At 41.3% G+C, this 288,358-nt stretch overlaps 5 protein-coding genes across 19 annotated transcripts in view; 4 read left to right on the top strand and 1 right to left on the bottom strand.

The window, feature by feature from the left end:
- Positions 1-34,688, top strand: part of rad54l (RAD54 like) — a 40,822-nt gene extending 6,134 nt beyond the window's left edge. Inside the window, exons 4-18 of one of the 3 annotated variants that reach the window (XM_072574498.1) lie at positions 567-627; positions 5,705-5,840; positions 7,717-7,786; positions 9,520-9,808; positions 10,466-10,590; positions 14,860-15,010; positions 15,265-15,391; positions 15,936-16,010; positions 16,893-17,032; positions 17,765-17,875; positions 19,654-19,777; positions 23,437-23,515; positions 26,702-26,881; positions 27,042-27,205; positions 33,888-34,688. In XM_072574498.1, coding sequence (XP_072430599.1) covers positions 567-627; positions 5,705-5,840; positions 7,717-7,786; positions 9,520-9,808; positions 10,466-10,590; positions 14,860-15,010; positions 15,265-15,391; positions 15,936-16,010; positions 16,893-17,032; positions 17,765-17,875; positions 19,654-19,777; positions 23,437-23,515; positions 26,702-26,881; positions 27,042-27,205; positions 33,888-34,089 — 2,034 coding nt within the window. In that variant the 3' untranslated portion in view covers positions 34,090-34,688. Of the gene's footprint in view, positions 1-566; positions 628-5,704; positions 5,841-7,716; positions 7,787-9,519; positions 9,809-10,465; positions 10,591-14,859; positions 15,011-15,264; positions 15,392-15,935; positions 16,011-16,892; positions 17,033-17,764; positions 17,876-19,653; positions 19,778-23,436; positions 23,516-26,701; positions 26,882-27,041; positions 27,206-33,887 lie in introns of those variants that run through there. The other 2 variants (XM_072574499.1, XM_072574500.1) reach the window with 2 other exon arrangements.
- A 7,520-nt stretch (positions 34,689-42,208) lies between these two features.
- On the bottom strand, positions 42,209-62,302 carry lrrc41 (leucine rich repeat containing 41). The gene is made up of 10 exons (XM_072574494.1): positions 61,946-62,302; positions 58,921-59,007; positions 57,383-57,453; positions 54,594-56,262; positions 51,414-51,653; positions 50,888-51,052; positions 50,356-50,454; positions 49,128-49,250; positions 45,253-45,328; positions 42,209-43,003 (listed from the first exon to the last, which is right to left on the bottom strand). The coding sequence occupies exons 1-10, from the start codon at positions 62,061-62,063 to the stop codon at positions 42,763-42,765; spliced, it is 2,889 nt and encodes a 962-aa protein (XP_072430595.1). The 5' UTR covers positions 62,064-62,302; the 3' UTR covers positions 42,209-42,762.
- A 37-nt stretch (positions 62,303-62,339) lies between these two features.
- On the top strand, positions 62,340-88,087 carry atpaf1 (ATP synthase mitochondrial F1 complex assembly factor 1). 3 transcript variants are annotated; one of them, XM_072574496.1, is made up of 10 exons: positions 62,340-62,614; positions 66,165-66,273; positions 72,995-73,036; positions 74,644-74,700; positions 75,395-75,457; positions 82,650-82,700; positions 82,792-82,839; positions 84,242-84,337; positions 86,436-86,543; positions 87,639-88,087. In XM_072574496.1, the coding sequence occupies exons 1-10, from the start codon at positions 62,382-62,384 to the stop codon at positions 87,825-87,827; spliced, it is 996 nt and encodes a 331-aa protein (XP_072430597.1). In that variant the 5' UTR covers positions 62,340-62,381; the 3' UTR covers positions 87,828-88,087. The 3 variants fall into 3 exon arrangements, with proteins under 3 accessions (XP_072430597.1, XP_072430596.1, XP_072430598.1); XM_072574495.1 differs by having other exon boundaries at positions 72,992-73,036; XM_072574497.1 differs by lacking the exon at positions 72,995-73,036 and having other exon boundaries at positions 62,347-62,614.
- Positions 88,088-132,730: 44,643 nt separating this feature from the next.
- LOC140480006 (MOB kinase activator 3B-like) lies at positions 132,731-192,556 on the top strand. Of its 4 annotated transcripts, XM_072574492.1 has the most exons (6): positions 132,731-132,947; positions 133,823-134,019; positions 134,632-134,710; positions 143,840-144,426; positions 177,169-177,371; positions 187,293-192,556. In XM_072574492.1, exons 4-6 carry the CDS (start codon positions 144,009-144,011, stop codon positions 187,320-187,322), a joined length of 651 nt encoding a protein of 216 aa, XP_072430593.1. In that variant the 5' UTR covers positions 132,731-132,947; positions 133,823-134,019; positions 134,632-134,710; positions 143,840-144,008; the 3' UTR covers positions 187,323-192,556. The 4 variants fall into 4 exon arrangements, 3 of the variants coding, with proteins under 3 accessions (XP_072430593.1, XP_072430592.1, XP_072430591.1); XR_011961170.1 differs by lacking the exons at positions 133,823-134,019; positions 134,632-134,710 and having other exon boundaries at positions 187,293-188,155; positions 188,248-192,556; XM_072574491.1 differs by lacking the exon at positions 133,823-134,019.
- Positions 192,557-198,097: 5,541 nt separating this feature from the next.
- Positions 198,098-267,847, top strand: LOC140480004 (MAP kinase-interacting serine/threonine-protein kinase 1-like). Of its 8 annotated transcripts, none has more exons than XM_072574483.1 (15): positions 198,120-198,255; positions 209,355-209,410; positions 210,926-211,040; positions 221,884-221,985; positions 223,554-223,651; positions 223,831-223,910; positions 227,759-227,832; positions 249,706-249,810; positions 252,960-253,130; positions 254,612-254,667; positions 259,014-259,109; positions 260,732-260,926; positions 264,354-264,518; positions 265,417-265,460; positions 266,597-267,847. In XM_072574483.1, exons 4-15 carry the CDS (start codon positions 221,889-221,891, stop codon positions 266,841-266,843), a joined length of 1,428 nt encoding a protein of 475 aa, XP_072430584.1. In that variant the 5' UTR covers positions 198,120-198,255; positions 209,355-209,410; positions 210,926-211,040; positions 221,884-221,888; the 3' UTR covers positions 266,844-267,847. The 8 variants fall into 8 exon arrangements, with proteins under 8 accessions (XP_072430586.1, XP_072430587.1, XP_072430584.1 ...); XM_072574484.1 differs by lacking the exon at positions 198,120-198,255 and adding an exon at positions 198,369-199,162; XM_072574485.1 differs by lacking the exon at positions 210,926-211,040 and having other exon boundaries at positions 198,098-198,255.
- Positions 267,848-288,358: the final 20,511 nt, after the last annotated feature.

The raw sequence follows: 288,358 nt of genomic DNA, 5'->3' as shown, positions 1-288,358 counted from the left end.
ATCCAATGTGAGCATAACTGCCATCATCATTGTTTACAGGATCTTGCACCTTCTTCTCACTATGAGATAACGTGGGCTTCCTTTTAACAGCCAAACCATCCAAACGTCTTATCAGGTAGAATTCACAATAGGTGAAATGATCCCTTTCATTCTTCCATTTCACCTGAAATTAGAGAGTCCCAAAATATACCGGTCTCGCCAATTCATATTTGGGACACAAGAGAAGTCAATTAAGTAAAAATGAAAGTGCAAGTCAGACTGATTGCCTGGCTTTAATGCTCGAATTGTCAAAGGTGGGGAAGAGGGTATATTTTGGGCAATATTGTTCTAGTATTTGTTGTGTCAACTGATCGTGGAGTGAGGATTCTAATTGTTCGTACTGTTCTGAACTAAGTGGCAAAAAGATGGGTTGCCTAGAAAAATGTGCGAGTAGCAGAAAATAAGGACAGGATTGAGTCTGGTTACAATGCATTTCAATTTCATTCTGTTTTGAATTTATTTATCATAAAAGTATTGGTAAGATTGATACAACATTGACATTTCCTTTTTTTTTTATGTTCCTACAGGAGGCTTTCATCCGTAGTATCCTGGCCAAACCTTTCAGAGTGCCTATTCCAAACTACACAGGTATAAGCTGTTGCTTGTATAGAAAGTGTCCTTTGTGTCTATGAATAACTATTGATAGTTTCAGCTAAGTGTTAGTGTGACTAGATATGATAACTAGACTATGTATTCAAGAGCTGATGTGCATAACTGCTTCAAAAGTAGGATCTCTTAGTTGATCTGTTAACTTAATAAATTGTAACTGAATCACTTATGAACATAAGAAGTAGGAGCAGAAAGGCCTCAACCATTCAATAAGATCTTGGCTGATCTGAGATATCTTTCCACATATGCTCCTCAATCTTGTGCTGTCTGTTGAGAGGCCTATAGTAAATACCATCAAGGTGATCATCCTCTTCTTATTTCTGAGTTCGACCCATATAGCTTCACTCGACAATCCACCTTTAGCCGTTTCTAGATATCCAGCACTTCCTCCTCTGTAATCTGGACATTTTGTAATGTGTCACCATCTATTTCCCTACAGTGTATATCTTCCATATCTTTTTCCACAGTAGATACAGATGCAAAATACTCATTTAGTATCTCTCCTATTTTATGCTGCTCCACACAAAGGTCGCCTTGCTGATCTTTAAGGGGCTGGAAAAGCGCAGCAGGTCAGGCAGCATCCAAGGAGCAGGAGAATCGACGTTTCTTCCTGAAGAAGGGCTTATGCCCAAAACGTCGATTCTCCTGTTCCTTGGATGCTGCCTGACCTGCTGCGCTTTTCCAGCAACACATTTTCAGCAGGGCCCTATTCTCTCCCTAGTTACCCTTTTGTCCTTAATGTATTTGTAAAAACTCTTTGGATTCTCTTTAATTCTGTTTGCCAAAGCTATCTCATGCCCCTTTTTGCCCTCCTGTTTTCCATCTTAAGTATACTCCTACTTTCTTTATACTCTTCTAAGGATTCACATGATCCATCCTGTCTATACCTTATATATGCTTGCTTTTTCTTAACCCTCACTTTCATTAGTCATCCAGCATTCCCTATACCTACCAGCCTTTCCTTTCACCCTAACAGGAATATACTTTCTCTGGATTCTTGTTATCTAATTTCTGAAGGCTTCCCATTTTCCAGCCGTTCCTTTACCTGCGAACATCTGCCCCCAATCAGCTTTCGAAAGTTCTTGCTTAATACTGTCAAAATTGGCCTTTCACCAATTTAGAACTTATAGATCTGGTCTATCCTTTTCCATCATTACTTTAAGTTTTTCACCTTCTCTAGTAGGTACATCCATACTGAATCAGAAAATTGTCTTGTACACACTTAACAAATTCCTCTCTATCTAAACCCTTAATACTATGGCAGTCCCAGTCTATGTTTGGAAATTTAAAATCCCCTACCATAATCACCCTATTATTCATACAGATAGCTGAGATCTCTTACAAGTTTGTTTCTCAAATTCCCTCCAGTTTTTAGGGTATCTATAATACAATCCCACTAAAGTTATCATCCCTTTCTTATTTCTCTGTTCCACCCAAATAATTTCCCTGGATGTATTTCTGGGAATATCCTCCCTCAGCACAGCTGTAATGCTATCCCTTATCAAAAATGCCACTCCCCCTCCTATCTTGCCTCCCTTTCAGCTGTTCCCTTATCTCCCACATCCGACAGGAGGAGCAAACCAGACCAGGGGCTACCATCACTACCCACTAAATACTTGCTCACAAAGACCCACACTTTTCTCAAATCCAGTGTTTGGTAATGAAAAAATAGGTTTGTGACGTTTGAAGGAAAAATATTTGCCTTCCTGTAGCATTTGTACCTTGGAACAAATTTATGATTTAGTATGTGGATATACCTACTAGAGAAGGTGCAAACCTCGACCTACTCTATGGAAATATCTGGTCGGCATGGACGGGTTGGACCGAAGGGTCTGTTTCCATGCTGTACATTTCTATGACTCTATGACAATCCCTCAGACATATTCTCTCTAAATTCAGCAGTTATATTTTCGTTAATCAAAAACGACACTCCGCTCCTCACTTGCCTCCTTTTCTATTCTTTCTACAGCATTTTAAACCCTTTTTAAGACATTGTACTGTCCCTCCTTCAGCCATGTTTCTGGAGTAGCTCTGATATTCCAGTCCCATGTTCCAATACATGCCCTGAATTCATCTGCCTTACCTTTAAGATTCCTTGCATTAAAATAAATACTGTTTAATTCTTCAGAGTTCTCTGATTTGCCGATGCCTGCCTTTTCTAATTCACTTGCTCTTCTTTAATTAAGAATCATCCTCATCTGTCTTCTGTTCTCACCACTCCTTAAGATCCCCTCACCCCCTACTCTCTACTAATTTAAAGGCTCCCAAATAGAACTAGCAAATCTCCCCACCAGGATATTGGTTTCCATCCAGTTCAGGTGAAACCAGTGATTTTTGAACAAGTCTTTTCAGCCCCAGAAGAGATCCCAATGATTCAAAAATCTACCTACTGCACCAGATCCTCAGTTTTTGATTTTTAACTGGCCTATCTTCTTATTTCTACTCTCATTAGCACGTGGCACCAGGAGTAAGCCAGGGGTTACTACCATTGAGATTCCACTTTTTAGTCTCATACTTAATTTCCGAAATTCACTCTGCAAAGCCTCAACCCTTTCCCTACATATGTCATTCTTGCCAAAATGTGCTATAATTTCCAGCTTATCACACTCCCCTTTGACAACATGTTGCAACTTCTTTGAGACATCCTTTACCCTGGCACCAGGGAGGCAACATACCGCCTGAATTCTCACTCACGTCCACAGAATCTCCTGTCTGTGCCCTAACAAGAGAGTCCCTGAAAGTAATTACTCTTTTGAACCTTGAAGAACCCTGCTTAACCTCAGATTCATTCTTGGTGCCCAAGGTCTGGCTGCAAATTCTATTTTCTTCTGAGAGATTATCCTCTCAAACAGTATCCAAAGTGTTGTATCTTTTTGAGAGAGGAATAGCCACAGGAGACTCCTGAACTATTTTCCTGCCTCTACTGATAGACACCTAAATATCTGACTGACCATGCAATGTAACCACCTCTCTATATCTACTAACCATCACAGTCTGCCTCCTGTATGCTCCTCAGTGACCCTAACTGCCTCTTCAGCCAATTCAAATGGTCTGATATGAGACACCGATCCTGCAGACATCGTCTCCTGGGACAGTCAGCTGTTCCCTAATCTCCCACATCCGACAGGAGGAGCAAACCAGACCAGGGGCTACCATCACTGCCCACTAAATACTTGCTCACAAAGACCCACACTTTTCTCAAATCGACAAATTCTCAAATTTGGTAATGAGAAAATAGATTTGTGACGTTTGAAGGAAAAATATTTGCCAGGACACTGCTATTAACCTTCCTGCTCTTGTTTGATATAATGTCAAAGGATGTTTTATGTCCATCTGAGAAAGCTGATAGATTCTCAGTTGAAACTTTCATCTGAAAGATAGCATTTCCATCGGTTGCAGCATTATCGCAGTATGGCCATGTAATGTCAGGTTAGATTTATGTGCTCAAGTCTCTGAACCCTCGACCTTCTCATTCAGAGGCAAGAATTGAGCCACAGCAGCTCTTAAGATCAATTTCTGAGTGTGAAATTTAGGAATGACTATAAATATGGGATGCAGCTTTGGATGTATAAAATGACAAAATTGAGGTCAGGGAAGGGATGCAGAAACAAAGTGAGTGTTTTTGTTTAACTTTTTTTTAATTGAGGGTTCGTTAAATAGTTGTTTAATGGGTAGGAGTTGTTAAAATGGGTGGAGAAAAAAACAATAATGGAATTGTACTAGTTGGTCCATGATGCAACAGTTTATGTTCAATATGTTTGCTTACTAAAATGGCAATAAACAAGTTTATGGAGGTAAAGCAGTGGTCACTTAATTTGGGGCCTGTTTGGAAACCATGTATACAATGTCCGTCATTACACACGAGTAGTTTTAATTCAGGTTTTACCTGGGAATGTCGGTTGGAGATGTCTTATCAAGGGTAAAAACACAAGCGTATCATAACTTCTCCAAAACATGAATACATCTGTAATGTTTGAGCATTCAGTGCTATATACACATGTACAGCTGAACAAATATATCAGTTTGCCTAATATTTTCATCTCTAAGTTAGAAGATGGTAAGGTTTAAGATTGTTATTTAGTCAACTAATTCAAAACAATAGTAAGGAATTACAGATTGTCAGAGGAGCTATCTTCTCATCAGATATTAAACTGTGGTTCCATCTTTTGATGTTAAAGATCCCATGGCTGAATACAGAGAGGAACAAGTTACTCATCTGGTGTCCTGGCCAACATTTAAGTCTCAACAAACAACTGAATATCCATTTTATTCCTAGTCATGGAATGTTGTCAGCACAAAAAGGCTTGTGTTTATATATGTAATGGTCACTGCATTCATCTTAAAGTACTGAACCCAGTACTGGATGCTGGAAATTTGAAATAATATCTGATAATGCTGGAAATACTCAGACGTTCAGAGAGCATCTATGGAGAGAAAAACAGTAATAAAGGCCAATCAACATTATAGTGTGGAAACGGGCCATTAGGCCCAGCAAGTCCATACTGACCCTCCAAAGATTATCCCATTCTGACCCATTCCCCTACCCTATTACTCTACATTTCCCCTGACTACCTAACCAACACATCCCTGAACACAATGGGCAATTTAGCATGGCCAATTTGCCTAACCTGCACATCTTTGGACCGTTGGAGGAAACCCGTGCAGACACTGGGAGAATGTGCAAACTCCACGCAGGCAGTTGCCCAAGGCTGGAATCAAATCGGAGTCCCTAGTGCTCTGAGGTAGCAGTGCTAATCACTGAGTCGCCGTGCCATCCCCAAACATGATGTCACTTGACATGATGTCACTAAAACATGTTATTTTTCTAAAATTTAATTATTAAGGAGTTGTTTGGTATTTTTCTGACAATCATCCACATTTCAACACTTTCAGGATTGTTTTGTTATTAACCATAATTTCGAGGTACGTGAAGGTTGAATTTGCTCAAGGTACTGGTTGTCATTGTTCAAAGATGTTAAAGTGTATGAAAGCTTTACTTTTTCTGTGTTAAATTTGTATATTTAACTAATTTTTGCAATATTAACTAATATTTAAGGTTCCCTTGGGCTGAAGGCATTGGGAATTAAGCGTGCAGGAGCCAGGCGATCTCTTCATGATCCATATGAAGAAGATGCTTTGGTACTTTATGAACCTCCGCCTCTGAGTGCACATGACCAACTAAAAGCTGACAAGTGAGTAACTTCATTCTTCTTTTGACAGAGAATTTAGGAGTGTGGCCATATCCTGGTAATATCATCATCAACCTGATTGAGAATGCTTTGTGCAAGCAATCGACAATAGTGAGTAAAATTCGTGACAATTGATCCCTTTTCCTCATTTTGGCACATGGAACCTGTTAAATAGCTTATCTTCAAAATGTCTGATCTGTAGATCCATTCTCCAACTTGACATAAAAGCAAGGAGGGTGCAACATCTGTACACGTAACAGACTCCAAGAAGCAGCTGGTCACCAAAATTTTAGATGTCAGGGTTATAATTGTGCCTTAAACTGTACAATTTAGTTTGGGAAGACTGTTTCACCTCTTTCCAAAGAAGCATATTGTATTCTCCATTTTGCTAATAACATTTTGGAATGTGTGACAGAAACATTTTTTTAAAATCTGGTTTTGTCTAAGGAACATTTTAAAAATTCTGTCACGAGTCAAGAGTTTTTTTTTTAACCGCTACAATTAGTTTCTTATCCTAATTTTTCTCAACACTATTCAGTACAAATATTACAAATTTCACTGCTTGTTTCCTTGAGAGAGGAGCCACTCTAATTCCAACTCTGCCTGTATGATTGTTTAAGTCTGTCTAAGCCATGGGGTAAATAGCTATTTTCAAATATGGCAGACTATTCCAATCTGGAAATCCTGACAAAGTTCTTTAAATAACCCTGAAGACCAATGTTCAAACCTAATATTAAATTTTACAATTCTATAAAAAGTACCACAGCTTCCACAGTGTTAAGAAAGTCACAGAAGCAGTCCTTAAAAAGCAATTAAGTAGCTTAACATTTGCATTTTAATCTTTTGTTGCTTTGGTCTCAAAGAGAAAAATAGAAGAATTACTCCTGTAAATATGTGTTGTCATTATTATAGTCTTATTCATCTTTTGTTAAATAAATTTGCTTAATATCTTGAAATAAAGCCGGATGTTATGATGTTTTACAGTTTCTGGAAAGTGAAAGTTTGATTCTGTGGAAGTGCGTTTTAGTGGCTAAAATAACTTAATGCAGACTTTCAGATATATTAAGACCAATGTTTTTAATTTTGAAGAAACTGTTTTCAAAAGGGAGTCCTAATGTAAAATATGAAGTCTGAAACTGTTGAAGTCGTAATATAAAAAAACCTAAAAATGTGTTGGAATTCACTACTGTTCATGGATTTAAAATTGTCACCATGTCAGCTGTATAAATGATGGTCTTTCTTCATAAAGGACTTTAACAGTAAGAATGAAAGTAGAGAAATCTCAGATAAGGACATTGGCCTTGTACCCAAAATCTGACTTAACATAATTGTACTGATTTTTAAAAATTAAATAAGAATGGAAAGAAAGGATTCTAAACATATTAAATGAAACCTGATCATACAGATCTGGAGATATAGTTTTGAAAATCTTTAATACAACAAATATATTTGAAGTATTGAGACAGTAAAAGAATTAAAATTGCCTTGCAGAGCTCTTCTTACTGCTAATTTTAAACATGTAAATATCATTAAGAAAAATATATAAATAGTTACAAGAAATACAATAATGACGAGTATATGATAAGTAAGGAAGGTTGCCATAGTCCCAGAGTGCAGCTGTCATTAGACAGAGGCAAATGGTGGTGGTTTTACCTGAGGTTCTCCACATCTCAGGCAAAGGGAGGTGTTGAAAAGGTGAGACCTTCACGGTAACCTCAGTTGGTGCGGGAATTGAATTTGTGCTGTTGGCATCACTCTGCAACTTAAACCAGCTGTCCAGCCAGCTGAGCTTTTCTTCCAATATATTGAGTAACAATATCAAAATTGTGCAACATAATTACTGAAATACTGTTATTATGTTTTCTCCTGCTTTTGTCAGAGAGAAGCTACCAGTACATGTGGTGGTCGATCCTATCTTATCCTCTGTTTTAAGACCACATCAGAGAGAGGTGAGACATATTTTGATGTTAATGGCATTTGTGGATGACAAAATGTATTCTTTGAACTACCGTGCACATTAACATTAAATATTGCACTGCATAAATAAATGGACAAAACCTTAACTCATGGGATACTGGCATCAATTAAGTCCATCTTTATATGGGAACATAAAGACTATGATTAGAATAGGCCACATGACTGTAAGATCCTGGAATCAAATATCAGGAATGGTCCTGGAATAAAACAGTGAGAATGGGGGCTTCGCTTAAGCAGCAAGAGCAGGAAATTGTACTAGAGTGATGAGAGTGGAAGCTGAGATGCTCGACAGTGGCCATTTAATTTCCTGGAGGACACTTCAGGCTGGCCTGGCCAGTCTTTATTGCCATCCCTAACTATCCAGTGTAATGATAGATGTTCCCTGTTGGTTCTTTGACTAGTGGGTGAGATCTCCATCAGCCACACAAAATCAGGTCATTAATGTTACTTTGTGTTGAGAATCCAAGTTAAATGTTATGGTGTCTCAGATCTTTTGAAATGTCCTCCACTGCCATGAATCTGGCCATGTGCTTGTAGCTTCACTGTACTGTCCGTTGTTGATATTCACTCTGTCAACAGGAAGTGGTCCCCTGCAAAGTGAAAATAACTTGACTGGTCCAAACAGATTAGATTAGCTACAGTGTGGAAACAGGCCCTTCGGCCCAACAAGTCCACACCGACCCATCGAAGCACAACCCACTCACCTACATTAATCCCTTCACTTAACATTACGGGCAATTTAGCTTGGCCAATTCACCTAACCTGCACATTTTTGGACTGTGGGAGGAAACCGAAGCACCCGGAAGAAACCCATGCAGACATGGGGAGAATGTGCAAACTCCACACAGTCAGTCAGTCGTTTGAGGCGGGAACTGAACCTGGGTCTCTGGCGCTGTGAGACAGCAGCGCTAACCACTGTGCTGCCCACGGTATTTTTATTTTCACTTGTTCATGGGATGTTGGTGTTGCTGAACAGGCCACCATTTATTGCCATCCCTAGCTAGCTGGAGTCAAACACTGTGCTGAGGGTGTAGAGCCATTTGTAGACCAGACCAGATACGAATAGCAGATTTCCTTCCCTAAAGATCATTAGTGAATGAGATGGGTATTTACAACAATGCTGAGTGGTTACAAGTTGTTGTTAGGCTAGCTTTTTGTTCCAGAATTTGTAATAAATTCAGATTTCACCATCTGCTGTGCTAGGATTTGAACCCATGCCTCCAGAACATTTGTCTGAAATTCTGGATAGTTAGTCGCATGACAACTACACCACATCCCTTAACCTGATAGTAATCCATCCTGTCAGCTACAGAGATTTGTTGGCATAGAGAGATGAAATGGGAAGGGGTTTGCGGGGGAGAGTCAATGAAAAGCAAAAACAAATTCTAAAAACAGCTGAATAAATCTGAATATTCTACTCCCCTCAGGCTCTGTAACAAAAATGATCGGGGTGACCCGCTCCTGAATCTCTGGTGATGCAATTAACGACCTGACTATAAGTGGGTCTATGGGCATAGAATGAAGTTGGCACTTTACAACGTTACAAAGACCAGGCCTTAACTCCATCCTCCATCAGTCAGCAGATTAAGATTTGGATTTGATTAAAACCATGAATGTAGACGTGTATCTTTTCACTTAGGATCCCAAAAATAATTTCCTGCTTGTGGCTAGTGTAAAGTATTGTTAAATGATGTCTATCTTTTAGGGTGTGAAGTTCATGTGGGATTGTGTGACAGGTCGTCGTATTTCAAATGGCTTTGGCTGCATTATGGCAGATGAGATGGGACTGGGGAAGACATTACAGTGCATTTCCTTGATGTGGACGCTCTTGCGACAAAGCCCAGATGCCAAGCCGGAAATTGAGAAAGTCATTGTTGTGACTCCATCCAGTTTGGTGAAAAACTGGTATAATGAGGTTGAGAAATGGCTGGGAGGAAGGTTACACGCATTGCCTATTGACGGAGGAACTAAGACAGAGATTGACCAGAAACTAGGTGGGTAAATTTATATTTTTTTCTTTGTCAGTCAGTTGTTTGTCAAACTAGCTCAGCTTTATTTCTGGGTCAGGTTGTAATTTTGGACGGCGTATTGAATTAACTGGGGTTGGAGAACAGTCCTGAGGGTGTACTGTCTTTTAGGTGAAATGTTGGATCAAGATCCCCTCTATCCGTCAAGGTGGATTTGTTTTGAAAGCTTCAGTGAGATGATGGTATTCCAGAAAGCAGCAAATATTTCCGGTGGCTGGCCGGCATTTATTGGTTAATGAACAACTTTATTCACAGTAGGGATTTCCAGGCAAAAGAAGATTGCAAAGGCAATGAGGAATGAGGCCATGTTTACACACCAGAGTGAGGATTTTAAATTTGAGATGCTGGCAAACTGGAGGCTGATGTAGGTGAGCAAGGTCGATGAGTGAGTGGAACTTGGTGTAAGATAGGATACAAACAGCAGGGCTTTAGATTAAGTATACAGTTTTCCTCAACTATGAGAAGTTTTAAGGATGTAGCATCATACTGCAGGGAATTACTGATAAACCTCAAAGCTTCTGAATACTCAAAGTTGACAGATCTCCATTGTCATTTCCTGCTCTAGATAGCAATTTATATCCTGACTGACTTAACTTCATTGCCATCTTTTCTTTCTTTGCACAGCCACATTCATGAACCAGCATGGGTTACGAATTCCAACTCCAATCCTCATAATTTCTTATGAGACATTCCGGCTACATGCTGATGTGCTCTGCAAGGGTTCTGTCGGCTTGGTCATTTGTGATGAGGTAGAATACCATGTAACATAATTTTAACTTTCCAGTTATTCTACTAACTAAGTGCTGTTGTTTTTTGTGGAATCTGTCCAATTTGGGTCTGTTTGATGCTTGATCAGCAACATTAGCTTCTTAAATTCCTTGTAGTAACTGTGTCTCAATGTATGTATGTGATGGAATATACATAATTCACAGACTTACAAAACAAAAGGCAAGGTTGTTTGACACACTTGAATATGTCCCAGAGAGATGGATGATGACTAATGAAGGATTTCGATGAAGGGGGCAAAGGTGAGGTTGGTAAATTTGGTGATGGCATCAAGATTGGGAGGAAAGTAAGTTGTGAAGAGGACCTAAGGAGTCCACTAAAGGATGTAGATGGATTAAGTGAGTTCGTAAAGATCAGGCAAATGGAATATTTTATGGGAAAATGTGAAACTGTCCATTAAGCAGGAAGATTTTTCTTTTAAAAAACATTATTATCTAAATAAGAGATTGCAGGGAAAATTGTATGCGCAATTGTGGAAATTATGCTTCAGTAATGCAGGCCAGGGAGATCACATTTGGTCTACTGTATATGGTATTGATCTGTTTAGTTAAGGAAGGTTATAGATTCATTGGAAGCAGTTCAGGAAAGACAGACTTTACTCATACCGGGAATGGGTGATTTGTCTTCTGAAGACAGGTTGGATAGGCCAGTCTTGCATCTGCTAAGTTTAGAGTTGTAAGAGGCAGTGCTAATATTTAGGGTGGCTCAGTGGTTAGCACTGCTGCCTCACAGCGCCAGGGACCCGGGTTCGATTCCACCCTGGGATGATTGTCTGTGTGGAGTTTGCACATTCTTCTCATGTCTGTGTGGGTTTCCTCCCACAGTCCAAAGATGTGCAAGTGAAATGGATTGGCCATGTTATATTGCCCATACTCTCCAGGGAGGGGTGGGTTGGTTGGTTGGGTTAGCCATGGGAAATGCAGGGTTACAGCAATATGATAGGGGGTTGGGTCCGTGTGGGCTGCTCTTCAGGGGGTTGCATGGCCTGCTTCCATACTGTTGGGATTCTATGATTAATAATTGTAAAAGGCAAGTCCAAGATGGCGGTGGGGGCAGGGCACGAAGTGGTCAGGCTCCAGGGCCAGTCTACTCCAGCTTGCCTGGCCAGCAACATCCTCTTTTTAAAAAGAATTTCACTTACGTTTTGTATCAAATTCAGTTATATTCCTTTGCTGTGGTGAAGGAGAGGTGTTGTGAGGAGCTGCTGTGGCAGTGGTTCGGGCCCCATTTCCTTGTGGGCCTGGCAGCCACAGTTTGAACAATGACTTCAGCCTCCCCTGTGAAGGCAGCGTGGTGATTGCATTTCATCAGGTATTCGGACAGTCGCTTGGACAGCCCAGTCCTTCCTCCTTGTGACTCCATCCCATAACCACTTCAGAAACTCAGGAGCCAGGAAAGGAACAAAAAAAAAAGAACTTTGTCTTGACTTTTTCCCAGTTACTTATTTTTATAATTTCTGTAATTGGCACCAGACTTTGGTAACTTATACACTTTTCACTGTATTTTCATAAATACAAGTGACAGTAAATAACTATATACACTAATAATACATGTGGTCTGTAGACAAAACTGGGAGAAATGAACCACAGGGCCAATCAAAAAAGAACAAATATTCCTCCCCCACCAAGAACGTGGGACAGATATTTTGAAAGATGCGGTTCCTGTAATCACAGGCTGCTACTGGTGGTGAACTGTCTGGTGAAGTGGGAAGTTAGTCTGTCAGACGAGCTGAGGGCAGGGAAGAGTGAGCCTGCTAGTGATGGCGTAGTAAGCCTAGTGGGTGAGGCCATGTGGAGTGTAGACAATTTGCTGGGTGGGGCCAGTACAAACAAGAGTCTGCTGGGTGAGGGAAAAGGGATGGGGTAGAAGTGAATGGTTGTAAAGGGAAGGGAGGAGAACTGAGCGGTTCCAAAGAAAGAGGGAAGGGCGATGCCAAGGGGAGCCTGACTACCAGGGAGCTAGGAAAACTTGATATACTTTATTGTGCTTTTTATAAAGTCATTAAAAATAACTGTCACTAACTTATGACTGTTGTCTTGTGCCACTTTAAATACCATGTCCAGGAAATTTTTAGCTTTCCTTGTCTTTTGTGTCTTTAAGTTTAATGGAAGCTTGAAGATATTGATGAATTTGGCTTCTGTGAATCCAAATAGGCCATTTGTCAACATAAATTCAGAAGATAGTCAAGGGACGTAGGTAGGGGGGAAATACTTTGATTCCTGTTAAGAGGTGACTAAGGTTGAAATGAAAGGATATTTCCTCCTCTGGAAGAATCTAAAAGTAAGGGTCAGTGTTTGTGTGCTCTACAAAATAAGAATTGGAACATTTCCTCAAACTCATGAAGGCTAGCACTGCTGCCTCACAGTGCCAGGGACCCAGGTTCGATTCCAGCCTCAAACAACTGTGTGTGTGTGTGTGTGTGTGTGTGTGTGTGTGTGTGTGTGTGTGTGTGTGTGTGTGTGTGTGTTTTTCTTCCAGGTGCTCCAGTTTCCTGGCCATGCTAAATTGCCCATAGTGTTCAGGACTGCGTAGATTAGGTGCATTAGTCAGGTGTAAATGTAGACTTATAGAGTAGGGGAATGGGTCTGGGTGGGATAATCTTCTGAGGGTGAACTGGTTGGGCCTAATGACCGGTTTCCATACTGTAGGGATTCTATGAGAAGGTAGTGGAAGCAGAGGTAGATAGATATTTAATCTTATTGAATGGTGGAGTGGGCTCCAAACACCAAGTGGTCTTCACCTGCTTCTAATTCCTATGTTTGTAATTTATCACAAATTAACAATCCTGACATGTTGTTGCATCAGGGTTTAAATGATCAAGCTATGACAAGGTTTTGGTTCCCATTACTGTGTGTACTTTCCCATACTGATGAATTTTTCAATGCATAACATTTCCTGGTCTTCAGCCTAATATTATTAGCTTGTTCCCATATCGTCTACTCCAACTTGGGTAAATTTCAAGGTAAATTTGGGTAAATTTTAACGGTTCTATATGCCTCTAGAACTTCACTTTGAGGTATATTTTCTATATTGTTTGAAAAGAAACAGATTTTCTATATTGATTGCAAATAAATGTAGATTTTCTGTGTTGCAGAAGGTGGCCAGTTGATCTATTGAGTCTCTAACAACTGAAAATTGCTTACTTAGCCTAATCCCAATTTATAGCTCTTAGCACGTAGCCCAGATACACTGTGTTTTAATTCAATTTTTTTTAAAACGTATGAAAGATTTATGCCTCTATCATTCTTTCTGACAGTTGGTTTCAGACTCCCACTGCTCAGCTGAAAACATTCTTCTTAACTTCTTTCTATCAATTACTTTAAATCTCTATCATTTCCTCAGTGGGCTCTGTGTTAATAGCTGGCTCTTCCTTTCAACTATTCCTGGGCCCCTTAACATTCTCTAACTTTAATTAAATCTTCTTGTTCAAGGGATATTGTTTAAACAGCACTTATTCACAACTTATTTAAGTTCTACATCCAGCTGAGAAATTCAGAAACATCACATACAACTGATTATTCAGTCATAATATGTGCCTCAGTATTGGTTTCTATTTAGATTAGATTACTTACAGTGTGGAAACAGGCCCTTCGGGCCAACAAATCCACACCAACCCGCAACCCACCCAGACCCATTCCCTACATTTACCCCTGCCCCTAACACTATGGCCAATTCACCTAACCTGCACATTTTTGGACTGTGGGAGGAAACCAGATCACCCGGAGGAAACCCACGCAGACACTGGGAGAATGCACAAACTCCACACAGTCAGTAGCCTGAGGCGGGAATTGAACTTGGGTCTCTGGCCCTGTGAGGCAGCAGTGCTAACCACTGTGCCACCGTGCTGCCCACATTTAGTGTGCAGCAAAGCTAATGTTTCATTAAGGTTTGGTATGCTGTGGGTTGTGTGCATGTGGTTTGATAGATTTTCTAAGCTGTGTGCTCATAGCAGAAGTGCAGATATTTGAGAATAGATTGCAAGATGGTAAGGATATCCAAGAAGTATATTGTTATATTTTGCTATACGTATGTTTCATTGACCTGTGAGAAATAAGTTTGGCAACTGTTTGGGTGCACTGTAAGCTCTGTGCCTTTCTAAAATTAAACATTTCATTTGATAAGTATTAAATTATTCTATATTTTTGCAAATTCTAAAAAGTAAAAACATGTTAAAGCCTAATAGAAATGTATAAGTGAAAACTTAGCCCAGGTTTCTTTTATTCACATCACAGGGCCACAGGTTGAAGAATTCAGACAACCTGACCTACCAGGCTCTGAACGATCTAAAAGCTAAACGACGTATATTGATCTCAGGAACTCCAATTCAGAATGACCTCCTGGAGTACTTCAGTCTTGTACATTTTATTAATGCAGGAATACTTGGTATGTATTTGTTTCCATTGTATGATTTGCACAGACCTGATTCAATTGAAATTAGACCTTTCGACTTCTGTTGGTATTTTGCATAGCTGCAAAGTTCGGTCTGTGATTGGTTTGCTGGCTCACTGTGTAACTGAATGGTAGATTTCTGTATGACTCCACATGAGAGACGTTAAAAATTAATCTAGTACCTGCAAATTCACCACATTGCAAGTTAATTCCAAAGCTAGTTAATAATTGTCTGAACCTTTCTTAAGGAACTGCACAGGAATTTAAAAAGCGATTTGAATTGCCTATCTTGAAAGGCCGAGATGCAGATGCAAGTGACAGTGAAAGACAGCATGGAGAGGAGAAACTAAAGGAGCTGATCAGCATTGTAAATAGGTAAAGGAACAGATATGTAAGCAAATAATGATTTGGGAAGTGAATTATGATGTTATGTCAGGGTAACTTCTAAATCTTTGTTTGTATTTGTTCTTGTGATGTGAGTGATACTGGCAAAGTCATATTTATATCTTATCCTGTGTAGTTTGAGAAGAAGATAGTGGGTAAGTTGCAGTTCATCCATTGTTCATTCCACAATGGCATTAAAGACTTCCTTCATTTTATTTCTGACAATGAAGTGATGACATCAAATATCTTGCAAAGGAATTTGGAAGTGATCGTGTTCTCACGATTTGTTTTTGTTTTTGTTTTTGTTCGTGATAGCGATAGATATTACAGAGGAAATAGGTTCTGAAATCTATGGATATGAAATATGTTCAAATGTGTCTTTTTCATGTTTTTAAAAATTCCTTCCTCATTTTCTTGCTATTACATATGTGTGGTCTCAGTTAATGGGTTAAATCTGGGTTAACAAACTGTGTCTTAATTTAGATATGCACTGTTTGATTGTTTGTCTGACTTATTGCACAAATACACATTTTAGGTGTTTAATTCGAAGAACATCGGATATTCTTTCCAAATACCTGCCAGTGAAGATTGAGCAGATTGTCTGTTGCAGGTGATTTCTCAAATTTAATTTTTCATATATTTAGTTATAATATGCTTAATCAAAATCCCTTTGTGCAAAAACAGTTGACCTACTTGTGTCAGTTTAAGTTCTTCACATTGACTCAGCATGTCTGAACTAGGTCAAAGAATATTCCTTAGCTTTGACAAACAAGTAAACAGCAAAGTGAGAAAAGGGTGTTTTGCAGTGACACACAGTAGTATTAGACTCCTTCTGCATGCAGTTTAAGTCAGTGAATCCAAGGAAGATGGACTGGTTTCGGAGATGCACAACAAAGATTCACAAGGACAATTCTGCAGCTGAAAGAGTAAATTGTGAAGCTAGTTTGCGTAAGCATGATTTGTAATCCTTTGTGTTTAGGAGGTGAAAATGGTGCAATCAAGATTTCTAAAATAATTCGGAGATTTAATAGAGTAGGCACAGAGAACTTTATTTCCCTAATTTTTGGGATGGGTGTTCAAAAGTAAACAGGAATAATCTTATGGTGAGCATCGTCATAGGAATTAGTGCACTATAACAGGTACAGCTGTTCCAATCAGTTTTTTTTTTAACCTGCTGAATAACCTCTCTTTTGTGAATATCAAGGGAATGCTTCTATGAAAGAGAGGTTAAAGTTAATTTGAGGAAGCTCAACTCTGCATGTATAACTCAATGTGCTCATTAAGAAGCCTTTTGCTATAAGAACTGTAATTTGACAATTAAAATATATTTATTTCCCCCTTAAGAAGATAGCTGCTTTAGTCATTGGAGTCTGTTTTCTTCAAGACATCTTTGCCTCCAAGGGGAAAGTGTAAAAATAATTGAGTGAATCTGCATGTCTCCTGCCACATGTCCTTCAATAACTTTAATTAAACATTTTCCTGTATTCTTCAGACTCACGCCTCTGCAGTCAGAGTTGTACAAGCTGTTCCTAAAACAAGCCAAGCCAGCAATAGAAATGGAACAAGCTCACAGTGGGAAGATGAGCGTCTCCTCTCTATCTTCAATTACTTCACTAAAGAAGCTTTGTAACCGTGAGCAGAAAAATTATTGGATTTTGACTTATTGTATTTCTGTTTGAATGTCTGAAAATGTTAGATTTCTGCAGTATAATTATTATGTTTCAGTTAATTGACACTCTACTAATGTATGTCTTTAGATCAATTTGCTTTTAAGTGAAAAGCAAAGCTTAAAAAAGATGGTTCAAACCAACCAGGTTAGCAAGGCAGTCAGTGAAAAAGACACAATTTTGGTTTTGAGTTCCTTCACGAGAATGAAATACATGAAGTAATTATACAAAGATTTTGGTTTCAACATGAGGTGCAGGCAAAGACGGTAGGAAAAGGTAACAGCTTAGCATGAATGAGGATTCAAGAGAGCATTGAACATTGTAGTAGAACACAGTCATTGTAGCATCAGAAAAATAAAGAACATCCATCACTGAATTTGCTACTTTTGTGTGCACCAAGATCCCGCTTGACTGTTTGCAGATGCAACTCTCCTAAAGTTGCTGGGTTGGACTGGTGACAATAAGCTTGCTGGACATTTCAATAATTGCTTATGCTACAATGTCCTGGAAGTAGTTTACCTCTGATAGTGAATGTCAAAAAGTAGAAATGAAAATTTGAAAAGTAAAATTGTACAGAAATAAGGATGCGATGTGGTCACACCTTAAAGGATGAAGATAACTAATGAGTAATTATTTTTGAGTGAAGAAGACTGCCATTTCTGTTTTTTGCTAATACTCTATTTTCATTTTGGCCTAGACCCAACATTGATCTATGAAAAATGTGTGGAAGGTGAGGAAGGATTTCAGGGAGCACTCAATCTCTTTCCATCAGGATATAGCACAAAATCTGTGGAACCTCAGTTGTCTGGTAAATCTTTAAGTCTAAATCTGACTAAGTATTTTTTTCACCCTATGATCTGTATGTCCTTGTTTAATATGATGTGTTTGAGCTGCTCATAAACTAAGCTTTTCACTGTATTTAAGTGCACTTGACAATAAATAAATCAAATCCGATTTTTAGCTTGGAGAAAATCCTTTCTTAACTCAGAAACTGAAAGAGAGGTCAGATTTCTTTAGTAGCATCTAACTTAAATATGTTTCAAGAATTTGCTTTGTGTAAAGATTGCCATTCCTAATAATTGTCCAGTTATTATGCTGTAAAGCTTGCATGTTGAGGATCAAATAAGGATATGAATTGGCTTGATAGTTGGGCCCCAATGATTGAATGGATTGATAACAATTTTGTCTAGAAGAAAGGTGACTTGGGCAAGATGCTTTCAGCTGTTCTGAGTGCATGGAGTTCTCTCTGAATATTCTGCATATTTCTTCCATTGTCTTCCTTGGAATGTCCTGAATTCACCAGTTTTGTAAAGGAACATGTTTGGAAGCAAACTAATAGGAACTTGGCCAAGAACTTACGAGTGACTCTCTAGATACAAGCCTGGCATTAAGTATTGTTTCTTCATTTGACAAAAATGTTTGATGATGAATGTTTGTTGTGGATTCTTCAGTGCAATTGTGTATCCCAAAGTACTGCAGATTGATGATGTAATCACCCATTTGAAAATAAACTACTTAAAAATACTTTATTTCCTGGTGAGAACAGGTCAGTGCAGAATAATTAGAATATTTTTCCCTCTGATTAGTTTTCTAGGATTAGTGTTATTGGGATGATCATCATCATCATCTGTCTTAATAAAGGCTCAAGAATTAATGTCTCTAATCTTCTCCTATTTTCATGCTCATAACCTGTGTTCTTTTTATTTAAATCAAATATTTAGCGAACTCCCTTTTTCAGTGCTTGACTACTTCAGTGGCCAGAAAGGCCATGGGACTTGAAACATTAACTCCTATTTGCACTTGACAGATGCTACCTGACCTGCTGAATTTCTCTCACAATGTCTGTTTTTGTTTCAGTAACCATACAGGGAATTCATACTGTAATGACCCCTTTGACAAAAGCCCTCTTAATTCTGATTTTCAAACTTTTAATAGTGATCCTGAATATGTCTTCCTTCTGTTACTGATTCAGTACTTAGTAGAAGTGATCTATGTTTATTCTCCTAAACTTTTCACATACTGTGAGCATTAGCAACTTTTCCACCCCAACTGATATTGGGGTTAGGTCCAGCTGTAGCAAGAATCCCCAATAAATATTCACTTGCAAACATTTTTGTCCAAAGTAAAAATGGTGCCCCTTTAGAAAGGCTGTCTTTGCTATGGTAAAACTTTATTTTTTGCACCATTTCAGCCATTGAATGCTGTTGTTTACCCACTTGCACTGCTGCACTGTACTGAATGCTGTACCAGCCTGCATTACACTCAGGAAAAGTGATGCACAAGTAGTGGATTCCGGGTGGAATTTTTAACGATATTCTATTTCTGAATAAACAAAACATGACCTGTACCTTTCCCATGGGAATTTCCTATAACTATTTTCAGAAAAAAAACCATGAATTAACTAGATTTCACCTGTTTTTCTCTCCCTGGGTTACTCCCCTATGTGTAAATCTGACCTTGAGGAAAATCTGGGGCCAGATAAGCATGTATAGTATATGGATTACTTTATTTTAGTAATTAATCCATAGAATGGAAAGTATGCTTCTAATAAAATAATGTAAATTTTTCTGTGTTTTCTCGTTTCAGGCAAGATGCTCACCCTTGATTATATTTTGGCCATGACTCGAAGTACTAGCTCTGATAAGGTGGTGCTAGTATCAAACTACACCCAGACTCTTGATTTGTTTGAGAAGCTCTGCAGAGACAGGAGGTAGGTTGTGTAGGTTGTACAACATTGCAAATATCCTACGTAGCTGATGTATTGAAGCACTTTCCATCTCTTGTGTATTGTGGATAAGAGAGGAACTTTCAAGTTTTAACCATAGAAACCAAATCCTAGAACATTAGTCCGAGTATTCTGAGAAAAAAAGCTCCTGGAATTTAGTCAGTTGACTTAGCTGAAAATGATGATTTCTGTGATTGCAAATGGTTCTTGAAACCACAGATTTCGGATTCAGAGGTGAGTTTGTTCAATTCTGCTTCCTCTCTCATACTACAAGATCATATCAAAAAATCACTTTGGTGTTTGTGATGTCAATCTTTGGCCTTTTGAGTGCTGATCCCAAATTTGGCTGCCTGAATTTTAATCCTATTCACTTTACAAACTCCCTAACCTACGTTGCTGAGCCAGTTCAGAAATGCAGATTAATTTAAAGATTTTCACCCTTGTTTTCCAATCCATTCACAGCCCCTCTGCTGTCTCATTCTGTAACCTTCACAAGCCCTATAATTTTGGCAGCTGTGCATCTTATTGTCTAGACCTTAACATCTGGAGTTTGTTCTCTCGCTCTCTTGCTATCACAGAACATTACAGCGCAGTACAGGCCCTTCGACGCCCGATGGTTTCACAGTTCAGTGTAACAATCTAAAGCCCATCTAACCTACACTATTCCGTTATCATCCATATGTTTATCCAATTACCATTTAAATGCCCTTAATGTTGGTGAGTCCACTACTATTGCAGGTAGGGCATTCCATTCCCTTACTACTCTGAGTAAAGATCCTACCTCTGACATCTGTCCTATATGTATCACCCCTCAATTTAAAGCTATGTGCCCTTGTGCTAGCCATCTCTGTCCATCCTATCTAATCCTCTGATCGTCTGTATGCCTCTAATAAGTCACTTCTTAACCTTCTCCTCTCTAAAGCAAACAGCCTCAAGTCCTCAGCCTTTCTTCATAAGACCTTTCCTCCATACCAAGCAACATTCTGGTAAATCTCCTCTGCACCATTTCCAATGCTTCCACATCCTTCCTATAATGCGGCGACCAGAGCTGTATGCAATACTCCAAGTGCAGCCGCACCGGAGTTTTATACAGCTGCAACATGACCTCATGACTCAGAAACTCAATCCCTCTACCAATAAAAGTTAACACGCTGTATGCCTTCTTAACAACCCAATCAACACTGGGTGGTGACTGTCAGGGATCTATGCACGTGGACACTGAGATCCCTCTGCTCATCCACACTACCAAGAATCTTACCATTAGCCTAGTACTCTGTATTCCTTTTACTCCTTTTCCATATTAAACTCCATTTGCCACCTCTCGATCCTGCTCTGCAGCTTATCTATATCCCTTTGTAATCTGTGACATTCTTCTGTACTGTCCACAACTCCACTGACTTTTGTGTTATCCGCAAATTTACTAACCCATCCTTCTACGCTCTCATCCAGGTCACTTATAAAAATGACAAACAGCATTGGCCTCAAAACAGATCCTTGCGATACACCATTAGTAACTGAACTCCAGGATGAACTTTTCCCATCAGCCACCACCCTCTGTCATCTTATAGCTAGCCAACTTCTGATCCAAACTGCTAAATAACCCTCAATCCCATGCCTCTGTATTTTCTGCAATAGCCTACTGTGAAGGACCTTATAAAATGCTTTACTGTCGCTCTCCCTCTCTTGCTGTTTCTGTATCCAAAGGCACAATTATGTTGCCAAATATGACATGCAACTATTTACATTCTAATACAAGCTACAAGGGATTCAATAAGTTTAAATACCACGGCAGGGGGTTTGGTCTGAGAACTGAACGGACCCCCTATTACTTTGGCAGGAAGACCTTAGATGGTAATTTTCCATTGCACCAAGGCAACAGTTGGCCCTAGCTTTAGTGCAGCCCTCAACATGTAGTCCTAGACCTTATAATGTGCCAGTCTGCAACACTTGGTCAAGGTCAACTCTTCATATTGGAAAACCGAGAGGTTCGGGCAGACCAAAGAATGTCTTCTGCCTGGCACAGTTAATGTCTGTCTCGGTGTGCATCATGGAGCTTCTTGGGGCAAACCACAACAAAAATCACTGCATCCCTGTCCGGACCTTGCTTGCAAAGGCACGTTCTCGAAGGAGATGCATGACAGTCTGTTCCCCGCTGCCGTTTTGAGGGTAGTGTGCGGTGGTGGAGAGAGTCTGGGCATACATGAAGGATTGGAGGGGTAGTGCACTTCTCACCATCTGCCAAGCTACATCTTGGTGCTTGTTGGAAAGTTCCGATGATGAGGTGTTCTGCCAAATGACTTTGACCGTCTGCTTTTCCCACAGGGTCTCAAGGACGTTAGTGTTACTGCTGCCTGATAGATTGGAGTCAAAGACGTTTCCTTTGCTAATTTTCCCACAAGGGACAGTTGATATAGAATGATTCAATTTCTTGGAGTGTTCCATGGCAACAAGACCAGGCCCACCCTATCCCTAATCCCAACCCTATCACATCAGGTCAGGTAGAACTTCATTACGTAGTGACAGTTAGTGTTTGTGTATTGAAGGTTTATGCACAGCTTGATGCAGCTGCTCACAAAGGCAGCCATCAGGATGAAACTGCAAAGGACTACAAAGTGCAAATTATTTCCTCATTTATGGAAATGATAGGATTTGGATTTATAATTTTAAAATAAAATTCTGACAAAAATGGGAAAGTGAGAAGAAAAGGGGACAAGTAGGAGTTTTTAAATAAAACTGGAGAAAATACTGTTTCTTGTGGTAATTTAAAGATAATATTACTATGATGAAGATTCTGAGGGATTTTGACAGGGTGGATTCAACTATTTCTCTAATCAACCTGTTCAGAGATGTTATTGCACCCTTCTAGAGCAGGTATGATTTGAGCCCAGGCCTCCTGGTTCAGAAGTAGAGACCCTACCACTGCACCACAAGAGGGCCAAAGGAGAATCGTTTTTCTTAGTGTTTGAGTATTTGGAATTTCCTTCCTCAAAGGGCAGTGGAAGAAGAGTCCTTGAGTATTTTTAAGGCAGAGATAGACTCCTGATTGCCAAGACAGTGAAGCGTTATCATAGGTACCAGAAACGTGAAGTAACCTGATCGGCCGTAACCTTACTGAATGGTTGAGCAGGCTCTGTGGCACCCAGAAGCCTACTCCTGCTCCTACGTTGTGTGTTTGTACATATTGCTTTGTTACGTTAATAAGAGGATTTGATTCAGCATGGAGTATTTGAGCTGAAACCTTCATGGGAGATTGAGGGATATTAAAGTTGCCAACAGTCTGAGGATTACAGTGAAACAATCTATTTTGAGTGGCAAGGCAATAAAAGCAAACAAGTAATTGTGATGCAGAATCTAAAGTTGTGTGGGTAACATGATATATTGTTACTAGATTACAGCTTTAGTGACAGTGACATTATATATTATACAATGTGTGTTATAAAAAGAAAAATGAGACTGACAGTATCCCTTTGGTTTATGTCTGTTTTAGGAAAGCTGTTTTTATTTGCTATTGTTTTACAGATCACATTACAGATGTGTGTTAATACTGTAACTGAATGAGCGGTTGAATATTTGTTTGTTCTTTAGTTTTTTTTTGTTTCTTTCTGAGCCAAGTATAACTTTTCAATGTGTTTTCCTTCTGTCAGATACCTGTATGTTCGATTGGACGGTACCATGACAGTGAAAAAGAGGGCTAAAATTGTGGAACGCTTTAATAATCCCACAGTAAGTAACAGCACCGTCTTTTTGCAACATTTTATTGACCCTAGGTAATTGCAGATTCCTTTGCGTGGAGCTAATGTACCATACAACTTTAAATTGAAAGCAATGTGGTAGTAACAAATTATGGAGTTGCTTTATCTAGATACAGATGTTTTGTGAGAAGATTGTGAAGTATCTATTCATTGACACTTAGTAAGCCTCTGAAAACAATACTTGATGCAAAGTAAATATTAAGCTAACCTACATCTTGTTTCAGGCTGGTGTGGTATTAGAGATTCCGTATTTTCAAGAGATCAAGTTCCTTTATAAGGAAATGTTCACATTAGTAAAATGGAGCTGTGGTTAAAAGTATTCATATCATTAACATTAGTTCAAGGTCAGCCAATTCTTGTGACATCCTTACCACACTGCCTCAATGAGATGTTGGGTGCTAGCTAGTTTTCTCTGCAATGAAATTGGTGATTTTCCTTTATTACAAAAATTAAGTCGTGATATTTTGAATACGTTTTAGCAAGGATAAGCTTTTTTTTAAAGTGAGGCAACTATTGCAGACATGTGATAGATTATCTAGTTAAATTTCCTAAATAATTTATCATAGGATTCTTAAACACTATTGTGCTAAAAAGTTTGGAGAGTCTGAATCAGTGCTCTTATTTGAAATGTTGCTATTAATGTTATGGTATTCAATCTTCTTCATTATCTAAACTGACTCTTTTATATCTAATCCAACTGCTCGCAATTCTGTTCCCACACATCATTCCAAACTGCAGGAAAAGAAGTGAGGGCAACAAATGTTACAGTAATAAGTTAGAAATATTTATAGCTTTTTGTTTATATTTTCATGGGATCTGAACATCAGTTGGCAAAGCCAGCATTTATTTCCCATCTCTAATTGCCCTTGAGAATTTGCTGGTGAAGGCTTTCCTTGCACTGTTGCAGTTCGTGTGATGTATACCATCGGTGTGGTATGATGCGACTGAGAAGTGTGCCAAGCTATTTCAGAGGACAGTTAAAAGCCACCCACACTTTAGTGGGTCTGGAGTCACATGCAGGCCAGACTGGGCAAGGATGAGAGTGTTCCTGCCCTGCCAGTCATTCATGAATGAGATGAACTAATATGACAATCCAGTGCTTTTATGATAATTATTAATGAGACTCTTATTTTATTTCAGGCTGATTTAGATAATCAAATTTAAGTTCCCCCAGCTGCCTTTGCGGAATTTGATTTCTTGTCTCCAAACAATTACTGCTGTAACTATGCTACCATTCCACTCATTGTAGAAATGGGAGGAGAAATAAGACATGAAAATAAATACTAATAAAGGAAAAAAAAGTTGGACAGCTAGAATCTCAGTGAAGGAAAAATTTAAATATCTTGCATTTATATAGCACTTTTTCATATCCTCATGACGTCTTAATGTACTCCACAGCCATGAATTGTTTTTGAAGTTCATTTTTTAAAATATAGTCAAATATGGCACTCAATTTGTTCACTGTTAAGTTCCTCAAGCCACAAATGAGATGAATAAAAAATTAATTTTCCTTGGTTAAGGTCTAACAGTTGGACAGAAAACATGAAAACTCCCCAGTTGTTTGAATCTTTCTAGTGGATTGTTTATATCCATCACATCTCGTCTAATAGAAGACTTTTAGATTTAGATTCCCTACAGTGTGGAAACAGGCCCTTCGGCCCAACAAGTCCACACTGACCCTCCGAAGAGCAACCCACCCAGACCCATTTCCCTCTGTCTAATGCACCTAAAACTCTGAGCAATTTAGCATGGCCAATTCACCTGACCTGCACATCTTTGAACTGTGGGAGGAAACCGGAGCACCTAGAGGAAACCCACACAGACACGGAGAGAATGTGCAAACTACACACAGACAGTTGCCCGAGGCTGGAATTGAACCTGGGACCCTGGTGCTGTGAGGCAGCAGTGCTAATCACTGAGCCACCGTGCCACCCCTCGGCATTTCTGACAATGTAGTTAAGTACGTGGAATACACAACACAGAAAGGGAGCATTAGCTCCAACCATTCCATGCCATAGTTCATATTCCAATTATTCTTCCTTCCATTGTTCACCATCTAACTTTAACAATATAATCCTCTCTCTGTTTCTCTCTCATATGCTTAGCTGGTTTCCCCTTAAATTCAGCATCTGTGTTGTGAAGTTCCATATTTTCACCACCTTTGAGTAAAAATATTTCTTCTGAATTTCCTCTTGAATTTCTTGATGATTGTCTTATGTTGAAGGCAATGGAAGTCCTGTCTGTATGTCCTCTACCACAACCTTTCATAATTGTAAACCTCTATATTCGGTAACTCCTCAGCTTTTTATCACCTTTTCCTACAGGTATAATTTTGGATTTTTAGTGGTGTTCCTGTGATTGGTTTTTGCACCCTCTCTGCCCCCACATCCACTTCATAGTTTAATGTAACTGAAACATTATCCAGGTTATATGCTCAGATTGTGGGTTTGAAACCCCAAAGTTCTGAATCAGGCAGGCAAGAATGCTAACACTGCCAGAAAAGTGAAGCAGGGAGGAAGACTAAAATGGAGAAGGAGTAACTACACTAAGAAATGGAGCAGAGAAACTTTTTTCCTAACTCTCTACCAATACATGAGGGGATACAAGATACTGTCAATATTTTTGTACACCCTTTCGACAAAACGTTAGACCTACTTTACTATTGCTTTTTTGAATTAAATTTCCTGTAACTGGAGGGGAAGGAAATTGTCAAGTAGCTAGCTGTTGGAAATCTTGATTTCCAGTAGTCATTTCTTTTTTTTCTTTTGGTTAGCAGTATGTGTGAAGATTAGAAAGCTCAGTGAAACCATCGTGACAAATTAAGCTTAGTATTAAAATTAGTGATATCTGCTCCCATTATTTGCACATGGTGTTGTCGTCATTACCTTCTTTCAACTGGGTTTCTCCCTGTTGGGAGAGATCACTTGTGCTTTTTTGTGACTTGTGATCATTAGAACCTAATAACGTAAAAATTACAGTCAAACCTTTTGACTGTTAACAATGATTGCACAGAAGATTTTCTCATCTTCTTTTCAAAATAACTCCAAGTAAAATGTGCACATATTCCAGCTGATAATACTTATATTATAAAATTGAATCATAAATTTTCATTTTTGGTATTAGCTCTACAGAGGTTTTGTTTAAAATTTTCTTATAGAATCCTGAGTTTATCTTCATGCTGAGTAGCAAAGCTGGTGGCTGTGGCTTGAATCTGATTGGTGCAAATCGGTTAGTCATGTTTGATCCAGACTGGAATCCAGCTAATGACGAACAAGCGATGGCTCGTATATGGCGAGATGGACAGAAGAAAATTTGCTACATCTACAGGCTTTTGTCGGTAAGATTCTGCACTTTAGGTATTGTTCACAAAATGATACATGATCCTAAAATTTTGCATTAGAGGTTGTGATATGTTGAAGAATTATGTAAGTAGACTTGATCTATCAAACTGGATGAAACGTGATAACTTATCACAATCATGTCTTGTGATATTTCAGACCGGGACAATTGAGGAGAAGATCTTCCAGCGGCAGACTCATAAAAAAGCTCTGAGTAGCTGTGTAGTGGATGAGGAGCAAGATGTGGAACGACACTTCTCCCTTGGAGAACTTAAGGAGCTCTTTACTCTAAATGAGACCACAGCCAGTGACACGCATGATAGGTAACTATTAAACATGACATTGGCAGCAGCTATTTTCAAATCTAATTTAAAATGTAATGACTATAGGATTTGAAATGTGGTAGTGTATTGATTTGATATTGAATCTGCTGTTCTAATGTTTGAGGCCTATGAGGAGTAAGTATAGGTGACACAGATCTTCCAATAGAAAAGGTATGACCTATCCAAAAAGGTACTTAGCTAAATTAATTGCACCGAGATAACAGGAAAGATGAGCATTGAGGGGAAAATGTAAAGCACCTCAATGGAAATTTCACTATACTTATATTTCTGGATGTAAGTTTGCTTGCTGAACTGGAAGGTTCATTTTCAGACATTTCGTCACCATACTAGTAAAATCATTAGTGAGTCTCCAGTGAAGCATTGGTGGTTTGGCCTGCTTTCTATTTGTGTTTAGGGTTCCTTGGGTTGGTGATGCCATTTCCTGTTCCTTTTCTCAGAGGTTGGTAAATGGGGTTCAAGTCGATGTGTTTGTTGAGAGTTCCAGTTGGAATACCATGCTTCTAAGAATTCTCGTGTGTGTCTCTTTTTGGCTTGTCCTAGGATGGATGTGTTGTCCCAGTCAAAGTGGTGTTCTTCCTCACCTGTATATAAAAATACTAGTGATATCTTGTTGTTCCTCGATGTTCATGTATCCTAGTGGCTAGTTTTCTGCCTGTTTGTCCAATGTCGTGTTTGTTACAGTTCTTGCATGGTATTTTGTAAATGACATTCATTTTGCTTGTTGGCTGTATATGGTCGTTTAAGTTCTTTAGCTGCTGCTTTAGTGTGTTGGTGGGTTTATGGACTACCATGATGCCAAGAGGTCTGAGTAGTCCCGCAGTCATTTCTGAGATGTCTTTGTTGTAGGGGAGAGTGGCTAGGATTTCTGGGCATATTTTGCCTGCTTGTTTAGGTTTGTTGCTGAGAAATCGACAGACTGTGTTCGTTGGGTCCCTGTTCTTTTTGAATACACTGGATAGGTGGTTTTCTGTTCTTCGTAGTTCCTCTGTGCTGCTATGTGTGGTTGCTCATTGAAATAATGTTCTAATGCAGCTTCGTTTGTGGGTGTGGGGATGATCACCTCTGTAGTTCAGTATTTGGTCTGTATGTGTTGTTTTCCTGTCAATGCTGGTTTGAAGTTCCATTGGCTGTTCGCTCTCCTGTGACATCTAGGAATGGCAGTTTGTTGTTGTTTTCCTCTTCCTTTGTGAATTTTATGTGAGGAAGGGTATTATTGATTGTCTTGAAGATTTCCTCTAATTTGTTTTGTTTAGTGATGACAAAGGTGTCATCCATGTAGCTGGGGGAGCTACAAACTAGTGTCTACAGGAAAACAACACGTACAGTCCAAATACTGAACTACAGAAGCAATCATCCGAATACCCACAAAGGAAGCTGCATTAGAACAGTATTTCTACGAGTTACCGTACATTGCAGCACAGAGGAACTACGAAGAGCAGAAGAAAACCACCTATCCAGTGTATTCAAAAAGAACAGGGACCCAATGAACACAGTCCTTTGATTTCTCAGCAACAAACTCAAACAAGCAGACAAAACACGTCCAGAAACCCTAGCTACTCTCCCCTACATCAGCAACATCTCGGAAATGACTGCCAGACTACTCGGACCTCTTGGCATTATGGTAGTCTACAAACCCACCAACACACTAAAACAGCAGCTAATGAACTGGAAAGACCCTATACAGACAACTAGCAAAACTAATGTCATTTATAAAATACCTTGCAAGAACTGTGACAAACAGACAGAAAATTAGCCACCAGGATACATGAACATCAACTAGCCACAAAAAGACATGACTCACTATCACTAGTATCCTTACATACAGATGAGGAAGGACACCTCTTTGACTGGGACAAAGCATCCATCCTAGGACAAGCCAAACGGACACGCACAAGAATTCCTAGAAGCACAGTGTTCCAACCGGAACTCTGTCAACAAATATGTCAATTTGGATCCCATTTACCACTCGCTGAGAAAAAGAACAGGAAATGACATCACCAATCCAAGGAACCCCAGAACATGTAAATAGAAAGTGGGCCATAACATCAGTGCTTCAATGGAGGTTCATTGGTGATGTTATCTAGAATGGTGACAACGTCTGAAAATGAACCTTGCAGCACAGCGAGCAAACTTACATCCAGAGCCACGACCTGAGCTACAAATCTTCGCCAAACTCACTAACTTGTATTTCTTTCCTTAGCACGTCTCTACCACTCCTTTTTTTTATAACTCAAAGACAATTGTCAAGCATCCTAGTTCCTAGAGAGTTGTATTCGCATCCCAAAATGAACGTACTGTTTTCCCTTCCTTGACTATGAGAAATGACATATCATCAATCTTGAGATCCTCTGAGGTGTTCATTTGAGATCCGCAATCATAATCTGAATTTGCAGCAGTGAGGTCATAGCATTTGGTGGAGTGATATTCGCTCCTTGTCAGATGTGGGAGTTTTAAGAGAGTTTGAGGGTTGTTGTGGATTATATCTGCAATAAATGCTGTTGGTTGCGAATCTTATCAGATCAAATGAATCAGTTGGAGAGACAGTTAGAAGCAATGAGGAATTTGCAACAGCAACACTATGTGATGGATGACAGTTATAGGAAGGGGGGAAAGTCTCAGATACAGTCACATAGATGGGTTAACCCCAGGAAAGGTAAAAGAGATAGGCAGCTAGTGCAGTAGCCTCCTGTGGCTATACCCATTTCAAATAAGTATGCTGTTTTGGAAAATGTAGGGGGTGATGGATTCTCAGGGGAATGTAGCATGAACAGCCAAGACTGGCTCAAATACAATGAGGGGTACGTTGCGTTCCAAGAGATGAATTGTGTTAGGGGATTCTGTAGTCCGAGGTACAGACACATTTCTATTGCCAGCAGCGAAAAATCAGAATGGTGTGCTGATTCCCTGGTGCCAGGATCAAGGATGTCTCAGAGAGGTTGCAGAATGTTCTCAAGGGGGAGAGGGGCCAGCAAGAGGTCATTGTCCACATTGGAATCAATGACATAGGAAGGGAAAATGTTGAGATTCTGAAGGAAGATTACAGAGAGTTAGGCAGGAATTTAAAAAGGAAATCCTCGAGAGTAGTAATGTCTAGATTACTCCCGGTGCTATGAGCTAGTGAGGGCAGGAATAGGAGGATAGAGCAGATGAATGCATGGCTGAGGAGCTGGTGTATGGGAGAAGGATTCACATTTTTGGATCATTGGAATCTCTTTTGGGGTAGAAGTGACCTGTAAAGAAGGATGGATTGCACCTTAATTGGAAGGGGAAATTTGCTAGAGCTGTTTGGGAAGATTTAAACTAGTAAGGTGGGGGGTGGGACCTAGGGAGATAGTGAGGAAAGAGATCAATCTGAAACTGATACAGTTGAGAACAAAAGTGAGTCAAACAGTCAGGGCAGGCAGGGACAAGGTAGGACTAATAAATTAAACTGCATTTATTTCAATGCAAGGAGCCTACCAGGGAAGGCAGATGAACTCAGGACATGGTTAAGAACATCGGACTGGGATATCATAGCAATTACAGAAACATGGCTCAGGGATGGGTAGGACTGGCAGCTTAATGTTCCAGGACAACAAATGCTACAGAAAGGGAGGCAAGAGAGGAAGGGGAGCAGCGTTTTTGTTAAGGGATAGCATAACAGCCGTGCTGAGGGAGGATATTCCTGGAAATACATCCAGGGAAAGTATTTGGGTGGAACTGAGAAATAAGAAAGGCATGATCACCTTATTAGGATTGTATTATAGACCCCCTAATAGTCAGAGGGAAATTGAGAAACAAACTTGTAAGGAGATCTCAGTTATCGTAACGATAATAGGGTGGTTATGGTAGGGGATTTTAACTTTCCAAACACCGACTGGGACTGCTATAGTGTTAAAGGTTTAGATGGAGAGGAATTTATTAAGCGCGTACAAGACAATTTACTGTTTTAGTATGTGGATGTACCTACTAGAGAAGATGCAAAACTTGACCTACACTTGGGAAATAAGGCAGGGCAGGTGACTGAGGTGTCAGTGGGGGAGCACTTTGGGGCCAGCGACCATAATTCTATTAGATTTAAAATAGTGATGGAAAAGGATAGACCAGATCAAAAGTTGAAGTTCTAAATTGGAGAAAGGCCAATTTTGACGATATTAGGTAAGAACTTTCGAAAGCTGATTGGAGGCAGATGTTCGCAGGTAAAGGGACGGCTGGAAAATGGGAAGCCTTCAGAAATGAGATAACAAGAATCCAGAGAAAGTATATTCCTGTCAGGGTGAAAGGGAAGGCTGGTAGGTATAGGGAATGCTGGATGACTAAAGAAATTGAGGGTTTGGTTAAGAAAAAGAAGGAAGCATATGTCAGGTATAGACAGGAGAGATTGAGTGAATCCTTAGAAGAAAGTAGGAGTATACTTAAGAGGGAAATCAGGAGGGCAAAACAGGGACAGGAGATAGCTTTGGCAAATAGAATTAAGGAGAATCCAAAGGATTTTTAGAAATATTTTAAGGACAAAAGGGTAACTAAGTAGAGAATAGGACCCGTCAAAGATCAGCAAGGCGGCCTGTGTGTGGAGACGCTGGAGATGGGGCAGATACTAAATGAGCATTTTTCATCAGTATTTACTGTGGAAAAGGATATGGGAGATAAAGAAAATAGCGACATAGATGTGACACCTTGCAAAATGCCCATATTAAGAGGAGTAAGTGCTGGATGTCTTGAAACACATAAAGGTGTATAAATCCCCAGGATCTGATCAGATGTACTCTAGAACTCTGTGGGAAGCTAGAGAAGTGATTGCTAGGTCTCTTGCTGAGATATTTGTATCATTGATAGTCACAGGTGAGGTGCTGGAAGACTGGAGGTTGGCAAACGTGGTGTCCCTGTTTAAGAAGGGTAGTAAGGAGAAGTCAGGGAACTATAGACCAGTGAGCCTGATGTCGGTGATGGGCATGTTGTTGGAGGGAATCCTGAGGGACAGGATATACATGTATTTGGAAAGGCAAGGACTGATTAGGGGTAGTTACCATGGCTTTGTGAGTGGGAAATCATGCCTCACAAACTTGACTGAGTTTTTTTGAAGAAGTAACAGAGGATTGATGAGGGCAGAACAGTAGATGTGATTTATATGGACTTCAGTAAGGTGTTCGACAAGGTTCCCCATGGGAGACTGGTTAGAAAGGTTAGATCTCACGGAATAAAGGGAGAACTAGCAATTTGGATACAGAACTGGCTCAAAGGTAGAAGACAGAGGGTGATGGTGGAGGATTGTTTTTCAGACTGGAAGCCTGTGACCAGTGGAGTGCCACAGGGATCAGTGCTGGGTCCACTACCTTTTGTCACTTACATAAATGATTTGGATGCGAGCATAAGGGGTACAGTTAGTAAGTTTGCCGATAACCCCAAAATTGGCGATGTAGTGGACAGCAAAGAAAGTCACCTCAGATTACAACGGGATCTTGACCAGATGGGCCAATGGGCTGAGAAGTGGCAGATGGAGTTTAATTCATATAAATGCTTCTGAGAGAGAACTATCAAATATGCAAGCATTTACAAAGCTATTGCAGTTTATAAATTAAGATAATAATAGAACATTACCCTGAATTGGAGAATGACTGACAAGGCACAGTTCATCCTTTGTCAGCTATCCTTAATTCTCCATTTAATTTTAATGTCTTAGGTTAATGTCATTTTGGGAAAGCAAATCTTAGCAGGACTTATACACTTAATGGTTCGGTCCTAGGGAGTGTTGCTGAACAAAAGAGACCTTGGAGTGCAGGTTCACAGGTCCTTCAAAGTGGAGTCACAGGTAGATAGGATAGTGAAGTAGGTATTTGGTATGCTTTCTTTTATTAGTCCGAGTATTGAGTACAGGAGTTGGGAGGTTATGTTGTGGCTGTACAGGACATTGGTTAGGCCAGTGTTGGAATATTGCGAGCAATTCTGGTCTCCTTCCTATCGGAAAGATGTTGTGAAACTTGAAAGGGTTTATAAAAGATTTACAAGGATGTTGCCAGGGTTGGAGGATTTGAGCTATAGGGAGAGGCTGAACAGGCTGGCGCTGTTTTCCCTGGAGCGTCGCAGGCTGAGGGGTGACCTTATAGAGGTTTATAAAGTTATGAGGGGCATGGATAGGATAAATAGACAAAGTCTTTTTCATGGGGTGGGGTGTCCGGAACGAGAGGGCATAGATTTAGGGTGAGAGGGCAAAGATATAAAAGAGACCTAAGAGGCAACTTTTTCACGCAGAGGATGGTATGCGTATGGAACGAGCTGCCAGAGGAAGTGGTGGAGGCTGGTACAATTGCAACATTGAAAAGGCATTTGGATGGGTATATGAATACGAAGGGTTTGGAGGGATATGAGCTGGATCCTGGCAGGTGGGACTAGATTGAGTTGGGATATCTGGTTGGCATGGACAGGTTGGACCAAAGGGTCTGTTTCCATGCTGTACATCTCTATGACTCTATGACATTAACCTAAGACATTAAAATTAAATGGAGAATTAAGGATAGCTGACAAAGGATGAACTGTGCCTTGTCAGTCATTCTCCAATTCAGGGTAATGTTCTATTATTATCTTAATTTATAAACTGCAATAGCTTTGTAAATGCTTGCATATTTGATAGTTCTCTCTCAGAAGCTCACCATAATGTGACTAACAGCCTGTATCTGTTCTAAAGGTTAAAATGTCGCCGTTGTGTAAATGGACACCAGGTGCGTCGTCCTCCTGAGGGCTCAGACTGTACATCCGATCTTTCTCAGTGGAATCACTGTGCAGATAAACGTGGACTACGAGACATGGTCCTTCAGTCTGCTTGGGATGCTGCCATTTCCTTTGTGTTTCATCATCACTCGCATGAGCAACAGCATGGAGTTATATAAGATGGACAATTTCAGGTACAAATTGTAGTGAAAAATGACTTCTTGTTAACCAATGGCATGTGAAATGAATTTCATGTCAGCCCAGTCTGCTTGAATACAGATTTGACTGTGCTGTGCTTTCAGTGGAGCCCATGGAATTTGAACGAGCATCAGCAGGTTCCTTGGTCTACCTTCACTTCAACCTATAATTGTAAATTGAAGCGCCACTGCCTTGTGTATGTGGTTAAAATATTCACTCTTGGAAATGCTCTTGGACATTGTTAATTTTCATTTGAAATACTACTGAGACTTCTCCCCCCTAATAGAACATGAAGGACTGGACATCATATTACACAGAGGAGATATACAATCTATTGTGAATAGAGAAGTGTTTTCCTGAACTGTTTTTGTAAATATTGTTTAAGGCATTGTTACGTTTGATCTACAGAGGAAATCAATGGCACTAAAGTGTGGATATAGTATTTTCAGTTTCCTTTTGAGAAAATTGATTTGACAATTAAGTCAGTTTGAGTATCTAATACAATCTTTCTTGACTGTCACCTTTGCCCTTACAAAGCCAGTTTATATTATTTCCAGTGTGTTACTGAGAAACATTGGTCTCTGGAAAATGTACATTATCATTGTATTAAATATTTTCTTCATTTTGTTTTAATGAAATTGTAGTTTTTCATTATTTTTGTTTGACTTAAAGCACTATGGAGTGAACCTTCCCATTCTTTGGAGACAGGCAGAGAGACAGGAGTAGTGGTAATGTCTGGCTAAGTCTTCAGGTGATCAGTTTTCTGTCTTTCTGCACCTCATATGCTTCCTTAACCACCTACTTTATCTACCTGTCCTAGTCCTTCCAAGGATCTATGGACATGCACACCAAGGTCCCTTTGACACACTGGAAAAACAATGTGAACTCTGTTGCCTTGTTAGTCCTCCTAAAATACATCACCTCACACATTGTTAAATTCTTTATGCCACTGCTCAGAACAATATACACAGGCTGTAGTGTAAGGATCTCCTTGCTATTTACACCAGAAATGTCTCATCTGTGAACATACCGATCATATCCTCTACATTCATGTCTTCTCTTGTCATAATAAGCATCCTCCCTGGTTAACTGTAGAACAGAGCACTGCAAATTCTCCTTCACCCTATTTTAATTGCTGAGACTGCAAGATATGTATTATTACCAATGAAATCAGAGACGTCCAAAGCACAAGGCAGAAAGTTTCCTTAATTCAAAAGAAAGGTAGATTTGTGTAAAGGTTTAAATTCTTGAGCATCTGAAAAACTGATTGTCAAAAGAGTATTAAAGTCCATACACTAAGGCCCCACTCATCTCTCCTATGAGAATTATTACAGGGTAAATGATATTAAGGTGATCAGTACAAACAACATAAAGAACAGCTAAAAAATGCCCTACAACTTCTACATTGCAGATCACCTCTCTTGGGGAAATATTGCAAATGGCCAATACATGGAGGCCAGTTGTAAAATTTAGCTCAGAAAGTTAAGGACCATTTGTGCCAAACACACACGTTCAAAATATCCAAAGTTGATGCAGCTGCAGAAACTCCCTCAAGCACAAAAGAATTAGTGTGAACTGCCAGTTCCATGGACATCCTTGCAGTCTCCTCAGTCATGAGGACCCACAAAAGATGATCAAAGATTTTTCTCTCATTATTAATGACCCAGCCTTTTGTATAGAGGGCACAACTTTGAAATTTGAAGATGATATAAAACTTGGTATTATGAACTATGAGGAGAATGGTGATAAACTTCAGAAAGACTCGGACAGGATGTTTGAACAGGTAGACATAGTGTAAATGTATGTTGGTGACGAGTTGTGTGAAGTAAGAGAGTTTGGTAGGAAGAATGAAGAAAAGCAATGTAATATAAAGGATACAATTCCAAAGTGGGCATTGGAACAGCGATCTATGAATATATTCTTTAGAACAAAGTGGAAAACCCCTAAGTAAAGAATGAACTGCCCTTAATGGGACACTGTAGCAAAAAAAACACTACAAAGAAAATATACCAAACTGAAATAATTTTGCTGGGGCTAGATCTGTGAGTGTATGTACACAAGTTATTGATGGTGCCAGGGCAGTTTGAGAATTTGGTTAAACAGACGTAAATGATCCTGAGCTTAATAAATAAAGGTACAGAGGATAAAAGTGAATTATGAACCACTTTATAAAACATATGTTGCTTAAATCTAAGCAACATATTTAAGAAAGGACATAAGGACTTTAGGAAGGATACAAAAAAGATTTACAAGAATGGCTCCAGGGCTAAGAAAGTTCAGTTACAATGATAGGCTGGAGAAGCTGAAGTTGTTTTCCCGAGGGAACAGAAAACAGATTTGATAGAGGTATTCTTGAGGGTCTGGATAGAGAGAAACTAATCCCATTAGTACAAGAGCCAAAAGCCTGAGAGGACAAATTTGAAGTGATTGGGGGAATAAAGGCACAAAGGAAAATCTTCATTGCATTGTGAATGGTTTGGAATCTGGAACAAGGGTCAAGGAGGCAGACTTAATCATGACTTTCAAAGGGAGTTGGATAAACACCTGAGAGAGAAAAAAATAAATTGCAGTGTTACTTCAAAAGATTTGAGCAAGTGGGACTAAATTGCTCTTTCAGAGAGCTAACATGGACTCAATTAGCTGAATTGTCTTGTCTTGGGCTATGACCATTCTATGGTTCTTTATTTGCAAGTGAAAGAACAAAACAAATAATTCCTGTGTCTCCAAGTTACATTTGAACTAGTTACTGCTGCTGTGAGGAACGTAGAAACAGGAGGAGGCCACTTGGAATCACAGAAGACAAGGGTGTGATTTGGCCAATCATGTCTGTATTAATCAAAAAACAACCATCCAATAGAATCAGATTTAAAATAATTTCAAAATACTTCTTAAAATTGAGGGATTCTGTCTCTGCTACTTTTCAGGCAATGATCTCCAATCCCCATCACCCTCTGAGTTTAAATATTTCCCCAAGTAATGCCTCTAAACCTTTGACTGCTTACCTTGAATCTATGCCTCCTGGTCATGTGCCCCTTAGCCAAGTGAAACAAAGCCTTCCTCCACACTCTAGATAGACTCTTTTTAAAAATTAATTGGGTCTTGATTCAGCTTCTGTTGAAACAAAAGAAATTAACCTTTCCATAATGTCCTCAAAGCAAGATTTTGGTGTCCAAGTAGCAACCTCCTGGATGTCCCCCACATCCCTTCTAGTATAATTGCATCTCTTCATCCTTCAAACCTGTTCCACCATTCAATGAGATAACTGATTTGAAACCAACTCCATATATCTGCCTTGTCATAAAGGTGTAGAAGTGTACTGTACCTTTAAGAGAGTGAAGGACTTGGCAAGTATACGGAGTGCGCGAGAATTTACAAATGTAACATTTGGTTCAGAACAGATAGCACTGGCTGAGTTGCCATGAGACAAAAATAAATTTGAATTCAGCCAATCAGTTTGAATTGTACCCTGAAAATATGAAATTCCAATCAAGTTTGAATTCAGTATATTGACAATCTTAAAAACCAATGACACAATCCAATGCTTTGGGGATATGAGATTGAACATTTGGGAGGAGAACTGCCAAGTCAATGATATCTACAAACTGACCAGAGAATATCTCGCTTAAAGTTATTTTTATCAATCAGTAACCTGTGTAGCAGAATCCCCGAGAAGAAAAGAGAGCAATACAGAGAAGAGCCGAAAGCTGCCTGGTTTTGAGATGTTTCGTTTTGTAAATCTTAATCGGGGGTTTTATTGGACTAGTATTGTAGGCGGGGTGGGGGGGGGAGGGGGGTGGAGATGTAAATAGTTGTTAGTTAATTATTCCCTGTTACACTTTAAGAAATAAAGTTTTTTTTTACTTTTAGTTCTTGGCCACTCAAATTTTCACAGATTATTGCATGGGATAAATCTTTTCTGTGTTGCTGGGTTAAATTAAGCAGGAGGATTTACCTTGTGTCATAACTGTTAACTGTTAAATATGTTAAACAGGTATATCGTCCTGCATAATTTAACCCAGCAACACAGAAAAGATTTATCTCGTGCAATAATCTGTGAAAATTCGAGTGGCCAAGAACTATTTTAAGAAATAAATCTTTTTTTTTACGTTAAGTGTAATAGAGAATAATTAACTAACAACTATTTACAACTCCTTCTTCTAACCTATCTTTTACCTTCCCCCTCTACAATACTAGTCCAATAAAATTCCTGATTAAGATTTACAAAACAAAACTTCTTATCTCAAAACCAGGCAGCTTTCAGTTCTTCTCTGTATTGCTGTAAGCATTGATTAGAATTTAGTATTTTTGGGGTATAGTTTAAACTGATTGACCAAATTCAAATTTGTTTTTGTCTCAAAGCATCTCAGCCAGTGCTATCTGTTCTGAACCAAATGTTAATTGTAAGTTCTCCAGCATTTGGTGTGCTTGCCAAGTCCTTCACTCTCAAAAGTGTACACTTTTACACTTTCATAACAACCTTTACCCTCAAACTCTGAAACTTAGGTGAACAAAAGTATACTTACGGGCGGCACGGTGGCACAGTGGTTAGCACTGCTGCCTCACAGCGCCAGAGACCCGGGTTCATTTCCCGCCTCAGGTGACTCTCTGTGTGGAGTTTGCACATTCTCCCCGTGTCTGCGTGGGTTTCCTCCGGGTGCTCCGGTTTCCTCCCACACTCCAAAGATGTGCAGGTCAGATGAATTGGCCATGCTAAATTGCCCATAATGTTAGGTAAGGGGTAGATGTAGGGGTATGGGTGGGTTGCGCTTCGGCGGGGCGGTGTGGACTTGTTGGGTTGAAGGGCCTGTTTCCACACTGTAAGTAATCTAATCTAATCTAACCAACTAATCACTGATAAATTAATAATTGGTCTAAAATCAACAGCTGTTCACTGAAGATTTCCTAATTCCCACTACCCTTTGTGTGGAGGAGTTTCATAATTTCATTGCTGGAAGGTATGGCTCTAATTATTGCACTATGCCATCTAGTCCTACACTCCTCAAAACAGTAGAGATTTCTCACATACCTGCTCCTTTACTATATTGCAACCTTTTGTCTGATAATCACTTTCTAAATTCCAGGGATTATAACTATATGCAATCTCTCCATCTGAAATTTTGGAGTTTATGCTTCAGTCTGGTAAATATTGTGCTCTCAAGGCCAACATATTCTAAAATGCCAGAATTGCTGACAGTACTCCAAACCTATGGTGTACTCGGCTTTGCAGAGAGTTGCATAGCTACTGACTCTTATATTCTTACAAACAAAGCATAATGCAAGAAGGTATCTTTATAAAGTATTTTGCCAGTTTTCCTATCCCTGAAAGTGAATTACCAGAGTTTTACCAATATACATAATATTTACACTTCTTACCATGTGTCACTGAGAAATATGATGAGACCTATCACATACTCTTAAGTGTTCATAAATACAGTGAACAGTGTGGCCCCAAGACAAATCCTTGTGAGATACCAATTAATATATCCTGAAAATTAGCACCACTGTATCCTGCCAATTTCTCAACTTACCTTCAATTCCATGAACTTCAACTTTAGCCAAGTCTTTCATAAGGGACTTTATCAAATACCTTCTGGACATCCATTAACTAAAGTTGATTGCCTGCCCCTTCCAATTCAGTTACTTTCCAAACACTGCAGGCATGATATATTCTCTCCAAATCCATACTATCATCAACCTGAAATGTTTACTGTTCCTCTCACTAAAACTTTGGCTGACCTACTCAGTATTTCCAACAATTTTCAGTTAGCAAGATTATCATTTTTTTAAAAATTAATTTTGTAAGTTCCCTGCTTAAATTCAAGATTCTAAAAGATGAGAGACTTAATAAACAATCCAGGTCTTTTTCAATATATAATTTCAGTTACATCACATTAAACTTTATCTACAAATTCTGTGTCTTACGATCTTACACTCCACGACCACCTGATAAAGCAGCAACACTCCAAAATCTAGTGCTTCCAAATAAATCTGTTGGACTATAACCTGGTGTTGTGCAATTTTTAACTTCCAAAATTGAATGCTTTCTTGGAATGTCTAGCATATTATCTTCTGTAAATACAGATATTATTCACCATTTCTTGATTTTCACTGATATCAGTTTTCAGGGGCTTATGTTGTTCATGACCATACTAGTTTTCCCCAATATTAAAAGATTTTGTTCAACTTTGATATCAATTGCAACTTACTGTTTTCGCAATTTTTAACTAACTTTTTGTCACTCTCTGGTATCCTTTATGTCTCTCCCATTCAAAAAGCATGTGAGCTTTTATTTTGAATTTGTGCTTTTCTTAGTTTTACATTGCCTACTTCCCTTTTATTTGTTTATGGCATTTAAGCTTCTTCGGAAAATAATCTGATTCTGTATCAATAATTTATTTTTGAATTCCTCAGATGTTTCCAGTTCACTGGAAACTGTCTTCCTTTTATCATATTGATATGAGATTATCCAAAACCAGAATCTTTGTAACTGTTTCCCAAAGTCAAAATATTAACATTACAGTTGCAAAAAATGAGTTATATTGGACTTAAAATGTTGACTCTGCCTCCCTCTCTCCAATGATACTGCCAGACCTGCTGCGTTTCTCCAGCATTTTCTGTTGAATTTTGCTTTTAATTAATGATACAGGGTGGATTATATTTTTTTTTAATTGAACCAGCTCCCTCAGAGCCAGCTCTGAGTGAACAGAACCTCTGACACTCCTGTTTTGTTTTCTTTTTTTTACACTACCGCCTATCTGTAGTAGTGCTTATTTTACAGGGTGCATTATATTTTTTTCTCTATGGTAATCCCATTTATTTTTTTTGTGTGTGTGCAGGTGTGAGACACAGTGAGAGACACAAAGTGCATGAATCTTTATTCAATTTCCACCACCAGGAAGACAGGAAAAACACCCGAGTGGCCAGTGACAAGCACTGCCCTTCACATCAAAGGGCAATGCTGTGTGATCAAAACAATGAAGGGGAGGGGAGGGTAGGGACTAAATCAAAATAGAGTTGGAGGGGGAAATAATGCACTCCACTCCCTGCGGCGCCCACCTCTCCCTGAACGACTCCAGGGTTCAAAGTTTGGGAGAAGATTTGTAGCTCGGGTGCTCGGCAGAACCACAACAACTCCAGGCTCTAACATAACCGCGGAAGAGGGGCAGGCAGTTGGCCCTAACGACTCCCTCCACGGCCCGCTGCCAGGGTGCATTATTTTTTTTTTCCCTGTTAATCTCCTGTTTGTTTATTTATTTATTTATTTAATTAATTAATTTAACCCCCACACTACTACCTAACTGCGGTAGTGCTTATTTTTTTCCCCAGCACCCATGGTGTGTGTGTGCAAGTGTGAGACACAGTGAAAGACACAAAGTGCACAAATCTTTATTCAATTTCCACCACCAGGAAGATATGAAAAACACCCGCGTGGCCAGTGACAAGCACTGCCCTTCACTTCAAGGGGCAATGCTGTGTGAGCAAACAGTGAAGGGGAGGGTAGGGACTAAATCAAAATAGAGTTGGAGGGAGAAATGATGCACTCCACTCCCTGCGGCGCCCACCTCTCCCTGAACGACTCCAGGGTGTCGGTGGACACCGCGTGCTCCTTCTCCAAGGACACCCGGGCTCTAACGTAACCCCGGAAGAGGGGCAGGCAGTCGGCCCTAACGACCCCCTCCACGGCCCGCTGCCAGGGTGCATTATACTTTGTGATTGTCTTCCATCTCATTGGAGGAGGGTGGTCAACACTCATATTGCCTGATGTAGTTCAGGAACCCCACTCTGGCATGGCAATCTCTACCCATTTGCTGCAGAGTAAGACAGTGGGCAGAGAAGATGCAGTGGCCTGTTTTCTCTGGGCCTGGTTTTCATTTAATTTCTGCTCCCTTTTCCACTGCCCTACTGAACAGTTAGCCTCCAGAGGGCACAGCTGTCAGTGTCAAGATCCACCATCTTTGATTGCAGGGGTCTCTGTAAGGTAATGGATGCTAGGAAGCTATGATCCAGTGATCGATTCACTATACAGGTTATACAGCCATCATAATGGCTATGTAAACCTAAGCTTAAATCACATTCGTGTATGCAAACAAAATAAGCTACTTTTCAGAGCAAAGAACTTTATGAACATAACAAAGTTCACAATAATTAGAATATTAAAACATTATCTAGAAAACATTGTTAGAGGATCAGTAGAAGTTGTTTACTAACATTGTAGCTCAACATGTTGTGAAGTGGTTGTCAAACCATCCTCGACAGAGGATAGCGCACCAGCTTCTTTCAAAAACAGAAAAACTAAAATACTTTAGTACAAATTGCTACACTAAATAGATTCTAAAACAAAATCTAATTGCGTTACTCATTTTCCCTCCCAAAATCATACAAAGTTATGAAGTAGCTCATTATTTATACTGCTAGTGGTGCTCTGGACCAGGTTGGATTCTAAGCCAGCCAAGCAAGAAAGAATGATGATTTCTAAGTACATGATTGGCACATTTGTTTTTCTTGGGGCTGCATTCAGTCCTGTATAAATGCATGGAGACACGCCAATTGCAATAATCAGAATGGCTCAGGATGTACGTGAAGTAAAATAATCAAACTATCTGAAGCTAGTAATTTGTAATAGTCCAGAACAAGGGCACTGGATGTTGGAATGTCTACATTACACTGATGTGGTCAGCAAATGCTTGCGATGGCTCAGTAAGAGACTGTATTGTGATGACATGACATTTGTTTTTGAAGAGTTCAAGTGCTTCCTGAGTAAGTGCTGGCTCTCTGAAGAACAAGTTCTCACTGATGTTTAATTCCTTCAGTTTCAGCCCACCAAATTGTTCCGATTCAGAGGTCAGAAGTAGCTTTGCAAACTTGAGTAATCCATCTCCTCGAATACAATTTGCACTTTTAAAACACAATCATAAAAGAGATTTCATTCATTTGAGTCATTAACCAATAATTCATTTTGTTGGGCCTATTATGTAATAAAGATCTTTACTAGTAGGGTTAAACATAATTAATTCAAATATCCAGTCAGCTTTGCTTCAAAAGTAACCTCAACAATGACTCAATCTCAAAATGTGGATTTGCCAATCAGACTGTCACTCTGTTCTGTTTACGACAGCATTATGGAACTGGATAGAGATCCATCGCCTTTGAAATTAGCACAAAATTAAAATACTCCACTCATTTGTTATATCCTTCAAATATTTCAGAAGACATAATAACCCACTGTTTTTCTCAGTGTACTACTGAATCATGTTAAAGTCTGAATAAATGCATATACTGTCAATGGTCTCTGCAGCTTGAAAACAGAATGTAAATCTCTGCTGGGCTAGGAAACAACAGCCATCAATGGAAGTTTACGTATAAACATAATATGCTACTCTGAAAAGTGAGTTACACCTAGGTAGAATGAAGCACCATCAATTTGGTGTTGAATGAAATTACAATCAAAACTGAGATCATCCACAATCTGGGTTACTGATCTCAGCTGTAGCAAACGTTGGGAGCCTAGTCCCACTTCTACTAGAACACAAATCCTGGGCTGCCTTCCTTCATTTCAAAGTGACTAATTCCAAAACAATAAAAACAGAGGCCTGAAATTAGATGACCTAGCACATAAGCTGAGAACAACATTCGAAAGTACAGCAAAGCAGAAATTTTGGAAAAGGGGATATAGGAAACTTATTTGAGGTGGAGTGAAGAGAAATTATCTCCTCGAATTTTTATCATACTGAATGGTTAGCTACCACAAAAGGAGGGGTTTTGTTTCTGGTCCTGGAATGTGAGCACAAGTAATTTCATGCCATTTTTAAAAACCTAAGAACAACCTTGGACCAAGTGATTACATCTTCTCAGCCAACTGGATTGATGAGAACAGAGCAATGGACGTGATCTATATGGACTTCAGTAAGGCGTTCGACAAGGTTCCCCATGGGAAACTGGTTAGCAAGGTAAGATCTCACAGAGTACAGGGAGAACTAGCCATTTGAATACAGAACTGGCTCAAAGGTAGAAAACAGAAGATGGTGGCAGAGGGTTGTTTTTCAGACTGGAGCCTGTGACCAGTGGAGTGCCACAAGGATCGGTGCTGGGTCCATTACTTTTCATCATTTATATAAATGATTTGGATATGAACATAGGAGGTATAGTTAGTATGTTTGCAGATAACACCAAAATTGGAGGTGTAGAGGACAGCAAAGGAGGTTACCTCAGATTACTACAGGATCTTGATCAGGTGGGCCAATGGGCTGAGGAGTGGCAGATGAAGTTTAATTTAGGTAATGTGAAGTGCTGCATTTTGGGAAAGCAAATCACAGCAGGATTTATTCGTTCAATGGTAAGGTCCTAGGGAGTGTTGCTGAACAAAGAGACCTTGGAGTGCAGGTTCATAGCTCCTTGAAATAGAGTCGCACGGAGAGGGATAGGATAGTGAAGATGATGTTTGGTATGTTTTCCTTTATTGGTCAGAGTATTGAGTACAGGAGTTGGGAGGTCATGTTGCGGCTGTACAGGACATTGGTTCGGCCACTTTTGGAATATTACGTGCAATTCTCGTCTCCTTCCTATTGGAAGGATGTTGTGAAACTTGAAAGGGTTCAGAAAACATTTACTCGGACGTTGCCAGAGTTGGAGGATTTGAGCTATAGGGAGAGGCTGAATAAGCTGCGGCTGTTTTCCCTGGAGCAATGGAGGCTGGAGGCTGGAGGCTGGGGGGGGGGGGGGGGGGGGGGTGATCTTATAGAGGTTTACAAAATGATGAGGGGCATGCACAGGATAAATAGACAAAGTCTTTTCCCTGGTGTGGGGGGACTCCAGAACTAGAGGGCATAGGTTTAGGGTAAGGGGGGAAAAATATAAAAGGGACCTAAGGGGCAATGTTTTCACACAGAGTGGTGTGTATATGAAATGAACTGCCAGAGGCTGGTACAATTCCAACATTTAAAAGGCATCTGGATGGGTATATGAATAGGAAGAGTTTAGAGAGATATGGGCCAAGTGCTGGCAAATAGGACTAGATTAGGTTGGGATATCTGGTCAGCATAGGCAAATTGGACTGAAGGGTCCATTTCCGTGGTGTACATCTCTATGACTCTATAACTACAGAATGGTGCACATGGAATGAAGAAAGATATTGTAAAAACGATTACCTGACGTTCAGGCTGGAGATGCATGACAATGAATCCTGAGTAAAGAGTTTTGCCAACGAGAGCAAACCGTTATTCCCTGGTAATCACAAGAACAGCAAAGTGACATACAAACTAATAATTAAGAACAGCCACAACTCCAGAATTTTTGACTTTTATTTTACAAAAGAAATTTGAAATAAACTTATCCGTTGACTTTCTGAAGAACAGTATATGCATGATTTGGGGGAAGAGGAGGAGGAGGAGGGCGAGTTTTGGAAAGCAGTTAGTTGAAAGGAGTTCAAAATTGTTCCACCTCTAAAGATTAAGCAAACGTATTGTTAGCTTCTCTTCAAAATCAATAAGCATCGCACACCCACTGGGTTAAAAGGAACTGTATTTCAGAAACATGCCTTCAATTGTGGTTATGAACAAATAGATACTTCCTAAAATACTATCAAAAATAGAATGCGTCAAATCTATTCATATCTAGCCAAAGCTGTGAAGTCAGTTACTGAATGTAACTGATGGTCCCAAAGCCCTTCTATTTCCGCTCATCATCCACCAACAAAACATGGGCATTACATGTCATAAGATCAGAAGAAATAGGAGCATTTAGCCAGCTGCCCCATTCAATAAGATCAGAGCTGATCTGGTTATGGCTGTTATTCCACTCTCCCACCTACCCACCATAAACCCTAGCTCATTTGTTAATTGAAAAGGCAGTCTGACTCAGCCTTCAATATAATCAAGTGACCCAGCCTCTTCTACTCACTGCAAAAGGGAATTGCAGAGACTAACAATCCTCTAGAAGAGAAAAGAAAATCCTCCTTTGTCTTAAAAAAAGACTTTTTTACTTTTAAAGTGTTCCAGCTCTGGATTTCACCATGAGGGGAAATACTATTCAGCATCTACCCAGCCAAGCCCCTTCAGAATGTTATGTTGCAATCAGATCACTTCTCATTCTTCTGAACTCCAACAAGCACGAATCCAACCTGTTCAATCTTTCCTTGTAAGGCAACCATTTCACAGGATTGTTTAAACTAGTGTATGTGCTATGGCTGCAGGAAGGGAAAGCTGGAGGCATGTCTGGCACTTACTTGTATGTTTTAAGCCTTATATGGTTGTAATGTTTTATATATAAAAAGTGTTCCTTGTTACTATAACTGCTGATTCCTTTACATCTTCAGAGCTAAAAACAGGACCTGTTGAAGTTCCACTTGATTTCCTGTCCTTCCAACACAAACATGTATAGTGCTGGCAGTTCACCAATTCAATGGTAATGAAGCCATAAAAATACAGTCGGCACACAGAACAGGAACAAATACAAAAACTAAAAACACGTTCTATTCATAATCAGAAGAAAATTATCAAATCAAACTGATAGCTACAAAGTATCAAAGAACATTTAAGACTTTTTGGTACTGAGAATCAAGATATTTAATCTGACTGCTAGAATTGACCAGAGGGCCGAGGGGAGTGACTAAATAACAAAACAAAAAGAGATTAGAAAAGGTTGGAACTATGCAAATAGTGATGAATGAAGGCATACTTGTTAAGTAATTTCTTTACACCAGTTTTCACAAGGGAAGACTTTTGGGCAGATTCCAAAAATGGGTTGGGCCTTCATGTCATGAAGAAACATGACATGAAGATTTTAATGATTACAGGCACTTCGAAAACACTGCAATTGTATTGTGAAAAACAGTGGGTCAGAAAATTTTTATTAGCTATTAACCAAGTAAACATTTCCATAAATGAAATGGTAACACAAGATGTGTCAGTGTATTTGAATGTATGCTATAGGACATTGTGCCCAGCCAAAGCATTATGCATTACAGTGAAAAAAATCATTATTCCCTCACATATCTCAAAAATGTACGAGCATAAAACAAGATTAATCAATAATCTCACTGTAAAGGTGAGATCTTACTGGGCAACAATGATCACAGTTAAAACAGAATTTCACACTTGTTTTGAAGGGGAGAAATTTGGATCCAAGTGTTTTAAATCTGATCTTAAACAACGATTAATAAGTCCATGAAGGCAGATTTTAGTAAACTGCATTGGTTTCTGTTTTCCAGGGTTGGTTAGATCAGTTGACTGGATATTTGGTTTGTGAAGCAGAGTAATGTCAACAGAATGGCCACAATTACTGCAGCAGCTGAGGTTACCATGAAGGACCTCCCTTCTCAACCTCTTAGAATCCCCAGTGTGGAAATTGTTGACCCTCCAGAGAGGATCCCCAGACCCATTCCCCTCCCTTATTACACTTACACCTGCCTAATGCACCTAACCGACACATCCGTGAACACAATGGGCAATTAAGCATGGCCAATTCATCTAACCTGCACATTTTTGGTCTATGGGAGGAAACCAGAGCACCCGGAGGAAATCCACGCAGGCACAGGGAGAATGTGCAAACTCCACACAGACAGTCGCCCGAATCAAACCCGGGTCCTTGGCACTGTGAGGCAGCAGTGCTAACCACTGAGTCACCATGTCGCCCACAGAAGTCACCATGCCTCTTGGAACCCCACAACCACAATAGTGTGGGTGACTCTTAACTATCCTCTGGGCAACTGGCCCATGAATGAATAAAAAAATGAAAAACTTAATGATGAAACTAAAACATGTAGGAAAGTAAGCTAAGGTAAAATGTCCACTAAAGTTGGCTGTAAGAATGACAAAAAAATGCAGAGTTTGCAGAAATAGGAGGTATAAAGGGATCTGGGTTAGTAAAATCAGTATGTAAGTATAACACCCATTTAGGAAGGCAATTAGAAAGCTCATGCCTATTGCAAAAAGGAACAAAATATAAAAATAGGTTTTACAGGAGCTGCACAGAGACTCAGTGACCCCCATCAGGAGTATTGTACATCATTCTGGCCTCATTATTTGATTAACATATCCAGGTAATTGGATTAGTTGTTCAGAGAAGTCTCACTCAATTTACACTCAGAGGAATTGGTATATCTTATTAAGAAAGATTGGATGTTTAGAATTTAGAAGAAGGAGTAGTAATCTTCATGAAATATGCAAAATCCTGAGAAGACTTTGCATAGTGGATACGAAAAGAATCTTTTCTCTCCGGGGGGAGATGAGAATTAAGGTTCATAGATTAAGAATAAGAGGTCTTGCTTTTATGATTGAAAGGATGTTTTCTCCTCCCTCTGTGGCTTATTAGTATGTGGAATTCTCTTCTGCAGAAAGCAGTGGAGACAAGGAAATTCATTGAATTTATTCAAGGTTGAGTAAAATAGACAAGTGAGTCAAGGCAGCTGTTGATGGAAGGGGAGGGAAGAATGAGAGTGAGAGTGTGAGTGAAAAGTGGTGAACACGAAGATGGAATTGCACTAATAACCAAATTAGCCGTAAATTTTTTTTAAGTTTTCCTACAGTGTGGAAACGGGCCCTTTGGCCCAACTGGTCCACACCGACCCTCCGAGAGTAACCCATCCAGACCCATTTTCCCTCTGACTAATGTACCTAACACTATGGGCAATTTATCATGGCCAATTCACCTGACCTGCACATCTTTGGACTGTGGGAGGAAACCGGAGCACCCGGAGGAAGCCCATGCAGACACAGGGAGAACATGCAAACTCCACACAGACAGTTGCCGAGGCCGGAATCGATCCTGGGACCCTGATGCTGTGAGGCAGCAGTACTAACCACTGAGCCACCGTGCCGTCTCAATGGCCTATTCCTGCTCCCAAGTCCTATAATTTCTGGACGGTTTAGATTTCCTATTTTAACTGACACAACTGGATCCCAGCTGAGGAATAAACGGTAGCATGATTAAAAATACCATTAATTTCTCTCAATATTGTTTCAAGTTATAACACGAGACCTAAACCTCAAGTCGAGTGGGTGAGAATAAACCAAGACATACCAACCTAATCGGTTCGCAGGTAAAGACAGGAATTTGAGAGATTGATTTTGTTTCAGAGCAGTGATGATTTCTGACACAGTTTCTGCTGTTTGTCTCTCAAACAAACGACAGTTATCCAATGTTAAACCTGTGAATGTAAAGTTGAAAAAGACTTTCTTATTCATTACACCAAAGGCCTTTGCTGTGATATCATACATGTCATGTTTGCAATTCCTCAAAAAGTCAAGATATAAATGAGAGGTCTTGCGTCAATATTACGCCTTTCACAACTTGAAGACATCCCAAATATTTTATGGTCAATTAAGTAGTTCTAAAACAATCCCTGTTGTAGAGAAACAAAAAAGCCAATTTGTACATTGTCACAGGAATGTGATAAAGATGTAACAACCTATAAATATGGGTCACAACACTGGAAAAACACCTTTGCTTTTCTTCAAATAGTACCATGGGATCTTTATGAATGCCTATGGAGGTCAAACAGGGTTTTGGTTTAAAGTTTCAACTAAAAGTAGAGAAAAATTTTGCAGTGACCTAATGTGGGCCAGTAATTGTGCACTGGTATTGTTCCTAAACTAGCAATCAAAGACATAGCAATGTTCTGGGGACATAGGTTCAAATCCCAGAGAAGCAGATAGTGGAATTTGAATTAAATTTCTTTTAAAAAATCTTGAATTAAAGGTCTAATGATTGCCATGAAACCATTGTCCATTGTTGAAAAAAAACACATCTGGTTCACTAACATCCTTTAGGGAAGGAAATTGCCATCCTTACCTGGTTTGATCTACATGTGACTCCAGATCCACAGCAATGTGGTTCAAATGGCCTAATTCTCCTCCGGTATCTTATGATCCATGGTCACTCCCCCACCACCAAATAAATAAGATGGACAATAAAAGCTAGCCCAGCCAGCGATACCCACACCCCATGAATAAATGTAAAAGAAACAGAACCGAGAACCTTTATTGACCGATAGTCGCAGTGTTATGTGAACTGATCACCTTCGCGCCAGGAGCACAGTGAACCCAATTCCTGCATTCCATTTCTATATTCCAGGAAAAAGCTCGAGGGAGAAGATTACTAAATTGTGATGCGTATCTTGAAGCAGTACTTACAATTTCAAATTGTATGAGAATTTAGTGCATTACGTTGTGTTACAGTTAATAAAAGATAAGCACAGTTCAGACAGTAATTACAACTCGGTTTTATCCACTACAGGATTTGCTTGTTCTTACCTTTAAGAGGAGCACTGCGTAAAAGATCTAGAACTTCCTTAAAGCAAACAGCAAGGTTAACGTCTTGTATGGTAACCCAATCCAACGCAGAGAGAAAGTCTAGGAGACAAATTGACCGTTACAATCATTTAAGATGCTGCTTTTCGAAGAGAAATAACAGTTCAATATTTTGTCTTGCCGGTTCAATAAAAACTTATCTTCTTAGACTCTTGCCTCATAAAATATGAGGCATCAACACCAGAAAATCACTGCAATCTCCAAGCAATGGGTGACCCAAGGGGGAATAAAGATTAATGAGCTATGCATTAGGAGTATCACAGTCAAAACAGAATAGTTGGAAATCATGCAGATACAGGGCTCCTCCAGAGTCAATAAGCATTTGCTTGCTATAGGGAAAATTCCAGATGCTTTATGATTAAAGCAAAGGAATCACTGGTTCACAGAATGACATAGCATTACACAAAATTGGTTAAAATTAAAACAAAACGCCTTTGGCAAACTTATCCCTTTATTAGTGTACATTACCACGCACATGTAGTTGCATGCAACAGCTTGCCAAGGTCTTCTGGAGTTCTGAATGATGCCCTGTGCAGACACAGACGTCTGAGGAATTTCAATTCTCTTAAAACAGGCAAGAGCAAGTCAACCTGGAGAGGTTTATTAGTCCAACTCAGACTCAAATCCTCCAAATAGCTCTCTGAGAAAACACAACAGCAAACAATTTAACAAAATCCAAAACTGAACATCCACATCATAACAGAAGTCATCATTCTTGTTTAAAATACGTTAAAACATAGTTGTGCAATTGACGATTAACTACCATCAACAAGTTGACTAAGTTATGAAAATATACATTTCAACCTATCAGCTATTCCTATTCCACCAATTCTCCTGTCGACTGTCTGTAGCCGGATCACGATTACACAGAGAGCATGATAGGCATGTTTTTAAAATCCCCAACCAATCGGATGTCAAGTAAATCAAGACTTTTCAACCACATTTCTTTTGGAAAGTGGTGCATTTATTTCATGTTTATTTTTTAAAAATGTATTTCTCACCTGTTCCCTCTTCAACAGCCATCGACATCTCTTTCTCCAGAGCTTCGTTTTGTATTTCTAGCAGGAAGCCCAGGTTGAACGTGTGCAGGCGGGGGAAGATGCTGAGCGGGATTTTAACTAGCTTTATCATGGGAAGATGAAGGATATCATCTTTTAATACAAGAGTGGAAAGACTGTTGTCATTGCATCGAGAGAGGACATAGAGTTCCTTGAGAATCAGAAAGATGGCAGGACCTAGACCTTAAAGTGGAAGCAACAACAGAGTATAACTAATGACATCTGTGTAAAGCACACAACATGTAAGAACAAATTACTACAGATGCTGGAATCTGTAATGAAAACAACAAATGCTAAAGATCACAGCACATCAGGCAGCATCCATGGAGAGAGAGCAAACTAGCATTTCGAATCTAGATGACTCATCATCAGAGCTGAAGTGAAGTTGAATGTTGAGCATTTATGCTATAGTTTGGGGGCAGGTGGGGTAGTGGGTGCAGGGTACTGATCGAAAAAAGATGTTGATAGTTCAGATGAAGTGATAACAACTAAAAGGGAAGAAATGGGAGCTGGTTCACAATTTAAAGGTGTTGAACTCAATATGAAGTCCAGAAGGCAATAAAGTATCTCGTCTGAAGATGAGATGTTCCTCCAGTTTGCGCTGTGATTGATTACAAATTTGCAGCATGTCGAGGATAGACAAGTGGGTGTGCGAGCAAGATGCTATGTTATAATGACTGGCTATGGGAAGGTTAGGGTCCTGCTTGTGCGCAGACCGGAGGTGTTCCGCAAAGCGATCACCCAGTCTGCGTTTGGTTTCTCCAATGTGGAGTTGCCACATTGGGTGCAGCAAATACAATACACGAGATTGGAGGAGGTTCAGGTGAAATGCTGCTTCATCTGGAAAGACAGTTTAGGCCCTTGGATGGTAAGCAAGGAGGAGGTGAAAGGGCAGGTGTTTCATGGGAAGGTGCCGTGCACAGAGGGGGTTGTGTTGGGGGCTGTGAAATGGAATAGGATGACCAGGAGGGAACGATCCCTACAAAATGCTGACAGGGGTAGTAAGGGGAAGATGTGTTTGGTGGTGGCATTCTGCAGTTGTCTGAAATGGAGGAGAATGATCCTTTGAATGCGGAGGCTGGTGGGATGAAAAGTGAGGACAAGGTGAACCCAATCACACTGTTGTGAGTGATGGAAAGGGGCAAGCTCAGAATCAAGGGCGATAGGTTGGATGTAAAACAGAGAGGTCAAAGAAAGGAAGGAAAGTGTTGGAAATGGACCATGTGAAAGTTATAGAGGGATAGGAATTGGAACCAAGACGAATGAAGGTTTCAAAGTCAATGGCAGGAGCATGGAGTGGCACCGAAGCAGTTGTCACATAACAAAAAAAAGTTATGGAAGGGGACCATTATAAGACTGGAACGAGGATGGTTCCACATAACCATAGAGAGGCAGGCATAACTGAGACCCATGTGGTTGCCCATAACAACTTCTTTCCCTTGGCAGAAGTGAGATGAATTAAAAGAGAAATTGTTCAGTGAGTGAACAAGTTCAGCCATGCAGCAGAGAGTGGTGGTGATGGGGATTATTCAGGTCGTGCTTCCACCCTTACACCACCACTCACTCACAACAACGTGACCGTGTTCTTACTTTTCATCTCACCAGCGTCCACATTCCAAAGATCATTCAGTACGCCACCACCAAACACATTTTCCCCCTCACTCCCACTGTCTGCATTTCACAGGGATCATTCTTGCTGGGACACCCCAATACATTCCACAGCCTCCAACACCCTCCCCCCCATTCCCCCTCCACCAACCTTCCCATGTAACTGCAGAAGGTACAATACTTGCCCCTTCACCTCCTCCCTGCTCACCATCCAAGATCCTAAACAGTCTTTCCAGGTGAAGTAGCATTTCACGTGAACCTCCCTCAATCTTGTGTATTGTATTCGCTGCACCCAATGTGGCCTACTCTGCATTGTAGAAACCAAATGCAGACTGGGTGACTGCTTTGTAGAACATCTCCCGCCCGTATGCAAGCATGACTTTCCTGTAGCCGGTCAGTTTAACACAGCATCCTGCTCTCAAGCCCACTTGTCTGTCCTCGGCATGCTGCAATGTTCCAGTGAAACAGCACAAACTGGAGGAACATCTCATCTTCAGACGAGGCACTTTATAGCCTTATGGACTTAATATTGAGCTCAACACCTTTCAATTGTAAACCAGCTCCCATTTCTTTGCTTTCTTTTAGCGTGTTATCATGTCCTCTCTCCCCTCACCCCCTTCATTGTAGGGACGGCCTGTCCTCTCAAGTCTGATAGGAGAGGCAAAATTGTTCTGCCATTCTCACATTCCAATCGTTTAATCTGAACAATCAACACCTTTTCTCCATCAGCACTCTACACCCAATATCCCTCACCACCTGCCGCCAAATTACTGGATAGCATTTCATTTTAGTTTTGAAGAAGTCATCTAGACTCGAAACATTAGCTTCCTGTCTCTCCATGGATGCTTTCTGACCTGCTGTGATCTCCAGCATTTGTTGTTTTCAAAGCAGACACCATTTACGTTACCATTACTTCATATGTCATAAATTTTTGTTGATATTTCCAACTGAGCAAACCCCAATCTATATGCTAGTTAGGAGGCCACTGACCATTACTAACAAGTGATTTGCTGATCCTATCTAGGCTGAGGAATGGGGTGGTTACTGAAACTAGTTTAAAGAAAAGCCTTCACTAGGATATTAAAATACCAACATAACAACTTGTCAATACAAACTGGATCAGAATAATGGCAACTCCACAATTTTTATCCCAGTGATGAACTGAAGTAATAATTAAGAAAATTCAAACATTAAATTTGATAACATTTCTGACAAGTAGGCATTATACTTGCAAGAAATGTTTTAAAAGAAAAATCCTAGGCAAAACCTGCAATCAGGTGCTCAGAACCTAGTGTTCAATTCCATATTTTATTTTGAGAGGGAAATAGAAGAGAAATCCCTTATCTGGATATTAAACAAAGGCTTATCTTTTGCTGTTACACAAACTAGCAATAGATGAAACATTAATTCAATATAATTGTGCTTAAGGTTGGTGTAGCTCCATGCTTTGGATTTGCGATAGAACCAAAACTGCGTGATGCTTTTATTTCAGCTCTACAAACCTCACAAACTAACCATTATATTCCAAGACGAGTTTCTGGAGGGTCACCCATGAACTGAGCAACTTGGACAGCATTATGGAAGACTTGTACGTCAGTGAGACTGATGTTATTTCCAGCACTGATACACTCCTCAGGGAAAGCTCAGGAGGGTGGGAAAGAGGTGTGCTGTACACTTGCTCTTGGTCAAAACAATCAAAGTTATTCAAACTATTCAACAGATTGTCATTGTTTTCAGCAGTGCCTGAGGTATTCTGCTCAGCGTCTGTTTTATTTCCACCTATCATGAAAATATAATCATAGATGTCCTCTGAGTTCTCAATTACTTCAGATAAATCAGTACTCTTTGATTGTGCAGCTGACTGGATATTCAATATATCGGTCAGTCTGGGCTTCTTACACGTTTTTTGGTTTATAAAACATGACAGTCGAGCTTCTGAGGTCCATGGGCTTGAATTGAGAACAGAAGACTCATTTGTTGATTCAAATCCCTCAGAACACATACCAGGAGATCCTGAACACTTTGAAAAACTTTCATTTAACTTAGCATAAGTTTGCAGCTTTGTGATTGCAGCACTTTGTTTATCAGCGCTATGAGAACACTCACAAACGGACACAAGTTGTTCTGAAGTCTTAGTGATCCCATTGGATGATGTTGGATCAACAAATGTTCCTCTATTAGTTCCATGGGAGTAATTTGGGTTTCCTTCAGAACCATCGTGATACTGTTCAGGAGATATAGGCTCTCTCACAACTCCACTGCATGCACAAGAATATAATGAGCCATTTAAATCTTTCTGCCCTTTGCAACAATTGTTTTCATCACAAATCTTGTCAAACGAAATTGGCTGCTGGTCTAATTGACTGCTGTGCGCAGAAGAATTTGGTTCCATTAAAACCATACCATGATTTCCAGAAGAGGATAGCATTTTACACATTGTGCCACAGGACTTGCGCTTTTTCGGATAGGTCCTATGTGTTTCACAACAACTTGACCTATTTGCCAGACAAAGTTCCTCACACGATGTTCCTTTAGAAGTTACATAATGAGCACTTGTGGACAAAACATTAACAGGAGGCATGTTACCACTTCGAGGCATGATCTTCTCACCATCATCTTTCTGAGTAGTAGTAAACGACCAGTCAGATAAAGCACAGTACGCAGTATTTTCATGGTAGCAATCCAATATATTATTTTGAGTTGTTGGCTCTACTGTTTGAACACCCATCTTTAATTTGACCTCATCACAACAATAAGCATACTGATCTTCCTTCTTCCCTTTATGCCAAAATCCTGCACTTGTCCGCAATATGAGAGATAATAATTCAGGGTGGGGCTCATTCCAATGTGACAATATCACTTCCTTCACACTGCCATGGTGAACAAGACTATGAAGCAACTTTAACAGTGAATGCTCTAGCAACATATCCACAGAACGCAGATGTTGAAACACGAGTTTATGTACTGTGGACGTCAAACGGGCACAAATGCTTGGATTATCAACTAGTTCTTTCACACCTTGAAGCTTGTTGCGTATGACTAGCTTGCTTACATATCGGGATCCAAGTACCAAGGCAGAAGAGCGAGAATTAATTAAACGCCTGTCATTCAAGATATCCAACGTTCCCCACAAGACTCCATGAAAGAATGTTTGTAAAAATTTTGTTCTCCAGTTAAAAGGTTCCTACAGTATTGAAAAGACTGATCAGTACACAAAATTGACAACATCCCATGATGGCAATTTTAAAGTCAACTTAAATTCTTAAGAAGAATCTTTAATTCTAGAATAGTTTTTCTCAAGCAGTTTGTGTCAATTGTTATGCTAACACAACTAGAAAGTTCACAAGAGAATGTTCTCTGTCTCTATTGGAAGGGGACAAGAGGTGAAATTGGATCATCCAGTCATTGGATCTGGTAGGCCTACTTTTTACATTGAAATAAAGCTGATTGTGTCAAGTAATTTTGAAGCACCGATACTATGGAAAATTAACACAGAAGCAGCACAATATTGAGTTACAAGTAATCCAGATGGATATTGATCTATTGATCTATGCTACACAATATTAACATTTGGTTTTGGGGGGGGGGGGGGGGGGGGAGCGGGGGAAGCATGTTCACTGATGTCAAATAAATTGCAAATCCTCCAGAATATTCTCAACTTGATTTCACACCTTGTGAAAATATTCACTTTTCAACTCAACCACTTCAAATTGAACTCACCATAAGTTACCCTAACAAGGGCGACCTAGAAGAAAAAATATTTTTTCTTTACTTGTTATAAGCTTCTTCAGAATCTGGACGATTAATTGCAGAGGAAAACCAAAAGCAAATAAATAGTCCGATAACACTTTCCATCAAAAGAATAACACTTTTTGTGAGTTTATGTTTTTACAAAATATGGAAAGACAGCAAATTTTTTTAAAAATTAGATTACCAAGTGCGGAAACAGGCCCTTCGGCCCAACAAGTCCACACTGACCCTCCGAAGAGTAACCCACCCAGACCCACTTCCCTCTGTCTAATGCACCTAGCACTATGGACAATTTAGCATAGCCAATTCACCTAACCTGCACGTCTTTGAACTGTGGGAGGAGCACCCGGAGGAAGCCCACGCAGACACAGGGAGAACGTGCAAAACTCCATACAGACAGTTGCCCGAGGCTGGAATTGAACCTGGGACCTAGTGCTGTGAGGCAGCAGTGCTAACCACTGAGCCACCGTGCTGCATTGAACTCCCGGTTTTTAATTCATAAAAACTAACAGCATAAACTATATGAAAAAACAGATAGATGAGGACAAACATACCGTTATTACTTTAGGGTTTGTCCCAATCACATCCTTCCATAGCTGTAGCCAAAGAAATTGAGTCGAAATGCCTAGAAGGTATATTGAGGCACAAAATACAAGTATACCATTGAGATTGGAAAACCACTGCCATTGATATCACAAGCTATTGTTAACAACAGGCTACAAAGGAGAGCTGGTCAGTATCAACAAATCAAGCAGGTTGACGGAGGAAAAAGAGATACACTGTATAAAAAAATGGAACTACATCAGGTTCCAGAGTTAATACTGCATAGGTCTCATTATCTGACCTAACGACTTATGCCTGCAGCCACTGTGGCATTGTCGCTTAAGAATTTTTATCAGTGACGATACTGTAATTGAACTATTTTGGCTCTTGCAGGGTTACCTTTTGAGATGAATGACTGCAGTTATAATGCTGTAACGTGGATGGGGAGGAATACACATGATCCAAACCCATTAACCTCTACAGCAAAGAATAGATGCAGGTTTTTTTTTAAGCAAATATGCTTCCACCAACATAGTTGCTACTCTTATTTAAACATCCCACGATTTCTTAAAGAACAAAGACTTGATTAGAATATTAAACTGCAACTGTTATGCCGTGTCAGCAATATCCCTTGAGGACATAATAAAAGGTTAATTGTTTATTCCATAATACTGACTAATTGAAAAGGTATAGGCCAGAAAGCTGGATAATTTTCCAGTCTTTCTTTAAATGAGCTACAGGTTCTTCAATATCATCTGAACCAGCAATACAAGCAGATAGGACTTCAACTTAACAAAACATCTACATGAAAAGCAATTAATTTTTTTTCCAAATGAATATATAGGTAAAGCAATACCAATTACCACATAAACATGAACATTATACATTAGAATTTCAGTACATCCCTTGTTCTTACTTCTGATGCAAAGGTGTAATAGATACTGAGCCGAGCAATTAATTTTTGAAACCACTTTGCTAATTGTGCATTATACAACACAACCAGGAGTTTACAAAAGAATTCAAATGTTCAAAAACCTGATTAGATACACATATCTAAATTATCCTTCCATTTTCTAAAATATTAAGGAAAAGCCACAACATCAGCTGTTGTGTTTGGACTACTTGTTCTGATTACAACCAGTCAACCAATTTGGTATATGCATCTTCAGGAGAAATCCCTCCAGATATTTTTCTTTGATGGAGTTATGAGCATTAACAGTTAAATACATCATCATAAAGGAAAACAAAAGGTTAATGTTCATAGATTCATACAGTACAGAAACAGACTCTTCAGTCCAACTTGGAATGACATCCCAACTCCTGTACTCAATGTTCTGACCAAAGAAGGCAAACATGCTAATGCCTTCTTCACCATCCGGTGTACCTGTGATACTACTTTCAAGTTAAATTTAATAATAAATTGTAAATTTTAATTTTTTAAAAATCCCAATCCACTAAACATTGCAATTTCCCAAATTCTGAGAATTTCCCAAAGAGTTGTTTAATGGAAGTTCAAAAATTGAGGATGAAATTCCTGCAGTAATTTTACCTTTCTTTACTGCAACCTCTTCAATCCTTTCCAGGTCATATATGTTAAGGTAATTCAACAACTCTCGAAGAATTGCAGTTGGCAAACCTACGTATGGAACAAAACACAGCTTGGAGATTTAAAAAGTGGCAGTTAAAAAGCAAGTGCAAACTTTCAGATGAAATTAAATAGCTCTTAAGTTTCACTGAAGATAGACTTTTGTGATCAGTGCAGTCACCAGTAAAAGCAAATCAGATTTATACAACTCCACTTGATTTTATTTACAGTAGCTTCTTTGCTTATCACCTTTTTAAAGAAAAGGTAATATGAGCAAATTTGTTTTGATCTTTCTCTCTCAGTTTGACAAAGATCATTTGTAACTTTGCTCTGACTGGCCTTGTGTTAAACTGTTGACATTTTGAGTAAATGAGACAAAGATATATGGAGGGGCAGATACTGTTGAAGAAATGGGGAGGCTGCAGATGGACTTGGATGGACTAGGAGACTGCGCAAAGAAATGGCAGATGGAATACAATGTAGGAAAACGTGAGGTCATGAAGTTTGGTAGGAAAAATACAAAGAACAAAGAAGATTTACAGCCCAAGAACCGGCCCTTCGGCCCTTCAAGCTTGAGCCGATCCAAATGTACTGTCTAAACCTGTTGGTCAATTCCTAAGCATTTGCATCCCTCTGCTCCCCACCTGTCCTGACACATCTTAAATGAATCTACCATGCCTGCCTCGATAACCTCTGCTGGCAACGTGTTCCAAACGCCCACCACCCTCTGTGTGAAGTACTTGCTGCGTGTATCCCCATTAAACTTTCCACCTCTCACCTTGAAAGCATGACCTCTCATTATTGAATCCTTCACCCTAGGAAAAAGCTTGTTTCTATCCACCCTGTCTATATCCTTCATGATTTTGTAAACTTCAATCAGATCCCCCCCATCTCCTTTTTTCGAGTGAAAATAAACCTAACCTACTCAACCTCTCTTCATAGCTAGCACCTTCCATACCAGACAACATCCTTGTAAACCTTCTCTGCACCCTCTCCAAAACGTCCACATTCTTTTGGTAATGTGGCGACCAGAACTGTACACAGTATTGTAAATGCAGCCAAACCAGCGTACTGTACAATTTCAACATGACTTGCCAGCTCTTATACTCAATACCCCATCCAATGAAGGCAAATATACTATATGGCTTCTTGACCACTCTATCCACCTGTGCAGCAACCCTCAGGGTACAATGGACCTGCAATCCCAGATTTCAGATTTCTCTGCCCATCAACTTTTCCCAAGGCTCTTCCATTCATTGTGTAATTCGCTCTAGAATTAGATTTGCCTAAATGTATCACCTCACATTTGTCTGGATTGAAAGCCATCTGCCACTTTTCCACACAACTCTTTAGTCTATCCATATCCTCCTGTATTCTCTGACAGTCCCTTATGCTTTCTGCTACTCCACCAATCTTTGTGTCATCTGCAAACTTGCTGATCATACCAACAGTGCCCTCTTCTGGATCATTCATGTATATTACAAACAACAGTGGCCCCAATACTGACCCCTGAGGAACACCACTGGTCACCTTTGTCCATTTCTAGAAACTCCCTTCAACTACTACTCTCTGTCTCCTGTTGCTCAACCAGTTTTTTATCCATCTAGCTAGAATACCCTACACACAAAATGACTTCACTTTCTCCATTAGTCTACAATGGGGAACCTTATCAAACACCTTACTAAAGTCCATGTGTATGACATCAACAGCCCTTCCTTCATCTAACAACTTAGTCACTTGCTCAAAGAATTCTATCAAGTTGGTAAGACACGATCTCCCCCACACAAAACCATGTTGCCTATCACTGATAAGCTCATTCTTTTCTAAATATAAATAGATCCTATCTCTTAGTACCCTCTCCAGCAACTTCCCCACCAGTGACGTCAGGCTCACTGGTCTGTAGTTACCCGGAATATCCTTACTACTCTTCTTGTACAGAGGGACAACATAAGCTACCCTCCAGTCCTCTGGCACCTCACCTGTATTTAAGGATGCCACAAATATCTGTCAGGGCCCCAGCTATTTCCTATCTCACCTCCCTCAGCAACCTGGGATAGATCCCATCCGGTCCTGGAGATTTGTCCACCTTAATAACCTCTAGCATACCCAACACATCTTCCCTACTTATGCCAATATGATTCAGACTAACCAAACTTCTATCTCTAATCTCAAGATTCATCATGCTTCTCTCCTCAGTGAACACTGATGCAAAGTAATCATTCAGAATCTCACCCATTCTCTCAGGTTTGACACACAGCCTTCCTTCATTATCTTTTAGTGGACCAATCCTTTCTCTAGTTACCCGCTTGCTCCTTATATGAGAATAAAATGCTTTGGGATTTTCCTTAATTCTGCTTGCTAAAGCTGTTTCATGACCCCTTTTAGCCCGCTTGATTCCTTGTTTGAAACTTGTCCTACTCTTCCGATATTCCTCCAGGGCCCGTTCTGTTCTTAGCTGCCTAGACCTTATGTACGCTTCCCTTTTCCTCTTGGCTAGTCGTACAATTTCTCCTGTCATCCACGGTTCACGAATCTTGCCCTTCCTATCCTTTCCCTTCAATGAGACATGCCTATCCTGCACTACCGTTAACCTATCTTTGAAAGCCTCCCACATCTCAAATGTGGACTTCCCTTCAAATCCACATTTCCCAGCTCCTGCCTAATTTTGAAATAATTGGCTTTGGCCCAGTTTAGTACACTTCCCTGAGGACCACTCTCTTCTTTATCTACGAATATTCTAAAACTTACAGAAGGCTGTGGAGACCAAATAATTAAGTGTCTTTAAGACAGAGATAGGTTTTTCATTAGCAAGTGGATCAAGTGTTATAGGGAGAAGGCAAGGCAATGGGATTGAGAAATACATAATCCATGGTCGAATGATGGAGCAGACTCGATGGGCCGAATTCTGCTCCTGTATTTTATAGTCTTACAAAATCTAAACCTCAGAGATTCAACAAAGTGGTGCTTTAATTACAGCTCCAAGTCTTACCGCAGACCCCCTGCTCCAGCCTGACCATGTTCTTGCTGATACTCTTTGCACAGATGTTATATAAAGTGGACACATGGCGGCTGAGGGTCTCTTCCTCCTCCTGTTTGCCCGGCTCCATCCCCCTGGACCACAACCTCACACTGTCTCTACGTCGCCATTTTGAGAAGGTCACTGTCGAGCTGAGCGGCTCTAGGTTCCGTCAACTGAATGAAGTCCGTCACCTCGATGTGTTTGAGATATAGGATTATTTTTAATAGCGTAGTACACACTCGCAATGTCATTCAATAGCGGTGATAATTCACGATTACGTTCCAGTGCTGTGTTTAGTAATAACTGATAAATGGTAACCACAGAAGCATTTATTTGTCCTCCATTTTCGACGTTTGGAAGGTGGAACGTTTCAGCTGGTTTTCAGTTTCCCCCTCGGGCCCATGAGATGAGCGCGGGGGAGGCGGGTAAGATGGCGGCGGTGAGAGAGCTCTGGTCTTTCACTAACCGGAGTCTGGCTGTCAGGAGCCGCTGTCATCTCCCCCTCGGGCTTGGTGTGGTGTCTGATCATCTCCGCACTTTCTCCATCTCCAGCGTTTTAAACCAGGCCGAAAAGGAGCAGGAACTGCAGAAAAATCCTTTCTATTGCAAGTATAAGACCAAGATCCAGGAGCTGCGGAGGTGAGGGAGACGCTGTTTTCACCTGCTCTGGTTTAGCATGTGATATACATCTGCATTTACAAACTAATCCCAGATTGTGCCGGTCTGGATTAACACTAATTACCCAGTGTCAATCTCCTGCCTTTTCCCCGAAACCCTGTAAACCATTTCTATCCAAATAGTCATCCAGTACCCTCTTAAATCCCCCAATTGAACCTGCCCCCACCACATTTAGAGGTTATGCATTCCACATCCTAACTACTCACTGTGTGAAAAAGTTCTTTTTTCCTCACATCACTTTGTTTACAAATTTACACTGAAACTACAGCATACCAAGTAATTTAACCAAACGGATCTTTGCTAGTTGTTCATATTCCACACCTCATTGAGTCATAGAGATGTACAGCATGGAAACAGACCCTTTGATCCAACCCGTCCATGCCGACCAGATATCCCAACCCAATCTAGTCCCATCTGCCAGCACCTGGCCCATATCCCTCCAAACCTTTCCTATTCATATACCCATCCAAATGCCTATTAAATGTTGCAATTGTACCAGCCTCCACCACATCGTCTGGCAGCTCATTCCATACATGTACCACTCTCTGCATGAAAAGGTTGCCCCTTAGGTCTCTTTTATATCTTGTAGATGTTTTAGTGGCAAGTTGTCATTGGCTGCCTGATCCATTGTAGCACCTTCTTATAAAATTTAGACGTTTGACAAGGTTCCCCATGGGAGACTGATTAGCAAAGTTAGATCTCAAGGAATATAGGGAAAACTAGCCATTTGGATACAGAACTGGCTCAAAGATAGAAGACAGAGGGTGGTGGTTTAGGGTTGTTTTTCAGACTGGAGGCTGTGACCAGTGGAGTGCCACAAGCATCGGTGCTGGGCCCTCTACTTTTTGTCATTTACATAAATTATTTGGATGCGAGCATAAGAGGTACAGTTAGTAAGTTTGCAGATGACACCAAAATTGGAGGTGTAGTGGACAGCGAAGAGGGTTACCTCAGATTACAACACGATCTGGACCAGATGGGTCAATGGACTGAGAAGTAGCAGATGGAGTTTAATTCAGATAAATGCGAGGTGCTGCATTTTGGGAAAGCAAATCTTAGCAGGACTTATACACTTAATGAGGTAAAAACAATGACTGCAGATGCTGGAAACCAAATTCTGGATTAGTGGTGCTGGAAGAGCACAGCAGTTCAGGCAGCATCCAAGTAGCTTCGAAATCGACGTTTCAGGCAAAAGCCCTTCATCAGGAATAAAGGCAGTGAGCCTGAAGCGTGGAGAAATAAGCTATTCCCTTTCCACATGGTTAAAAATGCCCTCCAACGCATCTCGTCCACATCCCGCACCTCCGCCCTCAGACCCCACCCCTCCAACCGTAACAAGGACAGAATGCCCCTGGTGCTCACCTTCCACCCTACCAACCTTCGCATAAACCAAATCATCCGCCCACATTTCCGCCACCTCCAAACAGACCCCACTACCAGGGATATATTTCCCTCCCCACCCCTTTCCGCCTTCCGCAAAGACCATTCCCTCTGCGACTACCTGGTCAGGTCCACGCCCCCAAACAACCCACCCTCCAATCCTGGCACTTTCCCCTGCCACCGCAGGAACTGTAAAACCTGCGCCCACACCTCCTCCCTCACCTCTATCCAAGGCCCTAAAGGGGCCTTCCACATCCATCAAAGTTTTACTTGCACATCCACTAATATCATTTATTGTAGTTGTTCCCGATGCGGTCTCCTCTACCTTGGGGAGCCTGGGCGCCTCCTAGCAGAGCGCTTTAGGGAACATCTCCGGGACACCCGCACCAATCAACCACACCGCCCCATAGCCCAACATTTCAACTCCCCGTCCCACTCTGCTGAGGACATGGAGGTCGTGGGCCTCCTTCACCGCCGCTCCTTCACCACCAGACGCCTGGAGGAAGAACGCCTCATCTTCCGCCTCGGAACACTTCAACCCCAGGGCATCAATGTGGACTTCAACAGTTTCCTCATTTCCCCTTCCCCCACCTCACCCTAGTTCTAAACTTCCAGCTCATCACTGTCCCCATGACTTGTCCGGACTTGTCCAACCTGCCTATCTTCTTTTCCACCTATCCACTCCACCCTCTCCTCCTTGACCTATCACCTTCATCCCCTCCCCCACTCACCCATTGTACTCTATGCTACTTTCTCCCCACCCCCACCCTCCTCTAGCTTATCTCTCCATGCTTCAGGCTCACTGCCTTTATTCCTGATGAAGGGCTTTTGCCCAAAACATCGATTTCGAAGCTACTTGGATGCTGCCTGAACTGCTGTGCTCTTCCAGCACCACTAATCCAGAATTATACACTTAATGGTAAGGTCCTAGGGAGTGTTGCTGAACAAAGAGACCTTGGAGTGCAGGTTCAAAGCTCCTTGAAAGTGGAGTCGCAGTTGGATAGGATAGTGAAGAAGGCATTTGGAATACTTTCCTTTATTGGTCAGAGTATTGAGTACAGGAGTTGGAAGGTCATGTACAGGACATTGGTTAGGCCATTGTTGGAATACTGCATGTAATTCCGATCCCCTTCCTATCGGAAAGATGTTGTAAAACTTGAAAGGATTCAGAAAAGATTTACAAGGATGTTGCCAGGGTTGGAGGATCTGAGCTATAGGGAGAGGCTGAACAGGCTGGCGCTGTTTTCCCTGGAGCGTTGGAGGCTGAGGGGTGACCTTGTAGAGGTTTACAAACTTGAGGGGCATGGAGAGGATAAATAGACAAAGTCTTTTCCCTGGGATCGGGGAGTCCAGAACTAGAGGGCATAGATTTAGGGTGAGAGGGGAAAGATATAAAAGAGATCTAACGGGCAACTTTTTCACGCAGATGTTGGTACGTGTATGGAATGAGCTGCCAGAGGAAGTGGTGGAGGCTGGTACAATTGCAACATTTATTAGGCATTTGGATGGGTATATGAATAGGAAGGGTTTGGAGTGGTATGGGCTGGGTGCTGGCAGGTGGGACTAGATTGGGTTGGGATATCTGGTCGGCATGAACGGGTTGGACCAAAGGGTCTGTTTCCATGCTGTACATCTCTATGACTATGACTCTTAAGAGGTGGAAAAGTCAACGTTTCGGGTGTAGCCCTTCTTCAGGATTGGGGGTGGGTGTAAGGGGAACTTCAGATATCGGGGGTGGGGGAGGGTTGGCTGAGTGGTGAAGTAGGGATAGGTGAACACTGTTGGACTTCTCCATTTCCTGATGCTGCCTGGCCTGCCGTTTTCTTCCAGCCTTCTGCTGTGGATTCTGGCATATGCAGTTTTTTTTTGTCTCTAATCTAGTAACTCACCCAAAATCTTTCAACGTTCCTTCCAAATCCATGGCTAGAAGGACAAGGACGCAGATACATGGGAACACCACAACTTACAAGTTCTACTCCAAGCTGCACCCTGACCCCATTCCATCAGTGTTACTGGGTCAGATTCCTGGAAGTCACTTTCTCTCGGCCAGTTAGGAATCTGTGTTGGCTCCTATTTTTTTTAAATTATGCAATAAGGCACCTCTTTACATGTGAATATTTTTGGATCTTAGGATGAAACCAGATGAATATGAGGCTTGTTTGGCAAAGAAAGAAGAGGTGAAGAAACAGCCATTGGGACATTCAAAGCAGGGCGAATTTATCAGACTCATGGAAGAAAAGGCAAGCTTCTATAAGATTTTCTTTATTAAAATATGTTTAACTGAATTGTGTTAAAAGGTAAGTTGGTTATGAATCTAATCAATTAGGTCATTAATTATAAATTTCCTGAAATTTTTTTTCACAAGTTCAGTGTGTTTCTATTTCCCTTGAACATTTGTAGTAGTACAGTTGCTTTTTGGCGATGTGTTTGGATGGGAATATGCAAGGGAAATCCATTGCTGTACATCACTTGAATGGTAAAGAAAAAAAGTGTTAGACATCAAACTATGCAAGAGAAAAAGTGAGGACTGCAGATGCTGGAGAAATCAGAGTCAAAAGGTGTGGCGCTGGAAAATCATAGCAAGTCAGGCAGTAGCTGAGGAGCAGGAGAGTCGACATTTCAGGAATAAGCCCTCCATCAGGAATGTGAGGTTGAGGGAAAGGAGGCTGAGAGATAAATAGGAGGGTGGGGCTGGGGGGGAAGGTAACTGGGAATGTGATAGGTAGGTGCAGATGGGGCATGAGACTGATAGGTCAGAGGGGAGGGTGGAGCAGAACGGTAGGAAGAAAGATGGACAGATAGGATAGTGCCAAGTTGGAGGGTTGGATCTGGGAGAAGGTGGGGGAGGGGAATTGAGGAAACTGGTGAAGTTGACGTTGATGTCATGTGGTTGGAGGGTCCCAAGCGGATCATGAGGAGTTCTTCCTTCAGTCGGGTAGCTTGGATTTGGCAGTGGAGACAGCCCAGGACTTGCATGTCCTCAGTGGAGTGGGAGGGGGAGTCGAAGTGGTCGGCCACAGAGCAGTGATGTTGGTTGGTGCATGTGTTCCCTGAAACATTCTGCGATTTGACATTTTGTCTCCCCAATGTAGAGGAGACCCCATTGAGAGCAATGGACACAGTAGATGAGGTGTTTCAATGTGCAGGAAAATCTTTGCTGATGTGAAAGGATCCTTTGGGGCCTTGGATGGAGGTGAGGGGGAAGGTGTGGGCACAGATTTTGCACTCCTTGCAGTGGCAAGGGAAAGTGCCGGGAGCGAAGGGTGGTTTGGTGGGGGCCGTGGACGTAATGAGGCAGTCACAGAGAGAATGGTCTCTGTGGAACGTAGATATGGGTGGGGAGGAAAATATATCTCTGGTGTGGAGTAAGCGAGTTTTGACTGTAGGTCTGACTGTAGGTGGCAGAAATGGTGGAGGATAATGTGTCGTATCCAGAGATTAGTGGGGTGGAAGCTAAGGATTAGTGGGGGGATCCATCCTTTGTTGTGGTTGAAGGGGTGGGATTCAAAGACGGAGGTGCGGGAAGTGGAGGAGATGTGTTGGAAGCGTCGTTGACCACGTGGGAGGGGAAATTGCGGTCCTTGAGGGAGGAGGCCATCTGTGATCTTCTGGAGTGGAATTAGTCCTCCTGAGAGCAGATGCGGCAGAAGTGGAGGAATTGGGAGTAAGGGATAGCATTCTTACAGGAGTGGGGGTGGAAGGAGATTTGGTTAAGGTAGCTGTGGGAATCAGTGGGTTTGAAGTAGATGTTCATGTGAGTCGGTCACTGGAGACTGAGAGGTCCACCCCACTAATCACCAGATACAGTGCATTATCCTCCACCATTTCCACCACCTACAATCAGACCCCAATACTAGAGATATAGTTCCCTCTCCACCCCTTTCAACATTCCAAGAGAGACCATTCCCTCTGCAACTCCCTCATTAGATCCATGACTCGACCAACCCACCCTCCACTCCTGGCACCTTCCCTTGACGCTGCATGAGGTGTGAAACCTGTGCCCACAGCAACCCCTCACCTCTGTCCAAGGCCCGAAAGGATCCTTTAACATCTGACAGAGATTTTCCTGCATATCGAAACATCTGATCTACTCTGTCCATTGCTCTCAATGTGGTCTCCTCTATGTTGGGGAGACGGTGCCAACTCGCGGAACATTTCAGGGAACATATCTGGGATACACACACCAAACCACACCACCAGCCTGTGGCCAACAACTTGAACTTCCCCGTCCCACTCCATCAAGGACATGCAAATCCTGGGCCCTCCACTGCCAAATCCAAGCTACCTGACGGCTGGAGGCAAAATGCTTCATCTTCCATCTTGGGACTTTCCAACCACGTGGCATCACTGTCAACTTCACCAGTTTCCTTATCCCCCCTCCCTCTACCTCATCCCAGATCCAACCTTCCAACTTGGCACCGCCCTCTTGAACTGTCCTACCTGTCCATCTTCCTTCCCATTTATCTGCTCCACCTCCCCTCCGACCTATCACTATCACCATTTGCATCTACCTATCGCTTTCCCAGCTACCTTACCCCAGCAGCACCCTCCTATTTCTCTCTGTCCCCTTTTCCAAAGCCTCCCTCCACATTCCTGACGAAGGGCTTTTGCCCGAAACATCGACTCTCCTGCTCCTAGGATGCTGCCTAACCTGCTGTGCTTTTCCAGTGCCACGCTTTTTGAATCAAAGTGTTCAAGCTCTTGTTTTAAGGCCCGTATGAAACTGGGAGTTGTGGTGCTGGTGCTGACACGTGATTGAAATTTTCTTAAGATTTTATTTAATTTCAGTGCCACAGCTTCAATGCTATTTGTACCTGTGAATACAGTGGTAGAGGTGAAAATGCCTCTTATGTTCTGAAATGTAGAACAACTAACATTTTAGAACATAAAGTTATTAAATTAGTAAGTACCACTTATTTTTCTATACTTTGTTTTCTGTTTAAAATTTGATAAATATTTCAAATATTGTAACTTCTGTAACTTCAGTTAAGTCTGTGACATTTTTAATAGCAGTTTTCACCATATTGCTAAGATACTATTGTGCTTTATTGAAATTTAACTTGTAATTCCTGTTGTAGACTTTGAACATCTCTTTGCATATTACAGATATCACTTAACAAAAGAATGAAAATTGCTCCTGTGCAGTGCCTGAAAACTGCTAGTGATGTGTCAAGAGTACTTGAGATAAATTGCAGATAAATAATTGGAAATATGGGCTCTGCTCCATTTTTATAAAATCCAGAGCTTGTTGACATCAATAAAAGAACAGCACTTGTTGAAGGCAGTCCAGAGTTTGTAGATGTTTGAGTGGCAAGTTGTCATTGGCTGCCTGATCCATTGTAACACCTTCTTATATATTTTAGGTCAAGCTACTTTATGATTTTTCAATAGATTGAAGAATTGAGTTGCAGAATTTAAAGCAGAAATTAAATTCAATTTTATACAGAAAATTAAGACAGGAAGGATGGATTAGTGAAAGAGCTTGTTTTAGAGTCATAGAGATGTACAGTATGGAATCAGACCTTTCGGTTCAACCTGTCCATGCCGACCAGACATCCCAATCCAGTCCCACCTGCCAGCACCTGGCCCATATCCCTCCAAACCCTTCCTATTCATATACCCATCCAAATGCCTTTTAAATGTTGCAATTGTACCAGCCTCCACCACTTCCTCTGGTAGCTCATTCCATACACGTACTACCCTCTGCATGAAAAAGTTGCCCCTTAGGTCCCTTTTATATCTTTCCCCTCTCACCCTAAACCTATGCCTTCTAGTTCTGGACTCCCTGACCCCAGGGAAAAGACTTTGCCTATTTCTCCTATCCATGCCCCTCATAATTTTGTAAACCTCTATAAGGTCACCCCGCAGCCTCCGACGCTCCAGGGAAAACAGCCCCTGCCTGTTCAGCCTCTCCCTGTAGCTCAAATCCTCCAACCCTGGCAACATCCTTGTAAATCTTTTCTGAACTCTTTCCAGTTTCACAACATCTTTCCGATAGGAAGGAGACCAGAATTGCACGCAATATTCCAACAGTGGCCTAACCAATGTCCTATACAGCCGCAACATGACCTCCCAACTCCTGTACTCAATACTCTGACCAATAAAGGAAAGCATACCAAATGCCGCCTTCACTATCCTATCTACCTGCGACTCCACTTTCAAGGACCTATGAACCTGCACTCCAAATTCTCTCTGTTCAGCAACACTCCCTAGGACCTTACCATTAAGTGTATAAGTCCTGCTAAGATTTGCTTTCCCAAAAATGCAGCACCTCGCATTTATCTGAATTAAACTCCATCTGCCACTTCTCAGCCCATTGGCCCATCTGGTCAAGATCCTGTTGTAATCTGAGTTAACCCTCTTCGCTGTCTGCTACACCTCCAATTTTGGTGTCATCTGCAAACTTACTAACTGTACCTCTTATGCTTGCATCCATAAGACATAGGAGTGGAAGTAAGGCCATTTGGCCCATCAAGTCCACTCCACGATTCAATCATGGCTGATGGGCATTTCAACTCCACTTACCCGCATTCTCCCCGTAGCCTTTAATTCCTCGAGACAACAAGAATCTATCAATCTCTGCCTTGAAAACATTTAGCGTCCCGGCCTCCACTGCACTCTGCGGCAATGAATTCCACAGGCCCACCACTCTCTGGCTGAAGAAATGTCTCCGCATTTCTGTTCTGAATTGACCCCCTCTAATTTTAAGGCTGTGTCCATGGGTCCTAGTCTCCTCACCTAACGGAAACAATTTCCTAGCGTCCACCCTTTCCAAGCCATGTATTATCTTGTACGTCTCTATTAAGTCTCCCCTTAATCTTCTAAACTCCATTGAATACAATCCCAGGATCCTCAGCCGTTCCTCATATGTTAGACCAAATCATCCAAATCATTTATGTAAATGACAAAAGGTAGAGGACCCAGCACCAGTCCTTGTGGCATTCCATTGGCCTTCAGTCTGAAAAACAACCCTCCACCACCACCCTCTGTCTTCTACCTTTGAGCCAGTTCTGTATCCAAATGGCTAGTTTTCCCTGTATTCCTTGAGATCTAACCTTGCTAATCAGTCTCCCATGGGGAACCTTGTTGAGTGCCTTACTGAAGTCCATATAGCTCACATCTACTGCTCTGCCCTCATCAATCATCTTTGTTACTTCTTCAAAAAACTCAATCTTTGTGAGACATGATTTCTCGCGCACAAAGCCCTGTTGACTATCCCTAATCAGTCCTTGCCTTTCCAAATACATGTACATCCTGTCCCCCAGGATTCCCTCCAACAACTTGCCCACCACCGAAGTCAAGCTCACCGGTCTATAGTTCCCTGGCTTGTCTTTACCGCCCTTCTTAAACAGTGGCACCACGTTTGCCAACCTCCAGTCTTCCAGCACCTCACCTGTGACTATCGATGATACAAATATCTCAGCAAGAGGCCCAGCAATCACTTCTCTAGCTTCCCACAGAGTTCTCGGGTACACCTGATCAGGTCCTGGGGATTTATCTACCTTTAACCGTTTCAAGACATCCAGCACTTCCTCCTCTGTAATCTGGACATTTTGCAAGATGTCACCATCTATTTCCCTACAGTCTGTATCTTCCATATCCTTTTCCACGGTAAATACTGATGCAAAATATTCATTTAGTATCTTCCCCCATTTTCTGTGGCTCTCAACTGTACCAGTCTCAGATTGATCTCTTTCCTCACTATCTCCCTGGGACACACACACCTCCCCACCCCCCCCCCCCCCCCCACCCCCCACCGCCCAAACCTCCCAAGCAGTTCTAGCAAATTCTCTGCCAGTATATTAGTCCCCTTCCAATTTCGGTGTAATCCGTCCTTCTTGTACAGGTCACTTCTACCCCAAAAGAGATTCCAATGATCCAAAAATGTGAATCCTTCTCCCATACACCAGCTCCTCATCCACGCATTCATCTGCTCTGTCCTCCTATTCCTGCCCTCACTAGCTCGTAGCACTGGGAGTAATCCAGATATTACTTGAGGAGCTCCTTTTTACATTTCTGCCTGACTCTCTGTAATCTCCTTTCAGAATCTCAACCTTTTCCCTTCCTGTATCATTGTTTCCAATGTGGACAATGGTCTCTTGCTGGCCCCTCTCCCCCGTGAGAACATTCTGCGCCCTCTGTGAGACATCCTTGATCCTGGCACCAGGGAAACAACACACCATTCTGCTTTTTCTCTGCTGGCCACAGAAACGTCTGTCTGTACCTCGGATTACAGAATCCCCTAACACAATTGATCTCTTGGAAGCCGACGTACCCCTCGTTGCATTAGAGCCAGTCTCAATACCAGAAACTTGGCTGTTCATAATACGTTCCCCAGAGAATTCATCACCCCCTACATTTTCCAAAACAGCATACCTGTTTGAAATGGGTATATCCACAAAAACCTCCTGCCCTAGGTACCTACCTCTCTTACCCTTCCTGGAGTTAACCCATCTATGTGACTGTATCTGAGACATTCCCCCCCCCGCCACTTCCTATAACTGCCATCCATCACATACTGTTGCTGTTGCAAATTCCTCATCGCTTCTATCTGTCTTTCCAACCAATCCACTCGATATGATAAGATTTGCATCCAACAGCATGTATGGCAGATATAATCCACAGTAACCCTTAAACTCCCACATCTGACAAGAAGTACATATCATTGCAACGGCCATTTTTGCTCCTTCACAATCTACAGACCCAGAAAATAACACCATCTTATTCCTCTACAAAGCACTGCACCATAATAGCTATGACTTATATTTTAAGTTTAATCAAGTGACTTATCTCCAAAAACATATAGTCAAGAAAGAACCCACTGTACTCACTAATGCAGCCTTTCTCTTGGACAGACTTAAAACAACAATTAATTTATCTTGTTCTGTGTTGTGAACTTTGCCCAAACAGGTTCCTCCAAGATTAGTTGTGAAATTCACTGTTTGTTAATTTTCCCAGAAGAACTCCGATGTCCAGCGGCCCATGAATTCAAAAACAGCAAAGGTAGTAACTATGCAGGTTCTCTCTGTCGCGCTCTCTCTCTGTCGCGCTCTCTCTCTGTCGCGCTCTCTCTCTGTCGCGCTCTCTCTCTGTCGCGCTCTCTCTCTGTCGCGCTCTCTCTCTGTCGCGCTCTCTCTCTGTCGCGCTCTCTCTCTGTCGCGCTCTCTCTCTGTCGCGCTCTCTCTCTGTCGCGCTCTCTCTCTGTCGCGCTCTCTCTCTGTCGCGCTCTCTCTCTGTCGCGCTCTCTCTCTGTCGCGCTCTCTCTCTGTCGCGCTCTCTCTCTGTCGCGCTCTCTCTCTGTCGCGCTCTCTCTCTGTCGCGCTCTCTCTCTGTCGCGCTCTCTCTCTGTCGCGCTCTCTCTCTGTCGCGCTCTCTCTCTGTCGCGCTCTCTCTCTGTCGCGCTCTCTCTTGCACTGTCCTCACCAAGTGCTTCCTTTGTCTGTTCTTCTCCTTTTTAAAGCTGCTGTTGTTTTGACTTTTTTTTTCCCAATGTTCCAAATCAATGCAACAGCATATAAAACAATAATTGCTGCCCCTGGAATGTGAGGTAATCACCTCCATCACCTAAATCTAGTTCAGTTCTCAAGGCTAGTAAAATAAAGTTTTCAATGCTGGAGAGATTGTTGGACAAAGTTATGATTTAACACCTTTTAAGAAAATTACTTGTATCGGAATGCAGTGGTCCTAACTTTATTATGTGTTTCACGTCTACCTGATGGGTAATGACTGTAACTTCACATCCTTACATGGATACAGCCTATAAAGGAGCAGAGTGACTTCAACTTTAGGATTTCTGCGTTCAATTGTATGTGTATGGATCGGAAGTTGTTATGTGTTTTACTTCATGATAATGTTGAGCAATTAGACATTATTGTCAACGTAAAATGTAGGTCTGTTATTATTGATTTCGGAGAAAATACTTTATGTGGAAATTATTTTGCAATGCTTTGTTACATCCTCTTTGAGTTTAAATTATTTTTCAGTGGAATGTGTCAGTAATTCGAAAGTGTGAAATTAAACCACTGTTTATTCTCAAGGAATTATTTGCAAGTGTGAAATTAAACCACTGTTTGTTCTAAAGGAATTATTTGCAAGTGTGAAATTAAACCACTGTTTGTTCTCAAGGAATTATTTGCAAGTGTCTTTTAATTAAAGGGCTCGATGTCTAGATTTGAGCAGCAGAGTAGATTAGATTAGCTTCCCTACAGTGTGGAAAAAGGCCCTTCGGCCCAACCAGTCCACACCGACCCTCTGAAGAGTAACTCACCCAGACCCATTTCCCTCTGACTAATTGACCTAACACTATAAGGCGATTTAGCATGGCCAATTCACCTGATCTACACATCTTTGGACTGTGGGAGGAAACCGGAACGCCTGGAGAAAACCCACGCAGACACAGAGAATGTGCAGACTTCACGCAGACAGTCACCCGAGGCTGGAATCAAACCTGGTACCCTGGTGCTGTGAGGCAGCAGTGCTAACCACTGAGCCACTGTGCTGCCCCCGTCCACTGGTATCTTTGTCAAATATACGTGTTTAAAAAGTGCTAGATCCTGGGAGATCCAGATCCTGGTTGTATTTGAGATTTATTGTTGATTTTTCTTTCATAGTCAAAAAGACTGGGTGAAAGAGCCACTGGAAAGAAAATTGGTTTCAGTAAGGACAAGGTAAGGGGTGTCTATTTTATTGAACATTAAAAGTATTCAGTTTGACAGAGAAATACACTTATTGCTGTAATATATGTTTGAACCATGAGATTAACCATTAACTATTGAATGTTTCACAGTTCTGCTTTGTAATATTTTAGCTCTGTTTAGTGAAATTGACAGATTACCACTTGTCCTTACAGAATAATGCAAAAGAATCTTGTGCAAATTAGATTAAAATGATTTTGCAATTGTAAACTTAAATTGGATTAAGTTGAATCAATTATCTCAGTCTATTGAACACCTCATAAATATGCAAATAATGTAGATGTTGGAATTTTCCTCCCTCCACAGTAAATAGAAGTGAACTGCTATCCAAAAGAAGGTTCAAACATTCTCTCAACTCTAGTGTACCATTAGCCCACATCCATGAAAGAATTAAAAATGAAACTTAGTGGAATTTGTTTATAGACCAGCAATTATTTTTAGATGGATCACTTTGTGCCACAAACCATGGAACTAGTATACAGTTCAGGGAGGAAAGATAAAGACGGTTTCGTGAGAAATATAGCTTTCACTACTTCTTAGAAAAAAATAATTGGTAGCAATTATTTCTTCAAACTAATATAAATTAGCTTTCTATCTTCAGTTGCCTTAATTATTTTCATTTTGAGTTGATTTGTCAGAAGTTTGTTTGTTTTTGTTTTTCTTTCAGACCCTTCAGTCCATCCTAAATTTGGATATGATGAAAGAAAAGACTGCAGATGAAATCAGACAGGTAAGTATTTAAGAATTCAGATTTTCTTAAGAAAACTAAATACCAATTACTTAATGAAAGCATCTTACTTGCTTTGCCATTAACAAAGAAGCTTTGTATTTCTTATGATAAAATACAACTTTTAACATTTTTGTGAAAATATACAAGAGAACAAAATTCAATATTCAATCAATAAAAGCTAGAGTTTCTAAGCAAACTGAAATCTGGCACCTGACTGTTATCAATTCAACCTCATTATGGAAGGAAATAGAGTTTTAAAGGATCAACAAAATGTTCAGCTTTTGAAAGTTTAAAGCAGGCTCATTGGACCAAGATTGTGTATGTTTTATTTTGTCTGTTTGATACAAGAAAACATTGCTCTGCCGTTAACAAATACAATATGTACTAATGTAAAAGGAATGTTTCTAAGACTTAATTTTTTTAGTCAAAGTGTATAGTTGACTTATACGTGAGTAACATTTTGAAATGTTGAAATCCCCTCCCCTCCCATTGTTCTGCTATTGGTGTTATCACATTGAAGGTTATTCCCGTCAACCTCCTGCCAAACATAGTACTAAAGGAGTCAAAGATATTTTATTATTACATATTTACTTATATAAAATAATGACCTCCATGACATTTAGTTCACTGTGATATAGAAATTTGTCAGATTCATCAAAAACAGAAGCCTAGACACTATTTCATTCAATTCTTTCACAGTAACAGTAGAGAATAGAATAATACTTAGCACAAGAGCATGTGCTCACATGCAAAAAACACACTTTTCAACTTTAGAATAGACTACTGAGTCTCAATCTGCATCTTGAATGATATCATCATTTTCCTGTTGCCATCAACCATCTTTCCACAAATAATCATTATCTGTGCCATCAGGGGCACTGGGCACATTACTCTTTTTTTTAAAAATGATTTGACTCTCATCTCTGTTCCCATTTCCTCCTAGACTTTACAAAACAATTGACACAGGATTTCTGTTACTGTAGCCCTTTGTTTCACAGACTGACTATCTATGTGTTGAATTAGGCAGCAAAAGACTGCGATTTATAAGGGTGCGATTGTAAATCTGTAGTGTAACACAAACTCCAGTTTGCACATTTATTCTGGAATTCTTTCCTTTTCCTAAGCCAACACCTCACTGTGAAGAACTTGTTTTTTATTCTATTTTAAAAGATCCATCACAAAATCAGCAAATTAACTAATTAAACAAATAAAAAATAACGAGCTGTCCATCTGGTCTGGTTTAAGCTTAAAGGAACTTGAATGTTTGGATGCTGTAATCCCTTGCTGAATATCTGGTATCCACCAATCATGCACACATTATTCTTATTTTCATTCATGCTCTCCTTGAGGGCTTGTTTAGAGAGCAATCCAGTGTTTGAACAAGGCTGGTTAGACCAGAATGAATCATTGCAATATCAATTTAAGATCTGATTTCAGCATCACCAATGTGTAATCTAAGCATATCAGGGATGGATATCTTCAGCTGCCCCATCTCTGACTCTTCCCTTCCTTGACTACATTGTTTCAATTTCTGAAGATGCCACTAATACACACCCATCAATTCCCAGTTTCCTTTACTGCACTTCCTCATACCCTGCTTTCTGTAAGGGCTCTATTCCATTCTCACAGATTTTCCATCTGTCATTTCTGTTCCAAAATGTCACCTTCCACAGAAATATTTTTAAGACAAGTCCTCTTTCCTTAACTGAGGATTCCCCCATTCTCACCATAGTTCAGAGGTCCTTCAGCCATGTCTGACTCATCTGCTTTTCTGCCCTCACCTCGTCTGCTCTCTCCCAGATCAGCAATAGGATTTCCCTACTCCTCATTTTCTACCCTGATAGTCTCTCCACCATGGCACTTTGCATTTAATCATAGAAGATGTAACACTTGTCCTTTTGCTGCTCCCCTCCTCACAGTGAAGCAGCGATTTACTGTTACTACCATCAATGTAGTCTGCTGCATTCGCTGCTCTCAGTGCAATTTTTACTGTATTGGCATATCTAAACACAGACTGAGTGACCGATTTGTGGAAAACCTCTGCTCTGTCCGTAGGAAAGTTTTTTTTTCCAGTTGCTTGTCATTTTCATCCACCCTCTTGCTCTTATGTCAACATTTCCATCCAAGGCCTGCTGCAGTGTTTCAGTGAGGCCCAAACGTAAGCTGGAGGGACAATGCTGAGTTTCCACCTTGGTATTTTACGACTTCCGGTCTCAATATTGAGTTCAACCACTAAGTGAACACTGCCCTCCATTTTGGTTACACCCCTTCCCCACATCTCCCCTCCCAGTGAAGTAAACCTATTTTTGACTATCCACAGAAATCATTAAAGAGGTGCAAAAGAGCTGTTAGAGGATGGTGGTTGATGGGAAATGTTCATCCTGGAGTTCAGTTACTAGAGTACCGCAAAGATCTGTTTTGGGGTCACTGCTGTTGGTTGTTTTTATAAACTACCTGGATGAGGGCTTAGAAGGATGGGTAGTAAATTTGCAGATGACAGTAAGGTCAGTACAGTTGTGGATCGTGCCAACGGGTTACAGAGGGATAAGCTGCAGAACTGGGCTGAGAGGTGGCAAATAGAGATTAATGCAGAAACGTGTAAGGTGAATCACTTTGGAAGGTGTAACAGAGTACTGGGCGAATGGTAAGATTCTTCGTAGTGTAGATGAGCACAGAGAGATCTCAGTGTCCATGTACATAGATCCTTCAAAGTTGCCACCCAGGTTGATCGGGTTGTGAAGAAGGCATACAGTTAGCTTTTATTAGTAAAGGGATTGCATTTCAGAACCATGACGTCATGCTGCAGCTGTACAAAGCTCTCGTGTAGTCACACTTGGAGTATTGTGTGCAGTTCTGGTCACCGCATTCTAGGAAGTGTCACAAATTTGGTTCCTTTTTTCTAAAAACTGTTCCTTTTCTCAAGGATATTATGTCCTTGATTTTTCTCAGAAGGTAGTAAACCACTCCCAGATCTGATTAGCCTAGTTTGGTATCGAGTAAAGGGTATTGAGAGACCTTTTGGTCATATGTAAACAGATGAGACTTCAGGCCAAAGTGGTCCTGTTTTAGAAGTGACCTGTATAATGAAAGGGGAGTGGTCAGCTCTCTAGCTGAGCAGTTCCATGAGCTATGTGGATTCTCTCTTCTCTCTCCTCTCTTCTTTCATTCTCCTCTCTCCTTTCTCTCTCCTCTCTCCTCTCTTCCCTCTCTCTCTTGTTCCATTTGTTTACTGGTTTTTAAGGACGTTTGCATATTTGGACTGTTGTGTATATTCGGAACATCACAGTTAAATCTAGTTTGGATAGACTGAGTTCTGTAGGCATTCTTTATTCTGATCTTTGTGTTTCATTGTGTAATTTTGTGAATAAATTTTTGTCTGTTTTAAAACCTGGTAGTCAACCTAGAATGTTTTGATGGTCTGGCCTCTTCCATAACAGAAGGATGTGGAAGCTTTGGAAGGGGTTCAGAGGAGATTTACTAGGATGTTGCCTGGTGTAGAGAGAAGGTCTTATGAAGAAAGGTTGAGGGACTTGAGGCTGTTTTTGTTAGAGAGAAGGTTGAGAGGTGACTTAATTGAGATATATAAGTTAATCAGGGGGTTAGATTGGGTGGACAGTGAGAGCCTTTTTCCGAAGATGTTGATAGCTAACACAAGGGGGCATAGCTTCAAATTGAGAGGTGATCAATATAGGACAGATGTCAGAGAGTTTCTTTACTCAGAGAGTAGTAGGGGAGTGGAATGCACTGCCTGCAACAGCTACAGACTCGCCAACTTTACCGGAATTTAAATGGTCATTGGATAGGCATATGGACGAGAGTGGAATAGTGTAGGTTAGGTGGGCTTCAGATTGGTTTCACAGGTCGGCGCAACATAGAGGGCTGAAGGGCCTGTACTGCACTGTAATGTTCTATGTTCTATCAAGATTATCCCTTTATTATCATCAGCATTTCTTTGTCTTTTGATTGAGGCATCCTCACCAGTTTTACATTCCATCTTCTTTTCCTTTTGTCAACAACATAATAGTTATTTTTCAGCCCTGTTCAGCTCTGAAGAAGAGGTGTTCTGAACTTGAAATATTAACTCTGCTCCTTTCTCCATAGATGCACCATTTGCTGAGTTTCTCCAGTACTTTGGTTTTATCCAGATGGGAAGACATTTTTTTATTTAATCCTTCTGGTCGAAAACTACAAACTTTGCTCAGAAGTACATTATCGTTGCCTTCAACTGGCCATCCTTTTATCTTGAATACCCCTTTGGGGAATTGATGTCTTGCTCAATTCTTCTTTTGAATATTACCGTTGGCTCAACTGTACAACTGCGAATCCACTCCTTTCATGGATAGTTATCCTAACACTGTTTTCTCTCCAATTTTGCTCATCATTTCACTCGATAATATCTCAAAATTCATGGGAATTTTGTTCATGCTCTGAATACAGGCCAATCTGTATCCATTCTGTTGTCAGTGTTTGTATATACAGCTGCCGAAACTTGATCGTCACACCTGTCATTAGTTTCTGCACGAAGTTGCTATGAAATCTTTGCTGTTTGCAGCATTACAAAATTGTATCTCTTCATACACTTGGTTCGTCATCCAGGTTTGTTTTTGAAACCTGCAATCCCTAACTTTTTTGCAGTTTCAGGGTAATGATTTATATTGATCGTTGAGAAACTGAGATACTTCACTTGAGTATCTTCCAACTGTAGCGACGTGCTAAGCTTTCTTCTATTTGTGCATTTATTCTTGGGCGTCTGCCTAAGCTTCCTCCATCTCTTATGGTGTCCGATATTTTGAATTCTTTCGTTACTGTATAATTATTTGTCTGATCTACAATCTAAGAGAATTTAAGTTTGGGCTGTGTTTCTACTATTTTTTTCTTGATACCATATTGCGATATTAGAGGATGGGATTTGCAGGACTGCATTATACACCAGTTAGGTGGTAGCTTGACATCATGTGCTGATGTACGGTGACGTGAGCTGCCTTCAATGGTATGCAATTTGATGCTGGGAGAAAGTGAGGACTGCACATGCTGGAGATAAGAATCGAATCGTGTGGTGTTAGAAAATCACCGCAGGATCTGAGGAGCAGGAGAATGGATGGGCATAAGCCCTTCACCAGTTTCCTCATCTATTTGATGCTGTCAGCTTGCACCAAGGTGAGCATAACTGCAGTGGCAAGTAGGTGGGAAGTACCAAGTTTGGATTTGTTTTAGTTAAAAGACAGGTGTTGACATGTTTACAACAGCAGCTTTAAAAAAGATTTCAAGCTTACAACAAAAATTCAAAGTGTTTGTGCATTTTCACTACAACTCTAGTAATGTTGTGAAGCAGTAAAGTTGCACTGTAAATATTGATCTGAACCTTGTGTGATGTGAAATAAGAGGCCTGTGGAAATTTGGAACTCTACCCAAAGACTTTGACTGCTGAGTTAATTAAAATTTCCAAGGCCATATTTTGTGACAGCTGGAACTGCTGCTACTTACAAACAAAACAAATATTCATTCTTTCTAATGATCTAAATGAAGGCAATTTAAAATCTTAAGTGAATTGCAACTGCAAGTAGCTCAGGATTACAAGAGAAGTGTAATGTTCTTACTTTCTCCTGAACAGAGATAATTTTAATCCATCACAGACTGGATCCAAATCTTTTCAGATTGTATAGCTCAGGTATAACGTTGTGACAAAATGGCACCATTTAGGACTGAGCTCTAAGAAAGCTGCCCATAAAAATTTGGCTATCTTTGTGGGGTGGTTTTTAACCATTCCCCGTTATAATTCAATTCTGACATCCACTTTAGGGGATCATTAGCCTTCAGTAATGGTAATGTCATCAAGTAGCTAAGCAGCTAGTCATATTAAAATTTCTCAGAAAGCAAGCAAAGTCACTTCCTTCACTTGGCAATCACTTGACAGACAATGATTGAGCCGTACAAATGAGATTAAGATGGAAGATGAAATTTTTAAATAAAACTAAGTCTTTGCAATCTGTTTTTCTCATAGTTGATCATTTTACATTCGACAAATATAAAACTAGTCTTTCAGGAATAAAAAGGTTGTTCAGTAATTATGGCTTAGTATAATATTAAAAATCTTGTTACACTGCATTGAAACATGAGAGATCCTGAAGGGAATTGCAGGCTGGATACTGAGAGGATGTCTCCCCCGTTAGAGATGCTAGGTACAGTTTAAAAATCTATTGAAAAATAAATAAAATGTAATTTAAGACAGGCTTTTTTTTAATCAATGGGGACATTTGTCTTCAGAATTCTCTTCCCCTGAGCTAATGGAGGTAGTGTCATGAATAATTTTAAGGTGAATTAGTTTTATTCTGGATTAATAAGAGACTCATAAGATATGGGGGGGGCGGCAGAGCATCCCACCCAGAGACACCCCATGACTCTGCATGGGTTTTTACCAAGGCAAAACCACCTAGTCTGCACAACTCTGGATGCTCCTGGGCAATTTAGCTTGGCCAATCCACCTAAACACATCTGTGGATGGTGGGAGTAAACTCCACACAGTCACTCAAGGCTGGAATTGAACTTAGGTCCCTAGTGCTGTGAGGCAGCAATACTAACCACTGAATCACTGTGCTACACTTGAGGTGAAGTTGAGGCCACAGTCATATCAGCTAGGTTCTCGTCAGATGGTGGATCAGGCTCATGAGGGCAAATGGCAAGATGTAATCACATTCAGCGATTTACAACGCAAAAAATTAACATCTGGAAGTTCACTTCAGATGCAGTGATTTCTAATATTTCAATCTGTAGAGAATTCAACAGCACATTTGTGAAGGAGCATGACATCACTGACAGCAGTTCCTAGATTTTCACATGTAACTGCATGTATAGATGCCACAGTTGCTGTCAGTTTCAGTTTTGCCATCATTATAACTGCAAAATGTGGAACATTGCCTTTACATGGGAAAACCTTTTTATCCTGCCTACATCTTGTGCAGATAAAGAAAAATCTTTTATTTTTCCAATGTATATATCCTGTTGACTTATTTTTTGTTTGGACTATGTAGCTGATTAGTGCAGATGTGCCATTGTGTCAGTTTCCTGGTATAGATTTTGTTGGGAGAGAATGTTGTATGTTTTGAGGAAGAGCATTTGCTTTGTTCAAAAATCTGTTTTAACCTTGGAGATATCCTTAATATGTTCCTATCACATTAATTTCTTTTTTTTCCAGATTTGGAATCAGTATTTTGCCCTGAAGAATACAATCTCTGCCGTAATTCCTGTGAGTATGGCTTAGATTTAAGCTTCATGTATGAAGATTGATTATTTTTGGCAATGAATTTACATATTTTGTGATTTTTGTTTCCTGAAAGGGTACAACATTTGATCTGATGCACAGTAGATCTCAGCAATGCCCCACTGTGAGTAAACTGTATTGTTCAGAGTCAACGTGTTGACATCTTTATTTTAAAATGATACTTGACTCTGATAAGTTGAAATCGTGAAAGAAAACATATTGGTTTGGTGCAAATGTTGTTTATGTTTTGTATATTTCTGATTTGGAAGCATTTAATTTGGTAAATTGGTGACAACAGTTGTTGAAACACATCCCAAGCATGAAGGCAGAAGTATTTAAAGCCTTGCATTTGACAGGCATGTCTCATAATTAACATTACGTTTCTGGCACTTTTTACTGATCTGCTGTTTCTATCATACATGCTGATTATGTTTTTTTTTGTTACGGTTAAATTTACCTACTGAATCCTCCAGAGGCTCTTGCCCCAAGAATCTCGAGTTCTTTTACTCCGTGTTGCTTTGCAGCTAAAATTCAGTTTTGATTTGATACCGCTTGCCTCTGGAACTGTCATTCTCTCCTATTGAAAGTATTAATTAACAAATTTATTTTTGTTAGGTAAGAATATCAAGGCCCCTTGAGTTGTAAGGAGGCCATAGTCTTTTGAATGGTGGAGCTAACTCCAGGGGTGCAATAGCCTTTTTTTGTTTCTAATGTTCCACATTCAGCAGTATCTACTGCTTATCATGAGTTCAACAGATTATTCCTGAGAAATATTTTCTATAGCCATACATAAACGGAATTAGTAGTCGAAGGTTGGGGGTGGTGGGAGCAGGGGAACTGAAAAGTGAAGAAATCCACATTCTCGAGATCCTGGAAAATGAGGAAATATGTCTTGGGGATGGTTGAATGGCAGAGGAAGAACAGTGTATACACAACTGAAAAGGAACACGATGGCAAAATCCAAATAAGAATAAATCATATTAGTACTGTTCAAAGCTACTTTAGGAGAAATTTAGAGTGGGAGACTGGAATCTTCTTCAAGCCACCTGTTTTGTATTTTGCCCAAATGTATAGAATAATTCAGAAGAATCCCATCAAACGTGGGAACAGAGTTCACATGTATGGATTACTTGGTACAAAATAGGAAATCATGCTCTTGTTATCCAGTAATTAAGCAGATAGTGAGTCCAAGATATTGTCTGGGAACAATAAGGTTGACTTTCCCTTTTTATACTTCTCTTTTGCATTTCGTCTCTGAATTGCAGTCCAGGTTCAAAGTTTTAGAGATTTATGATTTTGTTTCCCAACTTATTTGATATTTTGAAGAATCACCTGACAAAAGAGAAAATGTTCTAATGTTGCTGCCTAAATTCTACAAGGTTTTCACCCCTCGAAGCTGTGAGGCTTATCATTTATTGGTATAGATTCAGAATTCCAGGCTGTACATTATAACCTGTCCATGTTTTTAAAAAAAGTAAATCTATCAGAAAAGTCCACATGTTGATATCTATCCTGTTCTGTTCCAGTTCTTGTATGCTTTGCCAAGACAAACAGGTTATGAGTTCTTTGTGGGTCAGTGGTCTGCGACTGAACTTCACTTTTCCTCTTTAATTAATATTCAGGTATGTAACTGTAGGCAAGAACTTCCAGCCAGTAAACATGATGGAACATACCTGGCTTGGCAGCTCTTTTGTGTTGATGTGTTAATAGTTAGTCTTGATATCTATACCCACTGTCAAATTCCCTCTATTTTTAGTTATTTTAAAAAGGGGGTATTGCTTTAAACTTTATCTCTTAATACAATGATTATCAAATATGTATAAGAAGGGTCAAAAGTGCATTTACATTGTGCATTTGCAACCTCTCCTGCTAGATGATCAGCACAAAACAATTTACAGTTAAAATATTAATTGGGAGCAAGAGTAGACCACTTATTCAATCAGCCTTCTCTGCCATTCAATAAGATCATGGCGAATCTGATTATGGCCTCAACTCCACATTCCTGCCTACGCCAATAACATTTGATTCCCTTGTCAGCCAATAATCTGTTTACTTGTTTAAAATGTTTTCAATGACCCTTCCTCTGCTGCTTTCTGGTGAGAAGAATTCCAAAGCCACTCAGTGCTCAGAAATAAAGCCCCCTTTAAAATCTATATCTTACATGGAAGCCTCCTTATTCTTAAACTGTGTTCCCTCCTTGTCTCTCCCACAAGAGAAACATCTGTTCTGAATCTACCCTGACAAATATCCTTAGAATCTTATTGAAATATATATGACTGGCATTCCGCTGAATGCTAATGGAAACAGACCAGCCTGTCCTACCGTCCTCCTTGAGATAAACCCTACTTCCATCCCTCAGCTATCGGTTGAGAGAATTTTCTCTGTCTTATAACGCAGTGCAATCCTTACTTAAATGAGGAAACTAAATATGAACATAGTAGTCCAGATGTGATCTCACGCATATCCTATATTGAAAATCAATATACAATTGAAGCAAAACATTTATGTTCCTTACAATAAATGATCACATGCCATTTGCTTTTCTAATAATTTGTTCTACCTACATATTAACATTTTGTTATTTATGGGAACCGAGATTCCTCTTCACCTTTAGTTCTGCCAGCTCTGTCCACTTCCCTTGTCAGAACCATGTTGACTGTTCCTGATTGCATTAAGTTTCTCTAAGTGCTTGTTATATGTCCGATTCAAAGAATAATAGATCTCAGCACTTTCCCAGTGTAGATGTTAAGCTAACTGGCCTATAGTTTCCTGCCTTGTCTCCTTCCTTTATGAAATAGACTAGTTACACGTACTATGTCAAATCTGATGGAACCTTTTACAATTTTGGTATTTTGGTGAAAGAAAGATGAACCAATCTTATGTCAGCCACTACCTCTTTTTAAGATCCTAGGCTGAATTCCCATCAAAATCTGGGAAGTTGTCACCTTTTAGTTCTAATAATTATCTCCTTCCCTTTTCCCTGGTGACTTATAACTTTCTAGTTCTTCCCTTGTTTTCATCCCCGAATCATAATTATTGATAAGATATAATTTCTGTCTACTGTTGTGAAGTTGGATGTAAAATATGCGATCAGTTCATCCATCATTCATATTAATATCCGTCTATATTTAATTCCGAGATTCACTCTGTGTAGGACCGAAGATCATTTCACTTGCTCTTTTCAATTAAAAACAAATGCTTTGACAAATTCTTGCCATCTGTCAAAATACTTCTAGTTTGCTTTCTTTTATTAATCTTTGAGTAGTTCTTTGCTGTTCTTTCAATTCTGTCCAATCTTCTGACCTGCCACTCCTCTTTATGGAATTATACACATTTTCTTTCAATTTGGTACTGCCTTCAACTTTCTTATTCAGCCACATATCCTTCCCTTAGAGCTATTCTTTATACATCCCAATTGGTCCCTTAAATGGATGTACTGACTATTCCTTAATCTGATTTCCCAACTTGTTTCATCCACTGCTTTCTTTATACCCTTTATAATTGTTCTCTTTAAGTTTAAAATATTAGTCTTAGATGAAGGCAATTAGGTGAGCATGCAGTACTATATCACTGTTTTAAAAATAAATCAATATGGCCACACTAATTCCCTTTGTTTTAAATTTGTTTTTTGTTCTGCTGTTTGTCTGCAGACCACCAATATACGACAAGCTTCTTAATCCTCTTTTTTTTTTGCCAATGTTTTCTTTTCTTGGCTTTCAGTCTTTGGGGGAAAATTCACCAAGCCAGCTTATAATCTATCATTACCCGGATCTGCAGAAGGAGAAGGGTATTGTACTACTTACTGCAGAAATAGACACAACGTTTCTGGTAAGAAATATATTTTTAATATGCAGTAAATATGGCAATTAGTTCATTCCTGGATATACTGTTAAGCATTGAATGTTATAGAGTTAGGTAAATATAGAGAAAACACTGGGGCTAGAATTATCCTAAACTGATATTGGAGTTTATTATTTCAAGGTTACAGAGAAATTAATACCACTGCTCTTTTACAATAAAAAGTAGTATTCACCATTGTGTACATTCTGTTTTGGAAAGATAAAACATATACCATGACCAATTTCTTTTTAAAAATGTTAGTCTTTATCAGTGGTGCTGTACTGACTTTCAAATATATCATGAGGCACGAATAAGTGCTCTTGTTCAATTCTGTCTGATTTAACAGTTATCTCCCACAGATGGCACTGTCAGCTATCTTTAAGAGATGCATAGTATCAACAATGTATATCCCTCCAACACAAAATCAATTGGTATAACCACTTGATGTAAAATTTCATAAAATGTATTAAGGTAACCTTGGGATGCTCACAAAAGAAGCTTCAGGGAATACTTGCACTCAATTTCTTTCTCATCCTCCTGTGGTCAAGCACTTTATTAACCATTACTATGTACATTCCTGTATGCCAGCTGAGACTGGGTATACATCAGAACAAGTGAAGCAGACAATAATGCGAGTGCATGCTGTGCCACAGTATACTGGTTTTAATGTGCGAGCAAAACTGTCGTGTGTAATGAAATGAAAAGCATAATTCAAGATTAAGAAGAATAAAATATGAGGGCTTGACGTTTGTTCACTTGTTGATTTCTTCAGTTGTGACAATTAATATAAATTAATGGCAAAAAGTGTTCTTTTTAAAACTACAAAAATGTATAGGTTAGAATTTTTTAAAAAAGCTGTCTTTGTTAATGACAATACTTTGCCAGTCTGAACAATGAACATGTGTAAAACTTGCCCTGCTGAAATACCTCTAATTGAACCCTTCTTTAATGGGAAAAAGAGGATGGGTAGGTTTTGCAATGCAACAAAATGTTGAAAAGGAAGGAGCGACTGACAGCATTACAATTGAAAAAGCAAAGTCTTAATGGTAGCATTTACTAAACTTTGTGTTTTCTGACTTACAGAATGTACAAGAGGCACAGTGTCTAGCAAATGAAGCACAACTCTTTTATGCCACGGATTGCGAAAAGATCTTCAATCTGGTGGAGACATTTAATCATAAACCCAATGATTTCAAACACATGTCAGTCATAGCTGAGATTGAGCAATGTGGAATGGGAGGAACTTTGAGAAACCAGAGTGCAGAGACGTAACTTTGAAGAAGTGGATGAGACATAAATGCATATAACGTTTTGATATGGACCCAAAAGGATTGGCACTGACACTGTATATTGGTGCTTTTGCTCACCAGTTTTTGTGAACAACATTATCTGGAACAACATGATCCTTCCAGCAACCCAAGATCTCATCCCCATTACCCACGAGTGGCAACTCCTCATTGAAATACATAAAGTTTAGAACCTTGAATGTGGTGAAGTAATGGTTGATATTAAAGTTCCATAATACACAGCAAGCGAAGTGTTAAATATGAAGTTTTTCAATTTTCTGAAAACCTTAAAGCATAAGAAATGGGAACAGGAACAGGAATGAACTATATGCCTCCTTGACCTTTCTCAGCCATTTAATATGACTGTGGTTGATCTGAAACCTAATTTCCACTTGTGTACCTAATTCACATATTTGTTGATCCAAAAATCTTATCATTACCTATACTCAACAACTTGAGTATCAACAATCCCTGTTTGGAGAATTTGTTAGCTTCTTAACCCGCTGAGGAAGACATTCTCTTCATCATTGTCCAAATGGTCATCTCCCTCTCCTCTGAATTCCTAGCTAAGAAAGCAGCGTTTGGGCACCCATTCTGTTAGACTTTTTCATACCTTTTAAATATTTCATTTTACATTCTTCTAATTTCCAGAGAACGTTGGCTAATTCAGCACAATATTCCCTCATTGATCAATCCTCACATCCCAGGAGTCAATTTGGTGAACCTTCATTTTCACCCCCTTATTAGAAAAATGTGTCTTTCCACCTGACATAGAGTCATAGAGATGTACAGCATGGAAACATACCCTTCGGTCCAACCCATCCAGGCCGACCAGATATCCCAACTCAATCTAGTCCCACCAGCCAGCACCCGGCCCATATCCCTCATATACCCTTTCAATGTTGCAATTGTACCAGCCTCCACCACTTCCTCTGGCAGCTCATTCCATACGCGTACCACCCTCTGTGTGAAAAAGTTGCCCCTTAGGTCTCTTTTATATCTTTCCCCTGTCACCCTAAACCTATGCCCTCTAGTTCTGGACTCCCCAACCCCAAGGAAAAGACGTTGTCTATTTACCCGATCCATGCCCCTCATAATTTTATAAACCTCTTTAAGGTCACTCCTCCGACGCTCCAGGGAAAACAGCCCCAGCCTGTTCAGCCTCTCCCTATAGCTCAAATCTTCCAATCCTGGCAACATCCTAATAAATCTTTTCTGAACTCTTTCAAGTTTCACAACATCTTACTGATAGGAAGGGGACCAGAATTGCACACAATATTCCAACAGTGGCCTAACCAATGTCCTGTACAGCTGCAACATGATCTCCCAACTCCTGTACACAATACTCTGACCAATAAAGGAAAGCATACCAAAAGCCGCCTTCACTGTCCTATCTATCTGCCATTCCACTTTCAAGGAGCTCTGAACCTGCACTCCAAGGTCTCTTTGTTCAGCAACACTCTAGGACCTTCCCATTAAGTGTATAAGTCCTGTTGTGGTTCTGTTCGCCGAGCTGGGAATTTGTGTTGCAGACGTTTCGTCCCCTGTCTAGGTGACATCCTCAGTGCTTGGGAGCCTCCTGTGAAGTGCTTCTGTGATCTTTCCTCCGGCATTTGTAGTGGTTTGAATCTGTCAGTTCCAGCTGTCCATTGCAGTGGCTGGTATATTGGGTCCAGATCGATGTGCATATTGATTGAATCTGTGGATGAGTGCCATGCCTCTAGGAATTCCCTGGCTGTTCTCTGTTTGGCTTGTCCTATAATAATAGTGTTGTCCCAGTCGAATTCATGTTGCTTGTCGTCTGCATGTGTGGCTACTAATGATAGCTGGAACTGACAACTGGAAGCGACAGATTCAAACCACTACAAATGCCGGAGGAAAGATCACAGAAGCACTTCACAGGAGGCTCCCAAGCACTGAGGATGTCACCTAGACAGGGGACGAAACGTCTGCAACACAAATTCCCAGCTCGGCGAACAGAACCACAACAACCAGCACCCGAGCTACAACTCTTATACAAAGTTTGTGAGAAGTCCTGCTAAGATTTGCTTTCCCAAAATGCAGCACCTTCATTTATCTGAATTAAACTCCATCTGCCACTTCTCAGCCCATTGGCCCATCTGATCAAGATCCTGTTGTAATCTGAGGCAACCTTCTTCGCTGTCCACTACACCTCCCATTTTGGTGTCATCTGCAAACTTACTAACTGTATGCAATTTCAGCTATAATCTCACACAGCTATATACAGTTGCAGCAAAACTTCCTTCCTTTTGATAATCTAACCCTCTTGCAATAAGAACAAAACACCATTTGTTGCCTTAATTGTTTGCTGCACCTGCATGTTAACTTTTTGTCGTACAAGAAAACCCCAATGCTGAAAGTCAATAGTTTCCCACTACATAAAACAAAAATCTTTCTATTTCTACAAAGGCAAATAACCTTGCATTTCCCTATATTGTACTCAATCTGCCATATTCTTACTCATTCACTTATCTAACCATACCCCTTTGCATATTCTTTGTGACCTCCTTGTGGCCTACTTTCCCACCTAGCTTTGTATTGTCAGGAGGCTTGAATATGTTATACGTGGTCCTTCATCTAAATCATTATTAAACAAAGATTTGCATTTAAATAGCAACCCCAGACATTCAAATGGATTGTAAGAACCTGAGTCCACAGCACTGATCCTTTCAGCACCCACTAGTAATCTGCAAATCTGAAAATTTTTATTCCTTGACTCTTTTCAGCTTTCAGCTCTTTGTGTATTCTTTGGGTACGTCTTAAATATATTTAAAATTACTGCTTTAAAGACTTAATTACCTTGTAATTTAATGCTAGGAAATCTGCTAAAGTGCAATGGAAGTGACTTTCCTGTGATAAAACATTCAGTTCAACATCTCAATTGAGGAATTGCAAGCACAAACCACACTCTTTCCATTTGATGGCACTAGGTATTTATGAAGCACATATTGACTTCTAGCTCCTTACTTTGACGAGAGTTTTGAATCAATGGAGAAAGATTAACCATACGTTTTAATATTTGAAATTACTATATGGATTATTATAATTCCATTGGACAGTATGTTAAAAAGTGCTTGATATGTGTGTTTGATTTGAGTTTAGCATATTGATATGCATATTGAGAGTGTTAAATTGTTCCTTTGAACATCCTGTGAGGACTGCAGATGCTGGAGATCAGAGTCGAGAATTAGGATGAAGGGCTTATGCCCAAAACGTTGATTCTCCTGCTCCTCGGATACTACCTGACCGGCTGTGCTTTTCCAGCATCACACTCTCGACTCTGAACATCCTGTATGTCAGATTCATTCTAAACTAGGCTTCTCCGATGAAAGGACACTGTTGTAACTTGCCGTGGCAGTCATTTTCCAAACAATTTCAGAGATGCGCTGAAAGTACCTTGAGCTAATTCGAGAAGAAGATAATGAAGACATTTTATTTTGAATAGTTCCAAATAAGTGCAGATATTTTTACAACCTAATAAAGTGCAATTTATGACAGCTTTTGCAGTCAAGATAAAGTGAGGTGTCAAATTATTCTGGGTATTGCAAGATCTAGTTGTGAAGGATGATGGACAAATAAGCAACTAACCAACACTATTAATATGTGCAGTCAGCCAGATGCATTTCAGCAATTGGCAAGTTGCTGTTGATCAATGACCTTTACGACCACAGAAAAGGGCAGCAGATGCATGAGAATGCCACCATCCTGAATATTACCCCTCGAGAATCAACATCATGCTGAGATGGGAACAGAATTGTTCCTTTGCGGTCACTGGTTCAAAAGCCTGGAAGTCCATTTCTAATAGCACTAAATGTACTTATACCACTTAGTCTTAAGTAATTTGAGAAGATAGCTCACCACCTCCTCAAGACAACTACGAATGAACCAAAATGCCATTCTGGGCAGGAACACTCATTTAATTGCAAAGTAAAAATAGAAATCATAACACATTATTTCAAATTTGCATCTGAAAACTTCCTTTTGTTCAGATGTTCTTTTCCTATTTTAACATTGTTTAATGTGAATTCTGTTTGTTCAAACTGATCTATATGATTAACAATTCTAACTTATCAAATAAATATTTGGAAGTCTGCATTTTTCTGCAAACTTGCAATTTTGTTAACATTTTCCTTGTGGGTATATCTTTTCTGTCCAGCAAGTTTGACAAGTGGCCAACGGAGTAGGGAAGGTGGTGCTGTCATGATAAACAGTGCTGGACTAGTTTTCCAGAACCTCTGATTAATATTCTTAGAATATGGTTTAGAATCACACCATAGCAAATGGTGAAATATGAATTCAATAAAAATCTGGATTTTAAAAAGGCCTCATGATAACCACATAACCATTGTCAATTGTCATAAAAACATGTAGATCACTGATATCCTTCAGGGAATAAAATCTGTCATCCCTACTTTGTGTGTCGTACATGTGACTCCAGATCCACAGCAATGTAATTTACACTTGACTGCTCGCTGGGCAATTAGGCTTGGGCAATAAATACTGGTCAGTATAATTTTTTTTAAAAAGTGTTACTCAGCCTCTCTGTCATGCTGCTTTGTTTTGGTAACCAAATGGCCATTTTATTTTCTTCCTTACCTTCATTCTGAAACAGCTGAAAATGTGTTGCTGGAAAAGCGCAACAGGTCAGGCAGCATCCAAGGAACAGGAGAATCGACGTTTCGGGCATCAGCCCTTCTTCAGGAATCATTCCTGAAGAAGGGCTGATGCCCGAAACATCGATTCTCCTGCTCCTTGGATGCTGCCTGACCTGCTGCGCTGTTCCAGCCACACATTTTCAGCTCTGATCTCCAGCATCTGCAGTCCTCACTTTCTCTTCCTTCATTCTGAAACAGTAGATCTATGCTAAACCATTCAGATATCTCTAGCAATTGCATAATTTTTATTTGAAAAGTTTAAAGTTAGGTTTCTTATATGTGATAAATTTGTTCTGATTTCACATTTTGCTTAGGGAAATAAAAGCCCTTTTCTGTTTTGTATGGGGTTATTTGCTTCCCTGTGTATTAACATAATTATGTTAAACTGGTAGGCAAATGAGTCCAATACCAATCTAAAATCACTGAGTATTAACTTAGAAAACAGTTTGAAAAGTACAGGTATCTAATACATTTAACTTTGTCTGTGGGGACATAATTACAATTTGTTGCTGTTAGCAAAAAAAGGATTCATCTCTGTTAATTAGCTCTGTTATATTATTAATGTATCTCTCATTTTCATCCAACCTTTGTTTTATCACTTCTCTAATTAGGGTTCATACTCTCCAGGTCTAAATGATTACAGAAATTCTCACCTCAATGGTAAAACACAGGTCTTTGTCTCACTGTTGTCACTGTTGGCTTTAGTTTTTTTTTTAATGGCTTTAATTGATTTTCTTTCGTCAAAGAAATATCCAGTCCAACACAGAATTTAATGAATTTTCAAAGAATTTTTCTTCCTCTAAGTTCTTCCACCTCTATATGTAGCAATATTTTATCTTAAAAAAAAATCAGGTAGGTCATCACCCATCCCTTTTAACTACTGATGTTGATCTTGAGCTAGCTGCTAAATGGTATGCAGTAATGGCCTTAGAATGACTCACCCATCAGTTATCTCTGTGGAAACATTTGTCATACTGATAAAAGAAGTAGATGGGCTAGATATAGGACTTCTCTGTCAATCTACTAGCTTGTAAAATGACCATTGGGTTGTAGAAAAGCTATCAACTTTAATCTTTATTAAAAACCTATTATTAAAGTGATTCATTAACAGGCCAATTGACACAGCTTTCCATACATTGGGTATTTCAACACACAGTAAACACAAGACTGGTACTTGGTTACTGTTGGGTCTGTCATGAGCCAAAGTTAAAAGCTAGGCAAAAGTGAGGACTGCAGATGCTGCCAGAGACAATTTACCTTCAGTACATAAACTATCATTTATTGAGATTAAATAAAGGGTGGGGTGAGGAAATCCAAAACTAGAGGGCATAGGTTTAAGGCAGGAGGGGATCTAAGGGGCAACTTTTTCACACAAAGGGTGGTGCGTGTATGGAATGAGCTGCCAGAGGAAGTGGTGGAGACTGATACGATCACAACATTTAAAAGGCATCTGGATGGGTATATGAATAGGAAGAGTGTAGAGAGTTATGGACTAAATGCATGGATGAATGAGACCAAAGGGTCTGTGCTGTACAGCTCTATGATCCTCTTGCACAATTGTAATAATCACATAGAATGGATCATTCAGGGTAATTTGGATACGGTACCACAAACACTTTTTGGAGGCAGCAGTGACTCCTTTGCAACAAAATAGGCCTTGAAAGGAGAAAGGTGATAGTAAACCCCAGCTTTAACAGGCAGCAAGATTTGGAAGCTCATTTTAGATACTTTTAATCAACCTGTGAAGACACGATACCCCTCTGGAACAGGTGGGATTTGAACACAGGCATTCTGGCCGTGGAAGCCCACTTCACAGGTGATAGCCAATTAAGTGGATACTGATGTTCAATAAAGGATAGCGTCCTGCGCTAAAGATAAAGTTGCCATAGTCCTACCAGACATAGGATGGTTCTTTAGTTACATGATTTGTGGTGGTCACCACACTTCAGTTGAGAGAAAGGTTGAGAAGAAAAGTCTTTTATGGCTACCTCAGCTTTTGCATTAATCAAACCCGCACTGTTGGCATCACACTGCATTGCAAACTAGCCATCCAGCCAACTGAGCTAACCAACCCTATATTGCCCTCAACAGAGCATTTGCAACTGAACATTCTCAGGTTGCAGTGGCCATCATTAGGACACCATCAAGAGGATCAGGGGGAACTGATGGATGTGTGCCCTCAAAGTGAGACAATGTGTATCAAAGCCACTCTGATAAACAAATAATTGAATGCTTTCCTGTGCTGAAAGGCTCCAAAACTCTTTCTGGAATTCCCTGGAAGAAAATGCTTAAGTCTTACCTCTCATTGCAAGATTGTCTTTTTAATTAACATATTGTCCCCAGGATGGCAGGAATGCAAGCCGCACAGCTACACCAAAAGATATTAAATCAAAAGTACTCTTCTAGCTTCCCTATGTCAGATTCATCATCTTGAAGTAAGATTGGACTCAACCACCAAATTACTAGAATTAATTCCATTTTAAAGTATTTATTGATTTTGGGTGGCCAGCAATGGTCCATTTGTTAGCATTGCTTTCATCTTCTTAAAAGCTGTCTGGCATTCATTTTCTTCAAAGTGATCATTTTTACTCTACCTGCTTTTTCAAAAAATCTGTTTAAGTCACAGCCAATGCAGTGGCCTTATCTCTCACTGGCCTTCCCAGCATCTACACTCTGCTCAGGCAGTGGAGACTGCGCTGGCTGGGCCATGTCCACCCCATGGAGGATGGCTGCGTCCCAAAGGATATCCTCTATGGAGAGCTCAATTCCGGGAAGAGACTGACTGGACGTCCCCAGCTGCGCTATAAGGATGTCTACATGACGGACATGAAGGTGCTTGATATCATGACAGAGTCCTGGGAAAGGTTTGCAGCTGACTGCACGAGATGGAGAAACACCCTGAACCAACACCTCAAAACAGGGGAAAGGAAGCTGATGAGCGCTATAGTAGACAAGCAGGCATGAAGGAAGGAGTGCAGCAGCTCTAGCAGATCAACGACCACATAGAGATGTGACGTCTGCGACCAGGCCTGTCACTCCAGTATTGGCCTCTTCAGTCACAAGCGACGTTGCTTAGGTAAAGCAGAAAGCTAGAACGAGGATGCGACCCATGGTTAGCCATGACCAAAAGGGGCTTCACACAGCTATTGTGCTAAGGTTAGGCACAAAAAGTTAATAGTTAATAGTTAGGCACAAAAAGTTAATAGTTCCCAAAAATCTCACCATTACAATTATCATCTGAAGAATAGGAAATTTTATTAAACCCTCTAATCTTAGAATTTATGTACCCAAGAATAATAACATTATATTGTAAACTCTCACCACAGAAACTATAACAGGCTCCTATCAAATAGTTTCAAACAAATAGCATATTACAGATTACAGTATATGGATAATCCTGTCATTTACATACATGCATCTAACCTATGTGTAAAACTATAAAGCTGAACTGAAACAAATGCAAGTACGTGTATCAAATGGGATTTACAAAATTTAGTGATTTCGTTTTCTCTTACACCTTTCCTTTAACTCTGCAATGAATGATTCCGTGAAGTTCACAGCCCAAGTGTCACTCTTTACATCGTCTCTAGGTATTGTCACAATTTACTGAGGTAGCACACTAGAAATCAAGCCCAGTTACTCCCAGTTGTCACAAAAGTTAGTTACTTTTTAAAAGTACACGAAATCATCAAGGTACCTACTTTTTAGACCTAGTCTGACATGGACGAGGTTTCTGTACTTAACAAGAATCTATGCTTTTACAGGTATTTAGATTCTAACCACAGCTGAACAATTAAACTAAATTAAATCAACTCTCCAAAGTAAACCTCTGAACCCTTTCGAAATGTGTCCTTACAAACATTAGCAGAGACATCAAGAAGGAGAAAAACAAAGACATTGGGCTGAGGGAATACCGGAAAAATAATTCCATAGTCTTTGTTCACAAGAATGTTGGATAGATTCTTGTTGATCTGAAGATTTCTCCTTAATTTTCATTTTACTGAACGTTTCCACTGGTTCACAAGAGGCACAGGGTGACTGGTTCACTTATGAAAGGTTTCTGACTTATGAAAGGTTTCTGACTTATGCAATTCGAAGTCACAACTTGCTGCATCTACTGAAAGGAGGATAATTTGGTTTTCTGCTGGTTTAAAGTGACCTACCACAGACAACTGAGAGACAGAGAGATTTTTGGCCATTGCATACCTTCCGGACTGACCAGCCTCTCTCTGTCTCATTTTCTTTTGAGTTTTTGAGCTACCTAACACCAATCACATCCGTTGTTGATAGGCAGAGGGCCTTTGTCATTGAGAACTGGCCACTAGTCTACACCAATCAGCTTCACTTATGAACAATCCTTTGGGTTGCAGTTTGTCTGCACATGGCTGGAACCCACAGCTATTCAAACAGGATTCACAAAAGGTAGTAAATTGCTTACTTTCAAAACAAGTAGCCAGCTTTGTAAATCCCTGCATTTCAAAGCAATTCTTTTGCATTGCAGTCTACGGTTTTAAAAAACACAAAAATAAAAAAAAGACACAGTCTTCACAGCGTAATTCTACCTTTAAATTCGGGGTAACTTCTCTTTGTACGTTAACAATAATACTTCTTTACTGAACAAAACCTTTTCGTTATTTTCAAATATGCTTTCAATATTGAATCTTTGTTGAATGACAAGGAGCATTTTTTTGTGTTCTAATACAATTGTGTTGCTTTTCTGCTAGACTCAATCTCTGCACTATCCCATCCAACTGTGCCTTAGTTATATTCTTCCACATGATATTCATGGCTCCCTAAGTCGGGATTTTGATTTTCCTTCCCAGCACTTGTCATTCATGCAATTTGCAAACCACACCCCTTCCATTATTTTGGGGTTTTAAACAGTGTTTTGAAAACTGCTGATTTGCCATGGCTTCCTGCAGTTACATCTCAACATTGGCAACTTCTGTTTTGGTGTCAAATACATTGATCCTTCAATATCATTTTGTAGTCCTCTCCTTTCCATTGAAAGATATTATTTGGCAATTCTTCAGGCTGTATGGTCTCCAGGGTCTCTATACCATCTAATATTGATATGGACACACACTGTCTAATATTGATAAGTCCTTCTACTTGAAACTATCTTTTGCTCAACTGAATTGCAAGTAGGTATATGCACAGAAACAGCTTCAAATTGGAGCACTTCTTCCCAAATGGTGGAAAATCCATGCAACCCACTAAGTCATTTCCCAGTATAAAATCTATAGGTGGAATCTAATAGGATTCTGAGTGCCATAGTCTGAGGTGAGATGTATGGCAGAAACAAACAAACAAGAAGACCAACAAGCCCAATCTTGGCCTCCAAATCATCTCATTCCATCTTTTATGCTTTTCATAAATGGGTGGTGAGATTCTCACTAGACATCACTAGACAACAAACACTTGTTGGATGGTTTGTTAGCGGTACATGCATCACTGCAATGATATGCATCATCACAATGTGGCCTCCCATCTTTCAAAACAAGGTAGACATTGGAAAAACCTGACAAAAAAACCAAAGCGGTTACCTGGCAGATTCAGCTCACCACTTGCTCCAATAGCCCAGTTGAATACACCCCTCATTCATGGACATTAGTATCTGGCAACTGCCAATCTATCACAACAATCCTGGCACTTCCCCTATGCACGGGCAGTATGGTCTGGAAGCATAGACTTGTATTGCAGGGTGCACCAGTGACTGGCATTGAACAGCTGTTGTAGGGACACTTTGTGCAGAGGGACAAACAGTCAGCTCAGAAACTGGAATGGCTGCATCTCAGGGATGTTCACCTTCCCTTAGTGCTCACCCACTTCACACTTACTGCAGTCTCATAGCATCCCTGCCCTGCCTTGCCATGACAATGAGCACAGTCCCAAAACAAACACCTTTTCTTGCTGTTAAGCAGTCCTCTGTCTAGATACGGGGTCACACCTCTTGCAGAACAGCAGTGTGCTACATTAGGGTCATGCACGAACTATGTTCCAGCAGCTTAGATGGTCAACACACTGCATATATTGTAAGCGGGCAGCCATGTCTCAATGTCTTAAGGGAGCAGTCATTAATGAAGTCTATGGCGCCCCCTTGTCAGCTAGGGAGTCTCCACAGTAAGTCACCAGCAGCCTCCCACATCAGTCCAGGGGATTGGCCACAGTCAGTTATCCGCTCAGGGTTTCATTGGTCAGAGACTCCATGTCTCTATTGTCTGTAGTCAGGAGCATTCTGGTTTCAAGATGGAGGCAGTGAATCACTGAGCCACAGATGGTCACCTCATAGGCAGGTGTAGGCACATGCAGTAGAGGGACTGTGTTGGATCTTGGAAATGATTTAAGCCTGAGGGGGTTAAAGGCATGGGCCACTAAGAAGGTGATGTGTATATGTGGGAGCTTCACTGACATGGTCAGGTTGAGGCTGGAAATCACTTGAGGACGCGGAATCACTGTCACCTTCCATCATGCTACAAATCAAAAGTGCACAATGAGGAAGAAAGTGTCTGCGCCTACAGTCAGGATGGGTGAGGTAAGATAATGTGAGGGAGAGAGCTGCAGCAAACACCAGTCTTTTAAACATTAGGCTTTTAAAGGGGAAGAAACTTGTTCACGAGCCCATGTATTATCCTTGTCTCCTCCATTGCTACAATGAATCAGAGAGAAAATTGGAGCAACAACACCTCATCGTCTGCCTGGGCATCCTACAGTCTGGAGGACTCAACATTGAGTTCTCCAATTTCAAATAACCCCCCTTCCCATCACCCGACTCCCTTCCCAGCCCCCCCACCTCCCCACCTTCCATTCTTCTGACCGACCCTTCCTTTCAGTTACCAACTGGATTCATCCCTCCCATTGACCAACCTGTTCGTACCCTCTACCTGTGTTCACCTATCCCTACCTCACCATCTGCTCACCCCTCCCCTAACCACCCCCCATTTTTCTGCAGCTCCCCTTACACCCACCCCAGTCCTGAAGAATGGTTACGCCCAAAACATTGTCTTCTCCACCTCCTGATACTGCCTGACTTGCTGTGTTCTTCCAGCTTCCTGCTTGTCTACCTTGAATTCCAGTATCTGCAGTGCTTTTATCTTTAACCGTGTATTATACAACAGACAGGCACACAGATTGCCGACTGCGTGGCCATCCTACAGCACTAACCCTCTCTGTTTGGCATAGCCACTGCTGGAGAACTCTTTGACAGCTACTCCTTTGGGCACAGATGCAGTAAAACATTAGGGATGTTGAACATGGAAGGGAGAAGGTTTCACTGGGACCCAATGCCCGAATGTATGTGATGCTCGCCCTGCTTTCAGATGTTGCAGTGGCCTCTCAGCACTGACCTCTGTCCTTAGAGTCTCACTGTCACCATGAAGTGTTGACGGATGGTGTGAAGATGTGTTTAGTGTGTACACTGAGACTCACAAACATATGAAAGCTAATGTTAGGAACATTTGTTCAGAAACTGAAAGTAAGAGTCAAGACATTTTTACCTGTGCCACCAAAGTACTCTCAATGGGCTTTTGTCTTTCTCAACCTCCCACTATGTGTTAGTGTAGTCCCTGGTTCCACAGCTAGGGTTGAGGGAACCTCCTTGGTGGTTGAGCCCATTGGCCCTCTATGTTTGATCATGTGACCCTACAAATGTTTGTGTCTGGATGGACCAGGCATGACAAAGGTTTTCTTGCTAGGACCCTTCCAAGGGTCAAGGGGACAGGGAGGGTGCGTAGATGGAAGGCCCGATCACCTCTGCAGTGTCCTGAGTGGAAAATGCAGAGGCTCCTTTGTGTGATTCCAGCTCTGGCCAGGTGCCTCTGACATCACTCTGTCTACTTGTGAGGAGGGGCACCTGGACTGGCATTAAGATCAGAAGAAATTAGTTATTGATGAGAAATATGATATGTAGCTGCCTGAGCTGCTGCCTCTTTGACTTTAGATATCTGACACTCATCCAACTAGGACATATTAAATACTTCTTGAATTATCCACATCTTCCATTCACTCTCCCATCCTTTTCACGTTCATAGGAAGGACAGAGAAAAGGTTTAGATTTATAGATTATCAATCAGCTCCCTTGCTTGTCTATCTTTTACAATTCTCCGATTTTCAACATAAATTCACATTACTGGAGGAAGTGATTTTTTAAAATTCTTCTAAGAATGGGAAAGCTTCATACATGGCTTTAACCCATGGCCATATCACACAGCCAAAGTGTCTTTACCCTTTTAAATTCAGTGTGTTGCATTAAGTTGCAAAGCTTTTATCTTTTTTGTCACGAACTAACTCATACTCACCCAAAATAGCCCTTTACTGTGCCATGCAAACTTCTGAATATAATGCATAAATCACAAATTCTTGCTGTCAATCTGCTTTACAAGGATAACGTCCAGTTTCCTTTGGAACTTCATTTGGTTTTACTCCTTTCTTGAATTACATAAAAAATTTCCTCAAATTTTGGTAAGGCTTTGGTCCCTAATCAGGGACTACACTAACATATAGTGGAAGGTTGAGAAGGACAAAAGCCCATTGAGAGTACTTTGGTGGCACAGATAAAAATGTCTTGTGTCTTACTTTCAGTTTCTGAACAAATGTTCCCAACGTTAGCTTTCATGTGTTTGTGAGTCTCAGTGTACACACTAAACACATCTTCACACCATCCGCCAGCACTTTATGGCCTTTGGGTTATGGTATGTATCTTCTCATTGGAACCTTCCTCTGTTACTGAGATTTATTTCAAATACAGCCCTCTAAACCAGTATTCTCTTTCTCTCTCGTCTGAAATGCTCTTTCTTTTTGACTGAGTTCCAGTTTCTTAAATGCCCTTTCTTTTACCTCCCCACACTCTCTGGAATTCTCTTCCCTTTCCTTTCTCCTCTCTCAGAAGTTCAAGTTCAAGTTATTTTTAAATTTTCATCACCATTTCCACCTCAAGCTGCTTAGTTCTTTTTCAGACTCAAGCTGCCTTAACTGTAATTGAATTCTTGCTTACTCAATTGACTCACCTCTTTGTGTACCTGGTCCTTTTTGTACATCCAACAATCCCAAAGGCTGAGTAGATACTTCAATTATCTCTACCTCTTTTTGGAGTACTGTGCCCAATTCTGATCTCCCTGTTATAGGAAGGATATTATCAAGCTGCTCTGAGGAATGGTTACTTGACCCGAAACATTAACTCTGAGTTCTCTCCACAGATGCTGCCAGAACTGCTGAGCTTTTCGAGCAATTTCTAATTTTGTCTATCATCAAGCTGGAGAGGGTACAGAAGAGATTTACCAGGATGTTGCCAGGAATGGAGGGTTTGAGTTATAAGGAGAGGCTGGATAGGCTGGGACGTTTTTCACCAGGAGCATAAGAGGGTAAGAGGTGACCTTATAGAGGTTTATAAAATATTGAGGGGTATAGATAAGGTGAATGGCAGATATCCTTTCCCCAGGGTGGGTGATTTCAAGACTAGGGGGTATAGTTTTAAGGTAAGGGGAGAAAGATTTAAAAAGACATGAGGGACAATGTGTGGAATGAACTTCCAGAGGAGGTCGTGCATGTAGGTACAGTTACAATGTTTAAAAGATAAGTATATAATTAAGAAATACTTGGAGGGATATGGTCCAAGCACAAGCAAGTGGAACTAGTTCAGTTTGGGATTATGGTCAGCAAGGCCTGGTTGGGCCAAACGATCTCTTTCAGTGCTGCATGATTCTATGGCTTTTAATTTTTGTGGGAAATTCAACTTTTTTCTCTTTTGTCAATTATGCGAGCTTATGCTTAACTGGCCCTTGCAAACCAGTCAGGGACACTGCAGGGAAAAATGCCCTTTCAAAATTTCCCAAACAAAACAGAAAAATAAAATCCTCATGCACCAGTCGCTGAAGGCAAGCATGCAGGTGCAGCAAACAGTGAAGAAGGCAAAAGGTACGTTGGTCTTCATTGCTAGAGATTTTGAGTACAGGAACAGGGATGTGTTGCTGCAGTTATACTGGGCGTTGGTGAGGCCACACCTTGAATATTGTGTGTAGTTTTGGTCTCCTTTTCTGAGGAAGGATGCTCTTGCTCCCAAGGAAGGGCAGTAAAGGTTTACCAGGCTGATTCTGGGGATGGCAGGACTGACGCATGAGCAGAGATTGACTTGCTTAGGATTGTTTTCACTGGAGTTCAGTGGAATTATGGGAGATCTCATAGTGACTTATAAAATTCTAACAGGGCTAGACAGGGTAGATGCAGAGAGGATGTTCTCGATGGTGGGTATGTCCAGTATCAGGGCTTACAGTCTGAGGATTTGTGGTAGACCATTTAGGATGGAGATGAGGAGACACTTCTTTACCCAAGGAGTGATGAACCTGTGGAATCATTACCACAGGAAGTAGTTGATGCCAAAACATTGAATCTATTCAAGATATAGCACTTAGGGTGAATGGGATCAAAGGTGAAAGCAGGATTAGCCTATTGAGTTGAAAGATCAGCCCTGACCGTGATGAATGGCAGAGCAGCTTGAAGGATCGAATGGTCTCCTCCTGCTTCTATCTTCTATGTTTCTATGAAAACACGAAAAAGACATGTGTTAAATTATCAGAATTAAGTGGCACTCGATCAAGAGGATTTACTTCTTCTTGAATTTTGGAACTACTAGGTGAACTAGACTTGATTCTTCTAATTCCATATAGTTTTTTTTGTGTATGCCACTATTTAGAAGAAAAAATGACAATATTCAGTTTGGAATGTGTGTGATTGAGTAGTTAAATATCCATAATGTCCAGTATTTGAAGCTCTTCAGGCAAGCCTTCCACTTTCCAACTTCGGTAAGCTTCAGTTCTTCCAAAACTCTTCTTTTTTACCTCTACTAATTCACAAAATGTCACATTTATCCACACAACTGTATTCAGTGACTTACATATGGTACAAAAAAAGCTTAATTCTAAAGTTATCCTCCTTGTTTTCAAATCCATTCATGGTGTTGTCTCTAACCTCCTCATCACTGTTACTCTCTTTGAAACCTTTACCAATTCTGATTCAGTGTATTCCCAATTTCCACCACATTATTATCACAAGTCGTATCTTCAGTTATCTAGACACTGGAACTTTATTTCTGTTAAGAAGCTCCGACTTACAGCTTTTGATCACATGACATCTCCTTTTATGACTTGCTGTTAAATTTGGTCTGATAACTCCTGTGAAATATTTGGAATATTTTACTCCATTAAAGGTATGATATGAATACAAGTTGTTTTACGAATGGAAGAATAGAGCAAATGTCTTCAATTTGAAGTGAGATTATTATAGGGTTGTGCAATAATTATCCATATTAGCACATTCTAGATCTGCATAGGTTAATTGCAAAGTCTACATTTTAATTTTCAAAGATCTATTGAATTTAATAGATTCATAGAGAATTAATGCAGAGGCTGTGAAATGATAATTGCTGCAATTCCCAAACACAATTATCTACAGTCCTGAGCTAACACAGGAAGGAAATACATTTCAGCAGAGAGCATTCAAGGCAAGTAATTTTAGAATCAATGGAATAATACCTCTGAGCTTCCGCTCAAAGAGAACTATAGTGTTCCCAAATTGCCCAGAATCTATGTTTAAGTTTTCTTAGAAACAAAAGTATTTATTACATGCTGACCTGTAATGTATGTGCCATTGCTGGGTCTGTGGGTAGGAGAGGCTGCCCTCTGAGAAAAAGCAGGATATGAGAGTTTAGTGAAAAAACAGTGAGGATCTGAGAAAGAAGTCCATACTGTTAGATTAAACAGCTGCTAATAATTATTAAACCTCTGCAGTTTTTTCAAACCTTTCACGAGTCTCTGATTTACTGTATTTCAAATAGCTTTTCTTCCCTGACTCATCTTTTGGAGAAAATGGTATAGGAATAAATGGTACAGAATGAATTTGGCACGTCTCCAATATACAAACTGCAGTATACTGGAGTTGGGATGGTATCATGGTTTCTCAGGCACCAAGCTTTCAAAGCTGGCCTGTGTTAAGAGCAGGACTGAAGACAATGAGGAGAAAATGGGAGGTTGAGAAAGAGGTGGAAGTGTTCTTACCATCATTTAGGTGTTCATTTGAAGAATGATATCATCAGTCACTGTCTCTCTCTCTCCATACCAGGTAGCCAAGGAATGATTTTTAATGAAGAGCAGAACGAAACAAATGAACAACTACAAAGCTCTGGGATGGAGCAGAGGAGAGAGACAGAATGAACCAAATGGTCTTTTACCATGCAATCTATGATCTGATGATCTTGTATATAAAATCACTTCATGATTACAAATTAGTTCCTGATCTGTAAATAATCTGCTGTATAAAAATAACTTTTATTTCCTGTTCATTCTGACAAAAACTCTGAAACTGTTTTAATTTCTACACAGCATGGATTACTTCAAATTGTATTGGTAAGTATTCTGAGATAGCTAGTTGTAATCTTCAATAGCTCAGTGAGTAAATAGTTCAATGCTAAATGCCAACGACCATTTGAAGAAAGCTCAAACTCTAGGTGACACTACATAAAATATATTGAGAAATGTAGCACTGCCCAGGAGCAGGTGAATCTTAATTACTGTAATGCAATCAATGAAAAATCATAGAGCTTCTAGCACTTTTCCAATCATTGCATAATGAGAAAGTAATCATATGAAAACTTCAATGCTTATAGTCAATGAATTGGGTTTACTCAAATTAAAAATGAAATATTTAAACTTGTCAATATAAGTTTGATTACATTACAGCTTTTAAATACTACCTTTGATTCGCAAAATAATGCAAGATATATTACTGCATAGAATAATCTATATATTGCCTTGCCAGATTAGATTTTAATTTGATGAAATAAGAAACAACTGTTAAACTGGCAAACAATGCTAAATATATTCCCCTGCCTGAGTAAGGAGCTGTAAATAAGCAAATCTCAAAGAAAAACAAGATCATACATTTTCAAAGCTATATCACTTACAGCCTGGTGGAAAGATCAAATATTGATGTCCCAGGAACTGTCTCCTGCCATCCAGCCTTTTTCATGATCAACCAAATGTGAGTGCCCTCTGGAATTAACCTCATTGCAAAGGTACTGCATAAAATGCCAAGCTAACAACCTTCTAGAATCAATATAATGACGATTGTTGCTGGTATAGTCCCAGGAGAGTATAGACACTAATGGTTTTGTAAATAAAATGCAGGAATCAATTGTCTCACTGAGGTAGTCAGACTCTGGAGATAAATGGATGTGCCACTCCCAAACTCCAGATGAATGTTGTCATCATAGTGGTTGGGTCATAGTCCTGATGATTAGGCTTTAAATTGTATAGGGACCCCACCTTGGGCAGATTACAGGACCCCAGGCCACATTTTACGAGAGCCAAACAACAAATTAGTTGACATCAACACTGTTATCTTTTTGACAGGCATTTACCACCTTCCAGGAGTTGTCCTAGGAGCAGTGGTAATGGCTGAGACTACACCTGGCAGAAGAGGATGCCATGGAAATGCGCCACCGACTCAGCCATGTGCATGGGGCTAGTGGATTGGTGGGGTTCAGTGGATTGCTTCAGGTTAACCATTGCTGGTGGCTACAGAGTATCCAAATAGGAATTACCACACCACCACCACCTCCATGTCAGGTTATTGTCCCATCTACCTCTCTGACAATCCTAAAGAACTGGTGAAATTAGCCCTGAAACAATCTACTGTTTTCCAATCTATCCCCTCTCTTAAAGATATTAATGCAAAACGGAAATGTGGACAAAATACACAAGTCATAGACATTTTTGTTTTCCAAAGATTGTTAACTATTTTTGCATTAGTTTCCTCCCTCATTTTTTCTTGAAGGGGAATAACTATCTGCTGGCATCTAAGTACTGGTAGAACATGGGATCAGGAATCCCTCGAAATTGTTGTGCTATTTAATTAGATTATGCTTGCTCACCTGTGTGTAACGCTTAATACCCTCAGCTATCAAAGATATATTAGTCTCAGCACTAAAATCTTCAGCTAATCCAGCTGCAGCAACCTTTTGTGTGAGAGATTTATTAACTTATGCTACTCTCTGCACTGGAATTTATGGAGTACTGTGGCCTTCATTAGTCTAGCCAAAAACGATTCGAGAGGGGAGCCCACTCTTGATCCCAATTGCTTCCTACAGCAATTTGAATTAAACTGAATTAAATGAGCTTTATTGTCACATGTACTGACATGAGTACAATGAAACGTTTATAGTTGTGCATGAGATTGCCATCTTATGTACCTAGGTACAGATGTTTAAGATCAAATTCTTAGGAAGTAAAACAAAACTTAGAAAATTAAAGAAACAAATATCCAGCATTATAGGTGATAGGAATAAATTAGAAAAATAAAGAAGTAAAAAGATCAGAATATCAGGCTTTCCAACCCCAGTCCATGCCGGCACCTGGCTGCAAGGGACTATCTTGAGAAGGAGGCTTGCAGTGACTCCAGGCAGTCTTCAGGTAGGACCAGGGTCAGTGGTCTCAGAGAGGGAATAAGTTGAATGTTGTTTGGGAGAGAGTTATCGAATGTTGACCCAATAACAATGATGAAAAGGGACACAGTTCCATGACCAGATGGTGTCTGATTTAGAGGGTAAGTTTTAAGAGGTGTGGTTCCCACATGTCTGCTGTCCTCCTTTTAGGTAATAGATGTTGTTATGAACTCATAGTACAATGGTCTTGCTTGTTTTGTGTCTGTATTGAATCAGTTGTACATTTGCATGCATTATCATTTAAACTGAATTATCCAATTTACTACTATGCATACAATTGTTTCCATCAGTTTGTGCATGCAAATTGAACACATAGTCTTTAAGTAATGCTGGTTTCTTCATATTACACATGCGCACTATCGTACTTGTTTATTTAAATGATATTCCTTCTCCAGGGAATATCATTCCCATGTCATTTGGAGTCACTATAACCGTTGTTCCATTCCATTGTTGAGTGCTGCTGGGATTGATGGTTGACCTGTGGTGTGCATAGATTGTGAGTCCACATCTGCTGATTGGCACCAGCAGTGAAGGAACAGCTTGTTTAGTTGTGTTCCTGTACTTACGGTTGAGACTCTATATCTGGTCATTCATTTCCACCAGGTACAATCGAGGTGACAAATGCTCTAAGCAGGTCCCAATCCCATACCTGTTAGCGCATTGACACTTCAGCCGGAACCAAAGGGTACCTGTACTGCCATATTGACTTGCTCTATCTCAGACAGCCTGCCTGTCTGAGATAGTGGTGAAGGAACATCTTAGTGTACAGCACAACAAGACATGCGGCATGCCCCAGCAGACTAGAGAGCTAGATGGAGGCAAAGTTTGATGTTGCCAATCTTGACATTGGTGGGATGGATTGAAATGGGCTACTTGGAGGTCAGTGAGATAAAAGTGAACAAGGAGACCTGGCAACCAAATGGCACCCAGTAATGATGGTGTCCACTGCAAACCACATTCCCTGTAATCACTTGCCTTTCTCTGAGTGCAAAATGCAACTGGAAAGTGGCTGGAAGAGCACCCAGACTGAATGAATCAGTTTCAGGTTTAAAGGTGGAAGCTAGATATTAAGAGATTGAAGGAGCAAATGCATGAAGCACAGATTTGCAAATGCCAGCTACCCCATTTAATTTGCAAACTTTTCTTCACAGAAGTGGAATGCATGCCGAATGAAAGTGCTGCTGAGTAAAATGTTGAATTTGCTTTACATGGACTTTCAGAAGGCTTTTGATAGAGTCCCATGTAACAGATTAGTTTTCAAAATTAAAGCGCATGGGATTGAGGTAGTGCACAAATATGGATAGGGAACTGGTTGTCGGACAGGAAGCCAAGAATGGGAATAAATGGGTCTTCTTCACAGTGCCATCCAGTGACTAGTGGGGTACCAGAGGGATCAGTTACTCACAATATATATTAATGATTTAGATGAGGGAACTAAGTAAAATATTTCTCTCATACACATAGTTCTGCCTCTGTCTCATATACAGTTACACACATACAGACACACACAGACACACATTTGCTCTCTCTCTATATATATCTCTCTCTCACATACATACTCTCTCACACATATATTTCCTTTCTCATGCATACATCCCATCTCTCTCTCTCACTTGACATACACACTCCCACTTTCTCAAACACACACTCCCTCTCTCTCACAAACATATTCCATGCTTCTAACACATGTGCACACATGCACATCCCCCCTCTCCCTCTCTGTCTGTCTCTATCATAGTCAGTTAAACTCATTCACAGACTCCTTCCCTTACTCTCTCCATGGCCTGATGGTCTCAATATTTTCCTGCTGTTGACATTGTGGCAAAGTTACACCTCATCCTGCCCCAGAGACCTTTTGCCTGGTGGCTGGGTGTGCACTGTAGCTGCCAATTCTATCTTCATGGCCTCCTCGCTTGTACTCACAACTCACGTTCTATTAAGGGCAGCATCTGGAGAGTGAATGAATCATGTGGAAATTAGATTGATACCTGAATGAACAGGTTGTCTTGTGAGAAGAAGTTTGACAGACTGGACTTGTTTTCACTGGAGTTTAAAGAAGTAAGACTGAAGTGTGTGAGATCCTTAATGGTCTTGACAAATGGATGTGGAAAGGATGTTTCCTCCTGTCTCTGCCTCAGAAGATAGTGGATGACCTTAATGGATGACTTAAATAGATTCTTATTCGGCAAGAGAATCAAATGTTATTGGGGGCACATGGGAGTATAGAACTTCAAACCAAACAGAACAGCCATGATCTTATTGAATGGCAGAGCAGGCTTGAGGGGCCAAATAGCCTATTCCTGCTATTAATTTGTCTGTTCGCAAAGAGAAGCTACTCATCTGCATACTGTTTATTGATCAACCAATTGCAGATGGGGTTTCTTGCATATTTGGTGCTGACAGGTGTACCAGTGAGCCTCTCAACATCAAATATGGGAAGGAAGCAGCCCAGTGATTGTGTAAGCAGCTGTACAACAATTGTCAAAGGCATTCTTTCACCTGTTATTCTGTGTGTTTTAGACAAGGCTACCTTGGCTGGCCACATTCTAGCCTATAGGCTGCCTGTTGGACAAGCCTGTTGTAAATGTAAAGTTATAATAAAACAAAGAACTGCAGATGCTGGCGATCTGAAACAAAGACAGAAATTGCTGGAGAAACTCAGCAGGGTTGGCAGCATCTGTGCGAAGAAAGCAGAGTTAATGCTTTGTGTCCAGTGACTCTTCACCAGAACAGTTAGTAATGGAAAAACAAATCTGGTGTTTATGCTAATGCAAAAGTGGGGGAGGGGGAAGAGGGGAGAAGTGAATGGATAGGTGGAGGAGGAACCTAGAGAGAGTACGGAGGGGTAGGTAACAAGGAGATAAATAGTGGACTGGGACCGAATAAAAGCATATAAAGATCAGTTTAGCATATCTGGTTGGTGCAGATCAGTTCCATATTGTCTACCTTGGAAATCTCCTGTGGAAAATGTGTAGACTTCATTACGTGACAGTATAAATGGCTAAACATTTACGCTATTTCTCCAAGGCATTTATCGATCTCCCAATAAAGTTAAAACAAGATGAAGTACCATTTTCACATTGAAGTACTGACATGTTCTGTGGGACTACTATTGTGCTAAATGAGGCAGACAATGAATAGAAGTAGCAACTCCAAACGTGGCACTCACGAGGTGCTGCAGACCACCAGCAGCAGTAGAAATATATTTAGCTTCAATCTGTAACCTCAAGGTGCAGCCTATCTCCACTCTGCCATTATCATCAAGCCCACACACATTCGGGATACCACCCACGTCATCCACCTCCTCCAAGACTTCCATTTCCCTGCCCCGCCATGCCTCATCTTCACCATGGGAATCCAGTCCCTATACAACCTCCATCTGCCACAAGCAGGGCCTCCATTTCTTCTGCTTCCAACTTCCCCACCAGTACCCTTCCATTGACACTCTAATTAGTTTGGCTGAACTGGTCCTCACCCTCAACAATTTCTCCTTCGAATCCTCCCACTTTCTCCAGATGAAAGGGGTACCCACATGGGCACCCGCATGGGCCCCAGCTATGCCTGTCTCTTCGTATTCTAAGTGGAACAGTCCCCTATCTTCCATAGTTACACCGGCACCACTCTCTACCTCTTCCTCCGCTTTATTGATAACTGCATTGGCGCCACCTCGTGCTCCCACAAGGAGGTTGAACAGTTCATCAACTTCACCAACACATTCCACCCCAATCCTAACTTCACCTGATCCATCTCAGACACATCCCTCACCTTCCTGGACCTCTCCATCTCCATCAATGGTGACCAACTCAACACTGACATTTTCTACAAACCCACCGACTTCCACAGCTACCTGGATTACACCTCCTCCCTCCCTGCCCCCTGCAAAAATGCTGTCCTTTATTCCCAATTCCTCTGCCTCTGCCACATCTGCTCCCAGGCAGACCAGTTCCACCACAAAACACACCAGATGGCTTCCTTCTTTAAAGACCGCAATTTCCCACGCCACATGGTTGGTGATGCCCTCTAGCTCATCTCATCCATTTCCCGCACCTCTGCCCTCCAACCCCACCCTTCCAACCACACCAAGGACAGAACCCCTCTAGTCCTCACCTTCCACCCCACCAATCTCCGGATACTTCGCATCACCCTCCACCAGTTCCGCCACCTCCATACAGACCCCACCACCAGAGATATCTTTCCCTCCCTATTCCTATCCGCTTTCTGTAAAGACCATTTCCTCTGCGACTACCTCGTTAAGTCCACCCCCCCCAACAATCCACCCTCCCCTCCCGGCACCTTCCCCTGCCACTGCAGGAATTGCAAAACCTGCACCCACACCTCCAACTTAACTCTGTCCAAGGCCCCAAAGGAGCCTTCCACATCCATTAAAGTTTCACCTGCACTTCCACAAATGTCATTTGCTGTATCCATTGCTCCCGATGCGGTCTCCTCTACATCGGGAAGACAGGATGCTTACTCACAGAGCGTTTCAGAGAACATCTCCGGGATACCTGCACCAATCAACCCCATCACCCCGTGGCCAAACACTTCAACTCCCCCTCCCACTCTGCCAAGGACATGCAGGACATTCTCCATCGCCACTCCCTTACCACCTGACACCTGGAGGAAGAACGCCTCATCTTCCACCTTGGGACCCTCCAACCCCATGGTATTAATGTGGATTTCACCAGTTTCCTTATTCCCTTCCCCCCACCTTATCCCAGTTCCAACCTTCCAGCTCAACACTGCCCCCATGACCTGTCCTCCCTATCCTCTCCACCCTCCCCTCTGACCTATCACCTTTACCCCCGCCTCCATCCACCTATTGCACTCTCAGCTACCTTCCCCCCAGCCCTGCCCCCTTCCTATTTATCTCTCTATCCCCGAGGCTCCCAGCCTCACTCCTGATGAAGGGCTTTTGCCCGAAACGTCAATGTTCCTGCTCCTTGGATGCTGCCTGACCTGCTGTGCTTTTCCAGCACCACACTCTCAATCCTGGTTCAATGAAGAGTGCTGGAGGGCATGGCAGGAACAGCAGCAAGCATACTTAAAAATGATGTATCAATCTGTACTTCAAATAGTGAGAACAGCAGGCAATAGAGTTAAGCAATCCCACAACCAATAGATCGGATCTCAGGTCTGCAATTTTGCACATCCAGTCATGAATGGTAGTGCACATTAAACAAGTAACAGCAGGAGGAGGCTCCACAATTATAAACATTCTCAATGATGGGGAGCCCAGCACATCAGTGCAAAAGATAATTCTCATGACCCCAACTGTTGGTAATACTGAACAAGTCAGATCCAAGAGTGAAACCTGGTTTAACACACCATCAGTTTTATTTTTGCAACTTTTTTACCTTAGTAGTGAGTTGCTGAACGTATTCATAAGAGGCTGCCAATGTACCTTTAACAAAGAGTATCAAAGCTTATTACACACAACAGGAAAAACATGAACTATTTTAGACAATATACGATCTATTCAAAATGGTTTTATATCAAAAATTGAGATTAAACTCTTCTCCCTTCAACAACAACCTTACAGATACTCACTGAAGGGACAGCCTGTTTCCATCTAAAGTTATCCAGTGCACACAGCAGCAGTTAGGTTCTTTTCAGGAAACATTTGCATTTACTTGATGCTATGTCTTTACTTAATGTCTGTTCTTGAGACCCTTAAATAAACTGCTAACACAGCTCATTTATTATCTAACATGTTTATTGACTATGAGCCCTTAAATGCTTCTTCCAGTCTTCAATTTCTGCTTCTTTTAGAGTCATAGTCATAGAGATGTACAGCATAGAAACAGATCCTTCGGTCCAACTTGCCGACCAGATATCCCAACCCAATTTAGTCCCACCTGCCAGAACCTAGCCCATATCCCTCCAAACTCTTCCTATTGGATCAGACTGCTCTACACCAACATTGTCAGTGCAGTCTCAATCAATGGGTGGGAATCAGATAGCTTCCCTGTAAGATCTGGAGTCAGGCAGGGATGCCCCCTCTCACCCGCCTTGTTTGTGTGTTGCATAGAGCCATTTGCCGAATCCATCAGGAAGGATGCGAGCCTGAGAGGGGTGACTATTCCTGGCAGCGGGGGCCTGCAGGTTAAGGCCTCCCTGTACATGGATGACGTCGCTGTTTTCTGCTCGGATCCGCTGTCCGTGCACAGACTCGTGTGCATCTGCGACCAGTTCGAACGGGCCTCGGGGGCCAAGGTAAACCGAGGCAAGAGCGAGGCCATGCTCTTCGGGAACTGGGCCGACCAATCCTCTATCCCCTTCATCGTCAGGACTGACCACCTGAAGGTGCTGGGTATTTGGTTCGGGGGGGCTGGGGCGTGCGCCAAGACCTGGGAGGAGCGGATCAGGAAGATGAGACAGAAACTAGGCAGATGGGGGCAACGGTCGCTCTCCATCGCGGGAAAAAACCTGGTCATCAGGTGTGAGGTACTCTCAGTATTGCTATATGTGGCACAGGTCTGGCCTATCCCCAGGACCTGTGCCGCCGCAGTCACCCGGGCCATCTTCCAATTCATTTGGAGATCAAAGATGGACCGGGTCCGAAGAGACTCTATGTACAAAGACCGGTGCAATGGGGGAAAAAACACGCCCAATGCCACCCTCACCCTGATGGCCACCTTTGTGTGCGGCTGCATCAAGCTGTGCGTGGATCCCCGGTACGCAAACACCAAGTGTCACTACGTACTGAGGTTCTACCTGTCCCCGGTGTTGCGAAGGATGGGCCTGGCCTCGCTGCCGCGGAACGCTCCGAGTAGTTGGACCGTTCCGTATCACCTGTCCTTCGTGGAGAAATTCATGAGGAAAAACACCTTTGACCACAAGTCCATCAGGAAGTGGTCAGCACGTAGCGTCCTTGAGACCCTTCGGGAAAAGGAGAGGGCGGATCCTGTCGAGCGGTTCCCTGAGCAGACTGTCAAAGCCATTTGGCAGAATGCCTCATCGCCAGAACTTTCCAACAAGCACCAAGACGTGGCTTGGCTGGTGGTGAGAAGGGCTCTGCCTGTGAGATCCTTTATGCACGCCCGGACTCTCTGCCGCACCGCACGCTGCCCTCGAAGTGGCTGCGGGGGGGACGAGACTGTCACACACCTCCTTCTGGAATGTGCCTATGCAGAGGAAGTCTGGAGAGGAATGCAGTGGTGCTTGTCGAGGTTCGTCCCGAGCAGCGCCGTGACGCGGGACTCCGTGCTCTACGGCCTGTTCCCCGGGACTCACACCGAGACGAACATTAACTGCGCCTGGAGGATCATCAACTCGGTGAAGGACGCTCTCTGGGCGGTCCGAAACCTGTTGATCTTCCAGCTGAAGGAGTTGACCCCGACCGAGTGTTGCAGACTGGCACATTCCAAGGTCCAAGACTACGTGTTGAGGGACGCGCTGAAGCTTGGGGCAGCTGCCGCCAAGGCGCGGTGGGGAAAGACCACCGTGTAAGATCGGCCTGCCGAAAGAAGAACAGGGGGCCCATACAGACGTTTTTTTGGGCTCTGCTGATGCCTCAGCCAAATATATGTATATATACAAGATTGAAAAAATGCACAGGATTGTAAAGGACAAGAATAAAGTCGAATCTGTGTTTGTAAATATGGACATATGTATGGCATGATCCAATGTACAGACCATCAAATCATTTATGAATAAAGTATATTTTTGAAATTAAAAAAAATATCCCTCCAAACTCTTCCTATTTATATACCCACTACACTCACCACAACTTGTCTGAACATCACAGAAATACATACCTGGCAGGGGAGATACCATGATCACCAAGGTGGTTCTCCCAGGACGAGGTTAGGATCAAGTATTTGTTCTTATCAGAACAGGTTGCGAGTCATCAGAGCGAGTGAAGAGATCATCGTTGGATCATAATTGGACGTTGGAGGATCGTTTGGTTATGCTGACCTGCTCTTGGTGGATCTTCATGCTGGCTTCGGCCTAATGCCAATTCAGGGACCAGCCAACCTCAGAGCTATGGCCTCAACAGCTGCCCGCAGCCCTGGGCAGGGGGTTCGAAACACAGTCAGGGTGACTGTGAAGAAGATTGAGGATCGTACACCACTCGACCGCACCTTGTTTATTAAGAAGGTACTGTTGGGATGCTGTGGGTTCGCTGCAGCGGACATGTACTGCCTGCAGGATTTCCCTGGGGCAGGCTACTTTGATGTGACCTTCAGAAGCGTGAAGCAGTGCGAACAGCTCCTGAAGGTCTTCAAGGAGAAGGAAGGGGAGCCGCTGTTTTCCATCTTGTTGGCGACCCCATTGTGTGTGCTTCCTGCACAGAGGAATCAGGTTGTTACAATCCATATGTACAACCCTTATGTTCCAGCGGCTGATGTCCTGACCTTCCTGGGAAGGTACGTCCAAGTCGAGGGAGAAGCCACTGATGTGATTGACCCCTTTGGGATCTGGACCAGTAAGCGGCAGGTCAGGGTAACTCTGAGGGCCGATGATAGTGGGAACATCCTCCACCCACCCTCGAGCTTCGCAATTGGAGGGAGCAGAGGCTACCTGACATATGCAGGGCAGCCGAAAGTGTGCCGAACCTGCGGGAAGTCGGGACACGTGGTGGCGGATTGCAAAGTGACCATCTGCAGGAACTGCAAACAGGAGGGTCACTTGACTAAGGACTGTCAGGAAGAAAAGAGCTGCAATCTGTGCGGAGAGGCGGGCCACATGTATAAGGCCTGCCCAAGACAGGGGGGGCCCTCTTACGCACAGATGGCTGGAGGTGGCAATGTGAGCCGTGGACCCCAAAAGACCAGTAAGGTCCACCCGGACAGCAGGGAAACGGAGTCTGGTGGCACCCAGAAAGAAGAACAGGCTGGAGTGGAGGAGGCGGCAGCCAGCGGAGAGACACAGCAGCTGATCCTAGCTCTAGCCGGGCAGATGGAAGAAATGGAGGAGGAGGTAATCAAGCAGGCGGAGGAGTGGATACCTGTTAAAAACAGGAAGAGGAAATCTTGCCAGGCCCCCAAAGCCTCCCAGCAAAGGGGGAAAAGACAGCTGTACGAGGGAGGAACGGCCAGCTCTTCGGAGGGGGAAGATGGACGCACAGAAGGCCATCACCACCAGAAGAAGAGACAGAGCGCCGTCGGTAAAGAGGAGGGCATTTCCTCCCAACCAGGAAACGACGGACCCCCCGAAGTCCACCCTCCACCCAGTGAGAACTAGGAGGTACCCACTGCCCCACAACTACAGGCAACCGAGAACTGTGATCCTCTGACAGTCCCATTGTCAGACACAGAACTGGACAGTGAGGACCCTTGCCTTGGCTCACTGACACCAGAGCGGGCAAATGACCCCAGTGAGGAGCTGGATAGCTACCTCAGCCCAGCGAAGGTCCAGCAGTTCGTGCTTACCTTGGGGATGTAGACAGCCACCCCAGAGACAGGACAGTCAAATGGACAATGGTAACCCCATAAACTGGGGGTTAAAGAAGTTGCATTTGCTTTCATATAACAGGGCACCCACTCAGTAGGTGGGTTCTGCTGAAGCCACAGCCAAATACCAAGAGACTGGATAGTTAATAAAGGTAACTGTTAATAGGATAACTATAAATTCGATTAATTCAATTTGTTCTTTGTAATGTTAAGACGTGCAATGTATATAACTATGAACGACATGGAAAATTGTACAAGTACCAAAGATTTATTTACATGAATAAAGTATAGTTTGAAATAAAAAAAAATCCCTCCAAACTCTTCCTATTCATATACCCATCCAAATGCCTCTTAAAAGTTGCAATTGTACCAGCCACCACCACATCCTTTGGCAGCTCATTCCATACACGTACCACCTCTGCGTGAAAAAGTTGCCCCTTAAGTCTCTTTTATATCTTTCTCTCTCACCTTAATCCTCACCTGGGTGGCCATATTGGTAAGGGATGATATTCAGTCCCTTGCGCGGGGGGACCTAGAATCAGGGGATGTAGAGTCAGTGTGGATAGAGCTGAGAAATACTAAGGGTAAAAAGACCCTCTTGCGAGTTATCTACAGACCTCCAAACAGTAGTCTGGATGTCGGATGTAAGTTAAATCAGGAGCTGAAATTGGCCTGTCGCAAGGATGTTACTACAGTTGTTATGGGGGATTTCAACATGCAGGTAGACGAGGAGAATCAGGATGGTATTGGACCTCAAGAAAGAGACTTTGTGGAGTGCCTCAGAGATGGATTCTGAGAACAGCTGGTGCTGGAGTTGACCATGGAGAAGGCAATTCTGGATCAGGTATTGTGCAACGAACCAGAATTGGTCAGGGACCTTGAAGTGAAGGAGCCATTGGGAAGTAGTGACCATAATACAATCAGCTTCAGTCTGCAATTTGAGAGGGAGAGGGTACAATCGGAAGTGACAATTTTTCAGGTGAATAAAGGGAACTATGGAGCTATGAGGGAGGAGCTGGCCAAAGTTCAATGGTGCAATACCTTAGCAGAGATGACAGTGGAGGAACAATGGCGGATATTTCTGTGTATAATGCAGAAGTTGCAGGATCAGTTCATTCCAAAAAGGAAGAAAGATCCTAGGAGGAGGCATGGGTGGTTGTGGCTGACGAGGAAAGTTAAGAAACATATAAAGTTAAAAGAGAAAAAGTATAACATAGCAAAGATAAGTGGGAAAATGGAGGACTGGGAAGCTTTTAAAGAACAACAGAGGATTACTAAGAAGGAAATGCGCAGAGAAAAAATGAGGTACGAAGGTAAACTGGCCAAAAATATAAAGGAGGATAGTAAAAGTTTTTTTAGGTATGTGAAAGGCAAAAAAATGGTTAAGACTAAAATTGGGTCTTTGAAGACAGAAACAGGGGAATATATTACGGGGAACAAAGAAATAGCAGAAGAATTAAATGGGTACTTCAGATCTGTGTTCACTGGGGAAGACACAAGCAATCTCCCTGAGGTAACAGTGACTGAAGGACCTGAACTGAAGGGAGTTTATATTTGCCAGGAATTGGTGTTGGAGAGACTGTTAGGTCTGAAGGTTGATAAATCCCCGGGGCCTGATGGTCTACATCCCAGGGTACTGAAGGCTCGAGAAATCGTGGATGCGTTGGTGATTATTTTCTAGAGTTCGATAGATTCGGGATCAGTTCCTGAGGATTGGAGGGTGGTTAATGTCGTACTACTTTTTAAGAAAGGTGGGAGAGAGAAAACAGGAAATTATAGACCAGTTAGTCTGACCTCGTGGTGGGAAAGATGCTGGAGTCTATTATAAAGGATGAAATTACGACGCAACTGGATAGTAGTAACAGGATAGGTCAAAGTCAGCATGGATTTATGAAGGGGAAATCATGCTTGACTAATCTTCTGGAATTTTTTGAGGATGTAACTCTGAAGATGGACGAGGGAGATCCAGTAGATGTAGTGTACCTGGACTTTCAAAAAGCTTTTGATAAAGTCACACATCGGAGGTTAGTGAGCAAAATTAGGGCGCATGGTATTGGGGGCAAAGTACTAACTTGGATTGAAAGTTGGTTGGCTGACAGGAAACAAAGAGTAGTGATAAACGGCTCCATTTTGGAATGGCAGGCAGTGACCAGTGGGGTACCGCAGGGATCAGTACTGGGACCGCAGCTTTTTACAATATATGTTAATTATATAGAAGATGGTATTAGTAATAACATTAGCAAATTTGCTGATGATACTAAGCTGGGTGGCAGGGTGAAATGTGATGAGGATGTTAGGAGATTACAGGGTGACCTGGACAAGTTAGGTGAGTGGTCAGATGGATGGCAGATGCAGTTTAATGTGGATAAATGCATGGTTATCCACTTTGGTGGCAAGAACAGGAAGGCAGATTACTACTAAATGGAATCAATTTAGGTTAAGGATCAGTACAGAGAGATCTGGGTGTTCTTGTACACCAGTCAAAGGAGGTAAGCATGCAGGTACAGCAGGTAGTGAAGAAGGCTAATAGCATGCTGGTCTTCATAACAAGAGGGATTGAGTATAGAAGCAAAGAGGTTCTTCTGCAGCTGTATAGGGCCCTGGTGAGACCACACCTGGAGTACTGTGTGCAGTTCTAGTCTCCAAATTTGAGGAAACACATTCTGGCTATTGAGGGACTGCAGCGTAGGTTCACGAGGTCAATTCCTGGAATGGCAGGATTACCTTTCACTGAAAGATTGGAGTCATCGGGCTTGTAAACCCTTGAGTTTAGAAGACTGAGAGGGGATATGATTGAGACAAATAAGATTATTAAAGGATTGGACACTCTGGAGGCAGGAAACATGTTTCCGCTGATGGGTGAGTGCCGAACCAGAGGACACAGCTTAAAAATATGGGGTAGACCATTTAGGACAGAGATGAGGAGAAACTTCTTCACCCAGAGAGTGGTGGCTGTGTGGAATGCTCTGCCCCAGAGGGCAGTGGAGGCCCAGTCTCTGGATTCATTTAAGAAAGAGTTGGATAGAGCTCTTAAGGATTGTGGAATCAAGGGTTATGGAGATAAGGCAGGAACAGGATACTGATTAAGGATGATCAGCCATGATCATATTGAATGGTGGTGCAGGCTCGAAGGGCAGAATGGCCTACTCCTGCACCTATTGTCTATTGTCTATTGTCTATGCCCTCTAGTTCTGGACTCCCTGACCCCAGGGAAAAGACTTTGTCCATTTATCTTATCCATGCCCCTCATAATTTTGTAAACCTCTATAAGGTCACCCCTCAGCCGCCGATGCTCCAGGGAAAACAGCCCCAGCCTGTTCAGCCTTTCCCTGTAGCTCAGATCCTCCAACCCTGGCAACATCCTTGTCAATCTTTTCTGAACCCTTTCAAGTTTTACAACATCTTTCTGATAGGAAGGAGACCAGAATTTCACACAATATCCCAATAGTGGCCTAACCAATGTCCTGTACAGCCGCAACATGACCTCCCAACTCCTGTACTCAATACTCTGACCAATAAAGGAAAGCATACCAAATGCCTTCTTCACTATCCTATCTACCTGTGACTCCACTTTCAAGGAGCTATGAACCTGCACTCCAAGGTCTCTTTGTTCAGCAACACTCCCTAGGACCTTACCATTAAGTGAATAAGTCCTGCTAAGATTTGTTTTCCCAAAAGGCAGCACCTCGCATTTATCTGAATTAAGCTCCATCTGCCACTTCTCAGCCCATTGGCCCATCTGGTCCAGATCCTGTTGTAATTTGAGGTAACCCTCTTCGCTAGCCACTATTTTGGTGTCATCTGCAAACATACTAACTGTACCTCTTATGCTCGCATCCAAATCATTTATGTAAATGACAAAAAGTAGGGGGCCCAGCATCGATCCTTGTGGCACTCCACTGGTCACAGGCCTCCAGTCTGAAAAACAACCCTCCACCACCACCCTCTGTCTTCTACCTTTGAGCCAGTTCTGTATCCAAATGGCTAGTTCTCCCTGTATTCCATGAGATCTAACCTTGCTAACCAGTCTTCCTTCTGTCCTGATTGTTTTTGAGACTGCTAAACTGCACTGCTGATGCTACTGGTGTTTTTCTCTCTGAAAGAAACATGCACACCGATTGACTGTCCTGTTTTTCTAAAACAATTTGTTTCTGTCTCTGTCTCCATGTGTCATAGGACACTATTTTGCTTGGTGATTTCACATCTTTTGTTTCTCCCTTCCACACATTTCTAAGGCACTGAATTATTCAAAATCAGCATTTTAAAAAGTCTTATTTAAATGCACTTAAACAAATTTCAGGTTAGCCAATATCACTCACAAAACTCAAAATGAAACTAAACTATGTCTCCCCTTCTTGGCATAATAGAAAAAAATAAATTTAAAGCTATTTTATTCACCTTTGAACCCATTGCCAAATAATAATAACATATCTTGAACTTGCATCATACCTTCCTGTCAAAAAGGATACCTTTCAGTGGCCTTTTTATGTTTCAATGTTTTCATTATATTTATTGTACTTATATACATTTTACTTTGACACTTAATGGTAGGGTTCACATTGAATGCACAAGGACTTTCCATAAAAATCATTTTCTACACAAGTCCGTTTTAATTGCAACATTTGTTTTGTTCTATGTTTACCTGGAATGAGTGGATTGTCATTTGAGAAAAGGCTCGGCTGGCCCTTTTCTTTGTAAAGCTGAAAAATGTGTTGCTGGAAAAGCGCAGCAGGTCAGGCAGCATCAAAGGAGCAGGAGAATCGACGTTTCAGGCATAAGCCCTTCTTCAGGAATGAGGAGGGTGTGCCAAGCAGGCTAAGATAAGAGGTAGGGAGGAGGGACTTGGGGGAGGGGCATTGGGAATGCAATAGGTGGAAGAAGGTTAAGGTGAGGGTGATAGGCCGGAGAGGGGGTGGGGGCGGAGAGGTCGGGAAGAAGATTGCAGGTCAAGAAGGCAGTGCTGAGTCTGAGGTTGGGACTGAGATAAGGTGGGGGGAGGAGAAATGAGAAAGCTGGAGAAATCTGCATTCATCCCTTGTGGTTGGAGGGTTCCTAGGCGGAAGATGAGGCGCTCTTCCTCCAGGTGTTGTGTTGCCATGGTCTGGCGATGGAGGAGGCCAAGGACCTGCATGTCCTTGGCGGAGTGGGAGGGGGAGTTAAAGTGTTCAGCTACGGGGTGGTTGGGTTGGTTGGTGCGGGTGTCCCAGAGGTGTTCCCTGAAACGTTCCGCAAGTAGGCGGCCTGTCTCCCCAATGTATAGGAGGCCACATCGGGTGCAGCGGATGCATTAAATGATGTGTGTGGAGGTGCAGGAGAATTTGTGACAGAACTGGGAGAATCCCTTGGGGCCTTGGAGGGAGGTGAGGGGGGAGGTGTGGGCACAAGTTTTGCATTTCTTGTGGTTGCAGGGGAAGGTGCCGGGAGTGGAGGTTGGGTTGGTGGGGGGTGTGGACCTGACGAGGGAGTCGCAGAGGGAGTGGTCTTTCTGGAACGCTGATAGGGGAGGGGAGGGAAATATATCTTTGGTGGTGGGGTCTGTTTGGAGGTGGCGGAAATGACAGAGGATGATACGATGTATCTGGAGGTTGGTGGGGTGGTAGGTGAGGACCAATGGGGTTCTGTCCTGGTGGCGATTGGAGGGGCGGGGTTCAAGGGCGGAGGAGCGGAAAGTGGAGGAGATGCGGTGGAGAGCATCGTCAACCACGTCTGAGGGGAATTTGCAGTCTTTTAAAAAGGAGGCCATCTGGGTTGTTCGGTATTGGAATTGGTCCTCCTGGGAGCAGATGCGGCGAAGGTGAAAGAATTGGGAATATGGGATGGCGTTTTTACAGGGGGCAGGGTGGGAGGAGGTGTAATCTTTTCTTTTTAAGGGTTGTAGTCTTTGGAATTCCCTTCCTCAAAAGCCAGTGAATACAAATCTTTAGATACTTTTAAGGCAGAGGTAGTTAGATTCTTGATTACTAAGGGGATGAAAGATTTTCGAGGATAAGCAAGAATGTAAAGTTGAGGTTAACGATCAGATCAGCCATCGTCTTATTGATTGCTGGAGCAGGCTTTAAAGGCTGGTTGGCCTAGTCTTATTCCTTGTTTGTAGCTCTTGATAAAGAATCTGACATCACTACAACATCATCTTTTCTATCAGTGTGAATGATTTTCAATTTGTATGGTTGTACAATTAATTTTAAATGAGACTGTTGCAAATTATTGATATGAAACCTTTCAAAAAAGGGAAGGATTATAATCTGTATAAACAACAGTCTCTGCAGAGTTGCTCGATCTGTAGACTTCAAAGTGTGGTCGAAGCAATGCTAAATTCAAAGTCTCTGTCTCCACTGCTGAATATTTCTTTTGATGTAAATTTAGCTTGAGAGAGAAAAAGCTGACTAACTGTTCAAACCCCATCTTGTCCTTCTGTGATAACACTACACCAATGCATTGCATTATTGCTTAGCATAAATTGGTGCTGCTAAATCCAGTGTATTGGTGAATGCAGAGTTGTAGTGGTTAATGTAGCCCTCCAATCATAGAATTCGATATGAATCCACCTTTGTTACCATGTTGACATAATAAAAATTTATACACAATTATTATAGACCATCTGTTTTTGAACTAGGTTCAAATCCACATACTAAGGGAGCTCCAGTTACCAAGACTCAGTTCAATAATGTAATTGACCATCACAAAGTTGATTGTTTCCCTCACTTGAGCTAATTTCTCTGGATTGAGTCTTTAAGGATATTGTATATTGGGAACATATCTCCTACATTTACACTATTTAAAGCAAAATATAGTTTTTCTGGCCTATTTATAGAAATCAATTTAAAACTCTAAACTTTTCTGAATCATTCTGATAGTTTTCTGGGAGAAATCATAATTTTACACCAAACTTTTCAAGCACTTCGGTATTATCCAATTTGAATACTAAGTGTAAATTTTTGAATTTTCAATTTCTGATTCAATCTCAAATCATTGTGATATATTAATTTCATTCCTTATTTCTTTTACCACTGTAAGTCGACTTGTTTACTTTTGATTTGCTAAGGCCCAGTGAATCTTACTTTTAATGATTTCCCCACAGATAGCTAACATTGCTAATATCCTGTCTCCAATGACAAGCTTCCGAGCTTTGACTTTTTTTCAATCACGTCCAGTTTTCATTGTTTGTTGACTACTTTTCAAATTCTTTTTGGCCAGCCTTCATGTTTCCCTTGGAAACTTGTTACGTAAACCAGGAGTTTAGTTTCAGAGATTATGTTTATATTTTTTTCTTTAATTAATTTAAGGAATTGACACACTTCATGTACATGTACTAGTACAAAACAACTGAATCCTGTGGACAGAGTAGTGGCATCCCTAATCACAAATATTATCAGGTGAATTCATTAGCCCTAATCATTAAACAATCTTGACAGCAATCTGTAATGATAGATTTTTAAGTATAATGTTCATGGATGATAATCTAATTGGCCAGGTCATTTCTGGTATATTGTGTTCAATTCTGGTATCCCTGCTATATGAAAGATGTTGTGAAACCTGAAAGGATTTAGAAAAGATTTACAAGCTTGTTGCCAGGGTTGGAGGGTTTGAGCTACAGGGAGAGGCTGAATATGCTGGGGTAATTTTCTTTGGAATGGTGGAGGCTGAGGGGTGATCTTATAGACGTTTATAAAATCATGAGATGCATAGATAGGGTGAATTGTCATGGTCTTTTCCCCAGGGTAGGGCAGCCCAAAACTAGAAATCATAGGTTTAAGGTGAAAAAGGAAAGATTTAAAAGGGACCTAAGGGATAATCTTTTTATGTAGAAGGTAGTGCATTTATGGAATGAACTGCCCGAGGAAGTGGTGGAGGCTGGTAAAATGACAACAGTTAAAAGGATGGGTTTAGAGGGATTTGGGCCAAATGCTAGCAGGTGGGACTAGATTAATGCAGATAATTTGGTTAGCATGGGCGAGTTGGCCTGAACTATCTATTTCCATGCTGTTCATCTCTATGACTCTAAATATTGGGATGAAACAAAGAAATGTGGATTCTGGAAACCTGAACCAAAAATAAAAATTGATGGAGAAATTCAGCAAGTCCGGCGGCATCTGTGAAAAGAAACCATTATCTACGTTTCGCGTCCAGTGACCCTTCTTCAGATTAATATTGGGATCTGTGTTTAAACTGTAGCCTTGAACTCACATCTTGTTGATTTCTATATGACCATTTTCCCACATGTAAGTATCTGTGGGAGATATCATGGATCTTCCAGAACTGCAACATCTCTGATCTTTGGTATTTAATGCTCATCTAAGTAAGTCGTAAGGATTAGTGGAATCCTATTTCAGAATCAGAACATAGAACATAGAACAGTAAAGCACAGAACAGGCCCTTCAGCCCACGATGTTGTGCCGAACATTGATCCTCATGTAAGGCAAACCTAATGTACAAACCCTCAAATTTCTGTGACCATATGCATGTCCAGCAGTCTCTTAAATGTCCCCAATGACCTCGCTTCCACAACTGCTGCTGGCAACGCATTCCATGCTCCCACAACTCTCTGCGTAAAGAACCCGCCTCTGTCATCCCTTCTAAACTTTCCGCCAAACAGCTTAAAACTATGACCTCTCATTTTAACAATTTCTGCCCTGGGAAAAAGTCTCTGGCTATCAACTCTCTCTATGCCTCTCATTATCTTGTACACCTCAAATTCTTCCACAGTTATCATTTCCCTCATGTTCTCTTTTTTTCTTTAGCTTCAGTGGTCAAAACTACTGATCACACAACATTTCCTATACTGTTGCACATTCTACAAATGTCTGATTCTTTCTGCAAGCCCTGAATTTTAATAGGATAAACTTCAGGGACTACCTCAAAGACATAGCGCATTTCCCACTTAAAAATTTCATGGTCTGCAGATTGGTCTTCTGACAAACTAGTGTAGCTGTAGCTATTCATGACTGTTTGTAACATCAAGGTGCAAACATTTCTTGACCACTTCAACTTCACAGCCATCTTTCCAAATGAGGTGAAATATCTTTCAACTCAATCTTCCAATGTATAATTAGACAGCAAGCACAGATTTTTAGGTAAATCAAAGCCCTCACTGGAATCAGAATCATCCTCTTAGCAACTATCTCTTCTTTCTTCCCTTACCCTAAGATTTTCTCTTGCCAATTCAAATCAATCAGACAAGTTATTTTAAAATGTAGGATTTTAAAAACTGTAATTCTTTGGAGGCAAGGCTGTTTAAATTCCATTTCTTTTTCTTTCTCAGTCTTTTTTTTTCATTTTTCTTTCATTTCCTTAGTCCCCTCTTTCCAAAGACAAAACTGACATTTGGTTTGAATTCTACCAAAGCCACTCAGCTTCTTACCTTATTCCAGCTTTAGTCCAAACCTGGACAGAGGAGTTAAACTCTAGAGATGAGGTGAGAGTGACTGACCTCAACATCAAAATAGCATTTGACTGACTATGATGTCACAGAACACAAGCAAAGTCAGTTTCAACAGGAATCAGGGTGTAATTCACTGCAGGTTGGAGTCAAAGCTGGCACAAAGAAATATGTATGTGGTGAAAACAAAAAAATGCTGACGATCATAACAGGTCAGACAGCATCCATAGAGAGACAGCAAATTAGCATTTTGAGTCTAGTTGACTATTGGCAATCAATCATCTCAGGCCCAGGATATCACTGCAGGATTTTCTTGGGGTAATTCCCTAACCAACCTTCAGCTATTTCATCAATTACATTCCCTCCATCATAACGTCTGAAGTGGGGAACACCAATCTCTCTAAGTTGCTTCCTGGCTACATGTGTCTCTGTGGCTTGTGGGTAGAATGGCTTCTGACACAGGAATCAACGATGTGACTGGCGTGCCGATACTTGTCATCATGCACAGGTCATCAGGGTAGCTGCACACACTGTCAGCCACATGGTGGGAAAATGTGCAACCATCAGCAAAATGTTAAGCTCCCTTCACAACTCCTCAGATACTGAAGCAGACATGGTCCAAATGCAGCAAGAAATGGACAACCTTCAAACTTCAGTTAATAGTTGGAAGGTATTACCTGACAAATAGCAGGCAATGACCATCTCTAATAGGAGAGCATCTAGTCATCTTCCTCTGACATTCAATAGCATTATCATCAGTGAATTCCCCTTCATCAATATCCTGGGGTTATGATTGTCCAGAAAGCAATCTGGATTAACCATATAGTTACTGAGGTGACAAGAGCATGTCAGATACTAGGACATCTGTGACAGCTAACTCACCAATTGTTTCATAGAACATAGAACATAGAAAAATACAGCGCAGTACAGGCCCTTCGGCCCTCGATGTTGCACCGACCGAAGCCTACCTAACCTACACTAGCCCAATAACCTCCATATGCTTGTCCAATGCCCGCTTAAATGACCATAAAGAGGGAGAGTCCACCACTGCTACTGGCAGGGCATTCCATGAACTCACAACCCGCTGAGTAAAAAATCTACCCCTAACATCTGTCCTATACCTACCACCCCTTAATTTAAAGCTGTGTCCCCTAGTAACAGCTGACTTCATTAGCGGAAAAAGGTTCTCACTGTCAACCCTATCTAAACCCCTAATCATCTTGTACACCTCTATCAAATCTCCCCTAAACCTTCTTTTCTCCAATGAGAAAAGCCCCAAGTGCCTCAGCCTTTCCTCATACGATCTTCCTACCATGCCAGGCAACATCCTGGTAAACCTCCTCTGCACTCGTTCCAATGCCTCCACATCCTTCCTATGGTATGGCGACCAAAACTGCACACAATACTCCAGATGAGGCCGCACCAGAGTCTTATACAACTGTAACATGACCTCAGGACTCCGGAACTCAATTCCTCGACCAATAAAGCCAAGTACACCATATGCCTTCTTCACAGCACTATTTACCTGGGTGGCAACTTTCAGAGATCTGTGTACATGGACACCAAGATCCCTCTGCTCATCCACACTACCAAGTAGTCTACCATTAGCCCAGTAATCCATCTTCTTGTTACTCCTACCAAAGTGAATGACTTCATACTTAGCTACATTGAATTCCATTTGCCACCTTACTGCCCAGCTCTGCAACTTATCCATATCCTGCTGTAACCTGCCACATCCTTCTTCGCTGTCCACAACTCCACCGACTTTTGTGTCATCCGCAAACTTGCTCACCCAGCCTTCAAGCCCCTCCTCCAGGTCATTTATAAAAATGACAAACAGCAATGGTCCCAAAACAGATCCTTGTGGAACACCGCTAGTAACTGCGCTCCAAGATGAACCTTTACCATCAACTGGAAGGAGACCTCTGTCTCCTTCCAGCCAGCCAATTCCTAATCAAAACCTCTAATGCACCCTCAATGCCATACCTCCGTAGTTTTTGCATTAGCCTGCCATTGGGTACCTTATCAAACGCCTTGCTAAAATCCATATACACCACATCTACTGTTTTACCCTCGTCCACTTCCTTGGTCACCTTCTCAAAGAATTCAATAAGGTTTGTGAGGCACAACCTGCCCTTCACAAAACCATACTGACTATCCTTGATCACATTATTCCTATCCAGATGTTCATAAATCCTATCCCTTACAATTCTCTCTAAGACTTTGCCCACAACAGAAGTGAGACTCACTGGCCTATAGTTACTCGGGCTGTCCCTGCTCCCCTTCTTGAACAAGGGGACCACATTCGCTATCCTCCAGTCTTCTGGCACTATTCCCGTAGACAATGACAACATAAAAATCAAGGCCAACGGCTCCGCTATCTCCTCCCTAGCTTCCCAGAGGATCCTAGGATAAATGCCATCAGGCCCAGGGGACTTATCTATTTTCATCCTTTCCAGAATTTCCAACACCGCTTCCCTACATATCTCAAAGCTGTCCATTCTAATTAATTGTGACTCAGTATTCACATCGGCAACAATGTCCTGTTCCTGAGAGAATAGTGACGAAAAGTATTGATTTAGTGTCTCACCGATCTCCTCCGCCTGCACACACAACTTCCCACTACTATCCTTGACTGGACCGATACCTACCCTAGTCATCCTTTTATTCCTGACATACCTATAGAAAGCCTTTGGGTTTTTCCTAATCCTACCAACTAAGGACTTTTCATGTCCCCTTCTCGCTGCTCTTAGCTCTCTCTTTAGATCCTTCCTGGCTACCTTATAACTCTCAATCGCCCCAACTGAACCTTCACGCCTCATCTTTACATAGGCCGCCCTCTTCCCTTTCACAAGGGATTCCAATTCCTTGTTAAACCACGGCTCCCTCACAAGACCCTTTACTCCCTGCCTGACTGGTACATACTTATCAAGGACACCCATTAGCTGTTCCTTGAACAATCTCCACATATCATTTTTGTTCTTCCCTTGAAGCCTATTTTTCCAATCCACACATCCTAAGTCATGCCTCACCGCATCATAATTTCCCTGCCCCCAGCTATAACTCCTGCCCTGCAGTGCACACTTATCCCTCTCCATCACTAGAATAAAAGTCACCGAGTTGTGGTCACTGCCCCCGAAGTGCTCACCTACCTCCAAGTCTAACACCTGGCCTGGTTCATTACCTAGAACCAAATCCAGTATAGCCTCACCTCTTGTTGGCCTGTCTACATATTGTGTCAGGAAACCCTCCTGCACACATTGGACAAACACCGACCCATCTAACGAACTCGAGCTATAGCTTTCCCAGTCAATATCTGGAAAGTTAAAGTCCCCCATAACAACCACCCTATTACTTTCACTCTTGTCCTGAATCATCCTCGCAACACTTTCCTCTACTTCTCTCGGACTATTAGGAGGCTTGTAGAAAACTCCTAACAGGGTGACCTCACCTTTCCTATTTCTAACCTCAGCCCAAACTACCTCAGATGGCAAGTCTTCCTCCATCACCCTTTCTACTGCTGTGATACTATCCTTGACAAGCAATGCCACACCTCCCCCTCTTTTACCCCCATCTCTGACCCTACTAAAACATTTAAACCCTGGAACCTGCAACAGCCATTCCTGTCCCTGTTCTACCCACGTCTCTGTAATGGCCACAAGTCCCAGGTACCAACCCATGCTGCAAGCTCACCTACCTTATTTCTTATACTTCTGGCATTGAAGTATACACACTTCAAGCCACCTTCCTGGTTACAGGCACCCTCCTTCGAGATCGATGCCATGTTCCTAACCTCCCTACACTCAAGGTCCTGTACCTTAAAGCTACACTCCAGGTTCCCATGCCCCTGCAGAGTTAGTTTAAACCCTCCTAAAGAGCACTAGCAAACCTCCCCCCAAGGATACTGGTGCCCTTCAGGTTCAGGTGTAGACCATCCTGTTTATAGAGGTCCCACCTTCCCCAGAACGAACCCCAGTTATCCAAATACCGGAATCCCTCTCTCCTGCACCACCCCTGTAGCCACGCATTTAACTCTTCTATCTCCCTATTCCTCGACTCTCTATCACGTGGCACGGGTAACAAACCAGAGACAACAACTCTGTTTGTTCTAGCTCTGAGCTTCCAACCTAGCTCCCTGAAAGCCTGTCTAACATCCTCACCCCTCTTCCTACCTATGTCGTTGGTGCCAACGTGGACCACGATCTGGGGCTGCTCACCCTCCCCCTTAAGGACCCGGAAAACACGATCAGAGACATCACGTACCCTTGCACCTGGGAGGCAACATACGAATCGTGCGTCTCTGTCGCCCCCGCAAAACCGCCTATCTGTGCCCCTCACTATTGAGTCCGCAATAACTATCGCTTTACCTTTTACCACCCTTCCCTTCTGAGCAACGGGGACAGGCTCCGTGCCAGAGGCCTGAACCTCATTGCGTACCCCTGGTAAGTCATCCCCCCCACAAGTATCCAAAACGGTATACTTGTTATTGAGGGGAATGACCGCAGGGGGTCCCTGCACTGGCTGCTTCCTCCCACTCCCCCTCACTGTCACCCATCTTTCTATAACTTTCGGAGTAACTACTTCCCTAAAGCTCTGATCTATGACCACCTCTGCCTCCCGAATGATCCGTAGTTCATCCAACTCCAGCTCCAGTTCCCTAACACGATCTTGGAGGAGCTGGAGATGGGTGCACTTCTTGCAAGTGTAATCAGGAGGGACGCTAATGGCTTCTCTCACCTCATACATGTTGCAAGAGGAACATTGCACTGCCTTCGCTGCCATCCCACTAAAAGGTGAACTTTAAAAACTAGATCTAAAGAAACAAACAAGCAAAATGCAGCACTTACCTGCTTATCACAACGGGTGGTATTATTAGGTTAGAGGAGGTGGGCGGGTGGGAGGCTCTACCCCTGTAGTGCCTCGGGTTCCTCGCCTGCGCGCTTTTATAAGAAAAAAACCTTCCCAGGTAAGCTAGCGCGACACCAGCTTCCGGTCCGCTAGGTGCTTAAAGAAAAACTTTAAATTTTAGCCGTTAAAAAAAATAATAACTGGACTATACCGCGACTTAAAAAAACCCACCACCAGACAGCTGTTACCTGCTCCGCTGAATGAGTGAGGCCGAAGGCTTGGAGCTGCGCGCTTTTATAAGAAAAAAACCTTCCCAGGTAAGCTAGCACGACACCAGCTTCCGGGTCCGCTAGGCGCTTAAAGAAAAACTTTAAATTTTAGCTGTTAAAAAAAACAATAACTGGACTATACCGCGACTTTAAAAAACCCACCATCAGACAGCCGTTACCTGCTCCGCTGAATGAGTGAGGCCGAAGGCTTGGAGCTGCGCGCTTTTATAAGAAAAAAACCTTCCCAGGTAAGCTAGCGCGACACCAGCTTCCGGGTCCGCTAGGCGCTTAAAAAAAACTTTAAATTTTAGCCGTTAAAAAAACCAATAACTGCACTATACCGCGACTTAAAAAAATCACCATCAGACAGCTGTTACCTGCTCCGCCGAGAGAGTGAGCAAAAATCTGTCCACCGTCTGTCAGGCACAGGTCAGAACTGTGATCTTTGCTTGCCTGGATGAGTGCAGTTCCAACAACATTTACGAAACTCAACAATCTACAGCAAAGTAACCTACTTGTTGATCAGCACCCATTCCACCTCAGCAAACACTCATTCTCTCTCCCACCAATGCCCAGTGGCAGAAATGTGTACAATCTACAGGATGCATTGCAGGAACGTGTGGATACTCTTCCAACCTTCCGAACCTGTAGCCTTGACAACCTAGAAGGACAAGGGCAGAAGGTCCAAGGGAACACCACCACCTGCAAGTTTCTCTCCAAGCCACTCGTCAACCTGAATTGGAACTATATCACTGTCCCTTCACTGTTGCTGGATCAAAATCTTGTATCTTCCTTCCAATGACATTGTGGATGTTACCTACTATACATGGTCTACACCTGTAAATGGTAACTCACCAGCAATTACCTAAGGGTAACTAAGGATCAGGATTAAATGCTAGCCGTGCCAGTGTTACATTCCATAGAAATGTAATAAAAAAAGTGTGGGAGATTTCTGCACAATAATAGTGATTCAAAGTTAGGCCTGTGATAAATGCTTAAGTCTTTAAGTTGAAGAGAAATATGTAAATAGATATAGAATGGAATCCAACATAAACATTTAATCATTATTGTGAAATATTTATGTCTGTTTTTGAGTTTTAAAACTTAGTTTATCCCTTATTTTGAAGAATAAGAGAAAACATTGTTAAGATTTTCACAATACATTTTGATTAAATGGTGGAAACATGCTTTCCAGACTAGACAATTCTCCTGAGGCTTTCTAAGAGAAAAAGACATAAAAATTGTAACACCATATGACAACAGAAAGGTAAATTACTCATTCTAAGTGTATGCAAACTTTAGTTTTGTGTGTGTGTAAGGGTTGTGTTTTTGCCTCTGACGCACAAATATTGCAAATGTCACTTTTTTAAAGCACTTTTTTTTACAGCTGCTCGTGTTTCAGTGAAAGCAATTGTGCGAGGACTGTATTCACGTAAATTAACTACTACCACTTTCTCATAACTGTTATCAGATGAATCCGACTGTTAAATGAGATTTCAAAATGCTAAGTATTTTATAAAACTTGTGGGAAGCAGAATGCTAAGGGCGTGGCTCCTTGTCTTCTATCGCCCCGATATGCCTGATCTGATGTTCGACAGTGGACGAAAATGAAGAAGGCTTAAAGATGACATTTAGCAGTTCGACAGCAAAATGTTTCGGCTGAAGTGGTGCTGAAACCACACTACCCTTTTACATCTTTGGTAATTTGCTCCTTTCAATCGAGCCAAACATACCAAGGAACTATTTCCTTCAACATTTTTAAAAGCCCTAAAAACACAATACATTTGTGTGGGGAAGGGGATAAGTTTGTCTCAGGATGTGACATCATCAACAGGAAAACAGGAGAGTAAGCAGCTCTGATGTAACCCTCCCCTGTCCCAGCACTCTAGTGAAAAGTGTTAGATTGAGTATGCAGAGAGGAAAACACCAAACTGCGGTTGTGTTAAATTGAGCCTATAACAATATCATCCCACCCCCCGTTCCAGTTTCCTGTAACAATTGTGAAGATCCTGCACACGAGAGAGAGAGAGAGAGAAACACATTGTTGGGTAAGTGATGAAAGTTTCAAGTTTTTCGTACTAAAGTTCTATTCTATATCTGATCTTTTAAAAAACTTCTTAAAGTGAAAAACTTACTGTTTTCATAATAAATGATCTAAACGTGCCAGCTTTGTGAATACCAGCTGCAGGGAATCAACTATCCATTTATCTGGAACGCAGGCTAAGCAGAAAGACAGCTGTTTCAGTTCGTTTAGACACACACTGAAGTTAACAACTTCTTTTCGCAATAAGAAAAGAAAGGGAGGGAGAACGACAACTTGCTTAAAATGTTAACAAGCCGAAAATGCTACTTTTATTTTTTACTTTTAAAAAAAAAGCACAGTTCTTTCTCTAGGATTTCACAAACTATTACAATTGGATTTTTGCCCAAGGACACCAAACAGACGCTGGAGGAAACTGAATAGATAGGATACAGATCAAGATCCATGACCTTCCATACGAGTTCCACCGTGCTATTATATTACAAAAGAGCATAAAAATGTCAAAACTTGTCTGGTTGGCCAGGCGATGCCAATGAAGAGTAAAAAGGAAAGTGAAAACTGCCAGAATGCAGTTTTTTTCAATGTGATGTATCTTGCTTCCTCCTTCTTACATACAAAATCGAAATTCAAAATACTTTAAGTAATCACATGCTTTGTCAGACGCTAAGTAGGAATTAGCAAGAACAGCTAGATTTGACAGACGTGTTCAATTTTGAAGAGACCTTTAAAATTAGGACAGTTGCAGGAAGGTGGGTGAAATAACTGCATGAGGCCAGTAACCAATCACCAAGTCACCCTTTGTTAAGCACTCGCCACATGTAAATACTGATCCAGCTTTCTCTGAGTAAGCAGAACTCTGACACTCATCTTTTTATCTGTCAGTCAAGGCTCCCCGATTGAGGCTGTTAACCTGGGGCAATCAGGGATCACATACTCAGTGAGATCCATTCGGCCTTCATGCCAATCACTTCACTGAAGTACCATAAGAAGGAGCTCCAGAGTCGAGAGCCATGACAAATTTGGTGCCAATAGCAGAGTGAAGGGAAAGCCATGAAAACTCAACTAGAGGTCGACAAAGGGTAAATGTAAACTGTGACACAGAGGTTAGATTGAACGAGGATTTTGTAGTCAAGGTATTTGTGACTGGAGAGCTAATGGGGATCAGTGAGGATGGAATGACATGCACTGACCAATGGGTAAATACAGGTCTTCAGCCTGTCCCCTACAATTGTAACCATATATAATAAATGACTTGTATACTGTATACAACATCTATACCTTTAATGATTTATAGACAGAGTTATTGATGTGGAGTCCAAGGTGAATACATTGCAGGATATCAGGGAGGCAAACAGTCAGTTGGGAACTTTGATCCAGGCGACAATCATGCCCCTTAGGTTAGGAAATAGTGAAGATTTAGTGAGCGGGATGTATGCGTGTGTGATTCCAGCTAAAGTGCTGGAGGAATTAAACCTGGCCATTATCCAACATGAGATTCTTCTGGCCTGTGTGGATGAGGGCAAAATCTGCAGCTAGTGAACAAACGGGTCATGGCACTGGTGTACAGGAGGTAATTTAAGTAGGAGTTGAACAATAAATATCATGCCTATTATGGGCCGTTTAGACCGAGGATGTTTTAGTACCCTCTGTAGACATGAACAAGATTTTCAAATGTTATGCTGTCTGCTCAGTGCAGGGATTGATGACACCTTTTTATGGCTGGAGCAGAACCTGAAGCGGGAAAGTGAAAATCTAGCTGTTACGGTCCAGGTAGGAACCAATGACATTTAAAGAATAAGGGATGAGATACTTCTGGGATAGTACTGTACACAAGCAAAATACTGGAAATTGGAAATATAAAACAAATACTGAGAACACCTATGTTCTCATGAAAGGTCATAGACCCGAAATGTTAACTCTATTTCTTTCTTTACCAATGCTGCCAGAATTGCTGATTATTCCCAACATAATCTGTGTTTACTTCTGTGGGGGAAGTTTGAACAGATAAGATTAAAATGAATAACCTGAACCTCAGAAGATGATAATCTGTGGAATATTGGCGTATGTTAAACAGGCAAAACATTGAATGTGTGGTTCAAAGAATGGTTGTGGAGACAGATTTTGATTTTAGTGGGCACAAGCCACCGGCACCACTACTGGGAAAAGAGTTTACTGTTCTGTTGGGACACATTTCACCAAATCTGGGCTGGGACCATAACTTGGGAAATTATATCATTACAGCTTTAAACTAATAAGTTAATTGTGAGCTTTCCATTGAGTATCTTAGAAATTCAGATAAAAAGGCAAGCAGCATTTCATCAATTTGGGTTGAGATATTCAGAATATAAGAGACAAAAAGTTTAATGGTAATAGTGCATCAGTGAATAAGGCCAAATTATAGAAAAGTGATATAGAGGTAAAAATGGTGAGTGTCTTATCTGAATGCATAAAATATTTGTGACAAATGAATGGCACAAATAGTGTAAATTAATGAGTTTGACAGCTGTTATGTGGCTGCATAGTGGCTAAGGTTAGAAACTACATATTTGAGGGTACTTGATGTTTTGAAAAGGCAGTCAAAATGGAAAAAACTATAATTCCATAACAAATAGGAAGAAGAGTAGGCTGTTCGATTCATTGATCCTGCTCCGCCATTCAGTGTGATCATATCCGATCCCACACTCCTCACATTTACTTTCCTGCACTTTCCCTTTAATCCTTGGTTCCCCTACTGGTCAAGAATCTCACCCATAAATATACACATGGATGCTGTCCACCTCCCCGCACAGCTCTCTGTGACTTGGAGTTCCAAAGACTATCAATACTCAGGGGAAATTCTTCCTCATCTCAGTTTTAGTTGATACCCTTAATTCTGAGACTATGCCCTCTGGTCCTAGACTCTCCCACGGGTGGAAAATGTCCTCTCAGCACTTACTCTATCAAGCCGCTTAGGAATTCTTTATGGTTTGGTGAGATCACCTCTCATTATTTTAAATTCCAATGAGTGGAGTCCTAATCTGGCTATTCTTTGGTTATAAGTCAATCCCTTTGTACCAGGAATCATCCTCATGACCCTACATGAACTGCCTCCTATTAAATAATATCTTAAATAAGAGGACCAAAACTGCTGACATTACTCTGGGTGTAGTCTCACCTTTTATACTCCAAACCCCTTGAAGTAAAGGGAGGAGGGTTAACTGACAGATGACATAAAGACATTAAGGTGGAACAATCTTGGCTCAGCAGAACACCAAGTGCAATCAGTATAGTCACTTAAAAAGTAATAAGTGTCAGAAAGGCAAAATATTAGCTCCCTAACAATAGCTATCCTGATTGATTATTATACTGTCAATCTAAGAGCAGCTTGTATCAAAGATATATAGAATCCCTATAGTGTGGACGCAGGCCTTTCGGCCCAACAAGTCCATCGACCCTCCGAAGAGTAACCCACTGAGACCCATTCCCCTACCCTATACTTACCCCTGATTAATGTCCCTTACCTATACACCCTTGAACACTATGGGCAACTTAGCATGGCCAGTTCACCTAACCTGCACATCTTTGGATTGTGGGAGGAAACACATGGGGAGAATGTGCAAACTCCACACAGCCTGAGGCTGGAATTGAACCTGGGTCCATGGCGCTGTGAGACAGCAATGCTAACCACTAAGCCACTGTGCCACCCTTAAAATAATGCAATAATCACTGGAAAACTAAGTTTTCATACAAATTCACCAAATAAAATTCGCAAACACTAATTTGGAAGTAAAGTTCAAGGAAACTATTATGGAACCAACAAGTGAAGCATTTAGTTTAGATCTTGTTTTGATTTTTATGAGACAGGATAATCTGAAACTAAGGCATTCTCTGGAAAGAGTGATTACAAAATTAAAGAATTTCACATTGACCTTGAGAGTTTAATAAACAAATGCAATTTCATAATTAGAACTTAAAGTCAAGTCAAATACATAGAAACTTGGTAAATTAGGTAACGTAGTTTAGGAGATTAAACTGTATGACAATAGTCACAAGTTACACAGCACCAGATGACGGCCCGACAGGTTTATTTGAAATCTCAAACTTTTGGAGCAGTGTCTGACTGAATCTGAGGAAGGGTTGTGATTCCAAATACTCCTGTTGGGCTACAGTCTGCATTCATGTGACTTCTGACCTTGTCCAACACCAGCACCTCCCCATCATCTATGACAATTGAGGAGGAGTGGTGAACATTTTACAATAAATGTTTCATAATTCTCAACAAATGCATTTTGGAGAAGCAAATTAGAGCAGGATTTGTACACTTAATGGGAAGGCCTTGGGGAGTATTGCTGAACAAAGACACCTTGGGGTGCAGGTTCATAGTTCTCTGAAAGTGGAATCGCAGGTAGATAGGATAGAGAAGATGGTGTTTGGTATGCTTTCCTTTATTGGTCAGAGCATTGAGTACGGGAGTTGGGAGGACATTTTCCGGTTGTACAGGACATTGGTTAGGCCGCTTTTGGAATAATGCATGCAATTCTGGTCTCCTTCCTATCAGAAGGATGTTGTGAAACTTGAAAGGATTCAGTAAAGATTTACAAGGATGTTGCCTGATTTGAACTATAGGATGTGGCTGTTTTTCTTGGAGTGTCAGAGGCTGAGGGGTGATCTTTATAGAGGTTTATAAAATCATGAGCAGCATGGATAGTACAAATAGGCAAGGTCTTTTCCCTGGGGTGGAGGGAGTCCAGAACTAGATGGCATAGGTTTAGGGTGAGAGGGGGAAAAAAATTAAACTGGACCTAAGCGGCAACATTTTCACACAGAGGGTAGTGTGTGTATGGAATAAGCTGCCAGAGGAAGTGATGGAGGCTGCTACAATAAGAACATTTAAAAGGCATCTGGATGGGTATGTGAACAGGAAGGGTTTGGAGGAATATGGGCTGGTGGGACTAGATTGGGTTGGGATATCTGGTTGGCATGGATGAGTTGGACCGATAGGACTGTTTCCACGCTGTACATCTCTATGATAAAGCTATATTCCATTGAGAAATGAAATCTTCACAGGAAGAGAGACACATTTGTCTGTAACTAAAATTGCTAAGGCAAATAATATATTAAACTAAGGAACTTACAATATTGCCAAGAAGCATAGTATTTGGAAAAAAAATTTGGATACCAGCTCAAGTTGACCAAAAAGTTTACAATAAGGGACAAAATAGGATATGACGGTATGTAAAATGGAAGTGAGTAGCTAAATAAATATAGATTCCATGGAAGCAGCGACAGTGGAAGTCTGATGGGAAATAAGGAAATGGCAGAGAGGTCAATTGGATATTATGTGCCTGGCTTCACTGTAGGAGATACAGAAGAAATACTAGAAATATTGGGAAACCAAGAGCTAATTAAATAGAAAAACTTAATGTATTTACTGTTTCATCATTTAGTAGTACAGAATATGAGTTTTGCTGGAAAAAAACTGATGCTTCTGTATAGCCTTGGCGTCCAGGCAACCAATCAATCTCTCATACAGAATACATGTTGTTTTCCCTTTCACTTTGCTAAATGTTCTGGTGAATGCAAGATAAAATCCTTCAACAAAGTGTATCTTTTATTAGCAACAATAAATAAAGGGATATTGGAATATTTGGTGCTAAAAGTTATAAAATCTAGATTATACATGGGGATTAGAAGTCGACAATTATTGTTCCAATATTTAATAATTGTGCGAGGGATAGATTAAATAATTATAGACCTGGTAAGTCTGACCTTGGGCTGTGGGCAAATTAATGGAATCAATTATTGAGAGATGAGATATCTGTGTCTCTTCCAGTTACAGTTTATTTGGGGATAGTCAGCATAGATTTATTACAGAAAGGTTATGTCTTATTGAATTAATTGATTTTGTTTTAAAACTAAGTAGCATGGAAGGTTGGTGAAAGTAGTGCAGTAGATGTTGGCAACATGAATTTAAGTATGGCATTTGACAAGGTCTGATATGGCACACTGTTGAGAGAAATTAAACTATAATAAGTTCAATTTATCCTTCTCTCTGGTTTGCTCCAGAACACATTGTTCGAAGAAACTATCTAGAAAGTGTACTATGAAGTTCTCATCCAGGCTACTATTGCCAATCTAATCCTTCCAGTTTATGTAAATGAAAATTGTTTATTGCTGGTCCTTTATCACAAACACTCGATACTTTATACTTCGCATTACATTGTGGTTGTTGGAGATGTGATTCCTGTTAGTTTTTTACCAGCTTTTTATCCCAAACATTCAATATCTCTTCCAGTGCATTTCGCCCTAAACTGTGGTTACTGTTAGGGAGCCTGACGATCATTCTCACTAATGATTTCCTTGTTCTCCTATTCCTCATCTGCACCCATATTGTTTCTACATTCTGATTTCCTGAACCAAACTCACCTATAACTATTGAACCAATTCCATCTTTGATTAACAATGTTACACCTCTACCTTTTTTATTTAGTTTCCTATTCTTTTTAAATGTCATGTACTCCTCACTATTCATAGAACCCCTACAGTGTGGAAGCAGACCATTTGGCCCATCAAGCCCACACCAAACCTCTGAAAGCATCCCACCCTGACCCCCCCATCCCCCGCCACTCAATCACTCTGCATTTCCCATGGCTAACCCACCTAACCTGCACATCCCCTGGACACTTTAGGTAGTTTAGCATGGCCAATCCATCTAACCTGTGCATCTTTGGACTCTGGGAGAAAACCAGAGGAAACCAATACAGACACAGGGAGAACATGCAAACACCACACAGACAGTCACCCAAGGGTGGAATTGAACCCAGATTGCTGGCACTATGAAGCAGCAGTGCTAACCACTGAGCCACCATGCTGCCCGAAACAGGACACAACCTTGTCCTCCTGCAGCTAGGTCTCTGTAAAAGCAAAAAAAGTACTTATTTACTTTATTATGAATGCAATGCATGTTCAGATATAGAGCTTTTCCAGTGGAGGAAAACTACACTTTTTTTTTAAACAAAGCAATACTTAGAAATGAACATACTGGTTCTCCATTTTGAAGGTTACAAGATGGGTTATATGGACCGGTATGTTCCATTAGCAAGCTTTACTGGCTTTTCCTTCTGAGTTAGTGTGTGCTTCCAGTCGGACGCATCGGAGTTCTAAGCAGTGGTCCCTGTAATTCCTTTATCTTCCATAATGTCCTCCAAGGTCCATGCATAGCAGTGAGTTCTGGAACTGGAAATCAATGCTGCATTTCGCATCAGCATGCCAATTGTTGGTGTGGCAATATGCCAATGTGGAATGTCAGAGTGAGGGAACATTGTTCCTGGGCACTGATTTAATGCTCAAAATAGGCATAGTGTCATTGAATTTCTGGCATACTCTTGTGTAAGTAAGGGTTTTGGACTAATGGGCTCATGTTCATCTTTATTTCTTTTTGGCTTCGTATCCTAATAGGTATCAAATTATTTCATGTTAAATAGTTAATTAAATGTTGTTACTCGACATAGTTTGAAAACAAATTTTACTGTAACTTCCCTCAGTCAATCACCCATTATGTTAACCAACTTTCACAGACTCAGTTCCAGTTGAAATATATATGTCAATTACAATAATTCTCAGAATAACTTTGATTTTAATGTTAAAGCATACAAAACAAACCAGTTGTAATTAAATCTATTTAGGGTAGTTTGGAGATATTCTGTTTTTTATTCTGCATTCATTTTAAAGCAGAAGCCAAATCCAGGAGGATTATCTTGTGTTCAAGAGCTTAACTTATAATGGAAAACATTGTGTGCAGAAGAATCATATTTTGTTAAAATATAGAGTTAATGTTAACACCTTTTGGGGAAAGCCTTTTTAACTTGTGTTTCTTTTTCTCTAGTAATGCTAGTCAATGTGGCACAAAGCAGCCTAATTGGGAATAACAGCGTTAGAATGTGGTCTAAACGCATGGGAATCCTTGAAACCAGAGTATTCAAAATGCCACAAAAGTAATGTATTGCCTTCCAGGGCCATCTGAAGTAGCCCTACTGTTTCCAGTGTAGCTGCTTCAAGGTCATGTTCACTTCTGAAACATCCCAAAGTAACTTGATTCTAGAGTCTCCATTTAAAGAATGTCAGACTAGTTTCTAATAAATCAAACAATTAACAGAAATTTTTGGTTACAGTATGTTAGTTTGAAGTGTGTTAAGATTGTATTGGCAGAATGGGAACAGTGCAAATCAGATGGAAATAACCTTTTATGTCCAATGAAATCCTCCAATTTTGACAATTTTGCTTCAACGTTTGCCTAAATGGCTGGATGCAAACTTCATGTTAGCTTTGCACAGAGTAATATGAACAGTTTTCATCTCCTTATTTAAGGAAGGAGTTATTTGTATTGAAAGTGGTACAGCAAAGATTTGTTATATTAGCTCCTGGCATGGGAGGGTTGTTCTCTGATCAGGCACAAAGTAAGTTGGGCCGATACTCCCCGAAGGTTAGAAGAATGAGTGTTCTCGTTGAAACATGTAGGACTCTAAGATTTCCTCCGGCTGCTCCAGTTTTCTCCCAGAGTCCAAAAATTTGCAGGTTAGGTGAATTGGCCATGCTAAATTGTCCGTAGTGTTAGGTGAAGGGGTAAATGTAGGGGAATGGTCGGTGTGGACTTGTTGGGCCGAAGGGCCTGTTTCCACACTGTAAGTAATCTAATCATATTTTCCCTGGACTGGAAAACCTAGAAAACTGAGGCATAGTGTTTTGCCACACTGGGGTGACCATCTGAACACTGAGCCCCGCTTTTTCCAGAGTCATCACTAAAGTTAAAGATTTTATAAAAGTGCACAAAATTCCTTTTTTTTTCCTGTCTTTTAGACCCAGGTTGGTAGCACAAACTAGGTGTCTGTACTGAATGAGAATGATTGACTGTTTATTGCAAGAAATAATTTCCAGCTCCAGATAAAGTTATGAACCATTGACTTATAACTCCACTAGCCAAAACCTTTAATCGATGCATAGGACTTCTTCTACAGACAGACAAGCACAAAAATAAATAGGTATTCTGGGTGGAGGGAAAGACTGTGAAGGCGATTTAGTGATCCTTGTCCTTGTCCTTGTCCATGGCTGACATGGCCCTTCTGCTAATGTGAACACTGCTCCTTAATCTTCCTTTTGCAAATACTTTCAGTTGATTGCAGGAGGCATAGGGTGACTGGTTCACACTTATAAGGGTCTCTAACTTATGAATTAAAAATCACAGCTAACAGATGAATGGAAAAACAAACTTGTAATGTTCAGTTTGAGATGCTTTTTACTGCAGAGCAAGTACAGCTGCTTTCATTGAATGATAGATATGTACAGCACGGAAACAGACCCTTCAATCCAACTTGTCCATGCCGACCAGATATCCCAACCCAATCTAGTCCCACCTGTCAGCAGCCGGCCCATATCCCTCCAAATCCTTCCTATTCATAAACTCATCCAGATGCCTTTTAAGTGTTGCAATTGTACTAGACCCCACCACTCTGGCGACAGACACACACAGACACAGACACACACACTCTCGGTTTCCTCCGAGTGCTCCAGTTTCCTCCCACGCTCCAAAAATGTGCAGGTTAGATGAATTGGCCATGCTAAATTGTCCGTAGTGTTAGGTGAAGGGGTAAACGTAGGGGAATGGGTCTGGGTGGGTAGCGCCTTCGGTGGGTGGATGTGGACTTGTTGGGCTGAAGGGCCTGTTTCCACACTGTAAGTAATCTAATTTAAAATAGCTTCTTGTTACTGATCAAATCTCCTTTTGTACACAGCCCTGTGGCTCCAGCTCATCTGTAGGTCAGCTTTCACTTCGCATTTACAATGACTGCCAGCAATTGCTGGTAATGTTTTCTTAAAAATAAAGTGCTGTAATCCTTAAACACTCCTTGGCTTTTAAAGCAATTATTTTCCAATTTCAGTTCATAATCAAAAGTACAGAAAAATAATAAGATACGGTCTTTACTATAAGCTTTGCAAAGGGGTTGATTATTTAGAACTGAGATGAAGAGAAATTTCATCATACTGAGGATTATGAATCTTTTCAATTCTCTACCAGAAGTTGTCAATGATTATGTGGTTGACTGTATTTGAGGCTGATATAATTAGTTACTTTTGATTTCTCAGTCAATCAAGGGTGCTGGGGAATGGATATAAATGGATTGTTCCAAGATCTCCTATTCTGCTGTTACACATCTATTATGTGCTTAAAAGAAAATCCTAAATTCACAAAGTCTGTCAAGTTTTCCTCTGTGTCTTGGAAACTGCATGTGTGAATGTGTCACACTAAGCTATGACATTTCACATCTCAAAGTGTAAAGCTCCTTGAGATCTGTTTAGTTTGCAAATTGCAGTAGATTTTCCTCAGCTTATTTCTTTGTTGAATTGTTTTACGGTAATATTTTACAAATGAAGGACTATGTGAATTTAAAATGGAGACTGAATGGGTGCTGCCTAACCCAATTATCACCAATCTCTAGCCCTAGTTCACCTGTAGTGCAGAGTATACTACATGAGAGAATGGCTTCACAAAAATGCAGAACAGTACAGCACAGAAACAGGCTCTTCAGCCCAACATGTCTGCACAAGCCATTCTAAACTAATCCCATCTGCCTGAACATGGTCTGTATCCCTCTATTCCCTACCTGCTCATGTTCCGGAATATCCTGGAAGATTGTCTAGTCTACAATGTCAAAATACCAGGTTGTTTTTGCCTCTCACAGACAATGAGAAATGAATGTGCTTTGTTAATATGTTAGCTTATACCTTAAAGCTGCATATTGGTGGATTTTAAATCCTGACAAAGTGGAAGCTTTACCAGGAGTTGGTATGTTAATCAATTTGGATAGCTTGTGAAAATATCACTGGAGTCAGTCTTAAATAATAAATGCTTCTGCTGTTTTACAGAATACATAGATGGCTGCAGCAAGTTGTGGAGAACGAACGAATTAAAATATCTGAAGCTCTAAGATACTATCGGCTAAAACCAAGAAAAAAACAAACTTTTTTTTTGTATATTGCACCCCTTTTTGTTTTTAAAAGGAGAGATTGGTATCCCTTTGTATTTTTTTGAAAGATGGCCCTTTGCCTGAAGCAAGTCTTTAATAAAGACAGGACTTTTCGACCCCGAAAGAAGTTTGAGCCTGGAACCCAACGCTTTGAGCTCTTCAAGAAGGCGCAGGCCTCACTTAAATCTGGTGTCGATCTCAAGACTGTAGTTCAGCTTCCTGCAGGGGAAAACCTCAATGACTGGATTGCTGTTAACACCGTAGATTTCTTCAATCGCATTAACCTCATCTATGGTACCATTTGTGAGTATTGCACCGAGAGGAGCTGTCCTGTCATGTCTGGTGGTCTCAAGTATGAGTACAGGTGGCAGGATGAGCACAAGTATAAGAAACCAACCAAAGTAACTGCTCCACAATATATGAATTTGCTCATGGACTGGATCGAAGCCTTGATCAATAATGAGGAAAACTTCCCCACTCGTGTTGGTAAGATTTTGAAATAAAAATAAGAATTTTTGATAGACTTTAAATGATGAGCTTTACATTCTTATTGGTTGAATCAACTAAATGCTCAGCGGTGTCGTGTATACTATTTTAAAATCATTTTGAAGTAGAACTGCTGGTTACGAACCACCATCACACATGGTTCTAACAGTAAGGCGGTAATCTGATTTGTTGTCTTAACGTCATCAGCTCCCTCACCATTAACATTTGGTGAGCCAGTATCATTCAGCGAGCATATTTACAAAGTACACTCCCAGAGTGAGTAACAACCATTCCTTGGAAGACAAAGTAGACATGGCAGTACAACAAAATGAAAAAGCATTTGCTGTACGAGTAACTATTTTCAGAGCCATTGATTTGAGTTGATTAAGAGAATATAAAACACTGGCATCAGAAAAATAGGTTGGGTATTCAAAAATAAGCTGTAATATGAAAAAATGCTGTATTTGTTGTGCAGTCTAAGCTGCTTTATGGCTCTGATATTTATAAACAAACTGGAAAGTTAGTGTTTTAGAAATGGTTGATAGGAAAATTCTTATTTTGTTCATGGTTTTGAAAGATTATGAAAATTAGGTTAGACCAGATGTTAGTAATTTCTTTTGCCAATGTGAATCCCACATGTTAAATTCCGGAATCATGAGACTTTTAAAGTTTCTGTAAAAAAACAAAATCTTTTAAATGGCTGAAATACAATTTTGACTAAAACTTTCCACTATTTAATGAAATTCAATAGTCAGTTGAGAAATGAAAATAATTTGAATTGGTTAAATAGAGTTAGTGAGTATTTCTATAAACAAATGGACCGCCAAATAGGTTTTAAGGGTACAGTGTATAAGATTCTAATTGGTATTCTGTTTGATTGGTGTACCTTTTATTTCATCTTCTGGTTCAGAGAATTGGTTGGCATCTTGCCTCCTGTGTGTGTGTGTGTTATTACAAACGTGAAGCAACCAATACTTCAAATATTCATACATCATGTTTTCCCCTTTCCACAGAATGCTTGTCTTTTTTTCAGATCATCTATCAATTTAAAATATGTGAATGAGGGGATTCAATGATTGCATCCTATCAACCTTTTGCATAGTGGATTGACATTGTATTACCTGGCAGCAAGTTATTAATTCTTTCATTATTTGCATACTTGGTGAACCTGCCCTAAAAACAAAATTGTCTTCGGCTAAACGCCATCACTGTGAACTCACCCTGAAAATGAATCTAATTTGTTTTTGTATGCTTTCTGGAATTATCCTTTTAAGTAATGGAATTCCACTAATGGGGGCTGACAGAAACCATTTCAAGTGCCCAATTCTATTAATACAAAGGATGTTGAAGATTTGCACTGTTAAATAGATTTATAAAGCAATGCAAACTGAATGTTAAATATTTTGTCTCAGATCTTGGAGAAAAAGTGTTGGTGGGACAGAAAATGACATCTAATTTTGTAGCCAGTGCTTCTTTTTGATTTCAAAGAGAATCAAATTAAAGCTAATATTTGAACACAACTGGAATTATGCAACTTATCTCAGGTAATTTAAATGAATTAGGTGTCCAAAATTAAACATGTTCCATCAAAGGTGCAGTTACATGGCCTTTTATTATGGCTTTCACATGTTGCTATTTTCGGGGTGGAGTATTTCTGAAGATTATGCAGGAATTCTGTCTCTTGTGACAGTCTTAATTCTCAGACCACTGAGAAATGGTCAACCAAGAGATTATACTTTGAATGGAGAAGAAGCTTTCACAGTGTATAATCACCTGTTTTCCATTGTTTTTATGTACTAGTCCTCTTCAGAGACTCTTCAAAAGATTATCACTATTACTACTACTACCAGTTTATCCTGCCTTTTGCGGTACCTAATCATTATTCCACCACTATTTACTGCCATGGAAACTGGCCTCTGTGAACTTTAATCACTGGCACCCAAAGTATACATTACGGTTGCTTTTTCTTCACTGACAAATTAATACTCGGGTGCTTTTTTAAAGGTATAATTTGAGTAAAATAAGACTACGCAATCAGTCCGTAAAACTGACACCTGTGTTCCAGAGAATTTTTTTCTCTTTGCAGTGTTGGAGGCTAAGGGGTGACCTTTCAGAGGTTTATAAAATCGTGGATAGGGTGAATAGCCCAGGCCTTTTCCCTCGGCTGGGGGAATCCAATACTACAAGGCATAGGTTTAAGGTGAGGGGGAAAAGATTTAAACAAGGACCTGAGGGATAACCTTTTCATGCAGAAGGTGGTCTGTGTATGGAAAATTCTGCCAGAGGAAATGGAGGCTGGTACAATTACAGCATTTAAAAGACATCTGAATGAGCCTACGAATCAGAAGGGTTTAGAGAGATTTGAGCCAAATGCTGGTAAATGAGACTGTCAGATTAGGATTTCTGGTCAGTGTGGACAAGTTGGATCAAACAGCTTGTTTACATGCTGTATGGCTCTATGACTCCATAATGTATCTACTTTAAATGAATATTGAAGCAAGATTGATTGACTTATAGACATTATAATTATTTCCCATATATCTAATACTAGAAACTTATGGTTCCTGTTCAATTCATAATATTGAATATTTACCATCTTTTACCATTTTCAAATGAAATGTAATGTTAATAGGTAATGCCAATACAAATTTATGAAAAGAAAATGATAATTAACAAATACATTAAAGTGTATTCAGGCTGCAACTCACGAGTAAATAATGGGGAACTAGTGGTTGGTTGAGTTTTCAGAATTGGGAGAATTGGTCAAGGACAACAATAGATTGTTATATAGGAAAAGGATTCATGGCATGGAAGTAGTACATTTTATCATGGATTGAGGATTGGTTCCTGACATAAAGCAGATGTAAAATGTTAGACAACTTTTTTGTTTTCAAGATAGTAAGGTGTAATTAATGGAGTGCCACAAGGAACATCTTTTGGGCCTTTATGATGTATATTGACTGTGATATATTCAAGTTTATTGATAGTGAAAAGCTAATTAGGAAAGGAGGATCTAAAGTTACTTCAAAAGCATGATGGTAAGATAACAAGAAGTATAATGTGGCAAGTGTGAAATTATCCACTTTGTAAGAAGAATGGAAAGCAGATGTTTATTAAAGGTGAAACTAATAAATATTGGGACCAAGGATTTGACTGTCCTTGTATAAGAATCACAAGGTTAACATGCAAATAATGTGCACTTAGGAAGGCAAATGGTATACATGTTTTTATGTCAAGAAAGCACACGCTCTAAGCAAGCCTTGATAAGACCACACTTGGAATATTGTGTATATTATTTGGTTTGTGAGATGAAAGCTGTCCTATGAAAAGAGATTGACTGGACTGTATGCTTAAATTGGCGAGAGTTTTTAAAAAAAATAATGTGATCTCTTTGAACCATAGAAAATTCTAAAAGGCTTGTCAAGATAGTAGGTGGGAGGCTGTTTGGCCTGGCTTGGTCATAGAATTGGCCATTTAGCACTACTGAGGTGAAATTTCTTCATTCAAAGGTTTGAGTTATAGACCAGACCAGAGACCCCTTCAAAATAATTTAAAAGGTAGCCTAAACCCTAACTTACTCTTATTTTAAAGGCAAATGCAAAGTGTCTGTTCCAGATGCAGTGCGACTGGTCAAACTACACAATGTTAAACAAAACACGATTTAGTTAAACACTGTAGTTAAAATATAACCAAAGAAAGGGGAATTTAGAATAACTAATGAGAAACTTGACAGCATAATTGATACAATAACTTTTACTAAGTAACTGTTCCGATATAGTAAGATCTCATAAACACACCCCTTGGCAAGTAAAGAAAATTCAAACACAGATTCTCACGTGCAATTCTCCAATCCAGGAGGGGGAAAAAAAACATAGAGAAAATTCAGAAAGACTAGCAGCTTGAAGCTTCCAAGTCCATTGAGATTCCAATAGCTTCGAATGCCACCCAGAAATTCTGATCAGTGAGAGCTGGCCACACCTATTTGAGCTGCATTTTTTTTAAAAATCCCAAAGGCCTTCCAAGATGTTTACTCAAGTGGTCTTCAGTAACCAACTCTTCGCCTCTCGTTCTATCTGTCTTCTAAAGCAAATGGGGACAAAATAACACTTGTGCATGTTTATAATTCTGTACTCCAGGACATTCAGTTGATGACCATATTCAAGATTGTGATCAATGCACTTTTGGGATCTAAGGAATTGGGGGCTTTAGGAATAGAATGGGAAAGTAGTTGATTGAAAAGTTATGCCGTGATGCTACTGACCGTGGAGCAGACTTGATGGGTCATGCAGCCCACTCCTGGTCTTGTATCTTGTCTTTTCTGAGGATGAATGCACTAACCTTCCCAACTCTGCCATTCTGCCTGTATCCTTGTTGTTCGTCATCCAGTTGATCCAGAATGCTGCTGCTGATAATGGGATGATGCTGTCTGCAGCTGTGTCAATGAGGAACAGAGTTGCTTCAGCTGAGTTGTATTCTTTTTTGCCGAACTGTGCCCTCCACCTAACATGCTGCAAACACTGGTGTACACTGCTTTCAGTATTGGGAGAAGACAGGCATAAGGGATTCACAAGTGAATAATGGCATTTAATTGGGTATCCTAGTGCATGAATTGCTGAAGTTTAGTATGCAGGTACAGCAAGTAATCAGAAAGCTAATAAATGTTACTTTACTGTGAGGGGAATTGAATGCAAGAGTAAGGATGTTATGCTTCAGTTATACAGGCATTGAGTCAATTTCTGGAGTACTGTGTACAGTACTGATCAGTGTATTTACAGAAAGAGTTAATGAGTTGGAAGCAGTACAGAGAAGGTTTACAAGACGAATACCTGGAATGAGGAAACACTAGACAGGCTAGGCCTGTATCATCTGGAGTTTAGCACAGTCAGAGATGACTTAATCGAAATATGCAAGATCCTGAGGCGACCTGACTTGGGTAGATGTCGAAAATATATTTCTTTTTGTGGGAGAATTAAGAACTAGAGGTCATAGTTTAAAAACATGAGTTTAAAAGTTAAAATGCAGAAACTTTAAATATTATAGACTTTTAATTACCAAGGGAATGGAAGATTATTGGGAATGTAAAGTTATGATTAAAATCAGATCAGCCATGATCTCATTGAGTGGTGGAGCAGACTCGAAGGGCCCTGTGCCCACTTTTTGTTTTTTAGTAAAATATGGCATGGTTTCATTTCCAAATTTGTTTTGGAATGTTTATTTTGTTGTGGCTTTAATTTTTGCCTTGGTGTCAATTATGTGATGGTCAGTGGGAGAGAGGGGTATGGGGTTTTGGTGAACTGTGGATTGGATTTGTGGTTACACAAAGTGAGAAGAAGTAGGAAGAGGCTGTATAGATCACTGCTTTTCATCCTCATTGTCCTTTCCCTTTCCATTTTTGAGCAGCTTGTCCTGTCCAGGTGGCTTTTATTCATTCTTCCAGTCAAACTGTATTTGAAATGGAGGCCACAATAGTGCACTCGTGGCTGGCAGCATCTCATCAGTGGAGAAGGAATAAAACCTAAGAGGCAATTGAGTACTTTCTTTGGTTAGAGTGTCAAAGTATTAGGACCTCTCAACGACTCTGCTGTGATCTTCAGGAACAGATTGGCTCACATTGAGGTAGATACCGCTGCTGATTTTTGCATCTGTTGAATGCCTAACTTGGCAGTGTGAATGACTTTCATCCTGTCTTAGGAAAGATGATTCTGAGTCTATCCCAATGTACCTGTTCAGGGGAGATGGAATCGCAGGAATTTCTAAAGTGTTGTTCTTAGTTCTGGAAGCTCAGATTTCAGGAGTACAACTGACATGTTTTTAGGTGTTGTGACAGAAAAATAAAAGCACTATCGTAAATGGTTAATTAAGCAATGGTTCAATTTATAGTTGATGATAAACTAATGAGGTTGCTTCATATAAAAAGACACTGCAAATAATTCACGCTAGTGGTCCTGTGAGTTTAATGTAAAACTACAGTAGACCCTGTACCTGCTGGGAATACGTTCCAATACCTACTGCGGAAGCCCGAAATTGCGGATAAGAGCGAACCCATTCATTTAAATGGGAAATTTACCTTCTCAGCAGGGCCTGGTCCCTGGTTCTGGAAGGTTCCCTATAATATGTTTGGGCCGTGGTAAACCGCGGAAAATGATTCCATGGATATGGGGGTCACCCTTTATAAGAAATGTTTGTTACAAATGGAGACTCCACACTTATTGATTAAAGTGTTCACAAGTTTAGATTAGAGTGGTGCTGGAAAAGGACAGCAGGTCAGGCAGCATCCAAGGAACAGGAAAATCGTTGTTTCGGGCAAGAGCCCTTCAGAAATTCCTGATGAAGGGCTTCTGCTCAAAACGTCGATTTTCCTGCTCCTCAGATGCTGCCTGACCTGCTGTGCTTTTTCAGCACCACTCTAATCTAGAGTCTGATTTCCAGCATCTGCAGTCCTCACTTTTGCCTTGTTCACTTGTTACCCATCTATTTACTGATTTTAAATGCATTTGGTAATTAGAACTCAAACTTTATAAACGACCTGGATGAGGGCGTAGAAGAGTGGGTTAGTAAATTTGCAGACGACAGTAAGTTGTGGATAGTGACAAAGGATGTTGCAGGTTACAGAGAGACATAGATAAACTGCAGAGCTGGGCTGAGAGGTGGAAAATGGAGTTTAATGTGGACAAGTGTGAGGTGATTCACTTTGGTCGGAGTAACCAGAATGCAAGGTACTGGGCTAGTGGTAAGATTCTTGGTAGTGTAGATGAGCAGAGAGATCTCGGTGTCCAGGTACACAGATCCTTGAAAGTTGCCACCCAGGTTGACAGGGTTGTTAGGAAGGCATACCGTGTTTTAGCTTTTATTAATAGAGGGATCGAGTTCTGAAACCATGAGGTTATGCTACAGCTGTACAAAACTCTAATGCGGCTGCACTTGGAATATTGTGTACAGTTCTGGTCACCGCATTATAAGAAGGATGTGGAAGCTTTGGAAAGGGTGCAGAGGAGATTTACTAGGATGTTGCCTGGTATGGAGGGAAGGTCTTATGAGGAAAGGCTGAGGGACTCAGAGAGTAGTAAGGATATGGAAGGCTTTGCCTGCAGTTTCGCCAACTTTATGTACATTTAAGTTGTCATTGGACAAGCATGTGGACGTACATGGAATAGTGTAGGTTAGATGGGCTTCAGATTGGTATGACAGTTTGGCGCAACATCGAGGGCCGAAGGGCCTGTACTGTGCTGTAATGTTCTGTGTTCTATGTTCGGATTTGAATACAGACCATAGTGACAAGTGGTGGAAGTTTCCCCTCTGTGCAAAAAATCTCACTGCTTAACCAAGGAGTAATTTAATCTGGTCTGTCTGTCTGAGGTATCTGATATGATCACATTTACAGATTTACATTTTAAAAAGGAAATGTATCTTGTTTTATAACATTGAATCCAAAACGTCAGTTTGATAGACATCTTTATGTGGTAGAGTATGGATCCTGTAATCAGTGTTTAGTGGTCCTGCCTCCAAGGCAGAATGTCTGACTTTAACTCCACAGAGGTATGTTCATAAAGTAGCCAGACGGGTTGAGATTCAATATGTAAATCCAGCCAGTACCGATCAATGTAATTACAGAAGGATGTTAATGAGTTAGAAGCAGTTGGTAAGAGCAGGTCGGTCTCCTGATCAGCCATACTTGATGTAGAATGATGGCCCTCAAGCTATAGTCTGGCAGGCAGGCTGTCTGTTTTAAGAAAAGCTAGCTGTGAAAACACATGCCTTGTCAGTTTCATGTCACTGGGTATGGGAAGAGAAATAGAGGAGAATTCCAGCATCCATTCTGCTGTTAATGTGACTCTTCTGGTGCATAGCTGGTACTGAGTGAACAGTCGACTGTGAGAACAGATGGAAATACTCCAGGGGGCATTTTCTTTCAGGGTAATACTCCTGAAAACTTTCAAGCATTCGATGATATGCACCATTATGACTTGGTCCTGTTGAGTAAGACACAGTAGTGATCATGCAATATTTTTAAAACTTAGAATCATACAACACAGAAACAGATCCTTCGATCCAACTCCTCCACGCCAACCAGGTAATCCAATCCGACTTAGTCTCGTTTGCCAGAATTTGTCATATATCTCTCTCTCTCAACCCTTTCTACTCATGTACTTATCCACTTCCTTTTATATGTTTTAATTGTACCCATCACCTCCATTTCCTCTGGCAGCTTGTTCCGTGGACGCCCCACCCTCTGTGTGAAAAAGTTACTCCTCAGGTCCTTTTGAAATCTTTCCCCTCTGACCTTATACCTATCCCGTTCCCCATCCTAGAAAAAAAACCTGGGCCATTCATCCTATCCATGCCCCTCATGATTTTATGAATTTCCACAAGGTTACCCCTCAGCCTCTGACACTATTGGAAAATGAAGTCTCAGCCTATTCAGCCTCTTCCATTAATTCAAACCCTCTGCTCTAAGCACCATTTTTGTAAATCTTTTTTGTAGCCTCTAAAGTTTAACAACATCCTTTCTATGTTTCAAAATAAATTGCATCAATGTACACTGATATTTAGCAACCACAAGATTTTTTTTCAATGAAATCAATGCACCTGAGATAACATGAATAGTAAAGCTAATAAACATAATTTGGAGTGAAGTATCAGAGAACTAATTCCCTCAATTAGAAATGCCTACAATTACAATGTGGAGTACAGCAAATTGGGGCTTCAACAGACTTTGGGGTAGAAATTTATCTGGGCCTGTTTCATTCCCAGATTTGGCAATGTGCGTAGTATATGAATGAGTCAAAGGGCACAGCATAAATGGAAATAGCTTCTCAGGTATGAGTAACATATTTGGATCAAGCTGTTTGCATCTCCACAAGTAAATTGCTTAAGACTGACATCAATGTTGAGACCAGTATTCCTTGATATGCCTGAGAAAGTCTGGGTATAAAATGGCGGAAGTGGGTACTGCAGATGCTAGAGATTAGAGTCAAGATTAGAGTGGTGCTGGAAAAGTCATTACCGTCCTCATGACCTGTCCCACCTGTCAATCTTCCTTTCCACCTATGCACTCCACTCTCTTCTCTGACCTATCATCTTTACCCGCACCTCCATCCACCTTTGCACGCTCAGCTACCTTCTCCCCAGCCCCACCCCCTCCCATTTATCTCTCCACCACTGAGGCGCACTGCCTCATTCCTGAGAAAGGGCTTTTGCCCGAAATATCGATTTTCCTGCTCCTAAGATGCTGCCTAACCTGCTGTTCTTTTCCTGCACCACTCCAATCTTGGGTATAACATGGGTCAACATTTATGCATGTAGAATCATGCGAACACTTCTGTTCCTGTTGGTGATTCTCTGATTTGGTACTAGATTCAATAGAACACATTCTGAACTGTGCTGGTGGAATATTTGAAAATGGGTGAAATATTTGACTAATCTATTAAGTCCAATATCAACTTGACTTTCGTTAAATAACAATTGTAAAGTATAAAGCATTTAAAATTAATTAAAAGTTGTCATTTAATGCACAAATTCAAATCTTTCTGGAAGTATATTTAGATGTAGATATTTAGACTTGACTTGGCTATTTCTCTAAAGTCCAACTTTTTTTTAAGAATTCCTGTTATTTCATTTCAGTGAAAACATTCAAAAATAAGTGAATGCACTAATGAGGGAACAACACCTGCCTGAAATGTCCTTGGGCAACTTTTATTCCAGAATTGTGACTTTGTACTTTTTGTTTTGCATTATTATGTAATTACTTTCTAATTAGTACATCTGGTTAACTGACTTCTGAATGCACCACAGGAGATGAGATGATCATTTCCTGACTGTGTTAAGGTGCTAATCTGTGATTATCATGGTCACTGTCTGAGTCAGAGGTCAGTGAGAGCCAAACACTAACTGCTCAAAGGAAGGCACTTTTCTGTGTGAAATGAGGCAGTAGCATCAAGATTATATAATTATTTGTGGTAAAAGTTTCTAATTATCAACATCTATAAAATCAAATCCATTTATATACTGAGTTTTGTTTTATGATATAGTAGTTATGAAATCTAAATATATTTTAAACAGTGGGTGTTTTACATTCTTTAATATTTCAGATAAGATGTCGAGCTTTAGGGTATAATGTTCAAGCTTCTATGTTGTTTTTGAGTGAAATTTGGCAATTTGAAGTAATTGTGTGTGTAGTTTGTCAGTGGAGTGCCATTGATCACTATCCATTACAAGTGTCCAACTCTATTTGGTCAGTGGAGAAAATTATTTTCTTCTTTTGATGTTTAGTTCACAGGGTAAATCCCTCTTCAGCTTTGTTGATTATAAAAATTGCATCTCAGGTATATATTTTAAAAAAAGACTTCAATTTAACCAAATATCTATAATGAAAGAGCAGAAATTCCTAATTTTAGATTTCTCGAGCAATCCTTTCCCTCAAAAGGGTATTGCATCGATTCTTTCTATTTAGAGTCACAGTTGTAGAGGTGTGCAGCATGGACACAGATCCTTTGGTCCAACCCATCCACGCCGAACAGATATCCCAACCCAATCTAGTCCCACTTGCCAGCACACAGCCCAAATCCCTCCAAACCCTTCCTATTCAGATACCCATCCAAATGCCTTTTCAATGTTACAATTGTACCAGCTTCACCACTGCCTGTGGCAGCTCATTCCATACACATACCACCCTCTGTGTGAAAACTTGCCCCTTGGTCTCTTTTATATCTTTCCCCTCTCACCCTAAACCTATGCCCTCTTGTTCTGGACTCGCCGACCCCAGGGAAAAGACTTTGCCTATTTACCCTATCCATCCCCCACATAATTTTGTAAACCTCTATAAGGTCACCCTTCAGCCTCCGATGCTCCAGGGAAAACAGCCCCAGCCTGTCCAGTCTCTCCCTATAGCTCAAATCCTCCAACCCTGGCAACATCCTTATCAATCTTTTCTGAACCCTTTCAAGTTTCACAACATCCTTCCAATAGTAAGGAGACCAGAATTGCACGCAATATTCCAACAGTGGCCTATCCAATGTTCTGTACAGCCACAACATGACCTCCCAACTCCTGTACTTAATACTCTGACTAATAAAGGAAAGCATACCAAACGCATTCTTAACTATCCTATCTACCAGTGACTCCACTTTCAAGGAGCTATGAACCTGCACTCCAAGGTCTCTTTATTCAGCAACACTCCCTAGGACCTTATCATTAAGTGTATAAATCCTGCTAAGATTTGCTTTCCCAAAATGCAGCACCTCTCATTTATCTGAATTAAACACCATCTGCCACTTCTTGGCCCATCTGGTCAAGATCCTGTTGTAATCTGAGCTAACCCTCTTCACTGTCCACTACACCTCCAATTTTGGTGTCATCAGCAAACTTACTAACTGTACCTCTTATGCTCGCATCCAAATCATTTATGTAAATGGCAAAAGGTAGAGGACCCAGCACCGATCCTTGTGGCACTCCACTGGTCACAGGCCTCCAGTCTGAAAAGCAAGCCTCCACCACCACCCTCTGTCTTCTACCATTGAGCCAGTTCTGTATCCAAATGGCTAGTTCTCCCTGTATTCCATGAGATCTAACCTTGCTAATCAGTCTTCCATGGGGAACCTTGTTGAACGCCTTACTGAAGTCCATATAGATCACATCTACTGCTCTGCCGTCCTCAATCCTCTTTGTTTCTTAGCCATGTTGACTATCCCTAATCAGTCCTTGCTTTTCCAAATACATGTACATCCTGTCCCTCAGGATTCCCTGCAACAACTTGCCCACCACCGATGTCAGGCTCACTGGTCTATAGTTTCCTGGCCTGTCCTTACCACCCTTCTTAAACAGTGGTTCCACGTTAGCCAACCACCAGTCTTCCGGCACCTCACCTGTGACTATCAATGGTACAGATATCTCAGCAAGAGGCCCAACAATCACTTCTCTAGCTTCCCACAGAGTTCTAGAGTACACTTGGTCACGTCCTGGGGATTTACCCACCTTTACCTGTTTCAAGACATCCAGTACTTCCTCCTCTGTAATATGGACATTTTGCAAGATGTCACCATCTATTTCCCTACAGTCTATACAGTTTAATAAGCAATAGGACTGTGAAGCAGTAAAAAAGAAAACTTATTTGATAAAATTACTATACCTGCTCTCATGAAATTTGTTTTATGGCTGGCATTATTAGTATTCAAAGAATAGATTAGCATAAACACCTGTTTTCCTATTTCTGTGAAAGCAACATTAAAAATAAGTAGATTTATTCAGGAAAATATGCATTTGTAAGGCATTGACATCAGCTTTAAGCTACAGGGACAGAGGTAAATAAGCCTATAAGATAGAGGAGCAGAAATTAGATCATTCGGCCCATCGAGTCCGCTCTGCCTTTCAGTCGCGGCTGATAGGTTTCTCAACCCCACTATCCAGCTTTCTCCCCATAACCCTTGATCCCCTCGATATTCAAGAACCTATCGATCTCAGTCTTAAATATACTCAATGACCTGGCCTCCACAGTCTTCTCTGACATGAATTCCATAGATTCACCACTCTCTGGCTGAAGAGGTTTCTCCTTATCTGTTCTAAAAGGACTTCCATTTACTCCAAAACTGTGCCCTCATGTCCTAGACTCTCCTACAAATCAAAACATCTTCCCAACATCTACTCTGTCCAGGCCATTCAGTAATTTGTATGTTTCAATTAGAACCCTCCTCATCCCCTAAGCTCCCATGTATAAACCAGAGTCCTCAAACGTTCCTCATATGTTAAAATTTTCATTCCTGGGATAATTCTAGTGAACCTCCTCTGAACACACTCCAGGGCCAGTATATCTTCCCTGAGATATTGAGCCTAAAACTGTGCACAATACTCAAAATGTGGTCTGACTAGACCCTTATATAGCCTCTGAAGTACATCCCTGCTTTTATATTCAAGTCCTCTCAAATGCCATTGTTGCACTTGCCTTCCTAACTACTGACTCAACCTGCAAGTTTAGCTTGAGAGAATCCTGGACTAGAATGCCCAAATCTCTTTGCACTGAGACTTCTGAATTTTCTTCCCATTTAGGAAATAGTCCATGCCTCTATTCTTTCTTCCAAAGTGCATGTCCTCGCACTTTGCCACGTTGTACTCCATCTGCCACTTCTTTGCCTACTCTCCTAACCTGTCCAAATCCTTCTGCAGCCTCCTTGACTCCTCAATGCTACCTGTCCCTCTACCTATTGTTTTATTATCTGCAAACTTAGCCAGAATGCCCGCAGTTCCCTTATCTAGATTGTCAATGTATAAAGTGAAAAGTTATGGTCCCAATACTGAGGCTTGCAGAACACCTCTTGTCACCAGCTACCATCCTGAAAAGGACCCTTTTATCTGCACTCTGTCTGCTTTCTGTCAGACAGCCAAACTTTTATCCATGCTAGCACCTTGTCTCTGACACCATGGGCCCTTAACTTACTCAGTAGCCTCCTGTGCCGTACTTTGTCAAAGGCCTTCTTTAATTCCAGGTAGATAAAATTCATTGGCTCTCTTTGATGTAATCTCTCATTACTTCCTCAAAGAATTCTAACAGATTTGCCAGGCGTGACCTCTCCTTGATGAAACCATGCTGTCTTTGCCCTATTTTGCCTTACACTTCCAAGTATTCAGAAATCTCATACTTCACAATGAAATCCAGGATCTTGCCCACAACTGAGGTTAGGCTAATTGGTCTGTAATTTTCTGTCTTTTGTCCTAGTCCCTTTTTAAACAGGGGTGTCACATTAGCAATTTTTCAGTCTTCTGGGAGCCTCGCTGATTCTAGCAATTCCTGAAAGATCACCACTAATACTTCCATGATCTCTTCAGCTATTTCCGCTAGAACTCTGGGGTGTAGTCCATCTGGTGCAGGTGATTTATCCACTTTCAGGCCATTCAGTTTTTCTCGCACCTTCTCCTTGGTGGTGGCCACCATAGTCGGCTCTGCCCCCTCACTCTTTTGAATTTTTGGGTTATTACTTGTGTCTTCCACCATGAAGACTTACACCAAGTAATTATTTAGTTCCTCAACCATTTCCTTGATCCCCACTACTGTTTGTCCATGTGAACTTGTTCACTTCTGGCACATATAATACAACAGGAATGTGCTTTTTAACACCTGATGCACAGGAATCTAGACATCCTGGTACGTGAATTGTTGCAAGTTAGTTTGGCGAAATAGCAAATCTTTGGGAAGTTGAATGGAATGTAAGTGTTTATTTTAAGGGGAATGGAACAAAAAAGTAGGGAGGTTTTACTCTATTTGTACAGTGCACTGGTGAAACCACATCTGTACAGTTTTGGTCTCCTTATTTTGATAAAATGAAGTTACTTCAGAAGCCGTTTGGAGATGGTGCAGTGAACTCATTACTGGATGAAGGTCTTAGTTTATGAAGGAAGTTTGAGCATGTCAGGCCTAAACTCATCGGAATTCAGAAGAACGAGATGTGCTTTTAACAAAATATATGCATTTGAAAGGATTGGATTCCAGAAGGATATGGGAGAAACTAAAATTAGGGACATAGTTGAAGAATAAGAGGCCTTCCTTTTAAGATGAATGAGGACTTGTTTTCTCTGAGGCTTGTAGTATCTTCAGGTGGTAGTTGAAATTGTTAAGTTTACTTGATGTAGAGATTTATCTCTTGATTGATAAAGCTATCGAGGATCATGGAGTGCAATAGGAAAGTAGAGCTGAGACTACAACCAGAGTGGCCATGATCTTATTAAATGGTGGAGCAGGCTTGAAGAGCTAAATGGCTTACTCCTGTTGCTGCAACATTCTGTGTGAAGTTGTGGGAGCTGTGGCCTATCTTCATACTGCTTGGTCATGGTCCCTTTTCCTGCCTGGCTCCTTGGCCTATTCTGCTGAAAGGCTGCCAATCCTACCATCATTCATTTGTAGTACCCATGGCTCAGTTTTAACAAGTAAAAGGTTGGAGGTTTTATGTTCCACTCCAAGGATTTGAGCACACAATATCCACTGCACTAACTGGAGGTGCCATTGTTTGGATGATAAGTTAAACTAAGACTCCACAACCCTTTCAAATACATGTGAAAGATCCCACAACATTGTTTTGAAGAACAGCAGTGGAGTTGTCCCCACATCTGGCCAATATATCATTCCTCAGTCTACATAATTAGAGGTTTTCTGATGCTTTGTCACATTGTTGTTTATTAGACCTGACAGCGTGAGAGTTGGTTGCTGCACCTCCTGCATTGAAACAGTGACTACACTTAACAAAGTACACCATTATTTGCAGAAGGGCCTTGGGCTGTCCTAAGGCATTTTCCTTGATTCCCCACCCTTGACACCCAGGATCCCTGGACTTGCTGCCCTTGCCCTTCATTCTTAGAAAAACACACTGGCCCTGAATTCTCACTGCTGTACTTGCAAATGGCTCCCACTTTCCAAGTGTGGATTGTACCTTCAAGTAGTTGCTCCTAGTCTATGTTTGCTAGTTCCTGCCTAATTATATTGCAATTGGCCTTCTGCCAATTTAGACACAAACTTTTGTATTATCCTTATTCCTTTACATGATGACCTTTAAACTTAGAGTTATGGTCACTGTCCCCAAGTTTTCACCCATTGAACCTTGAACTGTTTGACCAGTTTCATTCCCTAGGATTAGGTCCAGCACTGCCCCATCTCGAGAAGGTCTACCCAATTGCATAAAATGTTCTCCAGGATGCACTTTTAAAATTCCACCCTGTTCTAATCCTTTCATACCCAGTTAATCCCAGTTAATGTTAAGAAACCTCTACAACTTTAACCCTGTTTCTTGTAATTTGCGTACAGAATTGCTCCTCTATCTCCCTGTGAGGAGGCCTGCATTATAATCCCAGCAAGGTAATTGCCTCTTTTATTTATTTCTAAACTCTACCCAGATGGCCTCATTTGAAGACCCATCAAGGACTTCCTCCTGCATTACTGCAAGTGATGGCTTTTTTTTTATCAATAATGCAAATTCCATCTTTCTTACTCCCCCCACCCCTGACTTGAAGGTTGAGGAGAGCAGAGTGACAAAGGCTTGCAGTATCCTTTCTATTATGTTCATTTTTTTTCACTCTTTGCTACTGAAAGTAACTGTTAATGTACATCCTGGCTTTATATATTTCTGAATTTGTTCCTTCCGAACTGAATACTTTACAACCGTGAAGTAAACAAGATGTACACATTTCTTGAAACTGACTCATTTGGTTGATTTCAATCTTTTGGTATTCTCAATGCTGCCTGTTTCATTGATTTCATTTCAGTTCCCTGGACTTGCCTCAATCTTTGGTCAGATGATCACAGCTCTGTATTTAGGTCAATATTTGTCCTTTCCAAAAAACATGTTTTAGTCCATGAAAGATCTTGGATATGATAATCAGATGATGGATGTTCTAGTGATTGTAATGAGGTCAGCCAGCTGGACATCATAGAATATGAGTTCCCTGATTGGGGCTGTTGATTTGGTCCAATCAGGGAGCCTTGGCTGACATTTGAAAATGGTGAGTGTCAGAGAAACTGACACTTGGGTGCTTGACTCTCTCTAACGCAGTACCATAGTCAAGGACTATCAATGTCTAAATAACGGGTGACTTGGTGACTGGATACAAATCTCTGGAGTTATTTCAGACATTGAATATTGACAGTCTATTTTTGCTGTGATTGTAACAATAGCACCCATAGAGTCATAGAGATGTACAGCACGGAAACAGATCCTTCAGTCCAACCCGTCCACGCCGACCAGATATCCCAACCCAATCTAGTCCCAACTGCCAGCATCTGGCCCATATCCCTCCAAACCCTTACTATTCAGATACCCATCCAAATGCCTCTTAAATGTTGCAATTGTACCAGCCTCCACCACTTCCGCTGGCAGCTCATTCCATACCGTACCACCCTCTGTGTGAAAAAGCTGCCCCGTAGGTCTCTCTTGTATCTTTCCCCTCTCACCCAAAAACTATATCCTCTAATTCTGGGCTCCCCGACCCCAGGGAAAAAGCTTTGCCTATTTATTCTACCCAAGCCCCTCATAATTTTGTAAACCTCTATAAGGTCACCCCTGAGCCTCCGACGTTCCAGGGAAAACAGCCCCAGCCTGTTCAGCCTCTCGCTATAGCTCAAACCTCCTAAGTTTCAAAATTTCATGTTAATCAACCACCTGTTCAATCAAGCAAAGACACTAGAGGTGTAGATGCATAGTTCTGTGAAAGTGCCATAGAGCCATGGAGACCTACAACGGAGACAGACCTTTTGGCCCAAACTTATCCATGCCGATCAAAATGTCCATTCAGGCTAATCTTATTTCCCTGTACATGGCCCATATCCTCCTATACTCTTTCTATCGATGAACTTGTCGAAATGTCTTTTAAATGTTGTTAATGTACCCTTCTGCTGGGAGCTCATTCCATATGTGTACCATCCTCTGTAAAAAAAAAAAAAAAATTGCTCCTCAGGTTCCCTTTTTATCTTTTTTTCTCCTCTACCCTTGAACTGATGCTCTTGAGTCCTTGATTCCTTAACCCTCGGAAAAAGACTAAGTGCATTCACCCTTTCCATGCCCCTTATAATCTTATAATCTATGAGATCCCACCTCAGTCTCCTATGCTCTAAAGAAAAAAGTCCTAGCTTGTCCAACCTTTCCCTTTAGCTTAGACCATTGGGTCCTGGCAATACCATTGTAAATTTCTTCAGTGTTCTTTCCAATTTAATAACATCCTTCCTACAGCAAGGTGACCAAAACTGTACACAATACTCCCAAGTGCGGCCTCACCAACATCCTGTATAACTGCCACATAGCTTCTCAACTTTTATACTCAGAGCCATGACGATGAAGGCCGGTGTGACAAAAAGCCTTCTTCACTACCCTGTCTACCTATGACTCCACTTTCAGAGGACCATGCACGTGAACTCTAAGGTCCCTCTGTTCCACTACAGTCCTTAAAGCCTTACCATTCACCATGAAACTCCTACCTTAATTTGATTTTCCAAATGCAAAACCTTACATGTATCTCCAGAACAGCCTTTGTTATCCGAACATCAATTATCCAAATTTCAGATTATCCAAACAAGATCTCGAGGTTCCATAAAATTTTTTATTGAATTTAAATAAACGCACAGCGGGAGCAGGAACAGGGCCGCCACGGGGACCGTGTTCCTGCTATTGTGCCGCCACGGGAACCCTGATCAGTTATCCAAACAAAATGCTCCCCACCTGCCTCGTTCAGAAAATCAAGCTTTTTCTGTATATTAACCTCCATTTGCTAATTCTCGACCCACTTCTTCAGTTGATCAAGGTTCTGCTGCAATTTCTGTTAACGTTCCTCATTTTCCATGATACCGCCTATTTTAATGTTATCTGCAAACTTACTGATCACTCCTTGTACATTCTCCTCCAAATCATTAATACAGATAACAAACAACAATGGGCCTGGCACTGACCTCTGATGCACTCCATTAGACACCGGTCTCCAGTCCAACAAGCATCCTTTCAAGATTACCCTCTGCTTCCTACCGTCAAGCCAATTTGGCAGCTTCCCCTGGATTCCATGTGATCTAAACTTCCCGAGCAGCCTACCTTGTGGAACTTAATGAAAGGTAGATTAGATTAGATAATTAGATTACAGTGTGGAAACAGGCCCTTCGGCCCAACAAGTCCACACTGACCCTCTGAAGTGTAACCCACCCAGTGCCATTTCCCTCTGGCTAATGCACCTAACATTATGGGAAATTTAGCATGGCCTGCACATCTTTGGGCTTACTGAAATCTACATAGACTACATCTACCACCCTGCCTTTGTCAATCTTCCTGGTCACTTCATCAAACAACTCTGACAAACTTGGGAGGTATGATCTCCACACACAAAGCCATGCTGACCATTCCTAATTAAACCCTGTCTTTCTAAATACACGTATATCTTATCTATCAAAATCTTGTCAAGTAATTTACCTACCACTTAGGCTTACTGGTCTATAGTTCCCAGGTTTTTCTTTGCAGCCCTTCTTGAATAAGGGCACAAATTCACTACCCTCTAGTCTTTTGGGAGCTGACCAGTGGTTAATGATGATGCAAAACAGGCAGCCAGAGTCTCCACAACGTCTTCTATAGCCTCTTGCAGTGTTAGCATGGACAGCATGGAAACAGACTCTTCAGTCTACCTTGTCAATGCCGATAGAGTCATGGCCATGCTGAAAGAGTCATAGTCTTGGATATATCTGGTCAGGACCAGGAGATTTACCCACTTCACACATTCTAATACATCCATAACTTCCTCTACTGTGATTATGGACTGTCCCCAAGATATGACCACTAACTTCCTCAAGTTCCCAAGTCTTCATGTCTTTTTCCACTGTAAACACAGAAGAAATATTCATTGAGGATCTCGCCCATCTCCTGTGGTTCTATACATACATGTCCACTTTGGTCCTTGTGGCGTCCTATTCTCTCTAGTTATTCTTTTTCCTTTAATATACTTAAAGAATCTCTTTGGATTTACCATAATCTTCTCAGCCAAGGCTATCTCATGCCCTCTTTTTTGCCCTTGTGATTTCCTTCAACAGTAGACTCCTGTATCCCCTATATATCTCCAAGGATTCCCTTGATCCCAGGAGCCTATACATGAACCATACCTCCTTTTTTTTTTCTGGTCAAAGCCAAGATATCTGTTGTCATCCAGGGTTCACTATTCTTGTCAACTTTGCCTTTCACCCTTACAAGAATATATAGACCTTAAACTCTAGCTATCTCACTTTTAAAGGCCTCCCATTTGCCAGTGGTCCCTTTGCCTACAAACAAGCTACTCTAGTCAAGCTACCCTGCAAGCTCCTGTCTAATTCCATCAAAATTCACCTTGACCCAATTTAGAACTTGAATTTTTGGACAAGTCTTGTCCCTCTCTAACTATTTTAAAATTAATAGACCTATTGTCACTGGTCCCAAAGTGCTTCCCCACTGTCAACGTCAATCAGCTGCCCTGCCCTATTTCCCAGAAGTAGGTCAGGTTTTGCCTTTTCTTGAGTAGGACCCTGTATATACTGCTTGAGGAAACATGCCTGAATACACTTAACAAATTCAACCCCATCTAAAACCTTTAATGCTCTGGCAGTCCCAGTCTGTGAGGAAAATTAAAATCCCTGACTATGACAGCCCTATTGCTCCTGCATGTCTCCCCAGTCTCATAGAACATAGAACATAGAAAAATACAGCGCAGTACAGGCCCTTTGGCCCTCGATGTTGCACCGACTGAAGCCTACTTAACCTACACTAGCCCAATAACCTTCATATGCTTATTCAATGCCCGCTTGAATGACCATAAAGAGGGAGAGTCCACCACTGATACTGGCAGGGCATTCCATGAACTCTCAACCTGCTGAGTAAAGAATCTACCCCTAACATCTGTCCTATACCAACCTCCCCTTAATTTAAAGCTGTGTCCCCTAGTAACAGCCGACTCCATACGCGGAAAAAGGTTCTCACTGTCAACCCTATCTAAACCCCTAATCATCTTGTACACCTCTATCAAATCTCCCCTAAACCTTCTTTTCTCCAATGAGAACAGCCCCAAGTGCCTCAGCCTTTCCTCATACGATCTTCCTACCATGCCAGGCAACATCCTGGTAAACCTCCTCTGCACCTGTTCCAGTGCCTCCACATCCTTCCTATAGTATGGCGACCAAAACTGTACACAATACTCCAGATAAGGCCACACCAGAGTCTTATACAACTGCAACATGACCTCAGGACTCCGGAACTCAATTCCTCGATCAATAAAGCCCAGTACACCATATGCCTTCTTCACAGCACTATTTACCTGGGTGGCAACTTTCAGAGATCTGTGTACATGGACACCAAGATCCCTCTGCTCATCCACACTACCAAGTAGCTTACCATTAGCCCAGTAATCCATCTTCTTGTTACTCCTACCAAAGTGAATGACTTCATACTTAGCTACATTGAATTCCATTTGCCACCTTTCTGCACAGCTCTGCAACTTATCTATATCCTGCTGTAACCTGCCACATCCTTCTTTGCTGTCCACCACTCCACTGACTTTCGTATCATCCGCAAACTTGCTCACCCAGCCTTCAAGCCCCTCCTCCAGGTCATTTATAAAAATGACAAACAGCAATGGTCCCAAAACAGATCCTTGTGGAACATCGCTAGTAACTGCACTCCAAGATGAACCTTTACCATCAACTACTACCCTCTGTCTCCTTCCAGCCAGCCAATTCCTAATCAAAACCTCTAATGCACCCTCAATGCTATACCTCCGTAATTTTTGCAGTAGCCTACCATGGGGTACCTTATCAAACGCCTTGCTAAATCCATATACACCACATCTACTGCTTTACCCTCGTCCACTTCCTTGGTCACCTTCTCGAAGAATTCAATAAGGTTTGTGAGGCACGACCTGCCCTTCACAAAACCATACTGACTATCCTTGATCACATTATTCCTATCCAGATGTTCATAAATCCTATCCCTTACAATTCTCTCTAAGACTTTGCCCACAACAGAAGTGAGACTCACTGGCCTATAGTTACTCGGGCTATCCCTGCTCCCCTTCTTGAACAAGGGGACCACATTCGCTATCCTCCCGTCTTCTGGCACTATTCCTGTAGACAACGACGACATAGAAATCAAGGCCAATGGCTCCACTATCTCCTCCCTAGCTTCCCAGAGGATCCTAGGATAAATGCCATCAGGCCCAGGGGACTTATCTATTTTCACCCTTTCCAGTATTCCCCAGACCTCTTCCCTACATACCTCAAAGCCATCTATTCTAATCACTTATAACTCAATATTCACATCAGCAACAATGTCCTGTTCCTGAGTGAATACTGACGAAAAGTATTGACTTAGTGTCTCTCCAATCTCCTCTGCCTCCACGCACAACTTCCCACTACTATCCTTGACTGGACCGAAACCTACCCTAGTCTTCCTTTTATTCCTGACATACCTATAGAAAGCCTTAGGGTTTTCCCTAATCCTACCAACTAAGGACTTTTCATGTCCCCTTCTCGCTGCTCTTAGCTCTCTCTTTAGATCCTTCCTGGCTACCTTCTAACTCTCAATCGCCCCAACTGAACCTTCACGCCTCATCTTTACATAGGCCGCCCTCTTCCCTTTCACAAGGGATACCAATTCCTTGTTAAACCACGGCTCCCTCACAAGACCCTTTCCTCCCTGCCTGACTGGTACATACTTATCAAGGACACCCAATAGCTGCTCCTTGAACAAGCTCCACATATCATTTGTGTCCTTCCCTTGAAGCCTATTTTTCCAATCCACACATCCTAAGTCATGCCTCACCGCATCATAATTTGCCTGCCCCCAGCTATAACTCCTGCCCTGCAGTGCACACTTATCCCTCTCCATCACTAGAATAAAAGTCACCGAGTTGTGGTCACTGTCCCCGAAGTGCTCACCTACCTCCAAGTATAACACCTGGCCTGGTTCATTACCTAGAACCAAATCCAGTATGGCCTCACCTCTTGTTGGCCTGTCTACATATTGTGTCAGGAAACCCTCCTGCACACATTGGACAAACACTGACTCATCTAATGAACTCGAGCTATAGCTTTTCCAGTCAATATCTGGGAAGTTAAAGTCCCCCATAACAAAGTCCCCCATAACAACCACCCCACTACTTTCACTCTTCTCCTGAATCTTCCTTGCAATACTTTCCTCTAAGTCTCTCGGACTATTAGGAGGCCTGTAGAAAACTCCTAACAGGGTGACCTCACCTTTCCTATTTTTAACCTCAGCCCAAACTACCTCAGATGGCAAGTCTTCCTCCATCGTCCTTTCCACCGCTGTAATACTATCCTTGACAAGCAATGCCACACCTCCCCCTCTTTTACCCTACTAAAACATTTAAACCCTGGAACCTGCAATAGCCATTCCTGTCCCTGTTCTACCCATGTCTCTGTAATGGCCACAACATCGAAGTCCCAGGTACTAACCCACATTGCAAATTCACCTACCTTATTTCTTATACTTCTAGCATTGAAGTATACACACTTCAAGCCACCATCCTGTTTACTGGCACCCTCCTTCGAGATCGATGCCTTGTTCCTAACCTCCCTACACTCAAGGTCCTGTACCCTAAAGCTACAGTCCAGGTTCCCATGCCCCTGCAGAGTTAGCTTAAACCCTCCCAAAGAGCACTAGCAAACCTCCCCCCAAGGATGCTGGTGCCCTTCAGGTTCAGGTGGAGACCATCCTGTTTATAGAGGTCCCACCTTCCCCAGAAAGAACCCCAGTTGTCCAGAAACCGGAATCCCTCCCTCCTGCACCATCCCTGTAGCCACGCATTTAACTCCTCTCTCTCCCTATTCCTCGACTTTCTATCACGTGGCATGGGTAACAGACCAGAGACAACAACTCTGTTCGTTCTAGCTCTGAGCTTCCAAGCTAGCTCCCTGAAAGCCTGCCTAACATCCTCACTCCTCTTCCTACCTATGTCGTTGGTGCCAACGTGGACCACGACCTGGGGCTGCTCCCCTTCCCCCTTAAGGACCCGGAAAACACGATCAGAGACATCACATACCCTTGCACCTGGGAGGCAACATACCAAACGTGAGTCTCTGTCGCCCCTGCAAAACCGCCTATCTGTGCCCCTCACTATTGAGTCCCCAATAACTATCACTCTACCTTTCTCCGCCCTTCCCTTCTGAGCAACGGGGACAGGCTCCATGCCAGAGGCCTGAACCTCGTTGCTTACCCCTGGTAAGTCGTCCCCCCCACAAGTATCCAAAACGGTATACTTGTTATTGAGGGGAACGACCGCAGGGGGTCCCTGCACTGGCTGCTTCCTCCCACTCCCCCTCACTGTCACCCATCTGTCTATAACTTTCGTAGTAACTACTTCCCTAAAGCTCTGATCTATGACCACCTCTGCCTCCCGAATGATCCGTAGTTCATCCAACTCCAGCTCCAGTTCCCTAACACGATCTTGGAGGAGCTGGAGATGGGTGCACTTCTTGCAAGTGTAATCAGGAGGGACGCTAATGGCTTCTCTCACCTCATACATGTTGCAAGAGGAACATTGCACTGCCTTCGCTGCCATCCCTCTAAAAGGTAAACTTTAAAAAGAAAACTGGATCTAAAGAAACAAACAAGCGAAATGCAGCACTTACCTGCTTACCACAACGGGTCTTATTATTAGGTTAGAGGAGGAGGGCGGGTGGGAGGCTCTACCCTTGTAGTGCCTCGGGTTCCTCGCCTGCGCGCTTTTATAGAGAAAACATCCTTCCCAGGTAAGCTAGCACGACACCAGCTTCCAGGTCTGCTAGGCGATTAAAAAAAAACTTAAAATTTTAACCGTTAAAAAAACAATAACTGGACTATACCGCGACTTAAAATAAACACCAGCAGACAGCCGTTACCTGCTCCGCCGAGAGAGTGAATCTCCCTGCATACTTGTGAAGAAGACATTTGAACACTTGCCTTCATTGGTTAAAGTATTGAATTTAGGAGTTGGGATGTTATATTGTGGCCATACAGGACATTGTTGAGGCCGCTTTTAGAATACTGCATTCAATTCTGGTCGAACTTCCATAGGAAGGATGTTATTAAACTTGAGAGGATGCAGAAAAGTTTTACAAGGATGCTGTTGGGACTGGAGGGTGTGACGAAGCTGTTCCTGTAACAAGGTTAGGTTGTCCTTGGTTTTTCTCTTCAGGAGGTTGGGAAAAAACAGGTTCTGAAAAGTCTGAGTTTGGATGGGTTTTAGGGCCAATTTCTTTCAGCTAACAGATACTACCTCAGGCAGAGGGTATTCAAGTTTTTTTTAAAATAACTTGTACAATGAAAGGGGTGTGGCCAGTTCTCCCAGCACAGCTTTCACTGGTTTGGTTTTTTTTTTAAAAGCAGTAGTTGTTGGAAACTCTGGAATTCAGAAGCAAGCTCAGGTTGGTTCTCTCTCTGACTCCTATCCTGTCAGAACTTGTGTTTTGTGCCAAGTGTTAGTTGTGGGTATTGTTGCAACTATTTTTAGAACAGTGTCATTAAGTGGGATGATCTATTGGCTTTTTGGATAGGATAAGTTATTCGGTATGCTGTTTTCTGTTCTTCGTGTTTCATTCGGTAAGCTTGTAAATAAATTCTGTTTTGTTTAAAACTAAGTGGTTTGACTAGCTGATTCTCCCCTGGAATACCTACTTTACACCTGCTGAAAACAACTAGCAAAGTAGGAGTCTGGGATACTATCTTGAAAGGTTTTGAGGGGTCTGGCCTGATCAAAAAACAAGGGTTTGAGTTATAGGGAGAGGCTGAATAGGCCAGACCTTTTTCATTGGAGCTGAGGGGTGACCTCATAGAGGCTTATAAAATCATGAGGGTGAATAGCCAAGGTCCTTTTTTCTAGGGTGTGGGAGTCCATAACTGGAGGGTGTAGATTTAAGGTGAGTGGGAAAGATTCAAAAAAGCTTTGACAGGTAACTTTCTCACGCGGAGGGTGGTGCGTGTAAGGAACAAGCTTCTAGTGTAAGTGATGGAGGTAGGTACAATTAAAAGACATTTGGAAGGGTATATGAATAGGGCAACTTTAGAGGGATATGGATCAAATACTGGGAAATGGGAATAGGTTAGATTGAAATGTCTGGTCGGCATGGACAGGTTGGACAAAAGGGTTTGTTTCTGGGATAGTGCCATATGATTTCATTTTCTGTTGTGGACCATTCTCTTTTGTATGTAGCAAACAAATGTAACCACATTCTACTTTCTCTAATGTCCTAAGGCAACTGGGAGCCAAACCCATCAATCACGTTGACTTGGTGATCGATTTATATATTGATCATTAAAATGTTATGAGCAGGTCACAATCGAAAAGGTTGATGGAGTACTGGTGTTTATAGTTAGAGAATTAGGAAGGAGAGAGTAGAAGTTATGCTTCAGTGACATAGTGCCTTTGTTAGACTACACCTGGGGTAATGTGAACGGTTCTGGATATCACACCTCAAATAATATTTTGGCCTTGGTGGGTGTGACGTCTGCTTTTATCACAATGATATCTGGACTCGAAAGTTAAACAATGAGGCAACATTGCACAAATTAATGGAATATTTCCTAGAATTTTGAACATAGAAGTTGTCTCATTAAAGTTTTCAAGCTGTCATACAGAGCAATTGCATAGGTTGGGACAAACATTTCTGGTGGGTTTTCAAGTCTTGGACAAGAGACATATACCTAGCTCTTTTTAGACTTTCAGGTGTGAAATTAGGAACCGCTTCTACATGCAAAGGGATGAGAGAAGTTTTAAATTATTTTCTACAAACATTTTTCTGCTTGATTGATAGTTAATTTCGATTAGATTAGATTAGATTACTTACAGTGTGGAAACAGGCCCTTCGGCCCAACAAGTCCACACCGCCCCGCCGAAGCGCAACCCACCCATACCCCTACATTTACCCCCTACCTAACACTACGGCAATTTAGCATGGCCAATTCACCTGACCTGCACATCTTTAGACTGTGGGAGGAAACCGGAACACCCGGAGGAAACCCACGCAGACACGGGGAGGACATGCAAACTCCACACAGTCAGTCGTCTGAGGCGGGAATTGAACCCGGGTCTCTGGCGTTGTGAGGCAGCAGTGCTAACCACTGTGCCACCGTGCCGCCCACTATTCTGTCAGTATCACATATAAAATTATGTAAAGGGTTAACAGGCAAAGGTTGATATAAAAAGTCAAGTCACAGAACAACCATGGTCTCATTGAATGGCAGATAGGAACAGCAGTATGCAATTTAGCCCTATGTTTCTGATTTAGCTTTTCCCTATAACCCTGCAAATTTGTTATTTTCGTATTCAAGTTCAATTGCCTTTTGAAGGTTCTTGTTGTGTCTGATTTCACCAACTATTTTGAGGTATTGCATTCCAGATCACAGATACTCTGAAGAAAATTATTCCTATTGCCCTGCCTAATTCTTTTGCCAAAGTATTTTAGCTCTGAGCTCTGGATATCTGCTTACTCATCTTTCTGCATTCTTAGTACAAGCACACCCAAGAATCTTTGAAAATTAACATTTACTAGTTTCACACCTTTTAATGCTGCTTGTCTAATATTACAACAAAAGTGAATAATTTCAATCTTCACTGCATCTGCTATGTTGTTGCCTGGTCACTTTAACTACCTATATCTCTTTGCAGCCTTTTTGTGTCCTACCCACAGTTTACCTTACCACCTTAATCAACAAATATAGATACATTACAGTTCACTGAAGTCATTAGTGTAGATTGTAAATGGCTGTGGCCTCAGGTAGAGCAAATCAGGGCAGGTCTTGTACACTTAATGGCAAGGTCCTGGGAAGTGTTGCCAAACAAAGAGACTTTGGAGTGCAGGTTCATAATTCCTTGAAAGTAGAGTCTCGAGCAGACAGGACAGTGAAGGTGATTGGCGCGTTTGCCTTTATTGAATTGAATTGAATTGAATTTATTGTCACGTGTACCGAGGCACAGTGAAAAGCTTTGTCTTGTGAGCAATACAGGCCGATCACAGAGTTAGGTAGTATAGATAGTAAATAATAGGTAAACAGCAGTAAAAACAAAAACACAGGTTCAGGTGAATTTAATATGAGTCCATTTAGTATTCTAACAACAGTAGGGTAGAAACTGTTGCGAAACCAGCTGGTGCGTGTGTTCAGGCTTCTGTACCTTTTCCCCAGTGGTAGAGGTTGTAGATAAACATTGCCATGGTGGAATGGATCTTTAAGAATGCTGGCAGCTTCCTTTGACAGCAGGCATGTATTATTGGTCAGTACACTGAGGGTAGGCGTTGGGAGGTCATGTTGCGGCTGTACAGGACATTGCTTAAGCCACTTCTGGAATACTGTGCTCTCCTTGCTATTGGAAAGTTGTTGTTAAACTTGAAAAGGTTCAGAAAAGATTTACAATGATGTTGGAGGATTTGAGCTATAGGGAGAGGCTTATTAGGCTGGGGCAGGTTTCTCTTGAGCGTCGGAAGCTGAGGAGTGACCTATAGAGATTTATAAAATCCAGGGTACAGGAGTCCAAAACTAGAGGGCATAGGTTTAAGGTGAGGGGGGAAAAGATTTAAAAGGGACCTAAGGGGCAACTTTTTCATGCAGAGGGTGGTGCATTTATGGAATAAACTGCCAGAGGAAGTGTTGGAGGCTGGTACAATTACAGCATTTAAAAGGCACCTGGATGCGTACATGAATAATTAGAGGAATATGGGCCAAATACTGGCAAATAGGACAAGATTAAATTAGGGTATCTGGTCAGCATGGACATGTTGGACTGAAGGGTCTGTTCCCATGATTTCCTAATTGCTCTGTCAAAATCCATCATTCTTCTGAATATTACTATCTTGTCTCCACTTGTTGTTCTGTTTTGCTATGACAACACTTTCAGTTTTTCCAATCTGTCCATACCAGTAAACTCTTTCAAATCATCATGGCAACCTGCTCTGTAGCCTCACTAGAGCCTTGACAGCCCTCTTTAAGATGTGGTGCCCAACGTTTCTCCTCCTATGTACCATCAGACCATGGGAAAGAACAGGCAAAATAAAATTAATTGGATAGCTCGACCAAAAAATTGGAAGAGGCATAAATGACAACATGATGTCCTTCTATTTCATATTGTTCTATGACTTCATATCCATTGAGACCAAAACGGTAACTTTTCAAGGTTTAACATGACTTGCTTGTTTTGAATTCAATGCCTTTTAGAGCCAAGTATCACATGCACTTCCTGAACTGCCTTAACTTGCCTTGGCACCTTGATGAATTAGTTAATATGGACCCACCCAGGGTTTCTTTGTTCATTCACTGCCCTCGAAAATGTGCTGATTTCTGTAACTCCATTGTTTCTCTCCCAAAGTGCATCACTGAACATTTATCTGCCATAAGTTGCCTCCGCCTGTCTCAGCAGACTATCAATGCATTCTGGAATTCAGCTAGTATCCTGCTTTCAGTTTTCTGCATTACTGAGTTCTGTATCCTATTTTGCAAGAAATGCAATTGTCCTAAGATTCACTCTTGTAAAATTGCACTGCATGCATCTCTCCAATGAGACAAACGTATTTTTGCCATTCCTGTCTCATATACTTAGCCGATTATGTAACCAAGTTACCATTGCCCCTTTAACACAATTTGCTTTTTTTTGAAGAGGTTTGTTGGGTATTACTTTCCCAAATGTTTTTGAGCATGTGTGTGTGTGTGTGTGTGTGTGTGTGTGTGTATATATATATTATAATATACAGGTAGCTACCTTCTTTAATTCTCTTGATGTTTCAACATAAAACTCAAGAATACATGGGTCTTCTGTCATTAATGAAATAAATACTTGCTCACAACACAATGGAGTGCATTGTTTACAGGATAATGTAACATTTCATTTTCACACTTGAGACTAGTGACAAAGTTTGATTCATCTTGATTATCACCATCTGCTCCGCAAGTGATTGGTGAGAAAATACTCTGACTTCTTTATATTTTACAAATAATTCCCATCTGTATGTTGCAATGTGGGTTTCTCCTCAGCACAAACAATATGTTTGTTGTAAAAACAAATGATTATTTACACAAAGCAGAGGAGGGATTAATTGAAATTAATTGTTTGAACAAGGTGCTAACTAGACTCTGAAAGCGGGTTTGGAGATCATGCATGGATGAAAACTGTTGCCTGCAACTCTTGTGGCATATGGAAACTTCAGGATGTATTATACATTGTGGGAGACTATATGTGTAGAAAACGTTTCCAGCTGCTTGAGGTCGAGCTCAGGTTTTCCAGCCTTGAGGGGCAACCGGAATCATGTGCAAAGCAACTGGGAACCAGAGTGTTTCATGGATTCTGCAGTCCAGGAGGTGACCACACTACAGGCTATGTGTTCTAGACAGTAGATTTCTGGCCATCCAGATGAATAGGAATGGCAGCTGTCCTTGTGTATATGCCACCTTCAAGCCAATACTCTGTACTGGAGATTGCTGGAGGTGATGATACATTAAGTTAGAACCACAGCACTAATGGGTAAACTAATGCATAGGAGGGAATGACTTGGAATGTTGCAACCACAGAGTCTGAACAAAGTATGTCATGGTGAGGGTGCATGATATTCTGCACGGTGAATGGAATGAGTTAAAAATTGAGGTGCATGACACGACGATTGACACAGAGGTGTGTATTGAGGCTCTTCAGTTAAACTTTTAAGATTTAGGAAGGAAATTAAAAACTAGGACCTTTTAAAGATGGTAAACTCAGGTGTTCCCTACATTCAGTGCTAGGACTTTTGCTTTATTGTTAAGTATGTAAATAAGTTAGATACTAGTCAATAGAGCAAAATTTGACAATTCCAACTTGGAGGTGTGACTGCAACAGGACATAGGTAGCTGAGCAAAACAGGCAGGCAGAAATTGGTGTAGTACAGTGGTTAACAGTTAACACTGCTGCCTCATAGCATCATAGGCCCAGGTTCAATTCCAGCCTTGTACGACCGTCTGTGTGGAGTTTGCATGTTCTCCCCATATCTGATTTTGCCCATAATGTCCAGGGATGTGCAAGTTGGGTAGTTTAGTTGTTGTAAATGCAGGGTTATGGGGATACTGGTCTGAATGGGATGCTCTTCAGTGGGTTGTGCCGACTTGATGGGCCATATGGCCTGCTTCCGCACTGTAGGAATTCTATGATTCTAAGTGGCCAATGGAATTTATCGCAAATAAATTTGAGGTGATACATTTTGATAGAAGGTATAGGGAGATGCAGTATAGACATAATGGAACAGCTCTAAAGAGTATGCAAAGACTGAGGAACCTGGAAGTTAAGGTGCATATCTCTTCAAAGGTGACAGGATACGTTGAGAGCGCATTTAGCCAAGCCTGTGGGAGCTTGGGTCTTATTAACAGAGATAACGAATTAAAAACAGGCAAATTATTTTTAAATGTTTATAAATCTCCGCTTTGACCACGCATACTGCTTCTAGTTTTGATCATCACTTAGGAGGGACAATGTGAAGGCTCTTGAAAGGGCACAGAGAAATTTTACCAGAATAGTTTCTGGCATGAGATTTTTAACTACAAGGTTAGGACAAGCTGGGGTTGTTCCCCATTGGTCAAAGGAGTTTGCGGGGAGATTTCATAGAGGTGAGCTTGATTATGACCATTTGAGACACGGTAAACAATAAGAAAAAGCTGTCCCCAGTAGCTAATAGTACAGGACTGGGGGTTGGGGGGTGGTAGGGGCATGAATATTTTTTTAGACAAGAGAAGCAGAGGGGGTATGAAAGGATTTTATTTAATGCAGTGAGTGGTACTACCTTGGAACTCAACCTTGTGAGGGTTGTGGATGTGGAGGTGATCAATCAGATCAGATATGATCTTATTGAATAATGGAACTGTCTAGAGGGTCTAAATAGCCCACTGCTGCTTTTAATTCAGGAACACATGTACAACATGGTGGGATTTGAGGGGATGCAAAATATTTTTGAGGATCACACAGAGGGTGGTACGTGTATGGAATGAGCTGCCAAAGAAAGTGGTGGAGGCTGGTACAATTGTAACATTTAAGAGGCATCTGGGTGGGTACATGAATAGAAAGGGTTTGGAGGGATATGGGCCGGGTGCTGGAGGTGGGATGTTTGGTCAGCATGAACGAATTGGACTGAAGGGTCTGTTTCCATGCTGTACATCTCTATGACTCTATGATAGTGGAACATTGGGTTATATTTATAGGGAGCCATTTATAGGAAACAATGAGCAGGTTGGGTCTCCTTTCTCTTTAATTAAGAATATTTGAGGAGAAACCTAAAGAAGTCTTTAAAGTTAAGAGGTTTCATTGGAGTTGACACAAAGCTTGAATTTTCCCCATGACAGAGAAACAATTCCAAAAATTGATTTTGGAATCCAAACTCCTTCCATTGGAAAAGTGATAGTCAGTATTACACATCACCACAGGAAATGATGTCTCTGACCCAAGGAAACCTAAACACACACATAAAAATCAGGCCATACCACCAATGCTTCATCCAGAGACTCACTGGTGTTACCTAGTATGGTGAAGAAACCAAACCTTACAGCTCAGTGAGCAAACCTACATCCAGAACCTCAACACTAGCTACAAATCTTCTCAAAACTCACTAATCAATTATTTTAAAGTCAGGATCAACCTCTGCCTTCTTTCAGTAGACATTTGGGCAGTGCTTGGAGTTCTTGGCTGAGAGCCTGGAAAATTGGCTGGATCAATGACAAATTTACTGAAACATTCTGCACATGTTCGTTATTGAGAAAAATCTGATGAATATTGTGTTGGATAGAGTTATAAAAAGTAGTGGAGTGAATTGCTCATCACCACCTTGCCACAACACAGTGTTTGTTTTTATAGAAACAGAAAACATGTGAGAACTGTATCTCTGTTCAAGTTATGAACTTACTTTCACCCTATCCTGCATCATTGCTATAGAACCACTGCCCATTCAATGTGCCTAAGACATTAATGTAAGGTTTGCCAATGTCACTTTGCTGCACCTATAATTTACACTGACTATGTTTCCAGTACTTCCATACCCTCCCCTCCACCTCTTTGGTAAGAGTAGGGGAATCACTTTGCACAAAGATGGTTATTGCTGAAAACTGTATCCTTTGTATGTTAATGAAGGTAGTTTGACAGTACTCTCATCTGGATTTGCAGTTGTGCTACTCAATCACCTAAATGGATAAAAAGGAAACTGTAAAATAATTGTATTATTTTAAATAAATTGTACATGAGGGCAAACAAAACTCTTTACTTTTAACTTTGTCTCCTCTTCCATAGGTGTTCCTTTCCCCAAGAATTTTATGCAACTGTGTAAGAAGATTCTCACGAGACTTTTTCGAGTCTTTGTTCATGTTTACATCCACCACTTTGATCGGATTACTGCCATGGGAGCAGAAGCCCACGTCAATACCTGCTACAAGCATTTTTACTACTTTGTGACAGAGTTTGACTTGACTGATGAGCGGGAGTTGGAGCCTCTGGTATGTATGTTTTGATTGTATGTGCTTCTGAGTCATACCTGTGACTTCATATTTCTGTTGGCTTTATTTTGACGAAATAATCTTGCATTTTGCTAATTGTGGCGTAGAAATTTTCAGCTACCATTAGTGATGGATGTTTATGGATATAGAATATAAGACCCATTTGGCATCATGGGCCTTGCCACCATTCCTGAAGAAGGGCTCATGCCCGAAATGTCGATTCTCCTGCTCCTTGGATGCTGCCTGACCTCCTGCACTTTTCCAGCAATACATTTTCAGTTCTTGCCACCAATCAATATGTTTATGGCTGACATGTTTGTGTTTTTGAATTTCACATTCTTATCTATCTCCAATGATCTTTGATCCCACTGACTAAGAAAACATTTATCCACCTCTGTCACAGAAATGTTTAATGACCCAAGTTCACCACCTTCTGAAGAAGAGTTCTGAGGACACCCAGAACTCTGAGATAAAGAAATTCCTCTTGGCTCTGTTTTGAAAGGGTGACTTCTGATTTTAAAATAGAGACCCAAGGTAGGGAATAGCTCACAATTAGAAACATCCCTCCACATCTATCTTGTCAAGACCATTCAGGATCTTGTACCCTTCAATCAAGTCACCCCTCATTTTCCTAAATGCCAGTCAAGGCCAGCCAGTCCAACCTATCCTTAAGACAATCCACTCATTTTGGGTCTCAATCTAGTAATCTTGCTCTGAAGTGCCTTCGATGTATTTACATGTTTTCTTAAATAAGGAAACCACATTGCACTCAAAATACTGTGCACACTATTTGATATGTGGCCTTATATAACTAAAGTATAATATCCTTCCTTTTATGTCCTTTCATAACAAAGGATAGCATCTTATTAGCCTTGAGCCTCCTTGATTTATGTGCTGAAACTGCATGCTAAATTCCTGTGACTCATGCACTAGAACACCCAAGTACCTCTATATCTCAGATTTCATTCTCATTAACAAGTGATACACTTGTTAAACGTTTTCCTGCTAAAGTAAACAACTTCATATTTTCCCACAATATACACCATCTATCAGAGTTTTGCTCAATAGCTCTACCAGTCTAGATCCTTCTCAAACCCCCTCATATCTTCACCACAACATATTTTCCTTTTTAGCAAATTCAGTTACCAAGCCGTCACTTCCCTCATTATAAATCATAGAAATTTGATGCCCCAGTAATGACCTGTGTGGAACTGCATTCATCAAAGACCCATTTATGTGTGCTCTGTTTTCTGCCGAACAACCAAATCTTCTGTCCATGCTAATACATTATCCCTAACACTATGAAGTTTATTTTGTGCTCTGTGTATTGTTGTGGCACATGTCTTTGGAAATCTAAGTACAGGTCGTCTACTGACCCCCATTTATTAACAGAAAGTTATTTCTTCAAAGTAAACAAAATTAGTTAAACATTATTTCTTTTTCACAACACTATACTCATTCTTCCCACTTATCTGGGGTTTTTCTAAGTGTGGCCCTATAACCTCTTTAATGATTGATTCCAATACCCTCTCTATGACGAACATCAAACTCAGTGGTCTATTGTCACCTCTCTTTCTGACCCTACGAGAGCCTTTCTGTACCCGGGGATTTGTCTGCTCTAAACTCCATTACTTTGCTTATTACTGCTTGCCTGCTGATTGTAATTTCACTAAATTGCTTTCTCTCTTTCCAATGGCAACATTTAGAAGGCATTTGGATGGGTATATGAATAGGAAGGGTTTGGAGGGAAATGGGCCGGGTGCTGGGAGGTGGGACTAGATTGGGTTGGGATATCTGGACGAGTTGGACCAAAGGGTCTGTTTCCGTGCTGTACATCTCTATGACTTCTTAATTTACAGTTGCATTTACACTGCAGGTAACCTGTTTGTTCCAGTCTATGTGCAGAATGTTTTTTGTATCCTCTGCAATGAAGACAATGCAAAATATTTGTTCTGCCTTTTATTACTTACTATTAACTCCCCATTCCTACTCACTAGAAGTCCAACTTTCTCTTTTCCTTTTGAATACCTATAGAACTCTTGCCATCCATTCTTACATTTGTAGCTAGCTTTCTCTCATATATTGTTTTTATTAGCCTGATTTAACCTCTACCATTCTTTATATTCTGATCAATTATCTGACCTGCAATTACCTTTTCTGCAATTGCATGTTATTTCCCTAACTTTAGTTAATCATGGGTCCTCCTATGAAACCTTCCTTTAAAGTAGGTACATATTTATTTAGAGGATTCTGAATGCCTGCCATTGCATCTTTGTTGATCTATCCCTTAGTCGGGTATGCTAGTTCATATTTTGGTTTTCACGCCCACATAGTCACCCTTGCTTTAGTTTAAAACACTCTTCAAAGACACAATCATCTCCCTTTCGGACTAGATATAAAATTCAATCAAATTATGGTCACTGCTACTGAGGGGTATCTTTACTGTGAGGTCTTGAATTAGTCCTGTCACAGTACACAATGCAGTACCACGTCCAATATAACATGGTCTCTGGTTGGTTCAAGAATGTGCCACTTGAAGAAATTATCTTGAAGCCATTCTATAAATTCATCATAGCTACTGCAGCCAACCTGTTTGTTCCAGTCTATGTGCAGATTATTACCATTTCTTTATCATATCCGTTCTGTATTTCTTCTTGTATTCTTTGTCATAAACTATCTGTTACTGTTAGGAGGCTAATAGATCACTCCCAGTAATGACTTCTTTCCCCTATACTTCATCTCCTCTCAAACTGTTTGTACATCCTGATCTTCTGAACCAAGGTCATCTCTAATTATTACACCAATGCCATCCTTCATGAGAAGTGCTACCCCATTCACCTATTCTTGTTGAATGTTCCGTACTCCTCACTATTGTGGACCCATTTTTGTTATCCTGCAACTACATTGCTGTAATAGTAATATATTTACATTTTCAGCCTCAAGTGGGAACTCCTACCTTCCAGAAAATCCTGTGTTGTGTGTTTGCACAAAACTAATAAAGGTTTAGTTGTGGGGCTGCCCAGTCAGAGCTGCTATGTAAATTAATTAGCAGCACTTTATCCAATTATATGGTTATATCATGTCACAGTATAAAGTGTGTTCTAACAAAGCACCACAAGAATTCCAATGCTTCACTGTCTTGCTGGGATAAATTGTCAACCCATTCCCTGGTGTACAATTTTAATACAATTGTTAACCTCTTTAAAACAAATTGATTTAATGCCACAAACACAACACAAGATGATCCTACATGAATTATTATGCAGTGCATTGTCAAAGGATGTTAATCCCATACCACTACTGCATTGGCTGCTGTCCATTCTGCATATTTACTATCATCAAGTGACTTCTGGAATAGTGCACGACAGTGGAATATCTTTAACAGCAGTAAAGATCAGGAAGGATGATTTCATCTGATCCAAATAACAGCCGATTTGTTTTGCCTTATATTATCTAATGTTCCAACAATCATAGGATCAATCTGGAATGCAGGACAACACCTTACTTCTTTTCTCAACTGCAAACCACCTGAACCAACTGGTAGGTCATCCTGTTTCAGGTTGGGACTTTGATGTCAGGGTTGTCTGCGGTTTCCAGACAGATGGCCTGTTCACAAGTCGCCTGAAAAATATCAGTTGGTCTCCAGTGCTTGGCTTTTAAGTTGTTCTGACAAGCTCACCGTCAATTCTGCCCATTGAACCAGCGGCAGAAACATGACTCCGAGATAAGGCACTGCGAGCAGGTGAGCCAACTGGGAAAAATTACATGCCAACCTTTTTTAATTCTCATCCCCCCCCCCCCCCCCCCCCCCCATAACTAATCTCTCTGCAAAGTCCTGTCCTCCTCTTGCTGTCTCTTCCACCCTTGCCTCTAAGATGTGGAAGGAGTAAATAGATTGCTGTTTCACTGAGATTAAAATTACCCACTTGGTAGTTTTTCCTGATATGTTTTTTCTCCAGCTAGACATCTCCACCTGGTGCAACAAACCTCATGTTATCTCCTGAAACATTCTAAATGTGGGTATGTGGTACTGGTGCATCCAACAGATGTTTTATTTCAGCCGATTAATATATACAAATGATACTTCACAAGCTATACGGTTACAAAGAGTAACATTCTTCTATTCATGTGTCATGTGGTCCATGTTAGGATGGAGTCTGAAAACTTTACACTCTCAGGTCACGTGCTGTAAAACAGTGATGGTATCATGAGTATGTCTCTGAAATGTTGACATATTAGATGAGAGACATAACACAACATGTATTACACCCTTTCCTTTCTCTAACTCAGTGAAACCTCCTCAAAGATTTTTTTCATTCCCTAAACCTATTTACAACTTTCTGTAGCTTCTCTCTTGCCTGCTGCCTTGTCCTATCTTAGTCCCATCATACTCTCCTTCTATCCTTTCGACCCTACTCCTACCAAACAGCCAAAAATCCAACTTCTCTTTCTGATACTGTAAACAAAAAATGCTGGAAATGATAGTGGATCAGACAGTGTCCATGGAGAGCGAGCAAGTTAACATTTTGACTCAAGTTGACTGTGAGGAAGAGTCATCTAGACTCAATATTAGCTTGCTCTCTCTCCGTGGATGCTGCCTGACCCGTTGTGTTTTCAGTACAGATTAGATTAGATTCCCTAAGGTATGGAAACAGGCCCTTTGGCCCAACAAGTCCACACTGACCCTCGAAGAGTAACCTACCCAGACCCATACCCTTATATTTATCCCTGACTTAATGCAGCTAACATTATGGGTAATTTAGCATGGCCAATTCACCTAACCTGCACCTCTTTGGACTGTGGGAGGAAACTGGAGCACCCGGAGGAAACCTATGCAGTCATGGGAAGAATGTGCAAACTCCAAATAGACAGTCTGCCAGAGGTGGGAATCAAACCCGGGTCCCTGGTGCTGTGACGCACCAGTGCTAACCACTGAGCCACCATGCTGCCCCAAATTCTCTACAGTACGGGAGGGAATACAGATTCCAGCATCTGCAGGAATTTGCTTCTTCCCTTTCTAATAACCTGTAACATAATATTGTTAATAGTTCCCTCAAATCCTGCATCTTTTCCTTCAAATCTACCAACGTTCTCCTCAAAGAACAATACTTGGTGACCTCCTACAGGTAGTTCATATGCTACCCATAACACTTCCTACCTGTATGATACGAACAACACAATCTGGTGCACGTTGGCCCATTTCTCCTGTGCACTAACCTGCCGTGGTCTCCATTTCTGTCTTAGGATTCTATCTTTCAGATAATAACCCTCATGAATATTCTCTGCCTCCTTTTCGGAGTGCACATCCACATATATATCGTTTATCATCTTGTCTTTCTTTTGCAAGTCTCTTAGCTTTTCAGGACTAAACTCTTCTGTCTGACCCTCTGCCTGTTCAGGTTTTTTCCTGCACCATTATGTCAAACTGGGTGTCTGCTAACTGAACCTCAACTCTTTCATCTTTCTCTTTAGTTTTTGCTTCGTGTGTGACTTATGATAGTGGGATCTTGTTACTACACAGTCTGGGAAAATACCAAGATATTTTTCTTTTAACTTCTCAGTTTCTTGGTCTTCCTTGGGCTTCTCCACAACAAGGGGTGTCACTCCCACCTTGGACCCTGTTAAATCATTCCCAAGAACAAACTGAATTCCTGGATCTGACACTCTGTCAATCACTCCCACTATAACTTCCCCAGTCTTGAGTTGGCACTCCAACCTGGTCTTATTTAGGGGAATGCAAAATTTCTGTCCATCTATCCTGCAAATTACCACACTCTCGGGTAACAGATCAGAAAGAGTACACATTTGCTAATCTCTTACTATTAGAGACTGGTTAGACCTTGTATCTCTCAAAATTATAACTTCTTTCCCTTCTCTCCCTGTTCTTTCTGAGTAAACTTTACCCACAGAAGTGAAGTCTTTATAGAGATCAGGCACTAACTTCATACCCAGCCCTTGTCTAGGCCGTTCACTCTCCTGCAGCTCCTCTGCTCTTCTTGGGGTTTCCTTTACTACATTCACTAATGCCACTGCCTTAGCTTCTTTTACCGCATATTTTCCCACAGTGCCTTTCTTTAACAACCAGCACAGTGACTTTGTGTGTCCCACTTTACCACAGTGGAAACACCTGAGGCTTTTTACCTCCTTCTCACCCTCTTGGGCTTCTTTTTTATCCTGTGGTAAACACCAGTGCTCTTTAGTCTTTTTTTTTGTTTTGTAGTGTAGCATCTCCCCTCCTCCCAACTTCTATCCCTCACGGGATGATGCTTCTCTTATGCATCAACATGTATTCATCTGCTAACTCTGTTGCCCTTTTCACTTCCTGAATTTTCTGTTCATCCATGTGAATTCTTACCATTTCTGGAAGTGAGTTTTTGAACTCTTCCAGCAGAATTATCTCTGTTAGAACCTCCTGGGTCTTATCTATCTTTAAGACCTGCACCCATCAATCAAAATGACTGTGTTTAATTCTTTTGAACACAACGTAAGTCTGACCTGGTTCCTCCTTGTGTTTCTGAACCGCTGTCTATACGCTTCTGGTACCAATTCATAAGCTCTTAAAATAGTCTGTTTGACCTCTTCATAATCTCTTGACTCCTCATCTGACAGCGCGGTAAATACCTCACCATCTCTGCCTACCAGTTTAGTCTGAACTAGCATTACTCATAAATCCTCAGACCACCCCAATTGCCTAGCCAATTTTTCAAATGAAATAAAGAAGGCTTTGACATCTTTCTCCTCAAATGTGGCAGAGTTTTGACACATTTGTATATATTACTGCTTTCTCTTTTAATCTTCATCATGTTGACTTTGCTGACTAAGTCACAACTTCTCAAGTTCAAATTCTCTCTTTTTGCTCAGCAAAGAACGTCCCCCTCTCTCTTTTTCCTCTCTCTCTCTTTGTTTATCTTCTATTTCCTCAATTGTAATTTAGGTTTTTCTAATTCTACTGCACTTGTCTGTTTCTCTGACATCTCTAAGTGTTTGAGTAATTCCTGTACAATTTCAGCTTTACTTTTGCCCTTGGTTAATCCCAATTGTAACCTTTTTGCTAATTCTAAGAGTATGGTAATTTCTTTTCCTTCTAAACTTTCTTGGAAAATTTGGGAATCATCTTCAAACCCCAGAACATCTTTAACAATTTTAAGAGCCATTTCTCTTACTTTTTTAATTTATCCAATCACAAATAACTGAAATTAAACTAATTGTCTCACCTATGTTTTATTTAAAGATCTAGGATACTAACCAGTAAGTGTATAATACTTTTTGCTTTTTTTCCTACCTCAAATCTATTCATATTTGTCCAATCTCAGGCTGGATCTGTCTAAACCTGCTCAAATCACGAATCCGAGACCCAAACTGTTCAAATCCTGGCAACGAGCCCCCAAACTGTAACAACACTGGGTAAACCCCTCTACTAGTTTAAACCTGACACAAAGAAGCTATAATCTATTAACTTTCGAGAGGCAAAGAATCATCCCAGAGGTCACTATTTAAAGTAAAAATTAACAATTTTATTCTTTAATTCCAACAGAGAATATTAAACAATAGCTTTTTACAACTCCTTTCTCTTGAACCTATCTTTTACCTCACACTGTACAATACCGGTCTGATAAATTCCCTCTTAAATTTACAGCAAATCAGTTTCAAACCCAGTTGTCAACTTTGGATGTTGAACTTTATCTGTAGATTTTTCTAAGTTGGCTTCAGTCTTCTGCTGCACAAATTTCTTACGGACAGGTACCTTTCAGAGAGCTATTTTGCTGGCAGTTGTTGGTGCTTGGCAGCTTTTTGCTTCTCCCTAACTGTTCAAAACGTCTGGTTTTATACCCCAAAACATCAGATCATTCCATTGGTTTGATGTCATCAAAACATTAAATTCAAATTCGTTTGGAGTTTGGTATCTGAGGCATATTTAAAATGGCTGAATTTGAATTTGTTTTTGTACCAAGGCAACACATCACCAGCTATTTGTGTCATCAAATGTTACATTTTTAAATTGTTCAGCCCACTCTGTGCTTTCAGTCCTTGCCAGTTTCCTCTCTCTCTTAAAGTTATAGTATTCCTACACTTATATAACAATATAATTTTAGACATGCCAAGAAATGTGATTTGGTTTAAATAAGAAAAATAATTAAAGGCTGACTTCGAAGTTGTTATTCAATCTACCAGTGCCCTTAAACTAGGTGATATTAAAAAAAGTTGACATAGAGAAAGGCCAGTGGAAGAGTTCCAGGAAAAACTTTGTAGGTATGAAAATATTGTGGTGCAACAATAGTTCTGATTGGAAAAGCTGTAATTTATTACCAGTAAATTGAACTGGAACATGGGAGGGTGGTATTGACATGATTATGAATGAATATATAGTAGTACTTCAGGTGTTGGCCTTCTTTCTGAATTCTGAGTCCATGTTTTGTTATGTATTCTATTTATAATGTGTAGCATAAATACTGCAATACTATCTATGTTTAGACACTCAAAGTTTATTACTGAATGTGGCTCTCCTATTACCACTGAATTATGCCATTCTTGGGTCTTCTTCAGGTTTGTCTTCACTTATTGTAAGTCCCTTCAGTAGTAATAGTATTATTAAATTTGCTTTGCTGGGGCCAATGGAAAAGTTTGATTTTGAGTCAATGACTATGGCCCAGACATATGGCTCAATGGTGCAAGTTGAACCATCTAGTAATTAGTAATAAAATCTATTGCCATCATTTAACAGTAGCTTGTTTTGAACTCAAAAATGTATGTTGTTAGATTTTCTTTAACTGGTAATGAAAGGGAAGAGCTGCACAGTTTAAGTGCTATCAAGTAGGATAAAAAGTAGAATGCAAAATCCCGATTGAGGTCATTAATGTGTGCAAGGTTTTATTGATTATTGATAATGAAAAGTAAGTGGCAAAGGGACTCGATCAATGAATCCCTTGTAAATAAAACAATAAAGACAGTCATTAAAAAGTGGTGGACAAAGTTGCACAACTAATTGAAAACAATATCATAAAGAAGAAACTTTGTAAATTAAAGAATAAATTTATTGTCCATGTTGACTATGCTGTCTGGTTTCTGTGATGTCTGCTAGTTGTAGAAGGTCTCGAGTACCAGTGGACAACAGACAAAAGCAAAAAGGGATTGCATTAACCATTCACAATCACAGGATGTGCCAGTGCATTTCATAGTTAATTAAGCATTTAGAGGATCGTTTGATAACTTCATAACAAAAGAAGCTAAACAATTAATCGCAAATGTAATTGAAACAACTATTTTATGCAACTTAATGGAAGAGTCCTGTCTAGTTTGGGTGTAAGTTATCATTTATATAATAATTATACTTAATACTTTTGAAATTATTTTCACTTTTAATTTGAGCCTTTTAAACTGAAAATATTTTGCAAAAGCTAGTATAGTATAAATGTATTGGAATGCCAAAATACAACCAGCATACACACATTGGGAAATGTTACTAGAAGTCTCTGGGGCAAAACTTATGTTCCAGAATGGGGCAAGTATGGAAGTGAACAGAGCACAAATTTGCTGCACAGACTGATCTTGTACTGTTGCTGGCAAACCAGTAGGTCAGGAACTCCATATGCGCCAATATTGTGGTTCTGACTCAAAATGGAGAACCGTGCCTTTATTTTTAATAGTTTGAGTTTTCAGGTACATCCTTTTAACCTTTTCAATCTAATTACCTAAAGCGGTAGCAGTGTAATAATATTGTTGTTGATTATGTTGAGTGCCTTGGGACACTGTAAAAGATGAAAGCTATTGTTGGTAGTGCTGCAACGTTCATTGTGTCTGATGCAGTGCAGAATTCCCCAATTGCCTGGCTGTTCCAGTAATTGAATGTACTCAAAAATGCCCCTGAACTGCAAAATCTCCTTTTTTAATAAGTTCTTTTTCTGTTCTTTTTCTCCCTGACAGAAAGTGATGACAGAGAAAATTTGCCATTGATTCCAGCTTGAGAGAGGCATCGCAGCAAGTCTCTCCAGTGACATAAAACCTAAAAATTGAGCCATTTACTGCCTTGAACAGAAGATTACCAGGAAGTCAAATGCTACAATCTGAATCCTTGTGAAGCTTTCCCATGGGAAATCATTAAAAGCATAAGTTAAGAATTCCTAAAAATACTTCATGGGAATAGATTGATGGTGATGGAATACATACTGCATTTAGATGGCTATCACTCACATCCTCCCTCTTTGTTCTCAAATCTGATGCAATCCAGTCAATTGAAAGCAGTTCAGCTCTCCATAAATGTATTTAGATTCCCAAACAAAGGTTTCCATGCTGTACATCTCTATGACTCTATGACCTGGTTGAACACTGACACAGGCCAACAGATTCTTGTCACTTCATCACGACTGTTTGTTCCTAAATTACTTGGTTTATAAAATGTTCTTGATTTAATTGAGGATTCCTATGACAATATATTTAAAAACTAAGTGGACGCCACCATCCACTCCTCATATTTCTGAAGTCACATTGGCAATGGATGTACATTTCATCAGAGTACCTCCTGGAGCACTTAGATACTACAGAGCAAAAATATACTGCTTTAGCATCAGCTGCCAGGAATCAGAAACTATATTGACTGCAAACCAAAAGTTTTCAGACATATGCAAGACTATTGAGGTTCAAGTGTATTCCATCCTGCCATGACACAAGGGAATTAAGGATATGCTATCAAGATCAACCAATACCATTCCAGCTCTGGATCATCCAGGATCTGATCTGTGTCCTGTGAGCACTGGGCATAAAATACCAGCGGCCCTACACCATCTGTGGTAAAAGGACAGATTAGTTTTTACTCAGTTAGTGTAATGATTCAAAATATCCTCATTTTTAGTTTATAAATTAATTCTTGTCTCCCATACAGTGAACAGTCTAATGCAGTAGAATTACTAGGAGTCCAAGGATGATTCTGCAGACTTTTAAATTTTTACCAAAACAGCAACATGGCAGAAACTCTGATACAGAAGTTGTACATTATTTTGTCAAGAAGAAAAATTATTCATCTGTGATACATCAAGAGCTTATATCCAAAACATTGATTCTTCTACGCCTCGGATGCTGCCTGACCTGCTGTGCTTTTCCAGCACCACACTTTCGACTCTGATCTCCAGCGTCTGCAGTCCTCACTTTCTCCCATGTCAAAAGCTGACTCTGAGAGTACAGAAATGAGATTTGACAGGAATAAAATGTTTGCTTTTATTGAATATTTAATGTTCTTTTACACAATTTAAAATTGAGGCAAGTTAGTCTCACACTGTCAGATCAGAGTAACATGCCAGCTTTTGCACTTTCAAAATCTGTCAAATAACTGCTTGAAGTCACCTCACATGAAACTTAGTCAAAATGTGTGGTGCTGGAAAAGCACAGCAGGTCAGACAGGAGAATTGGTGTTTTCCCGAAATGTCGATTCTCCTGCTCCTGGATGCTGTCTGACCCGCTGTGGTTTTCTAGCACCACACTTTTCGACTCTGATCTCCGGTATCTGCAGTCCTCATTTTCTCCTAGTATGAAATTTACCCAACTTTTGAATCGGATGCAAGTTACTTTTGAACCTTTGTTTTAAATGTACCACACTTATTGGGTTTTGTTTAAAATTCAAAATAGCTGTAGGCCCTTGTATACAAAAAATGGCAATGAATGTGTCACAGTCATGCCTTTAGATAAATGTCAACCAATAGATTCCAGTATTTTACAGAAAATAAATGCCAACTGCATTTTGTTTTAACCTTGGAATATTTTACTGTGACTTATACTAAACATCTGAAGAATGTCACTTCTTTGAGAATGACATTTAATCAAAATGATAAATCTGTTGGAGTTATTTTCTATACAGTCAGTTGAATGGGTAAGAATATAAAAAATGGTAGCAGAAGTCTCTATTGCCCCTTGAGCCGCCTCCATAATTCAGTTTGATCATGGCAGACCTTCTGCCTCAACTTCACTTTCCTGCTCACACATCACATCCTTTTTCCTGCTGGTACAAAAATCTATCACCTTAAACACACTCAACAATACATCCAAAATTCCAAATTTTCACAACTGTCTTGAGTACAGGAATATCTTTTAATCTCAGATTCTCCCCTCAACCTCTCAATGTTGACCCTTCAGAATTTTATATGATTTAATGAAATCACCTATTAATTTTTCTAAACTCAATTTACTCCAACTTTCATCTTAGGGACCAACCCAGTAACCACAGGCTAACTGCTGAATAAACGATGTTGTTTGTAATTAAGCTTTTACACAATCTATAACACACTGTCTGTTCGTTCAAAATGAATCCACACAAATTACTGAAAATACTGTTGTTTAGCCTGAAGAGAAATAAGTAATACAAATTTATCTACAGCACTGTGCTCCAACTGCTTGATGCTTTTATTATCCCTGAATTAAATGGTTTAGTTTGATTGGGAACAAATCCAGGAATATCTATCCTAATATTTTTTTGCTCAAATATTGAAAACTTTTTTTTTATAACTTAGATGTTATGTCACTTCTGTGACTTGAAGAAGACATAGTTTGTCAAAACAGTTTATCATTGCAAAGAATGAATCTTCACAACAAAACTGAAGATCAACTTTACTAGTCACTCCTCCCTTGTTGTTTTTGGTTGAGGAACAGACATTCCCCATGATAAGGGGAGAACCTCATTATATGTTTTCATATCATACAAGATAATCTTTCATGCCTGTTTGAACAACTGGATGGAGCCTTGGTTTGATGTCTCATTGCAGACACTGCACATTTATCAAGGAAACATTCCTTCAGTTCTTTCATTAGAGTAATATAACTGAGCCATGCTAACAGAACATTTATACAGCCTCCTCTTCAGAATTACTGATGAGACCAGATTTGGCAATGTGGAGATAGGGCTTCTCATTTCTCGAGTGTGCCAAGCTTCACTGTCTTCTGTGGATCCTTTTGTGACTGAAGATTGATGCGGTATTGGCAAGGATATTCACAATAATAACAATGTAAGATTTTGTATAGGAAGTAGATAGCTGTGACTATCTTAGGATATCCATCAAAACAGCTTTATGGGAATAACGTCACAATAATGAAATATTTTCATTTTGAAAAGCAACTGGGAATAATTTTCAACATGTATCAATCACATTCCAATAAACATTGTGGAGTACTTCACTGAAGTACAGTTTAGATTGCCAGTCAATAAGATTTTATAGTTTTGAGTTTGATTCGAGAGCCATGAACCATACATCAGCTGCAGGTGTACATCATCGGAGGAAGACTCCACTTTGTTATATTGTCTTATTCATTGTGTGTCACAGCTGATGACTAAGATGAAATTCGTCCTAAAGTAAATCCGTTTACCTAAGGACTTGATGGGAACTCAGAAAAATTGTATTCTGAAAAGTGTATACATTATTTCTTATTCATTGTTTTATAGATGTATATGAATGAATGCTTTGTAATTTTTTTAACTGTGGTAATTGGATGATTTAAATTCTTGCTTAAAGTTCAATGCTGTTAAGATGGACTTACTGTGTCAAAGTTTGTACTGTTTACAGTTACTTTCAATCACTAGTTTTGCCTTTACCCTAGTTTTCCATTTCTTTGAAGAATTACCATTGCAACTAATAGTTCAGTCAATTTGTAAATGCAAGCCTCAATACTGAGTGCAAATAGGTTTCTCAGGAATGGCAGATTTCATGTCCAAGCCTGATATTTTCCTTATATACATGCACACTTCCATCAGAGGTAGTTGGATTTCAATCAAGAGCACAAAATATGGTTAGTTTTGCTTTTCCAAATACGGGGTTAGGGTAAGGCTGATTGTGTCCTAAGAACAAAAGAAATAGGAGCAAGAGTAGGCCATCCGACCCTTGGTGCCTACTCTGCCATTCAATACGATCATGGTTGATCTTTTCGTGGACTCTGCTCCACTTACCTGCCTGCTCACCATAACCCTTAATTACTTTACTGTTCAAAACTCCATCCCTCTTTGCATTAAAAACATACAACAAGGTAGCCTCAACTGCTTCACTGGGCAGGGAATTCCACAGATTCACAATCATTTAGGTGAACACATTGCTCCTCAACTCTGTTCTAAATCTGTTCCCCCTTATTTTGAGGATATGCCCCCAGTTCTAGTTTCACCCGCAAGTGGAAACAACCTCCCTGCTTCTATCTTATCTATTCCCTTCATAATTGTATGCTTCTTTAAGATCACCCCATTCTTCGAAATTCCAATGTTTATGGTCCCAGTTTACTCCATCTTTCCTTAAAAGCCAACCCTTTCAACTCCAGAATCAACCTTGTGAATCACCTCTGCATCCTCTCCAATGCCAGTACGTCCTTTCTCAAATAAGGAGACCGAAGCCAACTAACTCAGCTCAGATTTGGTAAGTCATAGTGATTTAAGGTGCTGACATTTGCTACATGAAATTGCTCAGGCATTATGGACGTTCCAGTACTTAAGTAAAAGCAAAATTAATGTAGATACTGGAAAGCTAAAATAAAAACCAAATGCTGGTGAAACTCAGCAGAACTGTCAGTATCTGTGGAGAGAGAAACAGTATTAACATTTCAAGTCCAATATGACTTCTTCAGAACAAGGTTTTAAGAATCATATTTGGCTTTTTCTCTCTCCACAGATGTTGCCAGACCTGCTGAGTCCCTCTAGCATTTTCTGTTTTTAATCCCATCAATTTACTTTCAAACATTACTTTCAAACTAAATGTTTAAAAGTTCATTTATTTAAGTAGATTTTTTGTTTCATTTAAAGAACTGACATGATCCATTTTAAAATCAGATGTGTTCAATGCATGCCTTATAAAACATCCCTTTCTCCATTAAATTCCTGAACATTAAAATATAATTCATGATGAAGCCTCATCAGTTTAATGTTATTTTGTACAGAATATTATTTCATATAGGCTTTTTGATAGAAGTTTGAGTTTATTTTCTTTTATATAAACAAGATGACATTTGAGATTTTTCTAGAAGTGTTGCTTTTGATATCAATGATGCTGAAATAAGGAAATTTGAAACTACAAGGGTCATCTTCTGAAAATGAATGATCTGGAGTGATTCTGAATTATTTTTCTATAAGAACATATGCTAGATTGAAGATGAATAGAATTTGTAATACATTGTAAGGAACTTAGTTTTCGAAATGGACTAAATAAAAAATCAACTGGTTGTAACAGTAATTTAAGATATTGCAGACATTCCAATTGTGTGTCTCCAACTTGTGCATTCTACTTTTAGTAGTTTTTGTTTTTGGGCTTTATTGTTCTATTTGTTTTAAAATAGAGCTGTTCGTAATTTTAATTTATAGATTATTGGTTTTCTACAAATTTGAACAGAATTGCTTAAAACTATGGGCTGAAGTTTTTTTTTGATAGTGCTTTTTTGAGCAAGATTCGTGGCGCATGTCTATCATGAACCATACTGATTTTTCTCATGCAATCTTCTGCTCTTAATGAAATATGCAACTGGATTCTTTGGGCCCCGTCTCATGAAATCACATGGCAGGAGAGGCCAAGTGCTTGTCACTGCAGGGACTTTGCTGTGTTCTTGCTGCTAGTGGCCATGGCACACTGGCTATGCTCATCCATGTAGGGGGGCATCCAATATGTACAAGCTCCTAAGAATACCAGCAGTGTATTTGCACCCCACTTACAGAATGCTTGTGCAATTCAATAATGCACCTTGAGCTGCAGCAATAGTAAAGGTCCAGTGAGGACACTTTGCACTTAGGAATACACATCAAGCTCATAGACTGGACCTGGCTGCATCTCCAGGTTCTTTGCATGCTGTTGTACTGCTCCCTCACTCACAGCCTACCTGGATGCACACAATATCCCTGCCTTTCAATGCTTTGCCTTTTTGAGCTTTTCCCCTCAGTCAGACATACCAGGCTCATATCACTTCTGTCTTGCCTTTATGTTTTGACCAGACAGAAAGCCAGGAAGTTTGTTGTGGTTGTCAGCAGTCCTCACTCAAGCAGAGGCAGGTAGCCTGTGGTCAAAGGATACTACACAATAGATCAGATGCTCAAGGTGATCAGAGTAAGGATCCTCTTCACATAAAGGCAAACCACCACCCAACTTACATCTTTCTGCCCTACTATGCACTGGTTTCCTCCTGGAAGGAGAAAGAGGCGAGTATTACAGGAGAGGAAAGTGGGTGGCATAATTGATGCAGATGGGAGGTGTCTTGGGTGAGTGAGTAGGCAGGTTGAGTGGTGTTGATTCTGGATTAGTGGTGCTGGAAGAGCACAGCAGTTCAGGCAGCATCCAAGGAGCAGCAAAATCGACGTTTTGGGCAAAAGCCCTTCATCAGGAAAGCTGAGTGAGCATGAGTCAGGGAGATGTTGCAATAGCGAGAGTGGTAGAATGTGGGCCTTTCTGGGACATGGGTACAACAGCAGGGTGAGCGTGAGGAATCACAATGATGGAAGCACATACACTGGTGGAGTGGAGAAGGTCACTGACTTTCTTCCCTCACTGTTGGATATTCCTCCAGATGGTTGAAACTCCAATAACCTGGGTGGCAACCTTGAATCGGGCGAGTGGGAACTGATGTTGTGGCCCCCAGTGCTGGTCCTGGGCGAAAGGCAGTGCAGACAGGGAATGGCCCTATCCAGCAACATCTCCCAGTTCCTAACTGCAAAGGGGGATGCCAATTTCCTTATCTGGCAAGTATGGGGAAAAAGTCAGGAACATGAATGGCAGCTGCAAACTTGTCCAGGTGCAAAGCAGGCTTTTAAAGATGATGCGGGTGCAAGAGTGCCAGTGCTATGAAGGGCATCTATCGAGTGGTGAGTTCTGGTAAGATGTGGATAGAATTGAACAAAAGGAGTGCAGTAGGGTGAGGTATTAGGTAGTTAATGAGGCGAGTTGTGAAAAATACATAGACCTCTGGCGAGGATCCCTCCAATAACCTTGACACAGTTCACACTTAGCCAAAAAACACCTATAAAATTCAGCTTGTAATTTTTTTTATTCATTCACAGGATAAGAGTGTCACTGGCTAGGCCAACATGTTTTTTCCCCAATCCCCAATTGCCCAGAAGTGTCAACCACATTGTTGTGGGGCTGGAGTCAATTTATACCAGACCGTACTAGGTAAGGATGACAGTTTCCTTCCTTAAAGGGCATAAGTGAACCAGATGGGTTTTTCGACAATCAGCAATGGATTCCTGATCATTAGACTCTTACTTCCGATTTTTATTGAATTCAAATTCCACTAATGTGCCATGATGGGATTTGAACCTAAGTCCCGAGAACATTAACTGGGTCTCTAGATTAACAGTCCAGGGATAATAACCACTAAATCCTCAACTCCCCCTAATCTCTAGCAAATGATTAAATAAAGTCAGAGTCATATAGCACATCCTCTGGCAGCTCATTTCATTCAAGCCTCTGCCTGATAAAGTTGTCTCTTAGGTTCCCTTTAAATCTTTCTCCTCTCACTTTAAACCCAATACACTCTAGTTTTGGGACTCCCCCACCCTGGGGAAAAGACCTTGGCTATTCACCCCATACACACCTCTCATGATGTGATAAACCTCAGTAAGGTGACTCCTCAGCCTCTGACACTCCAAGGAAAATAGCCCCAGTCTAATCAGTATCCCTATAGCTCAAACCCTCCAATCCTTGTACATTTTTTCTCAACTCTTTCAAGTTTCACAATATCTTTCCTTTTGCAGGGAGACCAAAACTGAATACAGTATTCCTTAAGTGGCCTAACCAATGTCCTGTACAGCTGAAGCATAACCTCCCAACTCCTATACTCAATGCACTGATCAATAAAGGCAAGCGTATCAAATCCCTCCTTCACTACTCTTGTCGACCTGCAACTCCACTTTCAAGGAACAATGAACCTGCACTCCAAGGTCTCTTTTTTTTGGCAACACTCCCCAGGATTTTACCATTAAATGTATAAGTCCTGCCCTCATTTGCCTTACCAAAATGCAACGTCTCACATTTATCTAAATTAAACTCCCTTACAAATTTGTTTCTCAATTTCCTGCAGACTACTGGGGGGGGGGGTCTATAATACAATCCCAACAAGGTGATCATCCCTTTCTTATTTCTCAGTTCCACCCGAATAACGTCACTGGATGAACTCTTAGGAATATCCTCCTAAGTACAGCCATAAAGATAAACCAAAAGGCCACACTCCTTTCTATCCTTCCGAAGCATCTATACCCTGGACTATTAAGCTGCCAGTCCTGTCCTTCCCTGAGTTACGTCTGTAATAGTTATGACATCCCAGCCCCAACCGCACCCTGAGTTCATCTGCTTTACCTGTCAAGTCTCTTGCATTGAAATAGATGTAATTTATCAGTTTTAAACTTGTTCTCTGCCTTGCTCTTGCCTGCCTTGAATATTTGACTTGCTTCTCTTCTGAACTGGAGGAGCATCAGATTTGTTTCTTTTCTCACTATCTCTCTTGGATCTCCACACACACACACACACCAATACTTTACTAGTTTAAAGCTTTCTGAGTAGCACTAGCAAATCTCCTCGCCACGATATTGATATTTGTCCCCTTCCAATTCTGGTGCAGCCTGTCCTTATACAGTTCACTTCTACCCAAAAGAGATTCTAATGATGCAAAAAAAGTGATTCCCTGCCCCCTACACCAGCTCCTCAGTCACTCATTCATCTGCTCTGTCCTCCGATTCCTCACTAGCATGTGATACCAGGAGTAATCCAGATATCACTACCTTGCTACTTGACTGCATCTTCACCTTGATTATATTTACTCAGGTTAGATTATCTCATAATGTCTGACAACAGAAAATATTATTTCCTACACTTGACATTAAAACAAAACATATGGAACTCTTAAGGACCTATAACTGCATTTAAGTAATCAAAGGTTAAGACAGGAATTGGAGATCCAGTACATCCATTTCCAAATATTACTTTTTAAACACTTTTTCATCTGAGATTGTTGAGGAACATAATCTTTTTACCTAATATTGAATGTTCTATATCACTGTTGACAGTAGCAAAATAAATCATGATCAAGGATGAGCAGTAATTTTGTCAGTACAACAGATTTAATCTTGTCAGTACAACAGATTATTTTCTGACAAATTCATTATGCAGCTTACTGTTTTAAATGTTGAGTGGCACAACACAGGTTGACTTACAAAGTCTAGATCATTAGCACTCAAATTTGCTGAAAACAATATTTTGGATTATAGTCATGACTTTTTTTTCTCTTCTTAGATGTATCAAACCTGGTATTTCCATCATTTTTGGCTTTAACTTTTAATAGTTGGAGCTGATTTCAATGAAAATTGTTCATCTGCTTAGCTCACACAATATAATAAAGCATTGTTCCAAACATCTCCTGTCAAAGCATGAGATAAATCTTATCCTTCTGTCGCCTCAGGACTCGAGGGTTTGAGCAACAAGTGAATAGGCTGTTTTTTTCCCCCTGGAACGTCAGAGGCTGAGGGATGACCTTCTGAGGTTTATAAAATTATGAGGGGCAAAGATAGGTTGAATGACCAAGGTCTTTTTCCTAGGGTGGGGAAGTCCAAAACTAGAGGGCATAGGTTTAAGGTGAGAGGGGAAAGACTTAAAAAGCACCTGAGGGGTAACTTTTTCATGCAGAGGGTGGTGCATGTATGGAATGAGCTGCCAAAGGAAGTGGTGGAGGCTTGTACAATTATAACATTTATAAGGCTCCTATACGAGTATATGAATAGGAAGGGATTTGAGGGATATGGTCCAAATGCTAGCAAATGGGATTAGATTAATTTATCTAGTTAGCATGGACCAAATGGTCTTCTATGCTGTACAATTCTCTGTCGTAAAGGAGTTATTACCACATTGCACATAATATCAGACACTGTAGGCCCATAATACATGATAGATGGGCTGTTACAGAAACAGAAATTGCTAGAGAAACTCAATAGGTCTGGCAGTTTCTGTGGTGAGAGAAACAGAGCTAATGTTTTGATTCCAGTGACACTTGAAAAGGTCTGTTTACCATAAGATATAGGTAGAGACAAAAAAAACTGCAGATGCTGGAATCCAAAGTAGACAACCAGGAGGCTGGAAGAACACAGCAAGCCAGGTAGCATTAGGAGATGGAGAAGTCAAAGTTTCAGGTAAGGCCTTCTTCGGGATCCGAAACGTTGACTTCTCCACCTCCTAAATGCTGCCTGGTTTGCTGTGTTCTTCCAACCTCCTGCTTGTCCAGATAAGACATTGGAGCAGAAATTAGTCCATCCTGCCCATTGAGTCAGCTCCGCCTTTTTAATCATGGATGATAATTTTCTCAAACTCATCCTCCTGCTTTCTCCCCGTAACCCTTGATCCCCTTGTCAATGAAGAACCTATCTATGTCTGTCTTCACTTGACTCAATGGTCTTGCCTCCACTGCTTTCTGTTTTTGTTTTAGATCTTCAGCATCCACAGTTCTAGTCATAGTCTGGTCCTATTGATAAAATATATTAAATCCAAAACTACTAGGAGATTATACTCTCTCATTACAGAGGTAATGCAATAAGCTTATGTTTCCCTATTCAACGCACTCGGAGATTATTACACGTCTATGAAGCATGGTGGGACTTGAACCCGGTGCCTCCTATCTCAGAGGTAGGGCACCACCACTGTACTCCAGTCCCCCCTGATGGACAAGTCAACCAACAGAAAACCGCCCTGACCTCTGAGGACGTGCACGCGCGGGATCCATTACCTTAACAAGATGGCGCCCAGGAGCAGTCCAATTCCCTTCCCAAGAGGGCGGCGGGAGGACGGTGGCCGGGAGGCATCTCGACAGCTCCCTGTACTCCTGGAATTTCGACTAGCCAGTCGCGGGCGGCCGGCCGGCCGGGAGGGAGGAAGACAGCAGAGGCGTCCCGTCCCTGCGGCTTGAGGTAAAAGATCGATCGGAGTTTGTGCCTGACTGTGAGACGGGAGGATGTGGGTTTGTGTATGGGCTGGGCTGGGCTGGGCTGGGCAGGGTGGCGGACAGCTCCCGCCAGCCGGCTCCTCGGCCACCGCTCGACAACTTTATCTCCCAGTCCCTCACACACAACGGGCACGGTTTGGGATTAGATTGTCAGAAGGGCTCTTCCTCTCTTAATTTTTGTTGATCTGTATGATTTATTTGTAGTTTCCCTCCATCATGAGGTTTTTTTTCCCTCCCTTTCCACTGTGACTGCAGGAACTCAGACTGTTTATGTTCAGTTAAATATAGCAAAGGGACTAGGTTTCCCCTGAGGGAAAGGAGTCTTCCCTTTACATTCTGACAATTCTCGATCCTTTGCTGGTTGGGAATTTACCACCATCATGATCCCCTTTTTGATTTTCAAATATATTCTTCGCCCATCTCAATGGAAATAAAGCCCCATCGCCTCAGCACTGGCTGAGCTGCAATATCACTGAACCCAATTCTTCTGTTTTTATTTGTAAAAAAAAAGTGTGTTAACCTTTAAAATTAACACTGTCAGAAGGGAACATTGCAGGAGAGGAAACAGTTAAAATTTCGGGTCACTCTGGGCGAGGAAATCGATGAGTTTTAGTCTGTTGTAACTCATGGTGCAGCTCACTGGGACAGTTTCACCATTCAGTGATCACAGTGGGACTGGTATTTCCTCAGAATGCAGCTTTTCTAATTTTATTTAAGGCGCCTCTTTGTAACAAAGCAGCAGCAATCTTATTTTCATGGTATGCATTTTCGTATGTTAAATGAGGTTTATTTGAAACCTATTTGAGTTCGTTCCTGGATCTCTGCTGGCGATGAGTTCCAAGGCGCGCGAAATTTGCTGTCGCACCCACTGGGTAAGTTGCCAAAGTTGTTTGTAAATAATGTTTCGAGGACATAAACTCTGCTAAATGCTATGTGCGCAAAACAGAAACGATTTAAGTTCTAGTACTTTTGTATTGGATTTACTGAATAAGAAATAGATTCCAGCGAAAAGTAAATGTAGATATAAAAAGTGGCACATTCCTAGGGCAATAACATAGCTTGAACGATCTCCGAAGGGTTGTAGTCGGAGTGCAAAATTCAGGGATGTTCAAAATGCATTTATACTGCAACACGATTGTTAGCTGCAGTTCAAGTTTCAGCCGAGCAATAAAAAATGAGCGTTACATGCTGTCCATTTAAAAAAAAACAGGCGTCTACATGAATACATGATTATACGACTGGAGGGAGAGAGGTGTTTGAAAGTTATGGTCTAAGAGGTTAAACAAACTGGTTAAAAATGTGTCCAGCGTGCTTACTGAGCGTTTTTGACAACACTGAATTTACGCTGTATGTTGCTGAGTATAATGCCACTATATTGCTGAATCCTGATTAACGCTGAATTTAAATTCCGTAGTTGTAAACCACTTGTCCCACACGCACTAAACTTGCATTATACGAATGGTGTATTCATGCTCGAGAAATGTATCTTGCCCGATATAGCCAAATCTTTTGTCTAATTAGTAATTAAACGGAATTTGTACTAATTGCATCATGGGTGTCTATCCAAGGTGTGAAAAAATGTATATACTGGGACACGGGAATGTTGTACTTTGATTAAAAACAATTTCTAAAAGGTTCATTTTTCTCCTTTTTAACGTTCAGACATTCAACAGGTGGATCCCCGAACTGTCAGCTGTGCTTTGGGGATTTTTGCTTAGAAATTCAGTGTGAGTGTTAGATTTTCTTTCAGATTTAGGGTTTGCCATCTTGGCTACTGCCAACATTTTCTTAGTGATATTTTATAGCCATGAGGGATAAATTAGATGTTTTTGCGAGAATACTTATGGTGGATTTTCAATGATGCGAAATGTTGTTTTGACCTGAAGCCCCCCAACACTGTGCAGACCCAATTGTCTCAGGTGGTAAGACTTCTGCATCACCGCTCACCTAGCTGCTGCTCCCACTAGTGGGATATCTGTGTTGGGCCTTCAAATCTTTACAATTTACATCAGTGGCATAGATGAGGGGAGCAATGGCATGGCAGCTAAATTTGCAGACTACGAAAAGACAGGTTTTTTAAAAAACCTATGTTAGGGAGAAGGGGCAGCATGGTTGCATAGTGGTTGGCACTGCTGCCCCACAGTGCCAGGGATCCGGTTCGATTCCAGACTTGGGTGCCTGTGTGTGAAGTTTGCATATTCTCCCTGAATCTGCATGAATCTTCTCCAGGTGCTCTAGTTTCTTTCCACAATCCAAAGGTGTGCATATTAAGTGGGTTTGCCATGCTAAATTGCCAATAGTGTCCATGGATTAGCCATTGAAAATGGAGGGTTACAGGGTTAGGTTGGACTGGGTGGGATCCTCTTAGAAGGGTCAGTGTGGACTCAATGAGCCGAATGGCTTGCTCCTACACTGTAGGGATTCTATAAGTACTAAGGAATTTGCAGATGTACATAGATTAAATGGGTAAAAATCCAGCAGGTGGAGTGTGATGCAGGAAAATGTGAAGGAAGAATAAAAGAAACAGAATATTACTTAAGCAGAGAACTGTAGAATTTGAGGTTTAGAGGGATTAGATGTTCTAGTATAAGTCAAAAAATGTTAATATACAGATAAAGCACATAACGAAAAAGACTAATGAGATGATTTCCTTAATTGAGAGGAATTGAGCACAAAAAGAGGAATTACCGGAGTTTGATTTGCTTTTCTAATCATCTGCTATACTTGTATCCCGGTCTTTAGTACTTCATGCACCCAGACACCAGCACTCTGTGTATAATTGTATTCTTCCATCTGCCTCCATTTTATAGTACACTGTTTCTATATTCTTCCAGCCAAGTGGACCAATTTACTTGTTCCCCTGTGCCCATGTTTGCTCAGTTGTTTATAACCTATTTGTAAACTTTTTACCTCTTCTTGCTAACTTAAATTCCACCTATTATGGTGTTACTAGCAAATTTAGTTTGCTTCCTTCATCTAAATCATTAATATAGATTCCAAGTTGCTGAGGCCCACCAGTGATTCCTGTGGTTGTCTAGAACTTTTAGCTGAATTTGCAGCTAAATCCTGATAAAGACTCATTTAGCTTCACCCTCTGATTCTTGTTAGCTACCCAATCTTTTATCCGTGCCAATAGGTTATCACCTACACACGAGCTATTGTGTTCTGTAGTGACCTTCATGACAGCTTATTAAATGCCTTTTGGAAATCCAAGTACAGGTACATCTTATCCACAGGATCCTCTTTATCCACAGTACTTTTATTTCTGCAAAGGACTCTAGATTAGATTCCCTACAGTATGGAAACAGGCTCTTCGGCCCAACAAGTCCACACTGACCCTCCGAAGAGCAACCCATGCAGACCCGTTCCCCTACATTCACGCCTGACTAATGTACCTAATACTATGGGCAATTTAACATGGCCAATTCACCTAACCTGCACATCTTTGGACTGTGGGAGGAAACCGGAGCACCCGGAGGAAACCCACGGAGACATTAAGAGAATGTGCAAACTCAACACAGACAGTTGCCCAAGGGTGGAATTGAACCCAGGTCCCTGGCGCTGTGAGTTAATCATAATATTAGTTAATCATAATGTTGCTTTCACGACCATGTTGACCGTGCCTGAATCCATGATGATTTTCCAGGTAATCTGCAATAACCTCTTTAGTAATGGATTGTAGCATTTTGCTTTAGTAGGTAGTAGGCTTGTTCACTTATAATTTCCTGTTTTCTGTTTCCCTCCTTTTAAAAACAAAGAACAGTGCAGCACAGGAACAGGCCCATTGGCTCATCAGGACTGCACCGACATGATGCCTTTTTAAACTAACAGCCTTTTGCCTTTATGCAGTCTATATCCCCCTATTCCCTGCCTATTCATAAATCTGTCTAGAAGCCTCTTAAATGTTGCTTTTGTATCTGTCTCAACCACCACCTCTGGCAGATCATTCCAGGTATACATCACACTCTGTGTAAAAAAAAAAAACTTGCCTTTCACATCTCCTTTAAACTTTACCCCCTTTTACCTTCAACATATGCCCTCTGGTACCTTGGGGAAAAATGGCTCAGACTGTCCATTCTATCTGTGCCTCTCATAATTTTGTAAACTTCTATCAAGTCGCCCCTCATCCTTCGATGTTCAATTTCTATACCCCATCCAAAGCCTACACATCCTTTTAGTAGTGTGATGATCAGAATTGTACACGCTGTCCCAAATGTGACCTAACTAAATTTCTATATGCTGCAACATGATTTGCCAATTTTTATACTTTATACCTTGACCAATGAAGGCAAGCATGCCATTAGCCTTCTTGATCACCTTATCCACTTGTGTTGCCATTTTCAAGCAACTATGAATCTATACACCTAGATCCCACTGTATGCTGATGCTATTCAGGGTTCTGCCATTTACTGTATACTTCCTACTTGCATTAGATCTTCCGAAGTGCCTTACTTGGCATTTGTCTGGGTTAAACTTCATCTACCATTTCTCTGCCTAAGTGTCCAGCCTATCTTTATACTGCTGTATCTTCTGGCAATCCTCAAATCCACAGCTTCCCCAATCTTTATGGTGTGTGCAAACTTACTAATCAGGGCATCCACGTTTTCCTCAATCATTTATATATATTACAAAAAACAGGGGACCCAGCAGAGATTCCTACAGGACACACTGGTAATGGATCTCCAGTCAGAAAATCACTTCCACCACCACTATTTATCTTCTATGATTAAGCCAATTCTGTATTCATCTTTCTAGCTCACCATGGATCCCACATGAATTTACCTTGAATTCACTTTTTATAATGTCAAAAGCCTTGCTAAAGTCCCTATAGACAATATATAGTGCCCTGCTCTGATCAATCATCTTTGTAACTTTTTTCAAAAAATCTTAATAAAGTTTGTAAGTCATGACCTTGCCAATCGCGGCCATGCTGGCCATTGCTAATGAGCCCATAATTTTCAAACTGTAAGTAAGTCCTATCCCTTTGTATTTTCTGTGATAATTTGGATTACCGGCCTGTAATTTCCCAGATTATCTCTGTTGCCCTTCTTAAACAAAGGAACAATGTGGCTATTTTCCAGTCCTCTGGGATCTTTCCTGTGACTAAAGAGAATACAAAGATTTCAAACAAGGCCCCCGCAATTTCCTCACCCGCTTCCCTCAGCATTCTGTGATGGATCACATCAGGTCCTGGGGACTTGTCAACCTTAATGCTTTTCAAAACACCCAACACCTTTTTTTGATATAGTAACATGCCCTAGAATATCAACATACCCCTCCTGAGACTCCCCATTCATCATGTCTTTCTCCTTTGTGAATAATGATGACAAGATATTTATTGAGAACCTTAACTACTTCCTCTGGCTCCACACACAAATTCCCTCTTTTGTCCTTGAGTGGATCTACCATTTCCCCATCTACCCTCTTACTCTTTGTATTTGTATAAAGTGCCTTGGAATTTGCTAAATACTGTTTGACAAAGACATTTCATGGCTCGTTTTACTTCTCCTAATTCATTTCTTGAGTTCTTTCATGCTATCTTTGTATTCTTCAAAGTCTCTGTCTATCTTCAGTTTCCTAATTTTATGTATGTCTCCTTTTTTTTTCTTTTTGATTAAGCTCTCAGTTTCTCTTGTTTTCAAAGATTCCTGAATCTTGCCATTCTTATCCTTTATTTTCGCAGGAACAAATTGGTCCTGAACTCTAATCAGCTAGCAATTTTTAAAAAAGTTCCTGTGTCCCATACATGGATGTACACTCAAGCAGCTGGCCGAATTTGCATTCCCCAGTTCGTACACAATATTGTGTTGCTTGTATGGTGGCTCAGTGGTTAGCACTGCTGCCTCACAGCACCAGGGTCCCAGGTTCAGTTCCAGCCTCAGGCGACTGTCTGTTTGGAGTTTGCGCATTCACCCCGTGTCTGTGTGAGTTTCCTCCAGGTGCTGCAGTTTCCTTTCACAGTCGAAAGATGTGCAGGCCAGGTGAATTGGCCTTGCTAAATTGCCCACAGTGTTAGGTGGATTAGTCAGAGGGAAATGGGTCTGGGTGTGTTACTCTTCAGAAGGGCGGTGTGGACTGGTTGGGCCGAAGGGCCTGTTTCCACACTGTAGGGAATCTAATAGTCTAATCTGTCAGCCTTCTCCCAGTTTAGTGCTATCACGCAAGGACTACTCTTATCCTTATCCATAAGTAACTTAAAACTTATAAAAAATTATGGTCACTGCTCGCGAAATGCTCCCTCCACTGAAATTATCTCCTAATTCTCACCATGGAAACCACGTTGACTGGTCCCAGCTGATATATTGCAATGCTGTGTGGCCAGGACTTGAAAAGATTGGCTGACAGCAGGCAGAGATGCAGCTTTATTCTGGAGGTGAGTTTGGTTCCCCAGATGTATTTGTAATACTATAGGTACTGGTGTTTGTTAGAGGGAATTTCTTATAAAATTGTGCGTCCCTCAACTTTAGATATTTGATAGAATACTATGTAAGCATTGCTATCAGAATCTTACCTATTGACCTACTGCAACATTTTAACAGACCCAAAGTCCAGTTTACAGTTCATCTAATTCAAAATATTAAACCCCTTGGCACAACATTGTGTAACTGTGTGCAGAATAGCATGGCTTAAACATGCTCCTTTCTGGAATTAAGGTTGTCTGAAGTGTATTATTTTCAGATATGTAATTGAACACTAAATGGTGCATCTGCAGAAATGAGAAGGGACATTTCCAATCATCAGTTTTATACCACTTGAAAATGTTAACACTTTGTGTTAAATTGTCCATCCATGAAAGGCATTTAGTGTCTGGCACACTGCTCAGATAACAAGTATTTATTTATGATCAAAAGCAGAAATTGCTGGAAAAACTCAGCAGGTCTGGCAGCATCTGTGGAGAGAAAGCAGAGTTAACTCTTTGGATCCCTTCTTCAGAACTGATAGTTCTGGAACTGAAACATTAACTCTGCTCTCTCTCCACAGGTGCTATCATATCTGAGTTTTATAAGCAACTTCTGTTTTTGTTTCTGCTTTCCAGCATCAGTTTTTTGTTCGTCATCATCCAAACTCCTAAATGAATGTCAGCAGGATATGTATTGCTAGAGAGTTACAGCTGATCCTGATGCTGTCTGCAAGGATCCTCACCTGCCTGCAAGGATTATTGATGCTCAAACAGAAACGAGAATCCTCGTTAAGTATATTTCACCCCTCATCCAGTCAACTCATATTATGTTGTATGTGTGCTTGCTGAGCCGGTAGATTTGTTCTCAGATATTTTGTCACCATGCTAGGTAACATCATCATTGACCTTCTGATGAAGTGCTGGTGTTCTGTCCTGCTTGCTATTTATATAAACAACTGATATCAGCTAACTCAATACAGAGTTGATTCCAGCTCTGTATTATGTCTATTAGCGTACTCCTCTATAAATTCATCGAGCCCTGGAGCTTGGCCAATGACTTGTTATACTAACAGGATATGCTGAAAGAGAAAGATTTCATGCTATAAACTTGTGAAAAAAAAATCAGTTCTCTGGTTATTATTTAGTCTCCTAAATGGACAACAGCCTTTGTGTGCTGATAAACTGCTTTTGTCTCCAGCCTTTAACATCTTACCTAATCTTCTGATTTATCTCATCACGGGAATTGATACAATATATGAAAACAGTTTAGGGTGATGTTGAAAATAATTTGAGGGTGCAGTTGTCTTGTGTTTCATTCTTGCTTGCGTGTATGTTTAAGTAGACATTTTCAATCTGATTTGACATTTGGATAATTTTCTTTGAACTGACAAGGGTTGAGCTATTTTTCTAAAGCCCAAACTACTAAAGAGGAAGCAGACTGATCCAAAGGAGGGCAAAATTATGACAACAGTGCATTGTGCTGAGTAATAGGTCTGAAGAAGCTAAATTTTCAAAGCGCTTTAATGTCATGAAGCACATTGTGACGGTAGTTACAACAATATTGCAGCAGAAGAAACTTTTCAGAAAGATAAGGCATTGCACAGTGCCTTGCTTATAATATGAATAGCAGTCAAGATTGAAGTAAACTTATGACAGCCTTAATCATTTGGCTCAATTTTACAAATGCTGTAATGTTTATTTGATTGGATTTTTAATTAGTTGAATTAGTTTAGTAAGTTACTTTGGTTTCTACCTTTATAAACCATCAGAACATCTGTAATAGGCTAAAAATGCCACTGATATCCATCTTTATCTTCAGTATTATCCATTCGAAACATGCCTGATAATTCGCTTACAAATGTAATTACCATATTACATAATTCATCCTGGTTATTTACTTTGTGTAGCTATTCGTGACTTGGGAACTACCCATAGTTAGAACACAAAACTACAGGGAGCACTGGAGATGTTGCATAGATGATTTAATATTTTTAATATTTTAATTTTTAAAAAACTCTTTGGAAGAAGCTTTCAGAAAGAAATTAAGAATACTCTTGTTGAAAGGTGAATTGTTATTGATAGACTCTTTGCCTGGAGAATAATGTAGAAAATAAAGATTCTTGTTTAGGCTGTGAATAATGATTTAGTGCAACCATTTGGAAGCTGAATATCGAAGGATATATCGAAAAGATGTGTAGAGGGGGTGGGGTTGCCTTATTAGTAAGAAATGAAGTTTAAATCAATAGTAAGAAACAAAGTAGGGTCAGATGATGTAGGATTTGTGCGGGTAGCATTAAGAAACTGCAAAGGTGACAAAACCATAGTTGGAGTTATGTACAGGCCTCCAAACGGTAGTCAGGAGCTGGGGTGCAAGATGCACAAGGAGAAAGAAAAGATGTGTAAGGAAGGCAAAGTTACAGTGATCATGGAGAATTTCAATCTGCAGGTGGACTGGGAAAATCATGTTGGTAGTCAGTTACAAGAAAAGGAATTTATGGAATGTCTATGAGATGGCTTTTTGGAGCAGCTTTGGTGGAGCCCACTAGGGAACAAGCAATACTGGATTTAATGTTATGCAATAAGGCAGACTTGATAAAGGAGCTTAAGGTGAAGGAGCACTTAGGAGGCAGTGATCATAATATGATTGCATTTACTGTGCAATTTAAGAGGGTGAAGATAGAATCAGAGGCAATGGCACTACAGCTTAATAACGGCAACTACAGAGGCATGATGGAGGAGCTGGGCAGAATTGACTGGAAGAGGAGCATAGTAGGAAAGGCAATGGAATGGGAATGGCAGGAGTTTCTGGGAGTAGTTCGGGTGACACAGAGATTCATCCCGAGGAAAAAGAAGTATGGTACAGGGAAGATGAGGAGAAAGTGAGGACTGCAGATGCTGGAAATCAGAGTCGAGAGTGGAATACTGGAAAAGCACAGCAGGTCAGGTAACATCCGAGGAGCAGGAGAATCGATGTTTTGGGCAAGGGCCCTTCATTCTTAATGAAGGGATCATGCCTAAAACATTGATGCTCCTGCTGCTCAGATTTTGCCTGACCTGCTGTGCTTTTCTAGCACTCCACGCCTGACAGGGAGGATGAGGCAACCATGGCTGACTAGTGAAATCAGGGCTAGCATAAAAGCAAAAGAGAAATGTGGCAAAGGGCAGGGGGAAACCAGAGGATTGGGAAGCTTACAATTTCTGAATGCTTGGAGGTGTGTGGTAAAATAGGGCAAAGTCAGCATGGTTTCATCAAGGGGAGGTCATGTCTGACAAATCGGCTAGAATTCTTTGAGGAAGTAGTGAGCAGGTAGACCAAGGAGAGCCAATGAATGTTAACTACCTGGACTTCAAAAAGGACTTTAACAAGGTGCCGCACAAGAGGTGTTAGAAGCAAGATGTTAGCATGGATAGAAGCTTGGCTATCTGGCAGAAAGCAGAGAGTGGGGATGAAAAGATCTTTCTCAGGCTGGCAGCTAGTTACAAATGGTGTTCCGCAAAGGTCAGTGTTGGGACCGCAACTTTTCACTTTATATATTAATGATCTAGATGAAGGAATTGAGGGCATATCTTTGCAGATGATACAAAGATAGGGAGGAGAAGGAATTGCGCAGGTTAGAAGAGTGGGCAAAGAAGTGGCAGATGGAGTATAATATAGGAAAGTGTGAGGTCATACACTTTGGCAAGAAGAATAGAGGCATGGATTATTTTCTAAATGAGGAGAAAATTCAGAAGTCTGAAGTGCAAAGAGACTTGGGAGTTTTAGTCCAGGATTCTCTCAAGATAAACTTGCAGGTTGAGTCAGTAGTTAGGAAGGCAAATGCAATATTGGTATTTTAAGAAGACTTGAATAAAAAAGCAGGGATGTACTTCTGAGGATGTATGAGGTTCTGGTCAGGCTACATTTGGAGTATCGTGCACAGTTTTAGGCTCCAAATCTCAGGAAGGAATAACTGGCTGTGGAGTGGGTTCAGAGGCGATTCACAAGAATTGTCCCAGGAATGAAAAGCTTAACATATGAGGAAAGTTTGAGGACTCTGAGTCTATAGTCGATGGAGTTTAGAAGAACAAGGGGAGATCTAACTGGAAAATACAGAATACTGAATGGCCTGGACAGAGTGGATGTTGGGAAGATGTTTCCATTGGTAGGAGAGACTAGGACCAGAGGGCACATCTTTAGAGTAAAGGGAAGACCTTTTAGAACGGAGATAAGGAGAAATCTCTTCAGCCAGAAAGTGGTGAATCTATGGAATCCAGTGCCACACAAGAATGAGGAGGCCAGGTCATTGAGTATGTTTAAGACGGAGATTGATAGGTTCACGATTGTCAGGGTGATCAAGGCTTATGGCGAGAAAGTGGGAGAATTGGGTTAAGAAAACTATCAGCCATGATTGAATGGCGGAACAGGTGTAATGGGCTGAATGGCCAAATTTCTGCTCCTTGTCTTATAGTCTTGTAGTCATTTACTGCCCTTCATTTAATCTGAGCTGCTTTCTTCACCAGTTGAGCTTTTTGTTTCTGTTCGCTTCTTCCACTACTCTTGCATTCAGTCTCAAGAAGTCATTGTCACCTTCCAGTTGACAGTGTCAATGATGACTTTCTTGATTTCAATGATTTCTTCTTTGTTTAGTTCCACTAAAATGTTTACTTTATTGCACAATTGACAGATATGGTGAGGCAGAGTATGATAACAGAACTGAAGAACTTTCAACACCTCCTCAAGGTAAGCATCACAAAGGCAAATATTAATTTCCATTGATAAAAGTAACTGATAGGGTCATAGTAATAGGTGGAGTCATGCTATTACATCAGTGATGTACTGAAATTTTCAATTGTGTATGATATTTTGTCTAATTTAGTCAAAGAAACAGAACCAAATGATTGATCTAGAGAAGGAATGAAATTCTCTAGGTACTTGGAAAAGGAAGGGTATAGTGTTTGGTTTTGCAAATCCTTACTCTGGTAGTGCGCTGAAATTCAAGCCCTGCTATTCCCAGAAATATCACAAGAGTGAAAGTTTTTATAAAAGGATGTGAAATTTCCCAGTTTACCTGTCTTTTTAAACCCATGTTGAAAGAGAGTGCAAATCAAGTTTCTGCGCTTAACAAGACTTGAAACATAGAACAGTACAGCGCAGAACAGGCCCTTGATGTTGCGCCAACCTGTGAACTATTCTAAGCCCATCCCCCTACACTATCCTATCACCATCCATATGCTTATTCAAGGATAAGTATCTATCCAAGGACTAATATTTATTAAGATTTGATTCGAGCTACAGGTTTCAACTACCCATCAACTATCAACATCTAACAGTACCAGCTAAGACACAGTCTCAAACCCACACCCACATGGAGAGAAACAAATCATTGGTATTATGGTAGAGGGAAAAAACTGGGAAGACTCAGGAACTTCTGAAAATAAATTATCAGTTTAATGTCTGTTTTAAATGGCCAACTCTGAGTTCCAGATCCTGTAATGAGAGAAACCTATCCACATCTGCTCTATCAAAACCCTTCAGGATTTTGTGTTTCAATCAAATTGCCTCTTACTCTTTTAAAATGCAATAGATAACCCAAAGCCTTAGCCTGTCCAACCTTGCCTATGGTGACAGCCTGACCATTCCAGATATTAGTCTAGTAAAACCTGTCTAAATTGTCTCCAACACGTTTACGTCCTTCCTTAAATTAGATGACTATACCTTCCATCTCTTCATCTAAGTCACTTACGTAAATTATAAACCGTTGTGGTCCAAGCAATAATCTCTGTGGCACAGCACTCATTACATTTTGCCAACCTGAAAAAAAAATTTACACTGAGTCTCTCCTTCCTGTTAGCCTTTCTTATCCATGTCAGTATGCTACCCCAACACTTATTTTTTGCAATAATCTTTGACTGAGCACCTTCCCCATTATCCACCATCTCAACTCCATGGGTTAGTCAAACATGATTTTCCTTTCACAAACCATGTTGACACTTTCTGATTGTTTTGAACATGTGCAGGTACCCTGTTACAACTTCTTTCATAATAGCTCCTATAATTTTCCCATGATAGGTATTAAGCAAACTGGCTAGTCGTTTTCCAACTTTTGCATGCCTCCATTTTTTTGACTAAAGGAATTACCTTCACTATCTTCTGACTTATTGGTCAAAACCTTGTCTTCTGTTGTCGGAGATAATACTCTGATGGTACCACAAAAATACTATTCTTGTGCTTAAGTAATTAATTGCTGCTTAACAGATGCAGAGAACTTGACTCTTCCTGATCCTTGCAAGTGATTTCAACAACAGCAGTTCGAATCATCCAGTGACAAACTACCCTGAAGAAATTACTTGGAATTCACGATCAAAATCAGGTATCAAATACAAGCCTATTTTAACTACTTTACTTTAACAAAAACTGGAAATCCGATATAAAACTAGAAAATACTGAAAACACAGCTGCTCAGTCACCATCTACAGAGAGGAAACATTAAAGCATTAATGTTTCACTAGAAATATTTTCCTGTAGTTGGTATTCTGTACTTGTCCATGTTAAATATACGCTGTTGGTTCAAAATATTACCTTGAGTCCAAAGAAACTCAGATGAAAGACCTCACCAAACAGTACTATTTTGTCTTTGCCGATCAATCTGTTGTGTGCTTCAGCTTTTTAATATCGTAAATATTTGTAGATACTGTACCAGCATTTTTGAAAAATGTTTTTAATGTTATTAAGTGTACTTAAGACTTTTCCACATGATTCTATAATAGTTATCAAGGTATGCAATATTTTTCACCATTTCATGCAGACCCTTACATGGGGTCCTGCCGTCACATGCACCTTGCTGCCATTTACCATGCTATCATCCGTAGCTTTCTGCATTGTGTTCTGCCATCAGTGTATCTTAACAAGCACTCAGGCCATTTGCGATCTCAATATGTATGTAATTGCACCTTTTGTATACAGCTTTGTATGGATTAGACTTGTCCGTGGAAAGTGACAAGTTGAGATCATACATTTAGATATGGGTCCTTAATGGATATGGGATAATGTATCCTCCATTATCAGATACAGTGCCTGTTTGACGTATGTTAGAGTGCTATGGTGTTAATTCTGTACTCTGCTATTTTTTTGCCATGTTAGCTCAGAGAAGCTGATGCTCAGGCATGGCATCTTTACTTAAAGCATTTCCATTACAATATGATTACCTGAATGTTCCCAACAAATAATGGAAAATTGTTTTAGAGTATTACTTTGGATAGTTTATGTGTAATTTTATCTGGACTTTTCCGAGAACTCAAAGTAAAAACATCACAATTATCTTTTCACTGCACTAGTCATTTAATTAAATTCTTTTCTGTCCTATGCCTCTGCAGTTAACTTTGCATTTTCCAGGCATTACTGCAATAATGTGGTTCGTCAGCCACCATTTCTGACACCTCTAGCGGGATGTCATCACCAAACCCAAATTCCTCTCCCTCCCTTTGTCAGCCTTCAGCAGGGACCATTCCCTGTGGACACGCTAGTCCACTCTTCTTGACTTCCAACAGCACCACCACCACCATCTCCACCCCCACTCACAGCTTCATGGCACCTTCCATTGCAACTGCGTAAGGTGCAATACCTGTCCATTTACTTCCTTGCTTCTCGGTGTCCAAGGACCCAAACACAACTTCCAGCTGAAGCAGTGCTATAATGCACTTTGCACAATGTGTTCTCCCCTGTGTTTGGGAAATGAAACGTAATTTGGGTGACCACTTTGCAGAATACTTGTGTTCTATTTGCAAAAAAGGACCCTGAACCGCCAGTTGCCTGCCACTTCAACACCACCCTGTTCTGTGGCCAACATCTCTGTCTCAGGCTCACTGCAGTGCTCCAGCAAAACTCAGCGCAAGGTGGAAGAACAACATCTCATTTTTTGCTTGGGGATCCCCCCAGCCTTTTGGACTCAATATCAAGTTCACTAACTTTAGGGCTTGAGCTTTCCCATGTCCTTACCCCAACCCCCACCACCAGGCCTTGATATCTTGATTTCGCTGCTCATTGGATGCTGCCTGAACTGCTGTGCTCTTCCAGCACCACTAATCCAGTACTTGATATCATATAGTCTGCTAACACGCACTATCCATTATTTGGAGGTGCCAATTTTGGACTGGAGTGGACAAAGTTAAAAATCACACAACACCAGGTTATAGTTTGTTTAAACAACTTGTTTAATATATCATTACAACCCCATGACACTGTAACCCCTTTGGTATAAATTGTGTCATATGGATATGTTCCACAACCACCTGATGAAGAGGCAGCGCCTCGAAAGCTAGTGCTTCCAAATAAACCTGTTGGACTATAACCTGGCGTTGTGTGTGTTTTTTTTTTAAAACACTATCCATTGTTATCCATTAATAGATATTCACCCTCCCAGATCATTATCCACTCCTTTGTCTGTCTGACTGCTCCTCTGTCTCTGTAGAGTCGAACAGTGTGGTGCTGGAAAAGCAGAGCAGGTCAGGCAGTGTCTGAGGGACAGGAGAATGGAGGTTTCAGGCATAGGCCCATCATCTTGAAATGTTGATTCTCCTGCTCCTCAGACGCTGCATGACCTGCTGTGCTTTTCCAGTGCCACACTTTTCGACTCTGATCTCCAGCACCTGCAGTCCTCACTTTCTTCTCTCTCTTTGGGCTCTATCTTCACTTATCATTACTCCATCCCTACTCCCCTCGACCCTATCTTAAGCATATAAACCGACATTTCCTAGCTACGATCAGTTCTGAGGAAGGGTTACTCGACCTGAAATGTTAACTCTGATATCTCTCACAGATGCTGCCTCACATGCTCAGCTGTTCAGCAATTTCTATTTTTGTCTCTTGCGATAATGTGATTAGGTCATAAGATGTAGGAGCACAGAAGGCCGTTCAGTTTATCTACTCTGGTCTGCCATTCATGGCTGATCTGATAGTCCTCCAACTCCACTTTCCCCCAGAACTTTTGATTTTGTTATGATTAAAAATCTCTCCATTTCTGCCTTGAAAATACTTAATGACAGCCTCAACAGCTCTATTCCACAGATTAACTACTGCCTGAGGGAAGAAATTCTCCCTCATCTCTAAATGTTTAATGCTTAATTCTGAGGTTATGCCATAATGGAGTCTACCAGTCGTAGACTCTCCACAAAGGGAAACAACCTCCCTGCATCTGCCTGTGAAGTCCCCAAGAATCTTTTATGTTTCATTAAAATCTCCTCTCCTCTCAGAACTAACCTACTCAACCTCTTCTCAGAAAAAATCCCGACATTCCTGGAATTAACCTAGTGAACTGTACTGTACCCACTGCCCATGTTTTCTTTTACACAATGGGTCCGAACTTTCACTGTTACAGGTGTGATCTGACTAGTGCATTGCATAGTTTTAGCAAGGTCTCCCTATTTTTATATCTCTTTACCTTTGAAATAAGGGGCAACATTCCATTTGCCTTCTCTGGTATTTGCTGAACTTGAATACTAGCTTTTTGTGACTCATGCAAGAGGGCCCCCAAATCCCTCCATGCTGCAGCTTTCTACAGCTCATAGAATCAATAAAACCTTACAGTAGAGAAGGACACCATTCAGTCCATTGTGTCAGTGTGGATTCCTGAAAGAACTACCACCTAGTCCCATTCTCCGGCCCTGTTTCTGTAGCCCTCTAAGTTCATTGCATTCAAATTGTTTCCAGCTCTCTCTTGAAACTTCTAAGGAATTCACGTCCATCACTCTCCAAGGCAGCGTATTGCAAATCCTAACAGCTCGGAGTAATGAAGTTTGTCTTCCTCTCACTCCTAGCTCTCTTGCTGACTGTTTTGAAATTGTGACCCCTTCATTACTGACATACCAACTAGTGGAAACAAGTGTATCCCTCTTTACCCTATCATCATCATTCATAATTTTTATCAACTCAATAAAATCACTGCTTAATCTTTGCTGCAAGCAGAATAAACCCAATTTCTCTAATCTTTCCTTGCATCTTAAAACAAAAAGTCCCTCATTCCTGGCATCATTTTAATAAATCCCCTTTGCACACTCTCCAGGGCTTTAACATCTTTAAATAAGGTACACTGAACTGAACGCTTTACTTCAAATGTGGTCTGACCAATGGTTTGCTGAGGTGTAGCATCACTAGCTTTTGTACTCTGTCTCTATTGTACACCCAAGGATCCTGTATAAGTCATCATAATAACTGTTTCAACTTTCCTGGCCACCTTCGGAGAATTAAGCATTTGAATCCTGAGGTCCATCTGCTCCTGTATTCCCCTCATTGTACCATAGAGCTTGTATTGTTTCTCCATTTAAATAAATGTTTAGCTCTTCTATTCTTCCTGCTAAAGTGCAATATAATTTCCTCATTCTGTTCCACATGTCAAGATTTTACCCACTCATTTAACTGGTCTATAATCCAATGAAGAAACTTGGTGTCATGCTGACCATTTCCGTAACCACCTATTTTAGTAGGCGAAAGTGAGGACTGCAGAGGCTGGAGTTTAGAGTCGAGAGTTTGGTGCTGGAAAAGCACAGCAGGTCAGGCAGCATCCAAGGAGCAGCAAAGTCAATGTTTCAAGCAAAAGCCCTTCAACAGGAAAAACCTTCCTCAGGAATCTGATGAAGGGCTTTTGCCTGAAACATCGATTTTTGTTTTTGCTTCTTGGATGCTGCCTGACCTGCTGTGCTTTTCCAGCACCATACTCTTGACACCTATTTTAGTGTCATTTGCAAACGTGGCAGTTGTACATTTACTTCCATCATCAAATTTATTAATATATATTGCAAACAATTGTCAGCCCAGCTCTGATCCTCGTGGCATTCCACTAGTTATAGGTTGTTGTCATCCTGAAAAAGACCCTTTATCCCAATTTTGTCTTCTTTAGTTAGCCAATCCTCTATCCTGTGCAAAAACTACCTTCAAAATCAGGGACTCTCGTTAAGTAGCAATGTATACAGTACTTTACATATTAATGACTGATGGAAGTGAACGTACAATTTAAGACTAATACAGTATTTATTCATTTCCTTTGTCTGGTTCCCTATTATTATTGCACCAACCATATCCATTAAGGGGCCGGTGCTTACTTTAAAGAAGCCCTTACTGTCATTTTTGACATTACTTGTTCATTTATCCTCTTAGTTTATTTTCTCCTCCTTTGTTTGGTCACCTTTTGTTGGCATTTAAAACTTTCTCAATTCTTCTTTTTACCACTGATCTTTGCCACATTGTATGTTTTTATTTCTTTCACTTTCTTACTATTCTTAATTTCTTTGGATTAGCATGGTCAATTTATCCTCCTTCCTAAAGCTTTTCTTCATCCTGGAATATAGATTTACTCCCATCAGTGACTTCATTCGCTTGTTAATTCTTCCTCCAGCCAAATGGAATATGCATTGTTTGGTCCAAGACCAATTCGTACTATCTTACTTATTTTCATACTAATTAAGTGACTGCAATGCCTCCTTGTCCTTGTGAAAAATTACATGTCCCTGAGTATTTTGTTTTGTTTTATATGTTATAAATTTCTTTCATACTCTAATTTTCTACCCTTTTAATGTATTGGTAATTTTTTTGCTTTTGTTTGGTATTCTTTCTGAACTGCCACTTTGCAAAATTATGTCTTTTGAGTTTGACTTTGATTTTCTTATTATGTTTGATTTTTTTACTTAACAATAGAGGTATATGCCTTCGAATTTTTATTTGTTGGAATATATCTGTTCAATGCTTTCTGTAATATTTCATTAAATGTTTGCTACTACATCTCTATTATCCCTTAACATTCATTGCCAGCTGATGTTCACTGACCCTGCTTTCATATCCTTATAATTACCTTTTATTAAAACAAGATAGTAGTCTTGGACTATGCAATGAATGTAAAATTCAGTCATACTGTGATTGTACCTACACGGGCATTTTCCCTGTAAGGTTAGTAATTAATCCCACCTCATTGGTAAAAGCCAAGCCTAGCTTGGTCTCTGGTTGATTCTATAACATGCTGGTCTAAGAAATTGTTCTGAAAGCACTTGAATTCTTCATCTGGTCTGATTTTTCCAGTTTGTAAATTGGTTAAAATCCTATGGTAATCACTGTGCCCTTTTGACAAGCTCCTATTATTTGTCTCCTGATACACTGCTCTATCACGTGATTAATGTTTGGGAATCCAAACACCACTCCAACAAGTGACTACTTGCCTTTATCTTTCCTCAAAGAACAGGGATCATGAAACAGCAGGGAGAGAGGTGAACCCAATGAGTTAAAACAGCATGCAGAGAGGTGAATGAGGAAAGTAGCTGTGGGGGAAGCAGCTCACCACAGAGTGAAAAAAGCAGTGATATCACAAGAAAACTGTGAGGAAGCTGTTGGCTAAGGAGAAGGTGCAAGTGCACGTGAGTGATAAGACTGACTGTTAGCAGAAAATAAAAAGAATTTGACAATGTCATATTGCCCAAAGGAATTGTACAAGAGTATGCACTTTGATAATAGAACAAACATAAAGGCTTTTTATCTGAATGCACAAAGCATTTGTAGTAAAATTAATGAGTTGACAGCACAAAGAGACAAATGGGTATGATTTGGAGGTGATTATGGAGACATGGTTGCAGGGAGTCCTGATTTGAGAATTGAAAGTCCAAGAGTACTTGGTGTTTTGGAAGATAGGCAGGAAGGAAATGTAATATTTAAAATGGATTTTAATGACTTGGATGCAAGGATCAAAGGTTCTATAGTAGATTTGCAGATGACACTAATAGCTGAAAAAGTTAACTGAATTAAAGAAATAAGAAATTTGCAAATTGACATGGATAGGTTAGGTAAATTGGCCAAAATTTGGCACAAGGAGTTTAACATAGAGAAGTGTGAGATTATCCATTTTGGATAGAAGAATAGAAAAGCAGCTTTTTATCTAAGCAGAAAGAAACTTCAGTGTGCCTCAGTGCAGAGGCATCTCCTGCATGAATCACAGAAAACAAGTGTGCAGGTGCAGCAGATCATAAGGACGGCAGATAGAATTTTGGCATTTATTGCAAAAAATATGAAGTATAAAAGTAGGAAGTGTTGCTGCAATGGTACAAGGCATTAAAGAGACTGCATCAGGTGTATTACATATAATTTTGGTCCTCTTACTTGAGGAGGGATGGAGTTGTATTGGAGGCACTTCAAACTAGGTTCACTAGATTGATTCCAGAGGTGAGGGGTTTGGCTTCTAATGGGAGATTGAGCATTTTAGGCCTGTACTGTAGAGTTTAGAAGAATGAGAGGAGATCTAATGGATGTATGTAAGATTAGATTAGATTACCTACAGTGTGGAAACAGGCCCTTCGGCCCAACAAGTCCACACCGCCCCGCCGAAGCGTAACCCACCCATACCCCTACATCTACATCTACCCCTTACCTAACACTACGGGCAATTTAGCATGGCCAATTCACCTGACCTGCACATCTTTGGACTGTGGGAGGAAACCGGAGCACCCGGAGGAAACCCACGCAGACACGGGGAGAACGTGCAAACTCCACACAGTCAGTCGCCGGAGGCGGGAATTGAACCCGGTTCTCCGCGCTGTGAGGCAGCAGTGCTAACCACTGTGCCACCGTGCATTGGAAAAAATAGACGTAGAGAAGATGTTTCGTCTTCTGGGGCAATCAAAAATGAGATGTTATGATCTTAGGATAAGAGGTAGCAGATTTGAAACATAAACTAGGAGTATATACTTCTCTCAAAAGTTCATGACTCTGAAATTCACCACCCAGACTGCAGTGGATTGTGGGACATTAAGTAAATATAAGAAGGAGGTAGCCAGCTTTTTAATTAGTACTGGGTTGAAGGGTTATGGAAGGTAGGCAGGAAAGTGAAGTTGAAGCTGAAATGAGATCAGCCATGATCATATTAAATGTCAGAGAAGGCTTGAATTCTCTACTCCTCCTTGTTCATTATGTTTATATGTATGTTCATTTTTCCCTAGCTGTTTCTGTATCCTGGTATTTAGATCATCCCTGTCTATTGTATTAACTTCATCTTGAATTAACAGAATCACTCCTCCACCCTTTTCCTAACTTCCTGCCTTCCAGAAATTTGCATACACTTTGATATTCTTGTTGCAATTTAGATCATCCTGTAGCCTCAACTCAGTAATAGCCACTAGATCATACCTGTCTCAATTTGTACTGTTAGTTCATCTGTTTTGTTTTGATCACTACAACTTCTTTCCTTTTATTATTTTTATCACCACCAGTCTTATCTGATTTGCTTGTAGATCTGTATTCTCTGTTCCTTCCTGTCATTGCCTGTTTATCATTTCCCAAATTAATTCCTTCTTCTGTTACCTTTTACCCCTCTTTGATTCACTACACCTACCCAGATTTGAGTCCTTGCCCCTGCTGTTTAGTTTAAAAGGTGGTTCTATTGCAGCAAGTACTGTGTACAATAATTCAAGTACACTCAGACTTGGGTACCAACTCTGAGATGTTTAAGCAACAGTAACAACATGTAATTGTGTAGCATTTTTAATGTGATAAAATGTCTAAAATGTTTCAAAGGAGAGGTGATCAAACAAATTTGATACCTAAAGGAGGATTGGGCCAAAAACTTTGCCCAAGTGTTAGGTTTTCAGGGGAAGAGAGATGTGGAATGATTCAGAAAGAGAATCTAAGAGTGGATTTAATCTTGCTTTTTCTGACCCTCCTTTAACTGATTCTATCTTTGCTCTTGTTTCCTTGCTCAGGAGTGTGGCTTGATTTGATTTGCAAGCTCTTGTTTGAAGAAATTTGTTCAAATTGCTAAAATATTTAGTGAGATTAAATCTGCTGATGAACAGATGAACACTACACATGCTAACATGTTGAGCTGAAAGGCGAAAAACAAAACTACTAACAGCAAAAACTAGATTGGGTGGTTCCCAATTTATTTCTTAGGTGTTATAGATTATGCACAAAAAAACTTACTGTCTACATCAGTAAAAAAAGAATTTTGTAAAGTCACATTGCATATGAGACCTAATTAAGCAATTTGATTGCTTTTGATATGTGAACTTGTTCATGTCAGCTTCTGGCATGAAGCATTTTGCAAGAGGAAGAAAAGCAAGATGTCGCAAGTTTTATCAAATAAAAACAATCAAAATAAGGTGGAAAAATTATTCGGAAGGGCCAAGGTGTGTTGTGTAGCATAGCACCAAGTTTGAAATGAATAAAATTTGGAGAGATGAAAATTTGAGATCTGAAGGGGGGGATTATTTATAATGGGATACTGTGTCGTGAGTTTTCATTTTGGAACAGTGGCAAACTGTTAAGAAGGAGCAAGAAAAGGAAATTTGGAGTGAATGCTCAGTGATAATTGATGGTCTTTAAGTTCCACCTCTACGGTTTATTTATTATAAAAAATAGACTAAGATACAACATTTGAATCATGAGGTTTAAACTGGATAGTCCTCAAAAACGGGTGGGAAGTTTTTAACATGAATTTAATCATTGACCTTCCAGTGTATTGTCGTCAGCACTTGAACACTTTTGCAGCCACCATGAGCTGTGCTGTTCTTTGGCTTTATGCATTACAGTGGGCTCAAAGTCAAAACTTGCCAGCACCAATTAAAACTGGTCTGGACCTCTTGAAGAGGGTACAGTGTTGCTGAAGTTTATAGGAAGTCAGTGCAACATAGGAAACAATAAATGATGTTGCAAGCTGGGAGACAATGGGATCTACTGTCTTTGGACATTGCATGGGAGGTTGTATTGGAGGGTTGGAAGGCAGGAGGTCATGCAAACACCTCAAAAAGGCAGTGGACCTAAATAACCATGGGAGCTGGTGCCAATAGTCACTTAGCCAATAGCCTAAGAAGATCAGCTTCATCTCACTGTCACACTTAGCAATTCTGCAAGCTTCACACTCATGTCTTTCAACTTGTGCTCACTACTGCTAAATATGATCATAAGAGTCACATCACCTAAGTACATTGCATGACATTCACTTGCTTCTCTCTTTCTGGACATATCTTTACTGCCATCGAGACTGTGCAGGTTATTATGGGATGCCCTATTCCAAGGATGGGCCTGAATCCATCAAAGCTGATGGTAACGTCAGAGCTAATAATCTTCTCACGTCCCACTTTCCCTTCTCTCACTCTATTCTGATTAGCAAGCTGCAGACAGTGTAAGCCTGCACACATTAATACCTCCCCACTGCCAACACACTAGAACCACAGCACAAACTTGCCTCTGAGTTCCACTCTGCAGATAAACAAGAGGGAGTGAAAAAACTGTTAAGAAGAAAGTAATGATGAAGACACAGCTCTATTACTTTATAGTTGCGTCCACCAGTCAGATAGTGACATTGCATCTATCTTAGAGCATAGATCTGCAGAAGGTGAGACATTAAGAGGGAATGGGCCACAACAGGGACAGAGCACAAAGACAGGAGTTGCTGACCGATGAGAGAATTGGCATAATTCAACTGGTGGAACTTGCTAAGTGATGTGACAACCTGCAATCCTAGAGAAGCCACGTGCTTGCTCAACTTGCTTACCTCTGACTTCCCTTATGCAATATTGAATAGCATATTATGAAATGTTGCAAATACTACCAGCTAAACTTTTACCACTAAAAACTGTAGTCCCTGTCCTATTCTAAGGTGGCAGTATTGTTGCAATAGGTTGCAGATTTCAGTTAGGATGCTTTTACAATAGGAGTCATTGTAGGGCATTTACGACCTGCCAATTATAGAGGGCTGATGGGTTAAATAATAGGAGTAAATTATCCAACTTTTGGTCACAGGTGTAAGTTGTAGAGATCTTCGATCCAGAGATAATGAGAGCAGTGATAAAGTAGATAGAGGGGGTGGTGTGAGTGTATTTAATTGCAAATGATAGAACAAGGATGTCCATTGAAGCTAACCTTTGAGATACAAAGTACAATTTGTCCTAGCATAGTATCTGAATAGAGGTATGACTAATGACAGATAAAGCTTTTGAGAAGACATGTTTCTCTCTGATCGAAAATAATTGACTGTCAGTCGTCTGCAGCATCTTGAATTCCATAAATATGATTTCTGTGTCGCAGTCGAACTTAATCCTTCAGTTTCTCATGTTTGCTCGCATTTATTTCCTTCCCAGCACTGTGCAGAGTGGGATGGGTTGATAAAAGGAGAAGTTCATAATATTTGAATGATCATCCAAACAATAAATATTGTTACATGTACATTTAAGTGTTTTTCTTCACAGAAATTATGTCCAGTCAGCCAGTCAATATTATTGATATTGGAAAGCGGAAGAAGAAAAAGAGAAGAACCAGGGCTAGAAACAGCCTTACTGGAAAGTTTGAAGGTAATTGTTTTTGGTTCATTCTAATTGTTCAGTAGAGTAGGTTGACATGCCAGAGTTTAACCTAGTATATTTCCTTTATGATACTGTTACAAAACCCCATGCCATCTAATATTAGGTCATTGAGGATCCCTGCAGAGTGTATCATACTCCTGTAACTCACCATCCAAAATTATTTATTTGCTGAGAAGCAGACTCATTTTGTGTCACCGTACTGATAAAATTTGAAGGTATGAAATTGAAAAAGCCATCTACTGGATGCAAGTGAAATCCATTACTGTCAAAGCTAACCTTGTCAAATGTTTAAAGCCTGCTGAAAGAAAGAGATTCTTCAGACAGGAAAAGATAAATACTCAGTAGTCCATTGTAATTTCATTTATGAAACAGGTATGTGAGTTAAAATATAAATTTCAGACAGTTAGTGAATGGAATTTGTAATATATAGAAAATACACAGTAACATACATAGTAAGATCTTGGGCATAAGATTATCTTTGTTCCATTTAACTGACTCTCCCTAACATTGACCTTGGGCACAGAAGCCAAAAACCCTGAGCAGATATTCACTTGGTTCTTTTCTTAAAATCTGTAAACATTTTCCCTGCCATTTTTCCTAATGATAACCTGTCCTATAATTCTGTCAACGTTTTATTTTCTAAAAAATAGTCACCTAAATTTCTTGCACTAATTTTAATGCCCCAAACTCAACTAATTAATTCTTTCATTGAATCCCTTCCCTGACAGAAGAACTTAGCTGTTTCCAAGCTTTGGCTTATAGCTTTGAAAGTCTTCTGTAATGTTATGTTTTGCCTTGTGCATTTCTTCAAATGGGCATCTATACTCCTTTGCAGAGAGTCAAGCTTCCAAATAGACGATTGTTATGTCTCACAGGGGTAGCGCGCTACAAATCGCAAAGTCATATGAAAGTTAAAGATTTTATAAGAAGTGGATACAATTCCCCGGTTTGTCAGCATGGGCTAGAATCTTGTACTCAACATGAATTAATATTTGCTTCGTGTAAATAGATTCTAGCTACAAGTCAACAATTACGAACTGTCAATTCTTCTAGTTAAAACTGTAACCCTCCTTTAAAACTTGCCCAATGCACACAAACAGCTGCAAAAAAAAAAAATTGGGGTGTCATGGATAGAGAAGAAGACTGGGAAAGCTGTTCCCTGCTGACAGGTAAAATGCCTTTGATGAGACACAGTCACACCTTTTGGATCTATTTTCCATTTCATTTTGCTGACCCGATCCAATCGGCTTGTCAAGTTCTGCTGCTCTCAATCTTCCTTCTCCAGGTACTTTAATTTACTTGTAAGAGGCACAGAGTGATGGTTCTACACATAATGTTTCTGTTTATTGGTAAAAAGCCACTATCCCCAGAAATTGATGAGGGAAAGTAAGCAAATTTTTTAAGCTTTGCTTTTCCAATTATTTATGATTGGTTATGTTCTGACCTCATTTTAATCAGTTTGCTCATGATTTTCCATGGTAGAATCTTGTTAAGTGTGATGACAATATTGTGAATTCTGAAATAATTATTTATTAAATCATTAATTGCATTGATAGATTTGTACAAATTGACTGATGAACATCTAGGCGAAGGATCCTATGCCAAGGTCCGAGGCTGTGTCAATTTACACAGTGGAAAAGAATGTGCTGTGAAGGTAATGAGCAAAATGTTATCACCATTACTTCGTGTGGAATATATTTCTTGCAATGGAAGATGCAACTCCTGAAAATTCAGCTTTTCCATATTGGAGTTCAAACCATATTGGAGTTATACCTGTCTTGGTCTTAATTGTTATAATAAAGGCAAAAGTACTTTATTTTTTTTCCCCTACAGATAATTGAGAAGAAAACAGATCTGAGCCGAAATAGGGTGTTCCGTGAAGTGGAGACTTTATACCAATGTCAGGGAAGCCAGTAAGTTTCAAATCCTACAGTATGGAGGTATGAGCAGAGCTAACTTAGAGAAGTGATGTACCACTATACTCAAAACAAAAAATTAATACCTTCAAGAATATCAGTAGACCACTTTATTATAGCGATTTCTCTGTCTTCCTTTTAAGTTTTAACTTTCTATCTTCCTCTTCTCATTCAATCTCGTTTTTCTAATTAACTTTCATGCACTCCTTTGTTCTCAGTGTCATCTTCTGTTTGTTTATTTATTTGCAGTGTAGGAGGGAAAAAAAACAGGTCTGATGGGTCCAAGCCAGGTCATTAACTCAAAGGTAGCACCTATTAACACCACGTGTGCACACTGCTTCAAAATGTGTATATGCATGTTGACTGGAATATGTGTATTTATATGGATTCTTCACCAATACAAAATATGGTGGCAATGAAATAGCAGAAAACTAATTAACATATGAAACTGGGGGAAAAAGCAAGAACTGCAGATGCTGGAGATCAGAGACAAACGTGTGGTGCTGAAAAGCGTAGTTGGTAAAGCAGCATCTGAGGAGCAGGAGAGTCGATGTTTTGAGCAAAAGCTCTTCATCAGGAATATGGGATCTTTCTGTGTCTTTTCTTTTTCTTATGAATACCTGCATCACAGGTTACTGATCAAAAAGCTACTTTTAAGAGAGCTTTTTTTCCAAGCACTCTGTTTACATGCTAGGCTCGGCAGTTCTCCTCTCAACTGTTTAATTTTCCTTGGTCTTATACACCCAAATAATCGGATTGTGTCATTGGCTTTTAAGATTGCCAATATACTCAATTCAAATTGGTTGGAGTTTGAAATTTTTCTGTGTATAATTTACACTGATTGACCGAATTCGATTTGTGTTTTTTGTTTCATAGCAACTCAGCTAGTGCTGCTTGTTCTTAATCAAATGTTACTTTGTAAATTCTCCAGTGCTCAGTGTACTGGTCAAGTGCTTCACACTCTTAAAGATACACCCTCATCTTCATAACAATTTCAATAGTATACTTCTTTCTGCTCATGTACAGCTCCTTTTTGTATGACATTGTCAGAATTCTGCATGATGTATCATCTGTGATGCATTCTGGGAGAGGCAGGCAGTATTCAGTACATGACAAAGTTAATAGGAGGAGAAAGACTGGAAGTTAGGAAGACAAATATGATAGCGTTCATTTCAAGACGGCTAGAATAGAAGAACAGAGATGCACTAAGACTGCACAAGGCTGTAGTTGGTCAGACCATATTTGGAATATTGTGAACAGTTTTGGGTCCCATATCTAAGGAAGGATGCGTTGGCACTAGAGGGGGTCCAGACAATGTTAGCAAGAATGATCCTGGAGTCCTATGACCTGAGGGCACAGCCTCAGAGTGAAGAGGTGACCCTTTAGAACTGAGTTGAGGAGGAATTTCTTCCGCCAGTGGTGGTTAATGTGTGGAACTCATTACTCAGAAGGCTGTGGAGGCCAAGTCATTGAATGTATTTAAGACAGAGATACATAGATACTAAAGGGATCATGGGTTACAGGGAGAAGTAGGAGACTGAGGCTTTGAAACATACCAGCCATGATTGAATAGCAGTGGAGACTCATGGGGACAAACAGCCTATTTTTGTTCCTTTTGTTTTATGGTCTTATGTAAGATTAATTTATCTCGAAGCTAAAGAAACCTTGTTAAATTACGTGTTAAATTACCCAATTTGAACCAATACAGGATAGATCAGGGTACTTTCTAGATGATGCGAAGTTTAATACAGTGGATTTTGAAAGTCAGTTTGGAGTTTACGTGCATAGGTATTTGAAATATCATGAACAGTTGGAGAAAATATTCAAGAAAGCTCTTGGAATGCTGGCTTTTATATCTCGAGGACTGAAGCACAAGAATGCAAACGTTAAACTGCAGTTATACATAATCCTTGTTAGAGTCCTGGTGGAGCACTGAGAGCAGATATGTGGACCACACCTTAATAACGATATATTGGTCTTAGAGCGAGTAACTGAAGATTTACAAGACTGCTATCAGGACTTCAGGAGCTAAGTTATGAGAAGGGGTTAATGAAATTAGAATTTAAAAGATTAAGGCGTGATCTAATAGAGGTTTTCAGGGTGTTAACAAGGAGAGACAGGGTAGCTAACGATAAACTATTACCATTGGTTGAAGATTCTGTAACTATAGGTTATAGTTTGAGAATTCGGCCAGACCATGCAGGAGAGGTGTTAGGAAGCACTTCTACACACAAAGGCTGGTAGATGTTTGGAACTCACTTCCACAAACAGCAGTGGATGCAGGATCTGTTGTTAATTTTAAATCTGAGATAATATTTTGCTTAACAAAAATTTAAGACATTAGACTAAGGCAGGTAAATGGACTTAAGGCAAAGATCAACCATGATCTCATTGAATGATGGAACAAGCTTGAGGGGACTGAATGGCTCATTCCTGTTATGTTTCACAGATGTCCACATCAATCCCTTCAATGAAAGGCAATTAACTTCATTCTAGGAGTAAATATTTTAAGGCACTGACCAGAAGTTGCAAAGGGGCCTGTACTTGAGGTTGATGAAGGAACATTGGATGGTCACTTAACCAAACACTAATGGAAGGATACCCATGAAATCTTACACCTTGGAAAATAATTAAAACCGTGAGGAGAGGTGAAGCATATTGTGAAGAGCTATATTATACATCTTGTTTTGTCCTAAGGAAGAAGCAAATGAAAATTCAGGTTTACGTAATATTTAAGGGAGGTTTTGGAGTACTGGGGAAGGAAGATAGACAAGTAAGAAGTCAAACATAGTGTGTAACTATTATTTATCAGTCTTCCTGTTAATTTAAATTTCTTAAAAATGATTATATATACAATAACACCTTTTGTGTTATTGTGAAATTTGTGGTGTAGTTCTGTCAATTAATTGCCAGATGTGCAGATTTCTTCACACATGAACAGTCGTTAACAGGATTATTGCAACACTCAATCCTGCAACTATTGTTGTGCTGTTTTGTTTTCAGTGACACCTGTTGCCTTGGCAGTTGTTGTGATGACAGTTTCAATGTTTGATCATGCTACTCAATATCGTATTCCTCCTACCTGTTACATTGCCAAGATTATATAATAATCTTCCAATTCACCTCGCTCAGTAGTAAATGCTATGAGAGAGCTTATCAGCATTCAGAATATGTAATACTCAAAGGTTTGTATAGAGCCAAATCCAGATGGTCACACAGATCATATTAATTCCTAATAATAGTGTGTGGCCATGTTCATGTTGATTTACAACAGCAGTAAAAGGACCTACGCAGGTTTCCCAAGGCATGGAGGAGAGGAATGATCTTTCATGGGTTTGTTTGTGGACTGGGCATTTTAAAACATTGAATGTTTACATCAGACTGACAATTGGCTCATTGGGGCTGCAATTACCCTACTGTTGGAACAATAGATGGGCTTAATGTTAGAACATGACTGCACTTTGTAGCTTTAAACCAAGCCCAACACAATCAATGTTAAATAAACTTACATTGTAATTTTTATAATAGTGAATTCTTCATAGGAGATTTTATAATAGTAAATAATTTGTAGCTAATAAGATAGACAAAGACTGTTACTTGACAATGTCACAGCCTGTTATTCAGACTCCAGCAAATTGAGATGTGTGGAAAGAGTCTGTTACATTTTCAAATACCACCACAGAAATTCACAAGAGAAATATGTCTGTGTGAAGAAAGGAAATCAATATATGATAAAATGTTTTCATTCACTTGTTATTCAATTGGAACAGGAGGCATTTTTTTCTTGGTTTTATCTTTTTCACTGACGTCTCATGGGATTTGAATTTTTTTCTGCCTTTTTGTAGGAACATTTTAGAACTGATTGAATTTTTTGAGGATGAAGCACACTTCTACCTGGTGTTTGAAAAAATGCGTGGAGGTAGGTCATATTTATTATTTCTGCAGCAAATAGTTGCTGCAAAGTGTTGTGCTTTCTTGGTGCTCAAACTAATGTTCTTCCACTTGAAAACACAACAAGGACCTTGTTCTCATTTTAGTACAGTTCATGAAATTTTTATATAAACAAGTTTCTATATTTCAGGCACAGAACTTTGCAAAATTCTTCACGCACAGTTAATTAGTTTAACGCTACAATGCAAGTTTTAGACGCATCGGTCAGTCTATTGTGTTCACCATTCCCTTCGGTCAGTTTGCTGATCCACCCATTCAAGATTAGGTGTTGGTGCAACGATGTTGGAAGCATAGTAATTGCTTGTATTTTAATTGCTAATTGTGTTAGAGGTATGGGCAAATGGGGACAAAAAGGACATAAATGTACGTTAAGTAGAACTGAAGAACAAATCATTAGATCCCACCAGCTCATCCATAAAATGTATATAGTCTGTAACCCCTGCCCATTACTTCAACATGTTACAGTTCCAGAGACTTGCCTCCACTAGCTTATCCAAAACACCAGGAGTGCTATTTATCTTTTTTTGTTTTGGAGAACTAATGACGGAATTCAGTGCCAAAGGTTTTTTTTAAAATCCGACACCTGTTTTAGATTAGATTAGATTACTTACAGTGTGGAAACAGGCCCTCCGGCCCAACAAGTCCACACCGCCCCGCCGAAGCGTAATCCACCCATACCCCTACATCTACATCTACATCTACATCTAACCCTTACCTAACACTACGGGCAATTTAGCATGGCCAATTCACCTGACCTGCACATCTTTGGACTGTGGGAGGAAACCGGAGCACCCGGAGGAAACCCACGCAGACACGGGGAGAACGTGCAAACTCCACACAGTCAGTCGCCTGAGGCGGGAATTGAACCCGGGTCTCCGGCGCTGCGAGGCAGCAGTGCTAACCACTGTGCCACCGTGCCGCCCTATCTGTTATCTCTTTATCCTGCTGTATGCTTTAGTTGAAATCTGACCTGGCTTTTTTTTTATTTTTCACTTAACTTAGTACACAAGATATGCTAATATAGATGGTGAATGTCAATGGGGCGGCATGGTGGCTCAGTGGTTGGCACTGCTGCCTCACAGCACCAGGGACATGGGTTCGATTCCAGCCTTGGGCGACTGTCTGTGTGCACATTCTCCACATGTCTGTGTGAGTTTCCTCCGGGTGTCTGGTTTCTACCCACAATCCAAAGATAGAACATAGAACAGTACAGCACAGAACAGGCCCTTCAGCCCACGATGTTGTGCCGACCACTGATCCTCATGTATGCACCCTCAAATTTCTGTGACGATATACATGTCCAGTAGTCTCTTAAATGTCCCCAATGACCTTGCTTCCACAACTGCTGGTGGCAATGCATTCCATGCTCTCTCAACTCTGTGTAAAGAACCCGACTTTGACATCCCCTCTATACTTTCCTCCAACCAGCTTATAACTATTACCCCTCGTGTTAGTCATTTCTGCCCTGGGAAATAGTCTCTGGCTATCGACTCTATCTATGTCTCTCATTATCTTGTACACCTCAATTAGGTCCCTTCTCCTCCTCCTTTTCTCCAATGAAAAAAGTCTGAGCTCAGTCAACCTCTCTTCATAAGATAAGCCCTCCAGTCCAGGAAGCATCCTGGTAAACCTCCTCTGAACCCTCTCCAAAGCATCCACGTCTTTCCTATAATAGGACGACCAGAACTGGACGCAGTATTCCAAATGCAGTCTAACCAAAGTTTTATAGATCTGCAACAAGATCTCACAACTCTTAAACTCAATCCCCCTGTTAATGAAAGCCAAAACACCATATGTTTTCTTAACTACCCTGTCCATTTGGGTGGCCATTTTAAGGGATCTATGTACCTGCACACCAAGATACCTCTGTTTCTCCACACTGCCAAGAATCCTATCCTTAATCCTGTACTCGGCTTTCAAATTCGACCTTCCAAAATGCATCACCTCACATTTATCCAGGTTGAACTCCATCTGCCACCTCTCAGCCCATCTCTGCATCCTGTCAATGTCCCGCTACAGTCTACAACAGCCCTCTATACTGTCAACAACACCCCCAACCTTTATGTCGTCTGCAAATTTGCTGACCCATCCTTCAATTCTCTCATCCAAGTCATTAATAAAAATTACAAACAATAGAGGCCCAAGGACAGAGTCCTGTGGAACACCACTCACCACTGACTTCCAGGCAGAATATTTTCCTCCTTCTACCACTCGCTGTCTTCTGTTGGTCAGCCAATTCTGTATCCAGACAGCTAAGTTCCCCTGGATTCCATTCCTCCTGACCTTCTCAATGAGCCTACCATGGGGAACCTTATCAAAAGCCTTGCTGAGGTCCATATAACCACATCCACAGCTCGACCCTCATCAACTTTTCTAGTCACATCCTCAAAGAACTCGATAAGGTTTGTGAGGCATGACCTGCCCCTCACAAAGCCGTGTTGACTGCATTTAATCAAGCCATGCTCTTCCAGATGGTCATAAATCCTACCCCTCAGAGACCTTTCTAACACCTTGCAGACGACAGGTGTGAGATTTACTGGTCTATAATTGCCGGGGATTTCCCTATTTCCTTTCTTGAAGAGAGGAATTACATTTGCCTCTCTCCAGTCCTCAGGTATGACTCCAGTGGAGAGTGAGGATGCAAAGATCTTCGCAAGTGGTGAAGCAATTGCATTTCTCGTTTCCCAAAGCAGCCGAGGACAAATCTGGTCCGGGCCTGGCGACTTGTCAATCTTAATGTTTGTTTGACAAAATTTTCAGCACATCAGCTTCCTCTATCTCTATCCATTCCAGCATGCACACCTGCTCTTCAAAAGTTTCATTCACTACAAAGTTCGTTTCTTTCGTAAAGACAGAAGCAAAAAACTCATTTAGGGCTTCCCCTACCTCCTCAGACTCCACACACAAATTCCCTATGCTATCCCTGATTGGCCCTACTCTTTCTTTGACCATTCTCTTATTCCTCACATAAGTGTAAAATGCCTTTGTGTTCTCCCTAATCCGTTCTGCCAAGCCTTTCTCGTGCCCCTTCCTGGCTCTCCTCAGACCATTTTTGAGCTCCTTCCTTGCCTGCCTGTAATCCTCTAGAGCTGAGCTTGACCCTAGCTTCCTCCACCTTATGTAATCTGCCTTTTTCCTTTTTGACGAGAAGCTCCACAGATCCCGTCATCCAAGGTTCCTTTATCTTACCACTTCTTGCCTGTCTCAGAGGGACATATTTATTCATCACTTGCAACAACTTAAACAGTCTCCACATGTCTATAGTGCCTTTACCATGGAACAATTGCTCCCAATCCATGCTTCCTAACTCATGTCTAATCGCATCATAGTTTCCTCTTCCCCAATTAAATATCCTCCCATTTTGCCTAATCCTCTCCTTCTCCATAGCTATGTAGAATGTGAGGCAGTTGTGGTCAGTATCTCCAAAATGCTCTCCCACCACAAGATCTGATACCTGCCCCGGCTCGTTTCCGAGCACCAAGTCTAGAATGGCCTCTCCCCTCGTCGGCCTGTCAACGTACTGAGTTAGGAAACCCTCCTGAACACACCTTACAAAAACGGCTCCATTCAAATCTTCTACTTGAAGGAGGTTCCAATCAATATTGGGAAAGTTAAAGTCACCCTTACAACAACCCTACTCTGTCCACACTTTTCCAAAATCTGCCGACCTATGCTTTCTTCCATCTCCCTGCTGCTATTGGGGGGCCTGTAGTAAACCCCTAACGAGGTGACTGCTCCCTTGCTGTTCCTAATTTCCACCCATACTGACTCGGTAGGCAGATCTTCCTCGACAGTGGAAGCTTCTGTAGCTGTGATACCCTCTGATTAGTAGTGCTATACCCCCTCCTCTTTTTTTTTCCCCTCCCTATTCTTTTTAAATGCTCTAAAGCCTGGAACATCCAGCAACCATTCCTGCCCCTGAGAAACCCATGTCTCTGTAATGGCCACAACATCATGGATCAGTACCTGGTGCTATGCTCTAAGTTCATCACTTTTATTCCTGATACTCCTTGTGTTAAAGCAAACACACTTTAACTGATGTGCAGCTTAGGTGAGTTGGCCATGCTAAATTGCCCATAGTGCTCAGGGATGTGTAAGGCTAGGTGCATTAGTCAGGGGTAAATATAAGGAAGGGGAATGAGTCTAAAAGGGTTACTCTTCGGAAGGTTGGTGTGGACTTGTTGGGCTGAAAGGCCTGTTTGCACTCTGTCAGGATTCTATGTTCTGTATAGATATTGTTAAGTCACTGTACTAGTAATGTACAAGTAGACTAAATGATCAGAGTCAAGTGTATAAGTCACAATTGAGGATGGGAAATTTAAGTTTGTTAAATGAAAAATAGCCAATAAAGATTAGTTTCAGTAATGGTACTCATGAAGCTATCAAATTGTTCAACAATTGTTGATGTTTAACTACTCTTAGTATCAAGCCACTACAAAAAACAAGAAGGGCTCTTGTGGTGCAGTGATAGTGTCCCTACATCCAGGCCAGAAGCCCCATCTGCTCCAGAGGTGTGCCATGATACCTCTAACCAGATTGATTAAAGACACTTAAAACCTAATGGACCAGCCAGCAACATCCTGGAGATCAAACACCACTAAGGTACATCCAGCCTTGCTAATCCTGTAAATCACCCCACATCACTAACATTTAGGACTTCTAAAGACTTCGGAAGAAATGCCCCACAGATATTTAAGCAGCAGCCTAATTTTGTCATAGTAACAGATTCATCACAGAATCCCAGACCCTGCCGTAACCATCCTTGGATATGTCCCAGTGCAACAGTGGCAGTGACGCAGTGTTATACAGTTGGTTGGGCATGGCTATAGGACTTCCTAATACTATTCTGGACCTTGTTGAAGTCCAATGTCATTGACTCAAATGGGGGGACAACTAAACCTCTTGTTAACTTGTTGCTGTCCCTCTGTTAATGAATCAGAGCTTGACCAGGTTGAGTGCCACTTAGAGGTAGTTTTTTTTTTAAGCGTTCATAGGATGTTGGTGTTACAAGCTATGCCAACAGTTCTTCCCTATCCCAAGTTGATGAGCTACGTAATTATTGTGGCTACAAAGAAATCTTGGAATTTTTTGTTGAGTAATTCACCTCCTGACTCCCCAAAGCTAGTCCTCCATCTATAAGGCAAAATATGATGGAATACTGTTCAATTGCTTGGATGAGTACAGCTGTAATGTCATTCAAGAAACCCCTATGAACATAAGAAATAGGAATAGAAGGTGGCCATTCAGCCACTTCAGTCTGTTTCACCATTAATAAGATCATGGCTAATTTGTTTGCATTTCAGAATCCATATTCTTACCTGATTTTTGCTTTAAAAATATTGAATGACACTGACTCTTGAGACAAAGTGTTTGAAAGTCTCAACTCTCAGGAAAAAAAATAGCATAACCATGCAGGACAAAGCTGCCTACATGGGCACCAGGTCCAACACATTAAGCATTCATTCCTTCCACAACTGGCATACAGTTCTTGCAACATGTACAATCTACAACTCCCCAAGTCTCCTTCAAAAGCACCTTCCAAACTGACAACCTCTATTATCTAGAAGGACAAGGGCAACAGATGCATAAGAGTGCCATTAGTTGCAACTTGCTTCCAAGTCACCTACCATCTTGACTTGGAACTATATCACTGTTCTTTCACTGTGGCTTGTTAAAATTCTGGAATTCCCTTCTTAACAGTACTGTGACTTGACACCACATGGACTACAACAGTTCAGGGAGGCAGCTTACCAATAACATCTTGAGGACATAGGTCAGCACAGTGGCTCAGTGGTTAGCACTGTCACATCAAAGCACCAGGGATTCTGGTTCGATTCCAACCTAGGGTGACTGTCTGTGTGGAGTTTACACATTCTCCCTGTGTCTGGGTGGGTATCTGCTGGATGCTTTGGTTTCTTTCCACAGTCCAAAGATGTGCAGGTTAGATAGATTAGCCATGGGAAATGCAGAGTGACAGGAATAGGATGGGCGGGGGGGGAAACGGGGGGACGGGGGGGAGCGTGGGGGGATGGGTCTGGGTGGGATGCTCTGAAGGACTTGATGAGCAGAATGGCCTGTTTTCACATGAGGAAGTTCCATGAATTGAGGTTGGGCAATAAATGCTGTTGTTAGCGCGGATGAAATGATATCAGTCCGAGCCCAGAGTGCGGTTCAACAATCGGTAACGTTTATTGATACAGTAACACCGGCGGAGACCAACCGAGGTCCGAATCTCGGCTGTTCTGCTGTTCCCACGCGCTGCTACACATTATATACCTTTCTTTGTCAGGATGTGAGGATTTTGAGTATGAATGGGATGATAGTTCCCCATCATCGCTGGAGTAGGTGCAAATGGTGGGTTTCCTGCTGTCCCAGGAGAGTTGCAGTGTACACACAATAGGGTGCTAATTGTATTATGTAAACGGGTCCGGGTACTATCTGCTTGTCTCTCTCTGTGAGGGCTGGAGGCTAGCACCCCCCTTTGTTCCCTTGGGGTGCTGGTGTGTATTAGTCTGTTCGTTCCTGTCTGGTGGAAGCCTGTCCTTTGTGTCAGGATGGTTCTGTATTGATGAATATGGGTGTGTTTCAGTCAGTCTCTTGATTTGATTAGGAGATGGGTCTCCATATTAATTAGCTCCGGAGTATCGGTCTATGAGTCATGGTTAGTGTCTGGCCTAGTGTGGATTTGATCTGTCCTCTGGCTCCCATCTCCCGGTCACGTGGGTGGACCGGCAGCTGCTAAGTTCTGTGGGTTTAAGCTGCGGCTGCCGTTCAAAACACAAAATGAGTTCCTGTAGTTTTACCGATGTAGGCATAGTCCCGTGGCAAATGCGGGGCGGCTCTGATGCCCGCTTGCAGTTCCCCCCTTTCGGCAAGGGGTTGGACATGTCCACACCCCTGATGCCGATATCTTGAAAGTCAGTTCCTCGCCCAGTACATTCCGCCAGCCATCATGCTGCAGTCATGGGGCCTTTGGATAGTCCCGGGAGATGGTTACATTAACTCGAGCCCTGTGAACTCGTAGTGCTTGATCGCCCGCCAGGAGTCTATGGCATGGAGCATGGTCTTTCTGGCCTTTCGTTTCTTGTGCTGACGGCATGAGTGACACGCCACCAGGAGCCAGGCCAGAGCCAGCAGTAACTGTATGCCTCCAATGGTGTGCGAGATGATTCGGATCCAGGGATGTATGTTTACGTTTAGGCCCCAATTCCACACCCTCTGTGCCCACCCCTGGGACTGCAGAGCTGTCTCTGTGTCCTCCTCTAGGTCCTTTATATGTGATTGCAACTGGTGGTACAGTTTCACTGAGTGTCCTACCCGGGTCCTAAGCTCCCGTAAGACCTCGGCCAAATGTGGGATGGGGGCTTGTTCGGGCTCCTGATATTCCCTGAGGGTGTCCCTGAATTTGTCGGTAGTTTGTATGGTCTCGGGGTTCCGTCGTCAGACCTCTGAGATGTGAGCTTGCCCAATCGTGACCGGGCGCCTGGGGGTGAAGCAGAACTCGTGCTGGGGAATCGGGCACTGCAGTCCGTTATACCAAAATGAGGTTTCAATAGTGGAAACACAATACTGTCCCCTTCCATCATACCCCACCCTAGTGAAGTGGGGGCCCGTGGGTTCGATTTCCAGGGTGCAGCCCTGTGTCCGGTTGAACCCGCATTCCGCTATTTCACTCCTTCGTAAGGAGTGAGGGCAGATGGTAATTGCCTCCTTCTGTTTGCAGCCTGTAAGCAGCACCCCGTACACAGCGCCGTTTCGAGATGTGGCTGTGTGGTGAGCTAAACAATATTTGAGGGAAGCGTTTTCCCGTATGACTCCAATGTTCTCAATGTGAAACAGGGGAAATGGCCCTGACCCTGGGGTGACCACGGGGATCAGGAGGACAATCCCTACACCTGTCGCCTCACTGACCTCACAGTCGGGAATCACTGGGTATACTCTGGTCATACCCTTCAGAGTCCGGCTGTTGAGCGGCCGGGAGCGCCCCGCGAGTGAGGCCAGTTTGGCGCTGTCGATCCAGTTGGGCACCTCCCCCCTTTGGACCTGGTCAAGATTATGCCGGATCTGGGCTACCATCCACAGGCCATACGCATGGCACAGCTGCCCCTCGTGGATATGGGCCGTGTTTTCTCTTTCCCGGTCTATAAGGTGGTTAATGGTGTGGGCGTGTGTTTCCAGGACTGCAATGCCATCGAGCTGGATGTATGCTCCCTCTTACCCCAGGAATGCCTCGTCTGCCTGATTTGTGAGAGACCTTTTTAGCAGGTCCCTCATTACCCCTTTTAGCTGCTCGATCTTTTCGTTAAGGCCCTGGATGTCTAGGGAGTTTACTACGGATGTCCCCGTGTTGAGTCCTGTGAGAGCATCATTGACTATGTCCCGTCTGTGTCGTTGTGTGTGTGTTATGTATGTCGGTCCGGTAGTGGGTTGCCCCATGGCATCTTTGGCCCTCTCTATAACCTCCTTCCCCATCATGGTTGCGTACCTGTGCTGTGCAATAGTCCAGTACCTGGATGCCTGATATATTGACCAGCACAGATACGACCTCGTGTCGGACGTCATCATAAAGGGCCTCTCCCTCATCCCACAATACCAGTCCCCCCACGGGCCCCGGTCCCAGAGAGGGGCACAGCAATATCTCGGGAGTCGTGGTCGGGGTTGGTGTGGTTGGGGCGGGTGGAAAGCACAAATACAAGGAGATTACCACGACATTGGTGGGCTCATAATACCCGCAAACATACAGATCCCGTAAAGTGAAAGCATCAAAGGCCAGGGCAGAGGCGAGGTCCTCTGGCATGGCACACCTTGTCCTGAACATGCAACCCCCCAAGTCCATTGCCTCAGCACGCCGGAGGCAGGTCGACCGCGGGTCGTGCTCCGATGTGCAGAATAAACAGTGTCTGTATGCCCGGGAGGACCTCCAGCCAGGCATTGTAGAACGCGTCGGGCTTGTCCCTTGCAGGAATACAGATGGCGTCGGACGCGTTGAAGGCAACCCCGTGGCGATAGAAGTTGTCATGTATCTCGGGGAAAGAAGGCCTCAGTTGTAGGGCGAAGAGGAGAGCAGGGAGGAGAGCGGTGCACCGGTGAAGCATGATCTGTGGGAAGAGAGGGAGAGAGAGAGAGGCACCCTTACCAAGGGTGTAGGGTTAGTGTGTGTAGAAGCAGGTCTCCCCGGACCGGTCCGTCCGTCGCGCTGTAAGGAGAAAAAGGAGGCGGTTAGAGTCAAGTCAAAAGGGAGGTTGGGGGGGGGGGTGGGGGGAGGGGGTCTGTCTGTCCGATCGGGGCTTAAGGGAAGGGTTTAAGCTGGGACCATTGTTTCCATCTGCCCTTCCCTTTCATGTTGACACAGGCGCAAGTGTCGCTGGTGAGGATGATTTCATGCGGTCCCAGCCACCGGTGGGGGGGGGGGGGCGAAGCTGGACCGGTCGGGGGCGGCCCTGACCAGGACTTTGTCCCCAATGCCGGGAAGGGGTGAGGTGGGCAGATGCGGTTGCAGTTTTGTCTGGTCCCTAATGTCCTGCTGGTCGCGCGCAGTTTGTCTAAGGGACCGCTGCTGCGCGTCCAGCTGCCCAATATAGCGCATCATCCTACCCCTCAGGGGGGCCATGTCTTTTCCCCCCCACCCCCCAACCATGACATTCTCTGGTAGTCGCATGGCCCTCCCTGTCATGAGCTCGAAGGGGGTGAGACCAGAGGAGCAGCCTGGGGTGGCCCTTAAGCGTATCAGTATGCAGGGCAGAACGTCCACCCAGCCCTGCCCTGAAGGCGATCGCCGCCTTGAGGGTCCGGTTCATGCGCTCAACCATCCCGGAGCTCTGGGGATGGAACGGGACGTGGAAGCGCTGTCTAATGCCTAGGAGGCGGCAGGCCAGTTTCATTGTGCGCCCGGTGAAGTGCGTGCCCTGGTCAGAGTCAATCTGGAGGGGGACCCCCCAGCGCGGGAAGATGTCGAAGGCCAGCACCCTGGCCACGGTGGCGGATGTACAGTCCCGTGTAGGGAAGGCTTCTACCCAGCATGTGAAGTGGTCAACGATCACCAGGCAATACTTCTTGCCACGGCTGGAGGGTAGGGGGCCTGTGAAATCATCCTGGAGGTTCTCCCAGGGCTCCTTGGGCCGTGGCTGGTGCGCCAGGGGAAGGCGCAGGGGCCGCCCTGGGTTGTGCTGGGCGCAGTCAACGCATCGGCGGCAGTGTTTGGCCACGTCGCGGCCGAGGCCGGGCCACCACCAGTCAGTCTGGAGCTTAGCAAGCGTTCCGTCGCGGCCCGCGTGGTCTGGCTCGTGATGTAGTTGCATCAAGGTCGTTCTGATGGCCGCGGGGGCCACGACCCTGCCGCTGTGCCGCCACACTTGATCGGGGTCGCGGGCTGCGCCCTTTGCCAGCTAGTCCTCTACCTCTCCGGGCTGTGTGCAATTCTGGACGTCCAGGACGTTCACATCCCGGACATCAGTAGCCGGTGCTGCATGCACAGGTGGTAGCGCCGCGGTCTTGGCGGCCAGGTCGGCCCAATGATTCCCTCGCTGTTCAGCGTTGGTGGCCCACTGGTGTGCTTTGATTTTCACCACCGCGGCGAGCAGGGTGAGGCATGCGGCCGCCACCAGGTCGCGGACCGTATTTTCATGTTTAATCTGGCCACCGCCGGCCGTAATAAAGCCCCGGCGGCTCCACGCTGCCATGTGATCATGGACTACCCGAAAGCGTACTGGCTGTCAGTAAAGATGTTTACCCGCTTGCCTGTTCCCAGGCGGAGTGCGGCCAGCTCCGCGACCTCGGCAGAGGTGTCGCCCCCCCCCACAATTGTTCCCTGTGCTCGGGTGGCCCCGGTATGGTCGACCACCGCCCATCCCGTTTGGTAGGACCCCTCGACAAGCCTACGTGAGCCGTCCACATACAAGGTCAGGTCGGGATCAGGGACCGGGCTGTCGGCCACGCAGTCCCCCTCCGCCGAGTCGATGGCGGCCTGGCAATGGTGGGGCTCCCCTACCGCGATAATCCCATCGGCGGGGTTTGGCCCTGTGTCCCAAACGATCTGAATGGACTCCTCCCAGGGGAGGAGAACCGCCACCCACGTTGCCCTGCAGGCATCTGAGACCGTCTGGAGGCGGCCCGTATTCAGGAGTTCGACTATCTGGCCGGGCTTGGTGACCGGCTCACACACCCGGACTGCCCATGCGACGCAATCCAGCGCTGCCACGCAGCGGTGCATGCCCTTCACAACCAGGGACTCCTTTGTGGAGTAGTAACCCACTGGTCTCATGTGGTCGCCCGAGGTTTGGGTGACAACAGCGCTGTAAAACCCCCCTTCGAGGCAGTAAAAGATGTGGAAGGGCTTTGATAGGTCGGGGAGACGCAGGGCCGGGGCGCTGAGGAGATGGGACTTTAACTTAGAATAAGCGTCATCCTGTTTGGGTCCTCATACCACCCTGTCCGCTCCTGGCCTGCCCCCCCTTCACCAGGCGCTGAATGGGTTCGTCGATAGTGGCGAAATGTGCAATGCAAGAGCGGCAGTAGTTAAAAAGCCCCAAGACACGGCGGATTCCCCTGAATGTGTCCGGCCGTGGCATGTCGGCGATGGCCGACTTGCGGTCGGGGGGTAGGGTCTTACTTCCCTGGCTGATGTCGTGTCCCAGGTACCGGACTTTAGTCAGTCCGACCTGGGCCTTCATGGGGCTTATTTTGAATCCTGCCCGGCCAAAGGTCCGCACATCGGCGGCCAGGGCTCCCAGGTGGTGGCGCGTGTCCGTGGACGCGATCAAAAGGTCGTCTACATACTGTAGGAGGGTGCTCGAGAAGGGGGAGAGGTCGCACCCCTCCAGGGTCCGGCTCATGACCCTGCGGAAAATGTTAGGGCTGTTGTGGAAGCCCTGCGGCAGGCGGGTCCATGTATACTGTCTGTCCCGCAGCATGAAGGCAAACTTGTCCTGTGAGTCACGGTGCAGGGGAATGGACCAAAAGCCATTCATCACGTCCAAGACTGTAAAGATCCGGTGTGAGGGTTCGAGGCTGTTGAAGATGGTGGTCGGGCTGGCTACGATAGGGTGCTCTTTGGGGGTGACCCTATTGAGTGCCGTGTAGTCGATGGTGAGCCTGTAGCTCCCATCCGGCTTCCGGACTGGCCATATAGGGGAGTTGGTGGTGGACACCGTGGGGCGCAGGACGCCATGCCCGGTGAGCTCGGCAACGATTGCCTCAGTGGCGCGCAGCGCCTCAGGTTTGATCGGGTATTGTCGGTGCGGGGCATGTATGGGACCGGGTATCCGCTCAGGAGGGGAGCGGACGAGGCTGCAGTCCTGCTTGCTCGTGGCCCACACCTCCGGGACTAGTTGGCAGACGGCCCTGAAGGCACCGTCCTTGGCCCAGTCCCGGGCGATGGGCACACTGGGTGCAAGCGCAGTGACTGATTTAGTGAGCACCCATCTACCCTCGTGGGCGCTCTTGTGAAATTTGCGGGATGACCACAGGAGGCTCCGGTGGAACGCGTCCACCACCGCCCCCAGTTCGCCCAGAAGGTCGATACCCATAATCGTCCCCTAAGAGTTTGGGCAAACCCAGAAATGCACGTGGAGCAAAATGTTGTCTACCTCTAGGAGGACGGCCTCGCTTCGGCGTGCAATAACCAAGCTTCCCCCAACCCCTTTAATGGAAATGGAGTGGTGGGTTGAGGTAAGGTCAAGGTCGGTGAGGGAGACCGATGCCCCCGTATCGATCAAAATCTTGCATCGGAGGCCCCCTAGCGATGCGGAAACCCAGATACGGGGGTCGGCTCCCGGGATGGGGGCCGACAATACTCAGTATTTGCGTTGGACGAGCAGCTGTAAAAGCTCGAGCAGCTGGTCCCGACTGAGTTGATCCCAGTCGGGGGCGGTGGGTTTCGGGCTTGGGCTGCGGGGTTTGTGGGGGCTGGGATCGCTGTTGACCCCTTGTCTGGGGCGATCCTGGTCATGGGGGCGTGAGGAGTGCGGCTGTGAAGGTGGCTGGGCCCCCCTTTGGACCTGGACCCCAGGGGCGTCGGAAAGAGAGCAGGCATTGGGCTTTGCGGTGCCCCGTCCATTTGCAGCGGAAGCAAACGTCCATCAAAACTGCCGCAACGGCAGGCGCCGCTCGGTTGTCAAGGGACATGGCCCAGTTCTCAAGCTCCGCAAAGGTGACATAGGGCACCAGGTCCGTCCGTAGGATTGCCTGGTGCGCGGGGCTCAGGCCGTCTTTGTATAATTGGACGAATGCGGGGTTCTGCCTATCAGCGTCGGGAACCCCGCTGTGTGCTCGGAACGCCTCAAACTTGCGGACCCCATATTCCTGGGCGCCCTCCCCAGGTTTGAGTGATACCGACAATGGAGTTCCAGTCAACCGCCTCGCTAACATCAGCCTTGAAGTCGGTGAGGGCAACCTCCTGTTCGCGACGGCTGTCGCTGAGGTCAGCGCACCAGGACCCATTCTGGTGCGCGGGCTGGAGCCTGGACCACAGGTTCTCCGGGAGTTTGGTCCAGACCAGGCCAGCCACGTCCCTATTGTGAAGGTTGTGGCAGATCTGCATCTCCCTAAGCCTCTGCCAAAATTCAGCGTTATTGTGCCGAGGCTTAAGGGTGGGGAGCCTGTCCAGAAGTTTCATGGTGTTGCCTGGGGTCAGGGAGACGTAGGTCATCTTAAGGCGGGGGTTATGGGCAAGGGTCGTGGCCCGTCCCCTCTCCCCTCCCCCGGGGGTATATTCAACTTCCACTGGGGCTGCACGGGCATAGCCCGTGCGCGATTCCCGGGTGTCCGGATTGTCCGTGAGCCCCTCCCAGTCTCAGGTGGGGGACAGTGGGGCGCTGGGCGCATCGGATAAGGTCGGTAAAACTGTACGGGCAGCAAGCGCCTCGGCTTCTAGGTGCTCTGTGGCCTGCTTTTTCTTGTCTTGGACATAGGCTTGTTGGCAAGGTTCAGCTTTAATGTGTGCCTGTAGCACCAGAACGCAAGCTTTCTCGTACCTATCTTTCTTTTGGCGGGCCCACCACTCGCGCTGTACATCCAGCGGGTCAGCGGGTCAAAACCGCCAGCCTGAGCGAAGCATAGCCTTAATAACTTTTTTATTCTCGTCGGCTATAAAACGGGTAAGGGAACCCTCCGGCCTCCAATCTAGGTCTTCAGCCGCGCTTCCACCCATGGTAGGGGCCCAGTGGGTGTAACTTGACAGAAGCTAAACTACAGTAAAGCTAGCAGGCGTGCTACGGGATGTCGCTGGCACTAGCTTATTAATCTCCCAGTCAGGGAGCCCACTCCCTGTTAGTCAAACCCTAACCCCGCGGGTCAACCTGGGCAGGGGTGGGGATAGTTACAGACGGGGCGCGTGTCGATTCCTGAGCACGCAACCCCGGGTTTCCGTGAGTCTTTCTCTCACCACCTGATGTTCAGCGGCCGTGGGTACCCCGCGAACACTGGGCGTGAACCAGGGGCCCGAGTGCAAGGGGGGGGTGGGGGGTGCGTGTGAACGCAGACCTAACCGCGCCTGATCCTGCAGAGGCCAACACCTCGGGACCGCGAAGTCAATGGGCAGAGCGCGTAACCGTCGCTTGGCCCAGAGGCTCCGCGTCTCGGGCCGGTTTGGAGGACTTCCCTTCTTGTAGCGCGTAGACCTCCCAGCCTCTACCACGTACGCAAGGAAGGCGCTAAAACCGGGCTCAATGTACAATGGGGTCCCCTATCTCCCACTGCAGAGGTCAACCAGGAAGGCTTGTTTGGTCGGTTTTTAAACAGGGGTGGGGGTCAATCTGTTGGGGTCTCATACCTAAAGTTGTCGGTCCAAGGATAGTCCGTCAGTCACAGTAGCACATTAGCAATAAACGACAATAATAATAATCAAGCACACATTTACTAGTGTTCCGCGACCCCAATCGCCCACCCGCGAAGGATCACTCACACACACTTTTAAAGAGTACTTTACTGTTACACGACTGCCGGACTCACTCTGTTCACAGGTTCAGATAACGGCTGGCAGTGAAGTCCCTCGCGGGGCACTGGGAGACTTTTACGCGAGAAGTAAAAGAGTAAAGATACTCACCCAGTGCCGTCGCAGGGATCCAGCAGCCGCCGTTAACCAGGACGAAGCCCCCAATTGTTAGCGCGGATGAAATGATATCAGTCCGAGCCCAGAGTACGGTTCAACAATCGGTAACGTTTATTGATACAGTAACACCGGCGGAGACCAACCGAGGTCCGAATCTCGGCTGTTCTGCTGTTCCCACGCGCTGCTACACATTATATACCTTTCTTTGTCAGGAGGTGAGGATTTTGAGTATGAATGGGATGATAGTTCCCCATCATCGCTGGAGTAGGTGCAAATGGCGGGTTTCCTGCTGTCCCAGGAGAGTTGCAGTGTACACACAATAGGGTGCTAATTGTATTATGTAAACGGGTCCGGGTACTATCTGCTTGTCTCTCTCTGTGAGGGCTGGAGGCTAGCACCCCCCTTTGTTCCCTTGGGGTGCTGGTGTGTATTAGTCTGTTCGTTCCTGTCTGGTGGAAGCCTGTCCTTTGTGTCAGGATGGTTCTGTATTGATGAATATGGGTGTGTTTCGGTCAGTCTCTTGATTTGATTAGGAGATGGGTCTCCATATTAATTAGCTCCGGAGTTTCGGTCTATGAGTCATGGTTAGTGTCTGGCCTAGTGTGGATTTGATCTGTCCTCTGGCTCCCATCTCCCGGTCACGTGGGTGGACCGGCAGCTGCTAAGTTCTGTGGGTTTAAGCTGCAGCTGTCGTTTAAAACACAAAATAAATTCCTATAGTTTTACCGATGTAGGCATAGTCCCGTGGCAAATGCGGGACGGCTCTGATGCCCGCTTGCAGTGTCCTTCCAGAGTCATTCATTTTGTAAAAATCAAAAACTTGGGTAAGTTATTAAAATGTACAAAATATTATTTATAAGAAAAGTACCAAACCTAAAAAAATCCCAGAACTACAACATTATACCTATTAGAGAAGTTTGAACTACAAAGGAGACTTGGGGGTGACCTGATAGAAGTCATTAAGGTCGTGAAAGGGTTTGGTAGGGTAGAGGTGGAGAAGATACTTGTTTGTGGTCAAAACCAGAACTTAGCACCATAAATAAATCTACTAGAGAACTTGGGAGAAACTACTTTTGTACAATGATTGGTTAGAATTAACTACCAGGTATAGTTGAACCAAATAACGTAAATGGATTGAAGGATACATGGATAACCATATGAGAAAGAAAGTGGCAGAAGAATATGTTGATGGGTTTATATTATATGTGGCAATCTTATATGGACCATTAAAAACAGCATGGACCTGTTGGTCCAAATGGTCAGTTTCTGTACTTTCAAATATTTTGTAAAGACACTGATTTGTGTGTAATTTAGTATTTGGCAATCTGTAAAATTGTATTCAATTACTTTTCTTTTATGTTAACAATCTCAGGAATTGGAGAGTATTTACTGATGACGATATGAATTATGAATTGCTCAATGGTCATTGAGAATGTGGATTGTATAAATAGGTTTCTAATTCAGAAGTTAAATAAATGCAGTAACTTATACACATAAAATTTAAGCCATGCCTATGGGCAATAATGAGATCAACTAATTTCTGTATAATTTTGGGCTTTAGATGATTAACTGATCAATTTTGCTATCATAGTTTATAACATCATTCAAATCCTCAAGTAATGATTGTGCTTTGTTACACTATACATATCCGAAGAATCTGTTTTGTAAATGTTGTAATTATGATTTATCACAGACATAGATAATATCTTGTAGTAGTTACAAATCTGTCCCTCATATTATCCATCTATAGTGCTACTAGAATATGTGATTGAAAAATATCTATATGCTAATGTCCAGAGTTATTGTTAGACATCTGACACAGGCAAAACTGAAATGAGATTTGATACAGAGCCCAATAATTTAGTCATTGGTCAAAAGAACAGTAGGGACAACAGGTAGCAGTTGATGGGTACCACTTCCACAAACTGCTTTGTTGAATCTTCTCTTACTTGTGATGAATTGTATTGTAAATTATTTAGTTTAAGTGGCTAGGAGTAGTGACTGTGTTAAAATGCAGTACAAAACTGGATTTTCTCATTATTTTTAACGGTTTAGGAACAATAGACCATTGGCATTATTTCCTTATATTGAAAACTATAAACCTAGTTCCATTATTATTTCCACTGTCTAACTCGTCAGCACAGTGAGGACTCATCACCTGTGTTCCCTCCATTCAAAGTTTAACCATATCGAAAATCAAAGTTACAGTGGCCAGATAGAGTAATCAGGTAAGATAATGTGTAAATTTAAAGTTTTGAATAACAGTCTTGGGCTAAACAGTTAAATAGGTTTTCTGGATATCTTAAAACAAAAAAAAATCCTAATGAGGTTCCTGTAGGCTCAATGTTTCTGTTAGCTAGAGATTACAGTGGGATGTGAGTAGTCTAGTGGGACTAGAGAGTAGAAGTTGTTTCAGCTATACAAAGTCCTGGTTAGACCATGCCTGGTGTGCTGTGAGCATTGCTGGGCAGCACATTTTCGAAAATATTGGCTTTGGAGGGGTTGCAGCATCGATTTACCAGAATGACATCTGATCTCTAAGGATTAGGAGTAATTAGAGAAAAAAGTAATTACTACACCTAGAATTTCAAAGATTACGAACTGATTTAATTAAAGTTTCTTGATATTCCTTGCTGCAAAGCCTGACTTCCCCATCAAAAACTGTCATGGAGCTCAGCTACAGAACACAGGGAAGTGTTTAACCTCTGCTGACTGCAGGTCTATCCAAAGTTGTTTCATCCTCTGTCATTGTAGATTGGAACATCAAACCCAGCACCAAGCTCACAGACTACAGGCTAGTAGTGATGCATGCCCTGCCATATGGCTGACAGACATGGACTGTGTATGGTAAATACTTAAGAGCTCTAGAAAAGTCTCACCAATGCTACCTCTGCAAGATCCAGCCAATCAACTGGCATGATAGGTGCACTAACATCAGTGTTCTTGCTCAGGCCAACATCACCAGCATCTGTAACAAACTGAAGTCTAGTATCTACAGAAAAAGGAGTGTGTAGCAAACCCTCCAATTCTCCGAATCAGTGTCTGCTGCACGTGTGACAGAGGCTCTAAGTGGTGTTTTGGACTCTTTAGTCACCTTAACACTAACTTTTTGCGTGGAAGCAAGTCATTCTCAGCCATGAGAAGAATAACGAAGGTGAAACCAAGAAAAATAGATTGGGTAGGTAGATGAGAAATTATTCTCACGTGTTCAGGCATCTAGAACTAGGAGTAACAGTTTTTAGAAGTGGAGTCAGATATTTCAGGAGTATATTTGGGAAATGATACGATGACAAGTTTGGAAATTTCTTCTGCAGACAGCAGTAGATGTTTAGTCACTTACTACTCAAATATTTTAAGGGATATAGTACAAAGGCAGTTATGGGGAATCCGATTGAAGATAAGCCATGATTTCATTGAATAGTAGAATGTGATTGAATTACATGCTGACTATCTGCAGGAGTGAATCAGCCAGTCCTATTCTCCCTTTCTTTTTCCCTTGATCCCGTTAACTTTCTAAAGAGAAAGAAATTATATTGTTCACTTTAGAAAGCCAGAATGGGTTCTCCCACCATCACTCATTCTGCATTCCAGATCTGAGCCACTCACTACATAAAATGTTTTATTGTGTCACTTTTGCTTCTTTTGCCAATGATCTTAACTTGCTGTCCGCTTATTCTCAACCCCTGTGTCAAAGGAAACAATTATTCCTCTTGCTGCTTCAACCAGACTCTGAAAGAAAATTGGACAAAGATATGCAAAACTTCCCGAAATTCTTTAAGGAAGAACAATCCCCAGCTTTTTCAGCATAATTGAAGCCTTATTCCAGGAACCATCCTCAAACCTTTTGAGCATCCTGTCCAATGTTTTCACATTCTTCCGAAAATGTTGGTCCAAAATTGGATATTATATAGCAGGTGAGGTTGACTAGGTGAAGGTGAACGACAACTTCCACAGTAAAACCAACTGCCGTTCATACTCCTAAATCAACTGATGGCATTTTCTGCACATACAGTTATCCAGGACTCAAGAAACATCCTGGAATTCCAACATGGAAAAGGATGTACATTCCACAGGATTTTTAAAATTTATTTGCTCAAAGGGTATGAGTGTCACAAGCCTGACATAGCACTCATTGCCCATCCCTATTTGCCCTCAAGATGGCAGTGAGCTGCCAACTTGAACTAGTAGAGTTCACTCGCAATATTGAGAGATAAGGGAGCTTTAGGATTTTGATGCAGTGAAGTGAGAGTTTTAACTGAGATGCCCAGTAAACAATACATTCATTGGACTATTAACAGACTTTGGAAATAAACTTAAGACTTACACCGATGTCACTATATTTTACAAGGTATTAGCTTAATTGTTTTAATTAACTTATTATCCATGTATCTAAGATTTTAATTTACAGAAAAGTTCAGAACCCTTTTAGTGGTTCTATCCATTTCTATTTAATTTTAATTTTATCCCTAAACTTAATTGAATACTAAGTATATGAATTAGCTTAAGTTTTATGCTTATTACTTAATACTGTTTTATTTCATAACCACTTGTCTTATAATTTAATTGAATAAATTAAATGTTTAACTGTGCACTCACCCCAGATGATTTGTTATGCTGTGACCTCGTGACATATTACCATCTTTCACTACTGCTCTTCCTTTCTGTTGTTCTAGCACTGCCCTCAAAAGCCTTCTGTTGTTGTGCTCCTAAAAATAGAAAGGTCAGGAAACCTTTATAGTGTAGCTGTGTAATTCCCTTGTCAGCAAGTGCATACATTTGGAATATTCATTTTGGACTGCAGTGGAAACTGCCTTGGTTTTGTTGCTGCAAACATTGTTATCATTGTAGTGATTGGAACAAGCTCAGCCAGGTGGATCTCATAGAATGGGTCCCACCCCACCTCCAACCACAACAAGGACAGAACCCCTCTGGTCCTCACCTTCCACCTCACCAACCTCCGCATAAACAGTATCATCCGCCAACATTTCCGGCACATACTAATGGACCCCACTACTAGGGATATATTTCTCTCCCCATCCCTATCCGCTTTCCGCAAAGACAATTTCCTCTGGGACTATTTGGTCAGGTCCGCGCCCCACAACAACCCACCCTCCCCTCCTGGCACTTTCCCCTGACACCGCAGGAATTGCAAAACCTACGCCCCCCCCCCCACCTCCATCAAAGGTCCCAAAGGAGCCTTCTACATCCATCAAAGTTTCACCTGCACTTTCACCAATGTCATTTATTGCATCTTTTGCTCCCGATGCGGTCTCCTCTACATTGGCAAGACTGGATGCCTTCTCGCAGACCGCTTGAGGCAACATCTCTGGGACATCCGCACCAATCAACCCCACTATTCTGTGGCCGAACATTTCAACTCCCTCTCACATCTGCCAAGGACATGCAGGTCCTGGGCCTCCTCCACCGCCACTTCCTCACCACCTGACACCTGGAGGAAAAACACCTCATCTTCTGCCTTGGAACACTTCAACCCCAGGGCATCAACATGGACTTCATCAGTTTCCTCATTTCCCCTCACCCCCACCTTACTCCAGTTCCAAACTTGCAGCTCAGCACCGCCCTCATGATCTGTCCCACCTGTTAATCTTCTTCCCCACCTATCAGCTCCACCCTCCTCTCCGACCTGTCACCTTTATCTCTTCCTCCATCCACCTATTGCACTCTCTACTACCTTCTCCCCAACCCCATCCCCTCCCATTTATCTCTCCACTCCTGAGGCTTCCAGCCTCATTCCTGATGAAGGGCTCCTGCCCGAAATGTTGATTTTCCTGCTCCTCGGATGCTGCCTGACCTGCTGTGCATTTCCAGCACTACTCTAATCTTGACTCATAGCAAAGGAGTTCCCTGATTGGGGCTGTTAACCTGGTCCAGTCAGGGAGTACTGGGTGACAGATATAAACAGGAGTGTCAGGGGTTCTGTTCACTCTAGGAGCCAGCTCTGAGCAGGGTCAGTGTCAAATGCACATGTAAAGAAAGGCTGTCTCGGTGAAAGGATATAGGCCTTTGTGGAGTTAAAACAGAAATATGTGTTAGTCACAAATGTTCCAGTAATTAAAAAATTTAACATCCCTTTGGGAATTTTAATTCAACCTAATTTTTAAAATGATAAAATACTCAGCTGCCTCGCGGCATCTGTGGAGTGATTGGAATTTTGCTCGTGCCACTTCAATCTTTAAGAAGGGTGACAGAGGGAAATCAGGGGATAACAAACCAGTTAATCTGACTGTGGTGGGAAAATTGTTGGAATGCATAATCAATCTATATCTTTGTCACTAAGTTTGCAGATGACACAATGTCCAGTTCATTATTCCAGATCATTACTGTCTAACAAGAATAGTTGTCCCAACATGGACCCCCACGGAACTCCGTCAGTCACCATCTGCCATCCTGGAATGGCCTACTCCTCATATTTTCTGTGTTTTGAACATTTGTGATTTGGAGGGGAGGAGGTAAATCTCTGAAAATTCTAAATCACGGCACTGCTGTTTTGAAATAAAAAGGTTGAGTATCCTTGGCCTACAACATTTGCTCACAAAAATCTACTTATTTTCCAGTACTTGTGGTATCCGCTATGAACATGTGTAAGATCAATTCACTTTGTGGGAAGTGCAGGCACAAACAACTATTTCATACTCTAAACCTTTTCTTTCTGATGCTTGTATTAGTGCTGCTTATGAAATTCAACAACTTGGCTGCATCTTTTGTTTTACTCTTTGAGGAGTTCCTTTCATGTAACTTTTACATTTAAGAAGAAAAGTCTGCTGTGCTTTCTAGGTTCCATCTTGACCCACATCCAGAGAAGAAAGTACTTTAATGAGAGAGAAGCAAGTATTGTTGTGAAAGACATTGCATCTGCTTTGGATTTTCTGCATACCAAAGGTAAGGAGAGTCAGTGTCAAAAGAAAAACCAATTATGTTCTGAGAAGATGAATTTTGGAGATCTGTGTTTGAGTATCAGTTGAAATTTGTTGCAGCATTGGATCTGTATGAGCCAGTGTAAAAGTTGCCCACTAGTAATAGCAGTTATTGATCACAGTGAAATCTGTGGAAAGAAAAGTTAAGCCAGTTGACTAGGGTATTGACAAAATAATTTGGAAATAATGAGTGGATCAAGCAAGTCAGCAAATGTATTTTGTTCAGAGGCCACAAATTATGCTAAGTGTATGGGAGAGACAAGAACTGGACTGCCCTACAAAGTTAGAACAACATTTGGAGAGAGAAAACATATCAAACAGTGTGAGCAGCACATGCCTGATAATATTGTAGTATGACTATGCCTCACCTGGTCTAATCTTGGATAAGAGGGCCTTTGATGTAGGTTTTTTAAAAATATTAGGTGTTCTAACAGCTAAACCATGTAGATTTTCTTTATTGGAAAGAGATTGAACAAAAAAAACGATAAAGGCTGGGAAGACTGCATTGATTTGTCAAACAGCTCTTTGGCTTAATTGACTTATTCTATTCTCAAGAGCACTTGTGTTTTGATGTTTGTAAAATAAGTGCATGTATCGAAAAAGCTTTTTTTTGGTTTATGGCAAAAAATCTTGTGATCATGGCCTTGTTTACTTTCTTTGAGACTGTTTGTTTTCTTAAACATACTCCCTGTATGTAATACATAAGATTTTGGAGCATCTGTGGAGGGGGAACAGAGTTGACAATTTTTTGAGTCCAACACAATGGTTCTTCATAACTGAAGAGAGAGGTGGAAAAGTCCTGGGTTTTTTACCTGTTGGAAAAGATAAAGGAACAAAAGAAGAGGAGGGCAAATGAGGTTAGAGGCTACATGATACAGGACAAAAAGTATAGGGAATGGTAATGATTGTAGAGTAGGGTGAGGGGTCCAGAGAGATTATTAATAGCATTATATAGCTCTGCTCTGCTGAAAGTGAAACCAAGAAAACCAGAAATTACATGGTAGGGTGGACAAAGTGTGGGCAGATTTTAAGTTGTTGAATTCAGTGTTGAGTGTAGAAGGCAATAAGGTGTCTAAATGGAAAATGCGGTGTTGTTCCTCCAGCTTGCATTGAATTGTTCTATCATCCTGACCAGTTCAACAAGTATGACTCTTGACATTTCGATTGCTTGCCATTTTAGTGTGCCACCTTGCTCTCATGCTGTCATTTATGTCCTACTTCAGCTAGTGTTCTAGTGAAGCTGGATGTCCCTCACCCTATCCCTGTAACCCTGCATTTACCATTTGTAATCCACCCAGCCTGCACATTTTTGCACTATGGGAGGAAACCAGAGCACCAGCAGAAACTCACGCAGACCTAGGGAGAACTTGAAAACTCAACATAGACAGACAGTCACTCAAGGCTGGAATTGAACTTGAGTCCATGGCGCTATGAGTCAACAGTGCTAACCACTGTGCTGCCTGTAAATCCTCTCTCATTACTACAGTGATGGTTTCCTTTATCAATAATGCAATGGTCCCACCTCTCATCACACCTGCAACTTCTATTGAATGATGTACTGCCTGTCCTGCCCCTTTTTCAATCGTATAATATATTCTCATGTGCTGATCAATGCTCTTAAATCCATCTACCTTATCAGTCAAGCTCCTTGCATTAAAATAGATGCACTTTAGCTTTTGGGACCTCCTGAGTGCCTTATCATGCTCATGTCTTCTCCACCTTCTGGACTGTCCTAGTATTCCTTCTATATCTGGTTGGACCTTGTTCCTGACTTTACATCTACTTTGTGGCACTGCCCCCTGTCAAAACAGTTTTAAACCTCCCCAACACCTCTTCCTGTTGCCTTACAAATTAGTCTGTGTTTCCCCCCCACTCAACTATGTTCTCTGTCCACCCTCCCCCCCCCCCCCCCCCTCTAAGATCCCCCTCCAACTGTCAGTCCCCCCCCCCCCCCCCATTCTATCTCCTTGTCTCTCCGTTCACCTCGTCATATTGCAGATACTATGGTTGAGACCAGAATACCCTGCTTTTCTCTATGGTTAGCTGCAGAAGAAATGAAACAGGAAATATATAGCAGTACCATTATAGTTAGAGTATTTATCATGGAGTATAGCAAAAAAAAAATGCTCCAACAAATCTGCAAATTCTGACTTCAGAACACCACTCTGCACACTTCTAAGTGAAAAACAATTGTTCAACTACACTCGACTTGGCTAAGGGACAGAAAGTATATATTTATGCTCCAAATGGCCCTTAAATTGGCGTTAAATTTTGCTATGTTTTTGCTGTTATTCTAGTATGTTGAAATCCCCACCAGCTATCTTATCCTCACCAACCCATTTTGTTACTGTAACAAAAATTCAGTCAAGTTTATTGAACTCTATTTGCTCTGAACAAATGCATACTGACTTTCAGTTCTTGCTCATACCTTTCCAACTATGCTAAGTAATTTTGTCCCAGCTAATTGTCTCTAAAGCACTCTCCATTCTGAGCTGATTGATTTGGAGTTGCAGCATTATATTCATCCCCTTTTTAAAATGGGCAATAGTATTTGCAATGTTGTAGTTTGAGTGCCACCCAATATAATGAAGAAAACTAAAACATTGTAGTTGGATCACTCATAATTTTCTCCTTGTTCCCATTTGTAACCTGTGATATATAACAGATTGAGTGATGTCTGTTAGAACATCTGGATAACAAGGGTACCTATGTCAGGCTTCTTTATTGATTTACAGTTCCATCTATACTGTAAATCCACCTCTAAACTCAGAGGCCTAGGTCTCGGCTCCTCCCTCTGTAACTGAATCCTCTACTTTCTGACCCATAGACTGTAATTAGTAAGAATAGATAGCAACACCATCTCTACCATAATCAGCTGCCCTGCAAGGCTGCATACTCAGCCCCCTATTATACTCCTCACACAGTCATGACTGTGTTGCCAAATTCCATCCCAACTCCATTTACAAATTTGCTGATGGCGCCACCATTGTAGGTTGGATCTCAAGCAGTGACAAGACAGATTACAGGAAAGAGATTGAGTGCTTTGCAGCATGGTGTAAAGACAAAATCTCTCCATCAACATTAGCAAAATGAAGGGGTGGTCATTGATTTCAGGAAGCGGAGTGGAGGGCACACCTGTCTGCATCAGTGATGCTGAGGTGGAGATGGTCAACAGCATCAAGTTCCTGGGAGTAATGATCGCTAACAATCTGTCCTGGTCCATCCATGTCGACGTGACAATCAAGAAAGCACGCCTCTACCTCCTCAGGAAGCTAACAAAATTTGGTATGTCCACAAGGTCTCTTACCAATTTTTATAGATGCATCATAGAAAGCATCCTATCTGGATGCACCACAGGAATGCAGGTCCTGGACCGCTTCCATCGCCAAACCCTTACCACCCGATGTCTGGAAGAAGAATGCCTCGTATTCTGCCTTTGGACTCTGCAACCACATGGAATCAATCTGGATATGAACAATTTCCTCCACATTATCCCAGTCCCAAGCCCTCAACTCTGCACAGCCTCCTGACCTGTCTATCACCTTTCCCATCCATCCACTCTGCCCTCCTCTCCTTCACCTTCATTTACTTATCACATTTTCAGCTACCTCACCTCCCCCCCCCCCCCCCCCCCCAACAACCCCACTCCCCTCCCAATTATCTCTCAGCCCTCCAACCCACAAGCCTCATTCCTGGTGAAGGGCTTATGCCCTAAACATTGATTCGACTGCACCTTAGATGCTGCCTGACCTGCTGTGCTTTTCCAGAATCTCACTCTCGATTGGATGCATCACAGCTTGGTATGGCAACAGCTCTTCCCAAGACTGTAAGAGAGTCATGAACACAGCCCAGTTCATCAGGCAAATCAGTCTTTCATCCATTGACTTCACCTATAATTCCCACTGCCTCAGGAAAGCAACCAACATAATCAAAGACCTCTCCCATTCCGGCTATACTCTGTTCCAAGGGGCAGAAGATATAAATATTTAATACATGTATAAATAGATCCAAGGATAACTTCTTCCCTACAGTTATCAGACTTTTGAATGAACCTCTCAAATATTAACTCTGATTTCTCTCGGTGCACCTTCTGTGCAGCTGTAATACTGTAGTCTGCACTCTGTTCTGCTACCCTGATGCACTTTGTATAGTATGATCTGCCTATGTGGCACACAAAACAACACTTTTCACTGAATCTCAATACATGTGCCAACAATAAAATCAATGTTTTAAGAACTTTTTAAAATCCCATTTAAATCACTGATGCCTGTTTTGTGGCTGCATTGACCATATCTGGGCACTGACAATATCAGGTGGTTTTTTTGTATTCAAAATTGTTAAATTAAAATTTGATTTTATTCAAAATGAAAAACATAAAAGCAATTGTGCAGATGCACAAAATCTGAAATAAAAACAGAATGCTGGAAATATTCAGATTGGACAACAGGAACTGGTTCTGAGGAAAGGTTGTTAATCCTGAAACATTAATTTTTATCTCTGTCTCTTCACAGATCCTTCTTGCCCTGCTGAGTGCTTCCAGTATTCACTGCTTGAAATATTTATTTTTTCTTGGAGGATGTGAAAATTGGTAGATGGCACAAGTTAGTTATCGACTAGTATAGCAGCAACAATGCAGATTGGGTGTGTCAGACTTTCACTACAAACAGTTTAGGGAAATGTATTCCTTACAATGCAATATTTAAGGTGTCTGACAGAATTCTTGTGTCTCTGATTTATGTAATTAACTTCTTGTTCTCCCTGTGAAGGTATAGCGCATAGAGATCTGAAGCCAGAGAACATCCTTTGTGAATTTGCAGAACAGGTAAAATGTCTGTTGTACCAGTTTACCTGTACAACTTGATATCATATTGAGTACGTTTGTTAAAGGGTATGCTGATTACTTGTGTCACTGAGATGTTTTCCAAACTGAGCTTGATGCTTCCCTCCTGTAAGGGAATTCTGCTCACTTTGCATTTCTGAAATAACTGAAATTAGCTGCTGAAATGGTTAGCTCCTTTGGTTAATAAAATATGACTATTCATGTAGGTTTTTTTTGCCCTTTTTCAAAATTTCAAACTACTTTTCTTTAGAAACTGTACAGTTAGTATGCATGAGAATAGACAACAAAAAGCTGAGAAAAGCATCAGTGAGATAGTAAATATGGAGTGATGGAGATAGGTTCAAAGAAAAGGAATGCAGATTGATTCTGAACCATGAGTGCCTGAGTCACATGGATGCCAGTTTGCTAATTCAGTTTTAGACTTAGTTAAAATTCAATGGCTTATAATTTCAAAATATGTACAAACTGCTCCAGGGACATTAGATTAAACAAAATGCCAGCATGTTGGCTGATGTTCCTTGCCAGGTTTACCTTGTTCCTTAAATAGATGTTAGATGCAGCCAGCGTGGATGCCTGTATAATACCTGTGGAACCGGTAAATCATGTTATGATTTTAAGCTATCTTGTGTGCAGTCCAGCACACTTATACACATTATCATTTGACCAAAATTCTAATGATGTTAGTTTGGAGCTATGTACACTGAATGATCCTTAATTCCATCTTTTCTTCATTTATGAATGAAACTACATCTGATGTAGAACTCAGATGTCCACTGGATAAGCCCAATGAATTGCCAGTTATTATGAATTGCAGCATTTCAAAGCCGGATTTGATTGCGGTTTGGGTAGGAACTTGCAGGTACATATTCCTGCTCAGTCATTTGATTTGTACATTGTGGCTGTGATATTTTATGTATATTTCAAGTCAGCTTTTAGTGGTTTTTTAAATACAATGTTAGATTACAACTTTGCTAGTTTTAGAGAGTGACTACTGGTGCATTAATAGATTTAACTTTCTCTGCAACATTGCTCCACTTCCCTGGTCTCAAAGGGCCAGTCCTTTTGTAAAATTTCAATTAGGTCCTATACCAGGGTACCAAATGTTTAATTATTTTGGAAGAGTGAATTAATCATGGAGGTTTATTACCTTGACCATAGTTATTTTGTCTACTGTGCAGAAGGAAGTTTTTCTTTTAATCCTTATCTTTTTGCCTTAACACAATGAACTGTATAATAACATCTTGGAGACTGGAGCTTGCACTTAGCTAAAAATGGGCGCAAATTAAATAATAACTAAACAGTTACTGAAATAAGTCTATTATTCTGGTGAATTAAGCATATAATTAATCCTTAAAATAGTGCTGCTGCATTTCAGTTAAATATGCAGTTAGTATCTTTAGTAGCAATGTATTTACAAGTGGATGAATGCACTTCCTCTTGCAGTTTTTGTCAGTCATTTGCCAGTGTTGCCAAGATTCCATTGGCAAAATTGGAGGTGCAGTGGACAGCAAAGAAGGTTATCTCGCATTACAGCAGGACCTTGATCAGATGGGCCAATGGGCTGAGAAGTGGCAGATGGAGAATAATTCAGATAAATGTGAGGTGCTACATTTTGGTAAAGCAAATCTTAGCAGGGCTTATACACTTAATGGTAAGGTCCTAGGGAGTGTTGCTGAACAAAGAGAGCTTGCAGTGCAGGTTCATAGCTCCTTGAAAGTAGAGTCGCAGGTAGATAGGATAGTGAAGAAGGCATTTTGGTATGCTTTCCTTTATCAGTCAGAGTATCAAGTACAGGAGGTGGGAGGTCATGTTGCGGCTGTACAGGACATTGGTTAGGCCACTATTGGAATATTGTGTGCAATTCTGGTCTCCTCCTTATTGGAAAGATGTTGTGAAACTTGAAACGGTTCAGAAAAGATTTACAAGGATGTTGCCAGGGTTGGAGGATTTGAACAATGAGGAGAGGTTGAATAGGCTAGGGCTGTTTTCCCTGGAGCGTTGGAGGCTGAGGGGTGATCATCATATAGAGGTTTATAAAATCATGAAGGGCATGGATAGGATAAATAGACAAAGTCTTTTCCCTGGGGTGGGGGAGTCCAGAACTAGAGGTTTAGGGTAAGTGGGGAAAGATATAAAAGAGACCTAAGTGGCAACTTTTTCACAGATAAGGTGGTACGTATATGGAATGAGCTGTAAGATGAAATGGTGGAGGCTGGTACAATTGCAACATTAAAAAGGCATCTGTGTGGGTATATGAACAGGAAGGATTTGGAGGGATATGGGCCGGGTGCTGGGAGGTGGGACTAGATTGGGTTGGGATATTTGGTCGGCATGGGTGAGTTGGACCGAAGGGTCTGTTTCTGTGCTGTATATCTCTGACTGTACAAGATTTGTACTTTTGTTTCACGAAGCATGGGGATTTGTTACAAAAACAGAGATTGCTGGAAAAGCTCAGCAGGTCTGGCAGCATCTGTCGAGAGAACTCAGAGTTAGCATTTTGGATTGAGTGACTGTCAAGAACAGCATCTGCAGTTCTTTTGGTTTTTATGGGGATTTATTAGTTCAGTTGGCGGATTACTAGAGTGTGGTGCAGAATGATGTGATTGGTGCAGGTTCAATCCCTGTAACAGCTGTAGCTTTGGGAGGCCTGAATCATTGCCTTGCTCCGTTGCGTGATGTGGAGTGGTGGACTTCAAGGCATATATGTCTGGTTCCTTGTGCACTATGAATAATAATGTTAACTTCATAAAATGAGTGGATAGCCATAAAGTGCAGGAGGACATCAACAGACAGTCACGTTGGCAGAGCAGTGGCCACTGGAATGCCACCTGGGAATATATGCAGTAATGCACTTGGGAAGGGCTAACAAGCAAGAGGTTGCATTACAAATGGTAGGATTCAAAGTTTGGTGGAAGATTTGTAGCTCGGGTGCTCGTTGTTGTGGTTCTGTTTGCCGAGCTGGGAATTTGTCTTGCAAACGTTTCGTCCTCTGTCTAGGTGACATCCTCGGTGCTTGGGAGCCTCCTGTGAAGCGCTTCTGTGCTGTTTTCTCCGGTATTTATAGTGGCCTGTCTCTGCCGCTTCCGGTTGTCAGTTCGAGCTGTCCACTGTCCACAGCCAGGGAATTCCTAGAGGCATGGCATTCATCCACAGACTCTATCAACAAACACATCGACCTGGACCCAATATACCGGCCACTACAGTGGACAGCTCGAACTGACAACCGGAAGCGGCAAAGACAGGCCACTATAAATACCGGAGAAAACAGCACAGAAGCGCTTCACAGGAGGCTCCCAAGCACTGAGGATGTCACCTAGACAGGGGACGAAACGTTTGCAAGACAAATTCCCAGCTCGGCGAACAGAACCACAACAAATGGTAGGATCATGGAAAGAACTGCAGATCAGAGGAACCTTGGTGTGCGTATACACAGATCATTGAAGGTTGCAGGGCTGGTAGAAAAAGTAGTTAAGGCATAATAGACACTTGCCTTTATTAAACAAGGCATTGAATACAATAGCAGAATGCTATCTGGACTGGATGATCTGAGCTAAGAGGCAAGACTGGGTAGGTGGAGTTATTCCTTTGGTGATGTGAAGGTTAAGAGAGATCCTGATTATGAGGAGCACAGATTGAGTGGATAGGAAGGCATCTATTCCATTAGTACAGGATCAGTAACCAGAGGGCATACCATCAAAAGTAAGAAGTAGAAGAATTGAGAATTCTTTTCACCCAGAGGCTGTGGGGAGTCCTGAACTTACTGCCTGAAAGACTGGTTGAGTCAAAGTCTCGTTTTAGATATTCACCCGCATTGCTATAGCCTTCAGGACTGTGAGCCACGAGGTGAGAATGGGATTAGTGTAGTCATATATTTGTTGACCAGCTCAGACAGGATGGTCTGCATGTTCTCCTGTGCTATAAATGTTTGCATTTATAAAATTGAAGTCACGTTCTGTTTTGAGACATTTTTGACACTATGCAAGTTGGGAGCAGTTTCTTTGAGACATAAGCTGGAGAAGAACAATTTGAAGTATTTGGGATCCCAATCTAACAGACTGCCTTTCTGTTAGCAGAAATCTACATCCTTGTTACTTTTGCACATTGCTTCTTGATTTGAAAATGAAATTCTCAATGCTTGCTGGAAACTGACAATTTAATCATAAATTCATGTCTGTCTTTCTGCTTGCTCCTCCCTTCCCCCTTTCTCTGCCTGCATCTTTCTTTCTGCCTGTGTCTCTCCCTCCACCTGCCCCTCTCACTTTCTTCTGCCTGCCCCTCCCTCCTCCTTTCTCTCTCCTCCCTTTCCCTTCTCTCATTCCTTTCCCTAGATATCCCCAGTGAAGATTTGTGACTTTGACCTTGGCAGTGGGGTAAAGTTGAGCAGCGCATGTACTCCCATTTCAACACCTGAGCTGATGACGCCGGTATGTAAATATCATTATGGCTTCTTTTTAAACTATAGTGCATTTCGTAAACTGTGATGTTTTTGTTTACATTCAAACCAGGCAAGTTGATTCTGTCTGAGACATTGAAATGGGATATGCCTCAGGGAAAGGCTGCTCCTCCTGATTTGTGTGCAGTTAAAGCAGATACAACATGCAGACATGTTCCTTCTATTTACAAAGGACACGGTCCTGCTGATAAATATCGGTGGCTTCTAGTATGTGTGAGTGAGCCACACTGCAAGTCCACTTGCCAACCAGTATTTTCTCGTGCAGTACAGCTTATTCTTGGAATCTGCACAGTGTGGAAATAGGCCATTCGGCCCAATATGTCCATACCGACCAACTGATGAGCATCCCAACCAGACTCATCCCCCTACCCTATCCCTGTAACCCTGCATGTCTGTTGGCTAATGTACCTAACCTACACATGGGTAATTTAGCATGACAAATCCACCTAGCTTGCACATCTTTAGACTGTGGGAGGAAACCGGAGCACCTGGCAGACATAGGGAGAATGTGCAAATGCCAATACCACACACACAGTTACCAGTGGGGGGGATCAAACCCAGGACCCTGGTGCTGTAAGGCAGTAGTGCTAACCACTGAGCCACTGTGCCACCTCAGAATGATCCTTTTGAAGTTTAGTTTGTTTGTGATTCTGTTCTGATGGGTGCAAGATGAAAAGATTTGACAGCATGTCTTTTCAGCATTACTGATGTTCTGCACTAGTATTTGGTATTGAAGAATAGACCAGACATGAACTTTTGGCAAGCAACTGTCAAATGCAGGAATCAGGAAGCTGCTTAAATCCTGTTGCTCCAGAAGTTTTTATAATGGTGAGACTCCGAGAGACTTAAGACTGTTCCATTTGTTAATGTTAAGCTAGGTAATTTCCTATCATACACACCAGAAAAAGTTAGTACTTGTCCATTCAAGTGTTGATGATGTGTGGAGTGTCAATTATTGCCAAGCAACCTCTCTATTAAAAATTAATCTTTACAGTGAAGTCTCTCATTCCTTTAGATCTTAATTGTTGTTGGAGAATTAAAAACGAACTTTCCTTTCCGGCTGTTATCTCTCTTAATCCCTTCATTCTTCTTATTTTACCTTCTGTGCATGATTGACATTGAATTAACTAATTCAAACTTCTCCTTCCTGATTTTCAGACTCCTGTCACAGTAAAGGTTCCTGTGGTTAAGGAGTCATGTTGTTCTATGTGGAAGAGTCATGCAGGTTTTTGCCTCTGACCTAAGAATTTGGGGCATTATCTTTTCTTAGCTGGTTTACTGTTAAGGGTTTTCAGTGGAAGAACCTGCTACTGCACTGCAACGGTACAAAATTGCTTGTAAAATTCATGCTGGCAGGTCTGCCTTTATGCAGTCCAACTTTGGGTGAGATGCTAAACATGGAATGGTGTCAGAGAGTAAAAACTATCAGAATGGCCCGTGGCAATAATTCTTGCATGATTATCCATCTCCAAAATATAACTCAGCCTAGATTAATGTGATGCTCGAACTTAGTCTTATTTTGAGAGCTGGATGAGAAATTAATGCTCAACTGTCTCAGGTTTTAATTTCTAATAACTGCATTAATGTTCTCAGTGTGGTTCTGTGGAATACATGGCTCCTGAAGTCGTAGAGACGTTCACAGAGGACGCATCATTTTATGATAAGCGTTGTGATTTATGGAGCCTTGGAGTAATACTGTACATCATGCTGAGTGGCAACCCACCCTTCGTGGGGAACTGTGGAACAGACTGCGGCTGGGACAGAGGCGAGGCCTGCATGGCTTGTCGGGTAAGACTGTATAACATATCTACAAATAAATTATTAAAGAATGAGAAATGATGCTTTATTTATGGGGGATAAAAAGTGTTAAAGGCGATATGATAACTACAGAAATATGTTGCTGTATTAGGTATGAATATTCTCACACATGTTTTATGTTACAGATGTCACAGTATCTGGTAAATAGTTTCTCAAGCATCCTAATCAGATTAATACAACACATTGTTGCAGTTCTTTGTTTACCTGGAAACTGGCATTACTGCCAATGTCCAAAGCTGTTCTGATTTGCTAATGTGGTAAATTATCATTTTAGACTCCTCTTTCACTACTTATGCTTCAATTCTGTGTATTCTTGGGGCTTATTGCCTGTTGTACAATCTTCAGTGCTTCTGTTCTCTCTAAATTCTTCTTCTTGGGTGGGTGAGGGGGGTGCTGTAGTGTCTCTTCATGATACATTTTTTGACTAATACCTTTGCTGGAAAGGTGGCAATAATCTCCTGACATTCCATAATTTCTCTCTATTTTCTTCAGTAGTTTTGGTCCAATTATTTTTCCACAGAGTTCAAGTATAATTGCAAAAAATTTTTTACTGAGAGTTCATGAGATTGCTTTTTCTGTTTTCACTGACTTGATCACCTCGTTTTATTATTACTATACTTCAATTTGTTCATGTTTTCTGCCTTTGCTGAAGTGTTCTTTCCTGTATTTCCTAGGTGATTTGTTTTTTAAAAGAATGCTTTTATTCAAACGAAGAAACAAAATAATTCTAATACAAGAATTAGAAAATAGATTAAACAACTCTCGTTGAGAAAAACATTCTAACAATAAAAGTAAAAATTTGAAAACAGACTGAGACGAACACCCGTGGGGGACAGATGGTTCTTTTGGATGTGAAGTATTTTACTGGAGTAAAATGACTGAGTTAATTTGTAAAGCATTTATTTAGATTTAATTAGGATGTTAGAACTAGATAAACAGATTTTCTGTTTGTCATGAGGTTGAGAAATGTTTTTTTAATTCAAAATGGGTCTTTGTAACAAAATATCAAATTTATCATTTATGAAATTTTAAAAGTTCTGACAATGATATTATTTCTTGAATGACATTTTGCTCATTATTCAACTGACAAATGTTTTTTCATATTAAGATTTTGAGTTGGCATAAAGTAGGATAAATCAATACAGAAATAGTGGTATATCCTAATAGAATAGTAAGTAAAATTTATTGTGCAGAAAGTTTTAAAGTAAATTTAAACCTTAAATGGTAACTTCTGATAAGAGGGATCCATTCCACGGTAAAGCTTACCATAGATTAAAACATTGATAAAATGGTTTTGCAAACCATAACGAAAAGTTACCATTGTACAACATTTTATGAAAGAGGTTTAAAATAGCCCTAAGTTGCAGTCAACTGAATTTTTGACAAATGTAACGTTAAACTGAATTATTGTTAATACCCCAGTCTTGAAATATAGTTAGATAAATCATGAAAACTGATCATCATGAGCACTTTCCACTTGAACCAACATTGCCTTTCTTCAAAAAGGAAGGGGGATTGAACTGGCCTGGAAATTAGAAATTATGTAACTTTAATGGGAAACTAAAGGTGAATGGATGTACTTTCAATTGGGGTATAACTGCTGTATGTAAGAAATTCAGTTCTGCAACTTGAAAAGCAGAAATAAACAGTCCTTCAGCATCTTTCAAAGTAAAAGTTATGGCTGTTAGAGCGAGGTAATGATTTTCCTCCCCGTAACTTGCATCAGAGGTATCTTGCTAACTCACCAGGCTTCTGCTAACTCTGGGTTTTGAGGTAAATGTTCCTTTAAGTTATGGATGTCCTACTTAAATATTGAACTGCAACAATTTTTGAATTTAAGTATTGGATTCAATTATAAATTTTAAAAAGTTTTCTATTTTTCCCAATGCTGTTACACTTTATGCAGAGAGTAGTGGGTGCTGGAATGCACTGCCAGCAGTGGTGGTAGAGTCAGAGACATTAGGGACATTTAAGTGAATTGAGGGGTGTGTAGGCTAGATTGATCTTAGATTGAGATAAATGCTCGGCACAATATCGTGGGCCGAAGGGCCTGTACTGTGCTGCACTGTTCTATTAATGTTGCGTTTGACTGCTTCAATAGCTGTGAATTCCGTGCTTGCTTTATTAAAGTTCTTTATCGTTTAGATTTTATATCATCTTACATAGACAATACATACTGTTCCACTCTGTACTGCTAACTCATGAACCCCATCTTAGTACTCTCTTTATTGTAGAAATCATTTAAGTATCATTGACAATATTTTTAATCTGGCTGAAATGTATCAAATGTATTGAAAGAAAAGCTTTCTAGAGGAGGATGGTGATATTCTCAGCTTGTTCCTTTCCTTTGAGAGTTAGACCAGGTCTTCAAACATTTCAGTGCCGTTAGGGTTTGACTTCCTTCACCTTAACATCAGAAAAAGTCACCTGGTTTGAAATGGTGCCACAAAGTGGCAAGGATTCTAATGCACCTCAAAAGCATTGTTAAATTGGGCCATTCTTTTGGTTAAAAGTACTAAGCACTTTTCATTAACGTACCATTGTGACTTGTAACCTTTCTCAAACATTCATATTGATTGGTAGTTGCTTTGTAACGTAACGTTTAATCTAAAAAGCAAATACTTATTATATCAATGTTCTAACCTTCCTTTTAAAAATATTTTTATTTTATTCAGTCACAAGGTGTAAATGTCACTGACAAGGCCAGCGTTTCTTACCCATCCCTAATTGCCCTTGAAGAAGGTGCTGAGCCATCTTATTGAACTGCTAGAGTTTGTCACAGTTTTTGATGCAAGTGACTGGCTTACTAGATCATTTTAGAGGAGAGTTAAGAGTCAACCACATTGCAATGGGTCTGGACTTAGCTAACCAGGTACGAACAGCAGATTTCCTTCACTAAAATGGTTTAATGAACCAGTTCAGTTTTAATGACAACTTGGTAGTTCCATGGTCGTCATCACTGATGTTAGCTGCTAATTCCAGGTTGTTTCCCAACTGGCTAGTTTGGGATTTGAACTCTGGTCTCCAGAAAGTTTTCTAGTCCACTAACATAACCACCAAACTACTATATCTGGAGTAGGATTATGGTTTCCATTAGAACTCTTTTTGCTTGTGCCTAAATTGTGAGGGTTGACATCCTAGTTTCAGTGCAGACTATTGAAACTAAACTATATCATCTGGTTGAACAAGGGGCTGATAGTTCCCCTTACTACCTGGAGTTCTTGGTACACCAGCTCAGATCAGGGAATAACAGAAACTGGATTCAATCTGTCAGTGGCTGAGCTATTCATTCAGTGTCTTTACAGGTTAAACCACCGGAAGAGTTTTGGTATTAGTGATAGTATATTCTGTTAAAGGCACAACAATCGATTAGAATATGATGTTCTTTGGCCTACAGAACATACTATTTGAGAGCATACAGGAAGGTAAATATGAGTTCCCTGAGAAGGATTGGGCTCATATCTCTGATGGGGCCAAGGATTTGATTCGTAAGTTGTTGATGCGTGATGCAAAGGATAGGCTCAATGCTGGACAAGTTCTTCAACATCCCTGGGTGCAGGGGGTAAGTACACATGTTAAAATTGAATTAGAATGGGATTATTTGGCCAAATTGTTTAATGCACTGCTGTATCACTTCTGGACGGAAGTCATGTCGCAAAAGACACTTCAATTGGTTTATTGGTGATTTTTGGTACAGTGAAGCTGAGAAACTAGTTAAAGAGTAATAAATAGTCAAGACCAAGCTCAACATTTTCTACTTTCTCCATATGCAAGTGATATGTGCTACAGCCATAAACCCAATCCAACCATCATTCAGTTATTCAGTAACTGGTAAAAAAAAATCAATTCACTTGAGAAATCCCATACTTTGAATCTTCATGAGTTCATGTTTATTGAAAGAATTGAAATTAGCTATCAAAAATGAGACAGAGCAAGATATGCTCACTACTTTTATTGTTAAATATCTTGTTTTGGTATGGATTATTACTAGAGGTCACAAATAAACCAACTAACTATTTAATACCAAAAACATTTGTTAGTTTCTGGAAACATTTAATCTATTTACTGCATAACACCAATTGAGTCATCCTGACGACTGATCAGTTGGTTAATGCCCTCTGAAGCATGATTAGATTGATTCAGCAATTAGAATTTGATGCTCTTATAATTTAGTTTCTAACATACTTTGAGAAGACCATCTTATAAGAAGACGCATTAAGCATGTCTACTTTATTAGTCAGTATTAAAGTACACAGCAAACAATACTAGGTAATGTTGTGTAAAAATTGCTCCCAGTGAATTATTCCTGTGGTTTTGCATTCATTCACAAGTGCTACTTTATCTGTGCAGTAATTTGATATCATGTTCCCTTTATAAAGTAACCTTCATTGATTTTAACAAAAGAACAGTTTCGGAAAATGCTTTTGCAATGAAAATAGTAATAATTCTCTTCTTTGTAGAATGCGCCAGAAAAACGTCTGCCTACACCACAACTACTACAAAGGCAAGGAGCTTTCTAACCTTACCTATTAAGTGCGATACTCTGATCAACATCATGAATCTTTGTACTCCCTCCACTTCTTGATTGTATCTTGGAAATTAGAACAAGATATGATACCAGACGCAGTTTTGTTGTGGCATTCTCTGACTTCTACCGTGTGGTTATATAGTTGCACGTTCTTTTGGCTTTTTTGACTTTTAACATTATCTTGATCAATTTTGTTGTCATTTATAAGAGTGACATATATTGCTTTAAGCAGTATGTATGTACTTTAAGCAGCCAATTACCAATGTTCTTATCCAACTTATAGGTACAATAGTCATATTTGTTCTTTTGCAATGTTTGCACTTACATATTTTGTCCACTGATTTTGTAATTTTAGCCACCTCATCGAATTTTACTGCTCCTCCTGCTTTGACATAACCTGCAAATATGGCCAGTTTGTAGTCTGTTTCTGAATGCCAGGTCACTTCCTTAGAATTACTGATGTTGCTCATACCTGGCTGTCAGCCTGTCAATGTGGGCATCATGTTTGACTGTTTCCAGTTGCTGTGTAGTGTTTAGTGATTCTCTTTGCAGTGATCATCAGTGCTGAAAAACTCCTTCCAAGCCCCCGTCAGTCTCCTGGGAAAGTACCATGTGTTATTGAGGATCTATTTATTTTAAAAAACTTTTAGTCTGTTTAAGACTTCAAATCTGTCTCATTTATATCAATCTCATTAATTCTGCTTGGTTTATCTCTGCTTAGAGAAAGCATATTCTTCATTACTTCCTCCATGTATTGACAAGGGACGACATCATTCAGATTTGGAATGATTTTATGCATGTTCTGATTCAAGCCTGTTTGTATCTTTTTATAATTCTGTAAAAGGCTGCCCTTTAACAGTTGAATCTGTACAAACATAGAGATTTCTTTGTGTTTTCTGGTTGACCTAGTTAGTTTGTAATGGTCGACATCAAATTGCATGGTTAAATTAATATTGGGATTTAATAATTGCAGGCTACTGTCTTAGCTTGTTACATTACACTGTAATATCCTTAATGATTATGCTGCTTCGTGTGTATTTTAAGATATTATGCAGTGAATTATCAATATTATTTCCCAGCTAATAGATACAATTGTCGTATTTGTTCTCCAGAAACAGTAGCACAAAGGACCTGACTGATTTTGCTGCAGAAGCCATTGCCTTCAACAGACAGCTTTCACAGCAAGATGAGGAGATGCAAGGGGAACAGGAAGCAATCATCAAGACTGTTTGTTCTATGCGACTTTCCCCTCCTTCCAATTCCAAACTTGCCAAACGCAGGGCCAAGACACAGGCTGAGAGAACCTCACAATGGCAGTTACTCACCTCAACAATGAGTGTCTGTGATGGGACTTCTTGATATATATCGAATAGATTTTATCCAATACAGAACTGCACTGATATAATAGCCTAGTTTAATAGTTAGTACCAGACTGCTCATGTTTCTGTGGTTTTGGACATGAGTTGTGTAGTTCTTCAATCTATGATAGTTCTAATTTAAAGGAAACATGATTTACCTGCTCAACCAAGCAGCCAAGTTTAATATTTTTGTACAATGAGAGGTTATAGGATAATATTTTTAAACATTGTACATTGTTATAAACATATTTATCTTTTATTTTAACATCTGACCATTATTTTAAATACTTTTAAGTTGAACTTCCTGAAAGATAAAAATAAACAAAAGCTGATTCAGGGATTCATCAAAAAAAATTACTCTTCAGGTCAATGCATTTACTTACAGTCAGTCACTTTATATCTCAGATTTCAGTGTTCATATTTCCTGTATGTGTACCACTACACTTACCAAGTTGCACATCATTTTACCAATCATGACCCTGATCTCCCAACACATCATGGTCTGTCTGCCTTAAACAGTCTTTGAGCATCCACCATCCCACTGCTGACATGATGGCATATTTTTCAAATTTTCACATTGTGACCCCAACAACTACATCAAGATCTTTGAATTGATTTATTGTCATGCATATTTATAACAAATACAGTAAAAGGTGTTGTTTCACATCAAACACAGAAAATAAACCAAAACATAGAATATAAAGCCAGAAGAATAAAACAATAATGTCATCTTCTAGTCTTATCTCAATAAAATTTGGAACAGTTCCTGCTTCTAGTTCAGCCATGGGCCTGGATTTGGGATTCGATCATTATCTACCTTGAGAGGTTTAGCAGTACTATACGTTAATTTCAGCTAAGGGAATCCATATTGGAGATAATATTTACATGGTAAGTGTGTTTGGCCTACTGGGAATGAAGGTTTTATTCAACTTTGAAGAAAGCTGACTTTGTATTTAGGTCAAAAGTAAAATAAAGAATGCATCTGACAGTTGCAGGTGAAGAGTTCCACTTGTCTGTAGAGTTATTGCCTTCTTTAAATAGTAATGGATATGTGGTAAGTGTGCTCTTGTCAACTGGGAAAATATGAAGGATGGCAAACCTTATGTTTTGTATGAATGCAATAGATATTCTTGATGTGAATTGCAATGCTGCTCTTTGGGTAACTTTTTTTGTATTCTGAAAGGATGTGATTTTTTTTCAAATGATACTTAAAATTGTTTTCACCACCTTAAAACATTAAAACAAAAAAATTGTTCAATGATATATAGCATTGAATATCATTGTGCATATCATGAGAAGTGTATACAGTGTAATTGTTATGTCCTTGCCCTTCTCCAGGAATAGGCTGGAATGTGGAGTAATCAAAAAAGCTTTCATCTATCAGCAGAACAGACTCGAGGCTCCTTGTTTGTATGTTTGTAGGAATTTCTTCCACTATAAGTTGCTCCATAGTGTGTGCTATTTCCCCAAATGTATCAAATTGTATCACTTGTAACCTTTGCAAAAACAGCTATTAACATCAAGTGCTCCCATGTGGAGTTATTAATATTTGCTGACACTGGACATTATGACAAAAGGATTGGATTGCTGAAAGCACTCCCCCACCCTCCCTCAACACTAATGGATAAATGCATGTTTAGGTTTCACTCATTATTGGCATTCATATAGCAGAATACTGAAATTCTCTAGTACTTTTTCCCTCTGACCCATTTAACAAAACATTAATTTTGTTTATTTAAAAACAAGAAAAAAAGGAAAAATTAGCATCAGGAATCGTGGAGGAGGGATTCCGTTTGGTAACTGTGAGCAGGGAATGTCAGTCTGTTCATGCACTCATTAAAATATTTACATGAAAAGTATTTCAGTAATGAAAAAAGACAAATCAAAACAATATAGTCTTTACATTTTTTTTAACTCATTCACGGGTTGAGGGTATCTCTGGCGTTATGCCTATGCCTAATATGCCCAGAGAGCCGTTTGGAGTCGACCACATTGCTCTGGGTTAGGACTCACATATAGGCCAGTCCAGATAGGGATGGCGTTTTCCTTCCCTGCTCCAGATGGATTTTTTCTGACAATCGACAATGGTCATTAATCTCTTAATTCCAGATTTTTAAAATTGAATTCAAATTCCACCTTCTGCTGTGCCATGGCAGGATTTAAGCTCAGGTCTCCAGAATATTACCTGGATCTCTGGTCTAGTATGATGTCACTAGGCCATCGCCTCCCTTTGAAATGGGGAGTTTGTTCATATAAAGTATAAATACCTTTGTTTTATAATACAAAACACCCAAATTTACCTAGGTTTACATTCAGGTGCTGCACAGTATGTTGCACAACTTTTCATTGACAACCGTTCAAAAGTTTAAAGAGAAGTTGATTTCTGTGCCTGCTTTGATTGTGTACAATAATGAGATTTGTTTTCTGCATCTAGTGCCTTCAATCTATTGCCATAGCTTTGTTAAAAAAAATAGTTTTAAGTATGGATAGTCATGTTTGCAGCATCACAATGAAGGGAAGCAATCATATTTGTGCAATCTTGACAATGCTGTGATAGGGAACTCACAATCAAAATGATGGGTGGAATATTCCTCACCCTGAGCAATGTGGGCAATGGTAAGTCAGTGTGGAAGACATGACGAGATTGGAAAAATGAGCATGGTGCAACTATTGCTAGTGAGCAGTAAGAGACTTATTTGTGTGTATTAGTACATTTCTTCATCTCATTGATCTGCAGTTTCCCATGCACTTAGATGCTGACAATTCCTGACAAGAAAGTGAAAAGATAGTACCTGACAGCTCTAATTTGTTGCTTGCTCCTCTGACACGCCAACTTGAACAGCAGCCTCAACATCGCTGGTTAAACGTCATGGGCAGCAAGCATCTGCAAATATCCATCCTTTCTAACCCTCTTGTGGATGGTGGCATCAGACATGGACCAACTTCACCATGTGATTGTTGAACATCTCTCACCCACTTATGATACAGTTCTCTACTTCAGTGCTGCATTCTGGAATGCACTGACACCTTTTCATATAATGCTGCTATGACACCATGCAGGGGCAGGCACCCATTTTGTGTCTTGGACCAGGGTGTATCTCAGGTTCATCACTTGTTTTCTTAGTGCCCAGACACTTTGCACTTGGATCATCATAGCCTTGCCATGCCACCTCATTCAAAACTTAAAGGTTAAGAGTACTTTTGTCTTATTGTATATTTGGGGAGAAAGTGAGGACTGCAGATGCTGGAGATGAGCTGAAAATGTGTTGCTGGAAAAGCGCAGTAGGTCAGGCAGCATCCAAGGAACAGGAGAATCGACGTTTCGGGCATCAGCCCTTCAGGAATGAGGAAAGTGTGTCCAGCAGGCTAAGATCAAAGGTAGGGAGGAGGGACTTGGGGGAGTGGTGTTGGGAATGCAATAGGTGGAGGGAGGTCAAGGTGAGGGTGATAGGCCGGAGTGGCGTGGGGGCGGAGAGGTCAGGAAGAAGATTGCAGGTTAGGAAGGTGGTGCTGACACCTTCCTAACCTGCAATCTTCTTCCTGACCTCTCTGCCCCCACCCCACTCTGGCCTATCACCTTCACCTTGACCTACCTCCACCTATCGCATTCCCAACGCCCCTCCTCCCTACCTTTTTATCTTAGCCTGCTGGATGCACTTTCCTCATTCCTGAAGAAGGGCTGATGCTAGAAACGTTGATTCTCCTGTTCCTTGGATGCTGCCTGACCTGCTGCGCTTTTCCAGCAACACATTTTCAGCTTATTGTGTATTTGGTGCAAACTCAAAGCTAGGCAGCTTGATATGGTTGGCAGAGTGACCACTCGAGGGTGGGCATGTTCTGGATTTGTGGTGCTGGAAAAGCACAGCTGTTCAGGCAGCACCCGAGGAGCAGTAAAATCGACGTTTCGGGCAAAAGCCCTTCATCAGGAATGGCATGTTGCTGTACAGCACCATATGCCAATAGCTTGTACAGCAAATGTACTGCATGCGTTTTAATCAAATGGCCATTTCTCAAAGACTGAGGGGAGTGAGTAGTGCTTAGTCAGGTCAAGGAAGATGGTCTTCAGTCAGTGGTAGTAGCATAGTAAGTCAAGGGCATTGAGCATCATCAGACTAGATGTTTGGTCAGTCAGCCACTTGGGACATCTAAGGTCAGGGATTCTGTACCTCAGCACTTCAAGGAGTTGGCCATGGTCAATTCTTCAGGTTCAGTTCAACCAGTTGGGAATTTGCAGTAAGTCAGTTGGAGGATTACACAATTATCATCCTGGTTGGTTCATTCGTCAGAGTTGGTCAAGAGAGTTCTGAGGGTCTATTCACTAAATTATTCAGAGTAAGAGGTGAAGTGGAGGTTGGATAATACTTGTGAAGTGGGGGTGGGGTGGGGTGAGCTCACCATATAAGAGTGGGAGTGGTAGAGCATACGAGAGCAAGGGGTTCTACGGGTAGGGGGTGGGAGGGGCATTAAATATCAGCACTACGGAGGATCTAGTGGAAAGACAGTGTGACACTGCTTGGACTGGGTATGCTGTATCTCTGAGGCTCAACTATAAAGTGGGTGGATGACCAGTTAAGTAAGTGGGTTGGAATGTGGATAAAAATTAAAACTGATGTTGGGGGGAGAAGGAATATGAAAATTTGTGGTGGCGAGGGGCTGGGGGTTAGCATTTAAACTCAGGGACTTGATCCTGTGATTCACTTTGGGCAAAAGCACTTCGTCAGGAATGATGAAGCCCTTCATCCGGATGAAGGGCTTTTTCCTGAAATGTCGATTTACCTGCTCCTCGTGCTGCCTGACCTGCTGTGCTTTTCCAGCACCACTCTAATCTTGAGTCTAATCTCTCGCATCTGCAGTACCCACTTCTACTCTGTCATGATGTGGCAACGATACAAGGAGCCACAGTTGCTTGTGTTCAACAGAATGCTGTGAAAATAAGAAAGGGGCAGTGTTGCTATGCTCTTCCCAGGAGTGGAGGTTAGAATGCTGTGTTATGTTGTCCAGTGCAACATCACCTACCACAAGGCAGCCCCTTCACATCAGATCATGTCTGCTTTGTAAGCTTTTATCCAGGAGAACACTACTTGATCTTCTGCTCAAAACAACTGGAGGCTATGGCATAGATAGCAGAGATTTGTAAGAGCTACAGCATTGTGCCGAGTAAGATTGTATGGATGTTCTTCAGTTGGAATAACAATGTCAGCCACAGCAATGCAGAAAGAACATCCTTGTGAACATCAATGAAAGAACGTTTCACAAAGTTATCTTTTGCATACTGCAAATGTTTTGATACTGCTGAGGTCAGCGTCCCCTTTGTAATTCCATCTGCAAGTACAACTTAAAGCTTTATTTATTTCATGTTGTTTAATAGAAGTTAAGGCTACAAATGGAAATAAATTTTCACAAGATCCAAATGGTCCTTCACTCAATTCAGACAAAGGAACAAGCCATTCAGCCCTTTTGAGCCTCTCCACGTTCAATATGATCATGGCTGATCATCCAGCTCAGGACCACTTTCTCACCATATCGTTCGATCTCTTAACCCAAAAACCATGTCCAACTCCTCTTGAAAACATTGAATGTGCAGTATTGGCTGCAACTGTTTTCTGTGGCAGAGATCCACAGGGTCACCACTTTCTAGATGAATAAACTTTCTCCTCATCTGAGGCCTAACCTGTATCCTTAGAATGTGATCCTCAATTCTCGACACCCCAGTCATCAGGAACAGCTTTCCGACATTTATTCTGTCTAGTTCTTCTGGAATGCTATGGGTTTCTACAAGATTCTTCCTTATTCTTCTGGACTCCACGAATACAGACCTAACTGATCCAGATTCTCTTCATGCACAAGTCCTACCAATCCAGGAATCAGTCTGGTAAACCTCTTTGTACTTCCTCCGTAGCTTTCTTCAGATAAGGAGACCAAAATAGCACACAATCCAGCAGTTGTGTTCTCACCAGGGCCAAGAATTGCAGCAAGATATTCCTGTTCCTTTACTCAAACCTCCTTGCTATAAAGGTCAACAAACCATTTACCTTCTTCAATGCTTCCTGTACTTTCCTTCTTTCAGTGACTAGTATATGATGGCACCCATTGTACTCTGTCCGTTCCTTATCTGTCACCACTAGATCTGCATTCTTGTTTTTGCTGTAGAAGTAAATAACTTCACATTTATCCATGTTATACTTCATCTGCCTTGCATTTGCCTCCTTACTCAATTTGTCTAAATCACAGCAAAGCATCTCTGCATCCTGTTCACTGTTCACCCTCCCACTCCGCTTGGTACTCTCCACAAACTAGGCGATTTAGTTCTATCATCTAAATCATTCATCAATTACAGTGAATAGCTGAGTTCCAAGCACTGATCCCTGGGGTACCCCCCCCTAGTCACAGGCTGCCAGTTGGAAAACAAAAGGCCTGTTCATTCTGCCACGAAAAGGATATTTCTTTCACCAGCCTTCTCAGTTTTCTGCAGGGACCCTTCACTCTGAGACTCCCTTGTCGACTCTATATTCCCCATCAACTTCACCACACTCATTATCTTACCCTGCAACCGCAAGAGGTGTAATACCTACTCCTACACTTTCCCTGTCACCTCCGTCTAAGGCCCCAAACAATCCTTCCAGGTCCGACAGAGATTCACCTGCACTTCATCCAACCTCATCAATTGCATCCCTTGCTCCTGATGTAGTCTCCTCTATATCGGAGAGACAAAACATAGGCTGGGGAACCAGCTGAGCATCTGTGCTCTCCGGTTGCCATCCATTTTAATTCATTATTCAGTGCAGCATCACCTACCACAAGACAGCCCCTTCACATCAGATGATGTCTGGTATTGAAAGGTATTATCCAGGAGAACACTGCTTGATGTTCTCCTCAAAGCAGCTGGAGGTTATGGAATGGATAGCAGGGATTTGTAAGAGCAACAGCATTGTGCTGAGTAAGAATGTATGGATGTTCTTCAATTGGAACAACGATATCAGCCACAGCAATGCAGAAAGAACTTCCTTGTGAACATCAATGGAAGAATGTTTCACAAAGTTATCTTTTGCAGACTGCAAATGTTTTGATACTGCTGAGGTCAGCGTCCCCTGTGTAATCCCATCTGCAAGTACAACTTAAAGCTTGGAGCTTTATTTATTTCAAGTTGTTTAATAGAAGTTGAGGATACAAATGGATATAAATTTTCACAAGATCCAAATGCTACCTCATTCATTCCAGACAAAGGAACAGGCCATTTAGCCCCTGAGCCTCCCGATGTAGTCTCCTCTATTTCGGAGAGTCTTATTGAATTCTTCGAGGACGTGACTAAGCATGTGGATGAGGGTAGAGCAGTGGATGTAGTGTACATGGATTTTAGTAAGGCATTTGATAAGGTTCCCCATGGTAGGCTTATGCGGAAAGTCAGGAGGCATGGGATAGAGGGAAATTTGGCCAATTGGATAGAAAACTGGCTAACCGGTCGAAGTCAGAGAGTGGTGGTAGATGGTAAATATTCAGCCTGGAGTCCAGTTACAAGTGGAGTTCCGCAGGGATCAGTTCTGGGTCCTCTGCTGTGTGTAATTTTTATTAATGACTTGGATGAGGGAGTCGAAGGGTGGGTCAGTAAATTTGCAGACGATACGAAGATAGGTGGAGTTGTGGACAGTGAGGAGGGCATTTGTCGTTTGCAAAGGGACTTAGATATGATGCAGAGCTGGGCTGAGGAGTGGCAGATGGAGTTCAACCCTGCCAAGTGTGAGGTTGTCCATTTTGGAAGAGCAAATAAGAATGCAGAATACAGGGTTAATGGTAGGGTTCTTAGTCAGATGGAGGAACAGAGGGATCTTGGGGTCTATGTACATAGATCTTTGAAAGTTGCCACTCAGGTGGATAGAGTTTGTAAGAAGGCCTATGGAGTATTATCGTTCATTAGCAGAGGGATTGAATTCAAGAGTCGTGAAGTGATGTTGCAGCTGTACAGGACTTTGGTTAGGCCACATTTGGAGTACTGTGTGCAGTTCTGGTCGCCTCACTTTAGGAAAGATGTGGAAGCTTTGGAGAGGGTGCGGAGAAGATTTACCAGGATGTTGCCTGGAATGGAGAATAGGTCGTATGAGGATAGGTTGAGAGTTCTCTGCCTTTTATCGTTGGAACGGCGAAGGATGAGGGGTGACTTGATAGAGGTTTATAAGATGATCAGAGGAATAGATAGAGTAGACAGTCAGAAACTTTTCCCCTGGGTACAACAGAGTGTTACAAGGGGGCATAAATTTAAGGTGAAGGGTGGAAGGTATAGGGGAGATGTCAGGGGTGGGTTCTTTACCCAGAGAGTGGTGGGGGCATGGAATGCGCTGCCCGTGGGAGTGGTAGAGTCAGAATCATTGGCGACCTTTAAGCGGCATTTGGATAGGTACATGGATGGGTGCTTAATCTAGGATAGAAGTTCGGCACAACATCGTGGGCCGAAGGGCCTGTTCTGTGCTGTATTGTTCTATGTTCTATGTTCTATGAAACATAGTCTGGGGAGCCAGTCTGCATAACATCTGTGCTCTGCATGCATTAACCAATCCGACTCCCCTGACAACATGTCCATCCATGGCCTCCTCCACTATCAGAGTGAGACCAAATGGAAACTGGAGGGTAGTTGTCATGGGGGACTTCAACTTTCCAAATCTTGACTAGGAACACTATAGTACGAGTACTATAGATGGGTCAGTTTTTGTCCAATGTGTGCAGGAGGGCTTCCTGATACAGTATGTAGACAGGCCAATCAGGGACGAAGCCACATTAGATTTGGTACTGCGTAATGAGCCTGACCAGGTGTTAGACTTGGAAGTAGGTGAGCACTTTGGTGATAGCAATCACAATTCTGTTATGTTTACTTTAGTGATAGAAAGGGATAGGTGTATACCACTGGGTAAGTGTTACAGCTGAGGAAAGGCAATTACAATGCAATTAGGCAAGATTTAGGAAGCATAGGATGGGGAAGGAAACTGCAGGGGATGGGCACTTTAGAAATGTGGAGCTTATTCAAGGAAAAGCTCCTATGTATCCTAGATAAGTATGTACCTGTCAGGCAGGGAGGAAGCTGTAGAGCATGGGAGCCGTGGTTTACGAAGGAAGTGGTCAAGAGGAAGAAGAAGGCTTATGTTAGGATGAGATATGAAGACTCAGTTAGGGTACTTGAGGGTTACAAGGTAGCCAGGAAAAACCAAAAGAGCGAGCTCAGAAGAGCCTTGAGGAGACATGAGAAGTTGGTGGATAGGATCAGGGTAAACCCTAAGGCTTTCTATAGGTATTTAAGGAATAAAAGTATGACGAGAGTAAGATTAGGACCAATCAAGGATAGTAGTGGGAAGTTGTGTGTGGAGTCAGAGGTGATAGGGGAAGCATGAAATGAATATTTTTCAACAGTATTCACTCTAGAAAATGACAATATTGTCGAGGAGAATACCGAGATACAGGCTACTAGACAAGGTAGGATTGAGGTTCACAAGGAAGAGGTATTAGAAATCCTGCAGAGTGTGAAAATAGATAAGTCCCCTGGGCCGGATGGGATTTATAGTAGGATTCTCTAGGAAGGCAGGAAGGAGATTGCTGAGTCTTTGGCATTGATCTTTAAATTGTCATTGTCTACAGGAATAGTACCAGAAGACTGGAGGATAGCAAATGTGGTTCCCCTGTTCAAGAAGGGGAGTAGAGACAACGCTGGTAATTATAGACCAGTGAGCCTTACTTCAGTTGTTGGGGAAGTGTTGGGAAAGGTTATAAGAGATAGGACTTATAATCATCTAGAAAAGAATAATTTGATTAGGGATAGTTAGCATGGTTCTGTGAAGGGTAGGTCGTGCCTCACAAACCTTATTGAGTTCTTTGAGAAGGTGACCAAACAGGTAGATGAGAGTAAACCAGTTGATGTGGTGTATATGGATTTCAACAAGGCGTTCGATAAGTTTCCCCACAGTAGGCTATTGTACAAAATGCAGAGGAATGGGATTGTGGGAGATGTAGCAGTTTGGATCAGTAATTGGCTTGCTGAAAGAAGACAGAGGATGGTGGTGGATGGGAAATGTTCATCCTGGAGTCCAGTTACCAGTGGTGTACCGCAAGGGTCGGTGTTGGGTCCACTGCTGTTCGTAATTTTTATAAACTACCTGGATGAGGGTGTAGAAGGGTGGATTAGTAAATTTGCAGATGACACTAAGGTCGGTGGAGTTGTGGATAGTGACAAAGGATGTTGTAGGTTGCAGAGAGACATAGATAACCTGCAGAGCTGGGCTGAGAGGTGGCAAATGGAGTTTAATGCGGACAAGTGTGAGGTGATTTACTTTGGTCGGAGTAACCAGAGTGCAAAGTACTGGGCTCATGGTCAGATTCTTGGTAGTATAGATGAGCAGAGAGATCTCGGTGTCCATGTACACAGATCCGTGAAAGTTGCCACCCAGGTTGATAGGGTTGTAAAGAAGGCATACAGTGTTTTAGCTTTTATTAATAGAGGGATCGAGTTCCGGAACCATGAGGTTATGCTGCAGCTGTACAAAACTCTGGTGTGGCCGCACTTGGAGTATTGTGTACAGTTCTGGTCACCGCATTATAAGAAGGATGTGGAAGCTTTGGAAAGGGTGCAAAGGAGATTTACAAGGATATGTCCTGGTATGGAGGGAAGGTCTTACGAAGAAAGGCTGAGGGACTTAGGGCTGTTTTCGTTAGAGAGAAGAAGGTTGAGAAGTGACTTAATAGAGGCATATAAGATAATTAGAGGGTTAGATAGGGTGGACAGAGAGAGCCTTTTTCCAAGTATGGTGACGGTGAGCACGAGGGGGCATAGCTTTAAATTGAGAGGTGATAGATATAGGACAGATGTCAGAGGTAGTTTCTTTACTCAGAGAGTAGTAAGGGTATGGAATGCTTCACCTGCAACAGTAGTAGATTTGCCAACTATAAGTACATTTAAGTCGTTATTAGACAAGCATATGGACGTACATGGAATAGTGTAGGTTAGATGGGCTTCAGATTGGTATGACAGGTCGGCGCAACATCAAGGGCCGAAGGGCCTGTACTGAGCTGTAATGTTCTATGTTCTATGAAAAACACCTGATATTTCGCCTGGGAAGCTTACAGGCCAATGGACTGAATACTGACTTAACCGGCTTCAAAATCTCTCCACCCCCATCCTTATACCATATCCAGCCCCTCCCCACCCCACCTCCCTGACCTGTTCTAATGTGTCCATATTCCTACTCACCTATCTGCTCCATCCTTCCCACTGACTAATCATAATAACCCCCACTTGCACCCACCTATCACCATTCCACCTACCGTCCCCTCAGACCCACCCCACCTCCCTCTACGTACTTCCTGTGTCTCTCTCCCTCCCCACTCCTGACAAAGGGTTTTGGCCTGAAACATTGACTTTCCTGCTCACTGGATGCTGTCTGACGTACTGTGTGTTTACAGTTTCATATCTATTGACTCTGATTTCCAGTATCCTTGAAAGTTGCCACCCAGGTTGATAGGGTTGTAAAGAAGGCATACAGTGTTTTAGCTTTTATTAATAGAGGGATCGAGTTCCGGAACCATGAGGTTATGCTGCAGCTGTACAAAACTCTGGTGTGACCGCACTTGGAGTATTGCGTATAGTTCTGGTCACCGCATTATAAGAAGGATGTGGAAGCTTTGGAAAGGGTGCAAAGGAGATTTACAAGGATGTGTCCTGGTATCTGCAGTCCTTACTGTCTCCTATTCATTCCTATTCTTTGTTTCTTCTGTCAACCAGTTCTCTATCCATTGATAGAATATTATCCCTTATCCCTTGGTTTAGCTTTCATGTGACTTCATGCTCACGTGATTGCCTCTTCTTATTGGAAATGACCTGCAAGCCACTCAGTTCCAGAGTAATTCAGAATGAGTGACAATATTGTCCTTTCCAGTGACACCATGAAACCAATATAATTTGGTGTATACACAGCATTGCTATCATATTTCTATTCAAACCTGATTTATCTCATCCCCTGAAAAAAAATTAAATAAAAATGCCTTATTATTTATTTTCTGAATTCAGAGGCTGTTAATATAATTGGTACAGGCAAGCCACTCCCTGATTATGCTTGAGATATGGCTGAGTGACTTGTCAGCCGTTTCAAGGGGATTTAGGAGAAGAAGGGTAGGCATCCTTCTCAAAAAGGACATTAAACTGGATCGACTTGTACCTTCATGGTCACTGTTGTTAATGCTAGCATTTTATATCAGATTAATGAGTTAAATTTATATTTCCCAACTGCTGTGATGTGATTTAATCTCATGTCTCCAGCTCGTTAGTTCTGCATTATTTGGCTGTGTTACTGGATTTTGTACTACTGGCTCTCTATGTCTTCCAGTGACTGATCAGAATTGCATTAAAAGAGATAAGGAGACGAGCTTGCTGACTGCGCATTTGCTTAAAGCCTGGATACCCTGCAGAGAAATGTGGGGGTGTAGTGAAATAAAGTGAACGTAAGGAAACAGGGCCAGTTAGGCACATCAGCCTCACTAGATTGCATGATTTTGAAATGTTATCACACATTAAACTGCCTCAGGTCAGGTCAAAGTAAATGTGTTTAATAACCCAAAGTTTCTGCTTTGATTGTAATCTGCTTTATTTCAATAAAGTGAGATTACTTGTTTAATAGTGTCCTTTAATAATAAAAAAAAGCACCTTGCACTTTAATAGATATACAAGTACAGCTTTTCCTCAAATCGCATTGGTTTTATAGTTTGTTATTATTCAAGATGTGGATAACCTGTAGCCTTGGCTTATTCAGGTTTATTAATCCAGAGGAAGAAGCTCTTGAAGGATGCATATATACCTGCACAAAACTAAAATATTGCTGCTCTGAATTTGTGTTTATATATTGTGATTGGATTCTGACATGCATGGGAATCCACTGTGTTTGGGTTTGTAAACTAAAGTTTTATGAAATGTTGTTGACAGACATAATTTGCCTAATAGATATAGGAACATATGTCCAGAAAAGGTTAGGCTATCAAAGATCAAGGTTTAGGAAATCCGGGAAACATAGGGATGTTTCTGGAGATTAACCAACCAGGTTACAAGCACTGGGACTTGAACTTTCCACTTATTTTCCTGTTCAGACCAGTATCTGCAAGATTGATGCAGAATTAACTGAAATTACTGGGAAAAATCCCCAAACGCAATGGTGAGTCTACTGTTAAGAATCCTTTAGTGAACTGGGTCAGTTGATTAATCAAGTGCCAGCTGAAATACTATGCATCTGCTTGTTTTGAAATCTTATTACACAGACAAGAGAATCAAATCTGTTCAAAAGTCCCATTACAAACCTTGTTTGGGAATCAATTTGATCCGAAAGGAAACATGCTTTTTCAACCACCTCCCACGGTCTGCCCCAACAAAACTGAGGAAGGTTCACTGAGCAGATAACAACAATCTTTTAAAGTCATCATAAAATGTGAGTGAGATTGTGTTACTACATTACAGAGACACAATATTGACAGGCTTCTGACCTTAGATTTGTAAAGATTTAGCAGCACTTCTTTGTATATCTGCAATCAATTCTGGGTGGTCATGGAACCACAAATACACAAGTTTTATTAATTAATGTGGCAAAACCTTCTAGTAGTTAGAATCCCAAGGCGGGTGTGCTAGTCTTTGGATAAAAATGTTATTTTGAAGCAATAATTCCTTCAGGTTTTTCTCAGTTTGTTTCAGGTTTAGCATTTGGCTTCCACTCAATGATCATGTGATCATTTTACATGGGTGGTAAACAATTTTAAAAAAGTGAAGAGTAAACAAAATAATAATAGATAAATATATTGTGTGTGTGTATCTGGTCTCAAGTAAGGGTTTTAATGTGAGAAAAAATTGATTGCAAATCAAGAAACACCTCTTTCCAGCAGAGATCTTTGTAATCCAGTGTGGTCAAGGACTCCTGATGAAAGGCTTATCATGAAACGTCGATTCTCCTGCTCCTCAGATGCTGCCTAACCTGCTGTGCTTTTCCAGCAACACACTCTCGACATGAATCCAGTGTGGCCAAGAGTTTACACTTCTTGCTAACTAAAGGACTCCTAACAGTCCTAAAAGTGGACTTCTGGGATAATCAAGCTGAGAAAGGATAGAGACATTGGATAGAAGACATTAAAGAACATTCAAACCCAGAGAATTCTGACCTGAGGTGGCAATGGTTGAGAAGCTAGAGGACCCATGTTCAAGTGGAAGCCTACAATTGTGGATAGTTAGAGGAAACGTGGAGGGGAAAATCACGCCACAATTTTACAGAAGGCCTGTGCAATCTCAACTTTTAAATGAATCATATAAATAGATTAGAAAAGTAGAATACCATGTAAAAGACATGGAACATATAAATGTTCATATTCATAAAAAGTTAAATGTGTATGTACAAGAAATTCAGATCAGCTATAACGGTATTGAATGGTGGCGCAGGCTCGATAAGTGATATGTTCTAGGCTCTCCTTGCTTGTGAATGTGCTGACAATGTCTTGTGTTATAGTTTCTCCTTACTTGTCCATGTGCTGAAAGGAAACAATCTTTGAAACCATAATTTCCTCTTTTTGATGAACATATTTCATAGCTTGATCGTGTACCTGAAAAACCATTTAGTCGGTTTTCATATATTTGTCTAAACAAAAGATATATAAAAGAGATCTGTAATTGTTTTCTTTCACAACCATTGCCCTTGTCCTCCTATTCACGCACACCATTCCTTCTACAGTGCATTAGTATATAAAACAGAATGTTACTCATTTGGACATTGTAGGCAATTGGATGTTTTGCTGTAATTCTTGGAATATGTATAAAAAAAACAAGAAGGCATAACTTTTAGAATTAAAGGCTCAACCATTTTAAACACTCTTCCATACAAAAGATAGTGCAAGTTTGAAACACCCTTTCCAAAAAGCAATAGAAACCGCACGTTTTTTGCATGTTACTTTTTTAAAATACTGCTTTGACACATAGACTTTTCATCATTTATCTAAATGACTTGGATATGAACATAGGAGCTATAGTTAGTAAGTTTACAGCTGACACCAAAATTGGAGGTGTAGCAGACAGTCAAGAAGATTATCTCAGAATACGATGAGATCTTCTTCAGATGGGCCAATAGGCTGAGGAATGGCAGATGGAGTTTAATTTAGATAAATGTGAGGTGCTGCATTTTGGAAAGGCAAACCAGGGCAGGACTTCTACACTTAATGGTAAGATCCTGGGGAGTGTTGCTAAAACAAAGAGACCTTGGAGTGCAGATTCATATTTCCTTGAAAGTGGAGTTGCAGGTAGATAGGATAGTGAAGAAGGCATTTGGTATGCTTTCCTTTATTCTGGATTAGTGGTGCTGGAAGAGCACAGCAGTTCAGGCAGCATCCAAGTAGCTTCTTTGGATGCTGCCTGAACTGCTGTGCTCTTCCAGCACCACTAATCCAGAATCTGGTTTCCAGCATCTGCAGTCATTGTTTTTACCTCGTTGCTTTCCTTTATTGGTCAGAGCACTGAGTATAGGAGTTGGGAGGTCATGTTGCAGCTGTACAGGGCATTGGTTAGGCCACTTTTGGAACATTGTGTGCAATTCTGTTCTTCCATCAATTGGAAGGATGTCATGAAACTTGAAAGGACTCAGAAAAGATTTACAAGCACGTTACTAGGATTGGAGGAATTCAGCTGTAGGGAGAGGGTGAACAGGCTGGGGCTGTTTTCTCTGGAGCGTTGGAGGCTGAAGGGTGACCTTACAGGGGTTTATAAAATCATGAGGGACATGGACAGGATAAATAGACAAAGTCTTTTCCCTGAGTCGAAAGTTAGAGGGTATATGTTTAGGGTGAGAGGGGAAAAATTTAAAAGGGACCTAAGGGGCAACTTTTTCACACACAGGGTGGTGCGTATATGGAATGAGCTGCCAGAGGAAGTGGTGAAGGCTGATACAATTACAACATTTAAAAGGCATTTGAATTGGTAAATGAATAGGAAGGGTTTAGCGGTATGTTGGTAAAGGGGACAAATTAATTTAGGATATCTGATTGGCATGGATGATTTGGACTGAAAGGTCTGTTTCCATGCTGTACATCTCTATGACTTCTACAGTAAGCTGTTGGAATGTGTACGGCAATAACCCAGGCTGATTCCACATATGAATTATTTTTCAGTTTTACTTTCGCTTTCTTTGTATGACAGCTGAGATTGTGAACCTGTTCACAATGATTCATAGGAAATAAATTGCTTATGGAATTCCATACTCACAGGAAGTTTTTTCTGCTGCTTGGTTAGCAGGCCAGGCTGAGACTGCCAAGATTGCGCAAATGAACTTTCAACAGATATAATTGAACAGCATGTGGGAGTAATGACCTGTAATCCTGCCTCCTTTCAAGTCAAGCAAGGTACACAAAATCCACATGTATCATTTGCTTTTCTGATTGGTAACTTTTCATAGTGTAATTTTTAACAATCTTATCAGAAAGGTAACATTAAGCCAGTCTTTTATATAGTCCATTATAAAGGATGTAATAGCAGAGCATTGAGAAATGCATCATAAAATCAACAGAATCAACATGGCTTTATGAATGATAATTATGGCTGATAGAGGCATTACATTTCTTTTAAGGAGGTAACAAGCAATACAGATAAATGGGAACTATAAGCTAATGCTTTCTTTTCAAAGGGAATGGAATATAAAAATAGGGAGTTCCCGCCAAACCTTCTAAAGCACTAGTTCCACTACACCTGGAATACTGTGGACAGTTTTGGTCTCCTTATCTAAAGAAAGATATACTGGCATTGGAGACAGCAGAGAAGGCTCACTAGCTTGATACTGAGTATAAAGAGATTTTCTTATGTGGAGAGGTTGGTAGGCTGAGCTTGCACTCATTGGAGTTTCAAAGATGAGAGAATACCTTATTGAAAACAAACTATTCTTGGAGGACTTGATAGAGTCAATAGATAAGTTGATTCTTCTAGTGGGAAAGTCTAAGACTACAGACATAATCTCAGAGGAAGGAATCACCCATTTAAGAGAGAGAGGAGGACAATGTATTTGTGGAATTCTTTACCACAGGGGACTGTTAAGATTGGGTTGCTAAGTATATGCAAGGCTAAGATAGATTTTTTTATCTGAAAAGAATATATATGGAAATGAAGGCTTATGAGGGATAAAGTAGGATAATGGCATTGAGGATTCAGATCAGCAGTGATCTCATTGCATGATGGAGCAGACTCACTGGGCAGAGTGGACATACAGACTGTCAGACTTTTTCAGGGGAAATGATCTCCAATTTCTGCAGTGTCTCACAAATAAACTTCTTATTTCCTCTGAAATACAGGTGGTTTAAAAAAAACTTCGTAAATGTGTGTTTGGAAATTATGATGTTACTCTGAATGGAAATTATCAATAGGAAATATAGTTATTTCCTCTGGTGCCAAGGAGTTATCAATTGTTCTTTAGTTGTTGGAGCCTGAAATGGTTTGCTATAGGGGATAATTGAGGTGGGGATTATTACATCTATTAATTATAAAGTAGATAAATATTTGAAGCAGTTGAGCTTGCAACAAAGTACTGAGCTTAGCTTTGGAGTTCTTTAGCAAAAAGGCCAGTAACATTTGTAAGTGGCCTCTAAGGTTTTTCTCATCAGCTATTTCTATGTTAGTGCTGCACCTAGTTTAGCAGACTGCTTGGAAATATCCATAGGACACAAATTCTGATTGACTGTTTAATTAAAATAACATTTACAGAATCCCATAATTGGTTTAGTTCAGGAAGAGGTCATTTGGCCCATTCTGCATAAACTACACTCCAAATGAGCAATTCACTCAGGGACATTCCCAGACTTCTCCCTGTAGCCTTGCACTTTTCTCCTTTTCAGATAACCATAATTCCCTGCTGTATGCTTCAAATGAATCCACTGTAATCTAGACCTTAATGCCACACTATGTGAAGATGGTTTTCGTCATGTCACTTCTGCAGGTGAGAAAGCAGGTTCTCTGGCAAACAAGGACAATTTTCAGATACAGGTAGCTACTACAACCAACTACAATGATATCACAGGAACTAGGACTAAACAGAAGGTCAGTGCACAGTCTATGGTTGTGATGGCAGAAAACACATTTTTACTTTCAATCTGTGCTCTCTCATTTTTGCTTCCTTTCACAAATAAGAACAGTTTGTCTTTATCTAATTGTGTAGACCTCTCTCAGGATTTTAAAACCTCTAATAAATCTTTTCTCTTCCATCTTTTTTCCAATGCTAGCAGTCCTAATTTTTCCAATCCATCTTCATTACTGAAGTTCCTCATCCCTGAAAGCATCTTTACAATCACAGCCAATGGGTTCCTGGACAAGTCAGAACCCAAAATCTGATGAGGTTTTTTTTAAGTTAACTGAAACATATTCACGTGAGGCTGTAGATTTTCTTGAACAATAGTAAAACAATAAAACAAGCTACTTAAACATAGAAAACAGTTAGATCTAAAGAATACACCAAAGCAACCTTCCAACCCGTTCAATTGACACTGCATTTTGAGACTCAAGTCCAGAGAAACTAAAACCTTATCTCAACTATTTAAGATTTATTTAACTAACTCAGGACACTTTTTTTCTACTGAATGGGGGCCATTCAATAAGTTGTTACTAAATCTGCCAATATGACCCTTTTCCACGAATCTGGGAGTCTAAATTTCTCAGTTCTAAAGTCCTGTCAATTTCTAAACAGTCTCCTGGCTAGGAAGTTTCACAAACTAAGTCCTTCTGTCTTACACAAATTCAGCACGATCACTTTTTGCCCTCTATGCCTATCTTAATGATAAGACCAAAAACTGTACACTTTATAAACTGCTCTCACAACCTGTCCTGTCACCTTCAAACATCTTTTACAAGTGTACACAGGTCTCTCAGCTTAAGCATCCCTTTAGAATTGCATTCTTTAGTTTATATTGTCTCTCTATGCTCTTTATATTAAAATCATAAAATGATTCATAATATTTCTTTACTGAAGTTCAATCAAGTAAAATTATGAGCTGAATTTCTGCTTGTCTGTCCACCATATCTGGCAATCCTCAAAATACTGCTAGAATAATGATTTTGGTTATTCCAGCATCTCTGCAGCCATTCTATCAAAGTTATAACAGATAAGACAAAGATGCCTCCTGGAAATTTACCCCATTTCTGAATTAAAGTCCACTAAAACAGCTTTCAGATTTCCAAGAAGTATTTGATAAACTTTTGCCCAAAATACTCCATTGTACATTTAAGAGTTAACATTGGGCTTGGTTAGGAAATTGGTTAAAGGCTAGAAAACAGCCAGGTACTTGTAGACCGGAGGGGTAGTACTGAGTAGAGTGCCTGAAGGGATACATAATTTAATTGACATAAATGACTGTTTCAAAAACCCAATTTGCAGATGGCCCTAAACTAGAACAGTCAGTTGAATTCAACTAATTAAGTTCATTAAATATGAGTTACTATTAAACTACCAGATCCTCATAAAAGCCCTTCTGGTTCAGTAATGTCTTTTAATAAAAAATGATATCTACCACTCTTACTGTCTGGTCAACATGTGATTCCAGATCTATAGCAATATAATTGATTCATAAACTGCTCTCTGCAAAGCCACTTACTTGGATCAAACTATTATGAAACTGTCAAATGTGAATAAAACTATACAGGCTCATCAGTATTAAACCAGGTACTCATGTTCATTTAACCCAGCAAAGCCATTTGGATTAATGCCTAGGGATTTGGGACTAAATCGAAAGAGCTAACCCATGGATAAGTCAAACAACAATCTAACATAGTCATAAATTAAGACAGGAGAAAGTGAGGACTGCAGATGCTGGAGATCAGAGCTGAAAATGTGTTGCTGGAAAAGCGCAGCAGGTCAGGCAGCATTCAAGGAGCAGGAGAATCGATGTTTCGGGCATGAGCTCTTCTTCAGGAATGAGGAGAGTGTGCCAAGCAGGCTAAGATAAAAGGTAGGGAGGAGGGACTTGAGGGAGGGGCGTTAGAAATATGATAGGTGGAAGGAGGTTAAGGTGAGGGTGATAAGGTGAGGGTGATAGGCTGGAGTGGGGGTGGGAGCGGAGAGGTCAGGAAGAAGATTGCAGGTTAGGAAAGTGGTCTCTGGGACACCCGGACCAACCAACCCAACCACCCCGTAGCTCAACACTTCAACTCCCCCTCCCACTCCACCAAGGACATGTAGGTCCTTGGACTCCTCCATCGCTAGACCATAGCAACAAGACGGCTGGAGGAAGAGTGCCTCATCTTCTGCCTAGGAACCCTCCAACCACAAGGGATGAACTCACACTTCTCCAGTTTCCTCATTTCCCCTCCCCACACCTTGTCTCAGTCCCAATCCTCGAACTCAGCACCACCTTCCTAACCGGCAATCTTCTTCCTGACCTCTCTGCCCCCACCCCCACTCTGGCCTATCACCCTCACCTTAACCTCCTTCCACCACTCTTTCCATTCTGTCACCCATTTTAATAAACCATTCTTCCCCCTACCCTTGTGTTAATTTTAGAATCGGCCAAATGTTTACGTCGGGCTTCTTACACTTCATCTTCTTTATGTACATAACTGTCCCTTGGCAACACCTTCCAAAGGCATGAGGTTATCACCCACATTTACATTGAGGACAACGTTACCTCTCCACCACATCTCTTCAAACTCAATGTCCAGTCTGAGATAAGCTAGAATTTATTCCAGTTAAACACTGGGGTGACCAAAGCCATTGCTTTTGTTCTATTTCCAAAAACAGTACCCTTGACATTCATTTCTTTCTCACCCTTCCACTGTCTTAGACTTAACAAGACTGTTCACAGCCTTGACATTGTAATTCACTTCAGATAAGCTCTGGTCCTTGCATCTCCTCCATAACAAGTTTGCCTTCTGTTCAGAGCATCTACTTCCAGTTCAAACATAGGCCATTGTTCTCAAACACAGCCAAATCTTTAATATCTCCAGATTTGACTATTTCAAACTTTCTGGCCAGCCTCCCATTCACTACTGATAGGATCAAAGTAGAGTGCAAAGACATCTGGATTTTCCCCTCATGTCATCGGCTTTCTGCTCCCTGATCTACATTGGCCTTCACTCCCCAAACATTTATGTTTGCTTACTCCCAGACTTAGCATTCACTATTTCTTTCTTATGGTCCTCTAAGAATTGTGTGTTTAAATCTGACCTTGTAGACTACTGACTGATTTCACCTGACCATTAGAGGCTGTGCTAAAAGCTGTCCAGGACCTGAGAGGTTTCAGCAAGTTCCTAAACAAATGTCTATTTGCCTTTCTGATCCTTTAAGACTTATTCCAAATTGCAATGTTTAAAAATATTTACAATACATACACATAAAAAATGCAAATCTTCACTTATCAACAAATAGGTATTTATAAACATCATATTAACTTTTAGCCCCATGACTGAGCGTAAATTTACTTATCTGAACTTCCAACATGTATTTATGTCTATCAATTTTTAATGTTCTCAAAAACATTTTCCATCAAGAGTATTTCTTC

The sequence above is a fragment of the Chiloscyllium punctatum genome, chromosome 7 (assembly GCF_047496795.1).
Source record: "Chiloscyllium punctatum isolate Juve2018m chromosome 7, sChiPun1.3, whole genome shotgun sequence".
Classification (NCBI taxonomy): Eukaryota; Metazoa; Chordata; class Chondrichthyes; order Orectolobiformes; family Hemiscylliidae; genus Chiloscyllium; species Chiloscyllium punctatum.
This window is presented reverse-complemented; position numbering and strand designations above follow the sequence as displayed.

Excerpts from the sequence above, each read along its gene's own strand:
- lrrc41 (XM_072574494.1), bottom strand. The coding sequence starts at position 62,063 with ATGGAGCCGGGCAAACAGGAGGAGGAAGAGACCCTCAGCCGCCATGTG. Across the intron at positions 56,263-57,382 it reads CAAACCCTAAAGTAATAACG|GAACCTTTTAACTGGAGAAC; the intron begins GTATGTTTGTCC and ends TCAATACTGTAG. Across the intron at positions 51,053-51,413 it reads GGCTGTTGAAGAGGGAACAG|AGAGCTATTTGGAGGATTTG; the intron begins GTGAGAAATACA and ends GTGTTTTCTCAG.
- atpaf1 (XM_072574495.1), top strand. The coding sequence starts at position 62,382 with ATGAGCGCGGGGGAGGCGGGTAAGATGGCGGCGGTGAGAGAGCTCTGG. Across the intron at positions 74,701-75,394 it reads TTGGTTTCAGTAAGGACAAG|ACCCTTCAGTCCATCCTAAA; the intron begins GTAAGGGGTGTC and ends TTTTTCTTTCAG. Across the intron at positions 86,544-87,638 it reads AAATAGACACAACGTTTCTG|AATGTACAAGAGGCACAGTG; the intron begins GTAAGAAATATA and ends TCTGACTTACAG.
- LOC140480006 (XM_072574490.1), top strand. The coding sequence starts at position 144,009 with ATGGCCCTTTGCCTGAAGCAAGTCTTTAATAAAGACAGGACTTTTCGA. Across the intron at positions 144,427-177,168 it reads AAACTTCCCCACTCGTGTTG|GTGTTCCTTTCCCCAAGAAT; the intron begins GTAAGATTTTGA and ends CCTCTTCCATAG. Across the intron at positions 177,372-187,292 it reads AGCGGGAGTTGGAGCCTCTG|AAAGTGATGACAGAGAAAAT; the intron begins GTATGTATGTTT and ends TCTCCCTGACAG.
- LOC140480004 (XM_072574481.1), top strand. The coding sequence starts at position 205,363 with ATGAATGTCAGCAGGATATGTATTGCTAGAGAGTTACAGCTGATCCTG. Across the intron at positions 205,479-209,354 it reads AAACAGAAACGAGAATCCTC|ATATGGTGAGGCAGAGTATG; the intron begins GTTAAGTATATT and ends CACAATTGACAG. Across the intron at positions 253,131-254,611 it reads CAGGAAGCTAACAAAATTTG|GTATAGCGCATAGAGATCTG; the intron begins GTATGTCCACAA and ends CTCCCTGTGAAG.